Source organism: Pituophis catenifer, unplaced genomic scaffold (assembly GCF_029215685.1).
Source record: "Pituophis catenifer annectens isolate HBS135680 unplaced genomic scaffold, rPitCat1.0.hap2 SCAF_4, whole genome shotgun sequence".
NCBI classification, from domain to species: Eukaryota; Metazoa; Chordata; class Lepidosauria; order Squamata; family Colubridae; genus Pituophis; species Pituophis catenifer.
Genome location: NW_027256884.1, coordinates 62338068 through 62626425, shown reverse-complemented (window position 1 = coordinate 62626425; position 288358 = coordinate 62338068). Strand labels below are relative to the sequence as shown.

The following is a 288358-nucleotide window of genomic DNA, read 5'->3' as shown; positions in this document are numbered from 1 at the left end:
ATTGGCAATTCATGATAGCACAATTAAAATACATGGACTTTGGGGAGAGATTTATTAATATGATTAAAGCAATATATTGTAAACAATTAGCTAAGATGATAGTAAATGGAAACATGACAGAGAACTTTGAGATCAAAAAATGCACTAGACAGGGATGTTCACTGTCTCCATTGCTATTCATATTGACTTTGGAAGTGTTAACCAGGAAAATTCGACAAGATGAAGAAATAAAAGGAATGGAAATAAAAAAAGAGAAATATACACTACAGGCATTCACAGATAACTTGGTCTTCATACTAGAAGATCCCATAGAAACTGGACCAAAACTAATTTAAAAACTAGAAGAATATGGGGAAGTAGCAGGATTGAAAATAAATAGAGATAAGACAAAGATTCTAGTCAAGAACCTTACAGATTCACAAAAAAGAGTGTTAATGGAAAGAATCAACATACAGATCAGGGCTGAAATGCTACCAGTTCGGGCCAGTTCGCCTGAACTGGTAGTAAAAAATGCTACTGGTTTGCTAAACCAGTAGTAAAAGATTGTAAAAAAAAAGTTCCTCCGATCACGCATTGCTCAGTTGATTGTCAGAACTTTTTTTTTTCTTTTTTAGCATTTTTTTACTACCGGTTCTCTGGAATCGGTAGTTAAAAATGCTTTTAAAAGGTAAAATAAAGGGAAAGAAAGAAACGCACCTAGAAACACTCATAAACCACTTTTGGAAAATAACTTAAAATGTGTTCTAGATGGGAAAACAGCAGCATGGCTATTGATCTGAAAGCTGCTTTCTGAAAGCCTACTACCACTTACAAGAGAACAATGCCATTATCAAGTGAAACTGTAAAAGTGAGAGACTTGCTCCGATTTCTATTCATTGCAGAACTCTTCCTCTGGTCTTTTCTTGCCATTGGTTACAAGCCTGCAACTTCCCCCTTTCTGGTGCAATTGATTTTGTCTTGGTGATTCCCCCCCCTCTAAGGTTAGAAAAGGGGGCTGATTGGAAGATGTGGTTTCTTCTGATTTGAGACTTACGGTAGAAGCCTGAAAGCCCCAAACTTCTGTTGTTGCTCTTTCTTTGGGAAACACCGTAATGAAGTGTCCTGCAGCTCTGGCCTCGAGGATCTGTTTTGGTGAGTGTTACCCTCAATTTAGCCACTTCTGCAGGACTTGATCATCTCCAGTTAGCTTTCCTTGTCAAGCGAGAATTTTTCCCCAAATGTCCCATTTGCTCCAGTTCTCTTACAGTATATGCTCTTCCCAAACGCCCCTCCAGATATGCGGTGCAATCTTTGGGGAAAATCTTTCGAAGCAGAAGAAAACATCTCTTTTGCAACTTGGATTCTTTTTCCAAGGCAGCGTTTCTCAACCTTGTCCACTTTTAAGATGTGGAGACTTCAACTCCCAGAATTCCCCAGGGACTGGGGAACCCTGGGAGTTGGAGTCCACACATCTTAAAGTAGCTGAGGTTGAGAAACCCAGTATTAAAGGGTCCAAATATGCCTGAAAAGCAAGGGTGAAATCCAGAAGGTTCTGAGAACCAGCAAATGGCACCTCTGGCTGGCCCCAGAGTGGGGTGGGAATGGAGATTTTGCAATATCCTTCCCCCAAGAGTGGGAGGCAATGGAGATTTTGCAGGATCCTTCCCCTGGAGTAGGTTGGGAATGGAGATTTTGCAGGATCCTTCCCCTGGAGTGGAGTGGGAATGGAGATTTTGCAGGATCCTTCCCCCGCCATGCCCACCAAGCCACACCATGGCCACCAAGCAATGCCCACAGAACTGGTAGTAAAAAAATTTCACCACTGATACAGATAGCTAAAAAAGTGAAGTATTTAGGAATACAATTAACAGCAAAATGTGCAACAATTAAAGAAGATAACTATATGAAACTAATGAGGCAAATTAAGCTAGACTTGGAGAAATGGAAAGACTTACAACTGTTAATATCAGGAAGAAAAGCTACTATAAAAATGAACATTCCACCAAGACTACTATACTTATTTCAAACAATACCATTAAAACTGGAGAAAAAATATTTTGAGGAATTAAATAAAATAATATTAAGATACCATATTTTTCGGACTATAAAACACACTGGAGTATAAGACACACCAAGATTTTGAAGAGGTAAACAAGAAAAAAAGTTTTTGTCCTCCCCAGCCCCCAGAAGCACTCTGCAGGCCTCCCAAACCCTCTGCAGGCCCCGTTTTTGCGAAAAACAGGTCTGGTTTTGGCAAAAACGGGCCTGCAGAGAGTTTGGAAGGCCTGCAGAGTGCTCCTGGGGGCTGGGGAGGCCAAACACAGGCCTGTTTTTGTGAAAAATGGGCCTATTTTAATGAAAAACAGGCTTGTTTTTGGCCTCCCAAACCCCCAATGCATCACATTTTTGCCCTCCCCAGCCCCCAGGAGCACTCTGCAGGCCTCCCAAATCCTCTGTGTATCTTGGCAAAAACAGGATGTGCGGGGCAGGGTTTGGGAGGCCAAAACGGCTGTATTCGGTGTACAAGACGCACCAACATTTCCACCCTCTTTTAGGGTGGGGAAAAGTGCATTTTATACTCCAAAAAGTATGGTATATATGATTAGGAAAGAAAGCAAGAATAGGTTTGAAAATGTTGCAGGAATCAAAGAAAAGAGGGGGTTTTGGACTACCAGACTGGGAATTGTACTACCAGTCCAGTCACATGGGTGAAAGAATGGTTTAGTTTGAGACACGTAAGACTATTAACATTAGAAGGGCATGATCTTCAATTAGGCTGGCATTCTTTCTTATGGTATGGGAAGAATAAGATACACAGTTACTGTCAGAGACATTATGTAAGAAATGCATTATTAATCTGGACTAAAGATAAAAGAACAACATTATTTGAAAATAGTATAGCATAGTATAGTATAGTATAGTATAGTATAGTATAGTATAGTATAGTATAGTATAGTATAGTATAGCCTTTATTGTCGTTGTACATCATGTATACAACGAAATTGTATACATTTGTATACAAATGTATCCACTGGTGCAATCCATGACAAAACATACAAACAACATAAATAATAATAATAATAATAATAATAATAATAATAATAATAATAATAATAATAATAATAATAATAATAATTTTATTTCTATACCGCCCTTCTCCCGAAGGACTCAGGGCGGTGTACAGCCAATTTAAAAACACAGACAAAACAATGATATAAAATTTAAAATAATTAAATAAGTGGCTCAAATTTAAAACCCCAATAAATTTAAATACCCCAATTTAAAACTATTGTGTTAATAGTCCGGCCTGGCGGAACAACAGGGTCTTCAATGCGCAGCGAAACACCCGGAGGTCGGAGATCTTACGAATTTCCGGGGGCAGTTCGTTCCACAGGGCTGGGGCTCCCACAGAGAAGGCCCTCCCCCTGGGCGTCGCCAGCCAACATAGCTTGGCAGATGGCACCCTGAGGAGACCCTCTCTGTGGGAACGAACTGGTCGGTGGGAGGCTATTGGTGGCAGAAGACGGTCTCGGAGGTACCCGGGTCCTATGCCATGGAGCGCTTTAAAGGTGGTAACCAACACCATGAATCGCACCCGGAAGACCACCGGGAGCCAGTGCAGCTCGCGCAGGAGGGGTGTCACATGGGCATAACGGGTTGCGCCCATAATCACCCGCGCGGCCGCATTCTGGACCAGCTGGAGCCTCCGAGTGCTCTTCAAGGGGAGCCCCATGTAGAGAGCATTACAATAGTCCAACCGGGAAGTAACAAGGGCATGAATGACCGTGCGCAGGGCGTCCCGATCCAGAAAGGGCTGCAACTGGCGAATCAGGCGAACCTGATAAAAGGCCCCCCTGGCCATGGCCGTCATATGCTCTTCTAAAGACAGCCCTGCGTCCAGGAGGACACCCAGATTGCGAGCCCTCTCTGTGGGGGGGCAAAGATTCACCCCCAATAGTCAGCGATGGCACCTGCTGACTATATCGGGGCGCTGGAAGCCACAGCCACTCGGTCTTGGAGGGGTTGAGTCTGAGCCTGTTCCTCCCCATCCAGACCCGCACGGCCTCCAGGCAGCGGGACATCACATCAAGGGCATTGTTGGGGTGGTCTGGGGTGGAGATGTACAGCTGAGTATCATCAGCGTACAGATGGCACTTCACCCCAAAACCACGGATGATCTCACCCAGCGGCTTCACATAAATGTTGAACAGGAGGGGCGAGAGGACCGACCCTTGCGGCACTCCCCATGCGAGACGCCTCGAGGTCGACCTCTGCCCCCCTGCCAACACGAACTGCGAGCGGTCGGAGAGGAAGGAGGAGAACCACCGCAAAACGGTGCCCCCTATTCCTAACCCCCTCAACCGCTGCAGCATGATACCATGGTTGATGGTATCAAAAGCCGCTGAGAGATCTAATAGGACTAGGACAGAGGAACAACCCCTGTCCCGAGCCCTCCAGAGATCATCCACCAACGCGACCAATGCCGTTTCCGTGCTGTACCCCTGCCTGAAGCCCAACTGGTACGGGTCTAGATAGATAGCTTCATCCAGGTGCCGGGGAAGTTGTCGTGCCACCATGCTCTCAACAACCTTCGCCACAAAACGAAGGTTGGAGACTGGACGATAGTTGGCTAATTCAGCCGGGTCCAGGGAAGGCTTCTTGAGGAGGGGCCTCACTACCGCCTCTTTCAAGGCAGCAGGAAAGGCACCCTCACCCAGAGAAGCACCTATAATCCCCTGGAGCCAGCCTCGTGTAACCTCCCGGGAGGCCAGTACCAACCAGGAGGGACACGGGTCCAATAAACACGTGGCGGCACTAATCTTACCCAGAACCCTGTCCACATCCTCGGGAGTCACAGGATCAAACTCCTCCCAGATAACATTCTCAAGACCTGCCCCGGTCTCCTCCCGTGGACTCATCCAATCGGAGTCCAAGCCATCCCGAATCCGAGCGACTTTATCGTGCAGGAATTGCACAAAATCCTCAGCACGACCCTGCAAGGGATCTTCCCGCACTCCCCCCCGAAGAAGGGAGTGGGTCACCCTAAACAGGGCGGCTAGGCGGTTCTCTGCAGATGCGATAAGAGTGGAAAAATGGTTAGATTTTGCCGCTTTTATCGCCACTAGGTAGGTCTTGATATAAGACCTCACCTGTGTCTGGTCGGAATCGGATTGACTAGTCCTCCAAATGCTCTCTAGGCGTCTTTTCCGACGCTTCATCTCTCTCAGCTCCTCAGAGAACCAAGGAGCTAATTGAGATCGGCATCGGGTCAGAGGCCGCAAAGGCACGACGCAGTCCAAAGCTCCAGAGGCCGCCCTTTCCCAGGCGGCCACCAGCTCTTCAGTCGAGTCGTGTGTTAGAGTCTCAGGAAACGGCCCAAGCTCCGTCAGGAACCTTTTGGGATCCATCAGGCGCCTGGGACGGAACCATCTGGTCAGTTCCGTCTCCCTGCGGTGGGGGCAGGCGGTAGGAAAGTCTAGTTGAAGGAGTGAATGATCTGTCCATGACAAGGGTTTAATATCTAGTTCCCCTCTACCAAGATCATTCAACCACTGACCAGAGATAAAAATCAGGTCCAGAGTGTGTCCCCCTATGTGAGTGGGGCCTTGAACTAGCTGGGTCAGGTCCAAGGCCGTCATGGAAGCCATGAACTCCCGAGCCACCTCTGACGCCTCACCTGCGGATGGGAGGTTGAAATCCCCCATGACAATAAGTCTGGGGGTATCGACCGCCACCCCGGCAATGACGTCGAGTAGCTCGGGCAGGGTCGCTGCCACGTGGCAGGGAGCCAGGTACGTAGTCAGCAAACCCATCTGCACCGCACGGCCCCACTTCACACAAAGGGACTCACATCCGGCTATCTGAGGAACAGTGGTCTCCCTCGGACAAAGACTCTCCCTAATGATCACCGCCACTCCCCCACCCCTCCCCTGGGCCCTTGGCTGATGAAATGCACGGAAGCCTGGCGGGCACATCTCTACGAGGGGGACCCCCCCCTCTTGGCCCAACCAGGTCTCCGTAATACCTGCCAGGTCTGCACCCCCCTCCAAAATAAGATCACAGATGAGGGGGGCCTTATTAACCACCGACCTGGCATTACATAACATCAGCCGTGGACCCTGGTATAAATAGTATAATAGTATAAAGAATAATCCCTATACAAGTAATTAGGGGAAAAAAGAAAAAGAAAAAGAAAAATTAGTCATACATTTCCGCGTGTGCATGGAGTGATTGTGGTTGTGACCAATCCAAGAATCCAAGAATCCAAGAGTCTGACAGCCCAAGGATAGAAACTATTTTTAAACCTATTTGTTCGGCTGGCTATGCTTCAATGTCTTCTGCCGAATGGTAGAAGTGCGAAGAGACACTGACCAGGTTGTGAATCATCTCTGAGTATCTTTCTGAGTCTGCTAAAGCAGTGAGACCTGGCGATGTCATCCAGTGATGTTAGAGGGCAACCAATGGTTTCTTGTGCCGAATTGATCACTCTCTGTAGTGCCTTCCTGTCCACAGCAGTTAAATAAGCATACCGTACTGTAATGCAGTATGTGAGGACACTTTCTATCATGGACTGATAGAAAGAGGTCATCAGCCATTGTTCCACCTCATTTTTTTGTATGACTCTAAGGAAATGAAGTCTCTGTTGGGCCTTGCCAATCACCAGGGATGTGTTGTTTTTCCAGGTGTGATCTTAACTAATTACTGCCAAGAATTTAAAAGAGGAAATCCTCTCCACACAGCCCCCCTCAATATACAGTGGGGCAGGAAGAATACAAATTGCAAGCATTTGCAGATGACCTGGTTTTTATTCTTGAAGATCCACTAGAAACAGCAATTATATTGATAGATAAGATAGGAGAATATGGAAAAGTAGCAGGTTTGGAAATAAATAAAGACAAAAAGAAGATTTGTTAACAAAAGATATGTTAACAAAACAAAAAGAAGAACTGGCAGAAGATACAGGTCACAAATAAGCTTAAGTACTTGGGGATATACTTGATTGCAAGATGTAGTACGCTCAAAGAGAACAATTATAATAAACTCAAACAACAGATAGTGACAGACTTGGCAAAGTGGGAAAATTTACAATTATCATTAATAGGGAGAATATTAACGATTAATATGAATATACCACCTAGAATTCTATACAATAGGTTGGAGAAAGATTATTTTGAAGATTTAAATAAAATAGTGTTGAAATATATTTGGCAGGGGAAAAAAGCGAGGATAAAATTAAAATTGTTGCAAGATGCTAGAATAAGAGGAGGATGTCACAAGTAAATGCCTTATTCTCCATTATGTAAATAGTACATGAACAGTGTGTCAGGGGTTAACTTATTCTTCACTTCTTAATGTATTCATACTTTACCACTCCCATACTTAGCTCCACCCATTGTATATATAAGGAGCTGCATACATCCATTCTGTGCTTCTATCTGTGAATATTCAGTGAATATAGAATGCCTTATGTAAATAAACAGAGATATATTTGAATTTCTAATTCTCAAATTATTTATTGAGTCTGATCCTGAAAATATCGCAACAATCTGGTAGCAGAGGATGGTTGAATTGACTCAATAAAAACTTAAACATGTCTAAAAGAGATAGGCCCAACACCAGGGCATACAGCAAAGAAATGGAAGCGGATCAAGAAATAATAGATGAGTCCACGAATGCAATTTCGAGAGAATCTGAAGAATACACCACAGAAGACGAAGAAATAATAAATGAAGATGATGACCAAGAAGAAAACGAAATAGAAAACAACGAACTCAGGTCAGAGATACTAAAACTCTTAAAAAGCCAAAAGAGCGATGAAAGTCTTGTCGCGAACCTCCAAGATATACTAAAAAACAACGGAGCAGCGAGAGAGAAGCACATCGCTACTGAAAAACCAAAAGACTCAAAAATAGTAAGTGATATGCTTACAGATAAAAATGCAGCGAAGAAGAAAACCAACAATCCCGCGCAAAATTTCAAATGGCAGCCATCTTGGTTTCAACAGACCCCTAAGATGAGCGAAGCAGAGCCAATCAGAAAGCAGGATTCAAAATATCTGGCGCGAAAAGCCTTACTCGATACAAAAAATGAAAAAGAAAAAATATATACCTCAGAAGAATCAGAAACAGAGAACGAAGAAGATTCAATAGACATGCAAGTAAAGTCAGCAATGAAAACGCTTTTTGCTGCATTTGGACCGAAACTGAAGATTACTAAAAAATCAACAAAAAAGCAAGCAAGCGAGCCAACGCCTCAAAATCTACCCGCTCCTATCCAGACGGCGAGAGCACCGACACCTGAACCCAGAGAGCCCTGCAGATACCACCCCACGCCGCAGACTAATCCAAGGACCAGCGCCTTCAGCAAAAGAAAACAAGCGCCCGCTATCACCAGGACTCCCAAGATCGAGCCGGAGACTGATTCATCGGAAGAAGAACGAAGCGAGGGAGCTGCAGCAGCGAGAACCTCTCACAATGACTCCAGGAACGAAATGAGCAACGCGCATGCGCAGGACTACGCAGACAACCCAGGAAGACATGAGATGCAGAGAGAACCATGCAGACTCGTTGCGAGCATCCCCACGCCGTTTTGCAACTTTCGACATTTGCAAGACCACAGACTATCCCCGGTTGTAAGTAATGGACCCAACAATGTTGGGAATTTACCCAGTGACTTCCCAAAGCTGAGAATAGATGGCATTAATTTGCAAGAATGGTATCAGCAGCTCCAGGTTGTCTTTATGAAAGAAAACTTACTGTTTTTTATTACTAACCCCCCAAAAAGACCTTGGACTCTAAAGTTAGATTGCCTACACCATAGAGCATTTTTCTTATTAATTTCCAGTGTATCCCCTGCCATGTATCACAGTATTAAGCAAAATCTGACTGTCTCAGAAATTATTCAATGCATGTTTAATTTGTTTCACAGTGAAAGTGTAGCCACTACCACAAGAATGTCTAAAGATTTCTTCTCTTCTAGGATAAAGCCAGGGCATAAGTGAACATTTAATATCTTTAAACAAGATTAGAGCAGAACTGCACTTAAGGGGGGAGGTGATTTCAGATCAAACGATGAAAAGTGTTATCATCAACTCACTTGACCCATCATGGGATAATTATATGTCACACTTAGACACAATCAATCTAGGATACTTATCCATAGAAAGTCTATCCAATAAGTTAATAGCTGAAGACAATTCAAGGAGAAGTCGTTATAACAACCACATAGAACACAAACAATATAAAAAGGTAGCATTTCAAGAAAGATATCATGAAACATTTAGATGCCACAATTGTGGGTCCAAAGAACATAATAGGAGGGATTGTCCAAAAATTCTAAGAGAAAGACATAGGTCAGAATATAGAAATAGGTACAACAACAGACAGTCTTCCATTGATAGACATAGATATAGAAGTCCACCCAACTATAGAGAACATAGAGGGGGCAGAGATAATTCAAAGGATAAAAAATCTGGTTCACTGAATGGGCTAAACAAACATGACAACATTAACATACAACAACCAGAGAACAATAATTGGCTTATTGATTCTGGAGCAACTAATCACTCTACAAATAATAAAAATATATTATCTTCATTTGTAGAAGATAAATTTGTAATCAAAGTAGCTAATCAAGAAAAGGTTCAAGTGATAGGTAGAGGGAATGTAACCTTACCTGGCCTAGGAAAAATAGAGGGGGTATTACTAATACCTGAAATTCCTCATAACATACTTAGTGCCATAAAACTAAGCAGAGATTCTGACATTAACATTGTGTTCTCAAAAGGAAAAGCAACATTAGAGAAAAACAAAATAAATATAGGTACAGTAATAATCAAAGGAGGTCTACCTTACTTAATGACAAAGGAGGAATGGTTACACAACATTGATTCAAATATGGAAAATGACAATGAAATAGATAATGGAGACAATAGTAACAGTGACAATGAGGAACGTGAAGTAACCCATAATCACAAAGATACACACAATGAAAAAAAACCTAAGATAGGTAAACCAATTCATGATGAGTGTGCTCATGTCTTACATAGGAAATTAGGACATGCCAGTTTTCCTGTAGTACAAAAGATGACTGAACATGCAGAAGGTGTTGAAATAAAAAATTGTGAAAACTATTTGGAATGCTCAGTATGTAAATCTACAAAGCTCAAAACTAGTCCCAGACCTAGAAAGTCAACGAGATCAACCAACAAAATTTTTGATTTGGTACATATGGACCTAGTTGGTCCACTAACACCATCAATTACTTATAAAAAACGTTACTTTCTAACCATTGTGGATGATTATAGTCGTTATGGATTTGTTTACACATTAAAACATAAAGATGAAACTTTTCAGAAATTTAAAGAGTTTTACAAACGTATAGAGACACAACACAATATTAAAATAAAACAAATCATGACAGATAGGGGATGTGAATTCATGTCTAAAGAATTCTCCCAATGGCTAAAAGACAAAGGAATGTTACATTACACATCTAGCCCATTTTCTGCATTCCAGAACGGAGTGGTAGAGAGAAAGAACTCAACATTACAAACCATGATTAGATGCACATTAGAAGATGCTGGCTTAGGTAAACAATTCTGGTCAGAAGCCCTACAATATTCTAATTACACACAAAATAGAACTTGGTCCAGCATTGTAAATAAGACACCATACGAAGTAATGTATAATAGGAAACCAAAATTAGCACACATGCACGTATTTGGAGTCACTGCAGACGTACACATACCTAAACAACTAAGGCGCAAAGGTGACAACGTATCCAGAAGACTTAGATTCATGGGATACGAGACAGGTACAAAAGGATACAGATTTATCGATAATAATAATAAATTTATAGTTTCCAGAACAGCTGTGTTTCATGAACAGGCCAACTGGTCTAAAATACATCTTAATGAAATATTCCCAAACACCAACCCAGATACCAAACTCCAAGAAAAAAGGATTAGAGAAGAACACAGTAACAACACACATAAAAATAAAATCAAAACATGGACAAACAGTCAACATAAAATAAAGACAGATTCATTAACTAAAAAAGAAGCAAGGTATTTACATGACAATGATAGTAAACCAGAAAATGCAATCAGAAGTAGCAGAAATCAAGTGCCAAACAAATACAAAGATTATGTAATGTATATGGATGGAGAGTCATCAATACCTAACACATATGAGGAAGTGTTAAAACTTCCTCCTGAAGAAAAGAAAAAATGGGAAGCAGCCATGACTAAAGAGATGGATAGTTTACGAGGGCTAAATGTGTTCACACCTACAGTTGCACCAAAGGACAAAACCATCATTGGCACTAGGTGGATATATAAAATTAAGAATTTAGAGGGAGGCAATACTCTATACAAAGCTAGATTAGTTGCACAAGGTTATGCACAGAAATATCCCGAGGATTATACAGACACATACTCCCCCACAGTAAGAACAGAGAGTGTCAAAACAGCTCTGGTTATAGCATCAGCACTCAACCTCGATGTGTTTCAATACGACATACAGACTGCGTATTTACACGCAAAATTAGATAAAGAAATATATGTAAGAGCACCCCACAGTCAATACACAAACAAAAATGAGACTTGGTTATTAAATAAAAGTTTATACGGGCTGAAACAATCTGGTAAACAATGGTATGATTGTTTAGTAAAAGTTCTCAAAACTATGAATTTCAATGCCACTACTGCTGACAATTGCTTCTTTGTTAAAAAAGATAATAATTCCCTAGAATTTGTATTGATCTATGTGGATGACATTTTGTACATAGGTAAACATAAAGAAAGGAAAGAGGCATTTGTAACAAAACTGAATGAACATTTTTCATTGAAATCTTTGGGTAAAGTAAATAAGTATCTTGGTGTTCAAATCAGTAAAACCAGAAGGGGATTTAAACTTTCTCAAAGGGACAAAATCATAGAGCTCTTGAATAAATGTAATTTAAGTAACGCTAAGCCCTGTGACACTCCCATGAAAACTGATTTTTTGAAGAATACAGAAGAATCATCTCCTGAATTCAAAGATAATACATTTTACAGGTCAGTCATAGGTTCACTTCTTTATATCTCCAATTGGACTAGGCCTGATATTGCTTTGCCTCTCAATTTATTGTCCAGACATGTCAGCAAACCATCACTATACCATTGGGAAGCTGTCAAAAGGATATTAAGGTACTTGAAGAATAGTTTAGACTTCTGTTTATTGTTGGAACCTAATAATGTCAAGGAGCCCATCCTCACATGTTACGCCGATGCGGATTGGGCTGGAGATACCTCATGTAGAAAAAGCACATCTGGTTATATATTCTTTCTTAACAGCTGTCCAGTTTACTGGTATACTGGCAAACAAGATTTAGTAGCCACCTCAACAACAGAGGCAGAATATGTTTGTCTATCTAAGGCAGCAAATAACTTTGTATGGTTCAATGATTTACTTTCTGACATTTGGAAAAAACCCATTTTGCCTTTTATCATGCATGAAGATAACAAAGCTGCTATCGAAATATCTAGATCTGATGCCATTGGACAAAGGTCCAGACATATAGATATAAAATTTAAACACGTGAGACAGTTATCTCAGGATGGATTTATCAAAGCAGTTCATTGCGAAACATCAGAGCAAATAGCTGACATATTAACAAAGCCTTTGCCGTCTAAGCAACATAAATACTTGACTTCTAAGTTACATGTCTTATATTGTTCTGAATCTGAATGTAATTGTTGTAATATATCGAATCGGCATTTAGAGGGGGATTTGTCACAAGTAAATGCCTTATTCTCCATTATGTAAATAGTACATGAACAGTGTGTCAGGGGTTAACTTATTCTTCACTTCTTAATGTATTCATACTTTACCACTCCCATACTTAGCTCCACCCATTGTATATATAAGGAGCTGCATACATCCATTCTGTGCTTCTATCTGTGAATATTCAGTGAATATAGAATGCCTTATGTAAATAAACAGAGATATATTTGAATTTCTAATTCTCAAATTATTTATTGAGTCTGATCCTGAAAATATCGCAACAGAGGATTTGGCTTGCCTAATTGGGAATTATACTATCAAGCAACAAATTTGATGTGGATCAAGAAATGGATAATGTTAAGAAATACTAGATTATTGACTCTAGAAAGACATGATTTGTTGTTGGGGTGGCACGCTTTTTTATGGTACAAGGGAACAAAAACACAGGGGTATTTTAGAAGACATTTTATACAAGAGACTTTGCTATTAAATTGGGAGAAGATTAAAAGACAACATTATTTAAAAATCCCAGTCTGGTTATCAACTATTGAAGCATTCTCATATTCAATAATATTTAGAAAGGAACAAATTGTTAGATATAGTGAATTACTAAATGAAAAGGGTGAATTTAAATCTATGCAAGAGTTAGAAGAACAAGGTATAAAGATGAATTGGTTTTCCTCTTTGCAAATACTTCTAGATATGATAAAGATTTTAAGACAGAAGGTTTTTATGATAATTTGACTAATTTAGATAAAATTTTAACAGGTACTGATGAAAACGTAATTAAAAAACTATATGGATATTTATTGGAGGTTAAATTGGAAGAAGAACAAGTTAAAGAAACAATGATTGCATGGGGGGAAAATTTTGGACACGGGATTGACTTAGAGAAATGGCAAAAATTGTGGTTGCAAAATTATAAAATGACAATGTCAACTGCATATAAAGAAAATTTGTATAAGATGTTTTACAGGTGGCATTTACCTCCGACGAGAATAGCCAGAATGTTCAAGAATAAATCTGAAAAATGTTGGAAATGTCATCAGATACCGGGTTCATATTATCATATGTGGTGGATGTGTGCAGAAGGCAAAAGATACTGGACTAAAATCTACACATGGCTGGAAAAAATGATTAAAAAAACACATAGATTTTAAACCAGAGATTTTTTTATTGGGGATTGTACCTGAAATATATAATAGAGAATTGAGATATCTGATTGTGAATGTATTAAGAGCAGCTAGAATTGTGTTTGCTAAAAATTGGAAAAATGAGAAAATACCAACGCAAGATGAAGTTATTAAGAAAATAATGGAATGTGCTGAAATGAGTAAATTGACATTTGAAATTAGAGAACAAGAAGATAAACAATATTATAAGATATGGGATTTATTTTATCAATGGTTAGATAAAAAAATATGGAAATGAAATATGATAGAGATTTTTATAATACAAGAATTGTAGAACTATATAAAATAATAACATAAAGATGTATTATTATTGGATCGATTCAGGATAATGAAATGAATGTTATAATATAAATTAACTCAAATCTTAGAAAATGAGGGAAGAATAGCTATAGTTAAATAAATGATTAATGAGGATAATAATACATAGATACATATTAGATCAATAATATAAGAATTTAGGTAAACTGTAAACTATGAATATGGTGAAGACGCACAAAAGACTTGTAACCAACCAATCAATTATACTGTGTGTAATTGAAGATGGTTTTATGTTTTTATGTATGTTTGTTTAAAAATAAAAATATTTTTTTCTATCTATCTATCTATCTCTCTCTCTATCTATCTGTAAAAAGTTAAAATCTCGGGTGTTTTCCCGCATCATTAAAAATCTGTTAGTTGAAATATTTAAAATCCTGGCTAAAATCCCAGTTTAAAATCCTCCAAAATCCCAACAAAACACTTTGTAAGGTCTTTTGAAACTCTGGCTAAAATCCTAACCAACACCTCCCAGTATAGCCAGCTGACGCCATCACTGGTTATTGGGGCGAATCTGTTAAAGTCGATGGTTCTAGCCCAATAACTCACTAATCAAAATGTATTTTATTTTCAAGCTTTTATTTTAGACCTGGATAGATCCTAGGCCTCTTTAATCATTAGACCTTTAACGTTATGTTTCTTTCTTATAGATACACAACTGGAACAGCACAGATTTACCTCAGAGAGACCTTTTTATACCAGAGGGGAGGAGTCAGGAATCATGTAGGATTATGGAAATGAGGGGGCGTGTATTATTGTTAACCCTTGCAGAAATGTAAGAAGGTAGAGATACAGACAAGATATAAACAAGTTAGACATTTTACATAACAAAACCCCCTCTAAATGTCTAACTGATGGCTTGTACATAATATATACATATATATCTAAAAAATTAATATTGATGAACATGAAGATAAATGGTTTATATACAAACGTGAAATTTTGACATGAGGTATGAGTGTTGTTTGTTGGGTAAAGGTTTGGTAAGTATGTCAGCTACTTGTTCCTCAGTGTCACAATGTATAGCTTTAATGAATCCGATTTCTGAGAACTGTCTAACGTGCTTACATTTAATATCTATGTGCCTTGACCTTTGTCCAATGGCATCAGAATTTGAGATTTCAATGGCAGCTTTATTATCCTCGTAAATAATTATAGGATATGATGGTTCTGTCCATATGTCACTGAGCAAGTCATCAAACCAAATTAGACTATTTGCTGCTTTAGATAGACAAATGAATTCTGCCTCGGTGGTGGAGGTAGCTACTAGTTTTTGTTTTCCTGTATACCAATGGATTGGGCAATTATTGAGAAAAAATACATATCCAGAAGTACTTTTTCTGGTTTTAATATCTCCTGCCCAATCTGCATCCGCATAACACGATAATTTGGGTTTTGTGGATAAGTTAGGTTCAAGGCATAATTGGGCATTAATACTATGTTTTAGATATCTGAGCAATTTCTTTATAGCATTCCAGTGGAATGTGGTGGGATTACTTACATGCCTGGATAATAAGTTAACAGCTAAAGCAATGTCGGGTCTAGTCCAATTTGCAATGTATAGTAATGATCCAATCGTGGATCTGTATAATTTATTATCAGAAAAGGGCTCTGCTTTATTGTACATATTTTTCAAAAAATCTTGTTGCATGGGAGTTTCGCTGGGTTTTGCTTCTGACATGTTGCATTTTAATAAAAGTTCGGTTATTTTCTCCTTTTGTGATAGTCGAAAACCTTTACTTGTTTTTGTTGCTTGAACTCCCAGATATTTGTCTATTTTTCCTAATGATTTTAATGAGAAGTGGTTTCCTAAATCAGAGGTGAATTTATTACATTTAGCTTTTTCTTTACCTATATATAATATGTCGTCCACATAGACGAGGATGCCTTCAAAAGATCCCTTCTCTCTCTTTATGAAGAAGCATTTGTCTGCAGAGGTGGCGGTGAAGCCCATTGAGTTGAGTGCCTTAGATAGGCACTCGTACCACCTCTTGCCAGATTGTTTTAGTCCATATAGACTCTTATTAAGGAGCCATGTGTCGTCTTTTCCTTTGTTGTATCCTGGTGGAGCTTTTACATAAATTTCTTTGTCCAGTTTTGCATGTAGGTAGGCAGTTTGGATGTCAAATTGAAATACTTCCAACCCTAGGATGATGGATATTACGAGGGCGCTCTTGACACTTTCAGCTCTGACAGTTGGGGAATAGGTATCTGTATAGTCTTCTGGGTACTTCTGAGCAAAACCCTGTGCCACTAGCCTTGCTTTGTACAATACGTTGTTGTTTTCTAGGGTCTTGATTCTGTACACCCATTTTGTTCCTATGGGTTTTTTATTTTCAGGTGTTTGTGTTGGTGAATATACTTGCAGGTCTCGGAGACTCTTCATTTCCTTTTCCATCGCTTCTTTCCATTTTTCTCTCTCCTCTAGGGGAAGTTTTAGTATATCTTCATATGAGCTGGGTGTTATGTTGTTGGTTTGTATGGACATGATGTAATCCTCGAGTCTTTTTGGTTTTTTGTTTCTACTCTCTCTGATTGGTTTGTCATTTTGTTTGTTTGTTTTGTGTAGGTATTCAGTCTCTTCATCAGTGAGTTTATCTATGTTCAAAGTGGGGTGTTCTTCCTTCCATTCTTTGACTTTTATTTCATGGTGTTTTGGTTTGTATGTTTCTGTTTCCTCTTTCCTTTCAGTGATCAGCCGCTTATTCTCTTGTTTCTGTGTATGTGTATATCTATTGGCAAAAATGTCATTGGAGTGTAACCTTGACCAATTTGAGTGTTCATGGAAGTCAGCTGATCTTGATACAACAAATTTGTTGTTCTGATCTAAGAATCTGAAACCTTTTGTTCCTGGTTCATAACCCATAAATCTCATTCTTTTGGATATTTTATCTCCCTTCCTTCTTAATTGTCTGGGGATATGAACATCAGCGGGAACGCCAAATACGTGTAGGTGGGCCAGGTTGGGTTTTCTTTTGTACATCATTTCATAAGGGGTTTTGCCAATTGAACTAGACCATAATCTATTTAATGTGTAATTTGAGTAATGTAATGCTTCCAACCAAAATGATTTTCCCATCCCAGCATCCTCTAGAACACATCTTATCATGGTTTGGAGTACTCCTTGTTTTCGTTCTGCTACTCCATTTTGAAAAGCTGAGAAAGGTGATGAAGTAAAATGTAATATGCCTCGTTCTCTTACCCAACTCGTGAATTCTTTAGCCATGAATTCTGAACCTCGATCAGTCATTAATTGTTTGATTTTTGTATTGTGTTGTAATTCGATTCTTTTGTAAAATTCCTTAAACTTTTGGAATGCTTCATTCTTGTGTCTGAGTGAATATACATAACTATATCGACTGTAGTCATCTACAATGGTTAGGAAGAATCTTTCTCTATACCTAATGGATGGTCTCAGGGGTCCTACCAGGTCCATGTGTAGTTGGAATATAGAATCAGTGGTTCGCTCTGATTTCTTTGGTCTTGCTTTGACCTTAATTTTAGAACATTTGCAAACAGAACACTCCAAGTAATTTTCACAGTTTTTTACTTTTAGACCCTCGGCGCATTCCAACATTTTTTTGACAATTGGGAAACTAATATGCCCTAATTTTCTATGGAGAAGGTGAGCACAATTGTCATGCAAGGGTTTGCCTACAGACATTTTACTTTTACTTGGTGAATTACACTTGTCCGGTCCTTCTGTTTCTTTGTTTCCTTCTGCCTTATCAGCAGAGTTTATGTTAATGCTTCCCTCTCTGTTTTCTATGGGTGTAAAGTAAGGTAGTCCATCGTGTATGATTACTTCCCCAATGTTTGTCCCCTGATTTGATACATATACTTTGTCTTTCTTAAACATCACTTCGATGTTTGTGTCTTGTGTGAGTTTTACTGTTGCTAGCACGTTGTATGGAATATCTGGTACATGCAAAACCCCCTCTATTTCTCCTATTCCTGAGATATGCACACTTCCTTTACCTATTACTTTAGCCTTACTCTGGTTGGCTACTCAAAATTTGTTTTCATGAGTGAGGTGAATAATCTTGGGTCATGTGAAGTATGGTTAGTGGCTCCCGAGTCTAGGAGCCACATGTTCTTGTATGTTTCTAGTTTGGTGTTTGAGTTCTTGTGTTTAAAACCATACATTGATTCAGAGTATCTATCTCGTGAGCTGTTTCTATGTTCGTAATTTCTCCTAGTGCTGGGAGACCAACCACGCTCTCTCTCTCTAAAAGTTCTGTTATCTGGTGAGCTTCCCCTTATGTGCCTTCTTCCGTGCTCAGGTCTCTCCCTACGATCAGTGTATCCTTTGTTTTTGTAGTTCCTGGGACAATCTCTTTTTAAATGGTTTCTAGAACCGCAAGAAAAGCATTCCTGTGAATTGCTTACTCTATCTTGGAATTCAACTCTCCTTATAGGTTTGGGTTCCCTTCTAGATATATGGCGGTCCCTTCTCAGGTTGTCTTCTGCAATTAATCGATTTGTGAGTGTGCTCAGGGATATCTGCTCTAAGTTTATGCTATCTAATTGTGTTACAAAGTTGTCCCAGCTAGAGTCCAATGAATTAATAATGATACTCATCATGCTTTCTTGAGTTATTATTTCCCCTCTTTGTAATAGTTCTGCTCTAGTGGCATTAAGTTTCAATAGGTGTTCGCTCATGGGGACCCCTGGCCTGAGTTTTGCAGAGTGAAATTCCCTGGATATTCTAGTGGTGGTTGCTCTGCTTTGACTGTAGAATAAACTATATAATTTTTGCATAACTTCATACACAGTTAGGTTGTTATCTATGCTAGGGTACATAGTGGGTGGTATACTTGTTAACAATAGACAAAATGCTTTGTGGTGGATAAAATCAATTTCAAATGACCAGGGTTTTTTTGGAGGTTTAGAAATTAAGAAAAGTACATTTTCTCTCATAAAAATAATTTGCAACTGTTGACTCCATTCTAAAAGGTTTCCTCCATCTAATTGTAATTTTGGAAAATTAATAGGCAGTGTTCCAGAATTATTAGAATAATTACTTACTGGGGGTAGCTGTCCATGGTCTGGGATGTGACTGAATTCACAGTAGGGCAATGGTATGCTTGGGCTAATGGAAAAAAAACTGTCAGTAAAAATTTTTTTTTCTATCATTGCAGGTAAGTACTGCGCATGTGCGAAGCCCATTTCGCGTTGGGAGCTGTCGGGTGAGGAGCTTGCAGCTGCTGCTCCTAGGCCTAGGCCCAGGCCTGCCAATGGAATGCTGGGATCACCTCCTGTACACCTGGATTCTACGCTGGATGCATGGATCTGTCGCTGGGTGGCTGGATCCCCGGCGATGACAGGCAGAAGACGCGGCGGCAAGGCAGTCGTAAGACGAGGATCATCGGGGTTCGAAGGCTCTGCGGCGGCGATGGCAGCGGCGGCAAGTCTCGGCCCATGGATGATGGTTCCTGGATGATCAGAAAAACCTGGTGGAGGTCGTAGGATAGGTGAGTTGTTGGTTTGATTTTCTTTTCTTGGGTCCCGTTCCGGCAGTAGTATGGGTGGTGAGTTCGAATCTTGCCATGTAATCGATTTGTAGGCGGTTGGTGTTTTTTGTTTTTCGTGGTAGTTTATTTCTTCTCTGGGTGGTATTAGGGTTGGTATTTTATTGCTTGTAGTCATGTTGGTTTGTATTTGATTTTCGGGTTTTTCTTTGTTTGTTTTAAAGTTTTGGTTAATTTGCTGAATTAAATTTGAATATTGGCTTTCTATTGGTTGTTGGCCATTCCAAGATGGCCGTCGGAGCGGGAGCGCGGGAACAGATTCGGCTATTTCTGGGTTGTCCGACTGAGGTTGCTTATCTTTTTCTGAGGTGGTGATTTCTCTAATCATTGCTGATGCTTTGGTAGTTGTTTCACGGTTTATTAAGAGGTTTTGGAGTTTAGCGATAAGATTTTCTTCGCTGTCCGGCATCTCCATTAACCTCATTATGGATAGTCTTAGCTCTTCACCTCTTTGTGATTTTTCTTCTTGTTGGTCCTCGTTCCTGAGCAGCGAGGTTTGATTGTTGTCTTGCTCACCCTCATTTAAAGTAATTCTTGTAGTGGCATCTTTGGTTGTCAGCTGTGCAGCCATTTTCTTGGTGAAGGCTCTTGTGTTTACTCTGTTTATATTTTCAGAGTAAGCATTTGTTTCAGTCATTTTACAGAGTTATGGGCAACCATCCTCTAGCTACCATTTTGTTAAAGTCGATGGTTCTAGCCCAATAACTCACTAATCAAAATGTATTTTATTTTGAAGCTTTTATTTTAGACCTGGATAGATCCTAGGCCTCTTTAATCATTAGACCTTTAACGTTATGTTTCTCTCTTATAGATACACAACTGGAACAGCACAGATTTACCTCAGAGAGACCTTTTTATACCAGAGGGGAGGAGTCAGGAATCAGGTAGGATTATGGAAATGAGGGGGCGTGTATTATTGTTAACCCTTGCAGAAATGTAAGAAGGTGGAGATACAGACAAGATATAAACAAGTTAGACATTTTACATAACAGAATCATTGGCCCCCATGGCAAGGGCCCGCAACTTGGGTGTCCTCCTGGACGCACGGCTGTCTTTAGAAGAGCATATGACGGCCGTGGCCAGGGGGGCTTTTTATCAGGTTCGCCTGATACGCCAGTTGCGCCCCTTTCTGGATTGGGACTCCCTACGCACGGTCACTCAAGCACTCGCCACTTCTCATCTGGACTATTGTAATGCTCTCTACATGGGGCTCCCCTTGAGGTAGACCCGGAGGCTCCAACTGGTGCAGAATGCGGCCACGTGGGGGATTATGGGAGCGACGGGGCGCTCCCATGTGACTCCTCTCCTGCGCGAGCTGTATTGGCTTCCGGTGGACTTCCGGGTGCGCTTCAAGATGTTGGTGATCACCTTTAAAGCGCTCCATGGCTTAGGGCCGGGGTACTTACGGGACCGCCTTCTGCCACCAATTGCCTCCCACCGGCCAGTTTGCTCCCACAGAGAGGGCCTCCTCAGGGTGCCATCAGCCAGACAATGTCGGCTGGCGACCCCCAGGGGGAGAGCTTTCTCTGTGGTGGCACCTACGCTTTGGAACAATCTACCCCCAGAGATACGAATGATCTCCGACCTCCAGACTTTTCGTCGGGCCCTAAAAACCTATTTTTTTTTCAGTTAGCCGGGCTGTCCTGATTTTATGGTTGGTTTTAAAATTTGATATGGATTTTACTTGATAAGTTTTAAATTACAGGCCAAATTTATTTAATTATTTTAAATCTATTTTTAACTTTTATGTATAAATGTTTTTTATTTTGGCTGTTCACCGCCCTGAGTCCAAAAGGAGAAGGGTGGTATAGAAGTTTGAAAAATAAAAAAATAAAATAAAAGTTTTCTTTTTGGCAACATTTCGACAAGCTCTCTAACTTGTCATCATCGGGCCCCTACTTTCAGTTTAGAAGTTGTGGGTATGCTGCGAGATTGGAGTTTTTGCTTTTCTATGTTCGCTGCTGCTGATGTATGCTGGTTGGCCTGTAACTCTGTGTCCTGATTGGAGGGCAGCAGTTTTTTCTCCTGCTTCATTAACCTAGCTGCAGCCTGACTGCGTGTTAAAGGCCCAGCTTTCTCTGGTTCCCTATTACTAACTGTCAATTGCAAAGAAGGAAGGATTCTGGTAGGCATCACAACACCGCTGATTGCCTGTTGAGATCTCAGCCTATCTTCTGGCTCGGTTCTCTCTCTCTCCCTATTGCTAGCTATCATCTGCAAAAAGGGAAGGACTCTGGCAAGCATTACAACACCACTGGTTGCCTGTTGGAATCTCTGCCTATCCTCTGATGTTAAAACTCGAGTTTCCCTCAGTGCAGGTCTCCAAATACTTGATAATCTAGAAGCGTCATCTCGTCTATTCATATTCTGCGGCCTCTTTTCAATTTCGATAGCTTTCCTAATTATTCTCTTATTAAGATGTTCCTCTTTCACCACTGTTCTAGTATTGTTGAAGTCGATATTATGTCCCGTGGCCTTCATGTGTTGTACCAAGGAAGAAGTTCGCTGTTCTTTTTTCACTGCATTTTTGTGTTCTTCTAAATGCACACCTATTCATCTATTTGTCGGTCCAATGTAAGATGACTGACAGGAGGCACATGGCACTTTGTATACCCCTTGATTTTCCAGCTCAGTTTTATCCTTGGGGTTTCTTAACATCATCAATATTTTTCTATCTGTGCAGAACACTGTTTTTATTTTGTGTTTCTGTAATATCTTACTAATTTTATTGGTGGTTCCTTTTATATAGGGCACTTAAGAAACATGTAAGGTCCACGGTAGACAGTTTAAGGTAAAAGGTAAAAGTGGTGGACATGCCCAAAAGCAAAAAAATACTAGATGAAAATACACTTGGGGCTGGAAAAAATGATAAAACAACTTATAGATTTGAAACCAGAGATATTTTTTGCTGGGCATTCTTCCAGAAAAATATGACAAAAAGACTACATACTTGATCCTGCATATAGTAACTGCAACTAGAATTGTATTTGCACAACAATGAAAAAATTATGAGATCCCGTCTGAGGGGAATGTAATTAAGAAAATATTAGAATGTGGAGAAATGGACAGACTAACACTTACTATTAAGGATAAAGAAGAAACTGAATATTTTTTGATATGGGACTATTCTATCAATGGCTAGGTAACAGAAACAGAAGTTAGAAAGGAGGAGATATAAACGGAGGATATGGTAAAGTGGAGAATTGTTAGAGAAGATGATGTTAAGTGTTAAGTATTAATGTTATTATATTATTATGTTATTATATTATTAATATGATGGTGATGAATTATCACAACAAAGATGTGTAATATGATTATTTAAATATAACTGTACCCAGAACATACACTGTTTGATGAAAATTGAATGTTACATAAATAAAACAAATAAAACATGGGGGGGGGAGTTTTCCCTGTGAAAAACTCCCTTCCTGTCATTTGCATCACTTGCTCCCCAAACCTATTACAGGCCTCTCTTGACATCTTGCCATCTTATTTGCAAGGTCCTTTTTGAGGTTAAATGCTGTACCTTTATTACCAGCATACCATTTCTCAAACCCCTCTGTCTCACCGGGCATCATGGTTTCAGGATTGTAATACTTGGCATCCGGCAACGAGCCCTCATAATCTTGATTCTCTGCAGTATTGAACAAATGAGAAAATATCTCTTGGATCCTTGAAAACCCATAGCTTTGGGCAGTTTACTCAATTTCATGGGTAAAAAAGAAAGGCTGTCAATTAAACATATATGATAGAGTAGTAAGGTTATGGATAACAATTTACCCCCCTGAATTAAGAGTTGTACCTTCACCTTTTCACGCATCAGCTGCCTGAGGATTAGGTACCCATCGTAACTCTTGGAGTTGTGAGTTATGAAAGTAGATCCTTTAAACTTAGGCTGTACAAATGTTTTCACAAATTCCTCCAAACACTGATCATCATACCATTCCCATTTCCTAACATCATTGTCATCCAACATGTCTGTGGCATAGACATAGTTTGGTATGTTTCCCTGTTTCTTGACAGCATTCAAAATCATACACAATGTACCTGTAGCTGGACTTCCGGTTTGCGAGCCTCGGCGACGGCGGTGTTTCTTTAAAGACCGCCAGCCCCGCCGCCTGTAGAGCCGCCCCGCGATCGAGGAGCGGCTCGAAAACTCCAAAATCTTGAAGATTGAAGGAGAAGAGACAGCAGGGTACAGGTTGAGCCCCTGTAACCCCCCAGGGAATTGTTTCTGGGGAGGAAACAGGCGTGGCTCCCTTCCAACCTGCTGAAACTCCGGGCGGCGTGGGACGTTTCTGCTAATTAGCAGAACAAGCCGGCAGCAGCAAACTCTTAAAGCGAAAGGAACTAACCTTAACAAACAGCAGAAATATCAACTTGAATCCAGAAACTTGAAAATTGCAAGTATTAGTGCTTTGTTGACTTTTTAATTCAAAAGAGAAAGCGAGTGAGTGAAAGTGATTTGAAAAAATATGGCGCCCAGCATTTGAGTTAACGAGCTAGTGAAAGTGGATTTGTGAAGCCTTCCTGCTTTGCTACAAAGTTATAAAGCTGCTACAAAGTTGCTCTATCTAAAGAAAAAAATTCTTTTTCTAAAATTTGACTTTGTTTTACCTCAGTTTCATTTGATTAAATCTGGGGGACTTTTTTAGAAGTTTCTGTGGAAGAGGGAAAGGAAAAGGAATTTCCCTCTTCAGAAAAACTAGCCTACGTGGCAGGATGGCTTCAAAGAAGCAGGAAGGGAAGGCAACGGGGGGGGGGATCCCCCACACACAAACATGAAACGCAGCTTCCCCCTGCTCAACAGTTACAGACTCAGAAAAAAGAATTTGATGTGGGAGATTTAAAAGAATTTATTTCTAAAACTTTGGATGATAAATTTCAAAAATCTCAACAGGAGATAGATGACAAACTTCAAAAATCACATCAGGGGATAGATGATAAACTTCAAAAATCACACCAGGAATTTATGCAGGAAATTAATGAAGTTAAAGATATGGTGAAACAGAATCAAAACAAGGTGACCAAAAAAATATCAGAAGTGGCATCTGGCCTGGCAGAATTTATTGGGAAAGTTGATTTTAAAGTTGAAGAACTTAAATCAGAAGTTAATGTTAAGATGAAAGACAATGATTATAAAATTGCTGATGTTGACAATAAAATGCAGAGAGTTGAAGACGAGATTGTTATGATATAATTCAGGGCAATGGAGTTCGCTATACGGCTTCGGGGAATTCGAGAGGAGGAAAGACAGGATTTGAGACAAGTCTGTTCTGAGGCCTTGGCTAAGATTCTACAAGTTAATCCTGATGTGGTTTTTCATAAAATAGACAAAATTTACAGAGTGAACTCTTGGGTGGCCAGACAAAGACAATTACCTAGAGATGTGGTCATATATTTTACAGATAGAGAAATAAGAAATGATATCCTGCAAAAATCCTTTTACACTTCTGTACAAGTCGGGGGCTCACGAATTGGAATTTATAAAGAATTGCCTCCTAAAATGTTGAAAGCTAGAAAAGAATTTGGCTTTCTTGTTAAGGAATTGCAAAATTTACAGATACCCTTCCGGTGGGACGCACCAGCTGGAGTAATTTTTAGATACAAGGGAGAAAGATGCCGTTTGAATACCGTGGAGAAGGCACAACACTTTTATACTACTATTCTTAAGGAAAGAACACCATCTCCACGTACATCTACAGTTCTGGAGATTAAAGAGAGTGAAGAGAAGCAACCTCAACGAGAATTGCAAGAACAGTCCAAGCAGGAATTAGAAGAAGTGCAAGGTGCAGAAGGAGGTTTTCTGGATGAGCCCTTGCTGGAATCTTCTCCAATTTTGGACTCGGTTCGGATGATTGAAGTTAAGGATCAACGTATAACTAGAGCTCAATCTAAGTTACTTAAACAAAAGCAACAACAACAACAGGAAAGACAAGACAAGGAGGTAGTTAAGAGTACTGCACAAGAGATTGGAGCTATGGGAGGAGCGAGATCGAAGCTTTCGGATGACCTTCAAGTATTTTGCTCTGTGCTCCAGAAAGAGGCTGATGGCCTTTAAGTGTTTATCTTGGAATGTTAATGGGTTGAATTCAGCACAGAAAAGGAAGAAATTATTTACATATTTGAAACAATTTAATAATGATATAATTTGTTTACAAGAAACGCACATCACAACTCAAGATCAAAAATATTTGATAAACTCCAAACTAGGAACACATTTTATATCTTCAACCTCGCAAAAAAAGAATGGTGTGGTTATTTATGTAAATAAAAAGTTAACAGCTAAAGTTATAGAAGCAGATGAAGATGGTAGGTTTGTAGCAATTGAATTGCTTACAGCAAATGGCCAAATTCTTCTGATTGGAATTTATGCTCCCAATCAACAACAGGACCATTTTTATAAGATGTTACATACTAAAATACTGCAATGGGATTACAGATCTATTTTAATTATGGGAGACTGGAATGGAGTAATTGATTCTAAATTAGATAAAAAGAGTTTGGCAAAGTCTAGAATCAGACTACCACAGACTTTTTTTGACATGAAAGAAGATATGGAACTAAAAGATGTTTGGAGAATACATAATCCAAAAGAACTGGACTACACTTTCTTTTCTGATAGACACAGATCCTTCTCTAGGATTGACTTTATCTTGCTGTCAGATGATTTACTTGTCAAGACAAAAAGAACAAAGATTTTTCCAAGAATTTTGACTGACCATAGCCCAGTATGGATAGAAATTGAGATGGATAAGGTTGAGAGACGTTCTTGGAGATTAAATGAGAACTTGTTTAGATATGAAAAAAATACAATAGAACTTAAAAAGCACTTGAAAGAATTTTTTGAAATAAATTCGAATAAAGGTACCCCAATTGAAATTGTTTGGGATGCAAGTAAAGCTTATATGAGAGGGGTACTTATCTACATGAATTCTAAACATAGACTGTTTCGACAAAAGAAAAGATCTGAATTGGAAATAGAAATAAAGAATAAAGAACAGTTACTTATTAAAAATCCAACAGATGAAAGAATAAGTAGTGCTATAAAACTTTTGAAAGACCAATTTCAAATGCTTATGGCGGAACAAGTTGCAACAAACTTACAATATGCGAAGCATAATACATTTTGTAATGCTAATAAACCGGGCAGATGGTTGGCTTACACATTGAGGAAAAAACAAAGTATACGGACTATAGATAGTATTGATATTGGAGGGAAAGAAATTTGTCAACAAAAATTAATTAAAGAAGCTTTTGTTGACTATTATACCAAACTATATGCCAAAGAGGAGGTGCAGAATGGACTTATAGAAAAATACTTAAATGATAAAAGAGTTACAAAAATTACTGATCAACAAAAGGAAAGAATGAATTATCCTATAACAGAGGAGGAGATAATAGTAGCAATTAAACAGTTAAAAACAGCCAAAGCTCCTGGTACGGATGGTTTGACCGCAGTGTATTATAAAACTTTGCAAGCTGAAATGGTGGAACAACTTAGAGATTTATTTTGCAATATTCAACAAGGGGGTAAAATACCCCCATCATGGACAACAGCCTACATATCTTTGATACCAAAAGGACAAGTCGGTCCTAAAAAACCAGAGAATTATAGACCAATATCTCTTTTGAATACAGATTATAAAATCTATGCGAAAGTATTAGCCAACAGGTTGATGCCAGTAATCCAAAAGGTGATTCATGAGGATCAAGCGGGATTCATCGAGGGCAGACACATGAAGGACAATGTAAGGCAAGTAATAGATTTATTGGAATATCTTGAGAAGAATAAACAGATTCCTGTAGTGCTGGTCTTTTTGGACGCAGAGAAGGCCTTTGATAGAGTGGATTGGAATTTTCTACTAAAGACTTTTAAAAAGATGGACTTTGGGGATCAATTTATACAGGCGATTTCAGCAATTTATCAAGAGCAAAAGGCACAGATTATTATTAATGGAAGTCTGACAACAGAGTTTAAAATTGAAAAAGGAACAAGACAGGGATGTCCGTTGTCCCCACTTTTATTTATTTTAACACTAGAAGTCTTGTTAAATACAATAAGGGACTCTAATATCTTGAAAGGTATAAAGATTAGGCAAGAGGATTACAGAATAAAGGCATTTGCAGATGATCTGGTTGTTACCCTATCACAACCAATGGAATCAATAATCCTGATGAAGGACATTATGCAAGACTATGGTAAAGTTTCAGGTTTTAGACTGAATCCAAAAAAGACTAAAATGATAGTTAAAAACATGACACAAGATCGTAAACATGAGCTTGAAAGGAGGGCAGGTTTTGAGACTGTACCTAAGGTAAAATATCTAGGAGTTCAGGTTGCAGAATCAAACATGAAATTGTTTCAAAATAACTATGAGGTATTGTGGCGAGAGGTGCAGAAAGACATGGAGACTTGGAAAAAACTGCAGCTGTCTTTACTTGGAAGAATAGCAGCAGTTAAGATGAACATTTTGCCAAGATTTCTTTTTTTGTTTCAAATGATTCCGGTGCTTAAAAGTGATAAACAATTGAAAGTTTGGCAATCTGGAGTGAATAAGTTTGTCTGGAACGAGAAGAAGCCGAGAGTGAAATTGAAAATTATGCAAGATGTTCCAGAAAGAGGAGGTCTTAAACTTCCAAACCTACAGCTATATTATGATGCAGCAGCTTTAACTTTAACAAGTGATTGGTTTGGAAGGAAAAAGACTGGAATATTGAATGCAGAAAGTTTTGATCTTGAATTTGGATGGCATGCTTACTTATTTTACGACGACAAAGTAGATAAAGTATTTAAAAGTCATATACTTAGAGATTCTTTGATGAGAGTTTGGAAGAAGCACCGACTCAAATGGGATTATAAAATACCGCTATGGCTGGATCTTGGTCGTACTTTGTGGAATACAAATATAATGTCACTCGGGGGGGGTTTATATAAAGAGGTTCTTTTTACAGATGCGGGCAGATGGCAGCCGAAGACATTGCAGACACTGTTGGATGAAGGGATTAATTTAACTTGGTTACAATATAATCAATTACAATTGAGATGGAAAGAGGACCAAAAAAATGGTATTATGTTGCATGAGGAAGAATTGGTTAGACATATAAAAGAGAAAGGTCCAATGCATATCAAAAGGCTTTATAATGTTTTGCTAGAAAGAGATTCAGAAACTGAATTAGTTAAAGACTGTATGATTAAGTGGGCACAGAATTTTGAAGAGCCAGTGATGCTGGAAACATGGGAAAAAATTTGGGTTCAGAATGTTAAATTTACACAGTCGCAGAACCTGAGGGAAAATTTTTACAAAATGTTTTATAGATGGCATTTAGATCCCAAAAAGTTGTCATGTATGTACCCTAATGTTCAGCCAAAATGTTGGAGATGTGAATGTTTGGATGCTACGTATTATCATGTTTGGTGGACCTGTAGGAAAGTTAAGGCTTTTTGGATAAAAATTTGGTGGGTCATGCAGAATGTTTTGAAGAAAAAAATTCAATTTTCTCCACAACTGTTTTTATTGGGTATAGTTAAGAGTTTTACATCGGGTGAAACAAAATTGATATTGTATATGATAACAGCAGCAAGATTGTTGATAGGTAAATATTGGAAGAATGAAGCTTTGCCCACTATTGAGGAATGGACTTTGAAGATGGCCAGTTTTGCAGAGATGGCGAAGATTTCAGCATATTTAAAAGACTGTTCACAAGAGACTTATGAGTGGGAATGGAAAAGGTGGATAGAATATGTTCAGAACAAATATCAAACTAGAAAGTATCAAATAGCTTTTACTTGAAAATAATGTACTAGAAATTTTTTAATGTAATGAGATAAAGAGAAAAATTATACAGGGGAGGGAGGGGCTCAAGTTTATATATAAGTGTTATATTAGGGTTCTTCATGATTATGAGTATATTATAGGGAAGTCTGGGGGGAGGGGAGGGTTAGGGAGGGTTAGGGAGGTTGGGAAGTTTGGGGGGGGAGGTGGGGGGGGAAAAGGGGTGAAAATGTAATTGTAAAACTTTTGCAATAAAAAAAAAATGTACCTGTAGCCTACATTTGGCTTAAAAATCCTTTTCAGAAAACATAAATGGTCTGTCAAGCTGTCTACTTTGATACACTGTCCATACTTTGACTTCTTACATTCATCATGTGGTGCAGGCACATACTGTAGATGCCAAACCTGGAACAAAATACATTATCCTCATAATTTTTCCTTCCTCAGACAACCGTTCATGTCTTTTAAGACATGCCTTAGAGCGGCAAAGCAGCTTGCACTTATGGCATCTCACCCTCCCGCCAGCCATTTCATGGCATTCTTACCCCGAATAGGCTTGACAAAAGTATTGACAATTAAAAGTATTTACAAGCTCACCGCAGCTGCCTGCAAAATAAGGTGCTTGCCCAAAGGGCTGCCTTGGGGTGAACACGGTGAGGCTCGGCTGCCTTTCAGGCCTGGCTTTCGCCATCCTTCCGCCCATATGCTGCCTGCTCACCTTTTGCCTCGGGTTGTGGGATGTGCCAGTCTCTGGCTCTGGCCTTCCCCAGGGCCTCCACCTGCATGCCGCCCACTCATGCTTCGACTCAGATTGGGGGATGCACCAGTCCCTGGCTCTGGCCTTCCCCGGGGCCTCCGGCCGCATGCTGGGCTGCTGTTGTGAGAATGGTGCGAGTCCCATGGGCTAGAACATAAGGCTGACAGCGGGGAAGGAAGATCCACTCCAGGATTGCTATGCTCAGCCGAAGGACCACCTCTGGGGGGGGAGGGACACATGGCAAGGCTCGGCTGCCTTTCAGGCCCAGCTCCGGCTTCCGCAGGGCCTTCTGCCATCCCCTTGTCCTCTCCTCATGACCTCTCCTGGTGGTCTCCCATCCTATCACTGAGGATGCTTTGGTTATAAAGCTGGGTCTCCTCACAAGGAGAGGGAGTGGGTCTCCCTCTGACCCACACTTTGCCCTCCCACTCACACCATGAGCAACCTGGCCAAGGAGAGCGAGCACAGCAGCAGTGGGAGCTGGCCATGCCACCACAGCCATGCCCACCACAGCCCCCTGAAGTCAACCACAATCCTGATGCGGCCCTCAATGAAATGAGTTTGATACCCCCGATGTAGAATGTGGGGCATCGTGCAATAGTACTGTAGTACTATTCAATTCCTTCTTACCAATCTTCTAATGGAATCATCAGCTCTACAAGAATATTTCTTGACTGAGAAGATATTTTGAAAAGTTTCCTTCTTCTGTGTCTGTTTCCATATTGTGACGTCCTTGTAATTATTGTTGCATTTTCTAACAGCTTTCTTTGTAAAATTGCTTCCTGAGATTTTTGTCTTTTTTGGCATTGGCTTCTCTTCACATCAATTCCCAACATAGCAAATATACTGTCTTTTAATAGCATACCAAACTCTATCACCCTCTGGCTATTTAAAATTCAACCCAAATTCTAATAAGTGTCAAATCTGTCTTAATAATAGAATATGGCTGGACTTCCGGCAACAATGTCATTGTGCCAGGAATGAGGGGAACGGAGCTCCGTCCCCGTAGTTCCAATATTCCCGATTGGAAGCCTTTTTAGGCACTATTGACCATGGAGAGGTCGGTAGACAAAAGAGGGAATCTCAAGGACCTCAGAGGGACAGCAATCACCCCGAAGGTTCAGAGGAATCCTCCTAAATCCAACCGGGAAAAAACCAGCCATCTTGGCTGGCCTGAGCGTTGACAACTGATTGGTGTGGAAGTGAAGATCAAATAAAGAAGACATTGGTAAGAATTAAAATAAATAACAAGAATAAGAAAGGTATAACTACAAAGAAACAAAAAGAAGCAGGTGATAGTGAGACTCCAAAAACCGGCGGCTTTACTGCCAGACAAGCAGTGAGGGAAGAGAGACTGGAGTGGAAATTCAAAGCTGAGAATGACAGTGCAATTTTGACAGGCGGCAGAGGCGAGTGAAAGCGAAGAAACATTGTGAAAAGGTGGTGGATTACAAACTTACAAAATAAATTGGCTTCGAAGAGGAAAGTGTGTAAAATTAGAACTGTGATCATGCCAAGAGACAACAGGGAAGCGAGACCCAGGGAAAAAACGTGGACTGAGAGATAAGCGTACAGTGGAAACCTTAATGAATGGTGGATAAAAGACTTGAAGAAGAGAGACTTTCGCTTTACAATTAGAGATGGCGGTGAGGTGAACCACAGATACGAGACATTGTAACTAGATACCAGAAGGATACACTGAATCCCTCTGAAAAAAGACACAATCGAGAGACTTTTTTCTATTGAAGAATCAGAAGATATTGACTTATTTAAAGCAAATTTCTTTAAAACTTTTAAAACTGGAGTGATAGAAGATGGACTGAAGAAGGAAGATCACGGAAGTAAAATCCAACTGTGTAAATGTGATATAGTGGATAAACTATTATATATTTAATAATATATGTAATTAGTTACTCTCATTTACTTTATATATTTAAACTTAGAGTTTACTCAATTTTGATCAAGTAAATAACATAAATAAACAAGAATTATTATAAATTATATATACTCATAAATAATCTTAGATATTGAACGATTGATACAATACTAGTGATAAGTGCCATATCTTTTTAGATAGTTAATTATAGACTTTAGGTATTGATATTGTCTAACAATTAGAACTTATATTGCATATAAACTATATTGATTAGTATTATCTTTTCCTACTTTTTCCCCTTTTCTGTGAGTAACTTGATAGACTTCTATAGAGATATATCAATTAATTGAAACTCTTTTGATTATAATTATATACATTTATTATATAGATATTGCCTAGATACAGTAATTTTTATAGTAATTTTAAGTAGTCTTAAATAAGTTGGTTGATGATCTTAGACTACACACAAAAATCATTGATAATTAATTATTTAGAATAAAAAGCATTATTTATTAATATTATTACCTGATATATAAATATTATAGTTAAGAGGAATAAGAATAGAGTAATGAATTGCTGAACTATTGTACTTTCTCCCTACTCCTCAACTGAGCTACCTAATCCTTATATAATGATATTTTTAAGTGAAATTATTAGAAATACATAAACTAGTGACTATACAACAGAAAAGTAAGAAAACAGATAAGATATCTCACATACTGATTCCTTTCCTCAATCATACATATCGAACAAATCTAATATTAATATTAATACAGAAATAAAAATACATCAACTCTATAAGAATCATAGTGTATGAAAATTTGGGAAATCGTAAAACAAAAAATAAAGATGATAACAGGTCCATCAATAACAACCAAGACAGGTAAAAAATTAATATCAAACCAGACAGCTACAATATCCTCACCAGCACAACAAAAAACAATCGATACAATGCTATCCTCAGACAAAGAAAAAGCCTCCACTACATTCAACATACAAAACATCCAATCGGTCTTAGCCATGATCCAGGAGGGGATGAATAAGACGCAAGAATCAATAGCGAACAACTACAAGGAAGCGAGACGGAAACATGAAGAATTGAAATTAGACGTAGGAGAAATAAATGACAATATTAAAAAAATGGATGACAAGATTGAGAAAATACAACAAAATATTGTAAAAATATTTATAAGTGAAAGTCCATGTTAACATCAGTAACATTGTTAAAGCTATCGGGTTATTCAAAAAAAAGATTTAAAGTGGAACTGGAATGGAAAAGACTGTGGTATTGATTTTAACTAACTTATATCTCTAATTTGCTTGGAAATAATTGGAGTTAATGACCTGATAGCTGAATTAATACAAACATAAAGAGACAATTGAAAAATGGCTGAAATTAAAGATGGATTATATGAGTCAGCAAACTTACAAGTAGTGACTGTGAAGGACTTAAAAGACTTTTTAAAATCTTTTACTGCTGAGATAAGACAGATAATTAAAAGAACTATTTAAATTGGGGAATAATAATGATTTGCTGGCTGGAGAAGAGGAAGAAATTAATCAGGACAATGCGCCTTTGGAGGATAGAAAAGACATTGCTGGGGCTAAAATGGAGGTTATTATATCGAAAACACAGGTTCTGGAAGAGGCTTCCATTCAATTAACTGAGAAACAGCAAGAAGACTCTTTGCTGCAGGTTGATAAATATTTTGACAAGTTTTGGCTCTACAGACAGAATCAATATATAAGGAATGAACTGATGGATTACAAAGGCAGGAAGAGTCGAAATGGGGGCTTCAAATTAAAGGAAACAATCCCAAGAAGAGAACGAATTCCCAAGACATATCAACTACAATTTCAAACCCAAAATTTTTTGAAAATAAAAGCAGGGGGAGGAGCAATGCTGAAGAAGAAAGTATTATTGAAGAAGGACTGGAAAAAATATAGAAAGAAAGACTGGTCATATTTTGGAGATTGTCTCATGATGTTAAAAGATTTAATTAAAGTTGGATAACTTTTGAATTTTATGGTAGTTTTAAAGTATTGAAGTAGGATAACTTAAAATTTAATGGATAACTTTTTGAAAGTCTTGAAACTTATATTTTGGAGAATGTTCTGCTAATGTATTAAGAGACTTTAAAATGTTTAAAATAAGATTATGGTTTTTTTTACAAATGTGAAATGTGATAAGAGAATTTATAAAAGGAAGGTTGAAGTATAATTTTTAAAAGGGGAGTTAACAAGTGTGAGTTTTGAATTCTGTAATAGTTAGCATATTTTAGCTTATGTTTGTTAAATGCTATATCCTGTTTTTGCTCTGGGAAGTCGGGGGGGATTGGGGAGGGGGGGTTTGGGTGGGGATAAAATGATGTATGATAATTGATTGTGTAATGTTTGGTTGTTTGAATATAAAAAATAAAAAACTTTTGTTTCGGAAAAAAAAAGAAATTGTTAAACCTCTTATATACGCTTTAGTGGTGTCCCATAAATTTTGCAATGATGTTTGTTCTCTCGTATTTATTTGAAAAAATATGTTCATCTCTTTCTTAATCATTTCTATGTATTCCTTATCATTTATAATCTTTTATCCATCATCCATCTTTTTTGTTTTTGTTGGTCTTTCCAAATTACTATTATTGGATTATGATCCGCCCATACATTCGGTGCAATTTCAATTTCTTTTATGTCCTTCCTTAACTCCGTGGTCATCCAGGCCATATCTATCCTGGACCATGATTGGTGCAGATTCGAATAAAATGTGTATTGTTTCTTGGTTTTGTTCAGTTCTCTCCATGTGTCCTGTAATTGTAATTCTTGGGCCATATCTTTGAAGGTATCTGGAAGTGTCTTTTTCCTAAATTTATTCTTTATGCTGCTTTGGTAATCATTTTCTATATCTACAATTGCATTGTAGTCCCCTATAATACATATATATTCATAGTTTAAGTCTTTAATTATGTTATGTATTTTTTAAAAATATTCTTTTTGATTTCCGTTCGGTGTGTAAATTGATATTAGTAATATATTTTTGGTTTCCATCTTAATATCAATCATCAGGATCCTGCCTTCTCCGTCTATATAAATTTGTTTTGCTTGTATATGATTTTTGATATATACTGTGATTCCTCCTTTTTTTGTTCTGTTAATGAGGTGAATAGTGTTCCTAATCTTCTATTTTCTAATAACTTTTGGTGTTGCCTTTGGATATGCACTTCTTGTAGATTTATGATATCCATGTTTAATTTTTGTAATTTTTAAAATGTGTGTGATCTTTTGGTTGGTAAATTTAGTCCGTTTATGTTAATTGAGATTAACCTTATTTCTTGTCCCATTCTTCTTACTTATCTGTTTGTTAGCCTAAGTCTTCTTGTATTCCTTGTTATCATTTGTGTTTTTCCCCCTTGCTCCTTCTCGTTCCATCTTCTCCCTTTCAGTTCGTCTTTTTTCTTCTTGTTCTCTTTCATTTCCTCTGTAGAATGTTCTTGGTTTTTGTTTTCTGGATCCTGTCTGGTTTCCTGCTCTTCTTCTAATATGAAATGATGATCGAAAAATTCTTGTGCTCTCTCTAGTGTGTCGATTTTATGTTTCTTATCTTCCCAGGATACCAGGATTCCTTCTGGCACCAACCAGCGAAATATTATTTTATGTTTATTCAATTGTGTTGTTAGAAAGCTATAATTCTTTCTTTGTTCTCTTATTCATCTCGGAATCTGTTTTAAGGTTAATATTTCCTTCCCCTTATAACTAATTGTTCTTCTCTCATTAATTTATAAATCTCTTCCTTCACTGTTTTGCGTGCAAATCTAATATGGATCTCTTTGGGTAATTTATTCCTGCGGGCGTAGTTCATATGCACTCTGTAAATTTCATCTATTTCCCTATTGATTTCTTCTTTCTCCTTCTGGGTGGCTTCTGCTAATATTCCTGTTTTTTTCAATTCCATTTGCTTCTTAGCATTATCATTTTGTGGGTTTTTTTGTAATTCTTTCTCTAATCTTTTATATTCCTCTTCCAATTTCTTCTGTGTTTGTCTTTTCTTCTTGTTCTTTTTTCCCAAATATGTTATTGCCAAGCCTCTAATATATGCTTTCAATGTCCCAGTCTAGGCGTTCCACATCTTGCTGCTATGTGGCCGCTTCCTCCACATCTGTAGCATTTCAGTGGGCTCCGTGGGGCAGTTGGTCTGTAGGAGGGCTGTGATGTTGGGGTTCCTCGTCTGTTGAGTGGCCCCTGGTCTGGTTGGCCTCTCTCCTTTCCCTCTGGTGGTTTTGATGTGTCACTCACCCGCAGCCCTCTGTCGACTTTTATCGCTACCCGGAACCATTCAGCGAGTCGGTTTGGGATGTCACGATAGGCAGTCACTTGGGAAATTCTTTTATCTAGGCTTGTTCTAAAAAAATACACCAGCAATCGCTCTGGTAGGGGAGGCAGTGTCCCAATGACTCTCCTGAATTCACAGATATGCTCTCTGATAGGCTTCCCCCTCTGCATTAGGTTTCTGAGCTCGTCTTCCACATAGGGGTCCTCCTCCTCCTCCTCATAACGGGCTCTCAATAGTTGCAAGAACCCATCCGCATCTTGTAGCTGGGGGGCCCTGTATTTGTAGAGTGATGCTGACCACCTCTTTGCTTCTCCCTCCAGCCCTTCCGAGATAGCATTCACTAGGGCTCTGGGGAAAGGGTAGAGGTGTCCGAACTGCTCTATGTATATCTCAGCTGAATCGAGGAATTGGGCAAGGTTGTCTGGGTCACCATCGAACTTCCCTCTGAACTGGGGTGGCTCCTCCCTCTCTGCCCTCTCCTCTCTGTGCTGAGCTCTGGAGGGCCAGCCTTGGTGTTGATAGTCCTCTGCCTCGTCTCTCATCCTGGGGTGGGGAGGTGCTGCCTTGTCTGGGCTTCGCTGCCATTCCCATCCCCAGCTTGCCCTTCCCAATTCACTTAGGGGTTTTTCTTTATCTTTTACATTTGCAAAAGGAAATTCCGCCTCTAACACTTTTGGCACAGTCCCCGGGTACTTATCTGTCTCACGTTTCTTTGCTTGAAGTTCTGCGGGGAGGGAAGGCGGAGAAAGTTGAACCTTTGTATTTTCCAAGTTGGCTGGAATCACGACCGCTTCTGCTCCTCCCGTTTCTTGAAGCAGGCTTTCCTCCGAGAGCTTGGCTTCAGCCATAGTCCATCCGACCAGATGTCTGGGAGGGAACGGGATGATTTAAACTCAGCCAGCCTGGATTTGGAGGAGAGTTTGGCTGTCTGTCAGGTTTCAGTGCTATCTTGAATAAACTTCATTCTCAAGCACAAACTCTCTAATGAATCACTTTTATTTTAAGAATAGCAGAATCCGACATTCCTGATTCAAATTGCAGCCAAACTGGCCCCTCCTTCCAACCCCCTCCTCTTCCGCTCTCCAACCCCAATGTCCCATTGGCCATCATACAGATCCATCTCTACATCCCGGCACGTTCTTTTCACAGGAATGTAGCCCCCATCCTCGTCTCCCAGGAAACACTATCTGTAACATACAAAAACTAGGTAAAAGTTCATCTCAGCAATAAATCAAGCTTCTGCTCTTTCTGCTTCATCTCATTATGTCAGTGCTGGAAGAAAGCCTAATTTGGAACGCTGACACCTGTTTTGGTGATAATTTATGTGGGGATTGTAGAGCCTCAAGGTTTTTATGATCCATCCAGACTTCAAAGGGGACACTCCCACCTTCCAAGAGGTGCCTCCATGTCAACAGTGCCCACTGTACTGCAAACGCCTCCTTTTCCCAAATGGGCCAATTGCATTTGATGTTATTCAATTTCTTAAACATGTATGCACATGGCTGGAGGGCCCCCTTCTCATTGGCATGGAGGAGAACTGCACCTACTGCTACTTTGCTGGCATCCGTCTGTATGACAAATGGCTTCAAGGGATCTGGGTGCTTCAAAATCAGTTCCCTTGCAAATAGGAACTTCAAGAGCTTGAAGGCCTGTTGACAATCAGGAGTCCACTGAAGGGGATATCCTGGATGTGAGGTTTTGTTTAAACACTTAGTCCATAACAAGTTGGTCAGAGGGAGTGCTACCTTAGCAAAGGAGGGGATAAAATGGCGGTAAAAGTTAGCGAACCCAAAAAAACTTTGTAATTGTTTCCTAGTTTTAGGGGCTTGCCCATCCAGGACTGCCTTGACTTTATTAGGGTCCATTTCCACTCCTTTGGGTGATATCCTAAAGTTTAGGTAATCCAAGGATGATTTGTGAAACTCACACTTGGAGAGTTTCACATAGAGGTGTATGTTCAACAATTTTTTAAGCACCGTTCTCACCAAATGGATATGTTCTTTCATGGAGCAGGTATAGATGAGGATATCGTCTAAATAGACGAGCACCCTTTATACAGGTGTTCATGCAGAACCTCATTGATGAACTGCATGAACACCGCTGGGGCGCCCTGCAACCCAAATGGCATGACACAGAATTGGTAGCTGTGTAGGGGACAATTGAAGGCTGTTTTCCATTCATCCCCAGCCTTGATCCGTATTCTGTAATAGGCTTCACAAAGGTCCAGTTTCATAAAATATTTTCCTTCTGACAGCCGTGCCCTCATGTCTTTTAGGAGAGGAAGGGGGTATAGATGCTCAATGCACACTGCATTTATTCCCCTGAAATTCACACATAATTGCAACCCACCATCTTTTTCTCTCAAAATTACATGGGGGCAGAGATCCTGGACCGTGCAGGTTAAATGAACCCTCTTTTAAGATTTTTCACAACGTAGGACCTCATCTCAACTAATCCCTGGGGGGTCATCGAATACATTTTAGGTTTCGGTAGAATTGCCCCAGGGATTTTTTTTTATTGAAAAGTTTTAAAATGTTTTACAAACAAATTCCCCCTCTCCTCCCCCCACCCATTCCCTTCTCCCTCCCCCCCCCAACTTCCCAGAGCAAAATACAGGGTATTGCATTTAACAAACATAATCTAACATAAACAAACTAACTATAAGCTCTTAACTCCCCCTTACTCTTTAACTCCCCCATAGGAACAAAAATGTCAAAGTAAAAAGAAAAATCATCTAAATATTTCATTCATAAACTATTTGCAACTTTTTATTTGTTGCATATTTGTTTTGTATATAGTCAATCCATCTTCTCCATTCCAGTACATATCTTTCATTCGAACAATCCTTCAAGTATGCAGAGATTTTAGCCATCTCCACCAAATTAGCTACTTTTAATGTCCATTCTTCAATGGCAGGTAATTCTTCCTTCTTCCAATACTGCGCCACCAAAAGTCTGGCTGCAGTTGTTAAGTTCAAAATCAGATTAGTCTCTATAACTGTACAGTGTACAGTTATACCCAATAAAAACAACTGTGGAGTAAATTTTATCTTCCTTTTAAGAATATTTTGTATAATCGACCATATTTTAATCCAAAATGCCTTAATTTTCTTACATGTCCACCATATATGAAAATACGTTGCATCATCACATTTACATCTCCAACACGTAGATTGTAAACTTGGGTACATACAAGCTAACTTTTTGGGATCTAAATGCCATCTATAAAACATTTTATAAAAATTTTCTCTCAGGTTTTGGGCTTGAGTAAATTTTACATTTCTAACCCATATTTTCTCCCATACATCTATGGTTATTGATTCCCCAAAGTTTTGTGCCCATTTTATCATACAATCCTTCACTAACTCGGTTTCTGAATCTATTTCTATCAATGCATTATACAGCCTTTTAATATGCATTGGACTTTGATCCCTGATTTGTTTTATTAAATTTTCTTCATTTTGCAAAATACCAATTTTCTGAACTTCTTTCCATCTAGTATACAACTGTCCATACTGAAACCAAGTTTGAATTTTCCTTTCTTCCTTTAATACCTCTAAAGACTTTAATTGCAATGTGCCTCTTTCCAAGATAAGAAGCTCTTTATAAGTAATCACATCTTGTTTCTGTTCCACACTTATATTCTCTATCATATGTCTAGGTATTGTCCATATAGGTAATTTATTATTTAATTTGTATTGATACTTTTTCCATACACTTAATAATGCATTTCTTAATATATGACTTTTAAAATTCTTATCCACCTTTTTATCATATAGTAAATATGCATGCCATCCATATAACAAATCATACCCTTCAATATTCAATATTCTCTCTTCTGTTGAATTAATCCAATCACTAATTACTGAGAGCACAGCTTCCTCGTAATACAATCTTAAATTAGGCATTTTGAGACCTCCTCTTTCACGTGTATCTTGCATTAATTTTCATTTTATTCTTGGTCTCTTTCCTGCCCACACAAAATTAGTAATACCCTTCTGCCATTTGTTCATATTTCCATCTTTTTTCAGTATTGGTATCATTTGGAAAAGAAATAAGAACTTTGGCAAAATATTCCTTTTCACTGCAGCTAACCTTCCCAGCAATGATAATTGCAATTTTTTCCAATTTTCCATCTCTTTCTGTATTTTTTGCCAAAACAATTCATAGTTATACTTATATAGTTTCGCATTTGATGTTGTAATATAAATCCCCAAATACTTAACCTTCTTTACTGATTCAAATCCTGTTATTCTTTCTATTTCTTCTTTTTGACTTGTAACCATATTTTTAATTATTATCTTTGTTTTCCCTGCATTTATTTTAAATCCAGATACTTGTCCATATTGATTAATTATATCCATTAAACCTATAACCGATTTTATTGGTTGGCTCAAGATCACAACCAGGTCATCTGCGAATGCTCGTACCCTATAATCCTCATGCCTGATTTTAATTCCCCTTATTTTATCTGAGCCACGTATTTTATTCAACAAAAATTCCAGAGTCAAAATAAACAGTAATGGAGATAAAGGATATCCTTATCTTGTTTCCTTTTCTATATTAAAAGTTTCCGTTAAACTACCATTAATTATTACTTGTGCCGTTTGTTGCTGATATATTGCCTTAATAGATTGTATAAAGTACTCTCCAAATTGCATCTTTTCAATTATTTTCAATAAAAAATTCCAGTTCAATCGATCAAACGCTTTCTCCGCATCTAAGAATATAAGCACCGCAGGGACCTGGTTGTTTTTCCCCAAATACTCCAATATATTAACTATTTGTCTTACATTACTCTTCATATATCACCTATTAATGAAACCGGTTTGGTCATTGTGAATCATTTGTTGCATAACTGGCATCAACCTATTTGCCAATATTTTAGTAAAAATCTTATAATCTGTATTTAACAGTGATATAGGCCTATATTTTTTTGGTTGAGTATGATCTTGATCCTCCTTTGGGATCAGGGAAATAAATGCTGTTCTCCAGGAAGGAGGCACTTGTCCTCCAGTTTGTATTTTATTAAATAATTCTCTAAGTGGTTCCACCATTTCTGCCTGCAAATTTTTATAATAAACCGCTATCAGTCCATCCGTCCCAGGGGCTTTTCCCACCTTCAGTTGCTTAATTGCTAGAACAATTTCTTCAACAGTTATCAATTGATTCAAACCTTCCCTTTGCTCTTCTGAAACTATAGAAATATTCTCCCTCTGTAGATATTTGTCTATATCTATACCTTGAATCTTATCACTAGTATACAACTTCCTATAGAATTCTGAAAATGCTTTTTTAATCATATTTTGCTGATACACCTCTTTACCCTTATATTCTATTTCTCTATAGTACGTAACTTTTGTTTTTTCCTAAGCAAATATGCCAACCATCTGCCTGGTTTGTTCGCATTACAAAAAGAATTATGTTTGGCATATTGCAAATTAGTTGCCACCTGATCTGCCATCAACATATTAAATTGCCCTCGCAATAAATTAATTGCTTCTTTTGTTTTCTTATCAGTTGGGTTTAAAATTAATACTTGCTCTTTATTTTTTATTTCTTCTTCTAACTCCTTCCATTTCCTTTCCTGTTTACGTCTATATTTATTGTTCAAATATATTAAAATGCCTCTCATATATGCTTTACTTGCATCCCAAACCATTTCCATAGGTGTACCTTTATGCATATTCATAACAAAAAATTCTTTCATAAATTGTTTGCATTCTTTCACATTTCCCTCATATCTAAACAAGTTTTCATTCAGCCTCCAGGACTTCCTGGGTCCCTTTTCATATTCTAATTCCATCCAGACCAGACTATGATCTGTTAATATTCTTGGACATATTTTCGTTTTCTTCACCCTAGAAAGAAAATCATTAGAAATTAGTATAAAGTCAATTCTAGAAAATGACTGATGTCTATCAGAAAAAAAGGTAAAATCTTTCTCTTCTCCATTCCTCTCACGCCAAATATCTCTCAGCTCCATGTCCTCATATCAAAAAAGGATTTAGGCAATCTGGCACGTGTTTGGATATTTTGCAGAGGTCCTTTTTTGTCCTTTTTAATATCCAAAACTCCATTCCAATCTCCCATCATTATATGTGTTTTGTAATCCCATTGTATTAATTTAGCAGGTAAAATCTTGTAGAAACTTTCTTGTTGCTGGTTTGGTGCATATATTCCAATCAATAATGTTTTTTCCCTTCTGTTAAAATTTCAATTGCAATATATCTTCCTTGCGCATCTGCTTCAATTAATTTGGCTATTAAACCTTTTTTTAGGTATATAACTATACCATTTTTCTTTTCCGGTGCAGATGCTACAAAATGTGTCCCTAACCTTGCATTTATTAAATATTTTTAATCTTGCATTCTAATATGTATCTCTTGTAAACATATAATGTCATTTTTATACTGTTTCAGATAATGAAATATTTTCCTCCTCTTTTGCGGTGAATTTAATACATTGACATTCCAGGTTAAAAATTTACTTGCCATCTTTGGCAATTTGAAGCTTTTGAAGCATTAGCTGAAGGTCATCTTTCACTTTGATCTTCAGCCTTGCCCCTCCCACTGCTTCTGATTTTTTGGTTTCCTGTGCTTTCATCTGCACCTTTAATTCCTCTTGGCGTTTCGTTGCTGCTCGAGTCTGTCTTTGGTCCTTTGGTTCCTCTATTTTGCCAAATAATTCCATATCTTGGGCAGAGCTCGTAAATTATAATAAATCTTCAACAATCGAGGCCCCTCCTTGAGCCTGTGCCTGAACCTGCGTAATTTCTTTCCCTCCCTTTCTTGCTCCCTCTGTTTCCTTTCTTCTTCTGATTTCTGGAGAAAATGAACCTCCAGCCTTTATTACATTAAAGTGTAAATCTCTTGCCTTCCCTACTGTATTAAGACGAAATCTCTGTCCTGAATAATCCACCACCAATCCAGTTGGAACCTCCCATCTGTACTGTATCTGACGCTTTCTAAGTTCATCCACCAAAAAAGCATAGTCCTTCCTTGCTCTCAACATTTTGGGAGGGATTTCTTTCAATGTTAAAACCTCCTGCCCTGCCATTTGAAGTTTATTTTTGTAAGAAGCCTGTAAAATCACATTTCTTAGCCTCCTTGTTGTAAAGTAAATTACAATGTCTCTTGGTAAATTTCTCTGCCTGGCCACCCATGAATTAACACGATAAATTTTATCAATTTGCCAATCCAAATCCTCCTTTCTTTCTTCAGTTATCTGTACAAAGGCTTCTGCAAAGATCTCTCTCAAATTCTCTTGGGTATTTTCTTTCAGACCTCTTACTCTTATGGCAAATTCCATCAATCTATATTGTATCATCATCACCTCTGAGTCTGCTTTTTCCATCTGTGTCTGAACCTCTCCCATTTTATTCTCCAAATTCACGTTTGATTGATTAATTTCCTCTAATCTTTCATCTAACCCTTCAATGTGGCTTGCCAAACCTTGAAATGCAAAAATAATGTCTTCTCTAATTTCCTTATTTCGAGCTTGAATTACATCTTTGATTTCTGTCATTTGTCCAGTTACTTCGTTCATTTTATCAGTCACCTCTTTCAGTTTTTCATCAAAAGCAGAAGTAATTTTTTCTTCTAAAGTAAAGGCTTGCAGCTTTAAAGCTTGCTGCAAGGCTTCCAGAGTTAAAATTTGTGGTTCTACTGGAACTGTCAGAGATTGCGGTTTGAGTGATGGAACAGGAGAACTCACAGTAATTTTAGCCCCAGCAGTTTTTATTTGCTTGAAAGCCATTTCCAATTTTCAATTCCAAATTAAAACTTTTACAACAGCCAGAACAAAGTCCCAGAAATTAGCTCAATTTCCAATTAGTTTCCAGTCCTCAGTAAGTTTGAATTTATCTACATTCCAATTTAATTCTTCTTTCTTTTAAAACGAATTCCGTTTATTGTCAGCAAAAACTGTCAGCGCAGAGGAGTACTTTAGAGTTAATTTTCGTTACCATGCCCAATTAAGACTCGGCGCCATTTCTTTTCACTTTCTTCCCACAGCAATCAAGAAGGAAGTGTTCAATACACAGGAGTTAAAGTTTAATACTTGCAGTTAGAGTCCCTCCTGACTTCACTCTGCCTGCTTTTGTATCCAAAATGTTGTAAAATTGTTGCAGGGATGGTCGTGGTGTCTTGTTCTGCTAACAGCAGAAGCGTCCCGGGTCCAGAGCTTGTGTCAGGCTTCCAGGGAGCTCTCACCCTTCAAGCCCCAAGAGTTATTCCAGGGATTAGATTGGCTTAGTGGTGCGGAGGGGCGGGGCAAGCCAGCAATTTAACAAATGGTTCGGCTGCACCACTGGCTATAGGGCGGCCCTTTGAAGCCCCGCGGCAAGAATTTAAACAGTTTTTTTTCCTCTAGCCATCAGCTGGGACTCCGGAGGCAGCAATAGATTGGGAGTGGGCGGGGTAAGCGAACGGCTGGCGATCCAACAGAGCAGAGAGTGAGGGTGAGTGAAGGTGTGGGGGGGTGAGAGAGGGCTTTGGTGACCCCTGTGAAATGGCCGTTCGACCCCCAAAGGGGTCGCGACCCCCAGGTTGAGAACCGCTGCTTTAGACTGTCCATTTAAGCCTGCATTGCCTGATACCACTTTCTTGCTCTGAGTCAGGAAGATGCTTAATTTGTGTGAACTTATCAGGAGGAAGTGTAACAGTACAAATCAAAGGCAAGGGTGCTTTTGTCAGTTGCCACGAATATCACTCTGGAGGGATCCCCTTTGTGGCCCTCTTGGAACGCCTCAGAACAGCCGTCCATTCTTCTTCCATTTCGTCCTCGTCTTCACCATCGTCGCTAACGTCAGCATCAGCGGCTTGCAAAGACAGAACATCAGGTTGAGAAGAACTAGTGGATGGAACATTTACCTGTGAATCTTGATCATCAGGCTGCAAGGCATCAGCAGCAGCATCTCTAGGAAAATAAACTCCAGGATCATTGGAATGGATCCTAGACCAGTCAACATCGTCCTCAAAATTAGCGGATTAGGAAATCACTATTACAAGTGTGGAGTCAATAAATTTGCTCCACTTTGAGTTATCATCAATACTCATAAATCTCATCCTCTTTGCTACTGTACCTCCTTCCTTTCTTTGAGCTAAGGGAATGTTCACCATAGCGTATGAACCAAAAATATGGAAGTTTTTGAGGTCGGGCTTGTACCCATACAACATGAAGAAAGGCGTCTGATTTATTACACTTTCCAAGTACGGTTGACAATATAATTTGCATATTTAATAGCTTCACCCCAGTATGGGATACTGAGGTTGGTGGCTTCTAGGAGACAACGCATCATGGTTTGCAGGACCCATTTCGCCTTTCTACCACCCCATTCTCAGCTGGTGTATAACCTGAGGTCTGATGAAGAATTCCATTTTTAGGCATCCAGTCCTGGAACCGCTGAGACATGAATTCAGCACCACAATCACTTTGAATTCTAGTGATGCTAATTTCGTGTTGGGTATAAACAAGAGTGGCAAAGTCTTTAAAGATCTGAAAGGTCTCAGATTTTTTTTTCATAGGATATACATATCCATATCTAGAGTAATTATCAACAATTGTTAGAAAATATTTTTTGCCACCAAATGTTTGCTTGAAAGGACCTACTATGTCAGTGTGTATCAAATCAAAAATGTGTGTTGACAGGCGTGTAGCGCGTTTTGGAATGGCTGCTGCTTTGGATTTGGATTTTTTGCAGACAGCACAATCCAAAAACACCTTACACCCCTTTAGATTCAAACCTCTCGCAAACTCCGGCATCTTCCTAAGAACATGGAAACTGGCATGCCCCAATCTTCTATGCCACTTATGGATACACCTGTAATGCAAAGGTTTACCAGTTAGTGAATTTTCGACACTATCAGTTTTATGAGGAACCTCAGGCTTGCTCTGAGCCACCTGTTTCCTAATTTTCTTTTTGTTGGCTTTAGGAGCCTTTGGAGTAGCAACAGGATCTCTCACTTGCCTGTATACTTGCCTGTGCTTGCGGTTTAGACTTTGGCTTTAAGTAATAAACACCACCAATTAACATGGTTTCAGCAACAATATCTCCATTTTTAACTATATAACTTGCTTTTTCAAGGTGGTGGACCTGGAACTTTGATACTCTAGACAAGTGGCTCTGACTAAGTAATCTACTAGTTGCTGTTGGTATATAATAAACATCAGGAATAAATGCATCGAGCTCCTCAACATAAACAGTTCCTTTTCCTATGACCTGACAAGGATGATTTGAGAAAGAATAGAGTTCACGTAGTTCAGGTTCAAGCTCGTGCATCTCTATATAAAGTTTCTTTCTGTAGGTAACATGCAATGCTGCGCCACTATCCAAAGTCCACAGAAGTCGTCTGTCGTACTCTGGATGAGGTTGTGGATCGTTGGTTAAAGCCAATGTGGCGAGTGGAGCTTGAGGATCACACCTGGGACCACAATGACTTTGTCTTCCGCCTCTGCCTCTGCCACCTCTGGAGTCTGTTCCTCTGGGCTGGTACATGACAGGAGCTGGAAACCGTTGGGGGCAAAACCAGGTGGCATGTCCCATACGATTACAGATGTAGCATCGTGGCATCCTTGGAACGTAGGCTCTTCCTTGAAAAGGGGGCTTCGCTGGAGCTCTTGATTCAGGTGGTCCTCTCAAATGTGGCGTGGCTAGCATAAGTGCCTCTTCTTCAGTTAAAATTCTGCATACATGATCCACTGTGCGCTCAGCAATAGGCACTTGATTAATCTTTGTAATGGCATCTTTCCATTCATAATTCAGGAGTTAATAATAATGCTGATCATTTGAAAATCATCAATAAGATAGCCTCTTTCGCCCAATTCTTTTCTCATTCCTTTCATTTTAGTTAAATGTTCTCCAATATATTCGCCAGATTTTAATCTCAAACCATGGGCAAACATGTAGATTCAATTGAAATGGGCCGGTAGCATGTTTCTAATTGGGCCCAAATTTGTTGGGCGTTTGCATCAGGTGGAAAAGTAACCTGCAGTTCAGTATCCATGGACATCAATAATGTTGTGTATGCTTTCGTATCTAAATCTCTTATTTCAGGAACCCATGGCTGGTCAGGAGGATTAAACACCATGCAATGGGTACCTTCTCTACGGAGCAAAAGTCCAACCTTGTCACGAGTGTTTTCAGGATTGCTGTGGCTACTTGATCAGTCATAAACAGTATGGTCTCAATTAAGCCATCTCCTGTTTGCAATTACCTGCAAGCCTTCCCCGCCCTAGTTAATTGCAGGTTAACTCCCCATATAAGCAAGGACCTTTTCGCTTGCTACTTGGGCCTAACGCTGTTTAGGCCTAGATGCAGAAGCTCCTGCTGGAAGCTGGATGCAGAGCTCAATGCAACATTACAGAAGGGAGGAGAACACAGATAAGGACTCCAGACGCTGTTGCCGAGTTACTCCTACGGATGCTTGCCTTTTGCTGTTTTGAAGCACGCAAGCTATCATCAGGACTGCTGCAGCTGGACATTCTTCCTCCCACAAGCTTCAAGCTACGTTTGCTGTTTGAAATTGTTTTCTCTTCAGGTGACTTTTTTTTAGCTGTGAAGTTTATGCTGCCACTCTTCTACTACCTCGATGATGTATCGACACCGAAGCTGCTTATTGTTATGTTAGCTTTTTTCTCTTGTGAACTGTTTCGGTATTGTGGAGAGGAATCTAGGGAGATAGCCTGGCTTCACATAACCAAGATAAGACTTTTTTTACTAATGTGCTTTTTTTAAAGACATAGTGCTTTTTAAATGTTTTAAAGTAAATTATATTTTTACACAAGATGCCTCTGTCAGATTTATTTCAGTCTCAGTGTGTTTGCTCATAAGCTGGTTCATCGTCCGGGGTACCCCTCAACCCCACTTCCTAACAAACCTCACTGACCCATGCCTTATAATTTTGTCCTGACTGCTTTAATTTCAAATCAGCAGCCAGTGGAACAATAGAAGATGCCTGTTGAGGAACATGCATTTGAGGTGCTGGCTGTGCAGGTAGAAATGCTTGTGGTTCTTGTGGTGCTTGTACTTGAGGCTGCTGTATTCGACTGTGCAGCTGCTGTATTGCAGCTGCCACTGGTGCTTGAGCTGCAATATTAACATGGCCTGCTGGAGCCGCTGGCACCTGTATTTGCTGCATTAAGTGTTGCTGTACTCCATCTAAAATCGGAAAAACATCACCAGCACCACCAGGGGATGCTAAGGATTGAGCCTGTGGAGGTACAGGTGGTGATGCAGCCTGAAGAAATGATTGATTTATAGACATCGTTGAAAATGTTTGCTGTAATTCTTGTAACTGCTCTTGCAGCTGATATAATAATTCAGCTTTATCTTGTAAATTACTTCCACCAGCAGATGGTGCTGCAGCTTTAGTTTTAGGCATCGCAGAAAACTCTGCAGCTTTTTCAGCATCACGTGTAATCTGAGAAGGTACAACATCACAAGTCAATTGTGATGTAGACACAGCTTTCTGTTCTGATTCGCCTGACATGAAACCCTCCTGTGGGAGTGGTTTTGGCTTTGAAGAAGAAGGCAAAATGGAGGACTCAGGAATTTGAAAAACACTAGAGTCCTTCTTATCTGGCTTAAGCAAGGAAGTTAAAGCTTTCGCCTGGTGCAGCCCATGCTCTAGAATCTCTATTTGATCAAGATAGCTTTTCACAGCCTTCTCATGCAGGGTTTGTTCAGGGCTAAGAGGAGAATAATGAATTTTGCCTATCTCTTTGGGAAAGGAATGCCCAGCCACTTGTGGAGCTTTAGGTTTGGCAGCAAGCCTTTCAAATTCCTGGGCTTCTTTAGGAAATTCATTAGGAATTGGTTGAGGGTCTGTAATATCAGAAGAGGGCATCACTGACCTTGGTAGCATGTCATCTTCAGGAACAGCTCCCCCAACAGCACCTTCCTCAAGCCTGGTAGCTGAAGCAAGTGGAGTTTGAAAAATTGAGAGCCTTTGTAAAATTCTTTCCATTGCTTCATCAGAGAGATTTATGTCTTCAGCAGACTGTGCTCTTCATTTGGTTTTCTTCTTTCTTGGCATATTTGCAGTAATTAATCAGTGTTCCTCAGTCGCTGGACTAACTATCTGCCTAATAGCCTATACGCTTATCAGCAGAGCAACGGCAAAGAAAAACATCGTAAATCAAACCATCCTCTGCTACCATTGTCGGAGCGTAAATCAGCCCCGTTCCCCCCCTGAGGTAATTGCACTTGATTAGAGACGGATGGATCTTGTTTTTCCATGCTGTATACTTTAAAGAAAGAAAACCCAAATATATTCTAATAAACTTTTATTATAAAAATATAAAAAACTAGCTAACTACATTTTACCGGCAGCTTATCTCATAGACGAACAAAGGAAGTATAAATCAGGAAGTTAGAAAAAAAAGAATGTAGACATGCGCAGTAGCTCAAAGTTTTCACAAGACTAGTCTTATCTCTGTTACTATAGATACGTGATCAAGTTCTCTGGCAGGCTACCGTAACACTCAGAATGGACGCTCAGCTGACAAACACATAACACAGTGACACATGTGATCGACTGAGGACTGAGGGGATGGTTTTGGGGGTTTTGATTTACTGAGGGAAAACCCGGACCTCTCAGATTCGGGTTTTCCCAAATGTGCCAGTTTACCTATTCTAGTAAATAGAACTTTGAAAAATGCTTGCTTCAGAGTCTTTACTTGGAGTTGGGTTTTTTTTCTGGAACGCTGACACCAATACCCCCTTATTTAGGTACTCATGAAACACTTCATTGATTAACTGCATGAACACTGAGGGTGGTCCCTTCAGCCCGAAAGGCATCACTTGGAATTGGAAACACCCTAAGGGACAATTGAAAACGATTTCCCACTCATTGCCTTCTTTAATTTTTACTCAGCAATACGCTTCAAGTACAGTTTGGTGAACATCTTCCCCTTAGCCAGGTATCCCAGCATGTCCTTCATGAGGGGAAAGGGGTACATGTTTTCCTCACAGACACCATTGATCCCCCCCAAAATCAACACATAATCTCAAAGACACATCTTTCTTCTCTTTGAAGAGCACTGGGGCTGCCATCCTAGATTTTGCTGGTTGGATGAAGCCCTCAGCTAGATTTTTATCCACTAAATTCCTAAACTCCTCTTCTATCTTGGGGTCATTGAGTACATTTTTGGCTTAGGTAATTTTGCTCCCAGCAATATGTCAATGCCACAGTGAGTGGGGCGTTGAGGAGGGAGTAGGTCTTATTTCTGCTCACTAAAAGCTCTGCTAGGTCTTGGTATTCCATAGGGATGGTCAGCCCTCCTCGGTTAATGAGTTGATGGACTCTAATTTTCCCTTCCTCACCAGCAGGTTTTCACTGCCTCTGCGCTTCGTCTTCTACACATTGCAGACCGCCTGCTCTACTCCTCCAGCGCCACTTGTTGTATTTCTAGTCAACAGTTGGGTTCCACTTTTTCAGCCATGCCAACCCCAATAGCATTGTTTCTGCCATTTTCGGGCTATTATGAAACATAGTTTCCTTGTGGCTTCCTGATCTCAGGGTTACTGGTTTGGTTAGGCATGTGGTTGGTAGGCCCCCAGTAAGGGAGCCATTGACTTGCTCAAACTTCATAGATTGCCTCAATTTTTTAAGTCTCAGTCCCATCTTTTCCACAGTTCTCAGGCTGACCAAGCAGTGGGTGCAACCTGAGTCTACCAGGGCTGTAAAGACCCCTCTCACCCTGAATGGGGCACTAGCATCTCCAACCGGGCAGTAAGGGGTGATGGTTCTACTTACCATTGGCTTGTTATCCTCCCTCACTGTCACTTTCATAGAAGACCAGGTTGGGGTTGCTGGGGGTCAGAGTTTCCTCCCCCTTGCTAGAGGGGGAAGAGACCACCACAACCTGCTGTGCTACCCATGTCCTCTTTTCCCTTCCTCTGTGCCTTCTTAGCTTTGGGTTGGGCTGGGCTCCTTCCTGCTGACATGGGTTGTGGGGCCATGCAGTTGGCTGCTCGATGGCCCTCTTTTCCACATCGGAAGCAGGCTTCAGGCAGGCACTGTGGGTTCTCTCTACGGGTGGCAGGAGGGGCTGTTGATCCCTTGTGTTGGCAGGCATCTCTCCTGGCCTCATCGGGGGGCAACTCTCATGTGCTGCGTGCTGCCAGTACTCCAACAGGTCTAGCTCCATTTTGATCGCCAGCTGGTACCATGCCCCAAGGATGTCTGGAATTCCTTAGGGCAGACAGCTTTGGTATGGCTCCTTATTTAATCCATTTTGGAAGTGATAGACCAGTAAGTATTCCGGCCACGCTCTCAGTTTCTCAGCCAGGTTGTGGAACTACCAAATGTATTCAGCTACCGGCTGGCTCCCTTGCCTTATGGCATGGATTCTGGATTCTGCTCGACGGACCCAGGCAGGGTCTCCAAACCTGGCTTGAAGTTCATCCAGGATGATATCTGCATTCCCCAGCCACAGGGGAAATGGCAGCTCCTGCTGGGGGAGCCCCAGCTCCTTGGACAATACTCTCGTCTCACTTTTTAGAGTGGAGGAGAGTGGGCTGCTGACAGCCAACAAATCTCTCATAGAGTTGCTCTACAGATAGGCTGTGGCATGCTGTCAAGAATTTCCACTCCCCTGACTTATAATGAAGTAGGAGATATGTAAATTTGTATATAGAGCAAGGAATAGATTACTTATTAACTTGATTTTGACGTAAATGTTAGAAACCAGAGATGTTGAACAATGTCCATTGTTTTATTTTTAAAACTAATAAAATAATAATTAAAAAAAAGAATTTCCATTCCCCTGACTCTTCCCAGTCTGCAGTCCTCTGGGCTTTCCATTTGTTCCCTCGAATCACAGCAACTCCAGGCTGAACCAAGGGGAACCTCAACTTGCCTACCTTCCCCACTCCGCTTGACCATCGCGCCTTTGGATCAGGCAGATGGATTCTGCCTTGATCCTCTCCTCATGCACCAGTGGCTGCTCTGTCTTCCCTGCACTTATTTTGGATTGGATTACTTTAATGAACAATTTTAAATTGGTTGAAGAAAATGCCATGTTCTTCTCCTTGGTCCTTAATGAATTTACCAAAATTTCTAATAAAATGTTTTTTATTTATTTATTTATTTTTTTAAATTGATTTATATGCTGCCCTTCTCCAGAGACTCAGGGCAGCTTACAATACATTAAGCAATAACCTTCATACTTTTGTATATTTATACAAAGTCAGCTTATTGCCCCCACAAACTGGGTCCTCAATTTACCTACCTTAGAAAGGATGGAAGGCTGAGTCAACCTTGAGCCTGGTGAGATTCGAACTTACAGTAATTGCAGACAGCTGGTGTTAATCACAATGCTATTAGTCTGCTGAATCACCAGGCCCATTTATTGATTTATCTAGTTTTGAGGCCACTCTACTCAAAAGTGTGAGTAGTTTCAGATCAAAAAAATCACACATAAAAAGAAAATTACGACTGACTGGAAGAATAATACAACCTGCTATAAACGAAATCTAACTAAAGGAGGCTTCACGAGAACTCTGGGAGATCAGCTTTTAGTATTTTCCTGAACATCATAATAGTGAAAGATGCATATGCTTAAACTAACAGGAATAGGAATTTCATTAATTAATTCATTAATTAATTATGATCAAGATTTTTGCTAATCCGTGACCTAGATTTGGGGAGAGTATTTTCAACTTCCACAATTGCAGAACATTTATTGGTTTCATATGTGCAAAGTATTTCTGAATAAGGTAATTGTCACAATTGGAGATTTCGATTTATGAAAAGAATTTTGTATTAAAACACAATGTGCAGAATTTATTAACTTTGAACAGTGGGTTATATGGGTGGTTCATAAATTTTCTATATTTTATGAAACTGATTGTTCTGGGGGGAAAACAGTAAAAGAAAATGCAATTACTTTATTTTAAGTCGGTATCCATATTTTAAAGAACCATCTCTTTTCATTTTCTCTAAAAATATTTCATAGGTGATGCAGTACATCATAGAACATATATGAGTAAAAGTACCCTTAGATTGGCAATGTTGAAACATAGGTGCATAGCTGTTGTGATAGTGACATCATTGGAGGAAATACAAGAATTTAATCTCATTATATGACAGTTATAAAATCACAGACATCAGCCTAATTAAATCTTTGCAGCAAAATTAACACTTATCAAGTATGATACAGGAATTGAACTAACTGGCATCCTTCAGTCTCAAGAAGCTATGGTATTGTGCTCTGGAAAGAGGTCCTAAAACAGCATCTAGTGTGACTAAAAACGCCAATTCGAGAGTGGCAATCCCTTCCACACTGAGGGCAGATACATTTTGTCCCCTGTCCAGCCCCCAGATTTTGCTGGTTCCGGGACTGCTTATTTGCCTCAGCCTGTCGAACAAGTGTCTCTTCAAATTGGAGAAGGCCATGCTGCGTCTTTAGCCTTCAAGCTGAATGATCGGAGGTCAAGGTTTCTCAGTTGTTAATGTCCATTCCCAGGGCCTTTAGGTCCCTCTTGCAGATATCCTTAAACAGTGTTTAGTCATTTCAATTAAATTTACAATTTCTGACAAGAGACTTCCGGTTGGTGACTCGTGGTGTCATGGCGTGGTGAGAGTGATCGCTCTCTCCCACTGCCACTTAACGCAACGTTTTGGGGACCGTTCGAGGCGTGGAAGCCTGGAGGGCTTCGCGGACAATAGTGGGGCTTTGGTGAGTCGAGTGGTGGAGCGCAAACCCACCCGGCACGACCGATTTCCACTGTCAAGCTAACGGGGCGCGTCTGCCTCTTAATGGCAGACTCGAAGCCACGATAGCCAACAAGAGGGGAAGCAAAGATTCCGGGAAAGAGAGGTGAGCACACTCGTAACCACTTTCTTCAGAGCGCGCCTGAGATCGGCAAAGCTTCGCTGGCTGGGTCGGAGTGGAAGGACTCATAAGAGGAAAAAAGCGGCGATTGAAAGAGAGGAGGAGGTTTGACAGCTAAAAAGATCGCAGACAGGCCGGCAAGAAAGAAGGAGGAAAGATCGGCAAGCGGAACAGCGGCACTACCTTTTTGGATCTAACTTGCTGTATAGATCGAGCACTGAGGACGTGGGAAAGAGATTCTGCTGACTGGAGAGGAGAACGACCGGAAATTTAGGACCAGAAGTGCAACCATACTTAATACCAACGAGAAGAACAACGAAGAGCTAGAGAGGAAAGAAGGAGCACCAGGTAGAGATAAACGGAACAATCAAACTTACTTTTACAAGGTGTTGGAGATCTTGAAGAAGCGAGAAGTAGAAGGGTGATATTAAATTAATGTACCTTTCTGCATAGACTCTAGCAAGTGTGGTACTTGAAGGGACTAAGGAGAGCTGAATTTAAATTTATATTAACACATATTGTTATTAGTTTAAAAATAGTCTAAAATTATAATATATACATATTTATTCTTCTTTCTTTTGCTTCTCTATACATTTAAAGTATTTAAAATATTTATATAAGTATTCAAAATATTTAAAGTACCTATATATTCAAAGTATTAAAAGTAGTAATACAACATAGCTAATTAATATATTTAAATATCTGTATAGACATATTAGAATCTACTCTCTTCTATTTATCTATCTATTTATATACCCATTTATTTACATATTTATATATTTATATATCCTCTTATCTATTTATTTATCTATTTATATATCACTTATTCATTAGATACTTTTTTGCCTTGTTTTTCTATTTTCCATTGCATAGAGTGGCTATTGACTGATCACTGTGTTTAATATTACCAAGGATTAATTTTTATAAAATAGTGATTTATTCTATAACTTCAATTAATTAAGTGCTTACTGATTGGACACTGAGTATTAATTTATTGATTATATATATTTGTACTGAAAGGATTTATCATTATTATTACCTTTTTTTCTGTTTAAGAATTGAGAATCTAATTAATTAATATCAGGAGTTAAACTAAATAAGAAACACAGTTTCTAAATATTGATTAGTCAACAAAGCTAAGTAGTGGGCAGCATAGCAGAGAAAAGGTCGACTGTATTATTACTAACTGTTTGTAAATTGGGAATACCCCCAAAAATTCTCTTCTTAGTCCTGGTAAATTAAGCAAGGGAAGTCAATTAGTGGATGACTGTTTGGAGAAACATAGAAAGGATAGTCAAAGAACAGGCGAAAGTACTGAGGGAGATGACAAGTTTTGCATCCACTGTGGCAAAAACAGGAAAGAAAGTAACTCCCAGCGTATCAAGTCCCACAATTATAATGTCGTCCCCTGCAACCCAAAAATCGATAGAGGGGCTACCAAAAATCGAGAAATCATCAGTGATTCCAACAATGCAAGCGATGCAGTCGTCATTAGCAATGATCCAAGAGACAATGCTCTTAATGCAAGAGAAAATGTCTAATAACCATCAGGAAATGAAAACAGACATACAAGGCATTGACCAAAAAATGAGTGACATACAACAAGCCATACAAAAGAATGAACAGAGAATACAAAAAATAGAATCCAAGGTGGAACAACAAGAGAAAGATCTAGAGACAGTAGATCAAAAATTAATGGCCCAGAACAGAGATTTGGAGGACTCGATTACGCAGTTGGAAATGGATAGAGCTTCTTTCTATCTGCGTTTCCAAAACGTTACAGAAGACAAGGACGAAAATTTAGGCCAAGTAATGGCTGAATTAATAGCGGAGGTGCTCCAACAGGATACAGACGATATAATAAAAGAATTGGACGACAGAGTACAGACGAACTACGCTAGACGGAATAAACTACCCAGAGAGGTACATATAAGGTTCGCAAGAAAGAAAGTTAAGGATATTTTTTATAAAATGGTAAAAGAAGAACCGATCAATTATAAGGAAAAGGAGGTGGTGGTCCTGAAGCAAGTGCCGAGGAGGGTGAGAGAACAACGAAGAGACTACAGATTCCTTGCCACACAGCTGAACAAAAGGAATATACTTTTCAGATGGACCTTGCCGGAGGGTATGCTGATCACTTGGCAAGGGAGGAGAATTAAAATAAACAGTTTGGTGGAGGCTCAAGAATTCCTTGACCAACTGAGAGGGTCAGAAGACGAACAAAGTAGCAAAGAGGAATTGGAAGGTGTGATCACAGAAGAAGAACTCACCCAAAGAAGATCCCAAGAAGAGGTCCCGACGGGGAAATAGAGCTCAGAGGAGAAAGAAAAGGAAGAGAATGAAAGTAGAGAAGCAGGGAAGAAACAAAGACCTCAAAGAGCAGTCCGAGCAAACACCAACCTCAAATTTAAGTAAATTAACACAAGGCAAAAAGGATGGATGATTGGAAAATCCTATCGATTAATGTAAATGGACTTAATGATCATAAAAAAAGAAAAACCTTCTTTAACAAATTAGTCACACAAAATGCAGACATAGTCTGCCTTCAGGAGGTACACATTAAACAAGAACACAAAAAATATTTGGAATATAAAAAATTGGGGAATCTCTACACCTCCTTAGCCATGAAGAAAAAGAGAGGGGTGGCATTATATATTAAAAAAGAAATGAAGACAGAACTGAAATATGTAGACCCCAAAGGGAGATTACTAATTGTTGAAATTGAGAGGGGCAATTTGGCAATATTAATAGCAGCGATTTATGCACCAAATAAAAATCTGAAAGAGTTTTTCAATAAGACACGAGAAATAATAAGAGGATTAGATAACAACAATATTTGCATCATTGGGGATTTCAACGGAGTGGTCGACGCGAACAAAGATCACAAAAGACCCAGAGGTCAAAAGAAAAAAAGGAAAAATTTACCAAAAACCTTCTTCGACTTAGTGGATGAACTAAACCTTGTAGATATTTGGCGAACACTACACCCCAATAAAAGACAATACACCTTTTATTCTAACCCCAATAAATCATGGTCTAGAATAGACATGATGTGGATAAGCAGGAACTTGGGTATGGACATTGTATCAGCAGAAATCTTACCCAATACCTGGGCAGACCACAATCCATTGGAAATCAGATGGAAAAGTAGATATAAGAGAAAGAACACAAGATGGAGAATGAATACACAATTTTTGAGAGACAAAAAAAATATTGACAAAGTCAGGGGGGAGTTAGCAATTTTTTTTGAAGAAAATGAAAAAGAATTAATGGACCGGGGAATAATTTAGGACACGATGAAGGCCTATTTAAGAGGCTAATGATATCATATGGAGCATATAGAAATAAAGAGAGGAGAGAAGTTCAAAGAACATTGCTAGAAGAACTGGCAAAGGCAGAGAAAGAGGCGCAACAAAACCCTGACAATGAAATAATAAAAGAAAATTGGATGAATATTCGTCATAAATTAAATATAATTGATCAAGAAAAATTAGCATATAATATTAAGAGAACAAAACAATATTACTTCGAGAACGCCAATAAGCCAGGAAGGTGGTTATCCTACAGAATTAAAAAAGAGAGAGAGAAAGGAATTATTCTCCAATTAGAAGACACCGAAGGCCATATCACAACTAAGGAAGAAGAAAAACAGGAAATAGCACGCGAATTCTATGTGTCTTTATATAAAGAAGAAGATATACCCAAAGAGAAAGTAAAACAATATTTATTGGAGGAGGGAATGCCACAGATTGGAGAGGAGGAAAAAGAGATGTTGAACAAAGAGATCACATTAACAGAGTTAAAGACTGCAATTGCCAAATTGAAAAAAAACAAATCTCCGGGCCCAGATGGATTCCCAGGGGAATTATATAAAAATTTAGAATTAGAAGACATTTTACTCCCAAGAATGCTTGAAATTTTTAATGAGGCCTTAATGAAAAACAAAATACCAGAATCTTGGAGAGAGGCCTATATTACACTCTTACCAAAAGAAGGATCAGATACCAAATTGATACAGAATTATAGGCCAATTTCCCTTCTTAATATTGATTATAAAATATACATGAACATATTAGCGGAAAGATTAAAAAGAATCCTCAATAAGATAATACATAGCGATCAGAATGGATTCCTCCCAGGGAGGCAAATTAGGAATAACACAAGGACGATTCTGGATGTGATAGAATATTACGAGGAACACCCGGAAAAAGAGGTGGCATTAGTATTTTTAGACGCACAGAAGGCCTTCGACAATTTGAACTGGGAGTTTATAAAGCAACAACTGAATATAATGGGATTTGGACAAAATTTTACAAACACAATAAACACGATTTATGAGAAACAAAGGGCCAATATTTTAGTAAACGGTGAACTCACCAAAACATTTCAGATCAGCAAAGGAGTAAGACAGGGATGCCCAATGTCACCACTTTTGTACATATTGGCATTAGAAGTACTATTGAAGAAGATTAGAGAGAGTGATCAAATTAAAGGGCTTAAAATTAGGAAAGAAACATATAAAGTTCAAGCGTTCGCGGACGATGTCGTTTTAATCATGGAAGAACCGGTGGAAACAGGTATACAAATATTGGAAATACTTGATAAATATGGAGAAGTAGCGGGGCTCAAATTAAATAAATCTAAAACCAAAATGCTCACCAAAAATATGACGAAAAACCAGAAGGAAACCTTGGAGAAATCTATGGGAATCCAAATTGTGAAAACAGTTAAATATCTGGGAGTATGGATCTCAACAAAGTACCTGGCCCTCAAAGAGGATAACTATGTCCCCTTGGTAAAAAGCATTAAACAAGACTTAGAGAAGTGGGGGAAACTGCAAATTTCCTTCCTTGGGAGGATAACGACAATTAAAATGAGCATCCTACCCAAACTGTTGTATTTGTTCCAAACAGCGCCAATTAAATTAGACAAAATTTTTTTTAGCGAATTTAATGCCACTATAAGGAAATTTATTTGGGGAGGAAAAAAACCAAGAATAGCAATCAGGAGTTTACAAGATAAAAAAAATAGAGGAGGGCTTGGATTACCTATATGGGAAACATATTATAAAGCAGCAATTCTTGTTTGGCTAAAAGAATGGGCGACTTTAGCGAACAAAAGAATCCTAACGCTAGAAGGGCATGATCTCCAGATGGGTTGGCATGCCTATTTATGGGAAACGGGGAAAAAAACCAAAACACATTTCAATAAACATAAATTGAGGGATATATTGAAGTCAACGTGGGAAGAAATAAGAAGAAAACACTACTCCAAAATTCCCTGCTGGCTTTCAACCATGGAGGCGATAATTTACCCAAACGTTTTGGATCATGGTAAAACTGTAAAATATAAAGAAATTCTAGATGAAGCAGGGAATCTCAAAACAATAGAACAATTAAAAGAACAAGGCATTTTTGTTGAATGGTGGACATATGCACAGATAAAATCAAGATACAAAAAAGATAAAGAACAATATGGTATAGAAATGGGTAGCAAAGATTTTGATAAGATTTGGATGAGTACAGATAATAAATTATTAGCTAAATTGTATAACTACTTAGTAGAATATGGTTAAAGACCCAATGCTAGCATGGGCCAAAAATATTGGGAAGAATATAAATCTGGAAGAATGGGATCAAATATGGAACAACAATATAAGATTTACTAAGGCAACCACTTACAAGGAGAACCAGTACAAGATGATTTATAGGTGGCACCTAGCACCAGCTAGGATTGCCAAGATTTACCCTAACTCAAACCCCAAGTGCTGGAAGTGTGGACACCAGCAAGGTACTTTTTACCACTGCTGGTGGACCTGCTCTCAAGCAAAAAAATATTGGAAGATGATTTGCAATTGGCTTTCAGAAATAATAGGTGAAAACTTTGAATTAGATCCTAAAATACTTCTCCTGGGAATTCTTAAGACGGAAATGGCAAAAAAGAAGAAATACTTGGCAGTGCATATAATAACAGCAGCAAGAATCGCTTTCGCTCAACAATGGAAAGAGGAAAAAATACCAACTAAGGAACAAGTAATTGGCAAAATAATGGAATGTGCCGAGATGAATAAATTAACATTAGAAATTAATGACAGAGAAGATTTTGATTATTATAGCGTATGGGACAAGTGGTGGTTAGAGAAGAGGAAGTTGAAATAAAAAAAAAAGGAAAAAGACCAGAGCAAGTACAACGAATAGTTAAATGAAAAAGAAAGAGAAGATATACTGCAGATGGTAGGAAATATAATAAGGCAAGGAAAGGTTACATGGGTAAGCAAAAGACGTGATTTATGTATTTACTAATTTATTGTAAAAGATTATTATATAAATATACACCAAGAATGATATGAGAACACAATTTCTTTGATACCATGTAACTGGTCTGCAGAGATTATTTATATATGTACAATATGTAATTTGTATTTATTTCTTTTTCCATACTATGTAACCGGATGGATAAAAATTGTATTATTATAATTTCTTAATAAAACATTAAAACCAAAAAAAAAAAAAAATTACAATTTCTATATTTCCTTTTTGCCATATTTATTCCTCATCTATTTTTGTAAAAAACCTATTATTATTATTATTATTATTATTATTATTATTATTATTATTATTATTAATAATAATAATAATAATAATAATAATAATAATAATAATAATAATAATAATAATTTTATTTCTATACCGCCCTTCTCCCGAAGGACTCAGGACGGTGTACAGCCTACTAAAAACACAAAACAACATCAGTTAAAATAGCTTAAAATTATATTAAATAAATTCGGCTAAATTTTAAAACCCCAGAAATTTAAAACCCAATTTAAAATTGTTATGTTGATAGCCCAGCCTGGCGGAACAACAGGGTCTTAAATGCACAACGAAATACCCAGAGGTCGGAGATCTTACGTATTTCCGGGGCAGTTCATTCCACAGGGCTGGGGCACCCACAGAGAAGGCCCTCCCCCTGGGTGTCGCCAGCCGACATAACTTGGCCGATGGCACCCTGAGGAGGCCCTCTCTGTGGGAGCGAACTGGCCGGTGGGAGGCTATTTGTGGCAGAAGTCGGTCTCGAAGGTACCCGGGTCCTATGCCATGGAGCGCTTTAAAGGTGGTGACCAGCACCTTGAATCGCACCTGAAAGACCACTGGGAGCCAGTGCAGCTCGCGCAGGAGGGGTGTCACATGGGCGCAACAAGTTGCACTCATAACCACCCGCGCGGCCGTATTCTGGACCAGCTGGCGCCTCCGAGTGCTCTTCAAGGGGAGCCCCATGTAGAGAGCATTACAATAATCCAGCCGGGAGGTGACAAGGGCGTGAGTGACCGTGTGCAAGGCGTCCCGGTCCAGAAAGGGCTGCAACTGGCGAATCAGGCGAACCTGATAAAAGGCCCCCCTGGCCACGGCCGTCATATGCTCTTCTAAAGACAGACGTGCGTCCAGGAGGACACCCAGATTGCGAGCCCTCTCTGTGGGGGGCAGGGATTCACCCCCAATAGTCAGCGATGGCACCTGCTGACTATATCAGGACGCCGGAAGCCACAGCCACTCGGTCTTGGAAGGGTTGAGTCTGAGCCTGTTCCTCCCCATCCAGACCCGCATGGCCTCCAGGCAGCGAGACATCACTTCAAGGGCATCGTTGGGGTGGTCAGGGATGGAGATGTACAGCTGAGTATCATCAGCGTACAGATGACACTTCACCCCAAAACCACGGATGATCTCGCCCAGCGGCTTCACATAAATGTTGAACAGAAGGGGCGAGAGGACCGACCCTTGCAGCACTCCCCATGCGAGGTTCCTCGAGGTCGACTTTTGCCCCCTTGTCAACACGAACTGCGAATAGTCGGAGAGGAAGGAGGAGAACCACCGCAGAACGGTGCCCCCTATTCCTAACCCTCTCAACCGCTGCAGCATGATACCATGGTCGATGGTATCAAAAGCCGCTGAGACATCTAATAGGACTAGGACAGAGGAGCAGCCCCTGTCCCGAGCCCTCCAGAGATCATCCACCAATGCGACCAATGCCGTTTCAGTGCTGTACCCCTGCCTGAAGCCCGACTGGTATGGGTCCAGATAGATAGCTTCATCTAGGTGCTGGGGAAGCTGTCATGCCACCACGCTCTCAACAACCTTCGCCACAAAACGAAGGTTGGAGACTGGATGGTAGTTAGCTAATTCAGCCGGGTCCAGGGAAGGCTTCTTGAGGAGGGGCCTCACTACCGCCTCTTTCAAGGCGGCAGGAAAGGCGCCCTCACTCAGAGAAGCACTTATAATTCCCTGGAGCCAGCCTCGTGTAACCTCCCGGGAGGCCAGTACCAACCAGGAGGGACACGGGTCCAATAAACATGTGGCGGCACTAATCTTACCCAGAACCCTGTCCACATCCTCGGGAGCCACAGGATCAAACTCCTCCCAGATAATATTCTCAAGACCTGCCCTCGTCTCCTCCCCTGGACACATCCAATCGGAGTCCAAGCCATCCCGAATCCGAGCGACTTTATCATGCAGGAATTGCACAAAATCCTCAGCACGACCCTGCAAGGGATCTTCCCGCACTCTCCCCCGAAGAAGGGAGTGGGTCACTCTAAACAGGGCGGCTGGGCGGTTCTCTGCAGATGCGATAAGAGCGGAAAAATTGTTAGATTTTGCCGCTTTTATCGCCACTAGGTATGTCTTGATATGAGACCTCACCTGTGTCCGGTCGGAATCGGATTGACTAGTCCTCCAAATGCTCTCTAGGCATCTTTTCCGACGCTTCATCTCTCTCAGCTCCTCGGAGAATCAAGGAGCCAATTGAGATCGGCATCGGGTCAGAGGCCGCAAAGGCATGACGCGGTCCAAAGCTCCGGCGGCCGCACTCTCCCAGGCGGCCACCAGCTCTTCAGTCGAGTCGTGTGCCAGAGTCTCAGGAAACGGCCCAAGCTCCGTCAGGAACCTTTCGGGGTCCATCAGGCGCCTGGGACGGAACCATCTGGTCAGTTCCGTCTCCCTGCGGCAGGGGGAAGCGGTAGGAAAGTCCAAGTGAAGGAGCGAATGATCTGTCCATGACAAGGGTTTGATGTCTAGGTCCCTTCTACCAAGATCATTCAACCACTGACCAGAGACAAAAATCAGATCCAGTGTGTGTCCCCCTATGTGAGTTGGGCCTTGAACTAACTGGGTCAGGTCCATGGCCGTCATGGAAGCCATGAACTCCCGAGCCACCTCTGACGCCTCACCTGCAGACGGAAGGTTGAAATAAGTCTGGGGGTAGAAACCGCCACCCCAGCAATGACGTCGAGTAGCTCGGGCAGGGTCGCTGCCACGTGGCAGGGAGCCAGGTACGTAATCAGCAAACCCATCTGTACCCCACGGCCTCACTTCACAAAAAGGGACTCACATCCGGCTATCTGAGGAACAGTGGTCTCCCTCGGACAAAGACTTTCCCTAATAATCACCACCACTCCCCCACCCCTCCCCTGGGCCCTTGGCTGATGAAATGCACGGAAACCTGGTGGGCACATTTCAACGAGGGGGACCCCCCACTCTTGGCCCAACCAGGTCTCCGTAATACCTGCCAGGTCCGCACCCCCCTCCAAAATAAGATCACAGGGAATCCGGCAATCCCTAAGACAACCAGGGAAACCCCCCAGGCTAGGGGCATTGCCAAATTGCAAACGGCCCCAGTGGACCCGTTCGTTGCTGCCGCTCCAGCCTCCGAAGCCTCCGACTCAGAAACGCCAATGCCGCCGCCCAGCTGGTGCAAGCAAAGCGATCCGCCAGCTGCCCTACTAGCCCTCACTGACGCCGACGCCACCACAACCCTCGTCCAGCCACGATGTCCTGGGGGGGGGAAGCCCCCACCCGGCTGGCAAAGAGCTCCCCTAGCTGGGCCCGGGGTCGTAAGCTGTCAAATCGACCCCCTAAAGGACCAATAAGGCGAATAGGCCACCATCCTTGAGCCGCGATTCAGGCAGATACCGCCATCTTGGACATGCGCAGCAATAAATTACTCTTCATCCTCATCTCTAATCTTAATCAAATTCAATTTTTCCCTTCTATCCCTTCTATTCTATATTATACCCCTTCCCATTGTCATCTATTTTTATATCCATCCTCACATTGGTTAATTATGTAATTATGTAATACAGTTGTTTAATACAAATTCAACATTTTAATATAAATCAATTTAGTTATATAACTACCTTTTTTGTATATTAATCAATATGAACATGAATATTCGAATTATTTCCATGCAATCCAATTTCTTACAAATCAATTAATTATATTTACCAATAATAAACCAAATAATTTCCCCCCTATATTCCTCCAAACCACAACTTAACCATTTCTGCTTTCAGAAATATACAATTAATAGTATCTCAATTATTACAATTCCCTAGTTAAATAGAGCTTTTTTTTCTTTTGTGTTTTAAAATCTTGAACTCTCCTCTTTTTCCCTAAATTTCCCATTGTTTGCACCTACCTTTTTTGGTGAGGAAAAAGAAAAGAAATCTGCCTGCCTAATTTTCCAACGTTGCAGCAACAGCAGTTTCAGTTTCGTTTTTCAGCATAGTTAGGGGAAAAAAAATCTGCTCCAGCAAGCAGCATAGCCCTGAGCAAAACAGCTGAGAGCAAATCAGCTGAGAGTCGGGAGCTGATCTAATCAAGGGCTAATTAGCCTATGCTGAAGCTCCTCGGGCCAATAAAATTACAAAAAAACACCGAACCATTTGTTAAATTGCTGACTCACCCGCCCCTCGCCCACCACTATTTATTGGCAATAAATAGTGGTGCAGAGGGGCGGGGCAAGGGGCGGAGCGGAACCGGCAGAATCCCACCACTGGCTATAGGGCGGCCCTTTGAAGCCCCGCGGCAAGAATTTGAACAGTTTTTTTTCCTCTAGCCATCAGCTGGGACTCAGTCGGCAGCAATAGATTGGGAGTGGGTGGGGTAAGCGAATGGCTGGCGATCCAACAGAGCAGAGAGTGAGGGTGAGTGAAGGCATGGGGGGGCGAGAGAGGGCTTTGGCGACCCCTGTGAAATGGCCGTTCGACCCCCAAAGGGGTCGCGACCCCCAGGTTGAGAACCGCTGTCCTAGAAGATGGTTCTGCCCAGTGGTGGGTTGCTGCCAGTTGGCAAGAACCGGTAGTAAAAATTTGTGGTAGTTTGGAGAACCAGTAATAACATTGGCTGGTCACGCCCTCAAACCGGTCCCCAGCTATGTTGCCGCTCGCTTACTCTGCCCACCTCATCAGAGCCTTCTTTTTTAACTTTTAAAAGCATTTTTTCTACAACCTCTTCGGCCGAAAAAATGCTTTTAAAAGTAAAAAAAAAAAAAGCCTCTGATGATCGTGCGACTCAGCTGGGATCGTCAGAGGCGTCTAAAAGCATTTTTTTCTGCAATCTCTTAAGGTTGTAGAAAAAATGCTTTTAAAAGTAAAAAAAAAAAGTTGGCCACACCAACCCAGTCACATTACGCCCCCCCCACCAAGCCATGCCCACAAAATAAGCCACGCCCACAGAACCGGTAGTAAACATTTTTAGAACCCACCCCTGGTTCTGCCATTTTATCTGCCGTTGGGGCATAAAGCCCTCTTCCGCCTTCAAAACAGTTGACCATCTTCTCCTGTAACCCTGGATAGGGGCCCTTACAAGATACTACCAGCCGGGCCAAGGTTTTTTTTTAGAGAGGTATTACTCCTCAAGCACTGTTCCTCACTACAGGACTCCTGCTCCAGGTTTTGCCTCGAGGTTGACTCCTGAAGACTTTCCCATAGACGGCTATAGCCACAAGGCAGTGGAGGTTTGAGATCAGAGTTTTCCTTCTTCTACATAAATTGCCTTCCAAGGCTAGCGGACACCATCTAACCGGTTTTTCCCATGCACACAGCTAACAAGACTTCCCAGTTACACTAAATCAAACAGCCACTCTCCCCTCCCCCTAAAAACAAGCAGATTTACCCATGAGGAGAGCTGGAGAACTTTCCTTCCTGCAGTCACATGACTCTCTCTCTCAAACAGACACTCCCCTTCCCCCTAAAAACAAGCAGATTTACCCATGAGGAGAGCTGGAGAACTTTCCTCCCTGCAGTCACATGATTCACTCACTCAGACACTCCCCTTCCCCCCATGAGAGCTGGAGAACTTTCCTCCCTGCAATCACATGATCCACAGGAATTGAACTGTGATAGTAATAAAAAAAATTAATATGTAGGATACAAATTAATAAAGATTTAATCAGTAAATAGATTAATACAAGTCAGTAAAGAAAATATAAGCAGCGCTTTTCAAGCTTGGCAACTTCAAGTCCTAGAATTCCCGAGAATTGAAATTCACACATCTTAAAGTTGCCAGGTTGAAAGATCTCGTTATATATTCGATACTGCGACTACGATTCCCCCAGAGGCTACGTTTCTTTTTCTTCCATACTGAATGTTTTGGAAAAAGAGAGACACTAAAAATAGGATTAGGAACGCCGTCATCCACACCAGTCTCACTGAACTATTTTGAACTGTAGTCACTCCCGCCTATAATTTCATTCTCGCGATAGTTTTTTAGTGCGATTGTTCCGTATTGAAAATGAGAAATACAAGAGTCTACAGCGGCATTGACTTTCGAGTTTCTTCTTAGTAGATTTGTTTTAAGAAAATCGGTTACAGCGCTGCTCACGAACTCTTGAGTACACGAAGAAACAAATATTAAAGCAAAGCAGTTTAAACTACATCAAAATTAAAAAGGAAAGCTTGCTTTGCTTTCTTCCCCTGCAGAGTTCGTACTTTGGGAGATGGAGTGACTTCCTACAGCTGTGTAAAAAAGATGATTTGTGCTGATTGGATTGCTGTTTGCCATGAAGTTTTTAAATGCATAGGAACCTAGACAAAGATACATTTCTGCTTCGCAGTGAGGGAGAATCTTATACTTTTAAAAGTATGAGTAATACTTTTAAGAAATATTTTTTTTGTCACTCAGAATGCTGGATATTGAAAACAAATGTCTAGTAGTTCTAAAGAATTCTCTTGTATTCGTTTAACCTGCAAAACATGTTTCTTTTTGATGCTGCAGACTAACTCGCCCATCTATCCAAATTGCGTTTACAATTATTTAAAGCACACACATACACAAGGGACTTTTGCTAGAAAGAAAAGAGAATTTCGGCAGAAGACTGGCTTCTTTTCTCGACTAACATTCGCTCCAAGCAGGGACAAAGCCTGAACACAACCCTTCGTTTAGCACCGCTGAGTTCCACTACTCTTTCCCCACACACCGGCAACCGCTCGTCACGGTATGAGAAATGACGGCTGTTGGGAGTTCTTGGAGATTTTATTTTAAGTCCCTGAAAAGGAAGCGGAGACACTCGGCTAGGCTCCTCCTCCTGGGCCTCAGCCGGGCGGCTGAGGCTGAATTCCTCTGCCTCGCGCGGCTCGGACCGGGCGGGGCCAGGCTGGATCCAGAAACGCTTCCCGACCGTGCCCAGCACTCTGCCCCACCCCTTCCCTCCGCCCGCACCGTTACCACCCGGAGACGCCCCCTCGCCGCACGCAGACGGGAAAAGGGGGGCCCGTCCCGCCCCCACGAAGTCAGGGGGGCCTGGTCGCCTCAGCTGCCCCCGCGCAAGGGGGCCGACTGGGTAGGAATCGTGAGATGTTTGTGCTGGAAGCAGCCCCCCCGCGAGCGGTGAGAGAGAGAAAGCTCCGGGGAGAATTCGGCGTGGGTCTGTCAGCCTGTGCGGCGCGCGAACGTAGCAAGCGGGTTGTTAGTAAAGCCTGACAGGCGAAGGAAGAAGGGGAGTGGGGGTACTGGCTTGCTGTTTTAGCGCCTGTTAAGTGGGAAGTGTCCAGAAGAGGTCAAAGCAATGGGCTTGGGGTGGGTGGTTGTGGTAAGAGTGAGGGCGGGCTTTATTATGAAGGGGGAAGTTGCATACCCCTATGCACAAAAGCGTACACGCAAGAAAAGGCAGCTGTAGCACAAAAGTAGCTACTCTGCATTAGAATCTTGCAAGGAGAGGATATTAAAGGTAGCAGGAGGCTTGGAAGCAAATAGAATAAACGAAATGAAATTATCAATTTCATGTACTAGTTTTACAATGATTCCAATGCTGGTATTTCTACAGAGGCACTGGGTGTATAAGAAGGATCAGCTTTAACCAAGCCAGATGATTGGTAGAGAATTTACTCCTTGAGGCCTATAATAAAGAGTCATGATTTAACCTGCTTGCCACCACCCTCACTTTAGATGATCTTGGATTGGATCTTTTGGAATCTAGTTCTCAACCCATTACAGTATTTCAGTTGGATAGAAAGGCAAAACTTCTTTCCATACCTGTACGCATTTCTAAACTTTTGGTCTGTTTTGGAGTTTGTAATTGGGTTGCTTATAGGGCACACCTATTCATGCATTTGTATAATAGAGATATGATAATACCACTACTAAAGCCTTGAAACTATTGTATAACTGTTGTAAGTATTTGCAAGTTTAATTGTTGCTGCTTCCTTTGAAATGTGCTCTCAGCATAGTCACTGCAGTATGATGCTGCTGCTACTTTGATTTGGCAGCTTTGGAAATAGAGATCTCAAGTGAAAGCAAGGTTTTGCTGTATATATTTTTGCTGAATTCTAAATAATTGTGATTATTTTATTCCTTTATTGTTTGCTAGAGCATGTCAATTCAGAGTAGATTAGACTGAAAACTAAACAAAAATGCTTTTTCTAATGCCTTTATATCTGTGGTATTCTGGATCCTATTCCTAATTGTGTATTCTGTTATCTCATAATTAAAACAGCAGGGTAACCTTATTGCATGAGGAACTGAGTGTATAGAGAACCTGTTCCATCATAGAGGGGAGTCAGTATAGTTTTGGGGGTCTTTTTTCATCTTAAGCTTTGCAATATATAGATATATAAACTTTATCTACCCCTACATATTTATGCTCTTTATATATGGTGAAAGTAAAAATTAAACATGTAATGCTAATTTCTTATTGTAGTAATGCACTGCTTTTTACATAAAATGTTTAAATAGGAAAACAAGAAGTTCAGTGTTTTCTTAATTGACTATTTCTTGTCTTGAAAAATATTTTTTATTTTCTTCTTTCCTTATTTTATAAAACATTTTATAAAAGTATTTTATAAAACAAGACTGGCAGACAAATAAAAATCCTGTGTTTGGTATTTGCTTATTATCGTAAGATTAAAATGTGCGTATTTGACATTTGAGAATTAGTTGGTGTATCAGATAGGTATCTGGCTATAAAACCAGGAAAATGGCATTGGACCTGGGTATTTGCGGGATCGCCTTCTGCCGCCGATAGCCTCCCACCGGCCAATACGCTCCCACAGAGAGGGACTCCTCAGGGTGCCGTCAGCCAGGCAGCGTCGGCTGGCAACTCCCAGGGGGAGGGCCTTCTCTGTGACAGCACCTGCCCTCTGGAACGACCTGCCCCCGGAGATACGTATGATACCAGATCGCCAGGCTTTTCGCCGTGCCCTAAAAACCTTTCTTTTTCACCAAGCAGGGCTGGCGTAACCCCCCCCCCCTTTTTGAGATGTTAAGATTTTTAATTGTCTATGGATTTTAGTCGGGATTTTAAATTTAGGCCAAAGTTGTGTAATTCTTTTAACAAATTTTAAATTTTGTATTGGGATGTTTTTATTTTGGCTGTGCACCGCCCTGAGTCCAGTAGGAGAAGGCGGTATACAAATTTAATAAAATAAATAAATAATAAAATAAAATATGAGTTGCTTTAGGCATGAAGCTTGGGGACTTGGGGACAGTCACCCTTTTTCAGCTCCAATAAAACAACCGTGAACCACTTCCAAAATATTGCCAATAAAACTGCATGGATTTAGCTGGAATGATAACTGTATTTTATAGTGGGAATGTATTAAGTGACAGGGTAATGTTATTCCTTCAGCAGATGTAATGATATGGAACAACAGGCAGTTTTTAAAAATAACTCAGTAAATACCATATGGATATTATGTAAATTCAATAGATTTATCAATGACTATTAATATCAAGTCATTATGCTCAGAAATAGTATACCTCAAATATTCAGATGCTGGGACAAAAGGAGTGACTGCTATCAATTCAAAGTGTTTCTGTAATAACTCGGAGCTCTTCGTTGATTGTGATTATAGTGCTAGGTTTTATAATTAGATTCAACATTGGCATTAGTACTACAGGTTGTCCTTGACTTACGATCACAATTGAGCTCAGAATTTCTGTTGCTAAGTGCAACATTTGTCCCATTTTATGACCTTTCTTACCACATTTGGTAAGCAAATCACTGCAGCTATTAGTATCAAGGTTGTTGAATCTGGCTTCCCCATTGACTTTGCTTGTCAGAAAGATGCAAAAGGTGATCACATGACTGACCCTGGGACACCCGCAGCCATCATAAGTATGAGTCAGTTGCCAAGCACCTGAATTTTGAATCCATGACATGGGGATACTGCAACAGTTGTAAGTGTAAAAAGTGTTCATAAGTCACTTTTTTCAACGCTTATAACTTTGAACAGTCACTAAATGAACTGTTGTAAGTCAAGGACTACCTGTAGTTAATGCTTAGCTGCTGCTGTAGATCAGGGGTGTCAAACTCGTGACAACATGTCACATGACGTATTGCAACTGTTTTCTCCTATGTTAAAATGGGGGTGGGGTGGCCAGCATGTGACGCATCCAGCCTGTGGACCGCGAGCTTGATACCCCTGCTGTAGATTAAACAAATTTATTCTTTTATGTCTTTTACACAAAGATACACACATACAACCACACCAACACACTTGCAAAGCAAGTTAGGTATAGGGAATAACTTTTTTTTAGCTTTATAAACATATTCTAATGGTTCATTCTGTAGTGCCAAATTAATGGTGGTGATTGTACTGGAAATACCTCATACATGGCAGTATCTGTATTTTTATGGATTTATGAGGCAGTACCCAATGTAAAAAATGAAGTGAAAGTTTAGTATCCTCCAAAAATATATAGAGTGATAGTGCTAATTAAGAATAATGTTGATTTTTTTTTTGAGGAAAACGTGGAAACTTTTATGTAAATTAAGGCACTATATAAAAATTTTACATATAAATATTTCCAGTTTTCAGATTGATAACATTCTTTTCTTTTACATACTTACCAAAGATAATTACTTAACAATGTTAAACTAGTCATTTGCAATTTGCAGCTATTTATTATTGATAATTAATTTACAGAACAGAAAATTATTTGTAGAAAGAATTAAGCACCATAAAATGTTCTGCCTGATAGTTCATTAAAATATAGCCTTCCTTAAACTAAATAATCCTTTAATTCATTTTTTCGTATGTATCTTTTGTTGATTTTTCTTTTTTTTTAGCAAAGAATTACAAGCAGGGAAATTTAATAGTACCTATTAATTGGTCAATGACAAGCCTTCTGCTTTGTAATGTAACTCATAGGAAAGCAATACATTCTTCTCTTTTTAAGGGCTTACAGTGAAGACCAATTAACATTTTGTTTTGCATTCTGAGAATGTTGGTTTTAGAGAGCTATATGTGTATACCTATACCATATATTTCAGTGTATAAGACGCACTTCCCTCCCCCCCAAAAAAGTGGGTGGAAATGTCTGTGCATCTTATACAGGGAATGTTGCTGAAGGCCCCCCCCCTTTCGGTCTCTGCCTGCCAGCAATTTGCCTCCTTACAGCAAACAGCAAATAGCCTGGTCAGCTTCAGCACAGCCTGATTTAGCATGAGCAGTTGATTGGCAGTTGGATCTGCCTCCTGGAATACCGCCTATCAGCTGTTCCAGGCTGCGGGGATCGCCGCCACCGCCGCCGCCTATCTCCGCCTCTGTTTGCCCAATTTTCGGCCTCTGCGTATCCTGTTTTCAGATTCCATGCACCCCATTTTCAGCCCGTTCTAGGCGGGAATCGCTGCCTCCTATCCCTGCTAACTGGAATGGGTCAAAAACAGGATGCGCGGAGGCAGAAAATGGGACACACGGAGGCCAAAAATGGGGCGTGCAGAGGTGGCGATAGGCAGCGATGGGCTGCGACAGTGACGATGGGTGGCTGCAATCCTCACTGGATTGCTGATAGGCGGTATTCCGGGAGGCAGATCCAACCACCAATCAGCTGCTCGTATTAAATTAGGCTGTGCTGAAGCTGACCAGGCTGTTTGCTGCAAGGAGGCAAATTGCTGGGAGGCAGAGGCAGTTTTTTTTTTCTTGTTTTCCTCCTCAAAAGCTAGGTGCTCTTATAGTCCGGAGCCTCTTATAGTCCGAAAAATACAGTACATTCAGGAATAACTTCTTTCTGAATCCATGTGTCAACTTGCAAAGCTTTCAAGTTGCTATGAGCAGGAGGGAGGGAGAACTGAAGTGAATTCCATACATTTTTCTGACCGTAATCAGAAGGAGGGTGTTAGGTTTCACAGCCAGCCAAAGTGGTTAATTGGAGAATGTGATTTATGACATGGCCAGGGCGGAGGGGAGAGACAGGGTCATAGGGGAACGTAAATCTACGTGGGATCAGTCCTGACTGCATCCGAGTATTGCCGGAATGGTACTCCTAATAAATGAATATATTTCCTTTGAAGTTTGGATCATGGCTCATGAATTAATTAGGGCATCTTTCGGAAACTTGACACCATGCTTTACTTTTCCTTGGTTCGTAATCCATTATAGATGAGCAAGCAAACAAGTTTTTCAGAAGTTGTGTGGTCATATTTGACATTTTTAAACATGCCAAGGGATATGATTAGTGAAAATTGTATATCATAAGAATGTGGATAGTTCAAATAATTGGAAGCATTTTCATTCTACATATCTTATTTTTATTTACTGAAATTTATGATCTGCCTGTATATGCTGTTTTTTGCACAGAGCATCCTCTTCCTGTCATTTAATAATTTACTGAAATGGTTTAATTTGGATCAAAAATTAATAATTGTACTATCATATAGTTAATCATACAATACATAAATATGTACAATACAATAAATTGTATGATTAATTGGATTATCATACATGCTGAAAAACAGCTGGTATGTGCTACTTTATGTAGGACCTTTTAAAGTCTTTGGTTGTATGAATGACCATCTTTATAGATCTAGTTTTTCTCAGAGAAGATATTTCTACTTATTCAGTTAAGTCATTTATTCCATGCTTTGAATAGGGCATAAAAGTAAGGTGATGCAAAATATGAATTACCAAGATTCTCTGAGATAATATGATAGTGGATCATTTCTTTTTCTCAGAAGGATAGAAAAAGGTGGTTGTGCTCAACAACAGCAGAAATGGCCTAAAAACCAGTGGTCTTAACAGTTTGGGGACATAGGATTCTTTTTTTTCTTTCCTGTCTCCCTCTACCATCCGAATAAATATATGATGATGGAAAATTTCTTCATTCATTTGTATAATGCAAATAGTGGTGTCTACAGATACTGTGTTAGTGAATCAATCGTAGATAATTTTGGTATGCTTAGATCGCTTTGTATTTAGGTTGATAACTTAATCAATTGAACATATTTTTATAATACTGGACTTGAAAACCATATATATACTCGCGATAGTTTTCCTATAAGATAATAATTATAATGTCGTAAAATTCCACATTTGAAAATTGATGAAGTTTAATTCAAGAATTACCTATTGCTGTTTATCTTTCTGATAGTCATAAAATTGCACATTGATATGAGACATGGATAATTGTCTGAAAAGAATCGACATTAAACTATTACATAGTTGTGGACAGTGTTGGGCTTCAGGTTTTAGTGACCACAATCTAGAGAACAGATTTCCTAATGTTACACCAAGAACTGTGGCTGGCATCTTCAAAAAAGAAAATAAAACCTTTTATCCTTGTTAGTTTTGGATCATGGACTTTGTAAAGAGAAGTCTGATTCAAATGTTCATACTAAAGGAAGTATAATATGAGAATTTAGTGTCTATCTAGATGTCCTGACTCTATCCTGAATTAAGGGTCATAGAAAGGGAGACTCAGCCCATTTTTGAGGCTAAAAGGAAAAAAAATATCTTTAGATGTAATTTTATTGTGAGAATTGTAAATATTCACTTTAGATATGTGTATTTGTGAGGATTCATTGTGGCATTAAAGGGGGATAAGATTTTGTAAACTAGGTTGAAATGCTCATATTGAAGTGTTAGTATGCTATTCGGTATCATTTTTATTTATTATGTTAATTTTCTCAATTATCTTTCTTTTTGCAGATGATGTGTGAAGCATTCAAAGATCATAATTGCTGGAAAGTTTGTTGACTGCTATTCCCTGAAAGTCCTGAAACTTAAACATCAATCTGGCATGGCACAGGGAAGCCAGCAGTTAGATATGCAGGTACTCCATGACCTCCGGCAACGTTTTCCTGAGATTCCTGAAAATGTGGTGTCTCAATGCATGCTCCAGGTAGGTGTTGGTTGCCCCAACAGTAGTTTCTCTTTGAAGTAGTAGATAAGGGTAACCAAACAAGATGCAAGAATAACTTTTCAGAAACACAAGCAGTATGGAAAAAACTGGGACGGTGGATTATAGGAGATGAGAATAAGAACAAATATAGTAAAAGTTGGTTATTTTACCCAATTTTCATTTATCTTATTATACTTTTAGGAAACAGTTTGCTTCCTTCCCCTTTCTTTTTTTCTTTTACAAATAAAATAATTCTATTAGGCTCCATTTAATTAAAAATAAAAGTATAACTAAATAGCATGGACATAGCTAGAAATTTATATCCTACTAAAATCAGTGGGGGATAAATTCATTCTTAAATTCTAAATCTTCAGGATTGGTAGAAGCACCTTGATATGTTCAGCTTTTGTTCTTGAAAGTACTTCCCATCCTATATTTTCTTTCTATACAATTTATTTTCTTCCATTCCACTATTAGTTTCATTTACATTTATGAAATGGAATATTGTACGCAGAATACAAAATTCCTTGTGGGAAAAAAAGAATTATTCTGTAGAAAACTCAAGCCTTAAAGAGATAGGTATTTCAGTTTCTGCATACATCTCCCATATCTGTTTTACTACTTATCCCAAGCTGCAGTAGAAGGAGTAGTTAAACATTCTGGTTTATTCATTGAATAACACAAATTAAATATTCTCGTTTTGGGGAAGCCTTTTAGCTAACAAGATTTGGAGTGGTAACACCTGTTTTACAAATCTTTAGGGAGAATTAATGAGATATTTTGTGACTGCACATACTTCAAAGCTGTAAAAAAGTTTGTCTAGATCAGACGTGAAACTCAAGGCCCACGGTCCAGATCCAGCTCACAGTGTGGTTAGATCTGGCCCATGGGGCTGCCCTGAAGATAGCAAGAGGCTGGCCCCCACTGCCTCAGCCCTGGTCCACCCCAGCCCAGTGGGGCACTCCACCTGGGCGTGCACACAGGAAGCAGCGAGCGCACAGGGGTTGGTGTCCCGTGAAAGGGAAGTGCTTGTGGACTGTGAGGCCCTGGAAGCAGTGGAAAGCTGGTAGTGGGTATGTCGCTGCTGCTGGGGCTATAGGTGCTGATTTACAACAACTTCATGGCAGCCATCCAGGCCAGAACATGGTCAGCCTGCGTTGGCTGCCACTAAGTTGTAGATCAGCTTCTAGAGCCCCAGAAGCAGCAATGCACATGCCACCAGTGCCTCCAGATCCTCTATGGCCCCACAGTCCACAAGCACTTCCTATTCACTAGGACAGCCCCACCCGCGCCCCACCCTGCCCCCTGCATGGCAAAGCCACTGGCAGCGGTGCCACCCTCTCTCCCTCCCTTCATCCCTTCCTGGATAGGGAGGGAGGGAGGAGATGGGAATGAAAAGGAGGGATGCAGGGAAGGAAGGAAGGAGATGGGAATGAGAAGAAGGAAGGAGGTGGAGGGAGGGTCTGAGGCAAGTCCTGTCTTAGCACTTGACCACCAGCAGCCCTGCTGCCCTCTTGCCATCCCCTTGCCGCCTCTTCCTGGCCTCTCCTGGTCTCTCCTGGTGATCTCCCATCCTATTGCTGAGGATGCTTTGCTTACAAAGCCAGGTCTCCTCCCATGGAGAGGGAGTGGGCCTCCCTTTGGCCTACGCTTTGCTCTCCTGCACCCACCATGAGCATCCTGGCCAAGGAGAGCAAGCACAGCAGCAGCCTCAAGGAGGAGATAAGCATGGCCGGGTGCCCCCTTGGGGAAGAGGGGTTGGGCTGGCCTGGCCTGAGGAGTCCTGGTGCCCCAGGAGCTCAAAGGCCAGGCAGAGTGCTTGCCCTCCACTGTCCAGAGCTCCGGGCAGCCCGCACCACAGTCCAGGGATCCTTCGTGTGGCCTGAGACGGATGGCAAGGCTCCTCTGGTGGGCAAAGCTTTGGGGCTCGCCCTGCTCTCACCTTCCTCCCCTGAAGACTCCTGGATCCCCCCTCCCACCTTTGCCTGCCCCCCCACAGGAGGCAGAGGACAACTCTGTTGCGTGTGGAAGTGCAGAGGAGAAAGTTTTCAGGAAGCAGTTTCCTCCAAATCCAACTTCTGACGTGACAAATCTGTGGAGAAGGGGAAAGGGTGGCGGGGGAGCTGCGTGAGGAAAGTCTGTCCCAACAAGCCAGCATCCTTACCACGCATGATTGGAAATGGGGATTCCCTTTTGAGAAGGGCCAGCCTCTCTTGTGCAGGACCGGGGAGCACTGCTCTCTTGCCTTCTCCTCTTGCTCTCCAGAGATCTGTCAAGTTGGACTCAGAGGAAACTGCTTCTTGCAAACTTTCTCTTCCACGCTTCCACACGCAGCAGTGTCGTTCTCTTCCTCCTGCTTTGCTGGGAGGGGGCACCGGACAGGGAAATGCTAATGATGTCTGGGATTGGGAGAAGAATGTCTCCTTTGGCATGCTGTGCACACACACACACACACACACACACACACACACACACACACACACACACACAGCATTCCAAGCTAGGAGACTTTTATCCACATCTGAGCTTGCAAACTGCCAATCGTGCCCTCTCCTTCCTCTGTGGATACAAGTCCCCAAATTTAGAATACAGTGTGTGTTTGTGTGTATGTGTGTGTGTATGTGTGTGCACATTCATGGCTGCCAGCAGTTTGAGGAGGTGAGGAGCTTATGGGGCACCGAATTGTCCCCATGTCGAGTTAGCCGGTGCAACTTGTTCCATCCCGACCTAGCTGTCCTGAATCAGCCACGTCCAGTGAGCGGTGTTGAGTCAGCCATGCCCATCCAGCCACGGCTACCTAGCTGTGACCACCCCAGCCATGCCCATCTGGCCGCTATAAGTGGTCATAGTTTTACAACTGGCCCTTTGAGGGCTACCATAATGCTGATATGATCCTCAATGAAATTGAGTTTGACACCCCTGATCTAGATGGTGATTGACAGATAATGCTTGTAATCTTTGTGGAAGGTTTCTTACATCTTGAAAGATTTGTTTATATATGACTCTTCATAAGCAAATTTAAGTTAGTCAAAATTATAACTTTAAGTTATAATCTAAAGTAACAACCTTAGCAAATAGAATACAGAAGAGTAAAACAGATTGTTGTACTATAGTTTCTAAAACTTGCTCCATAGAATGTTATTTCTTCTAGAATAACAACAATCTTGATGCTTGTTGTCGAATTCTTGCACAAGAGAGCAACAAATACCTATATATGGAGTATCACAGCCCAGATGACACCCGAGTGAACAGGAATCGACTTCTGCATATTAACCTTGGCATCAATCCTCATACTAACTATGGAGGGGATGGACTTCAACTTAATGGTGGTCGTACACTGGTACATAGTTCAAGTGATGGACATATTGATCCGCAGTGCACCCCGGGCAAACAGCTGATCTGTTTAGTCCAAGAACCACATTCTGCTCCTGCTGTTGTAGCAGCTTCTCCAAACTACAATCCTTTTTTTATGAATGATCAGAATAGAAATGCAGCTACTCCTCCTCCACTGACACCTCAGCAATCTTCTCCCATACAGCCTGGAATGAATACATCTACTATGCAAGGTCCTCCTCCTCCATATATGCATATACCTCGGTACAGCACAAATCCTATAACTGTTACAGTTTCACAAAACCTGCCTTCTGGGCAGCCTTTACCCAGAGCTTTACAAATTCTTCCTCAAATTCAAAGTACTCCTTATGGAAGTCCTGGATCACTCTATATTAGGCAAACAACTCAAGGTTCTTCGGGACGACAGACTCCTACTCAAAGTACACAGTGGCATACGTCACCACCAGGTCCAGTTTCACATTATAGTCCACATCCATTACCTGTCTATCCACACCAACAGACCTATCAGTCTTCTCAGTATTCTCCCAAGCAGCCCCAGATTCCTCAGTCTCCTTTTCGATCACCACCTGCTTCCCAGTGTCCTTCTCCTTTTGGATCACCTCAACATCAGGTTCAACCCAGCCAATTAGGACATCAAAGTTCCCATGTATTTATGCCTCCTAGTCCTTCAACTGTGTTACCCCACCCATATCAACAAACACCACAGACATATCAAAAACCAAGTGGACACTCAGTATCTTATCTCCCATATGGTGGATCTACTTTATCTAAAGGCTCCATGAACAAGATAGAAATTACTGTTGAACCACCACAAAGACCTAGGACTACACTTAATAGGAGCCCTTCACCTATAAGTAATCAGCCATCCCAACGGAATCAGCACCCACTATATACACCTGCAACTCCTTCAAGTTCCCCTTCCAGAAGTATAGCAGGTCAGCCTAAACCTCCTTATAATGTTAATCCTGTATATATAACATATACACAACCAGTTGGACCTTCAGGTATCCTTACACAGTCCCCCCGTGTAATGGTATCTCAGCCAAATCCAGCAGTTTTTAAAATCACAGTAGGTCGAGCTCCTGCTGAGAATCTTCTAAATTTAGTGGACCAAGAAGAACATTCTGCAGCACCAGAACCTATTCAACCCATTTCAGTTGTACCAGGATCTGGAGGTGAAAGAGGAAGGCATAAGTACCAGAGAAGTTCCAGCTCTGGATCAGATGACTATGCTTATACACAAGGTAAGATTGATGAGTTTTTTGCTTAATAATTCTCAAAATGTTTCCTGAGTATCAGATCATTTGGACGGGGGTTCATCTTAAATAGCTGTCTCCCTAAATACAAATATCCCTCCAAATGTATAAGTTAATAAGGATAGGTTAACAAAATCATGTCTGTGATTTTTTCTCAAGTTGAAAGAAACACGCTTATTTCATTTACCACTTTGAATTCTGCAGCATAAAAATGGTGATGGGGTGGGCCTGCTGGATCAGTGTGATATGGTGATAAAAGTATGATAACCTAACCTAACTACCATTGCATAGCATAACAATAACATAATATATAATATCGCAAAAATAGTTGTTAATATATTGTCCACCACATAATAGCACAGAAATGAACTGGAAACTGGACTGTCTTGGAATATGACTTAACTGAACAATACCGTAAAAAAATTCTGACTATATAAAACTAATATACCATTACATATTTCAGATAAAAGAAGCATAAAGGTGTAGAGTGTAGAGTACTTTTTTTTAAAAAAAATAACAATACAAATTTTTTGTTTTAATCTTGAATATAGCTTGAGTTTTATCAGTATAAATTGCAATAAATTGCAATGTTTATTGAAATTTTTTCATATTTTGAGGGACTAGTCTAGGCCATTACCAAGAGTCAATACTGATCTGAAGGTACAAAAAGAAGTATGGCTATGTGTTTATGAGAAATAAAAATAAAAAACTTTTGAATAAAAAATCATGTGATTGTGATTGGCAATTTTCCTTTATGGTTTTCCACAAGCAAATTCAATAAGAAAGCCATCAAGAAATCTGAATTCACAGTCAGAGAAAGTCCTCACTTAATGATCCACAGTGATTTGTTTAACTGGTGACTTTTGGAAGTGCTATCAGTAAGCAGCAGAGTCATGTGATGTCACACTTTACAACTGCATTGTTTAGTGATCAAAATTCAGGTCCTAATTAGCATTAAGTGAAGATTACCTTATCTTCATGAGTATGTAAAATAATGAACTTCCTTATGGAGGAATATTACATCTATAACTCTTGTTCCTTTTTTTTTATAAACGTTTTTTTATTTTATAGACAAACATACAATACATAATCGATCATTTAGTGTCCACTCATCTGAGTACATTTTTTGTGTCTTCTTCCTACTCCTCCATCTTCATTTATTATAACATTTCTCCCACATTTCTTACTTTTCTATGAAGATTTATCTATCTTCATTCTCTTCTTTCTTCTTCACTCATTTCATTACAACATTACCCTCTATATATATATATATATATATATATATATATATATATATATATATATATATATATATATATATATCTTCTATAACCAATGATAAAATTGTCCCCATACCTTAAAATATTCCTCTCTTTAATGATCAAAGTCAATCTATTCATTTCTGCACAATCCAATATTTTATTTCTCCCTCCGTAGGGATTTTCTCTGCTTTCCATCTTTGCCCAAATACTATCCTCGCTGCACTTATAATATGTATAATCAAATATGTATTTTCTTTACTAAATTTCTCTGGTAAGATACCCAATAGGAACAGTTCAGGTTTTAAATCCATATGTTGTATCATTTCTTCTAACCATGTTTTAATTTTAATCCAATAATTTCTCGCTTCTGGACATGTCCACCACATATGATAATAAGATCTTGGTGTCTGATGGCATTTCCAACATTTAGCTGATTTATCTTTAAACATTTTTGCTAATTTTTCAGATGGCATGTGCCATCTATAAAACATTTTGTATTGATTCTCCTTATATGCTGTGGACATTGTTAATTTATAATTCCTATAATTTCTTTCCCATAGGTGCTGCCATTTGTCTAACTCAATTGAATATCCAAATATTTTTGCCCAGGCTATCATTGTTTCTTTTACCTGTTCTTCTAGGTTAATACTCAATAAGTAATTATATAGTTACTTGTTCCTGTGAGTATCTTATCCAGTTCTGTCATTTCTAAATAAAAACCACATAGTTTAGCATCTTTTTCATATCTTGTTTGTATTTGCATATGCGTATAGCAGTCCATCTCAATCCCTTGTTCTTCTATTTCTTGTTTCCCTTTCAATTCCCCCTTATCTGTTAATATATCCTTGTAACTAAGAATATTTTTAATATTAATAATATTTGGGTATATTAACGCTTCCATTTTTGATAACCATGTTGGTATTTTCAAATAATATTTATCTCTAATTCTCTCCCACACTAATAATAATGCATTTCTTACATAGTGTCTTTGAAAATAACTGTGCATCTTATTTTTGCCATACCATAAAAAAGCATGCCATCCCAATTGTAAATCATGTCCTTCCAAAATTAATAGTCTTGAATTTCTTAATTCAATCCATTCTTTCATTGACGTGGATGAAAGAATGTATTGGACTAAGAAATATAAGACTATAAACTTTGGAAGGACATGGTTTACAATTGGGATGGCACGCCTTTTTATGGTATGGCAGAAGCAAGATGCATACTTATTTTCAAAGACACTATGTAAGCTCTTGTTTCTTTGTCATGAAGTATTTGTACCTCAGCATTTGATTGCATGTTTATGTTTGCTTCTGTTTTTGAAAAGGTCATTTGTTTGTACTTCTGTAGATAGAAGTTGGATTTCTTAATTTTATGCATATTTTTCTCTGTAATGCACTAGCTTTGCTGTTACATCAACGTGCAAGGATGGAGAGGTTAGCAAAGGAGCTGAACTTTGAGAATGAGGAACTTGAGAAACTTAAAGGTGACGTAAATAATATGGAACATGATCTTATGCAAAGGCATCTGAGAAGAGTGAGCTGTACAACCTCAATCCCAACTGTAAGCAATTTTTCTATAATTATATTAAAATAAAATTGTTCTTTCCTCTATTGACAGTATGAATAATTCACTATATTTTAAATTCATCATTTTTCATCCAATATGTAAGTCTCAGTTGAGTTGTTTCAGCAGCTAGTTACATGTTCTCCTAGTTGCCTCATATAGCTTTATCACCTCTTCCAAATTCTGCAATACTATCTCAAGTGTTTGTTGTTGGTTTGGAGTTGTTCTGAAAAGGCATGTCAGCAGTATGTTGTTGCTTCAGATAAAAGTAGGAAACCCTAGTTACAAACAATATTCTAAAATTTAAGGCATCATATCTGTTGTGATCTTTGACAAGGCATTGATTGAGAATTGGCAGAGGTGGAGTGTTTTCTGGGTCTTATCTTTCAATAATTATATGCTTGCATGTGCTAGTATCTTAATTCTGTAATTCTTTTTATATTTCTTAAATTCCTTCTCCTAAAATATGTTGAGTTGAAGTTCTGATAGAAGATGATTATTTGCCTCAAAAGGGAACGTGGTGGCATAGAGGCTTAATGACGCTAGATGTGCTGAACAATTGCCAGCACTCCGGCAGTTCGAGTCCAGCTCCGCAGGACATGGTGAGCTCCTGTCTTTTATCCCCAGTTCCTGCCCACCTAGTAGCTCAAAAGCATTGTTTGTGAATAGAGAGTTAGGTTCTGCCATTTTGGTGGTGGGAAACTGCTGGCTGCGTTCTGTGACCAAATTGTTGTGATAATAACTATATATCATAAGGAACTATATACATAGAAGTTTTATTAGATTTAAAATATAATATCTTTACATCATTATTGATATTGAGATTTTGACATGGTGTCTCTAATGTAGGGATGTCAAACTGAATTTCTTCGAGGGCTGCATCAGCATTGTAGTTCTCCGCAGGCTGACCCGGGGGGAGAGGGAGAGGATGGGATGGACGCCTCCTCCAGCACCCTGCCGGCCAAAATGGGGCATGGTGGCCTGCACGCGGCCTCCTTGCGCCCCGTTCTCAGCCTGGACTGCCTCCTATATCACTTTAAGTTCAAACCTTTATTGTCAGAGTACAACATGTGTCCTATGAGATTGGCTGATCCTCCCTTTGTGCACCCCCTCAACACAATACATCTCACAGTGAAAGACCCCCCCCCCAAAAAAATTCCTATCCCAGTGAATCCTGCTAACAATCTCCCAATCCTATTGCACCATGTGAACTTATTGCACGTCGCGCCAGCCCCACAAGTCAATCATACTATGTTGTTGTTATTTTTCATTCAGGAGTCTGACAGCCCACAGATAAAAACTGTTCTTCAGTCTGTTTGTGCGGCTGCCTATGCTTCTATATCTCCTTCCCGATGGAAGGAGGATAAAGAAGTGCTGACCAGGGTATGAGTCATCTCTGAGGATTTTCCTCACTCTTCTAAGGCAGCGAGCCCTAGAGATGTCGTCTAGTGGTATCAGGGGATAGCCCATGATGTTTTGTTCTGTGCTCACCACTCTCTCTAATGTTTTTCTATCCGCGGCTATCAAACCAGCATACCGCACTGTAATGCACTGAGTGAGGACGCTTTCTATTGTGGACTGGTAAAAGGTGGTAATCATTTGTTATTCCCCTTTGTTTTTTCGCAAGACTCTAAGGAAGTGGAGTCTCTGTTGGACCTTTCTGGCCACCTGGGTCGTGTTGATCTTTCAGGTGAGGTCTTCACTGAGATAGACTCCCAGGAATTTAAAGGAGGAAACTCTCTCCACACAGCCCCCCTTGATGTAAAGTGGGGCAGGTTCCTCCCTCTTCTTCCAGAAATCTAACACCATCTCCTTTGTCATGCTGATGTTCAGGTGCAGGTTGTTTTCTAAGCATGATGTGGATGGTTTTTGAACCTCCCTGCTGTACGCTGCTTTGTCTCCACCTGTAATAAGACCCAGTACAGTAGTATCATCTGTGAACTTAATAATCACAGTTGATGGGTCAGACGATACATAATCATGTGTGTACAGTGAGTACAGGTAGGGACTGAGCACACAGCCTTGTGGGAAGCCAGTGCTAAGCTTCAGGGAGGTGGAATGACAGACCCAACCCTCACTGTTTGTGGCTGGTCCCTCAGAAAGTCTTTTTTTAACTTCCGGTTTGGCGTCACTGCGAGACAGTCGGATTAGCGGGCTCTGATGAGCGCCACGAAAACCCCGGCTGCCGAACCGCTGCCGGTGGGTCTTCGGACCGGAACCGTCCTGTAGGGGCGGGGAAGAAAGAGAGGTGCCTCGGATGATCGAGAGGAACAGGCAAATTCCTTGGAAGTCAGAGGGAACTCTCTGTGAGTCGGCAGTGGGGGGCGGCAGCCATGAAGCTGGGACAACCGGACTAAGTGTAGAGCTGGAGAGAAGAAAGAAACGGAACAGAGTCTTTTTGAAGCTGGATGAGTGACAGCCAACTAAAGCTTGAATAACAACAAGAGAAACATCTTACAATTATAAGACCTCTAATGTGTAGTAGCTGCTAAGGAGCATGGGGGCAAAGAAGATTTTGAAAAATAACTTTGAAGAGATAAAAACCCAATTGAAAATTGATTTTTGAACAAACTATTTGGAAACTTTAAACAATTAGATATGGTCAAAGGATTGGAAAGAAATAAAGAGATCCCTTTTTTCCCCTTTCTTTTTTAAATTGCAAGAAATACAAAAAGAATGGATAATATGCTTTAAAAAGAGAGAAAAAAAGTGATGTATAAATAAAAGGGGAAAAAAGGAAATAAGTGAGAAGAGCTACTTAAATTTGGACTGGACTTTAAATATGATCTGATATTTTTAAACTGAAAAAGAAAAAGAGAAGCTAAGTAAGATTGTGATGTAATTGCAACAAAATGGATACTTGTTAAGCAATTGGAAATTGTGGATTGCAGAGAGACACCATCTGGAGTAAAAGAACATTGCAACTTTGTTTTGGAAAATTGTGAACTTTACAGATAACTGTGAGAACTATGAGAATTCGTGGAGGAGGATTCTCCTGTCTACAAGAGGTTTGACTTTTGGAGGAAAAAAAAAGAAATAGAAGGGAACACAACGGAACTTGTATAATTGGAATAATTATTTGACTTGGAGAATGGAAATAAGAGATATAACTATAATGCTGCATAAAGGATATAAAAATTGAAATGGAGTATACACGAGCGGATAAGAAAATGAAGATGGAGAAATAAGACATAGAAGTGGAAAATAAAGAAGATAAAGGCATTGTGAATAAATATGAATTAATAATTCAACATGTGAATAGTAATAATAAAAAGGAGGTCTCTAGAGATTATATTAAAAAAATAAAAGGTTGGAAAATATTAAGGAAATTAAAAAAGTCCAGGACTTGAATTTATAAAATGACTATACTGAGATTAATAAATATGAGAAGAAATATGTTACAGACATTTAGAAATGGAATAGGAATTGAAGCTAAAATAGAGGTAAATTAGACTATATTAAAAGAAAATATAGCAATGGACATAATGAACCAATTTTTTATTAAGATGTTAGAAGGTACTACTTGAGAAAATTGATGGTTATAATAATTGGGATAGTGTTTAAATACATATAACAATTGTTATAATTTGAATACTTTTAATAATATATTTATAAAAGTTAAAGATGATTATGCTGGGATTAATCGTAAGAAAAATAAATATAATTACACTGGGATTAACAGTGGAACAAGACGATTACACTGGGATTAACAGAGAAAAATAAAGATGATTATACTTATTTTTTTTTTTGCTTTAATTTATATGCCGCCCTTCTCCGGAGACTCAGGGTGGCTTACAATGCGTTAAGCAATAGCCTTCATACTTTTGTATATTTATACAAAGTCAGTTTATTGCCCCCACAATCTGGGTCCTCATTTCACCTACCTTTGAAAGGATGGAAGGCTAAGTCAACCTTGAGCCTGATGAGATTTGAACTTGCAGTAATTGTAAGCAGCAGTTGTTAATAACACTGGGATTAACAGTGGAACAAAGATGATTACACTGGGATTAGCAGTGAGAAAAATAAAGATGATCACACTGGGATTAACAGTGGAATAAAGATGAGTATATTGGGATTAACAGTGAAAGGATAAAAGAAAAGGTTAAATTAGAAAATTGACAGCTACAATAATTGGGATATTGCTTAAATATGTATAACCATTGTAATAATTTGAACATCTTTTACTTAAGTAAAAAAAAAATTGAAACAATATATGATTATGATTTATAAACAAAAATTACTTAATTGGTGTTATATAAATGGTATGGTTTAATAGATAGAATTTGGGATAATTGGGAAATTGCATTAAATAGCATTATTTGAATTAAGAACTATGTTTAAATGTTAAATTGCTATATTTTTAGATTAAAGATAAAATTTAAATTTGATAAAGTAATAATGGAATAAGGATTTAATGAGCATCATGAAATATAAATATGTTTGAACTGTACTGAAATGTATTATGAGTTATTAATTGAATTAAGATCCAAGGTGGGTTAATAGAAGGGTAATTGTTTTGATTAAGTAAATATGTGTTAATTTTTTTTAAGATGGTATTAGTTGAATATGTGATTTAAGATTAAGAAATAAGTGTTATGGCAAAATAGAATAGATAAAATTTTGTTAACGATGACAAAAAAATTGAACAAATTGATAACCAGATCAAAGCTCTGTTCCGAAAAGATGCAATTTGTATGTTTGGGAAAAAAAATAAAAAAACTTTTTGCAAAAAAAAAAAAAAAAGGAAGTCTTTTTTTAAAAAAAGTTTTTTATTTTTTTTAAACAAACACAAACAATACATCCTTAATCATTCAGTGTTTCATCTAAGTACATATTTTGTGTCTTCTACTCCCTCCTCCATCATTTTCATATTATATTTCTATCATACCTTTATATTTTCATTTAGATTGTTACATCATTCTTCCCAGATTTCTTATATTTATATTAATTCATCAATTATCTAGATTTTATATATATATATATCTTCTCTAACCATTGATATAATTGCCCCATACTTTAAAATACTCCGATTCTTCCTTTTCTTTAATTACCAATGTTAATCTATTCATTTCTGCACATTCCAATATTTTCTTAATTACTTCTCCCTCTAAAGGGATTTTCTCTGCTTTCCAGTTTTGCACAAATACAATTCTTGCTGCAGTTACAATATGTATAATCAAATAAGTATTCTCTTTACTATATTTCTCTGGTAAGATACCCAATAGGAATAGTTCAGGTTTTAAATCAATACGTCGTTGTATCATTTCCTCTAGCTATGTTCAAATTTTAATCCAATAGTTCCTCGCTTCTAGACATGTCCACCACATATGATAATCCAATCCTGGTATCTGATGGCATTTTCAGCATTTAGCTGATTTATCTTTAAACATTTTTGTCAATTTTTCAGGTGGCATATGCCATCTATAAAACATTTTGTATTGATTTTCTTTATATGTTGTGGACATGATTAATTTATAATTTCTTTCTCATATTTGCTGCCATTTGTCTAATTCAATTGTATATCCAAAATTCTTAGCCCATGCTATCATTGTTTCTTTTACCTGTTCTTCTAGCTTAATACTCAATAAGTAATTATATAGTTTTTTAATCACTTTTCATCTGTTCCTGTGAGTATCTCATCCAGCTCTGTCATTTCCAAGTAGAAACCATATAATTTAGCATCTTTTTCATATCTTGTTTGTATTTGTAATTGCGTATACCAATCCATTTCAATCCCTTGTTCTTCTATTTCTTGTTTCTTTTTCAATTCCCCCTTATCTGTTAGTATATCTTTATATCTAAGAATAGTCCCCATATTAATAATATTTGGATGTATTAACGCTTTCATTGTAGATAACCATATTGGTATTTTCAAATAATATTTATCTCTAACATTCTCCCATACTAATAATAATGCATTTCTTACATAGTGTCTTTGAAAATAACTCTGCATCTTATTTTTGCCATACCATAAAAAAGCATGCCATCCCAATTGTAAATCATGTTCTTCCAAAGTTAATAGTCTTGTATTTCTTAATTCAATCCATTCTGTCATCTACATCAATGCCACTGCCTGATAGTATAGTTCCCAATTAGGTAGTCCAAATCCTCCTTAAAGTCTCGCATCTTGTAACATTCTTATGTTAATTTTCGCTTTTTTCCCTTGCCATATGAATTTCATTACTTTTTTATATAATTGTTCAAAATATTTCTTTTCTACTTTTATCGGTATTGTTTGAAATAAAACTAAGTGTCTCGGTAATATATTCATCTTAATTATTGCAATCCTTCCCATTAGTGATAACTGTAGATTTTTCCATTTCTTCAAGTCTTTCTCAATTTGATTTTTCAGTTTATAATAATTATCCTCTTTATTATTGGTTAATCTTTAGTGAGATTCACATCCTTTGAGGCTGGTTAATAGCTTAGCAGCTCGAGTCCTAACCAAGGACCTAGGAACTGTTAAGGTATCGTTGGAGGATGTAAGCTGTTCCGAGTAAGGTGATTTTTTGTAGAGTCAAAATGTTCAAGTTCGACAAATTTAGAATTTCTAAATAGCGGGGTAGCCCTTTGGGTATTGCTCCAAGGGCTCCAATTACAATCGGGACAACACACGATTTATTTTTCCACAGTTGCTCAACTTCAATTTGCAAGTCCCGGTACTTTATGATTTTTTCTTGCTGCTTATCTTCAATCCGTGCATCACCAGATATTGCAATGTCAATGAACCATACTTTTTTCTTTTCAACTATTGTTATGTCAGGTGTGTTGTGGACCAAGTGCCTGTCAGTCTGAATCCTAAAGTCCCACAAGATCTTGAGTTTCTCATTCTCTAAAACTTTCTCAACCTGATGTTCCCAGTGGTTTTTGCTGTACTCAAATCCAAACTTCTGGCACAATTTCCAGTGAATGATCTTAGCAACACGGTCATGGCGTTGTAGGTAGTCAGTTTGTGAAATTTTGCTGCACCCACTGATCAGGTGGTCGACTGTCTCATCTTTCTTATTGCAGAGGCGGCATTTGCTGTTGGTGGTAAAATGTTGAATTTTTGCCTTCATGCAGTTTGTGGCTAGGGCTTGTTCTTGAGCTGCCAAAATAAAGCTTTCTGTTTCTTTTTTCAGTACTCCTGATCTTAACCAGTTCCAAGTTAATTTCTGGTCAGCTTTGCCTTCAATACTTTTCAAATATTGGCCATGCAGAGCTTTGTGTTTCCAATTTTCAGCTTGCTGCTCAATTACTTCTTTCTTATATTCTGCGTTTGTTTTAGTTGTCTTTAAAAGGCCTCCTTTATTTATTTCCTTAATCATTGGTTCTTCACTTTTCTGGATGTAATCATTCAAGCTGCATTTTTCTTCTTCCACAGTCTGCTTTACTTGTAGGAGTCCTCGACCACCCTCTGCTCTTGGTAAATATAATCGGTCAACATCACTTTTAGGGTGCAAGGCATGATTCATTGTCATAAGCTTCCTTGTTTTTCTGTCCAAATTGTCTAACTCCATCTGGGTCCAGTCAATTATTCCTGCAGAGTATCTAATCACAGGTATAGCCCAGGTATTTATGGCTTTTATGATGTTTCCTCCACTCAATTTGGACATTAATATCTTACGAATTCACCGAATGTACTTGGCTGAAGTTAATTCCTTGACTTTATTATGCATTAAGTCAGAGGCTTCTAAAATCCCCAAGTACTTGTAGCCTTTTTCTGATTTTACTGCCTTTATCATTTCTTCATTCTCTAGTCTATTCCATCCTCTTCTATGGTCTTGCCTGCTTTGGTTGCTATTGTTGCACATTTGTCAATTCCAAACTGCATACCAATGTCTTGGCTGAATTCTTTTGTGTTTTCAATTAATAAATTCAGTTCAGCTTTTGTTTTATCAAACAGCTTCAAATCATCCATGTACATCAAGTGCGAGATTTTCAGTCCTTTCTTTGCAAGTTCGTATCCACAGTTCATCTTCTTCAAAATGACTGTCAGTGGTAGCATTGAGAGTATAAAAAGTAGGGGTGAAAGGGAATCGCCCTGGAAAATGCCTCGTTTAATTTCAACTTCACCCAGTTCTTCTTCATTAGCCATAAGTTTCGTTTTCCAGAGGTTCATTGAAGATTCCATGAATTTTTGTATGTTGCTGCTGATGCCTAATATTTCCAGGCATTTCTTGATCCAACTATGGGGAACTGAATCAAATGCTTTCTTATAGTCTATCCAAGCCATGAACAGGTTGGTTCGTCTTTTATTTGAGTTCTTTAGGATTAGCTTGTCAATCAGCAATTGATCCTTAGTTCCTGTTGAGTTTTTGCAGCATCCTTTCTGTTCTACAGGAAGCAAGTTATTTCTTTCCAGGTATCCATAGATTTGGTTTGCAATAATACCAGTAAGAAGCTTGTATGTTGTTGGCAAACAGGTGATTGGCCTATAGTTTCCAGGGTCCTTTCCTTTTTCTTTATCTTTTTGGATCAAAAATGTCCTTCTAGTTGTCATCCATTCATCATTTTCAGGTGTTTAGGATCTGGTTCATCTGGGTTGCCAATCTTTTGTGCAGACTTGTATGTGCCTTTAACCAGAAGCCATGCAGCTCATCCGGTCCAAGTGCACTCCAGTTCTTCACTTTTCTTGACTGTCTTTGCACCATTGCTTTTGTTATTTTCACGTCTTCCATTTTATGCACTTTAATAGAGTCCTCAACCTGTTTGATCCATTTTGCATTTCTGTTGTGCTTCTTGTTGTTTTCCCACAAATTCTTCCAGAATTTCAGAGCTTTCTCTTTATCAGGCTTTTCATTTGTTGTTACTCCGTTTCCATTTTCTAAACTCTTATAAAACTGGTGCTGATTTGCTCTGAACTGTGAGTTTTCCTTGAACTGAGTTACTCGGTTTTCATACCTTTTAATCTTTTCAGCGATGGCAACAACCCTCTGCTTCAGCTCTTCAATTACTACCACAATCTCCTTATTCCTCAGATCGTATCTTGCTTCCAGGCTGCTTTTGACCTGCTTGTTCCTTAACTGACCTTGCCTTAGGTTCTTCAAGTTGCTCAAATCTCCACGTACTTTTTTGATCTTCAATTCTAACCGAATTTTCCACTTAGGCTTCCCCTTCTTGCCTCTTTGGTTCTTTTGTATTTTCAACCCCAGTTCTTTGGTGGTTATGACGGCTGCTGCATACATCAGTTGGTTTGTTTCGGCTAATGTAGTGGTTCGAATAGTTTGCACAGCCTCATTGACCTTTTTTAGTACATTTCTCAATTCTTTCCGGTTCACTTGGTTCAGCTTTGGCAAACGTGTTCTTTCAGCATCTTCCATTTGGTGCTTTATTTTTCCAGCTAATTGAGCACTATCTGTTGGTGTTTGTTCTTTAGTGCTTCCTTGTTCTTTATCTTCATCCATTTCAGTATCCTCTTCTTCCCTTTCTTCCTCAATTTGCTTTTGAGTCTGGAAATCATTCTTGATGTTACTCTTCTTTGTTGATGTACTCAGACCATTAATTGCTTTCTCTTCTATTGCTATTAATTCTTCTGTAGTGAAAAATTTGTGGTTTAGGATAACACGTCGTTGGTCCATTAACCTTTGTTCACTGGTGTCACAGTCCGTATGGTTCATCTTCCAAATCTGATACATTCTTTTTTGAAATCCATGTTTTGCTGGCTCAGACTGATAGTAAGCTTCCATAATAGAGGTGTTTTTTTCCCTGGTCCAGATTTTTCGCTTTTTGGGTTTTTCTTCCAGTAGCTTGTCAGCTCCATGCCCTGGTTGCCTAGCAGAGGGAGTTGAGCCCTGTAACTCATTTTGCGTAGAATGCCCAGGAGCCATAGCATCCAACGGAACCCTTGTTAATCCGGGCGACGGTTCAGCCGGCATAAATTTCATTTTTTCCATATTCATCATGTTTGAATGGGTTGTGGAGGAGATTTTGTCTGGCCCTTCACCTAAGGTCTGTCTGATATGGTTGCACCTGTTCAGCATAGCCCTTAGGATCACTAGAGCACGCAAGCCCCTCCACCACGACAAGGTAGAGCTCCTCGGAGGGGTTCCTCATTATTATTATTATTATTATTATTATTATTATTATTATTATTATTATTATTATTATTATTATTTATGATTTATATGCCGCCCTATCTCCAGCCGGACTCAGGGCGGCTCACAACAGTTAAGAAACATCTAATAAAAAGTTCAAAAATTAAATCCAAATCTCATAATTTAACAGTTAAAAGTACAATTAAGACTAACAAGTTAAAATTAAATTAGAATTAAAACCCCATCAGTCCAGGCTGGCCAAACGAAACAGCCACGTTTTCAGGTCACGGCGGAAAGAGTGGAAGTCGGGGGTTACCCGGAGCTCCAGGGGCAGTTGATTCCAAAGGGTAGGTGCGCCCACAGAGAAAGCCCTTCCCCTGGGGGTCGCCAGCCGACACTGTCTGGCCAACGGCACCCTGAGGAGGTCCTCTCTGTGGGAACGCACCGGGCGATGGGAAGCTATTGCTGGCTGCAGATGGTCCCCCAAATATCCCGGGCCTAAGCCATGTAGAGCCTTATAGGTAATCACCAGCACCTTGAATCTCACTTGGAGGGCAACCGGCAACCAATGCAAGTCGCATAGGAGAAGTGTAACATGGGATATGTCGGGATATTCCCATCACAACCCGTGCGGCCGCATTCTGCACCAGCTGAAGTCTCCGAGTGGTTTTCAAGGGCAGCCCCATGTAGAGGGCATTGCAGTAGTCAATACGGGAGGTGACAAGCACGTGAGTAACTGTGGAGGACACCCAAGTTGCACGCCCTGTCTACAGGGGGCAACACCTCATCCCCTATGACCAAAGATGGAATCTCTTAATCGGACCGAGACGCCGGTACCTACAGCCACTCGGTCTTAGCAGGGTTGAGCCGAAGCCTGTTCCTCCCCATCCACATCTGCACCGCTTCCAGGCACAGGGACATCACGTCGAGGGCATTGCTGGGTTGGTTTGGGGTGGATATAAAAAGCTGGGTATCATCAGCATACTGATGATACCTCACCCCAAAACCCCGGATGATCTCACCCAGTGGCTTCATATAGATGTTGAACAAAAGAGAAGAGAGGACCGACTCCTGGGGCACCCCACAAGTGAGGAGCCTCGGGGCCGACCTCTGTCTCCCAGCCAACACCACTTGCGGACGTTCCAAGATGTAGGAGGAGAATCACCATAAAACAGTGCCTCCCACTCCCAATCCCTTGAGGCGTCGCAGCAAAATACCATTGTCGATGGTATCGAAAGCCACTGAGAGATCTAATAGGACCAGGACAGAGGAGTAACCTCTGTCCCAGGCCCTCCAGAGATTATCCACCAGCGCAATCAATGCCGTCTCTGTACTGTACCTGGGCCTGAAACCCAACTGGTATGGATCCAGGTACTCCGCTTCATCCAGGGCCAACGGGAGTTGACGTGCCACCATGCTCTCAACAACCTTCGCAACAAAGTGAAGGTTCGAGACAGGACGAAAGTTATTTAAAATAGCTGGGTCCAAAACAGGTTTCTTGAAGAGGGGCCTCACCACCGCCTCTTTCAAGGTGGTAGGGAAGCTTCCCTCACCCAAGGATGCATTAATCACTGCCTGGATCCAGCCTCGTGTAACCTCCCGAGCCAATAAAGGAGCCAGGAGGGACATGGGTCCAATAAACACGTGGCAGCACTCAGCTTACCCATGATCCTGTCCATTTCTTTTGGAGTAACAGGGTCGAACTCCTCCCAGATAACATGACCGGTCGTCTCTCCCCCGTCCGACCCTGCCCAGTCAGAGTCCAGACCGGCCTGGATCTGAGCGATCTTGTCCAGCAGATGTTGACTAAACTCCTTGGCCCGGTCCCACAGAGGGTCATCCCCTGCTTCCCAATTCAAGAGGGAGCAGGACACCCTAAACAGGGCGGCCGGACGATTATCTGTGGACGCGATGAGGGCAGAGAAGTAGGAACGCTCTGCTGCCTCCATCGTCACAAGATAAAACCTCGTAAAAGATCTTAGCTGTGTACGGTCTGATTCGGATCGACTGGATCTCCAACAGCTCTCTAGGCCTCTCCTCTGGCGCTTCAACTCCTGGAGCTCCTCAGTAAACCAAGGGGTCAACCGGGATCTGCACCGGGTCAGAGGTTGCAAAGGCATGACACGGTCGAGAGCCGCAGCAGCCGCCATTTCCCATTTTAATCGTTACGCATCTTGAAGTTAATTGGATTCCTAAATATTTTACTTTCTTCGCAATCTGAATGTCTAATTTCTCCATTAAGTCTCTCTTCTGTTTTTCTGTAATATTTTTCACCAGTATTTTTGTTTTTTTCTTTATTTATTTTCAGTCCTGCTATGTCTCCATATCCTTCTATTTGATCTATTAGTTTGGGTCCTGTTACTTGAGGTTCCTCCAAAATGAATACTAAGTCATCTGCGAAGGCTTGTAGTTTATATTCTTCTTTTTTGATTTTCAATCCCTTTATTTCTTCATTTTGTCTTACATTTCTATTTAATATTTCTAATGTCAATACAAATAATAATGGTGATGACTTCCGGTCGGCACCGCAGGCTCCGTGGACGGTCTTTTAAGACCGCCAGCCCTCTGTCTTCGTAAAAGTCGCTTTGACAGCGCAAACTGGCTGTCTGCCGGCTGAAAAACTCTCCTTCGGGAAAAGAAGGAGAGGAGAGCCGGTGGGCGAGAGTAGAGCTCCCCGAAAGCCCTCTGGAACATTTCCAGAGGCTTGAAGGGTGAGAGCTCCCCAGCCAGCCCGCCAAGAAGCTCTGGAGCCAGGACAACTCTGCAAAAGCAGAGCGAGAAGCCGCGATCCGATCCTGCTTTCAAAAGTGAGTTTGACTGATTACAAGCGCAGGCAGAGTAGAAAACAGGAGAACAAGCTTTAGAAGTACAGAGCTTAACTCCGAAGTTACTTTGTTTCAAATTGAATTTCATTGAGCTGGAGGCTGAAGATGGCGTCTTTGTTATGGTTTTGAAAGTGAAAGCCAGAAATGAAAGTGCTTGAGAACTTTGCGCTGAGAGAGTGGATTAGCTGCTTATTAACTGCTGGGAAGTGAGAGTTTGTGGAAAACCAAAAACAAAACAAAACAAAAAAAACCCCCTATCTTGCCTGATAAATTGGAGACTATAAATTACAAACATTTTAAAGTAGTTTAAAAGACTTTGTGGCTTTCAAAGATCTTCTTAAAAGAGGGGGGGGAATGGCTTCTAGACAAGTGAAACCAGGAGTTGTTAAAGGAGGGGGAGGTTCTCCAGTTGTGTCAGTGGTGACACAGAAAGCACAACTTCCGGCTGATCCACAGACTCAGACTCAGAGTCAGGAGGCAGCACTTAATGATTTTAAAGAATTTATGAAAGAAGCCATGAATAATCAAGCAACATCAATGACAGAAGCTATGAATAATCAAGCAATAGCAATGAAAGAAACTATGAATAATCAAGCCACAGCAATGAATAATCTAACACTACTTGTGGAAGGGAAATTAAAGAAAGTTGAGGAGGATATCAGTTCAATCAAGGAGGTGGTTGCAGAAAAACACGATGAAATAAGAGATGATATTGTTTATGCTGTATCAGGATTGTCAAACCTTGTTATCCAGCTTGATGGGAAAGCTGAAGAAATTAATGAAGCCATTTTAAATTTGGAAAGCAAAATGGGTGATGTCATGACCAGAACAGAGAACGTGGATGATGAATTGGTAATGTTACAATACAGATCCATGGAGTTTGCTTTGAGATTGAGAGGCCTGAAAGAAAATAGCAAAGAAAACTTAAAAGATATTTGTGCTGATGCTGTGGCAGAGATAATTAAAGAAAGACCAGAAGATGTGGCAATCGAAATTGATAAAATTTACAGGGTTAATTCCTGGTTGGCAAAACAAAGACAGCTGCCAAGAGATGTGGTGGTCTATTTCACAACTAGAAGGATCAGAAATGATATTTTACAAGTTTCTTACAAGAATAAAGTTCAGGTGGCTGGGCAAGAGGTGGTGGTTTTGAAAGAGATTCCTCTAAAGATGTTGAGAAGTAGAAAAGACTTTGGCTTCCTGGTAAATGAGCTGAGAAATCAACAAGTGGCATACAGATGGGACGTTCCAATTGGTCTAATAGTGACTTATAATGGAGAAAGATACCGGTTAAACACAGTCTGGAAGGCAAAAGATTTCTATGTAAATGTTTTAAAGGCTGGATACCCACCCTCACCGGGGGGGAGGGGGAGGAAGAAAACGGAGATGTTACAACAAGAAAAAGATGGAAAACAGATACAAACCTATGCTGAAGTTGCAGCTGGAGGAATTATTATGGAAGAAGATTTGGATCTTGGGGGCTTACCCCCAACTTTGGAACCACCTAAGAAGGGAGAGCCGAAAGTACAACGACTGACCCGATCAACTTATAAATTGCAACAACAACAATCAAAAAGGCAACAATCTCAAGATGTATCTCAAGAAGTTCAAAAAACAGAAGCAGTGGGGGGGGCTAGGCCAAAGAGTAAGGTGGAGGAGGAGCTTCAGCTGATGCTCACAAGGCTTCGAAAGGCTAAAGATGGCAACTAAATTCCTATCTTGGAATGTCAATGGCCTAAATTCACCACAAAAAAGAAAAAGTATTTCATTACTTGGAACAATTTAACAATGACGTTATTTGCTTTCAAGAAACACATATCAGATTATCAGATCAAAAATATTTGATAAATTCAAGATTAGGTACACATTTTGTGGCATCAGCGCCAGAGAAGAAAAATGGACTAGTCATATATGTAAGGAAAGGACTATCAGCTAATTTAATTGAGGCAGATGATCAAGGAAGATATATTGCAATTGAATTATTAACACAGACTGGAAAAATGCTTTTTATTGGAATATATGCCCCTAATCAGCAACAAGACAAGTTTTATAAATTTTTACATACTAAAATAATACAATGGGACTATAAATCTTTTATATTAATGGGTGATTGGAATGGAGTAATTGACACACAGAAAGATAAAAAAAGCTTATCAAAGATCTCAACACGTGCAAAACTACCTAAATCTTTTTTTTGATATGATGGAAGATATAGAATTGAGAGATATTTGGAGAGAACGTAACGTGGAGGAAAAAGATTTTACTTTTTTTTCTGATAGACATCAATCCTTCTCCAGGAGTGATTTTATACTAACCACAAATGATTTTATTTCCAGGGTGAAGAAGACGAAGATATGTCCAAGAACTTTAACTGATCATAGTCCGGTTTGGGTGGAATTCGAACAGGAGATGGGAGAAAGGAGGTCTTGGAGGTTAAATGAAAACTTATTTAGATATGAAGAAAATGTGAAAGAGCTTAAAAAACAAATGAAAGAATTCTTTGTTATTAATATGAATAATTGTACTCCTATGGAAATGGTCTGGGATGCTAGTAAGGCTTATATGAGGGGTATATTAATACATATGAACAATAAATATAGACTAAAACAACAAAAGAAGCGTAAAGAGATAGAGGAAGAAATAAAAAAGAAAGAACAATTACTTATATCTAATCCAGGAGATAAGAAAGTAAAAGAAACAATAAATATACTACGAGGGCAATTTAATATGTTAATGGCTGATCAGGTGGCAACTAGCTTACAATATGCTAAACATAATACATTTTGTGATGCCAATAAACCAGGTAGGTGGTTGGCCTACATGCTGAGGGAAAAACAGAAATCACGAGTCATTAGTAAGATAGAATATAGAGGTAAGGAAGTTTACCAACAGAATATGATTTAAAAGTCTTTTTTGGAATTTTATACAAAGTTATATGCTAGTGACTCAATACAAGGTATAGCTATAGATAGATATTTAAAGGAAGGGAATATTTCGGAATTAATGTTGGAACAGAGGGAAGGATTGAATCAACCAATAACTTCTGAGGAGATCATTGCGGCAATTAAGCAGTTAAAAACAGAGAAAGCTCCAGGAACAGATGGATTAACAGCTGCTTATTATAAGAATTTACAGCTTGAAATGGCAGAACCACTTAGAGCTTTATTTTGTAAAATTCAATTAGGGGGAGGAGTTCCACCCTCTTGGAGAACAGCTTTTGTTTCATTGATTCCGAAGGAAGATCAAAACTATCAAACCTGAAAATTTTAGGCCAATTTCACTTTTGAATATTGATTATAAAATTTTTGCTAAGATATTAGCGAATAGATTAATGCCAGTTATGCAACAAGCAATTCATAATGACCAATCAGGTTTTATAAAAGGGAGGCAGATGAAATATAATGTTAGACAAATTATTAATTTATTGGAATATTTGGAAAAAAATAACCAGGTCCCTGCAACGTTCATATTTTTGGATGCAGAGAAAGCATTTGATCGACTGAATTGGCAATTTTTGTTTAAGATAATAGAAAAAATGCACTTTGGGGAGTATTTTATACATTCAATTAGAGCAATATATCAGGAACAAACAGCACAAATAATAGTTAATGGAGGCCTAACAGAAGTCTTTAAAATTGAGAAAGGTACAAGGCAGGGTTGTCCCTTGTCGCCATTGTTGTTTATTCTAACTTTAGAAGTTTTGTTGAATAAGTTACGGGACTCTGATAAAATAAAAGGAATTGTAATTAGACAGCAGGATTATAGATTAAGAGCGTTTGCAGATGACCTGGTTGTTACTTTATCTCAACCTATAGAGGCGGCTCCCTGTATGCTGGACATAATAGCTCAATACGGTAAAGTATCTGGATTTAAAATAAATCTACATAAGACAAAGATGATAACTAAAAATATGTCCATAACTCAAAGAGAAGATTTACGGAGATTAACGGGGTTTGAAATAGTTAACAAAGTTAAGTATCTAGGTGTATATATTGCAGCCTCAAACACAAAATTGTTTAAAAATAATTATGAAGCTCTTTGACAAAAAGTACAGAAAGAAATGGAAAATTGGAAAAAGTTACAATTATCATTACTGGGAAGGATAGCAGCAATAAAAATGAATGTACTACCTAGGTTTTTATTTTTGTTTCAAATGATACCAGTGCTTAAGAAAGATGGAAATTTGATGGAATGGCAGAAAGGGGTTAATACTTTCATCTGGGTTGGGAAGAAACCAAGAGTGAAACTAAAAATTATACAGGATATACGTGAGAGAGGAGGTCTTAAAATGCCTAATTTAAGATTGTATTATGAAGCAGCTGCTTTATCACAAATCAGTGATTGGTTTAACTTAACTGAAGAAAGAATGTTAAATATAGAAGGTTATGATTTGTTATATGGATGGCATGCTTATCTGTTATATGAAAAAAAAGTGGATAAAGTGTTTAAGGGTCATATACTTAGAAATGCATTGTTGAGGGTTTGGAAAAAGTACCAATATAAGTTAAATTATAAGATACCCATATGGGCAAATCCTAGACATGCAATAGAAAATATAAGTATAGAGCAAAAAACAGAGGTGATTACTTATAAAGAGCTTCTTCTTTTGGAAAGGGGTAAGTTGCAACTGAAACCTTTAGATGAAATAAAAGAAGAAGGGATAATTTATACTTGGTTTCAGTATGGTCAGTTTCAAGCTAGATGGAGGGAAGATCAGAAAATTGGTGTTATGTGAAATGAAACAGATTAGAGATCAAAGTCAGATGCATATTAAAAGGTTGTATAATGCATTATTGGAAATAGATTCAGAAACGGAATTGGTTAAGGATTGTATGATAAAATGGGCACAAAACTTTCAGGAACCAGTGATGATGGAAACGTGGGAAAATGGGGAAGAAAATTTTTGTTTTTTGTAAAACTTTTCAATTAAAAAAAAACAATAATGGGGATAAAGGGCATCCTTGTCTTGTTCCTTTCATTATATTAAACTTTTCTGTCATATCTCCATTCATCATTACCTTTGCTGACTGTTTGTTATAAATTGTTTTTATCATATTTATGAATCTCTCTCCCCAAAGTCCATAATTTGTAATTGTTTTATCATAAATTGCCAATTCACATTGTCAAACGCCTTTTGTGCATCCAAGAATATCATTGCTATTTGCTTATCTGAATGCACTTCGTAATATTCCAGAGTATTCAAAATTGTTCTCATATTATTTCTAATCTGTCTTTTGGGTAAAAAACCATTTGATCCATGCGTATAAATTCGTTTAACAACTTTTTAAATCTATTCGCTATTATTGATGCAAATATTTTATAGTCAGCATTCAACAATGAAATCGGTCTGTAATTTTTAATTTGTTGTAAATCTTTATCTTCTTTAGGTATAAGAGTAATATATGCCTCTATGAATTTGGTATCTTTGAATTTACTAAGGGTTCATTAAATACTTCCAACATTACATTGCTTAGTACATCTTGCAGTATCTTATATAGTTCTCCTAGTAATCCATCCGGGCCCGGTGTTTTCCCATTCTTTTGTTTTTTGATTGCTTCTGTTAATTCCATCATCATTATTCTTTCTTCCAGTGCTTTTTTTTATAGTTTTCAGGTATTTTAGGTAAGTCGGATTTTCTTAAATATTGTTTTTTCTTGTTTATATAGTCTCTCGTAATACTTTTGAATTATTTTTTTCTTTTCTTCATTTCTATAACATAGCACTCCTTTTTCATCTGTTAATTGGTTGATCAGTTTTTTCTCCTTCTCTTTTTTCATTTTATATGCCAACCATCTGCCAGGCTTATTTAAGCATGTTCAAAAAAAAAAAAATTGTTTAGAAGCTCTTAATTTATTTGCCAAATACTTTTGTTCAATTAAATTCATTTCATGTTTTTTCAAGTCCATTTGTTTTTTAATTTTCTTATTTTGTGTAGCTTTTTGCAATTCCTTCTCCAGCTTTTTATATTCCTCTTCTAACTTTTTTTGTTTTTCTCTTTTCTTTTTATTCTTTTCCCAAGTATGTCATTGCCAGTCCTCTAATGTATGCTTTCACTGTATCCCATACATTTTGAAGTGATGTATCCTCTTTTTTGTTTTTGTTTTTTTTTAAAAAAACAACTCCTTTTCCAGAAATTGTTGAAATTCATTTTCCTGTAAAATTGTTGAATTTAAAGTCCATCTCAGCCTTTTCTTCTGGCCTTTCCATATAATTATAATCAGATTATGATCTGCCCATGTACTTGTTTCAATATTCACTTCTTGTATATTAACTAGTAAAGCTGTTGATATCCACATCATATCTATTCTAGACCATGACATATGCCTGTTTGAATAAAAAGTATAATGCTTTTCTTTCAAATGTCTTTTTCTCCATGCGTTTTGTATACTTAATTCCTCAACCATTGTAAAAAAAGGCTTTGGAAGTATTTTCTTAGGTTTCTTGTTTATCTTTGTTGTTTTGTAATCCAAACCTGCGTCTACCACCACATTAAAATCATTATGCCCATTATGGGCATAATGCAAATATTTTCATATTCAAATTCTAATATTTTTCTGTGTAGTTTCCCATAAAATTCTTCTTGGTTCTCATTTGGTGCATATATCACTATCAACAGTATTTGTTTATTGTTCATTGTTACCTCAACCATAAGTATCCTCCCTTCATCCGCAAAAATTTGCTTAGGTGCTAATTTTTCCCTTATATATAACACTGTACCTCTCTTACTTTGTCAGCAAATGATATTCTTTTCTCAGGTCTTTCACTCTTTTGGGTATTTGTCTCAGCACTACTATCTCTTTATCCTTGTATTTTATTGGGGTGTTCCTTGCTATTTGTAATATTTCTGTTTTTATCGCTTTCTTTGTGAATCGCTTTCTTTGTGAATCTTACATGAACTTCTCTTGGTAGCTTATTTCTCATTGCATATCTTGTATGTACCCTAAATATTTCGTCAATCCCATTTAATATCTTCTCTTTAGGTTCTTCCATCATTTTGCCAGCATCTCTCATAACTTCTGCCAAATTTTCCCCCTTCTCTTCCTCTACATTTTGAAATCTTAGATAATAATCAGATCTGTCCATTTCTAAAGCAATAATTATCCTTACGTGATTTTTATCCACTGATGTCATTCTTTCCTCAAGTTCTCCCACTTTTCTCTCTCTCTGATCTGCTTTTTCCTCTATTTTTGAATCCTTTCTTCAGATTTCCCCATCATCTCCTTGACCTCTTTTAAGTCTTCATCTGCTTTTTCAATTTTCTCATCCAATGTCACTATCCTTTCTTTCAGGTCTTCATGAAACATCTGTATCATACTTTTGAGATCCATAGTTTCTGAAGTTTTCTGTGACTCTGCAGAGGAAGGACTTGGCGTTGAATGCAGATGTGCAGTAAATTTCTTCATTTCTTGAATTTGATAGCCACTCGATTTGTAATCCACAAATGGTTCAATTTGTAATCCAAATATCTAAACCCCCCCCCCCCCCAGTTGGGTGGATTAGAAAAAATATAGGCAAAAATAAGCCCACCAGAACCACCTCAAAAAAAAAAAAGCATATGTTTAAAAAGTAAAAGGAATCTAAAAAAGAAGTCAAGGGGAAATAAAAATAAAAATAAAGAACACACACAAAAAAGTAAATCAATTATCCTTCTTCAGGCTCTTCTTGCCTTAATCCCAATTCTCTGCAGTGAAGCCCAATCAAAATGCCTCTTTCTGAAGTCGCAAAAAAAAAAAAAAAAAAAAAGAGAGAGAGAGAAAGCAAGCAAAAAAGAGAAACAAAAAATCCCAAAGTCTTCTATTCCCACCAATATATGGTAAACAATAAAGTCAAATCAAAAGTTCCAAAAAGTACTTCAAAGATAGCGTATACACAAGAAAGTTGGAAAGTAAAAAAAACAACAATGTAAAATAGAAATCCAAAAACTAAAACAAAATCAACTAGCCAGTTCGTTGTTTCAATCTTTCAAAAGGTTCACTGTTTATTTTACATTAAAAACATCACTCCCAAAGTCTCTCTTTTTCTTTAACATCTGTTTTTTATCAGTCTAGTTAACATTGTCAAGGTCAGCCTTATTTTTTTCTTCAATTTAAAGTCTTTTCTCTTATGCCACCAGATGGCGCTGCAGTTTTAGTTTCAGTTAGCAAAAATAGAAAAAGTTAAAGTTTTCAAAATACTCGGTTCAGTTCCAATTCATTTAAGTTCATTTATCCATACAAAAAAACAAAAACAAAAACAAAAAAACACAACTCAATCAGGTTCTCTTATCTTCTCTTATTTTCAGATCAAATCCTTTCTTTCAGTTTATTCTGTAATTCATTCTTTTCTTTAGATTTACTTGCTTTCCTCGCCTCTCTAATACCGGGAGTGGAGAGCTGTCATAGACCTGCTCTCCCTCCCCTCTTTGCTCCGTTTCACTTTTTCACTTTCTATTTATTCCAAGCGGGTATGAAAAGAAACTTTAGTATAAAAAGCCAAGTTCTCACCCAGATGATGCACTCTGTCTTTAACTCCTCGCTCCAGTTGTGGCCGCCCCAGCTTCTTAGCATCACAATGGCTGCTTTCTCAGTTGCTCGGTGTGAGAGGCTGTATCCGACTAACCAGGGACTTAGTCCGTTTGTTAGTCCATCCGTGCCTCTCTTGTTCGCCGACCCTACAAGTCAGCTTAGGTCAATGAAGACCTCCAAACAGCTAAGATATCAACGGTTCACCCAGAAGCGGAGGAACTCATCTTGCCGCAATGCTGGCCACACCCCCTTCCACTGGCCACACCCTGTTCAGAAAGTTTTTGATCCAATCGCAGGTGGAAGAGGGAAAATCCAAGTCAGTCAGCTTTCCGATAAGGATGCTCGGCAGAATGGTATTAAAGGCCAAGCTATAATTTATGAAAAGCATCCTGACATAGTTTCTGGCTCTCTCCAGATGGCTCGCTACAGAATGTAAGGCAGTAGCTATGGCATCATCCGTCAACCTATTCCCCCTGTAGGCAAACTGATGTTTGTCAAAGTCCAGTGGGAGGCATGTCCTAAGGTGTTGGAGAACCAATATCTCGAAGCATTTCATCACTACAGACGTTAGTGCGATAGGTCTGTAGTCATTTAGGCAGTTATCACTGTTTTCTTCGGGACTGGGACAATAATGGCTGCTTTCAAGCATGATGGAACATTGGCCGTTTGCAGGGAGATGTTAAAGCTGCTTGTCAGGATCCCTGCTAATTGGCTGGCACAGGTATTTACCACTGTCCCCAGCACCCCATCTGGACCTGCAGCTTTGCTGGGATTCACAGTCTTCAATACAGCTCTCATTTGGGGTTCACATAGAGTGAGTGGCTGGGAATCAGAAGGCTGGCGGGCTGAGGCTATGGGGTCTAGTCTTTTCACCTTGTAGCAGGCAAAGAAGATGTTCACCTCTACCAACGAGGCATCAGCGTTGACCGTGTTCCTCGTGTTGTCCTTATACTTAGTTAGGTGCTGCAGTACCTGCCACACTTGGTTCGGGTTGTTGTCTGCTAGATGGTTCTCCATCTTATGTTTGAATTGTTGTTTTGCCATCGTAATGCCTCTTCTAAGGTTTGCCCTGGCCTCTCTATATCTATCACTGTCCCCTGTCTTAAAGGCAGAATCCCGGCCTCTCAGAAGCATCTGTACCTCAGCAGTCATCCAGGGTTTACAATTCCCGTAGACTTTGATGCACCTGTCCGCTGTTACGCTGTCAGTGCACACTTTGATGTAAGAGTGTATGGTATCAGTGTATTCATGCAGATCTTGATGTTCAAATACACTCCACTCAGTGGTTTCAAAATGGCTGCAGCTGACTGAGAGCACCCCTGCCCAGGTTTTAACCATTTTCATGGCTGGCTGAGTTCTTTTCCTGAGAGGGACATACTTCGGGCATAACAGCAGTTAGATGGTCGGGTGTCCCCAGGTGGGGTAGGGGGATTGCTCTGTATGCCTGTTCCAGGTTAGAGCAGAGGTTCCCAACCTTTTTTTGGCTATGCCCCACCTAATCATCTCTAAAATCCTGATGTCCCCCCTGTGACATATAATTCTTACTATTCAAAAAGTGAACTCCTATTCACGCGGAGGAAGCCTAACAGGCCATTAACTTGGTTGAAACAAGGTTCCAAATTGCCCCCATTAAAAATCAAATTGCCCCCCTGTGGAGTGTGGACCCCATGTTGGGAACCACTGGGTTAAAGTACACACGGTCTAAAGTGTTCTTCTGTCTGGTGGAGAACTGTACATACTGCATGAGTATGAGAACTGAGGGAGAACTGTCTTTAGACACGCTTGATTGAAGTCCCCAGCCATGACAAAAGTGCCGTCTGGATAAGTTTGCTGCTGCCTGGAGATTATTTTTTTTTTTAATTTAATTTATATGCCGCCCTTCTCCGGAGACTCAGGGCGGCTTACAATGCGTTAAGCAATAGCCTTCATACTTTTGTATATTTATACAAAGTCAGCTTATTGCCCCCACAACTGGGTCCTCAATTTACCTACCTTAGAAAGGATGAAAGGCTGAGTCAACCTTGAGCCTGGTGAGATTCAAACTTACAGTAATTGCAGACAGCTGGTGTTAATCACAATGCTATTAGTCTGCTGAGCCACCAGACTCTGATGATGTCGTATAGCTTAGTAAGCACCATGCTGACATTGGCATCAGGTGGAATATAAACAGCTATTATTATCACGGTGATTTCTCTAGACAGATAAAATGGCCTACATGTGACAGTCATCAGTTCCACATCTGGGCAGCAATGCATATAGCAGCAATGCTGTTAACACACCAGTCACTGTGTATATAGATACAGAGTCCTCTCTCGCTTTTACCAGAGTCGCCATTTCTGTTGGAGCGATAAGTGACAGGCCCAAATGGGGCACGGAGGCCTGCACAATCCCCCGTGCCCCATTTTGGCCAGCAGGAAGGCAGGAGGTCGTCCGAAAATAGGGCATGCAGAGGCCCCCCACGACCCCCCGTGCTCTGTTTTGGCTGGCAGAGTGCTGCAGCAGGCCGTCCAGACTGGAAATGGGGCGTGCAGGAGTCATGCCCCCCTCCCCATTTTCACTAGCAGGGGCACCGTGAGCCGGTCTTTTGCTATTTCCAGGCCGGCCTCACAAGGCAGATTTGAGCACCCCTGCTAATGACACTAAGACTCCCATCAGTGATAACATTGTCATGGATTGTTATAAAATCAGGATAATTTAACCTAGCAGTTTAAATATTAATTTAAAGTACTGAAGGAATGGAGGTACCATTTCCCCCCAAAATAGGACCTACCCCCAAAACAAGCCCTAGCCTGATTTCTTTGGAATGGGTCTAATTTAGACCCATATGTGATGGGCACATATCGTAGATATGTGCCCATCAGGCTTCCGAGCATTCCATCAGCTGAGAGCTCAGGGCAGGGGCGGGGGGGTGTTGGCGGTTATTATAAAGGAAGGTCTTGATCCAAGGGAGACCACTGTTCCACAGATAGCCAGATGTGAGTCCCTTTTTGTGAAGTGGGGCCGTGGAGTACAGATGGGCTTGTTGATCACGTACCTGGCTCCCTTCCATGTGGCAACAGCCCTGCCCGAGCTGCTCAACGTCATAGCCGAGGTGGCAGTTGATACCTCCAGACTTTTAGTCATGGGGGATTTGAACTTGCCATCTATCGGTGAAACGTCTGAGGTGGCTCGAAAGTTCATGGCTTCCATGACAGCCATGGACCTTACTCAGTTAATTCATGACCCTACTCACACGGGTGGACACACTGGACTTAGTTTTTGTCTCTGGTCAGTGGTCGAGTGGCCTTGATACAGGGGATATAGTCATCTAACCCTTGTCATGGTCTGACCACTCGCTCCTTCGACTGGACTTTCTAACCGCTGCACCCCGCTGCAGGGAGGCAGAACCGACCAGGTGGTTCCGCCCCAGGCGCCTGATGGATCCTGATAGGTTCCAGATGGAGCTTGGGCCATTTCCTGAGACTCTGGCTCATAACTCGGCTGAAGACCTGGTGGCCGCCTGGGATAGTGCGGCCGCCGGGGCTTTGGACCGCATCGTGCCTTTGCTGCCTCTGACCCGGCACAGAACTCACGTAGCTCCTTGGTTCTCCGAAGAGCTGAGGGAGATGAAGCGCCGGAAAAGACGTCTGGAGAGTAGTTGGAGGACAAGCCGCTCCGAATCCGACCGAACACTGGTGAGGTCTCATATTAAGACCTACCTAGTGGCGATAAAAGCGGCGAAATCCAGCTATTTTGCTGTTCTTATCGCGTCATGAGATAATCGCCCAATCGCCCTGTTTAGGGTGACCCGCTCCCTCCTCCATCCGGAAGCGCGGGATGATCCCTTGCAGGGTCGAGCTGAGGATTTTGTGCAGTATCTGTATGACAAGATCGCTCAGATTCGGGAAGGCCTGGCCTCTGACTGGGTAAGTCTGGATGGGATGACTGAGGCAGGTCTTGAGAGTGTTATCTGGGAGGAGTTTGATCCTGTGGCTCCCGAGGACGTGGACAGGTTCCTGGGACGGCTGAACGCGACCACATGTTTATTGGACCCGTGTCCCTCCTGGTTGGTACTGGCTTCCCGGGAGGTTACACGAGGCTGGCTCCAGAGGATTGTTAACACTTCTCTGAGTGAGGGGGTCCTGCCGACCACTTTGAAAGAAGCGGTGGTGAGGCCCCTCCTCAAGAAGCCCTCTCTGGATCCGGCTGTTTTGGCTAACTATCGTCCAGTCTCCAACCTTTGCTTGGTTGCGAAGGTTGTTGAGCGTGTGGTGGCGCGGCAGCTTCCCCAGTACCTGGATGAAGCTGTCTAGATCCGCTCCAGTCCAGCTTCCGGCCTGGGCACAGCGTGGAAACGGCATTGGTCGCGTTGGTGGATGATCTCTGGAGGGCTCAGGATAGGGGTTGTTCCTCTATCCTGGTCCTGTTAGATCTCTCAGCGGCTTTTGATACCATCGACCATGGTATCATGTAGCACCGGTTGAACAGGCTGGGGGGTGGGGGGCACCGTTCTGCGGTGGTTCTCCTCCTACCTCTCTGACCGGTCACAATCTGTGTTGACGGGGGCAGCGGTCGACCCCGAGGCGCCTTGCTTGTGGGGTGCCACAAGGGTCGGTCCTCTTGCCCCTTCTGTTCAACATTTATGTAAAGCCGCTGGGTGAGATCATCCGTGACTTTGGGGTGGAGTTCCATCAGTACGCTGACAACACTCAGCTGTACATCTCCATCCCAGGCCACCCCAACAATGCCCTTGAAGTGATGTCCCAGTGCCTGGAGTCCGTGCGGGCCTGGATGGGGAGAAACAGGCTCCGACTGAACCCTTCCAAGACCAAGTGGCTGTGGCTTCCGGCGTCCCGATATAGCCAGCTGGTGCCATCGCTGGCTATTGGGGGCAAATCACTGGCCCCCACGGAGAGAGCTTGCAACTTAGGCGTCCTCCTGGATGCACGGCTGTCTTTAGAAGAGCACATGACGGCCATGACCAGGGGGGCTTTTTGTCAGGTTCGCCTGATACGCCAGTTGCGCCCCTTTCTGGATCGGGACTCCCTACGCACGGTCACTCAAGCATTTGTCACTTCCCGCCTGGATTACTGCAATGCTCTCTACATGGGGCTCCCCTTGGGGTGCACCCGGAGGCTGCAGTTAGTCCAGAATGCGGCCGCGCAGGGGATTATGGGAGCGACGGGGTGCTCACATATGACACCTCTCCTGTGCGAGCTGCACTGGCTTCCTGTGGTCTTCCAGGTGCGCTTCAAGGTGTTGGTGACCACCTTTAAAGCGCTCCATGGCTTAGGGCCGGGGTATCTGAAAGACCGCCTTCTGCCGCCAATAGCCTCCCACTGACCGGTTCGCTCGCACAGAGAGGGCCTCCTCAGGGTGCTGTCGGCCAGACAGTGCCGGCTGGTGACCCCCAGGGGGAGAGCCTTCTCTCTGGCAGCACCTGCCCTCTGGAACGACCTACCCCCTGAGATACGCATGATATCAGACCTCCGGACTTTTCGTCGGGCCCTGAAAACACACTTATTCCATCTAGCCGGGCTGGCTTGATCCCATCCTCTCAGTTTTAATTGAATTCGGTTTTAATTGGGTTGTTTTAAATCTTGGGCCGAAATTATTTAATTGTTTTTTAAACTGTTTTTAAATTTTATATGCAATGTTTTATCTTGGCTGTACACCGCCCTGAGTCCCGCAGGAGAAGGGTGGTATAGAAATAATAAAATAAAATAAAATAAAATAAAATAAAATAAAATAAAATAAAATAATAAAATAAAATAAAATAAAATAAAATAAAATAAAATAAAATAAAATAAAATAATAAAATAAAATAAAATAAAATAAAATAAAATAAAATAATAAAATAAAATAAAATAAAATAAAATAAAATAAAATAAAATAAAATAAAATAAAATAAAATAATAAAATAAAATAATAAAATAAAATAATAAAGTAAAATAAAATAAAATAAAATAAAATAAAATAATAAAATAAAATAAAATAATAAAATAAAATAAAATAAAATAAAATAAAATAAAATAATAAAATAATAAAATAAAATAAAATAATAAAATAAAATAAAATAATAAAATAAAATAATATAAAATAAAATAAAATAAAATAAAATAAAATAAAATAAAATAATAAAATAATATAAAATAAAATAAAATAAAATAAAATAAAATAAAATAAAATAATAAAAAAATAAAATAAAATAAAATAAAATAAAATAAAATAAATAAAATAATAAAATAAAATAAAATAAAATAAAATAAAATATAATAAAATATAATAAAATAAAATAAAATAATAAAATAAAATAATAAAATAAAATAAAATAAAATAAAATAAAATAAAATAAAATAAAATAAAATAATAAAATAAAATAAAATAAAATAATAAAATAAAATAAAATAAAATAAAATAAAATAAAATAAATAAAATAAAATAAAATAAAATAAAATAAAATAATAAAATAATAAAATAAAATAATAAAATAAAATAAAATAAAATAAAATAAAATAATAAAATAATAAAATAAAATATAATAATATAATATAATATAATATAATAATATAATATAATATAATATAATGTAATATAATATAATATAATAAAATATAATATAATATTATAAAAATAAAATAAATAAATAAAATAATAAAATAAAATAATAAAATAAAATAAATAATAAAATAAAAAAAATAATTTAAGCCTTACACCAGAAATAAGCCCCAATGAAGAGGCGTGGCCAGTACAGGATGCAGCCCTTCCCTTCCCTGGTCACCTCATGGAGGTTTGGCCTCTTAATTCCAGCCCTATGGATCAGCTGAGCTAGTGAGAGCTGGGAGCTGCCTCTCATTTTGTCTCGCCTGGAGTTCAGGTTTTGCTCAGGCTGCTACTATGATGTGGCAGAAAGCCATGCGGTGCATCAGAATAGGCCCCCAACCCCCAACTCTGCTCAACTGCTGGACCTGTTTTACCTGCTGCTGCTGGCTTCAGCCTCCTGGCTGTGCTGCTCTCAGTAGCCCTGCTGGGCTGCTCCTGGCTGTGTGGCAATTTGGCCCAGATTTCCAGAGCATCTTCCCTGCTGCCGGCCTGCCCCCTTCGGCAGCGGTTGTGCTGCCCTGTGTGAGCTCCATGGTGGTGTTTCAGTGATACGGAGGAGGGAGGGAGAGATCGCCCCTTCCTCCTTTGCACCCCAAAACACCATCTTCCCTGGCTGCTGAGCCCCTGGCCTGCACCCCTCTCGCGGAGCAAGATGTGCAACTCGATGTTATCTGTGGAGGCCTCTCAATGCAATGCTCTGCTGCAGTTTCAAAGGAAACCTCTGCCTTCCCTGCACAGGATTGCAAGGCTGGAGGCTTCAGAGGGATCATTTTTGGGATGTGCATCTGTGCAGGGTTCCCCATGGAAAGGACGATCGGCAGGAAAATGGGGGGGGGATTTTCCTGCTGATTTTCCAGCCCAGCAGGCCAGCCAAGAGCAGCGCTGCCAGGAGGGTGAAGAGCCCCCATGAGGCCAGCAGCAGCATGGGCAGCTGCAGACAGCCCGCCATGGCTGAGAAGTGTCTCAGCAGTAGCTGAGCTAGCAGGCAGGGCAGGTGGAGGCCAGGTCATGCCAAAAGCTTGGCCCATTGCAGCCACGGGCAAGCAGACAGTGGGACGGAGAGGGCGGAGCCAGTGGTAACTGTGCTCCCACTCCTGTTGGCCCCCTGCTCTTTGCCTCCTGCACATCAAAAAAATAAGACCTCCCTGAAAATAATCCCAAGTGCTTATTTTCAAGCCCAAAAGAAAATAAGACCGGGTCTTATTTTTGGGGAAACACAGTAGTCCTCAGGTTGCAAGCACTCATTCAGTAACTGTTCAAAGTTATGGTGGCACTGAATGAGTAGTACTTATGACTGGTCCTCAAAATTCTGGCCATTGCAGCACCCATACAGTCACATCATCATGTTTGGGTTCACACTTAGGACCATTGCAGCCTCCCCTGATTGTCATTTGCACCATTCCCTGTCAGCCTCTCACAAGTAATGTGAATTGGCAAGCTGGAAGGGAAAGTCGTAAGTTACTCCTGTTGCTTTTTCTCCCAAGGACCCTCCTAGAGAGTACAATATCAAGCACCTCCCCCAAATCATCCTGCTTGTGCTGTGTAGCAATCATCCACAACCCTGCTGACCTGCCTGCAGTCCCCCATTATCCATAGCACCTGCCCATGACCCCCAATGGAGTGTACATGACCTCTGCCAATCTGCTTATGCTCCAAAGAGCCTGCCACCAACAACTATTTGCACCACCCACAGCCAGGCTGGCTTCCCTGCCCTTGTGGACTTGGGGTTGCTACACATTGCTTAGCAATGGAAATTCAAGATCCAATTGTTATTGTAACATGAGGACTGCCTATAGGTATTTTTTAGCATATAAATTGATAGATAAAATATTGAAAATAGTCATTTTCAATTTGATAAGGAGACTATTAATTAATCTGTCATTTCCAGTTTGTGGCTCTTGGAATTCTTTGCTTTTACATTGAGCATTGATTTTTTTTGATGTGGAGACAAAAGCTGTCTTTCTAAAAGACATACATTCTCTTATTAGGTGATACTATCAATAAGGAGGATCTGTACTTTTAACTCATCTTTTTTGTAATTTATGAATGCACCTCTGATAAAGGTAAGGGATGGAAAGGTGGGGAGAATTTTAAAAAATTGTGAATGGGCTTCTGGTTGGCTACATTTATGTATTTAGTTAAATGAATGTGCCAGCTTACTTACTTTCTATTCTTGATTCTCTCTGCTAGCCCGAGGAGATGACAAGATTGAGAAGCATGAATAGGCAGCTCCAGATAAATGTAGACTGTACTCAGAAAGAAATTGACCTCCTTCAGTCTAGAGGTAGATGTTTTCAATGATTTTCTGTATCTGAAATGCATTGATATGGAACTTTATGTAAGAATTTAAGAGGTTTTATGAATATTGTCTTTTCCTATCATAGTCATAGAAAGAAAGATAATCCAATCAATTTTCTTTTTACTAGATGTATTGTTTTGATACTTTAGTGAAAATGTATTTGCCAATATTGATTCTGTATCATTTAAGTGACAGAATTTGCAAGCATTCTTCATTATATATGGGCAGTTTCCAGAATAGCAAGGCTATATGACTTTAAGACACTGTTGTTTGCTGCATTTCAGTATTGTTTCATGTCAAAAGCACACTTAACCAGTAACTTCTTTTACCTCTTAAACATATATCCTGTTCAAAATACATTGTTTTCTGCTTTTTATTAATAGGAAACTTTGACCTGAAAGCCATGAATAATTTTTATGATAATATAGAGCCTGGTCCTGTTGTGCCGCCAAAGCCATGTAAAAAAGGTGAGTCACTACACAAATGTTCAAGATGTAGTTTGTTTCTGGTATTTTTTTGTAGAGGGATTCTTATATTAGAAGGAAGGAAATTAGATGTACTGTATATGTTTCTTATGCACAACTACCGTATTTTTCGGAGTATAAGACACATCTTTTTACCCCCAAATAGAGGGTGAAAATCTGGGTGCATCTTATAGTCTGAATGTAGCGCTGCCCACCCACCGGCCTTCACCCTTCGGATATTTTCAGGCAGTTCCAGGCAGCAGGGATCTGGGTCGGGGCACATCCTGAGGAACAAACCTCTTCGGGAAGGTCTTGGGGGGGGGGAATCTGCCTGGCAGCTTCAGGGAACAAGACGGGCCCCATGGTTTGCGGCTGGTCAGCCCTCTGGCCGCCCAGTGGGCAGCTCAGGACAGACAATGGTCGTGATGACTTCACTCCCCAGCAATGTGAGGAGCCGCCGCCTAAGCCCTCTCTGCGTCTAGGAACTGAGCTGAGCCGAACGGGAGCCCCTAAAGTGAAACATCCCTCCTTTCCAGCCACCGCTGCCCGTTGGCCAGATTCCCCAATGCAATTCTCAGAGGCGCGTTTCACTGCAATGTGCAGCGGGGAACCAGGAACCGTTTTGGATTCAGGGAGGGGATTGCAGCACTGCCGCCTAAAAATGCTTTTCTTCCCATTGCACATTGCAGACCCGCGCACCTTCGTCCTCCTCAACAGACTCACCTTCTCTTTCCTCCTGGCCAGATCCGCTGCCTGAAACGTGATGTACTTTTTTTGCCTCTGCACACCCCATGTTTGAAATCAGGAAGGGGATCGCGGGTCTGCCGCCCGAAAACGCTTTCCTTTGGAATCGGGATAGATTCCACTCAAATTTAGTGGACTCTGGGCAGTGTACAAAAATAGAAAAAAACATAAAAACAACTGATAACATTAAATCAGACAAACACCCCTGTATAAATAATCCAATAAACAACAAAATAAAATAGGGACCTTAAACAAATAATAAACATCAAACCCAGACCTGGCACCAAAGCTAGGTGTTCAAATCTTTCCTGATCCCTAGGAGAGAGAATGTCATCCTTACCCCTGGGGGGAAGCTGTGAAGAGGATGGTGGCCACAACAGAGAAGGCACAATTCCTAGGTCCCACAAGATGACAGCAGTTAATGGTAGGAACCTAGAGTGCATCCATTCTGCTGAGATGTACTGGGCAGACAGAAATGATTATAGACAAGCAGAGGGGATGTTAGTCACCTGGCAGGGGAGAAAAATAAAAATAGATAGCTTGAGCACAGCACAAGATTTTCTTGATCAGTTAAGGGGTGCAGAAGAAGAACAGAGCAGTAAGGAGGAAATAGAGGCGACAAATTTAGAAGAGGAAGGAACCGCGGAGGAGAAGAAGACCGAAGAAGAAACCAAAGAGAAAAAAACAAGACCAGTAAGAGCCGTAAGACTAAACAAGAACTAAGACCGAGCAAGGAAAATAAGAATGAATGATTTGAAATTAATTTCAATAAATGTTAATGGATTAAACGATAGTAAAAAGAGGAAATTAACACTTACAAAACTAGCAAAACAAAATATGGATATAATCTGCTTACAAGAGGTCCATATAAAAAAGGACGAGGGTAAACGTTTGGAGTATAAAAAATATGGTAATCTATTTACCTCATTAGCTGAAAAAAGAAAGAGAGGGGTAGTAATCTATGTTAAAAAAGGAATTGAAGCAGAATTGAAATATAATGACACACAGGGAAGAACCCTCATGGTTGAAATTACGAGAGAAAACACTAAAATACTACTTGTGGGCATTTATGCCCCAAATAAAAAACAAGGAGAATATTTTCAAAAGCTTCGGGAACAATTAGGGAAAATGGAATATAATAAAATTTGCATGATAGGCGATTTCAACGGAATCATAGACCCAGACAATGACCACAAAAGTAATAAATTGAATAAAAATAAACGGGCAACTTTACCAAAAGCCTTTTTCGATTTGGTGGAGGAAATGAACCTAATTGACATATGGCGAACTTTACACCCAAACGAAAGACAATATACATTCTATTCTAATCCGCAACAGTCATGGTCGAGAATAGATATGGTTTGGGTCACCAGGACGTTGGGGTTAGAAATAGAGACAGCGGAAATTAGCCCAAATATCTGGGCTGATCATAACCCCCTGGAAATGAAATGGAGAACCATAAAGAGAAAGAAACAACAGAGATGGAGGCTCAACACAAAACTACTATGCGACCAAGAGTGTGTAGAAAAATTGAAAGAAGAAATAAAGACTTTTTTTTATAGAAAATGAGAATCAAGGAACCCCCCGCGAAATAGTATGGGACGCAATGAAGGCCTATCTAAGAGGGGTAATAATATCCTACTCAGCATATAAAAACAAATTAAAAAGGAAATCCCGGGAAGATCTCATTAAACATCTAGATGAAGCAGAAAGGAAACTCCAGAAAACACCTGGAGATACTGTAGTAAAAGAAAATTGGCTGATGTGGAGACATAAATTAAACATCCTAGATCAAGAGGAGCTAGCCCAAAAAATAAAAAGAACAAAACAGTACTACTTTGAGAACGCCAACAAATCGGGCAGGTGGCTGGCCTATAAATTAAAAAAGGAAAATGAAAAAGGGACAATTCAGACACTAGAAGACGCTGATGGAAATCTTTTAAATAAAGAAGAAGAAAAATTAGAAAGAGCAAGAGAGTATTATGAAGCACTATACAAGGAAGAGGAGGTCTTGGAAGAAAAAATAGACCAATATCTGGCAAATGCGGAGCTCTCACAAATAACGGAGGAAGAGAAGGAGATGTTAAATGCAAAGATAACAACTGAAGAATTCAAAAAAGCCCTCTCCAAACTCAAAAACAACAAATCACCAGGCCCAGACGGATTCCCAGGAGAAATATATAAAAAATTGGAAGAAATTTTACAACCCAAATTAATGGAAATTTTCAATGAGGTCTTGATGGGCTCCAAAATCCCCGACTCGTGGAGGGAAGCACATGTTACACTGCTGCCGAAAGAAGGTGCCGACCCCAAAAAAAATCCAAAATTACAGACCGATCTCGCTCTTAAACACTGATTACAAACTATTCATGGGTATAATGGCAGAAAGAACCAAAAAAATATTAAACAACTGGATCCATAAAGATCAAAATGGATTTCTCCCGGGGCGACAAATTAGGGATAATTTGAGAATTGTGTTAAATACTTTAGAATATTATGAAGAACACCCAGAAAAGCAGTTGGCCATAGTTTTTTTGGATGCCCAAAAGGCATTTGACAATTTAAATTGGAATTTTATGACCAAGCAAATTAAAACAATGGGATTTGGGCAAAACTTCGAAAAGATGATAAAGAATATTTATGACAATCAGAGGGCTAGCATTTTGGTAAATGGAGATAGGACAAGAACATTCCAAATCAAGAAGGGAGTAAGACAGGGCTGCCCCCTGTCACCGTTATTATTCATCCTGGCCCTAGAAGTGTTGCTACGAAAGATTAGAAATAACGAGGAAATCAAAGGCCTAAAGATTAGAAAAGAGACTTACAAAACGCAAGCTTTTGCGGATGATGTGGCGCTAATACTTGAAGACCCATTAATATCCGAACAAAAAGTATTAGAGGAATTGGGTAAATATGGAGAGGTGGCTGGCTTTAAATTGAATAAATCTAAAACCAAAATACTAATTAAGAATGTAACTGAAACGCAGAAGAAAGAGATAGAAGGAGTTTTGGGCCTACAGGTTGTCCCAAAAATAAAATATTTAGGAATCTGGCTAACCAAAAGGTGTTCATCTCTAAAAGAAGATAATTATACCCCATTAATTAATAAACTAAAACAAGATTTGGATAGATGGAAAAAGATTAAATTGTCACTTATAGGCAAAATTGCGGCAATTAAGATGAACATCCTCCCCAAGATGCTATTCCTATATCAAAACTTACCAGTGACCTTAGAGAAAAAAAATTTTTTAGAATTAAATAAGAACATCAGGGAATTCGTTTGGGAGGGAAAAAAATCGAGGATCTCACTCAAAATCTTACAGGAAAAAAGGAATGTGGGAGGTTTTGGACTCCCGAATTGGGAAACGTATTACAGAGCAGCAAAACTGATATGGATAAGGGAATGGATTACTTTGGAGAATAAGAGAATCCTAACGTTAGAAGGCCATGATTTACAGAGAGGGTGGCATGCGTACCTATGGGACAAAGACAAGAAAAAGAAAACCTACTTCCACAGGCACAAAATTAGGGATTCCTTAATACAAACATGGGCGGGGATTAGGCAGAGATACTACTCAAAAGTCCCAAATTGGCTCTCAACGGCAGAGGCATTGATTTACCCCAACAGGTGGGGAATGGAGAAACTGTGCAGATATAAAGACATTGTCGACGGAGGGGGAAACCTCAAATCAAATGATACCCTGAGAGACCAAGGTATAACCCTAGACTGGTGGACTTACCTACAAATAAAATCAAGATACCAGAAAGATAAGGATGAATATGGCTTAGAACTAGGAAACAACGGATTAGACAAAATTTTGATGGGACCAGAAAAAAAAGCATTGGCCAAGTTATATAACTACTTATTAGATGAAGACAGAGATGAGGATACAATCAGAAACCAATTGAGAGCATGGGAGAGCAACATTGGGCACAGTTTGAACTTTAACGAATGGGAAGAAGCCTGGAATAAAAACTATAAATTAACTAGAGCAGCCACATACAAGGAAAACCATTATAAAATGCTCCATAGGTGGCATTTAGCACCTGCGAGATTAGCAAAGATGTTCCCCAATGTACACCCAAATTGTTGGAAATGTGGCCATGGTCAGGGCACCTTCTTTCATATGTGGTGGACATGCCCCGAAGCAAAAAGATACTGGAGCAAAATTCGGAGATGGTTGAAAGACATAATTAAAGAAGAAATCGATTTGAATCCAGAAATATTTCTCCTGGGAATGGCAAAGAAAGGGTATGGAAAGGAAAAGGTCCACCTCCTAATACACATAGCTACAGCTGCCAGACTGGCGTATGCTCAATACTGGAAAAAGAAAGACCCACCACCAGATGACCTTATAATTAGCAAAATATTAGAGTGTGCAGAGATAAGTAAATTAACACATGAGATAAATGATGATGAAAATTCAGACTATGATACTGTGTGGGGAAGATGGTACGAATGGATAAATGATAGAATCAAAGAAGGAGAAAAAGGTGTAGAAATCAATCAGATTAAGGAAGGAGTAAAAGGCACAGAAATTAATTAGAAATTAATTAGAAATGTATAGTATAAATGACACCAGATAATTTTTCATGTATATATGTATAAACACTGCGAATCCGATGTCAAACAGAATTGTTATTATATCTTATTTGTGTAAAAAATAAAATTCAATAAAGTATTATAAAAAAAAAAAAGAAATGATTATAGACAAGCAGTCTCTTAGTTATCCTGATGCTACCTTTCTGGCATCAAGCCCTATACCATATATGGCTTTATAGGTCCTCTACCTCACACATTAGTCATCTCATTATATTTGAGTAGAAGTTATAGAAATAGTAATTTACGGAAGTATAAATATTGTTGCCACGTGGCCATATTGTACAAATTATGATCCTTGGAGAGAAAAATAATGCAGTTTAAAATATATTAAATATTGCTACAAGTCAGTTTGCTAATTATGTTCAAATGAATGAAGACTTTACATTATATATAATCTAATTGTGCATATATAAATGTTGAATAGTTCACCCTACTGTAGAAGATAAAGGCATTTATACATGATTTTCCATGCATTTTGTGTAGTATTTTCAAAATCTTTAATTAATTAGGGTAAAATATAGGAAATACTTTGTTAGATTGTAAAATAAATGTTTAATCAAAATCAGCCAAAAGACATGGTAATTAATATAATTCAGTAACATGTTAGAGTAATGTTCTGGACCATTCTTCATATTACTATGCTCCTAATAGATATTAGTACCCTGTTTTCCCCAAAATAAGACATCCCCTGATAATAAGCACAATCAGGCTTTTGAACGCATGGCAATAAGGCCAAGCGCTTATTTTAGGGTTCAAAAAAATATAAGACAGGGTCTTATTTTCGGGAAAACATGGTAGCTAAAGTAAGAATGTGTCATACCCACATTAATAAATTGTTTGAACTCAACACATTATTTCTTAGAAACAGTTCTAGTATAGGATGTTAAAATACATCGTAGTAATTTTCTCTTGTTGGAATGATTTTGAAATTTAGTCTGGTAGATCTCATACTATCTACCTCAAATGACAAAATTTGGCAGAAAAGAATATACCGTATTTTTCGGAATATAACACACTCCGGAGTATAAGACGCACCTTAGTTTTTGGGGAGGAAAATAAGAAAAAAAAATTCTGCCTCTGCCTACCAGCATCCATCGGTATTCATCTGGCTAGCGTCCTGTCAGTGTGTGAGAGAGAGTTGAGGGCTGTTTGGAAATTGAAACAGTATTTGCTGTGTGAGAACAAGGAAGGACACAGCAAGGAGCCTGGGCATGGCTTAGCTCAACTGTTCTAAAGCTGCATGCTGTGCTGATCTCTGAAACTGAAACTCCTCTCCTCTGCTTGTGTTTTGCTTGTATTTACTACCACTTTGGAACACCTGCTTTTGGTATTGTATATTTACTTCATGAGTTATATTATATATAAAGAGAAATTATTGAATCCTGCTGAATCAGTTACTTGTGTGTGCTTTCTGGATGTGATTGCTGCTGCAAACTCTGACAGTCCTTGCAGCAAATAGCGAACAGCCAGGTCAGCTTCAGCACATAATTGCAGCCTGATTCAGCACGAGCAGCTTATTGGTGGGTGGATTAGCTTCCCGGAATACTCCCAATCAGCTGTTCCAGGCTGGGATTGCCACAGACCATCGCCTCCTCAGTGCCTCGCAGTTTTTTTGGCTACATTTGGTGTATAAGACGCACCCAAATTTTCACCCTCTTCTAGGGGGGGAAAAGTGTGTCTTATACTCTGAAAAATACGGTACATAATTCACATATCTTACTATATTTTTACTGGAGACCAAAATCATACCAATAGAATTTATTTTCAGAATATTGCACTTGGTATGTAGTTAAAGTGTAGTACTGAAGACCCAAATTCTAGTTCACCTTCTGGTATAGAAAACTCACTTTCAATCAACAATGATTATTGTAGAGAAAACAAACAGGCCTTACAGTGTGCTTATACATGAATGCCAAATAAAATATTAATACAAATATTATTATTGACCTATGATGTTTATATATTTAAAAGTATTATGTTTTATAAGAAAAATGATTCTTTGTAGACCATCAAAATAGTTCCAAGCAAGTTCTGCGATCACAGCCAAGAGATGAGGACTTTGAAGGAGCTCCATGGAATTGTGACAGCTGTACTTTCTTGAATCACCCAGCACTGAATCGTTGTGAGCAATGTGAAATGCCGCGGTATGCCTGAATTTATCAAAGTCTAATTTGTATTAAGATGGGCTTTGAGATCTCAGCCATAGATGAAAATTTGGGGGATCTTTTAGTTCCCTACCAGGTCATTTTCAGTTTTTGAGAGAAAAAATTCCTTTTCATTCATGCTGCACTAAAGATTAGTTTATGGAAACATACTCTTATCCCATGGTGGTAAGAAAGTTTGAAAGGATATTCTGAATCCAAGATGTATTTTCTTTTAAGAATATATGCAGGAAAACAAGTGATTACTGTTGTTCTAGCCCCCATAATTACATTTGCTTGTTAGTAGTCCTTACATATATTTTTATAAGCATTGAACAATTACTTTGTGAAGTGTTACAGGTATGCAGACAAACTATGAAGAATCAGAGCTGATCTGGCCAGAGCAAGCTGGAAAACAAGAGCTCCCTATGTTTCCAGACTGTAAACTACTGAAAAAGGGGGAATCAAAGAACAGAAAAGGATAATCTGAAATGCTGCTTTTTTCAGGGTAAATTAAGTCTACACAATTGCTGTTTTGATATTGTGAATTGTGATGAGGAGGGAAAAGTACTGTACAATCTTATTTATAGAGTACAATCTGAAGTGATTTTACAGTCCCTTTTGCTTGTACAGCACTCACCAAGTCATGCTAACACTGGTAGTTAAATAATTATACCATATTACACAGGAAAAATAGTGCTGCATGCTTTCATTAGGTCTTTGTGTTTTAAAGCTAAAAAGTAAAAGTATACTTTTATAAATTACCAGTATGTTCCCTTGAAACTGCTTGACAGTGGAGTGGACATATACCAAATGCAGAACTGTTCCAAATTCTTTTTGGAAAACTTAAGTTCAGCCATTAATAGTATAAGAAATGTTTGCACCCTCTTTCTTAGGCCTTTCAGCTTCCACTTATGTGAAGAATTAATAATGTTTACAGCACAGAAGGTGCTTTGTGTCCCCATTCTGATTTTGCTGAAAACCACTAATCAATATGAGCTCTCCAATAAAGTTTATTTGCACATTGTCAGTAAACTAACTTGTATTAATTAGTATGAGTGGTGGTTTTTGAAATGTTGCACATTGCATTTTGGTGTGATTCTTAGACAGTTAAAGGGTATAGAGAATCCAGAAATGGTATAGAGAATCCAGAAATTGAATTGTACTAGTACCTGTATGAATATGCTAATCATGAATAGGATATTTTATTTGTGAGTGCTTCAGGATACTGAAATAAAGCAGTCTTCTGAGTTTGAAGTTGAGTCAAAAATAAAATTGTTGATGAATAATCAGAATTCCTTTTTCACACTGAAGAATCACTAGGACAGTGAATTTTACTTCTTACACATTCATTATTCTAGATTTTGCAGGGATTGCAAAATGGAGAATCATATTTTACTTGTGGATATCTTGCTCTTATCTGTTGGTATTATATATGATATAATTTCTGTTCAAATTGAAATATATTGAATACAATAGATGTTAGTCCATAAAATTTTTACAGAAGCTATATGGAATCAAGCTTGATTCAATTAGTCAATCAAATAGAGCTATTACATTAGTGCTCATATTAAGATTATTTTAGTTGACTTTTACACTATAACAAATATGACTGAGAGGTTAAAAGGGAACTTATAAGAATTCTGTATCCCTACTTAAGAGTAAAATTATGAAATTCTTTTCTTTTACCTAGAGAAAAAATTAAGATATGAAGTTGCAAAGACTCTCATGTAAAGTATTCTTTTTAAAGTTATCTATTAAATCACATTAGTATTGCTCCTTAGTATTGGTCATAACTTCATGATCTTTTTAAAACAACCTTCTGCTTGGCACTTAGTCAACTACTATAGGGAAGGGAATTGTACTCATTAAGTTCAGAACATACAGTAAATAGCATGTTTGGAGGTATACAGGATTTTAATTGGCAATGAGATACTGTACTTACAGCTTTGTATGAAAGTTAGGCTGAGTTTATCTTAAGGGATTTTTTTTTTTCTGGATTTGGAAAGCACCATCAAAATTTTGATAAACGAATACATAGGAACTTAAGGTTTCCTTATCTTATGTCGTGAGCAGGGAGTTCTTTGGACATGCCATGCTAGGTGAATTCAGTACATTTGCATAATGCCCAGGCTAGATTGTGGAACTAATATAATGTTCAATGATTTACTCATACTTTCACTACTGAAGTAAAAGTCAAAACACAGTTTGTAGTGGGGAAGGTAATACTCTGTTTCCCCTAAAATAAGACATCTCCTGATAATAAGCCCAATCGGGCTTTTGAGCGCATGGGTTAAAATAAGCCCTCCCTTGAAAATAAGCCCTCCCCAAAAATATTTAAACGCATGTGCAGCCGGTCCCCGCCATTTCCTCTGGTTAGGGTTTGGGAGACAGAGCTGGAAATCAGGTAAGATGGCAAGAGGAGCCCCGTCTTGCTCCACGTGCCCCAAAATAATAAGATCTTCCCAAAAATAAGGCCGAGCACTTTTTTCGGGATTCAAAAAAATATAAGACAGGGTCTTATTTTCGGGGAAACACTGAAACACATTTCAGTGTTCAAAAGAATCCTTTTACTGGTTTACTTGTAAATGTCCTTTCACATGTAATATAGATGATAGCAATGAAATTAATTTTAATATGTAAGTTCATGTGAATCTATTCATGTCTACATGGAAAGTACCCGGAAATAAGTGAATTTAATCAAAATGGATTTAGGTTATGCCAAAATAATTGCTGATTGTCTAAAAGGTTTCATTAATGTCTGGATTCCTTATGTTTAATACACAAAATGCACTATAATGCATATAAATTCAGAATGTGTGTGTCTGAGTGGTGGGATTCTAAGGCCGTCAGGAATTTTTAAAATGCACTACTTTTTAATAATAACTGATTTGCCCTTGCCCATAGATCTTGGTTGAATCTGTTTACTAGAAAGTTCAAGAATACCTTCTAAGTCTCCAAAACCTTTTCTTTATACATGCCTCTTTTGTATTTAATGTTATTAAAATGTATCCTTTCACATATATAAAGATGTCACAATTTTAATTGATAGAATAGTTTATAGCAAGCCAAAATTAAATCCTGTACTTGATTATTTGATGAAACTATAAAGCTAGCATGTTTGTGTAGGAAGAGAGGGCTAAGAAGAAAAGAGACTGTTTTGTAAAATCTGAGGAGATGTGTATTTCTCTGTGATATGTATGTATTTATCCTTATGACAGATGTGTGAAGCAAATTTAATTTTTAAAGAGCTGGTCTCAGTCATATTATTAAGTCATGTTTTCTCTCAGTTATTGTATGTTTCAGTTCTGTACACTTATTTCCCATCCTTTTTTACTATAAATTCCTTTAAAGTCTCTCGGATTTTACAGACTTGGAAATTAGGACAAAATATTTTATTTTTTTTAAAGAGTACATGAAAAAATTAAATATTTGGTTATGACTTTGTATTCTTGAATTTACAAGCTTCTAAATTGAGAAAGCGTGTAGTGTGGTCTAAATGTGAAATAAATTCACAATATAGCATGGAATAGAAAGATAGGCTGTCAGACAACCGAAGATTGAAAACATGCAGAGAAATAAATGCTTATTATAGTTAACATTGTGTCCATGTGTTATATTTGTTTTTACAAATAATCTTTAAAGCTTATCACCTGTGCGAGAAAGGGAATCCTTAATTGGTAGGTTAGTTGAATTAATATAATAGCTTAATCTTTTTTTAGGTTTTTTAAAAATACGTTCTTTAAAACCTGTACACCTATATCTTCTGCTCTATTGAAATCCTGTTAACTTCGTTCACTATAAAACAAAACCATGCTCTAATTGTAAATAGGGTGTTTTTCTATCATATGGATTTGTGTATGCTGTGAATGAAAACTATTATTGCAAGATAAAATGTATAAGGTGTTAAGAGGCTGTGCATGCATGATTTTCCAAATAACATATACTGAACACTGCAGTTGCCAACCCAATAAACTAAGAAAATGTAACATTCTGCTTTTGGTTTTATATGTAGCAAGAACTTGCAGTTTCTTTTAAATCTTTCATCTTAAAATAGAGTATCCTTATAGGTGTATTGCATGTTTTTTTCAAATATAGATTCTTTTCTTCGATCTCTTTAGTGAACTTATTGTCAGCCTTTCTTGCATGTTAAGCCACAAATGGTGGTCCTATGCAATGGAAAATTAGAATTTTCTACTTTATTGTCTTCATCTTTTATACATCTCATCATACCTGCTTTGGTTTTTAGTTGTCCAAAAGATATCTATAATATTTTTTAATTTTTTTTAGCAAGAATTTATATGGTTAGACAAAGAATAGCTTGCTTTTATGTAACCACTTAAACAGTTATGGAACTTCATTCAGCCAAGACAATCCATTCAATATTGCTTCAAAAGTTTAGGTGGTTTTAAGGGGAATTAATGGCATCACTTTAGTTTAACAATTCCTGATTAAGGCTGGAGCCTGCAGATAGGAAGCCACTATTTACACAAAGAAAAATTATTTTATAGAAGACAGGAACAAAACAACTGGAAAGAATCACCGTACACATTCCTAACGGTAGTCCTAGCCATACTGTTGGTTTTTCTTCATAGAAATAAGCAGGATCACTGGTAGTGGTTTAACCTGCATACCGTTCCGATTCAGTGGAAACACTGGATATCCCTTAAAGATATATAGAATGGATTGTAGTGATCTGCTTACTCATTTAAAATGTTTGGGCAGTACTCTGCATTTCAGTAGCAGCTGGATTCCTACTGGTGGTTGCCTCTTAAGGAAAACTATAATTAATTAGGTAATTAAGAATAAATTAAATGATCCTTGCTGTCCTTTCTAATCGAGTGGGTTCCACTTACCTTTGCTACTGGTTCGCAACAGGAGCCCGCTTGCGCGTGATGCTTCTGTGCATGCGCAGAGCGTCCGTGATGACGTCTGGGTGGGTGGGTGGAGCCTCCTGCTGCTGTTATTACCGGTTTACAAGATCCAGACCGAACTGGTAGCAACCCACCACTGTTTCTAATGATTTGTGTCCAACATATATGAATTCCCTTAAACATGGTTCCCTCTTTAAAAACAATTAAAGGCTAAGTTACTAACATACATACTGTAAGATAAAATATCACATCCAGTGTTACTTTAAACAGGTATTATTTGATATTGAAGTAACTTTGTTAAAGTTGTCTAGCTCTTGTAATGTCATGTCATTATAGTGTTTGTGAACTAAGCGATCATATTTTGGTGACTATACAACTTACCTTACAATATATACTTCCCGGCCTGTTTAGATCAGCTTCAGAAAAGCAAGTTTACTCTAAGTGTATACAGTGCTAACTTTTCTTGATTCCTTACATATTTTTATTCAGGTATTCAACTTACATCCTATTTTGTTTTACATGTGAATTTTATTTGTATATTCCCTTAGCTTCTTTTAAAAGTAGGCTATATCCAGTGCCTCTCCATACACAATTTGCTACCATAGACTCCTTGGACATTTTTTAATGCATGGGGTATAGTCCAAATTCAAATTTCCTACCTATTAAGGTAGAACATTTTCTGCAGTCCTGCATTTTTTCATTTATGGTAGTGTCCAAACCACAACAGCTACAACTGGGTCATTAACATAAATGCAAATAAGAAACATTTGGAATGAAATGTGATAGATTTATTTTATACAGCTGAAGATTCTAAAAATGCTGAAGTATACCTTTAAAAAATAATATAAATAATATTGGCTGATTTTTTAACAGAATTTACAGGTGACTCCTGGTCTTCTCCCTCCCTCCCCCCATTGATGATTTATTGTTGAGTTTCATTTTTCATTTAGGATTCCCTGGGATCTCTGATTGGGTGCTCAAAGATATCTTGTCTTCTTTCCCCATCATAATGATTAGAGTGTGCCCATATAGTTCCACCTGGGGAAAAAGACCATGCTGATAAGATATCTACATCTTTGAAGTAGTGAAGAAAGTGAGGTGAATGTTCCAGTGCTGATATGAAAATACAAAATAAATGAAAGACTTGAAGAATAGGTTGGATCCTGTGACTATCTAGATTTCAAACGTCAAGCAGTGACCAAGTGTCAAACAATTGGTTCTCTGAGGATCTAGAGACAATAAAACATGCCAGTATGTAAGGTGATTTTAAGCTTTATTAATATGTTTAACAGAGAGATGCGAATAGAAATATAAAAGCATACCAAACAAGATGCTCTTCCTTTAGATGTTGGGGAACCTCAATAAGAACAGTGGAGAGACTTCAAAATGACCAGGGTTTACAGTAGTGAGCTCTCGAGCCAAAGCTTAAGGCTCAATACTAGGGTTTTTATTAAGATCTGGTAGCAAACTTAATAGTGTTTCCATGGTGATGAGACTATAGGATCTGACGATGACTGGATGGTGCATAACTAGGATGGGTGTTAAAGTTCTGAGAAGTTATACAAATAAAGCTGTATGCAGATAAATGAGGTTTTTCTACAGCTGTGTGGAGATTTCCTCCCCTCCCCCCATTTTTTCCTTTATTCAGTTTAGAATGAAAACAAGCAAGTTATCTCGGAATGAATTCTACTTCTAGAATTTTCTTAATATGAAAGAAAAATCAAAATACGTGACAAATTATGATGATCTGCAGTGGCACTACACATACAGTATAGTCAACCCAAATCCAAAATTTCATTTGATACTCGCTTCTCTATACAGGTAGTCCTCAACTTACAACAGTTCATTTAGTGATCGTTCAAAGTTACAATGGCGTTAAAAAAAAGTGATACTTTTTTCATACTTACAACTGTTGCAGCATCCCCATGGTCACATGATTTATATTTGGATGCTGGACAATTGACTCATTTATGAACATTGTAGTATTCCGGGGTCATGTGATCCCCTTTTGCACCTGTCTGGCAAGCAAAATCAATGAGGAAGCCAGATTCACTTAACAATAGCAATAATTCACTTAACAAATGTGGCAAGAAAGGTCGTAAAATGAGGCAAAACTCACTTTACAAATTTCTCACTTAGCAACATAAGTTTTGGGCTCAATTGTAGTCATAAGTCAAGGACTACCTGTACTAAAGTTACCTTTCTAAAAGGGGGGTAATTTTCCCCAATTACCAAAAGCAAAGCAAAAATTGCCAGTAGGTGCTTAAGTTAAGCAATACATGCTTAACTCTTGGCAGAAAATTAGCCATACAAAATCTGTTAAACATGGATTTTGAGAGCTTTTCCTATGGTTTTTGAATGAGGTCTTAACACTCTTCTGGGAAACCAAAACAGTGGGGCTTGCCTCACATCTGAGGGTAAGGTGATTAGTTCAGTTTCAGAATTCATTCTTCATTCACTTCAGACAATACGAGAACAATTGGCTTTGTTCATATCCCACATAAACTGAAAGACTACTTTCAGCAACCATTCACAATCTGGTGCCTTTTGTATGGTGGATTACAATTTCCATCATTTCCACCTAAGAGGACATGTCAGATTTTAATAACTGGCCAAGATTTGTCTAAATCTCTGTCAGTAACAAACACCTGCTTAGCGCAGTAAGGCAGGCCAACACAGAGTTTACAGAACATCTCTAGCAGTTTATGCTATCGCCCAGCCATCATTGGTGATTAGATCATTTATAGCAAATTAGAAAGCAGAAACTCATGTACCGTATTTTTCGGTCTATAAGATGCACCTTTTTACCCCCAAAAAGGGGGTGAAAATCTGGGTGCGTCTTATATGCCGAATGTAGCCCTGCCCACCTGCCAGCCCCCATCCTTCAGCCATTTTCAGCCAGTTCCAGGCGGCAGGAATCTGGGTCGGGGCACAGCCTGAGGAACAATCCTCCCTCTTCAGGACTGTCGGGGGGGGGGGATCTGCCCAGCAGCTTCGGGGAACAAGGCGGGTGCCACGATTTGCAGCTGGTCACCCCTCTGGCCGCGCTGACTTCACTCCCCAGCAATGTGAGGAGCTGCCTGAAACACGGTGCACTTTTTTTTGTCTCTGCACACCCCATGTTTGGAATCAGGAAGGGGATCGCAGGTCTGCCGCCCGAAACTGCAATCCCCTTCCCGATTCCAAACATGAGGTGTGCAGAGACAAAAAAAAGTGCACCGTGTTTCAGGCAGTGGATCTGGCCAGGAGGAAAGAGAAGTTGAATCTGCTGAGGAGGAGGACAGGGGCGCACGACTCTGCAACGTGCAGAAAAACACTTTCAGACGCAGCGCTACAAACTCCTCCCTGAATCCAAAGCACTTCCCAGTTCCCCGCTGCACATTGCAGGGGAACTGGCCGCCACCTGAAGCACGACTCTTGAGAATTGCATTGGGGAATCCGGGCAGTGATGGCTGGAAAGGAGGAACGTTTCCCTTTAGGGGCTCCCATTCAGCTCGGCTTGGCTCCTGGACGCAGAGAGGGCTTAGGCAGCAGTGGCGGCGGCTCCTCACATTGCTGGGGAGTGAAGTGCTGCGGCCAGAGGAGTGACCAGCCACAAATCATGGCACCCACCTTGTTCCCCAAAGCTGCTGGGCAGATTCCCCCCCCCCCCGACCATCCCGAAGAGGTTTGTTCTTCAGGCTGTGCTCTGTTCCCCCCTCCCCAGAGCATGCGAGGGGTCTCTTTGGGGGAAAGCGAGTAGTCCCTGCTCCTCTCGCTTGCAAGAGGAGGAGGAGGGCGGCGCCACCTTAAATGCTGGTAGGCAGAGATAAAATACTTTTTTCCTTGTTTTCCTCCCCCAAAATTAAGGTGCGTCTTATACTCCGGTGCGTCTTATACACTGAAAAATATACTTTGGACATGTGAAGCAAGCAGTTGACAGGCTAGAAAAAAACAGTTCTGTTTGGAAAGGCTAAGGGAATTGGAAGAAAAAAGGTGGATGGACAGGATCAGAGAGGTCACTGGTTTCTGAAGAATTGCAGATAATCGGCAATAAAAATTGAGATGGTGGGCTTATTTGACCATATGGTCTCGGAGCATTGGATCTGATTTTGTAGCATCAAGCTACAGTATACATTTACTTATTAAATCAATTTACTTAAATTTGATTGATTCCCTTTTGTTCCGAAGGGCAAAATAGACATTTTCTTAAGTAATAATTAATTAATTCAATTTATATGAATTTATATTAAAATACTGAGTTAGCCAAGGATCTGATCTGCAAATGAGCTAACCGCTGCATGTGTGGTGACTTCTTTTATTTTCTTTATATTAGCCTCTCTTCTACCTGTGGTCACAAAATATACCTTTGTCCTAAGACAACAGATAAAAGCTGTGGATCAGCAGGGCAGAAATCTACTCCTTTTACTTTCCTGAAAAAGGAATACACCATAATTTCCCATGAAATTAGTGTAACTTGTGGCTTCCCATTAAAGATATCACACATAAATATATACCATAATCACAGTAGTACATTTATAGCAATAGTTGTTTCCTTGTTTATTAAAAAAACCCCTTTAATTTGGTAGTATCAGAAAATATATTAGCTATAATTAAATGTAATTATCTCATATGATGGAATTGCAGGATAATATAATTGAGGCAGAGAAAAGCCCTCTGGTGGTTTAGAACTTCAAGTTAAGTATGTCATAGGGGAGGCAGAGCACGTGTCACTGAGTTTAAGTATGCATAGCAGGGCTACAGTCTCGCTGTTCCCTTTTCCAAAAGTTGCTTTGGATTCTAATTTTTGATATAACTGTAGTAACTTGAAGTTTTGCAAACAGAATCTAATACAAAATGGGAAAGAGGAGATACAAAACTTGTTTTTGATACTTTCAGTGAAAAAACAGTATAGATATTTCACAGTGTTTCTTTTGTTTCTCAAGCTTCCTTCTATCCATCACAGTATTTCTCAACTTTGGCAACTTTAAGATGTGTGGACTTTAACTGGCTGGAGGATTCACGAGAACAGAACCCCATACATCTTAAAGATATCAAGGCTGGAAAGCACTACTCTAGCAGCCTGATTTTGAAACAAACAAAAAGCTAGATTTGTTTATATCAGAGGTGTCAAACTCATATCGTCACAACGGCATCACGTGACATATTGGGACTTTTTCCCCCTTCGCTAAACTGAGGGTGGGTATGGCCAGTGCATGACACATCCAGCCTATAGGCCGGGAGTTCAACAGTCCTGGTTTATATTAATTTGAAACAATTGGAAGTTAGAATGTCTTATTGATCTTCTAATCAACTAAATTTAATAGCAAATCTTCAGCTTCCTTATCTGTATTTTATGGCGCTTCCTTCCAGCCTATAACAATCATTCTTCTCAACCTTGAGTCAGTATAAAAATATGTAACATAATATGTATTGTCCACACAACTACTTCATTGTACCTCAGAAAGAATCTGGGAAAGGTGATGTTTTATCAAATAAGATAAAATAATAAGAGATAAAGAGATAAGATAAAATAGATAAAGAGATAAGATATAATAATAATAATAATAATAGGAGACTTCCAGTTTAGGCCTACATACCTCTCACTTGGACTATTGTAATTCATTCCCACTGGAATTTCCATTAAATACCATTCAAAAGCTACAATTAGCCATAATGAAGCAGCTTTTATATTTAGAGGTAGGTGCCTCCTAGTTTGCCATTATTAGTAACATCACATGTGTAGGAGCTGGTTGGGTGCCAGTTGCCTTTTAGATGCTATTCAAAGTGCTGGTTTCTCATTTAAAGCTCTATCTGGGTCTGAATTTGGATACCTGTGGGAGAGCCTCTTCCCAGTGGTTTCTATCATTCTGAAAGGATCTCGTAGGGAAAACATTATTTGCATCCCTGAAGATTTGCTGATATCCGAGGCCATAAAGGCATCCTTTTTTCTATATGTTCCTCTCGGAGCAGAACTCTATCTGGGCTCAACTCAGCATCGATCCTGATGAAGTTCAAGAAAGCCATTAAGACCTGGCTGTTCTATAAAGTTTTTGGGCATGGGTGGTTTAGAAACTGCAACTCTGCAGCAATTGTTGCTATTGCAACTGTGTTTGTTTTCTTCAGTCCACATGTTTGTCACTTGCGAATGGACTATCGTATTGTTGTCTACATGGGTCTGTGCTTGAAGACCACTAGGAAGCTGGAGCTGATTCAGCTCAGGAAGTAATAGGTATACCACATTGTGCCCATGTGCTTTGGATGCTGCATTGGTTGTCAGTTGGCATAAGCTTGCAGTCGAAGTGCTGATTAGCTGGAGGCTATACTGGAAATAATTAGTCTTGTTATCTGAGAGACAACCATTTAGTTACTTACATACTTTCAGGATGTATATGGTCATCTTATTTTATGCATTTCACAAAAAGCCTTAAAAATAAAAAATATAGAATTACCTTCCCTTCAGACACCAGACCAGAGCAGCCTCCCAGGTCAATCCTTTTAGCCTTCCACGAAGACCTGACTCTTCCCCCAAGCAGTGGACTAGGTTGAGGGCTGAGTTGAGAGGCTGTCTGGTTTGCAGCTATATATAGAGAGCAGGGGTCCCCAACCTTTTGGACCTCAGGGACCACCAAGTTCATAATTTTAAATTTCGCGGACTACTAATATGAATCCAACGTGCCACTTGCTGAAGCACCTGGACTCCCAGTGATGGGATGGGGTCCTTCAGACACTCTCCCTCCTCTGTCTTTCTTTCTCTCCCCTCTCTCCCACTCTTTCTCATTCTCTTTCTCTCTCCCCCCTCTCTCCCACTCTTTTTCTCTTTCTCCCTCTCATTCTCTCTTTCATTCTGTCTCTTTCTCTCTCTTTCATTCTCTCTGTCTCATTCTGATTCTCTCTCATTCTCTCTCTGTCTCTTTCTAATTCTCTTTCATTCTCTCGCTGATTCTCTCTCTCTCTCTCATCTCACGGGCCAGCCAGTGTCTTGGGGCTAAAAGGAAGTGAAGCATCTCCCTGAGAGACCGAGGTGCACAGACACCAACAAGGGCCGGAAGAAGTGTGGGAGCGAAGCACTAATTGAACTTGCGCAGCATGAGCATTCGCCTCGGTATATTTGCACCAACCGGTGATGCAAAGCAGCCCTTGTGTCCTGCCGCTTGGGACTCAAAGTGGTAAATGGCGTCTGGTCCAAGGAGCAGCTGGATTTTGCTCTCCATGGCGAACACCAGATCGGCCCCCTGCAAGCTCTTGTCTCTCGAGGAGCACTCCCTGAAGCAGTGCTGGAAACTTTGGTCGGGCTCTTCAAGAGACGAGAGCTTGCAGGGGGCCGATCTGGCGTCCGCAATGGAGAGCAAAATCCGGCTGCTCCCCAAACTAGACGCTGTTTACCGCTCTGAGTCCCAAGCGGCAGGAAACAAGGGCTGCCTTGCGCTGCAAATATATCAAGGTGGAATCCTGATGCCGCACTACAGCAGAGAGAAGAAGCTAGATTTTGCTCTCCATTGCAGACACCAGGTTGGCCCCCTGCAAGCTCTTGTCTCTCGAGGAGCCCGACCAAAGTTTCCCACGCCGCTTCAGGGGGTGCTCTTCGAGAGACGAGAGCTTGCAGGGAGCCAATCTGGCGTCCGCAATGGAGAGCAAAATCCGGCTGCTCTTCGGACCAGACGCCATTTACCGCTCCAAGTCCCAAGCGGCAGGAGATGGCTGGCACAAATATACTGAGGCGGAATGCTGTTGCCGCACAAATTAAAGTAGTGCTTTGCTCCCGCAGCTTCAAGCCATCCCAACTGCTGCTTCTGCCCACTTGTGCTGCCCCCTCCCCCACCGCCACAACAGCACCATTATTTCATTCCGGACGGCGAGGGCTGCGCTTTTTTTGTATTGCACCACCTGCAAAGTTACACATTGCACGTGCCACCCCAGGGCAGAGATTTCCAGCCCCGCCATGGCCAGTCCCATATTCCAGAGCTGTAGTAGTCTCACTGTCACGATTGGCCCATTGGTCATCCCGGAGCAGCTCCTTCACCTGGGTGCACTGGCCTGCTGGGGAGCAGGCAGCTCCCCAGTTGGGATGACCAACCGGCCAGTCCTGTGACTACTACAGTCCCCCCCAGAGGCCTTGCAGAAGGAGAGATGTAGGCCCGAAAGGCGGATGAACCTCCCCCCCCCCCCCAGGCAGCCATTCGGCTGAGCACAGCAAGCTTTTGGTCTTACCTTCCAGTTCCAATTTGTGTGGCTAGCACCGCTCTACTCGAGGTGAGGTTTGTGCTCGGCCTTAAGCGGCTGGCATGTGGGTGGGGTGATGTGGGTGGAGCAGCTGTGTATTCCTGCGCGTGGGCCTGATTAATTGTTCTTGGGCCATATCCGGCCCAGGGGCCATAGCTTGAGGATGAGTGCAATATAAAAAATGCAAAAATACGAAAATTTCTCTGCGGATCACCAAAATTACTTGTGATGTATCAGGACTTTTCCCCCCTTCGCTAAACCGGGCATGGCCAGTGGGTCACTTATCCGGCCCATGGGCCAGGAGTTTGACAGCCCTGCACTAGATATATTTCCTTAGGAGAGGGACCTGCAGGTACCTATTCTGGTGGATTGGGTAGATGTGACTTTGGAAAAGACAGCCCTTCAAATAAACTGGTCCCAAGCCATATAGGCTTTATATTTGTAGTGTTATATATTAAGCTGAATAGATGGTGATGCAGGCTTGTTTTAAATCAACACTTCTTTTAAAAATCCAATAGCTACTGTAGATGTGGGGGTTGAAAAGGAGGGGAAAAAATTACCGAATTGGAGTTGTGGCCCAAACAATAAAATCTCATTTTTACAATTAAACCCTAAGAAATGATACAAAATAATTGGGTTTTCTCTTAAATTAGTATATGTAAAAATCACAGCCTAGGATCAGGGACAAAAGTTCCTGTTGGATAAACTGAGCAACATGATACACATTCAGATAAGGAAATGGAAGTAAGAAAACTCATTCAATAGTTCTACGTTTTCTGTCTGTATGTTTTAGAAGGCAAGTGTTAGTAAGATTATTACGGCTATTGTACCAATTCCAGCTTTACATATTACAAACTGGCTGTTGAAAAAAGGAGTGGAAAATTGCTGCTCACAATTCTTTTTACCTTCAACAATCACACTGTATTTCAAATGGCAAATCATGCTTTCTAGAAATACAAAACTCTTGAACCATTGATGAATGGCTATTCAACACAGCTGCTAACATTTTATTGCAATAAAATGCCTCAATTGCAGCTGGTATTGATGAGGCCATTCAGAAGTACCATTGATAGCACAAATAAATAAAATGTTAAGTTTTATTTTATGTTTCCCCAAAGAGATTTAACTAAACTCTGCTTTTAATTTAAAAGCATCTGGAGCTATTTATCACAAACAATTTAACGAAGCTGCTGTGGAAAAATACAAATTAAAATTAACCTCAAATTGGTTGTAGAACCCAGTCTGTAGAAAGTTGAGCCAAGATATGGCTGTATCTTTGTAAAGCCTTTCTTCTTTTCTGATGAGTAGAGGTTAAGAAGTATAAAGAGAACAGACTGATCACCAAATAGAACAACAATAAATGAAACTTAGGGGTCACTGGATATCAGCAAAGGATCAAATTTTTCTGTATCTCTTTACTGCTATCTCTTGGTCACTGTAACAAATATACAGTAAGGCTCTCTGGCATTCCCACTGATAGTGCAAACTAGAGTGCTTAAATTCCTCTAGGAATCTACACATTGGTCTTGGAGCAGAGTTTGGGGTTTCTGAAATATTCCTCCCTCCGCCAAGGCTGCAGCTTTTGTTTCCAGGGCAGATGCCATTTCTGTATTTATGACCCTATTAGAACTGCTTGTCATCTATATCATATTAAGAAATATTTCATTTTTAAAAGAGATTCCAGAGTTTTTGTCACATTATTTGCCACAATCTTCTCAAAGCCTTTACAAAACTGTTTATCGAAAATCCCCTTTTAACTCAGTTTTTACTGTTTATTTTTTTAAAACAAATAAAGCAAAAGGATGCCTAGCCAAAGCAGTAACCAGGAAATTAGACAAACCTTCTGTTTGTGCAAGAGTCATCACCAGAGCAGATGAAAGTGTTCTGACCCAGCTCCCCAAACACGACCAACCCTCTGTAGTTGAAGCAATGATTCCTTTATTAGGAACGCCAGCAGCCCCTGCAAAAAATTTCTCTCTCACAGCAGACTAACAAGTCTGTCTGGTTGTCTGCTACATCTATTCATCTCTGCCCCCTTCCTTTTATCCCCAGAGCTAGGGTTGGGCTTCACTAGCAGCGATGGCTCTTCCGTCCCAAGGATTGGCCCACAGATTTCCACTGCTCTTTGCTCCTCTGCCTTCTGCGCATCCACACATCAGGCACTGGACCCGGCTGTTCCTCCTTTTCCTCATCAGCCACCTCCAGACCTGGGGGCTGTTGACTCTCCATCTGAGGGCTGACAGCCGGCCCAGGCTCCGCCTCTGTCTCTCTCTCTGACAGCTCCATTCGGTCTTCCCCCTTGGAGCTCTCAGGTTGCCTTGATGCTGACCCTGATTCCCACGCCACCTCCTTATCTGGTTCAGTTGCTGGAGAGGCCAGCGGCTGACAGGCCACAACAGAAAGCGAAAATGCATAATTGTACACTCTGCAAAATTATGAAACTACCGTATTTTTCACCATTTCAAATCAAGTTGGATGAGGGGTGTCAAACCCGATTTAATTGAGGGCCATATCAGGGTTGTGGTTGACCTTGGGGAGTAGAGGGTAGCAGGCATGGTCGGGTGGTTGCAGCCAATTGGGTGGGCATGGCCAGCTCAAACTTGCTCACATCAGGGGCACCTGTGGTGGTGGAGCTGGGGGGGGGGAATCCATTGTCTCCAGCAAAGGAAGGTGAGACCAGGGCAAGCACCAAACCCTTGTCCACCAGAGGAGCCTTGCTGTCCATGTCAGGTCACGCGAAGGACCCCTGGACCATGGTGCACGCTGCCTAGATTCCTGGGCAGCGGAGGGCAAATGCCCAGCTTGGTCCTCAAGCTCCCAGGGCACCAGCAACCCACAGCTCCGTCCAGCCCAGCCTCGCTTCCCTCAGGGAGTGCCCAGCTGCGCTTACCTCGAGACTGCTGCTGCTGTGCTTGCTCTCCTTGACCAGATTGCTCATAGTGTGTGCAGTGCAAAGAGTGTGGGTCAGAGGGAGGCCCACTCCCTCTCCTTGTGAGACCTTGCTTTGTAACCAAAGCATCCTCAGCTATAGGATGGGAGACCACCAGGAGCGGAGGAGACATGGGGATGGTGAAAGGGCAGAGAGCTGCTAGTGGCCAAGTGCTAAGGCAGGACTTCCCTCAGACCCTCCCTTGCTCTCATAATCTTCCTTTCCTTTCTTTTTCCTTTTCCTTCTTTTTCCTTCCTTCATTCTCATGTCTTTCCTCTTCCTTCCCCTTTCCTTTTTTTTCCTTCCTTGCTCCCTTCCCCTCTTTCCTTCCTTGCTCCCTTCCCCTCTCCTTCTTTTTCGTTGTCTTTCCTCTTTCCCTTTCTCCTTTCCGGTATCTTCTTGGATGCTCAAATGCAAAGGGGGAAACATTTTTCAATAACTCCTTGCCTTGTGAGCAAATGCCACTTTTGCTAGTAGTTTGTGGCCCCTTAAAAGACTGAGAACAAACCAGGCTCAGTTTATCCCATGCTTGCATTTAGTGGGGGTGTCCACAAACAACAGTACAGCAAAACTGTCAAAATGGTGGCTGTGATAATTGATCAGAGCTCCTCTATTTTTATGTGCAATTGTATGTGTTTAGGAACAGAGGTAAATTAGCTGCTTTTCTATTAATACATAATCCAGTGTAATTCAGACTGGAAATATAACAAAGGAAAATATTTTCCCCCACTCTTTGCTTTGTTCTATTTTCCCCATTGGAAAAGGCTATTTGCAACACATAAAGAGTGGATACTTTCCTAAGAGCTCACAATTCAAGAATACCAGCGTTAACTTGGATTGCCAACAAAGTCCTGTCTGACAAAATGGAACACAACATTGCTTTCTCCTTTGAGCCCAAGTCTCAATGGATCCAGGATTCACTGCATGAACTGGGGCATCTCTAACCAAGTTGCCTTTCCCTCCCTCCCTCCCTCCCTCCCTTCCTTCTCATTCCCATCTCCTTCCTTCCTCTGTGCTCAGGAAGGGGTGAGAGGAGAGGGAGACACTGCCAGTGCTGCCAGTGGCTGTGCTGCCGCTGGTTGTGGATTTCCCATGCAGGGGCGGTCCTGGTGAAAGGGAAGCCTTGCAGGCTGTGAGGCCAGATCGTTGAGTGGGGCATGGAGGCTTGGATGTGGGTCTGATCTGTTCTACAAACTGGTAGTGGACATCTGGGCCAGAATGTGGCCCATCTGGGTCAGCCTTAGATCTGACTCGCAGGGCCACCCAGGAGCCAGCAAGAGGCCGCCTCCTGGGCATGCACTTAGTATGCATGCTGCAGCTGACATCCTAGGTGAAAGGGTGGTCAGAATGCGGTCAGCCTCCAGGGTGCCCCTGTGGATCTAAGGCTGACCATGTTCCAGCCCAGATGTCCATCACCAGGTTGTAGAATAGATGAGACCGCACCCGAGCCTCCATACCCCACTCACTGATCTGGCCTTGCATCCTACAAGGCTTCCCTTTCACGAGGACCATCCCTGTCCCCATGTGGGAAAGCCATGGCCACCAGTGGCATGGCCATTGACGCTGCAATCTCTCCACTGGCCTGCGGGACTGTCCTGGAAACAGCAATGGATTGGCCTGTGGTGCCTTGGCCCGGCACAGGGCGGTCAGGCACTATCTACAACCTGGTGGTGGCCATCCGGGACTGAACACGTCAGCCTTAGATCTGACCTGTGGGGCTGCCCTGGAGCCAGCAAGGGGCCACCCCTGTCACTTCGGCCCTGTCCCCTGGGTGTGTGCACAGAAGGCAGCGAGCACTGGCTCCTGGGTAAAAGGGAAGTGCTCAAAATGCAGTCAGCCTGCTGGGCAAGATAGTCCTCAGGGACGCCAGGCCACGTACCCTCGCTGCCTCCTGTGCACACACCCAGGGGGTGGGGGTGGGGGTGGCCCCTTGCTGGCTTCAGGGCAGCCCTGCAAATCTAAGGTGACCGTGTTCCAGCACAGATGGCCGCCACCAAGTTGTAGATCAGCACCCAACCAACCTGGGCCAGGGCGAGGTGCTGCAGGCCAGTCCTTGGCTGTTTCCAGGGTGGTCCTGCAGGCCACATCTAACCACATCGCAGGCCGGATCTGGCCCACGGGACTTTTAGTCCGAGTTAGACTATAGCAATTACTTTCAAACTACTTCAAACTATCTTGTGAATTATATTTGAAAAACAAAATATATTGTACAATATATTTGAAAAAGAACATACTGTAAATATGAAGTAGCAAAGTGTATGAGGTGTAGGTAGGACACAGAATGGCTCATGATGGTCCAACTGTATGGTATAGATGACCTCTACTCTGACACCATTTAGAAAACTAGCTTAATTGCAGCTGTTCCAGCAATGTTTGGCCTTTTGGAGTTCCAGAATTTCCTTCCCTTCAACAGTTTTTTAAAGCACCTCCAGCTTGTAAATCATTTGTTCCCAAGAATCATGATGTGTTTTCCTGGTAGTTCAAGGTGGATTATTGGGGAAATATTTATTAATATGATTAAGACAATATATTATAAACAAACTGCAAAGGTGATGGTAAATGGAAATATGACTGAGAAGTTAGCATTAAGAAAGATACAAGACAAGGATGCCCCTTGTCTCCTCTATTATTTATATTAAATAGAAATATTAGACAAGACACAGAGATAAAAGGCATAGAGATAAAAAAGAAAAAGTATAAACTACAGGCGTTTGCAGACGATTTAGTTTTTATCTTGGAAGATCCGCAAGAAACAGGGCCTAAACTAATAAAAAAAATAGAAGAATATGGTGATTATTTTCAGGTTTGAAAATAAATAAAGAAAAAACTAAGATTTTAATGAAAAATCTTATAAACAGAAAAAAGAGTTAATGAAGAGAATAGATATTCAGATTACTAAGAAAGTAAAATACTTAGGGATACAGCTGACAGCAAGATGTGTAGCAATTAAGGAAGATAATTATTATAAATTGTTGCAACAAATTAAAACAGATCTGGAAAAATGGAAAACTCTGCAACTATCTTTGATAGGAAGAATAGCTACAATCAAAATGAATATATTGCCGAGATTATTGTACTTATTTCAAACAATTCCAATAAAATTGGAAAAAAATACTTTGAGGAACTTAACAAAACAATATTAAAATATATTTGGCAAGGGAAAAAAGCAAGAATTATCTTTAAAATGTTTCAAGATTCAAGAAGTAGAGGAGGTTTTGGATTACCAAATCAGGAATTGTATTACCAGGCCGCAGTATTAACATGGATGAAAGAATGGATTGTATTGAGGCATACAAGATTATTGACTTTGGAAGGACATGACTTGCAACTGGGTTGGCATGCTTTTTTGTGGTATGGGAAAAATAAGATACATGGTTACTTTCAAAGACATTATATAAGAAATGCATTAATGTTAGTATGGGAGAAAATTAAAGAGCAACATTATTTGAGGATAGCAGTTTGGCTCTCAACAATGGAAGTATTGATTCATTTAAATGTTATTAACATGGGAAATATCGTTAGATATAAAGATATTTCAACAATAGAAGCATTGACAAATCCAAATATGATTAATAAGGACAATATTATAAGATACAAAGACATTTTAACAGAAGGGAGAACTAAAACAGAAACAAGATTTAGAAAAACAAGGGATTGAGACTGATTGGTACACATGGCTGCAGATACAATCAAGATATGATAAAGATTTGAAACAATATGGTTGTCAGCCTCAGCTTGCCTGCTTTAGCTGCCATAAGAAACGGGGAGGGATTAGGTATGGAGCAAAGGGGGGGAAGGGAGCAGGAGGGGGTTTGTCTTTGTAGGAGGGGACTTCGTGGGAATCGAAACTGGATTTCAGAAGGGGACGGCTGACCAACTGTCTCGACATTCCTGATGGGTGACGCTGCCAGACGGGTTGCCACCTGACCTTTGGAAGACCTTTAGATTGGCTGAGAAAATATAAACACGAGGGGGGGAAGAAGCTTAGTAGATGCATTTCGCGCGTTTTGCTCACTTCCAGCTTTTCCTGGGTTGTTAATCTTTTCATATTCAGTAAAAGTACCAAATTCTTCAAAATGCTTGAGTTTGGGTTTTTCTTTCCTGGATACTGAAGGAAGCATACCTGACATTAAACTGGAAGTCACAACCAGTCATCCCGGACAAAACCCGAGGGGACTGAAAATCCAAAGTATGTCAGATCGAGGGAGTGATGAAGAAGGGAAGATGGGGGCAGCGAGTTCAACCGCCCTCCAGTCGGAAAGAGAAACTGCAGAATGGCTGGAAAAACTCCGTTTGGAGCCGGAGGAAGCTAGATGGTCCAAAGGAGTGGGGAGACTGCCGGACTGGGGGGAGAATCCCCGGGGAGTGACGACTTCCAGACCCCGTAAAAGGGAGGCAGTGTGGATGCAACAGCAGAAGGAACGTCTCATGATAGATCAAGCCTTGCAGCTTATCCGTGATGTGGAAGAAAGCAGAAAAAACCGTGAGTCTTTTGAAACTCCTGTGGAGAAGGGGGAAGCAGACCCCAGGGAGGAGCCCGAAGAGACAGCCTGCGGGGGAGAGGAAGAGTTTGAGGAGGGAACATCCCAGGTTTCGGCAGCTCGAGGAAGAGATGCAGCCGGCCAGAGAACCCCAGCCCTGCAGGCCTCCCCCCCGCAGACATAAAAAGCCAAAAATCCCCCCCTTCCTGGGAAGTTTGATGGAAATCCTAAAACCTTGGGATTTTTCCTGACCCAAGTGTGGAACCACATGCAGGATTGGGGGGAGGACTACGAAACAGAGGCGGCTAAAGTCAGAAGCATTGCGAATGCCCTAGAGGGAGTAGCGGCTGAGTGGATGGTGGTTCTCCACAATAACAACTCCCTCCTGCTGAGAAATTACAACCAGTTCATGAGGGCCCTTAGAAGGCGTTTTGAAGACCATTTAGCTGAATGAAAGGCGAGACTCAGAATGAAGAGCATTCAGCAGGGCCGGAGGCCGGTGGCAGAGTATATCCAAGAGTTTCGTGAACTGGCACCTTATATGACAGGCTGGTCAGAAATGGCTCTTTTGGAGAGTTTCAAAGATGGATTGAATGAAGAGATATATCGAGACTGCAGGAGCATGGGGGTCCCCGATGATTTGGATAGATGGTACATAGTAGCTGAGGATGTGGAGATCGAGCTGAAACGGAGCGAACTCCGAGGAAGGCGGATGGGGGACCAGTCATCCTCTTTCTACCGCAAGGGGGTGGCCAAGATGACTGGCGGGAAGACCGAATTCAAACCCAAGTCAAAGCCCTTCACCTGTTTCAAATGTGGGAAGGAGGGTCACTGGGCGGCCGAATGTTTCTCCAAACCACCGCCAAAAGCCACCGGGGCCAGCCAAAAGAAAAGCGATAAAATACCCGCCAAAACCCGCGGCACCGCCCTGAAAGGAGAAGTCGTTGAGTTCACTCCCCGGAACCAGGGTGAGTTGGGAACTCCGACCAACGATGACGACAGCGAGACGGACTCCGACTCTGACACCGACGAACGGGTGAGTCACATGGAAGAACTCTTACTCATCCCCGTAGAAGTAAGGGTGCCCTCCACAGGAACTCACGCGCAATTGTTAGCCCTGTTGGACTCGGGGTGCACTAGGTGCATAATTAGCCCCAAAGTAGTGGAGGAAATGGGACTGAGACTGAAAACTTTAAAAAGACCCATTGCATTTTGTCAATTAGACGGGTCGATTGCAGGAGGGGGCCCAGCTAGTTTTATGACCGAACCCCTTGAACTACAGTTGGGGAATCATGTAGAGAAGCTCAGCTTTATCGTAGCACCTGGCATGGAAAGGCCCCTGATTCTAGGACTGCCCTGGCTTCGTAAATGGAACCCACGAGTAAATTGGAAAACGGGGGTCCTGTGCATCCGTACGGCAGAACCAACTCCGGAAAAGGAAGGCCCCTCCCTAAGGGACGACATAAGACCAGAAGGGGCAGCAGTAGCCATTAACTATATTGAGGGAGAAGAGAAAATTCCGAAGGAATATTGGGACCTCAAGGAAGTGTTTAGTGAAAAAGCATCGGATGCTCTGCCTCCCCACAGGGCCACTGACTGCACCATTGAAATACTCCCAGGGGTGAAGCTTTCCAAACCAAAAATATACCCCATGACACCTCGAGAATTGGGGGAATTGCGAAATTTTATTGACAAAAACTTAAAACGGGGATTTATCGAACGAGCCAAACCCAAGGTGGCAGCACCAGTAATGTTCCGCGAAAAGAAAGATGGATCCTTCAGATTAGTTGTTGATTATAGAAACATGAACGCCATTTGCGTGGAAAATGTCTATCCCCTCCCACTTATGAAGGACATGTTGGCCCATTTAGGAAAGGGAAAATTTTTTACCAAACTTGATTTAAGAGAGGCATACTACCGAGTGAGAATAAAAGAGGGAGATGAATGGAAGACAGCATTTAATTGCCCACTGGGATGTTTCCAATTTAGAGTACTCCCTTTTGGACTACAGGGGGCCCCGGCCGTATTCATGCAGTTGATCAACGAAGTGTTGCATGAGCATCTATATAAGGGGGTGTTGGTCTATTTGGACGATATTCTAATTTATTCTGACAACATGGCCGACCATATAAGATTGGTTCGAGCGGTCTTGAATAAACTCAGAGCAGCTGAACTCTATGCCAAACTTTCTAAATGTGAATTCCATCAAGACAAAATCGACTATCTTGGATATCGTATATCGCATGAGGGAATAGAGATGGACCCGGAAAAGGTCCGGGCAGTAATGGAATGGGCCGCACCACGCACCCGTAAACAGTTACAGAGTTTCTTAGGGTTTGCTAATTTTTATAGACAATTTATCCCCTCTTTCGCAAAAATCGCACTGCCAATTACAAACTTGCTCAAAACCAAAGGGGAAGTAAAACCCAAACCCTCGAAACCACTAGAATGGACTATGGACTGTCAGGCCGCTTTCGAAAAACTGAAACGGTTGTTTGCAGCTGAACCTGTGCTCAAACACCCCGACATAGAACAACCTTTTGTAGTACAAGCGGATGCTAGCGACGTCGCCGTAGGAGCAATACTCTTGCAAAAGAATGAGAATGGAATATTACAACCCTGTGCTTACACATCCCGTAAACTATCTGAGACAGAAAGGAGATGGGCCATATGGGAGAAAGAAGCGTTTGCAGTTAGATGGGCGCTGTTAACATGGAGACAATTTTTAGAAGGGGCGAAACACCCTTTCGAGGTGTGGATTGACCATAAGAATCTAGAAGCATTAAAAACACCACGCAAATTGTCACCCAAACAGGCACGCTGGGCCCAACATTTCAAGCGATTCAATTTCACTTTACGTTACCTTCCTGGGGGAAAAAATTTCATGGCGGACGCACTTTCCAGATTACCACAGTACAACAGCATAAAGAAGGAAGTGGTTCAACCAATGATCCCCTTAACGCAATTGGCAACACCTGTCACTACCAGAGCGCAGAGTAAAACCGATCCAGAACTCTCGGGGGATTTACTCGAAAAGTTACGAGAAGAGCTAAAAGCTGACGAGTGGTTTAAAATCCACTCGAATGAATGCACACTTCGCGACGGACTAGCTTGGGTTGGATCAAAATTGTATGTTCCGACCACATTAAGGCCAACCATATTGAAATATGCGCATGATGCCAAAGCCGCAGGACACTTTGCGTTTGTCAAGACTTTACATCTTGTTAAGAGAGTTTTGGTGGCCTGCACTAAAAAAGGACATACAGGCATATGTGGCTAGCTGTCCAGTATGTGCCTCGGCTAAAAGACCTCCAGGAAAATCCCCTGGATTACTGCAAAGTGTGGCTAGACCGAACGCCCCATGGAAGGAAATATCTATGGATTTTATTGTGGACTTACCAGACAGTGAGGGCTGCACTGTCATTTGGGTAGTAACTGATTTGTTTTCCAAACAAGTACATTTCATACCTTGCTCAAAGATCCCTTCAGCAAAAACCCTCGCAAAATTGTTTATTCGCCAGATTTACCGACTACATGGGTCTCCAAAAACAATAATTTCTGACAGGGGTGTGCAATTTACTTCCAGTTTCTGGAGAGAATTTTTGAAATTGATAGGCTCCGCACAGGGGTTGAGTTCCAGTCACCACCCTCAGACAAATGGGGCTTGTGAAAGAACCAATGGGGTGCTCGAACAATACCTTAGGTGTTATGTAAATTACCAACAGGACAATTGGGTAGACTTGTTGCCATTTGCAGAAGTGGCATATAACAATTCTGTACACAGTAGCACCGGATTCACCCCTTTTAAGGTTGCATCGGGCCAGGATTTTGTACCCATTCCCGAGTTACCTCAAGATGATCCCCAAAATCCCTCCTTGATGGATTGGATTGAACAACTAAGGAGCACCTGGACAGTGACTCGGAAGGCATTAGATGAGGCACACCGAGCTCATAAGGCGCAAGCCGATAAGAAAAGGTCCCCAGCTCACATTTATAAAGTGGGGGATAAAGTCTATTTGTCTACCAAATACTTACAAACCACCCAGAGGTCTAAAAAGCTGGGGCCTAAGTACGTAGGACCATTCCGTGTGATTAGACAGATAAATCCAGTGACAGTTGAATTGGAATTGCCAAAAACCTTGAGACGGATACATCCTGTATTTCATGTTAGTTTATTGAAACCTGAACACTCATCTCCCCTAAGGGCTGATCATAGCACCCCTCCAATTCCCATCCTCATAGAAGGGGAGCAACATTTTGAGGTTAAGGAAATCTTGGACTCTAGAAAACACCATGGTAAAGTCCAATATCTGATTGCCTGGAAACATTTTCCACTATCTCAGGCTGAATGGGTAAATAAACGGGATGTCCGAGCTCCCAAGAAAGTACAACAGTTCTATGCCAAATACCCTGATAAACCCTAATCATTGTATGTATTCTGTTTCTCTTTCTCTTCTTTCCTTTTATTTAGGACTAACGTCTCTTCTGCAAGAGGGGCCAAATGTCAGCCTCAGCTTGCCTGCTTTAGCTGCCATAAGAAACGGGGAGGGATTAGGGGGGGAAGGGAGCAGGAGGGGGTTTGTCTTTGTAGGAGGGGACTTCGTGGGAATCGAAACTGGATTTCAGAAGGGGACGGCTGACCAACTGTCTCGACATTCCTGATGGATGACGCTGCCAGACGGGTTGCCACCTGACCTTTGGAAGACCTTTAGATTGGCTGAGAAAATATAAACACGAGGGGGGGAAGAAGCTTAGTAGATGCATTTCGCGCGTTTTGCTCACTTCCAGCTTTTCCTGGGTTGTTAATCTTTTCATATTCAGTAAAAGTACCAAATTCTTCAAAATGCTTGAGTTTGGGTTTTTCTTTCCTGGATACTGAAGGAAGCATACCTGACAATGGTTTTAATTTGGGGGAATCAGAGTTGGATCAGATAATGACTGGAAAGGACGAAAAAATGATTAAAAGATTGTATAATTACTTGTTGCAAATCAGATTAGAAGATGAAGAAGTAAAAGAGACAATGATAACATGGGTAAAAAACTGGTTGTACAATAGAATTAGAAAAATGGCAACAACTATGGGAAAGAAATTACAAATTGACAATGGCAACTGCATATAAGAAAATTTATATAAAATGTTTTATAGATAGCATATGGCACCAGAAAGCCTAGCAAAAATGTTTAAGGATAAATCAGCCAAATGTTGGAAATGCTCGCATTTGCCGGGATCATATTATCATATGTGGTGGTCATGTACGGAAGCAAAAAACTATTGGTTTAGAACACAGACATGGTTTAGAGGAAATGTTACATAAACGTATAGAATTAAAACCAGATTTTTTGGGGGGGGGGTATTTTGCCAGAGAAATATAGCAAAGAAGACATGTATCTAATCATACATATAATAACAGCAGCAAGAATTGTATTTGCGCAAAATTGGAAGACAGAGAAAATCCCGTCAGAAGGTGAAGTAATAAAAAATATTTTAGACTGTGCAGAAATGAATAGATTAACTCTAAGAATAAAAGATAAAGAGGAATCGGTGTATTTCAAGACATGGGAAAGATTCTATGAATGATTAGAAAAGAAATATGAACAAAAGATAATAGATAAATAAATTAGATAAGAGAAAGATAAATGAGGGAGAAGACAAAAAGAAATAGAAACTCAGATGACACCAGAATAAAGGAAAATGGGGGATGGGGGGGAGAAAAGAATGTTATAATATAAATGTACAATTATGATGATAGAAGTGATAGACTGAGTAAAATTGAAAAGAAATTGAAAAGAAAGTATATATTAATAGAAAATTGGGGATGCTCGGTTACCAAATAGGGGAAATATTGGACAACAAAGGAGAAAGAAAGGAGAGAGAAGTAGAAGGTAAGATAGGAGAGGGAGAGAGAGGAATGGAAGAAAGGGGAAAGGAGAGAAAGAAAGGATAGGGGGAAAGAGGGGAGGAAAGGAAGGGGAAATACGGAAGAGGAAGGAGAGAAGGAAGAAAGTAGGAGAGGAGAGGAGGTAGGGAAGGGAAAGAAAGAAGGAGAAGGTTTGTTGTAAAATGAGGGAAAAGAAAGGATAGAAGAGCAACCCCCGAATGTAATCAAAATGCCTTTATCTTTATTCTTTCTTTAGAAAAAATATGTATATGTATCATCAATTATGAATAATAGAATGTACATTTACAATATGTGTATAAGAAATAAAACTAAAAACTTTTTTTTAAAAAATGGAAGTACTGATTCACCCAAATGTTATTAACATGGGAAATATCATTAGATATAAAGATACAGTTGCAAGAAAAAGTATGTGAACCCCTTGGGATTACGTGGAGTTTTGCATGAATCGGTCATAAAATATGCTCTGAACTTCATCTAAGTCACAACAATAGAAAAACACAGTCTGCTGAAAATAATACCACACAAACATTAGATGTTGCCATGGTTTAATTGAACATAACATTCATAACATTGAATGTAAACATTCACAGTGCAGGGAGGAAAAAGTATGTGAGCCCCTAGCCTAATGACTTCTCCAAGAGCTAATTGGAGCCAGGAGTGAGCCAACCTTGACTCCAATCAGTGTGATGATATTGGATGTGTTGCTGACAGCTGTCCTGCTCTTTAAAAACACACACCTGTTTTGGGTTTACTGGTTTCAGGAAGCACTGTCTGATGTGAACCATGCCTCGCAGAAAAGAGCTCTCAGAAGACCTACGATCAAGAATTGTTGACTTGTATGAAGCTGGAAGGGGTTACAAAAGTATCTCCAAAAGCCTTGATGTTCATGTGTCCACGGTAAGACAGACTGTCTACAAATGGAGAAAGTTTAGCACTGTTGCTACTCTCCCTAGGAGTGGTCGTCCTGTAAAAATGACTGCAAGAGCACAGCGCAGAATGCTTCATGAGGTAAAGAAGAATCCTAGAGTGTCAGCTAAAGACCTACAGAAATCTCTGGCACATGCTAACATTTTTGTTGACACATCTACAATAAGGAAAACATTAAACAAGAATGGAGTACATGGAAGGACACCACGGAGGAAGCCATTGCTGTCCAAAACAAATATTGCAGCACGTTTGAAGTTTGCAAAAGAGCACCTGGATGTTCCACAGCGCTACTGGCAAAATATACTGTGGACAGATGAAACCAAAATTGAGTTGTTTGGGAAGAACACACCACACTATGTGTGGAGAAAAAAAGGCACAGCACACCAACATCAAAACCTCATCCCCACTGTAAAACATGGCGGAGGGAGCATCATGGTTTGGGGCTGCTTTGCTGCCTCAGGGCCTGGACGGATTGTTGTCATTGATGGGAAAATGAATTCTAGAGTTTATCAAGACATTTTGCAGGAAAACGTACGACCATCTGTCCGCCAACTGAAGCTCCACAGAGGATGGGTGATGCAACAGGACAATGACCCAAAGCATACAAGTAATTCAACAAAAAAATGGCTTCAACAGCACAGTATACGCCTTCTGGAGTGGCCCAGTCAGAGTCCTGACCTCAACCCTATTGAAATGCTGTGGCATGACCTTAAGAAAGCGATTCACACCAGACATCCCAAGAATATTGCTATACTAAAACAGTTTTGTGAAGGGGAGTGGTCCAAAATTACTCCAGATCGTTGTGCAGGTCTGATCTGCAACTACAGGAAACGTTTGGTTGAGGTTATTGCTGCCAAAGGAGGGTCAACCAGTTATTAAGTCCAAAGGTTCACATACTTTTTCCTTCCTGCACTGTGAATGTTTACATGTTATGTTCAATTAAACCATGGCAACATCTAATGTTTGTGTAGTATTATTTTAAGCAGACTGTGTTTTTCTATTGTTGTGACTTAGATGAAGTTCAGAGCACATTTTATGACCAATTCATGCAAAACTCCACGTAATCCCAAGGGGTTCACATACTTTTTCTTGCAACTGTATTTTGAATGAAAAGGGAACTCAAAACTAAACAAGAACCGAGTGATCAAGGGATCGATATGGCATGGTATTCACAAGTGCAGATACATTCTAGGTATGAGAAAGATGCTCAATTATATGGTTTCTATAAAGAATTAACAGAATTAGATAAGATATTAACAGGAACAGAAGAAAGATTGATAAAGAAATTATACAGTTATTTATGGGGCATAAAACTGGAAGATGAACAAGTGAAGGAGACAATGATATCATGGGCAAAAAAATTTGGTCATACAATAGAATTAGATAAATGGCAGAATCTGGGGTAGGAATTACAAATTAACGATATCAACTGCATATAAAGAAAATCTGTATAAGATGTTTTATAGATGGCACTTTGCACCACTGAGGTTGGCAAAGATATTTAAAGATAAGTCAACCAAATGTTGGAAGTGCCGCAAGATACCTGGGTCTTCTTATCATATGTGGTGGACATGTGTAGAAGTAGAAAAATACTGGACAAAAATACATACATGGCTGGAAAAGATGATAAAACAGCACATTGATTTAAAACCAGAAATATTTTTATTGGGGATTTTACCTGAAATTTATAGTAAAGAGAACACATATTTAATTATCCATGTATTAACTGCAGCTTTTAACTGTGCACGGCAGGAGAGAAAGTTAAACACCTTTCATATGCGCTGTCTTGGCATCACTTGGCAGGACAAAGTTCCAAATAGCGCAGTCTTGGAACGTGCTGGAATTTCTAGCAGGTATACACTATTGAAACAGTGACGTCTACGCTGGCTGGGGCATGTCGTGAGAATGGCTGATGGTCGGATTCCGAAAGATCTCCTGTATGGAGAATTAGTGCAGAGAAAGCGCCTCAGAGGGAGATCACAGCTGCGATATAAGAATATCTGCAAGAGGGACCTAAAGGCCCTGGGAATGGACATTAACAACTGGGAAACCTTGACCTCCGATCATTCAGCTTGAAGGCTAAAGACACAGCATGGCCTTCTCCAATTCGAAGAGACACTTGTTCGGCAGGCTGAGGCAAATAGGCAGTCCTGGAACCAGCGAAATCTGGGGGCTGGACAGGGGACAGAATATATCTGCCCTCAGTGTGGAAAGGATTGCCACTCTCGAATTGGCCTTTTTAGTCACACTAGATGCTGATTTAGGACCTCTTTCCAGAGCACGACATCATAGTCACTTGAGACTGAAGGATACCATCTGCAACTGCAGCTAGAATCGTATTTGAGAATGTGATTAGAAAAATATTACATTGTGCAGAAATGAACAGATTAACGCTTGTAATTAAGGAGAAAGAACAAACTGAATACTTTATGATATGGGAATCATTTTATCAATGGTTAGAGAATAAAAATGGAAGTTGGAAATAAAAGGAGATTAAAGGAAAGTAGAAAATATGTTAAGATAGAGATGTAAACAATATAATTGTTATAATTATTAGGATTTTTATGCTTAATATTATATTCTTATTAGAAGATATGTTAAGAGGGAAAAATGAATAAGTTTACTATGTTGAATTATTCAATATACTGCAATTGTAAGATCAGAGAATTAATATCAACATAATGATGTCGTAAATTTTGATGGTTATTGCAGATGGTTATTTGTACCCAGACAACACACAGTTAAAGGGAAGATGGAATGTTTATATTTTTAAAAAATTAAAACTTTATTTAAAAAAAAGGTGGATTATTGTAATTGATAGATTGAAACTCCAAATCTTTGGTATATGCAAATAATATTACAAAGATACAACATTCTGAGATCTTTCTGGACTTGATTACATCCATAAATCATTTCATACTCCTGAAAACTACCAGACTATTTTCAGAATGTCTGTGCAGCATGGGATAGATGAAGAATGGAACATTACAGAATCTTGAAATATATTCTGCCTCTAAAGGGCCCGAGTCTCCGGCTGATGTTGTGTAATGCCAGGTCCGTAGTAAATAAAGCCCCCCTCATTTGTGATCTTATTCAGGAGGGGGGAGCGGACCTGGCAGGTATTACGGAGACCTGGTTGGGCCATGAGGGGGGGGGTCCCCTCGTGGAGATGTGCCCATCAGGCTTCCGTGCATTTCATCAGCCGAGAGCTCAGGGCAGGGGCGGGGGGGGTCATTATAAGAGAGGGTCTTGATCTATCTGTGCCTCAGATAGCCGGATGTGAGTCCCTTTTCGTGAAGTGGGGTCGTGGGGTGCAGATGGGTCTGTTGATCACGTACCTGGCTCCCTGCCACGTGGCGACGACCCTGCCCGAACTCCTCAATGTTATAGCTGAGGTGGCGGCTGATACCCCCAGACTTGTGGTCATGGGGGATTTCAACTTGCCATCCATTGGTGAAACTTCTGAGGTAGCTCGGGAGTTCATGGCTTCCATGACGGCCATGGACCTGACCCAAGTAATTCACGGCCCTACTCACATGGGGGGACACACTCTGGACTTAGTTTTTGTCTCTGGTCAGTGGTTGAGTGGCCTTGATATAGGGGATATAGATACTGAACCCTGAGCCAAATCTTTGGTCTGACCACTCGCTCCTTCGACTTGACTTTCTGACTACCGCACCCCATCGCAGGGAGGCGGAGCCGACCAGGTGGTTCCGCCCCAGGCGCCTGATGGATCCTGATAGGTTCCAGATGGAGCTTGGGCCATTTCCTGAAACTCTAGCTCACGACTCGGGATAGGGGTTATTCCTCTATCCTAGTCCTGTTAGACCTCTCAGCGGCTTTTGATACCATCGACCATGGTATCATGTTGCGCCGGCTGGAGGGACTGGGAGTGGGGGGCACCGTTTTGTGGTGGTTCTCCTCCTATCTCTCCGACCGATTGCAATCCGTGTTGACAGGGGGGCAGCGGTCGACCCCAAGGTGCCTTGTTTGTGGGGTGCCACAAGGGTCGGTCCTCTCGCCCCTCCTGTTCAACATTTATGTGAAGCCCCTGGGTGAGATCATCCGTGGTTTTGGGGTGGAGTTCCATCAGTACGCTGATGATACTCAGCTGTACATCTCCACCCCAGACCATCCCAACGATTCCTTGGAAGTGATGTCCCAGTGCCTGGAGGCCGTGCGGGTCTGGATGGGGAGAAACAGGCTTCGACTCAACCCTTCCAAGACCGAGTGGCTGTGGCTGCCGGCGTCCCGGTATAGCCAGCTGACGCCATCGCTGGTTATTGGGGGCGAATCATTGGCCCCCACGGAAAGGGCCCGCAACTTGGGCGTCCTCCTGGACGCACGGCTGTCTTTAGAAGGGCATATGACGGCCGTGGCCAGGGGAGCTTTTTATCAGGTTCGCCTGATACGCCAGTTGCGCCCCTTTCTGGATCGGGACTCCCTATGCCCAGTCACTCAAGCACTTGTCACCTCTCGTCTGGACTATTGTAACGCTCTCTACATGGGGCTCCCCTTGGGGTACACCCGGAGGCTCCAACTGGTGCAGAATGCGGCCGTGCGGGGGATTATGGGAGCGACTGGGCGCTCCCATGTGACTCCTCTCCTGCACGAGCTGCATTGGCTTCCGGTGGACTTCCGGGTGTGCTTCAAAGTGTTGGTGATCACCTTTAAAGCGCTCCATGGCTTAGGGCCAGGGTACTTACGGGACCGCCTTCTGCCACCAATAGCCTCCCACCGGCCAGTTCGCTCCCACAGAGAGGGCCTCCTCAGGGTGCCGTCGGCTAGACAATGCCGGCTGGCGACCCCCAGGAGGAGAGCCTTCTCTGTGGTGGCACCTACCCTTTGGAACAATCTACCCCCAGAGATACGAGTGATCTCCGACCTCCGGACTTTTCGTCGGGCCCTAAAAACTCATCTCTTTCAGTTAGCCGGTCTCTCTTGATTTTATGATTTTATGGTTGATTTTAAATTTTGATACGGATTTTAAATGGATAAATTTTAAACTATGGACCAAATTTAATTATTTTAAATCTATTTTTAATCGTACTTCATGTATAAATGTTTTTATTTTGGCTGTTCACCGCCCTGAGTCCGAAAGGAGAAGGGCGGTATAGAAATTCGAATAATAAATAAATAAATAATAAATAATAATAAATAAATAAATAAATAAATAAATAAATAAATAAATAATAAATAAATAAATAAATAAATAAATAAATACAGAATGGTTTGCACACACCTATTAAAAGTTATTCAAGCCTGCAAGCTGAGCATCTTTTCTTTTTGCATATTACAATTGAAATATTAACACTTCTTAATACTATAAACAGCAACTGGGTTGAAGTAAGTGGAATACTAAAAGCAATACTATCCAAAAATATGTGAATTATGCTTTTTCCAAACTTTCCAAGATGATGTGAATTAATATTGACAGAATCCTTTAAATGCCCTGGCATTTGAGAAACTGTCGAAAGAAGAGTTCCCAATACCAGGAATCACAAATACAAAAAATATATAATTTTTAAAAAATGACAGTATAAAAAAAAGCCAATATGGTTCCACAATAAAGCATTGTGAATTTTGGAAACCACACCCACATATATGAATTGAAAAGAGGGCACATCATCAAGAAAGGATATGAATAAATAAGAGAGGATATTAGAAAAGCAGTGTGCCCTGCAGAACATCCTCCAAGGAAATAAGATTGGCCCCAAATATGTTTTCCAAGGCTCAGAAGACATGCTTGTGTTGATTGCCTTGTGAGTTGTATTGTCTGTTGGAGCTTGTGAATTAGTTCCATTAAAATATATTGAATTGTATTTGTACTGATGGTTTTTTGTTTTATCATGGCTGCCAATTGTTTATTTTGTATTTTTGTTGAGTTATTGGTTAACTGCTCAGGGCCACTAGTTGGAGTTGGCCAGCCATATAAATTGAATGAATGAAACAAGTAAATAATGAATAAATTGGCCTTTTTGTTATAATCACGTCATGATTTAATTATACTTTTAAAGTATTTTAAAATAAAAAAAGCATATTTTATACCATTATATTCTTTTAATTTTCTTAACTGAGCTAGTTTTTAATTAAAATGTTGGACGTTTCATCTCAATTGCCTTAAAACTTATTTGATAATCTGATAAAGATATGCACCATTACACGCTTTTAAGTGCTGGGATTCATAAATTATTGACATATACTTTGGGCAGATACTCTCTCTCTCTCTGAAAATATTGTAAAAAAGCAAAGGTAGAATATCTTGCATAGAACTGAAATTGACATGAGAAGCAAGTGAATGCTTAACTAGACTGCTACCTAGTGTATAAATGCCGACATTACTTTGATCTATGGTACTTGCTTGATTCCCAAGTAATATATTAATGATGTATTCAAAAAGTACAGTAGGTACAGTGTAGGTCCTAGGTAAAACAGCAAATAGGAATAGAGTTTATTCGTGTATGTAAATACTACAATTTGGTATAAACATGTGGAGTAATAAGTCTGGATCCTGATATTGGATATCCATGGTCTAACCTTATAGTTTGGTTTACTTAAAAATGACTTTAGTCTTTCCATTCTTCAACTAGAAAAAATGTGCATTGGAGTGTACTTCTGTAGAAGTACACACAAACTTGTTTCAAAAATGTTATCCATTAATAATCTAATGCATGCTTATTGTTAATTCCAGTGGAGTTCAGTTTCAGTGATCTACCATTAGTTGGCTGGTATTCAGTTTGACTTTAAAATATAAACTTTATTTTAAGGCCCAAAAAATATATTCAAGATTGTGATTCTTAAAGTTGATATTACATTATTTATCACAACAAGCTTCAGTAAAAAATTTCAAGAAGTGAAGATTTCATTAGCATTTTATTTATGAGTTCCATCACGAGCATAATTGTGAACAAGATTAAAGACATTTTAAATCACATATATTTCTACAAGTGCAATATTGACAATTTTTCTATTTCACATTTTCAGTGTATCGATTTAATAATTCAAATTAAATAGAAAAAAAATTCCATTCACAAAAAGTGAGCAGTTCCAACAATTAATTTAATTTTGTTTTATAGAAAAGTGGTAGTACATTGTGCAAAATTCCAACTATAATTATAATCTTATCAATTTAATTTAATATCCTATATACTTCCATGAATCATATCTGAAGCTGCCAATCCCAATACAGTATACAAAGCAGGAAACCTAAGCAGGGAGCATAATAAAATAAGCCATTTTTCAGATTAACTTCAAGGTCTATAAAATAGAACTTTAAAAAATTTTATTTTCAGCCACAGTATAATGGTATAATTCCTATGTAAGATATTGTGAACAAGTGTGGCTATAAACCCATCTTGCCAAAGAAATATCCAGAAAAGTATTCTTTTCTCTGAACTCTAAATTTATTTTTTTGGGGGGGGGAGAGGAAAGTCTTTTACATTGTCAGAAGCAGGGAAAATGTTGGCTTGCCAAATATGGCTTAAAATATATAAAGCCTATCTAGAAGTACAGTTAGGGAATTGACATTTGGAAGCTTACATTCATTTATGGTGACATATACCAATAAATTGTGATAAAGAAAGAACAAGTAGTCTTAGATTCAGTTTATGAAAAAGCTGAAGTACTGATTATCAAGACTAGTTTTCAGTTACTGTAAAATGTTCAACAATTGCTATAAGTATTCTACTTTTCAAATCAAGGCAAAAATTATTTTTACAATTATGAAAAAGCATTAGTTTAACATTATTTGAATTTTCAATTCTTATTTCCTTACTGATGACATATACATTCTATAAAAATGTAGGAAATGAGACCCAGAAACCATTTCACCATGCACATATTCTTTAGCTGCCAGTGTGTTTACATTACAATATTGCTACTTTCAATATGTTTACACACTGTATTTTGAATCAGGTGAGTTTTATAATTATAAAGTTTTATAACTTTTATTCTTTTACAACTTTTAATTATACTCATATATTTTTTTATGCAGGGAAGAAGCTATGTTAATCTCCACAGACATTTTATCTTTATACTAGAATAGTTTTGAAGTATCTCCAAATAGTAGCAGCCTAGATTCACAGTATTTTCAACTCCATCTCATTCCAGTAGTAGGCAAAGCAAATCCTGAGTCCTATCCTAAAGAAGTCTTAACTATGAAAAGAAGGATAGTGTGCATTGAAGATAAATTTCAAGCAACATGGAACTTTCTATGGGCTGTTTGACAAAATTTTACCAGATATTTCCTCAGTTTGAAAGAAAAGAGGGGAACAATCTGGGAACCACCAATGTCTGATTTTGTTTTAATTCTTAATAAAAGTATGAATATTACAAAGTATTGTTCTGACATACATTAGTGTTAAACTTTGGGACCTATAAAAGTTATTTTATTCTTTAGATATATAAAATATTATATCCAGAAATCATGATTGCCACTGCTTATAATGTATCCCACTGAGAAGCAAATTTTGGTCCAGACTTTTAAGTAAAATGAAAGATTGCAAAATGTTTGTGGTTTTCAACTACAGCCCACAAATATTATAATTATTTACTAGAATAAGTGTTATCTGAACTTTTAAAGCTCATATTTAATCTTCATATTCTCCATACACTTGGCAATTCGATTTATAGTACAGTATTTCAAACATGTCGCTTTCTTGCTATACATACGCAGTATATTTTAAATATTAATTTTAATTTTAAATAAGTTTTCTGAAGTCTACTAGTTTTACTTAGTAGCTTAGAATCCTTAATATAACCAATGATAACCAATGCATATGAAAAAGAGGAATAACTAACTGTTCTTTCCTTGTTACAAAATATATTATTGAATCTTCAATTCTCAGTGAGGTTATCTAATCAGTGGATAAGAAAGATGATTTTGGAAAGTATTGCTATGAGTAATTTCTAAAAAGAAATCACCACAACTTTATGTAAGTGTATAAAATGAAGTTCTTGAAGTGTACCATTTGGATTTTTTTAAAAAAAAGTTAACTTTTTTTATTCATGTTTCATTTCAAAGTGGACAAAACAAGTGATGGCAGTTACAGAAGTTAACCAAGAGTTTTTTCCACTTTACTTTTAAAGCAGATCAGTAGTAGCAACTATAATTTGCTCATTCCTGATTAAATCTTTTTCCTAAATAGTTATTTTGACAATGAACTGTGTCAAAATAATGCCATTAAAATTGTTAAGAAAGCACCACATTCTTTTGAGATGTTAAAGTCTCCTGAAATCCATTAAAATGCCTCATTTGAATTTACCTGAAAGGGAAAAAAAGGATCAGTAATCAAATAATTTTTGTTAAGAGAATAAATATAACACAATGCTTATAATATCTTCTGGGGAAATCATTAACTGAAACTAAATCACCTATCAAATTCTAACAGTGCCAAGCTGAGGCATGGATTATATTATCTAACCTATAGAAGCATGAAATTGCATTGTAGAAAACATATGCAATGGCAATTGCTTTATTGAGTAACAATAGCACTAGAGGATTTTAAAGTGCTTCTCTAATTGCCTTTTTCTCCATTCCCCATTTCAGTGTAACAAGTTCTCTGTCTACTGGAATAGGAACAGAAGAGGAAAAACTTTATAAATATATAAGGTTAAGTGCTGAAATGATATATTTTTTTTTTACTAACAGAACAGTTTGCATCTCAACTCTATAAAGCACCATTCATTCAAAAACGGTTTACAGCTTCACAAAACACCATTGCATGTGACTTAAAAGCAAAAAATAAAAAAATAAACTAGTTTTCTATTCAGAGACTATATCTAACCAGAAAATATGTCTAAATATATATGTCCAGAGAACATATGTTCACTAAATAACATTACACCTGCTCTAAATTTAACACAATGCTTAAATGTTTGTGAATTCTTTTGAATTTTCAACATTTCTGCAGAAATATGACTTAAAATATGAACTTTCTTCACAGAATCCTAAAATTTGATAAAAAGAACGCAATGAAAACAAATGAATAAAATACACTGTACTTGATCATTGATTTATTGGGGGAAATTATTCAGAACTTAGGTCATACTTATATAGAAATACTTAAATTCAAAAGGTTTCACAAACTTTTGAGCACCACTGTATTTTCATACAGTATATGAACTGCAAAGGAGCATATGTAGCAGCAGTATTCAAGAAAGCTGCATACAAAACTGCTTTCAAAATTTAAGCAAGAGACATCAAGTCAGAAATTGTTTTTTTTACAATATTTTTTTAAAAGAATAAATGTTAAAAATGGAGTAATTTCAATGTCAAATGTTATTTATGCATTCAATCCAAAATAACATGGAATTATATATGCTTATCAAAGGAAGCTGTCCTTCGATAAGAATAAAATACTCTGAATTTCCCACTTTATAGTAGAAAGACTTCTATATTCAGCAGATCACCTCTGTGGCTCATAAAACATTTTTTTTTCTACATTCAAATGTTCTATTCAAAATGTAATTCAGTTGCAGTCTTACATTACTACATCAAGTAGTAGAACTTTCAGAACTCTCAGCAGAACTTTCCTGAAACCAAGAAGTCTAGTTCTGAATAAGAGTTTCCAGAAAACTCCGTCTTGAATATTATGCCACCTTGAATATTATGATGAAAAAGTGTAAAATAATAATGTAATTGTATGCAGAAAGTGACTCCTCCTGTAAGTTACTGTAGAATCATACAGGGGCTTCCAGAGAAGCAGCTTGTAAAAGATTCTTATTGTGAGATTTTGGGAATGCAACATTTGAGGAGGGAGAGCATGACACAGCAAGCTCAAATTTAGGAAGCATCTTACTGGTAGATTTTTATATAGAGACCTGCTTTGGAGCATATATAATGTTTCACACATTCCTTCCTTTTGTATACAGGTAATCCTGACTTTCAACAGTTCATTTAGTGGCCATTCAAAGTTACATCAACACTGAAAAATATGATTTATGACCGTTTTGACCTTTGCAGCATTCCCATGATCATGTGATCAAAATTCAGATGCTTGGCAACTGGTTCATACTTATGACCATTGCTGTGTCCCAAGGTCATGTGATCTCCTTTTGCAACCTTCTGACAAGCAAAGTTAATGGGGAAGCCAGATTCACTTAACAACCATGTTATAACTTATCAACTGCAGTGATTCACTTAACAACTATGGCAAGAAAGGTCGTAAAATGGGACACAACTCAATAACAATGTCTCACTTAACACTTAGAAATTTTGGGCTCAATTGTGGTCATAAGAAGAGGATTACCTATATTCATTAAATAAGTACTATACCTTACATGATATGTATCTAGTATTTTTGGAGTTTAAACAAGTTTTAAAAATTCATATTTAAATCTGAATTGTGCTAATTAATAAATATAGCATTTTATAATCCAGTTAAAGTCTAGTATAAGCAACCATCTCATTATTTAAGTCTTTTACATAATTCTTTCTCCAACTTTGAATTGTCTTTCATATGTGTATTTTATATGAATGATTTCTGCCTAAAAAAAAAGAATCTGTAGTAGATGACTGATCTACAAATTAACTATTTTTTAAGTTTATTAAAGAATGAAAATAAAATTCTCTTTTATATGTAACAACCCATTTGTACAGAGCTGGAGGAAAAAGTTCATTACTTCTGGTAAATATCACCGGAATAAATGCTTCTTGAAATTCCTCTGCCAATAGTATCTGTATTATCTGTCCATGTACAAGATTAATTTATATTTTCTCTATATGTTTTAAGGTATGAAGAGAACCTTCATTTTGCTAAGCATAGTTTTCAATTGTGACTAAGTCAATTTAGCTATTCACATTTCTCAACAGTTGAATAGGAAAAGGAACTCTGATCAAATATTAACTATCATTTTTTAAAATAGAAAAATTATGAAACTTATTATTTTTAAATCAAAATAATCAATGTTTTAGGGAGGCTAATTTTGCTTTAAGTTATGAGTTTGTGGTATCTAAAGGAAACTAATTTGAAAGGGATAACAATCAATTCATATGTAAGATCTTACAATATATTTTTCTAATCTAGAAAATTTTAAAAAAATTACTTATTAAATCACAAATTCTGATTATTATTTTTTGCAGATATGTGTTTTTTTTCAGCAGTTATAAAACCTCAAAAAAGAAATAACTAGGATGCGTACCTCAAGATTTATTCAGGCACCCTTCCCCACTTTTTAAAATTGATTTGAAATAGTGAAAAAAATAATGGCAGATTTTAAAATATTTTCTGCATTTCCTATATGAACTTTTAAATTAAAATGGTTAAGAGCCAGTATCATTAAATATTTCTTCATATACAACAATACTAAACACTTTTTTCAAACTGAAAGTATTTAAATCATCTAGCAGTGATTATCTTGTAAAAACAAGACATTTCAAAATATAAACTAACCTGAGATATATTTTGCTCCGATTAATATTAACAGGCTACTCATTATAAAAAAGCCCAAAGGCAGACTACAGAAGATACTAGTTTCACCTGATGTCATCCAGAAGAGAGGTTCCAGTCAAACAAATCAAGAGAGAGATACGTGTAAATTGCACTATTTAAGAATTACATGAAGAAAATTAGAAGAGAGAGAAATTTTGCAAAATGCTACAGATAGTTCAGCATGTAATAATTAGAAATAGGACAAACACTGATGTTTAGATATATTTCAGTCTTGCGTCCAGTGTCAATATTTAAGATTATTTAGGCAGAAACAATTAGCTACTAATAAAGCAGATAGTACAGAATTTCAAATAAAGCTGATATTAAGGGTAACAAATATTGCAAGGAGAAAGAATGCACCATGGAAGGTAGAAGAGTGAATTAATGTGTGTCCGATTATACACATACAAACTATTTCAAACTATCTTTGTTTTTCAAAAATATTGACTGTGTATGAAGTATCATGCAATGTGGGTATTGCATATCTCTTAAGTCCAATCATGCATTGTGCCTGCTCCATCATACACATTATACTATCAGCAAGTGAAATATACATGTACCAACTGTCTCCAGACTTGAATTCAAAGCATAAAATTGCTATTGTTAATTATAAATGTATAATTATATACATTTGTACATTATACAATTATAAATCATAAATTTAGTAGAGTACTAAAGCCATTTATGACAGTCATACCAAAAAGAAAGCTCTATAGATTGCAAAGCTGCAATGTTATATCATTTACCAAAGACCAAGGTTCACTGAATTCATTACCAGTCATTTCTGAGCAGCTGTGTATAGTGTTCTGCAGCAAGCAGCACAATACTTTCAAGTAGCAACAAGCATTTAAACTGCCCTCCCTCAGGAAAATGTACTGCATCTAATTAAAAGGTTCTCACGTTTTTACATATTAATTCTCTTTACAGTAATCTTACAGAAATTGTAAATAAGGCTTCTCTCCTTTTCATCTTTCTCACCCGACTTATAGTCATGCTTGCTGAATTTAAAAACTTATTTTTTCATAAACAGAACATTTTTAAGCTAAACATAAATTTTGTTTGAAACAAAAAAATATAATTGCATTTCTTGTGCTCTTCATACAGAATATGTGATATTATTCACAAATTTGTTCCTGCCTGGATTGCATTTCCAGTGTTTGACTAAGCACAATGTTGTTAGAGCTCTGATAAACCATTGCTAAGATAAGTATTAATTGTATTGTATTTTACTGATTATCATGTAATATCTAAGTAAAATTGCCAAGACAATTATTATTGGGTGCTATTAATATCACCATTATAAAAAATAGCATTTTTACTTGACATTATATCATTGCATGCAAAAGAGGAATTCCAGTAGTTTCTTGAAACCAGTGAAGCTGTAATTTTGGCTCAGTCAACAAATCAACTAGATAATAATCAGGACTTATAAAACTAAACATTGTATATCATTGTCCTTTACTAACCTGCCCATATCTTTCCAACAACACAGAAACTACTGTTTTGTATAAAGAAAAATATTGTTATGGACTTTTTGTTCTATTATTGGACTTTCTAACTTATATTGCTCAATCTATTATTAAAAAACAAATTCTTCCTGCCCCTTTTTTTCTTTCTGCAGTTATTAGAACTTTTTTAAAAAGCCATAAGTGTCTAATAAGATCTTGATTTTTTTTTTTATTTGATTTATATGCCGCCCTTCTCCGGAGACTCAGGACGGCTTACAATGTGTTAAGCAATAGCCTTCATACTTTTGTATAGTTATACAAAGTCAGCTTATTGCCCCCACAATCTGGGTCCTCATTTCACCTACCTTAGAAAGGATGGAAGGCTGAATCAACCTTGAGCCTGGTGAGATTCGAACTTACAGTAATTGCAGACAGCTGGTGTTAATCACAATGCTTTTTGTCTGCTGAGCCACCAGGTCCTTGTTCTTCTACCCGAAACCAGAATCTATTGCTGCATCCAAGAACCTTTGGTCTACAGTTGCAAGAAAAAGTATGTGAACCCCTTGGGATTACGTGGAGTTTTGCATGAATTGGTCATAAAATGTGCTCTGAACTTCATCTAAATCACAACAATAGAAAAACACAGTCTGCTTAAAATAATACTACACAAACATTAGATGTTGCCATGGTTTAATCGAACATAACATGTAAACATTCACAGTGCAGGGAGGAAAAAGTATGTGAACCTTTGGACTTAATAACTGGTTGACCCTCCTTTGGCAGCAATAACCTCAACCAAACGTTTCCTGTAGTTGCAGATCAGACCTGCACAACGATCTGGAGTAATTTTGGACCACTCCTCTTCACAAAACTGTTTCAGTATAGCAATATTCTTGGGATGTCTGGTGTGAATCGCTCTCTTAAGGTCATGCCACAGCATTTCAATAGGGTTGAGGTCAGGACTCTGACTGGGCCACTCCAGAAGGCGTATTCTGTGCTGTTGAAGCCATTTTTTTGTTGAATTACTTGTATGCTTTGGGTCATTGTCCTGTTGCATCATCCATCCTCTGTGGAGCTTCAGTTGGCGGACAGATGGTCGTACGTTTTCCTGCAAAATGTCTTGATAAACTCTAGAATTCATTTTCCCATCAATGACAACAATCCGTCCAGGCCCTGAGGCAGCAAAGCAGCCCCAAACCATGATGCTCCCTCCGCCTTGTTTTACAGTGGAGATGAGGTTTTGATGTTGGTGTGCTGTGCCTTTTTTTCTTCACACATAGTGTGGTGTGTTCTTCCCAAACAACTCAATTTTGGTTTCATCTGTCCACAGTATATTTTGCCAGTAGCGCTGTGGAACATCCAGGTGCTCTTTTGCAAACTTCAAACGTGCTGCAATATTTTTTTTTGGACAGCAATGGCTTCCTCCATGGTGTCCTCCCATGTACTCCATTCTTGTTTAATGTTTTCCTTATTGTAGATGTGTCAACAAAAATGTTAGCATGTGCCAGAGATTTCTGTAGGTCTTTAGCTGACACTCTAGGATTCTTCTTTACCTCATGAAGCATTCTGCGCTGTGCTCTTGCAGTCATTTTTACAGGACGACCACTCCTAGGGAGAGTAGCAACAGTGCTAAACTTTCTCCATTTGTAGACAGTCTGTCTTACCGTGGACACATGAACATCAAGGCTTTTGGAGATACTTTTGTAACCCCTTCCAGCTTCATGCAAGTCAACAATTCTTGATTGTAGGTCTTCTGAGAGCTCTTTTCTGCGAGGCATGGTTCACATCAGACAGTGCTTCTTGAAACCAGTAAACCCAAAACAGGTGTGTGTTTTTAAAGAGCAGGACAGCTGTCAGCAACACATCCAATATCATCACACTGATTGGAGTCAAGGTTGGCTCACTCCTGGCTCCAATTAGCTCTTGGAGAAGTCATTAGGCTAGGGGCTCACATACTTTTTCCTCCCTGCACTGTGAATGTTTACATGTTATGTTCAATTAAACCATGGCAACATCTAATGTTTGTGTGGTATTATTTTCAGCAGACTGTGTTTTTCTATTGTTGTGACTTAGATGAAGTTCAGAGCACATTTTATGACCGATTCATGCAAAACTCCACGTAATCCCAAGGGGTTCACATACTTTTTCTTGCAACTGTAACTGATGCATCTTCATCCTCCTGGTTGGAGGAGTTAATATTTTACAGTTATTTTCAATTTTTCGAATTACAGTTAATTTACACTTTAAACTTTCTGACTGTACTTAATTATATTGAAAAATAATCTTAATCAAATCAAACCTACAGAGCTACAGTTTAAACATGCTTAGAAGGACAATAGTCTAACTGAATTTATTAGAATATATTTCTAAATAGAAATACTTAGGTTCTCACTGAAAATCATAAAATAGCATTAATGAATTAAAATAAATATATTTGATATGAGTTCAGATATATTCTTAATTGCACTTTAATAAAATGTAGCTGTCAAGGCAAATAAATTTTGTTACCTTGTTTTTTTCTATTTTTAGTATGACAGCTGTCAATAATGAGGGATTGAATATTTATTTAGCTAGTTCATGTAGTACATAAAACAATTTACATTCAGAATTAATCTTTATGGATAATAGATTCCATGGATTAATGTAAAAATCAATAAATGCTTCATTTTCATGTGAAAATGAAGGCTTATACAATCTGTATTTCAGTCATTTGAAACAAAACTGAAATAGCTTTTTACTACAACTTTTGTCTGGAGGCACTTTCAAAACTTCAAAAATTGCTTAAGAATGCAATTTTTAAGCATTCTTAAGCAAGATTGATATGCAATTGTCTTAAGCGCTTGATGTAATTTATAAAGCCTTTCAACTGTTTCTGTTTACTGGTTAGATTTGTATTTTGTTTTCAGACCAATCACTGTGATTGGCTTTGAGAAGAAAACTAAGGTCAGGATAAATCAAATTCATGTGACTATATGAATTTATATATTTAGTATGATTAATTTCTGTATTTACAAACAATTTACAAACTATTTTGTAACTTTAAAATTAAATTAAAACTTAAAACCTGGTGGCAGGATTTGAGTATACTTCTAGATGTACTCAAGACTTTATAAATTTTCATACAACTCAGTGACAAGTTGTAAATGCCAGTAGAAATGTATTCCTCAAATAATTTGAGAGTATATTTCTATCTTGCTACTACTATCTGCTTGTGCATCTCAGCATAAATAATTCAAAAGTAAGTCTACACATTGTTCCATATTTTCAATTTCTAGGCACTTACTAAAACATGGTTGGATTATAACTACTACCACTATCAATACTGTCTACGGAAAAGCAGTTTGACTTTTACAAGTAATGCATGAATAATAACTCACTGTTTCCTTGAGGTTCTGACATTTCCCAACCCATTGATTTCTTAACAGCTTTCTTCCATCTGGTATAACGATATTCACTTTCTGAAACCATAAGCAACATCTTTATCAAAAATTCAAACAATTATATTTATTTAATGTACAAGCACTTTATAATATATGGAAAAGTCTTCTAAAATGCATAGGAATTTCATTAACTGTCTGAAAACTTCAAAATTTAAGTATAAATATGGAAAGTTTCAACCTCCCTCCCCCAATATAATTTTCCTAAGATAGTTCACCATTCACAGAGGTAGCACAACTATCCTGATAGAACAAACTATGCCAATTTTATAACAGTATGAATAAACTAGATTTGCATAGGCTGAGGAAGCTTAGAAAGCAGAGATCAGAACTTAAAACCCTTCTTACCCTCTGGATTGATCTGTGGCTCAAAACGTTCACATGTTACTGCTGTGAAATCATCAGGATGTAGGCTCCACACTCCCACCCCTTCTGCAGCTCCAGCTGCCATTGCTGCTCCAAGTGCTGTTGTTTCAGGCATGGATGGCTTTACTAATAAGACAGAAATAAAGGTAGCATTTTTACCTAGTCCTTGATAGAACAAAACGTATATAGACAAAATGTGAACATTTTAAGTATTGAAACAAGTATTTATTTTTTTTCCACTTTCATACCCTTCTTTATTTTACTTTTCATGCAACTGACTGAAAAGTATTAATAGACAATGAATTAAGGACAAATATGCTTTTACAAGTAAGGATTATTTAATGAAAACCAGTTCACTAATCAGCTGGAAAAAGGGAACTACTGTAATAACCAATGCAAACGTATCTTAGTTGCTATAATAAAGAAACATCACCCCCTTGCTTGTGGGGTGCCACAAGGGTCGGTCCTCTCGCCCCTTCTGTTCAACATTTATGTAAAGCCGCTGGGTGAGATCATCCGTGGCTTCGGGGTGGAGTTCCATCAGTACGCTGATGACACCCAGCTGTACATCTCCACCCCAGGCCACCCCAACGATGCCCTTGAAGTGATGTCCCAGTGCCTGGAGGCCGTGCGGGCCTGGATGGGGAGAAACAGGCTCCGACTCAACCCCTCCAAGACCGAGTGGCTGTGGCTTCCAGCGTCCCGATATAGCCAGCTGACGCCATCGCTGGCTATTGGGGGCGAATCACTCGCCCCCACGGAGAGGGCTCGCAACCTGGGCGTCCTCCTGGACGCACGGCTGTCTCTAGAAGACCATTTGACGGCCGTGGCCAGGGGGGCTTTTTATCAGGTTCGCCTGATACGCCAGTTGCGCCCCTTTCTAGATCGGGACTCTCTACGCACAGTCACTCAGGCACTAGTCACTTCCCGCCTGGACTACTGTAACGCTCTCTACATGGGGCTCCCCCTGGGGTGCACCCGGAGGCTCCAGCTGGTCCAGAATGCGGCCGCGCGGGGGATTATGGGGGCGACGAGGCGCTCCCATGTGACACCTCTCCTGCGCGAGCTGCACTGGCTCCCGGTGGTCTTCCGGGTGCGCTTCAAGGTGTTGGTGACCACCTTTAAAGCGCTCCATGGCTTAGGGCCGGGGTACTTACGAGACCGCCTACTGCCACCAATAGCCTCCCACCGGCCAGTACGCTCGCACAGAGTGGGCCTCCTCAGGGTGCCGTCCGCCAGACAATGTCGGCTGGCGACCCCCAGGGGGAGAGCCTTCTCTGTGACGGCGCCCACCCTCTGGAATAACCTTCCCCCGGAGTTACGTATAATAACAGACCTCCGGATTTTTCGTCGGGCCCTGAAAACTTATTTATTTCAACTAGCTGGGCTGGCTTGAGCTAAATTTTAAATTGGTTTTAAATTGGGTTGTTTTAATTTACGGCCAGAATATCTAATTATTTTAATACTGTTTTTTTAAATTTTGTATGCTTTGTTTTTACTTAGGCTGTGCACCGCCCTGAGTCCTATTTGGAGAAGGGCGGTATAGAAATTTAAACAAATAAATAAATAAATCACCCTATATATTCAAAATGAGCTGTAGATTATTCCTTTAAACAAGTAATTAAAAAAGGCAGTATTCTTTGACAAAAAAAACCCAAAATAAAAAACCTGACTATTTAAATAGTCAGAGGCAAAATTTTTCAAATTTTAACTGCTGCCAAATGTGGTTAATTACTTCCACCATGTATTTTATCCATTACTACTTTTGTGTTGTGAATCCATATACAGAAGGCACCAAACCAAAACTGCATTACAGTGAAACTGCATCTGACATATTGACAGGTGTTCTTGCAGGTATATCTATGTTTGTAGAGGAATCATTAAAAGTTCATTTAGTTAATATTAAGTGCATATCTTGTCTTTCCTCAAAAGAATAAAGTGATGCAAAAGCGGTTTCCCTACTATTTTATTTTCATAAACCAAACTATCTAATGGATTGGTAAGGATACTCGCTGCCCATTTAATTTTGCAATTCAATAGAATTTGGGTTTCTTAAATCATATTTCAAGCTAATATAAGCCCTACTCCAAAAATAAGCCTTAGTGAAGATCGTCATCAGCCCAGGGGGGAGGCGTGGCCAGCATTGGAGGCAATGAGGGTGTGGGGGCTGTGTCTGGCAGCAGCCACAGCCTGTGTAGTGCAGTTGAGTTGATTGATTACCTGTACAAGCAGCAGGTGGAAGCAGTGGTGGGGAGGAAGGATGCACCACATGGGCTGCAGGAAAGCCGAGAGTCGGTGGGCCGGAGCAAGCGGCCAGCCGTGAGACGCTTGTCTTCATGCGGTGGCACCAGTAGCAAATGGAGGCAAATGGAGGCCTCTCATCTGTGGAGTGCCGCAGGGATCGGTCCTCTCGCCCCTTCTGTTCAACATTTATGTAAAGCCACTGGGCGAGATCATCCGTGGCTTCGGGGTGAGATACCACCAGTACGCTGATGACACCCAGCTGTACATCTCCACCCCAGGCCACCCCAATGATGCCCTTGAAGTGATGTCCCAGTGCCTGGAGGCTGTGCGGATCTGGATGGGGAGGAACAGGCTCAAGCTCAACCCTTCCAAGACTGAGTGGCTGTGGCTCCCGGCATCCCGATATAGTCAGTTGATTCCATCACTGACTATTGGGGGCGAGTCTTTGGCCCCCACAGAAAGGGCTCGCAATCTGGGAGTCCTCCTGGATATGCAGCTGTCCTTGGAGGAACATCTGACAGCTGTAACCAGGGGGACCTTTTGTCAGGTTCGCCTGATCCGCCAGTTGCGGCCCTTTCTTGATCGGGATTCCCTGTGCACAGTCACTCATGCCCTCGTCACCTCTCGCCTTGACTACTGCAACGCTCTCTACATGGGGCTCCCCTTGAAGAGCACCCGGAGGCTCCAACTGGTCCAGAATGCAGCAGCGCGGGTAGTGACGGGAGCAGCATGGCGCTCCCATGCAACACCGCTCCTGCGCGAGCTGCACTGGCTCCCAGTGGTCTTCCGGGTGCGCTTCAAGGTGCTGGTTATCACCTTTAAAGCGCTCCATGGCATCGGGCCTAGCTATCTTCGAGACCGCCTGCTGCTACCGACGACCTCCCATCGTCCCGTGCGCTCCCACAGAGAGGGCCTCCTCAGGGTGCCATCAGCCAATCAATGTAGGCTGGTGACCCCCAGGGGGAGGGCCTTCTCTGTGGGGGCACCTACCCTCTGGAATCAGTTGCCCCCAGAGATAAGGAGAATCCAAGACCTTAGTCCCTTCCGCCGTGCCCTTAAAACCCACTTTTTCCAGCAAGCCGGGCTGGCTTAAGAAGAAATTTTAAATATTTTAATTGGTTTGTATTTTTAATTTTGGGCCAAATTTATATATATTTTAATTGTTTTTTAATATTTGTATTTTATGTTTTTTAATTCTGGCTGTACACCGCCCTGAGTCCTCAGGGAGAAGGGCCGTATATAAATTAAAAAAAAAAAAAAAGGTGCAGGGGGGAAGGCAGCCGATCCTGATGCTCTCCACGGGCCACAGGCAAGCCAAGAGATGCAAAGACGAGCCTTCCACGGCTCGCCCACTATCTCTCGGCTTGTCTGTGGCCTGTACAGCGCATCCAGATTGCGTGCCTCCCTCCCCATGCTTCTGTCTCTGTCTGCTGCCAGTGTTGCAGCGGGAAGATGAGCCTCCCATGGCCGGCCGTCTGCTGCTTGGACAGGTAATCAACTCACCTCTGCTGCACAGGCTGCGCAGCCCCAGAGTGTGCTGACCAAGGGCCCAGTGGGCTGCAGCTGCTGTCAGATGTCGGCCCCTACACGCTCACCACCTTTTGTGCATGGGAGGTGGGGCACCCAGCAGGGCTGATCGCCCTGAAATCATGTTTCCCAAAAATAAGTCCTAGTGCTTATTTTGGACCCAAAAGAATATAAGACTGGGTCTTATTTTCAGGGAAACGTGGTATATGACATGCCTATATCCTTCCTTCCCTCCTATGACAGTATTGCTCAAATGCTCTTTCTTAAATTTTTAGAAGGTTTTCTAGAACTCAGTCAGCAGTAAACTTCCTTACCCCCTAATCCCATTGCAGCATTTTTAAGGAAGGTGCTAGCAGAGAATTGTCTTTCCATGACTACACTTTCAGTGACAGGAAGAGCAATATAAATCTTCTTTAAATAAACAAGACAAGATGATGTTTTCAATATTTTTTTTATCCAAATAGAAATGATGAAATAATTATTCCTAAAAGAGGGTTCCTTTTATATGTAGTTACTGAATAACTATTTAACTAAATAACAATTACTCAAAATAAAGCAGGAAGACTAAATTGGCAAAAAGAAAACAAAAATTATGAACTGCAGTTTCCTTATATCCTTTACAAAGAAGGATCTAAAAAGCCTACACTGGCAAGGTTGAAAATCTTGGTATATATGTAATTCCAGAAATATATTTTAATGTAAATAAATTGATTTTTTTTTTCAAAAGTCATAGTGGGTCTTATACATAGCAATCCAAAATAAAATGCAAGGAGACTTTTATCTTACCTACTGGAATACAAAGAATATCAGCTTGGAGTTGCATAAGGATCTTGTTGTTGGTCATTCCTCCATCAACTTGTAACTGACTAAGCGGTATCCCACAGTCTTTATTCATTGCATCCAATATCTAAAACAAAAAAAATCTATTAATTTTTCCAATAAAAACTGAAATATTTTATAAATTATATAGCGAAAAATAATTAGTGGAAATATTTGGCTTTGTGGCATTATAAAAAAATAAACAAACAAAACATAAAGGAGGAGAAAAATTTAGTTGAAAGTTTTATTTTAGATTTTGAACAAATTTATCATAAGGTGAAATTAGCTACAATTTAAACACATTTAGACATGGCTGCCTATAGAAATAAAAACTACAGCAACATAAAAAAAACTAACTCAAAAATCCTAATAATACAGTATAATCTATACCTCCCGTGTTTGAAAGCAGACGGCTTCTAGTGCAGCAAAGGCAATATGGTTTTTATTTGTAAATTGAGTAAGGCCGCAGATGATTCTACAAAAGAAGGCAAACAATACTACAGTTAGGAATAAAAGTAGTATTAAAATAAAATATACTGTCTCACTATGATCATGCAAGTACCTGCCTGGAAGGGTATATTGGCAATATCTATAGCAGGGGTGTGTCAAAGATGACATATGTGTAGCCATTTTTTATTTTCTATTCTTTTCTTAGTTTTTAGGTTCGCTAGTAAAGGAATTCAGATTCGCCACTCTCTAACTGTTGAAAGGGTGGTAATAGAGATAAAGGGGGAATTTTATGTCTAGATGGCATTCTTTCCTGTAGGAACAGAGAAGATGCCTGCAGCTGGAGGAAGGTGGCGTTTGGAGACAACAGACTGATGGCCTGAGAAAATGATTGGAGATTGTGACTCAGGGGAGAAACTTGACAGGGTGTCAAACTCATGTTGTTACAGCAGCATCACATGACGCATCGGGACTTTTTCCCCTTCACTAAAGCGGGCATGGCCAGCGCGTGATGCACCTGGCCCAGGGGGCCGTGAGTCTGACAGCCCCGATCTATAGAATCCAACTAAGGATCAACAGTATGGCATTACATATGCCTAAGGATGGATCTAAACCAACCAGATCAATGGAATGAGATGTTAAAATTGGATATAACCCGCCCCCCCCAGGTTTGGGCATTTAATTTTTGTTCATACGTGCTGCTGCTTCTGAGATAATTTTCAGCAAATTCCCTGATCTGTTGCGAGACTTTTAATCGTTTGGGGATTTTTAAATTGATTAATTTTAGTATTGCATTGTTGTATTGTTTTTATCTTGTGAGCTGCCCCGAGTCCTACGGGAGAAGGGTGGCATATAAATTTTGAAAAAAAATAAAATAATAATTTGTACTGTGGCCTTGTCAAGGAAAGTGATATTTGGGGAAAGAATGCAATAAATCATAGTCAGGTTAGCACCCTTAATTCAGAAAAAACATTCACACTTTAAAATTATTTTTGCCCTGAGACATCCGGCGGTGACGTCAGCATGCTTGGAGCGAGAGAACGGGGCTCCGTTCTTGTAGCTCCAATATTCTCAGCCAGGAAGCCGAATTAGGCACTATTAATCCCAGAGAGATTGATAGAAAAAAGAGGAATTTTCAAGGACCTCGGGGGGAAAAGCAATTGTCCCGAAGGTTCAGGAGAAACCTCTTAATTCCGGTGGGGAACAAAACAGCCATTTTGGCTGGCCCGAAGTGTTGACAGCGGAGGAGTAGGAAGCGAAAATTGAATCAACAGATCGCAATGGTACGAGAAGAGTCTTTAAAAAAAAAGTGAGGTACAACTATATCATGGAAGGGAAGAGCAGAGAGATCGAGGCTCCAAAATCAGCGGCAGATTTGCAGCAGATAAACGTGGTGACGAAAAGGGAGAGGAGCGGAAGAAGGAACTTTTGATAGGTAGTGACTGCGTGAAAGGCGAGAGAGCGGGTGAGAGGAGGAAGAAAACTCCAACAGATATATTTTGAGGCTTGAGAGAGGTGTTGACTATAAAATAAACAGATTTTCTAGAAGACAGTGCATTGGACTAGGACTGAGATTGCCTTTAAAGATTGGAAAAGAGATAACAAGTGGCGGAACTGGAGTGGTGATTGGAGAAGTGGTTCTAACAGAAATATAGATGGAGCAGAGTTGGAAAATAATGAAAATAACGAAGGTATCAGCCCCTCTGGAACCACATGTGCTTCGCCGGGCAAAATACCACATACGCACAAGGAAATAAAACCAGAACCCAGTTTAATCGTAGCTTACTCGGCAGTTTACAGTAGGCGCTGAAGCCGTATATAGAGCAAAGTCAGAGACGTCTGCATATTCTGCTCGTGGGGTTTTATAGGGTGTATGTAAGAGCGTTTTTCAATCAGCATGTATCCTTCACAGCTGCCTAGCGTTGAATCTGCTGCTTGTTTCCTTTATTGCAGCCGCGCGAGCTTATGATGTCATCCTCAGTGCCAAATCTGCTGCTCAGGTTGTTTTCATCGGACGCGGATTTATGACGTCATACTCAGCTCATCGATTGGATCCCTAACCGCCGGATCACTAACCCCCCTTTCCGTATACCGTCCGCCACCTGATATCACCATGTAGGATAATTCTAGTCGCAACACACTCCCTCCACCATGCTCTGTTGTTGTCAATTCGTTCCGTTCATTTGTTGCCAGTCCAGTCCCCTCGCTATGGGTCCAGTCCCCTTGCTATGGGTTTTCTGCTGGCGTGGTGGTGCTGTGTCGAGGGGTACTTGACACTTGTAACTTTTTATCTAAAATTGTTGAAATTGGATATTTGAACATTTTTGGAGAGTGGCAGTAAAAACTATATTTGAAGAGAGTCGAAGTGGAGGCTAAGTGGCAGACAAAGGAGGAAAAAAAAGGACTGAACAGAGGACTGAGTAGAGAATGATGCAAGAGTGAGAGAAGACTATGAAAGAAGAACATCAAAATATATATACATAGACAAGTGATTAATGATATTTGACTATTCTAATTAGAATTAATTATTAGTAATTGTTGATTATTAATTGGTAATTAGTGGTTAATGATTGAGATAAGATGGATTATTGATGCTGAATATTAACCTTAAGTAACTGCTAATGATATCTATCTTCATATTTGATTACATACATAGAACCAACTATACTGTTAACAAATTAATGCATTTTTAGAGTTTTAAAAAAAAAATCCCCTCATTTTCCTTCTCTTTCATAAACATATATACTGTATGTGTTAAAATTTATAGAGTCCTAAATAAGTACATAGAGGGACATAGAATATATATAGTAAAATATATAGCCTTGTAGAATGATAAATGTATTTATCCAGCTATAGTCATAATATTATAAATATAGATTGACATTTAAGGAATTGCACTATTTAGGTTAAATTTAAAAACTATTTAAGTGACTCTTATAGGTAACAAATTTAAGGATATTAAAAATAAATCATTGTATGAAAATTTGGAAGAACTTGCAGCAAATAGTAAAAATGACAAGCACAGGCACAACGACGATAACCAAAATAAATAAAAAAACAACCTCAAATCAGGCATCTCTTACAGCGTCCCCAGCACAGCAAAGGTTGATAGAAAGCATGCTGGGAGCAGATAAAAAAAAGACAGGCTCCATTTCCAGTATACAAAATATTCAATCAGTGTTGGCAATGATCCAGGAGGCAATGAACAAGACACAAAAATCCATTGTGAATAATCACGAGGAAACAAAAAGAAATCATGAGGACCTTAAATCTGATGTGGGAGAAATAAAAGACAATATTAAAAAAATGGACGATAAAATAGAAAAAATCCAATAGAACAACTCTAGGAATGAGCAAAGGATCCAAAAAGTAGAATCAAAAATGGAACAAACAGATAAGAAAATAAGAGACATTGGAGGCTTGGACTCTGATTGGGTAGATTCGGATGGGGTGACGGAGGTGGGTCTTGAGAATGTTATCTGGGGGGGGGTTGACCTTGTGACTCCCGAGGACACATGTTTATTGGATGCTGCCACATGTTTATTGGACCCATGTCCCTCCTGGTTGGTGCTGGCCTCCTGGGAGGTTACACGAGGCTGGCTCCAGGGGATTATTAATGCTTCTTTGAGTGAGGATCTCTTCCCCCCATCTTTAAAAGAGGCGGTGGTGAGGCCTCTCCTCAAGAAGCCTTCCCTGGACCTGGCTTATTAGCAAATTATCATCCAGTCTCCAACCTTAGCTTCGTTGCGAAGGTTGTTGAGAGTGTGATGGCGCGACAACTTCCCCAATACCTGGATGAAGCCGATTATCTAGATCCGTTCCAGTTGGGCTTCAGGCCCGGGTACAGCACAGAAACAGCATTGGTCGCATTGGTTGATGATCTCTGGAGGGCTCGGGACAGGGGTTGTTCCTCTGTCCTGGTCCTATTAGATCTCTCAGCGGCTTTTGATACCATCGATCATGGTATCATGCTGAGACGATTGGAGGGGCTGGGAGTGGGGGGCACCGTGTTACGGTGGTTCTCCTCCTTCCTCTCCGATCGTACGCAGTTTGTGTTGGCAGGGGGACAGAGGTTGACTTCAAGGCGCCTTGTTTGTGGGGTGCCACAAGGATCAGTCCTCTCGCCCCTTTTGTTCAACATTTATGTAAAGCCGCTGGGCGAGATCATCCGTGGTTTCGGGGTGAGGTTTCATCAGTATGCTGATGATACTCAGCTGTACATCTCCACCCCGGACCACCCCAATGATGCCCTTGATGTGATATCCCAATGCCTGGAGGCTGTGCGGATCTGAATGGGGAGGAACAAGCTCAGACTCAACCCCTCCAAGACCGAGTGGCTGTGGTTTCCGGAGTCCCGGTATAGTCAGCTGGCTCCATTGCTGACTATTGGGGGTGAGATCTTGTCCCCCTCAGAGAGGGTTCGCAACTTGGGTGTTCTCCTGGATGCACAGCTGTCCTTGGAAGATCATATGACGCCCGTGGCCAGGGGAGCTTTTTATCAGGTTCTCCTGATACACCAGTTGCGTCCCTTTCTGGACCGGGATGCCCTGTGCACGGTCACTCATGCCCTCATCACGTCCCGTCTGGACTACTGTAACACTCTCTACATGGGGCTCCCCTTGAAGAGAGCTCGGAGGCTCCAACTGGTCCAGAATGCGGCCGTGCGGGTGGTTATGGGGGCGACTTGGCGCACCCACGTAACACCCCTTCTGCGCGAGCTGCACTGGCTCCTGGTGGTCTTCCGAGTGCGATTTAAGGTGTTGGTCACCACCTTTAAAGCGCTCCATGGCTTAGTACCGGAGTATATACGAGACCGCCTGCTGCCAGCAACAGCCTCCCACCGGCCAATACGCTCCCACAGAGAGGGGCTCCTCAGAGTGCCGTCGGCCAGACAATGCTGACTGGCGACACCCAGAGGGAGAGCCTTCTCTGTGGAGGCGCCAGCCCTCTGGAATGAGCTGCCCCTTGAGATCCGTCTCATCCCCGACCTGCGTACCTTTCGCCGTGCTTTGAAGACCCTCTTGTTCCAACAAGCCGGCCTGGCCTAATACAAATTTTAGAATGGGTCTATGTGTGTTTTAATCTATGGGCCAAATTTTTATATATTCAATTTTAAATTGTTTTAAATTTTGTAAATTTATATGTGTTTTAATATGGCTGTACACCGCCCTGAGTCCTTCGGGAGAAGAGCAGTATAGAAATCTAATAAACATAACATAACATAACATAACATAACATAACATAACATAACATAACATAACATAACATAACATAACATAACATAACATAACATAACATAACATAACAAAAACAGATGTTAACCAGTAGGGAACTAGAAGAATCGATTGTGCATCTGGAAATGGAGAAGGCATCATTTAATCTTAGGTTCCAGAATATTACGGAAAATAAGGATGAAGACCTAGGAGATAATGGCGGAAATCCTGGCAGAAACAACACAAAGAAATAAGGAGGATATATGAAGGGACATTGATGAGGTCTATAGAGTGCACACAAAATATGCACATAGGCACAAATTGCCAAAGAAAGTGCATGTTAGATTTACTAAAAAAACAATAAAGGAAGAAATCTATAAAAAAATGAGAGATGAGGCAATATTGTATAAAGGAAAGGAGATAATAACACTCAAACAAATTCCAAGACGAGTAAGAGACCAGAGGAAAAAAAATCACAATTTTCTCACATCACAATTAAACAAATATAAAGTCATGTTTCGATGGCTGATACTGGAGGGCATCCTAATCTCTTGGCAAGAGAAGAAATTTAAGATAGATACCTTGGAAAAGGCCCAGGAATTTTTTGAACATCATTTTGCCTTGGAGGAAGATCAAGAAAGCAGGGAGGAATCAGAGAGTAAAAGCCAGGAAAAATATGTTACAGAAGAAACTGAAGGAGAACAAGAGGAAAAGAGAAGATTGGAAAGAGAACGAATAGAGAGAGAGGGAGCGAGGGAAAAAACACAAATAGTAATAAGAAATACAAGAAGACTAAGGACAACGAACAAATAAGAACGAAGATGGAGGAAGAAATAAAAATGATTTCAGTAAACATAAACGGTTTAAATGCACCAGCCAAAAGAATGCAAACATTTACAAAGTTACAAAGATTGGAGATGGATATCATAAATTTACAGGAAGTACACATTAAGAAACAACACAGAAAGATGCTAGAGAACCCAAGGCTAGGAAATCTATATACTTCATTAGCAGAACCAAAAAAGCGAGGAATAGCAGTTTATATCAAAAAACATTTGAAAACAAAACAAATATACACAGATGGGGATGGAAGGATCTTAATGACTGAAATACAGACAGAACAAAAAACAATATTATTGATTTCAACTTATGCACCAAATAATAACCAAAATGAATTCTATAAAAAGATACATGATAAAGTAAAAGAATTAGAATACGAAAACATCTGCATAAGTTGACTTCAATTCAATTACGGACATGAAAAAAGACTACCAGAGTAATAAGAACAAGAAAACCAAGAAAAAGACACTTCCAGATACGTTTAAAGAGACGATACAGGAACTATGTCTTCATGATACATGGAGGGAGATAAATAAAGAGAAAAAACAATACACATTCTATTCTAGTCCACACTAATCATGGTCTAGAATAGACATGGCATATATGACGACAGAGCTTAGATAAGATGTAGCAGAAGTGGAAATAATGACATATATGTGGGCAGATCATAATCCAGTAAAAGTAATATCCTTTCTAAGGTAGGTTAAATGAGGACCCAGATTGTGGGGGCAATAAGATGACTTTGTATAAATATACAAAAGTATGAAGGCTATTGCTTAACGCATTGTAAGCCACCCTGAGTCTCCGGAGAAGGGCGGCATATAAATCAAATTAAAAAAAAAAAAAATATGGAAAGGACAACGGACAAGAAAAAGATGGATGATGAATAAAGAAATATTAAAAGACAAAGAATACATTCAGATGATTGAAAAAGAAATGAACATATTCTTCAGGATAAACACAAAAGAGGAAACTTCTCTTCAAAATTTATGGAACATGACAAAAGCATACATAAGAGGTCTAACAACTGCATATATGGCAAAGAAAAATAAAAACAAACAACAAGAACGAGACAACCTGTTAAAAGAGTTTAAAGAATGTGAATCTGACCTATAGAAGGATCCTCAAAATAAAACGACCAAAGGAAAAATAAATTTGATAAAACATAAAATTAGAGATAGCACGGAAAATTAAGTCAGTAAAACAAAACCATTTTGAATGTGCGAATAAAATGGGACGCTGGTTGGCATATAAATTGAAAAAAGAAAAAGAGAAAAGAACGATACACCAATTACAAGATGAGAAAGGAGAGATGCATTATAGAAAGGAGGAAAAAATATATAGCAAATTGTTTTTTTTCAAAAGCTGTATGAGCAAGAGGAGATATTCGAAGAAGACATTAAACAATATTTAAATAAATCAGATTTAAAGGAAATAGAAGAGACACACAGGGAAATATTGAATAGGCCAATTAGTATGATTGAATTAATAGAGGCAAGGAAAAAACAGAAAAATAATAAAACTCCAGGTCCAGATGGCATCCCAGCAGAATTTTATAAGTGTTGTCAACAACCACTAGATGAAATTATACTCGAAACATTTAATGATGCACTTTTGAAGGCCAAAATACCCAATTCTTGGATGGAAGCCATTATCACCCTTATTCCAAAAGAGGAGACAGACCAATCACAAATCAAAAATTAGAGACCAATATCGTTACTAAATGTAAATTACAAATTATTCACATTGATTATTGCGGAAAGACTAAAAAAAGTAATAAACGAATATATCCATTCTGATCAGAACGCCTTTCTGCCAAAAAGACAAATAAAAAATAATATAAGAATAATAATTGATGTATTGGAATACTATGAAGCAAATCCGGATAAACAAATGGCAGTAATATTCTTGGATACACAAAAGGCCTTCGACATTTAAATTGGAAATTTCTTACTTTACAATTGAAAAATATGAAATTTGGCGATAAATTTGTAAATATGATAAAGAAAATATACTCATCTCAAACAGCAAAAATAACAATAAACAGAAACATGACTGAACAATTTATAATAACAAAAGGAGTGAGACAGGGATGCCCTTTAATCCCTTTATTGTTCATACTATCTTTAGAGATACTGTTAAATGAAATTAGAAGAGACAAGGAAATAAAAGGACTGAAAGTTAAAAAAGAGGAATATAAACTTCAAGCCTTCACCAACGACTTGGTCTTCATCATAGAACAGCCAATATCGACAGGACCCAAATTGTTATCACGAATAGAAGAATATGGGAAAATAGCAGGACTTAAAATTAACAGGCAAAAAACAAAGGCATTAACGAAGAATCTCACAAAACAACAAGAGAAAGAACTAGAAGACAGAATGGGTATACAAATGACAAAAAAGTAAAATATTTAGGAATATGGCTAACAAATAAAAGATCATCGATTAGAGAAGACTACAACAAATTAGCAAGACAGATAAAGACAGATCTAGAAATCTGGAGCAAACTAGAGTTATCATCTTGGGAAGATAGCCTCAATCAAAATGAATGTGCTACCAAGAATGTTATTTTTATTCCAAGTGATTCCGATAAAATTGGGGAAGAATTTTTTTAAAGATTTTAACAAACTTATAGCGAATTACATTTGGCAGGGGAAGAAAGCAAGGATCAAAATAAAAGATTTACAAGATATGAGAGAGAGAGGAGGATTAGCACTCCCAGACTGGGAAACATATTACAAAGCAACTTCATTGATATGGATTAAAGATTAGATGGAACTAAAAAACAAAAGAATATTGTCATTAGAGGGATATGATCTACAAAGAGGATGGCATGCTTTCTTGTGGGAGGGAAAAAGTAGACAGCACGGATATTTTCAAAGACATTTGATCAGGGAAGCATTGCTACAGACATGGCAGGCAGGGCCGGATTTAGATTGAAAGAGGCACTAGGCTATTCCACTTATGAGGCCCTTTCACCAGTGGTGGGATTCAATTTTTTAACAACAGGTTCTGTGGGCGTGGCTTAGTTGGAGGTGTGGCTTGGCAATCATGTGACTGGGTGGGCGTGGCTAGCTGGTCACGTGACTGTGTAGGCATGGGTAGCTCGTCATGTGACCGGGTGGGCGTGGCTATGTGCATAGACTTTTTTCAGAGGGCTGAAAAAAGTCATTTCTGACTGGGCCTCGCACTTTTGACCGGTCCTCACACTTATGACCATCCTCACATTTATGCCCGTGCAGCTTTCTTAACAACCATGTCACTCATTTCACAACTGCTTTTCTTCACCATGGTGACAAGATAGGGCAAAAACGTAAAATGTGAGGACAGTCGTAAGTTCGAGGACTGGTCAAAAGTGCGAGGCCCAGTCAAAAATAACTTTTTCAGCCCTCTGAGTAGTCCATATGCACAAAAGGACTACCCAGAGGGCTGAAAAAAGTCATTTCTGACTGGGCCTCGCACTTTTGACCGGTCCTCACACTTATGACCATCCTCACATTTATGCCCGTGCAGCTTTCTTAACAACCATGTCACTCATTTCACAACTGCTTTTCTTCACCATGGTGACAAGATAGGGCAAAAACGTAAAATGTGAGGACAGTCGTAAGTTCGAGGACTGGTCAAAAGTGCGAGGACCAGTCAAAAATTACTTTTTCAGCCCTCTGAGTAGTCCATATGCACAAAAGGACTACCCAGAGGGCTGAAAAAAGTCATTTCTGACTGGGCCTCGCACTTTTGACCGGTCCTCACACTTATGACCATCCTCACATTTATGCCCGTGCAGCTTTCTTAACAACCATGTCACTCATTTCACAACTGCTTCTCTTCACCATGGTGACAAGATAGGGCAAAAATGTAAAATGTGAGGACAGTCGTAAGTTCGAGGACTCCTTTTCCTCTAGGAGGCAGCAATAGATGGGGAGTGGGCGGGGTAAGCGAACGGCCGGCGATCCAACAGAGCAGAGAGGGAGGGTGAGTGAAGGCGTGGAAGCTGCTTTCTCTATCCTGCTCTCTTGCGTCCGGAGCCCACGTGGATCCCAGGCAGCGGAACTCAGGCTAGGGAAGGGGTGGGCAATTGTGGCTCTTTTACAACCTGTGGACTTCAACTCCCAGAATTCCTGAGACAGCCAAGCTGTCTCAGGAATTCTGGAAGTTGAAGTCCACAGGTTGTAAAAGAGCCACAATTGCCTACCCCTGGCTACGGTAGGCTGGCACCGCGCGGGTGGGAGGTGGGGCGGGTAAGCTAGCAATTTAACAAAGGGCTCGGCCGAACCCCCTAGAACCCCCAGAATCCCACCACTGTGTAGGCCCCTCTTGATCTTGAGGCCCTAGGCTGAAGCCTAGTTAGCCTATAGGAAAATCCGGCCCTGATGGCAGGGGATAAAAAAGAAACATTATGACAAAATTCCGGAATGGCTATCTACTATGGAGGCACAAATCTATCCAAATGCTCTAGATATTGGCAAAATGAAAATTTACAAAGATTTGCTGAATAATCAAGAGGAATTAAGAACAAGACAGGAATTGAAAGAATTGGGTACAGACATTGACTGGTGGCCCTATATGCAATAAAATCTAGATACAGGACAGATTTGGCACAATTTGGATTTCAAAAGGGAACATATGAATTAGATAAAATTCTTCAGGGAACAGAGGATAAATTGGAAGAAGAGGTAGTTAAAGAAAATATGATAATTTGGGCAAAAAAAATTGGATACAATATTGAATTAGATAAATGGGAGAAATTATGCAATATAAACTACAAACTAACAATGTCTGTACCCTATAAAGAAAATATACATAAAATATTTTATAGGTGGAATCTCCCACCTGCCAGATTGGCAAAGATGTTTCCAAATACTTCCCCGCTTTGCTGGAAATGTAAACATCAAAAAGGAACTTATTATCACATGTGGTGGTCTTGCCAGAAGGCAAAACAATTTTGGCAAACAATTAAAATACAAATAGAAGAAATTATAAATCAACAAATAGAAATGAGGCCAGAAACTTTCTTACTGGGAATAATTACTGGGCCATATGAAAAAGAAATAAAATACTTAATTATTCACATATTGACTGCAGCACGAATAGTTTTCGCCCAAAACTGGAAAAACAATGACATACCATCAGAAGCCAGGGTGATTAGAAAAATTATGGAGTGTGTGGAAATGGATAGCTCACAAAGGAGATACAAGAAAAAGATGAAACAAAATACTACTTAGACTGGGAGAAATGGTATAAATGGTTGGAGGAGAAAGGGGGGGAAAAGGGGGGGGCAAAAGAAAACTAAACAATGGTTTAATTAGGTGGAGAAATATGGGAACAAATGGGAAGATATAAATTGTGGAAAGGAAACTAGGTACCTGTTTATGTTAAATGTAAATAAAATATTTAGATTAAGAGAATATATATATATATATATATGATATACTAGAAATATATGTATAAAAGATAGATTAAAATAAGAAAAAGAAAATGTATAAATATAGATTACTGATGTGAAGTTGTTAAAAAGAAGAAGATGTAAATATCTGTTTTTTTTGGGTTTTTTTTTTTTTGTTTGCTTGTTTGAAAAAAATGTTCAATAAAAATTATTTTTTAAAAAATATATTTTTGCCCTACTGTTTGTATGATTTTGGTAGATCTGCATTTGAACAATATATTGTCATCTATAGTTTGGAACAAAGGTCAGCAAGAAAATAACTGCCATAAGGAGTTTTGCCATTCCTCAAATAAATGTGGACAAGAAGGTATTCTCGGAAATAAAGATGCTTTTGAAGCATCTTTATTTATGTCAGTTAGAACTACTAGGTTGGCTTCTTTTACATCTGGTTTAATATAAATATTTTTTAAAGGAAAACTGGGCACAGGGCTGGGGAATATCAAATGAAGTGAATATAGATATCAGCAATGATACTTTCCTTTGGCATAAAGCAGAATACTGTATACACTCAGTCTTTCATAAGGATCTTGTTGTTGGTCATTCATAAGTCCTGTTTTATTAGCAGAACACAAGAAAAATACTATTTAACATTCAATCAGATAATATTTACCCTCTTGCACTGGGTTCCCAGTATGGTGCATATAATCCTGAAAATGCAGGAACAAAGTAGCAGCCGTAAGATGTGCCTACTTCAGCAGCAAGTTTCTCTAAAATCAATACAAAATAGAAAACTTATCTCTGCAAAGAAATAGTCATTTGAAAGCTAAGAATTGCAAAACAAAATGTAAGTAATTTCTAGAATAAATGACTGTTGAGGGCATTAATCTATATAACAAACATAGAGCCAGGAAGCAGAAGTATAAATTTTATATATGGTATAATCTTCAACAAGTTGGTACTTTCTGGATATGCTGAACTACAATATACCTCCCAGAGATCATTTATATCCATAAATAAAAGCTTATGGTATGATTTGAATAGAAATAAATCCTACTGAGCTTTCTTTTTTTTCAGGAAAATGGTGTAGAATTGCAGTTTTAATTAATTATAATAATTGAAACTCTGTATGATTATTATTCCTACTCCTACTAGTAATATTCACCATATAAATATTTCAATATTACATTTTCAGAAGGGTCCCTAAGCCTAAAAATTAGGTACCTAGGGTTAAAAATGGCATAGACCTTGAGTACACAAATAAAATTCTTATCTAAGTGAACATGTTTGAATGAAACACAGAACCCGAGTCCTTGTATACTTACAGATTTACAATAAATTAGAAAGTTATACTCACCTACTTCTTCTGAAGATTTTGCAATACCAAGATTGTCCCTCAACCAACGAACAACAGCTCCTGCAATAGCAACAGAGCCCTAAAACAAAAAGGCAAACTAAAAATGTTTCATTCATTACTTCATGATTGTTCTTACTATATAATATCCAAATATGTATTAAAATTGATGTCTATTTATTTATTTTATTAAATGTATATGCAGCGAGAGAAGAGAAAGTAAAAGCCTTTTTTTTTTTATTGAGAAAAGAAAAGTTGGGGAATTTTTAAAAAAATAAGAAATTGGGACTAATGAATTAATGAAATTATGAAGACTGAATCCCATTCTATTGAAATGTGGAATAGTGGTAATTGACAAGAGGAAACTTTGAATATTTTACTGAAGAGTTTAAAGGCTTGAAAGTATTGTGCTCTATTGAAAGCTAGTCTGCAGTGCCATCTGGTGGCAGAAGGGAAAAAGATTTTGACTTGAAAGAAATTTTGACTACAGCTGACCTTGACATTTGGCTGAGTGATAAATAAAACAGATGTGCAAGCGAGAAGACTGGGTTTTGAACTTTCCTTTTGGCTTTTAATCTTTTATTATTATTATTACCTTTTTTGGGGGGGATGATTAGCTTTATTTACTCACTTGTGAATGCTTTGAAATACTTTGTTTTTGAGTTTTGCTGGTGGATAAGTGAAAGGCATTCTATTTCGTGTTTTGTATTTTCTATTTCTTTTATGGGATTTTTTTTGTCTAATATGCCTTTTTGTTATTTGACCAAAAACAACTAGATTGACAAGAATTTGGATTAAGACTGGAAGAGTCAGAAGAAAAATTTTTCCTTTTGGCCGTTTGGATTTTTATCTTTTATCTTTTAATTTTTGCAATTAATTTTTTCTTTTTCTTTCTCTGAGGGGTATTTGGAATTTTGATTTTTGAGGGAGGTGGTTGATTGGAATTTTTGTTCTTTAATTTTTATACCTTATTTTTATTTTTGCTAATCCAACCATCAGGGAGGATTAGACACTTGGATTATAAATATATCATAAATGGATTATAAATTTATTTCAAAAAAAAAAGTGGAAATAAAGAAATGTACACGTTATCACAGATGTAGATGTAATCACATCTACATCCACACATATGTAATCTCAGATGCAGATGTAATCACATCTACATCCAACAGCAAGTCCCTCATCGACAGAAACACAGAAAACCTCGGAGATGATGGTGTTAAAAAATTTCATGCAATCGCTTCATGATGATTTGAAACAGGAGTTAAAAGAAATGAAAGCTATGATTGGGAAAAATGAAGAGAGAATCCAGAAAGTAGAAGAAAAAGCAAAAATGACAGAAAAGAAAGTTGAGGAATTAGAAGAAAAACTTGTATCAACTGACAAATTGCAAGGAAAAACAATTATCCTGTTGGAGATGGAGCGTTCTGATTTTTATTTAAGATTCCAAAATATAGAGAAAGAAAAAGGAGAAAATTTACCCGAGGTGATTGCTGAGATATTGACAGAAGTTTTGGAACAACCCAAGGAAAAGATCTTAAATGAGATTGACAAAGCTTTTAGAGTATACACAAGATATGCAATGAGAAATAAATTACCAAGAGAAGTACATGTAAGATTTACAAAGAAGGCAGTGAAAACAGAGATACTGCAAGCAGCAAGAGATACAGCGCTGAAACATAAAGACAAAGATATTGTGGTATTGAGGCAAATACCTAGAAGAGTTAGAGATCTGAGGAGAGAATATCAATTCCTAACAAAATTTTTAATATCTAAAGGAGTGAGTTTTAGATGGTTAATACTTGAAAGAATTTTGGTGACATGGCAAGAACAAAGACATAGGCTTGACACTATTGGAAAAGCAAAACTATTTTATGAATGATTCTGTGGACCACTAGAAGAGGACTTGGGAGCAATAGGAGAGACAAAGCCAAAAGATGAAGAGAAAGAGAAAGAAGAAAGAGTAGAAAAAACATTAAGAGAAGGAGCAAGAGAAAAGGACCCAATGGAACAAAGAGAGACAAGGGCGATGAAGTCAAAAACTAGCCACAAGTAAAACATGGAAGAAAAAATAAAAGCAATATAAATGTAAATGGATTGAATGCGGCGATAAAAAGAAACAGAACTTTGAATAAATTAAAAACTTTGAAGATGGATATTATATGTTTACAAGAAGTACATATTAGAAAGCAACATATAAAATTACTAGAATACCCAAAATTAGGAGTCTTATTTACCTCATTGATACAACAAAGCAAAAGAGGAGTAGCTTTATATATTAAAGAAAAATTAGAACCTAAATTACTCTTTGAAGACAAAGAAGGCAGGATTCTGATGGTGGAAATAAGAATGAATAATAAACAAATACTCTTGATAGCGGTATATGCACCAATGAAAAACAAGAAGAATTTTATGGGAGATTACACAGGAAAATTTTAGAATTGGACTATTTATTTTTATTTATTTTTATTTTATCTCAAATTTATATACCGCACCTTCTCCCGAGGATTCAGGGCGGTGTACAGCCAGATAAAAACATACAATATAAACATTAAAAAACAATTAAAAGGATATATATTAATTTGGCCCCAATTTAAGATAACAAACCAATTAAAAATTAAAAAATATTAAAAAAAAATATGTTAAGCCAGCCCGGCTTGCTGAAAAAAGAAAGTTTTAAGGGCACGGCGGAAGGCACCGAGATCTTGGATCCTCCTTATCTCAGGGGGCAGCTGATTCCAGAGGGTAGGTGCCCCCACAGAGAAGGCCCTCCCCCTGGGGGTCGCCAGCCTACATTGTTTGGCTGATGGCACCCCGAGGAGGCCCTCTCTGTGGGAGCGCACAGGTCAGTGGGAGGTCGTCGGTAGCAGCAGGCAGTCTCAAAGATAACTAGGTTCTATGCAATGGAGCGCTTTAAAGGTGGTAACCAACACCTTGAAGCGCACCTGGAAGACCACTGGGAGCCAGTGCAGCTCACATAGGAGTGGTGTTATGTGGGAGTGCCAAGCGGCTCCCGTAATTACCCGCGCGGCCGCATTCTGGACCAGTTGGAGCCTCCGGGTGCTCCTCAAGGAGAGCCCCATGTAGAGAGCGTTGCAGTAGTCCAGGCGCGAGGTGACGAGGGCATGAGTGACTGTGCACAGGGAACCCTATGAATACCTATGTATAATGAGTGATTTTAATGCAGTAATAGATGTGGATCTGGACTATAAAACAAGGAAGACAAATAAAAAGTCTAGAAAAATATTGCTGAAATCCTTTTTCACAATGATAGAAGAATTGAGTATTCAAGATATTTGGAGACAAAAACATTTAAAAGAAAAACAATATTACTTTTTATTCAAATAGACATTTATCGTGGTTAAGGATAGATATGATATGGATATCAACAGAACTTATAAATAATATACCAGAAGTAAATATTGGTTCAAACATTTGGGCAGATCATAACTCAATGAAAATAATATGAAAAGAACAAAAGAGAAAGACCAAGATGGACTCTGAATGCAACAATACTAAATAAAAAGGACTTTCAACAGTTTATGGAAAAAGAATTAAGAGTTTTTCTTTAAAATAAATAAAAATGGAGATACATCACTCCAGAATGTATGGGATACGATGAAAGCCTATATTAGGTGGCTGGCAATAACATACTTGGGGAAAAAGAATAAAAGGAAGAGACAAAAGCAGAAAAAATTGGAAGAGGACTATAAAAGTTTAGAGAAAGAACTCCAAAAAGATATTCAAAACAAAACAATTAAGAAGTGACTGGAACTGAAAAAGCATGAAATAAATTTAAATGAACAAGAATATTGGCTATCCAATTGATATGACAAAATGGGAAGAAATCTGGCTTAAACATATGAAATTCCTGTGGGCAACATCATACAAAGAAAATGTGTACAAGATGCTGTATAGATGGCACCTTCCACCTGCTCGTCTTTCTAAAATGTATTCAAATCTCTCACCAAACTGTTGGAAGTGTGGGGAGATTGGCACCTATTTCCACATGTGGTGGACCTGTTCCAGGACGACTGAATTCTGGAAAATTATACAGGCATGGATCATGGAAATCACAGGTTATAACCTAATTCTGAAACCAGAGTACTATCTACTGAACATTAGGCCAGACAACATAGGCACAAATATATGGTGTCTGTGTGTATTTATCACCACGTCAGCAAGAATATGTTTCGCCCAACATTGGAAGGGGAAAGACCTGCCGGCTGAAGATTTGATTTTGGAGAAAATTTTGGATTATGCGGAAGCCGATAGACTGACTAAAGCATTGAGAGATCAAAAGGACTCCGTATATTTCCAATGTTGGGACAAATGGTACGTTTGGTTGAACAACAGATGCCCAAAAAGTCAAGTATAACCAGGATTATGTTTAATATATGTTAAATCTGACTGAAGCCTACATACCGTAGAAAGTGTAAATATCATGTAAAGTTCCTGTCGCGATCATTTGTTTGACTATTTCTTTTTTTTTGATGTATTGTTTTAAATAAATAAAAAAAATTTTTTTAAAAAAAGCGACTGGAACTGAAAAAGCATGAAATAAATTTAAATGAACAAGAATTTTTAGCAAATAAATTAAGAGCATCTAAACAGAATTTCTTTGAAAATGCAAACAAACTAGGAAGATGGTTAGCATATAAAATAAAAAAAGAGAAGGAGAAGAAAACAATAAAACATTTACAAGATGAAGAGGGGAAATTACATTACAGAAATGAAGAAAAGATGATAATAATTCAAAAATACTATGAAAAACTTTATTATCAAGAGAAAATTTCGGAGGAAGAGATAATGAAATATCTAAAAAACTCAGATTTACCTAAAATAATTGAACAATACAAGGGAATGTTAGAAGAAAGAATAACAATGATGGAACTAACAGAAGCAATTAAAAGACAAAAAAATGGGAAAGCACCAGGACCGGATGGTCTACCAGCGGAACTATACAAAACATTACAAGAAGTGATGAATAATGTAATGCTGGAACTATTTAATGAACTTCTAATGAAGGCAAGAATGCCAGACTCACGGAGGGAGGCCTATGTAACACTTATACCTAAAGAAGATGCTGATTTAAAATTGATAAAAAATTACAGACCGATTTCGTTATTAAATGTGGATTATAAGATTTTTGCTTTTATTTATTCATATGGACCAAAATGGTTTTTTACCTAAGAGACAAATCAGAGACAATATGAGGATAATTTTAAATACGTTGGAATATTATGAGACACACTCAGAAAAACAAATGGCGATGATGTTTTTAGATGCCCAAAAAGCTTTTGACAACATAAACTGGCAATTCATGATAGAACAATTGCAGAAAATGTTTTTTTGGGGAGAGATTTGTAAATACCATAAAAACAATCTATGATAGACAATCCGCTAAGATAATGATAAATGGAGAAATGACAGAAAATATTACTATTATGAAGGATACAAGACAAGGATGTCCCTTATCCCCGTTGTTTATTTTGACCTTAGAAGTTCTAAATAGAAATATTTTTATTTATTTATTTTATTTATTTGTTTTAATTTGTATACCGCCCTTCTCCAGCAGGACTCAGGGCAGTGAACAGCCAAAATAAACAGAACATACAAAATTTAAAAACAGTTTAAAAATAATTAAATATTTTTGGCCGCAATTTAAAACAACCCAATTAAAATCATTTAAATTTAACCAAAACAGTGGGATCAAGCCAGCCCGGCTAGGTGAAATAAATAAGTTTTCAGGGCCCGACGAAAAGTCCGGAGGTCTGGTATTGTACGTATCTCTGGGGGGAGGTTGTTCCAGAGGGCGGGTGCCGCCACAGAGAAGGCTCTCCCCCTGGGGGTCACCAGCCGACACTGTCTGGCGGACGGCACCCTGAGGAGGCCCTCTCTATGCGAACATACTGGCCGGTGGGAGGCTATTGGTGGCAGAACGCGGTCTTGTAAATACCCCGGCCCTAAGCCATGGAGCGCTTTAAAGGTGGTCATATTAGGCGAAATAGGGATGAAAATTCAAAAAGAAGAGTACAAACTGCAAGCCTTTGCTGATGATTTAGTATTTATCTTAGAAGAACCTCAAACAACAGGCCCATAACTATTAGAACAAATAGAGAGTTATGGGAAGGTCTTTGACTTAAAAATAAACAAAGAAAAAATGAAAATTTTGATGAAAAATACTACGGAAAAACAAAAATGAAAGATAAAAGAGAAATTAGATATACAAGTTGTGAAAAAAGTTAAATATTTGGGAGTATATTTAATGTCAAGATGTGCAATGATAAAAAAGGATAATTACTATAAACTAAAAGAACAAACTGAGAAAGACTTGGAGAAATGGAAAAATCCTCAATTGTCATTTATGGAAAGGGTTGCAATAATAAAGATGAACATATTACCAAGACTATTATTTTTATTCCAGACAGTTCCGATAAAAATTGAAAAAACTTATTTCCAACATCTTAATAAGATAACAAGAAAATTTATATGGCAAGGGAAAAAGCAAGAATAAGTATAAAATTGTTACAGGACACGAGACTACGTGGAGGATTTAGACTGCCAAATTGGGAATTATATTACCAGGCAGCAGCATTGATTTGGATGAAGGAATGGGTTGAATTAAGAAATATAAGACTACTAACATTGGAAGGTCACGATTTACAATTGGGATGGCATGCATTCCTATGGTATGGTAGAAGATACACACGTACTTTCATAGACATTATATTTATTTATTTATTTATTGGTTCGATTTATATGCCGCCCTTCTTGGGAGACTCAGGGCAGTTTACAATGTGTTAAGCAATAGCCTTCATACTTTCGTATATACCTGCCTAGTAGGGCTTTCGGCCCTCCCAAGCGGTGTTCTTTTTTATACAAAGTTAGCTTATTGCCCCTACAATCCGGGTCCTCATTTTACCTACCTCGAAAGGATGGAAGGCTGAGTCAACCTTGAGTCTGGTGAGATTTGAACTTGCAGTAATTGTAGGCAGCTGGTGCTACTTAACAGCACTTTAGTCTGCTGCGCCACCAAGGCTCTTATATAAGGAACACATTGTTCCTTATATAAAGTTAGAGATGAATACTATGTAAAAATACCAATATGGTTATCAGCAATGGAAGCTTTTAATACACCTAAATATTTTTAATTTTAGAAATATTGTTAGATACAAGGAGTTATTAACAGATAAGGGGGAATTGAAGGGGAAACGAGAATTGGAAGAACAAGGGAATGAGATGGATTGGTATACGTACAAGCAAATACAAACAAGATATGAAAAAGATGTTAAACTATATGGTTTTTACTTAGAAAAGACAGGATAGGATACTATCCTGACAAGAACAGAGGATAAATTAATTTTAAAAAATTATATTTTTTTACTTGGCATTGAGCTAGAGGAAGAATAAGTAAAAGAAACAATGATAGCTTGGGCAAAGAATTTTGGACACTTAATTAATTAATTAATTAATTAATTAATTAATTAATTAATTAATTAATTTTGTCGCATTTCTATGCCGCCCAACTCCCAAGGGACCTTGGGCAGCTTACAACAAAGAATAAAACAATGCGAACAATCCCATAAAAAATGTTAAAAAGAAAAACATTAAAATATTAAAAACTTTAAAAACGTTAAAACACATGCACTCCAATTCATGGCCGGGTCTCGCAAGATCATTATAACAAGATCAATGGCCCCAGGCCTGCTGGGAGAGCCAGGTCTTCACCGCTTTGCGGAAGGCCAATAGGGTGGGGGCGGTCCGGACCTCAGGAGGTAATTGGTTTCAGAGAGCTGGGGCAGCCACAGAGAAGGCCCTCCCCCATGGGCCTGTCAGCCGACATTGTTTAGCTGACGGGACCCGGAGGAGACCGACTCTGTGGGATCTTACCGGTCGCTAGGAGCTATGTGGTAGAAGGCGGTCTCGAAGATAGCCTGGCCCTGAGCCATTTAGACAAATGGCAACAGTTATGGGAAAGGAATTACAAACTAACAATGTCCACTGCGTATAAAGAGAATCAATATAAAATGTTTTACAGATGGCATATGCCCTCTGAGAAACTGGCAAAAATGTTTAAAATAAATCAGCTAAATGTTGGAAATGTCACCTGTTACCAGGATCTTATTATCATATGTGGTGGACATGTCCAGAAGCTAAAAACTATTGGAATAAAATTAAGACATGGTTGGAAGAAATGATACAACAACGTATTGATTTGAAACCAGAGCTGTTCCTATTGGGTATCCTTCCAGAGAAAACTAGAAATAAGAAAATACTAATTTGATTATACATGTAATAACAGCTGCAAGGATTGTTTTTGCACAAAATTGGAAAGTAGAGAAAATACCTCTGGAAGGAGAAGTGATTAAAAAAATTCTAGATTGTGCTGAAATGAATAGATTAACTTTGATGATTAAAGAAAGAGAGGATTCAGAATATTTTAAGATATGGGATCATTTTACCATTGGTTAGAAAAGAGATATAGATAAGTAACTTAATAGCTGTGTAAAAAATGGTATAATTAGAATATTGTATTTTTGGAGAAAGGTGAAAATGAAGACAGAAGAAACAACAAAAAAAGATGAAGTCATGGAGAAAACCCCGAGATGTCGCATGGAAGAGATGACTGATGTATTAAAAATGTTTATGTACAAAATAAAAAACTTTTTCAAAAAAAATGATGCTGACATCAAACATACTATAGCAACATGAATTATAGTGTTTACCTATAAATAAGTAGTGGCTGCGTGGCACCCACTGTAAACTGAAATACTAAAATGCCTGCAATGAACAATTTGACTTACTTCTAATGCATAACATACAGCCTTGTCTCTGCCCAATTTGTAAGCCACAGTGGTTAAGAGGCCATGCTCAGAGAGTGCAGGCTGAGAAAAACAGAAAAAGAAAATATTACTTATTACTTATTCTTGCTTTATAGAAAAAGTCACTGTATAATAGTCATGTACTATTTTAAAATGGCCAAAATACTAAAATAATTATTTTTCAGTTGTCTTAAACACTGGCTAATGTATTAGTTTTCTAATATGGGTATCACTTTAATGGTTTCATTCAGCAGTGAAATCCAGCAGGTTCTGGCAGGTTCTGGAGAACCGGTAGTGGAAATTTTGAGCAGTTCGGAGAACCAGTAGTGGAAATTTTGAGCAGCTCAGAGAACTGGCAAATACCACCTCTGGCTGGCCCCAGAGTGGGGTGGGAATGGAGATTTTGCAATATCCTTCCCCCAGGAGTGGGGAGGGAATGGGGATTTTGCAGTATCCTTCCCCTGGAGTGGGTGGAAATGGAGATTTTGCAGTATCCTTCCCCTGCCATGCCCACCAAGCCACACCACACCCACCAAGCCACGCCCACAGAACTGGAAGTAAAACATTTTGGATTTCACCACTGTTTCATACTAATCAATTTCTGAAAAATATTATGAAGCTAAAGCCTGAACCAGGAGTCCTATTGCAATGTGATTCTGACTTGCCTTTTGTGAGATGAATGGCTACATGAATTTGAAATTATTTAAAAATTATATAGAAGACCTTAAAGACAAAGGAAACATACCTGAACTATGTTTTTTTAAAAAATATACAATTAAGTCTATTGTGCATTAAGGTCTATTTATTTGAAAAACAGCAAATTGTTTCACTCATAGCACCAACCTTCTGGCCTGTATTACAGAGTAAGAAGCAGCCTGTTCCATACCTACAGTGGAAAAAAACCCCAAGTTATTAAGTACATCTGAAAAACAGAATGTAATTCTTCAGCTAAATTGATGAAGAAGAACCTGCAGCAGATACATATAAAAAAAAACTTGGAATAAAAAAATCACTCTAAAGCTATTCATCCACATTTCCTATTCCTATACTCCCTATACAGGAGGGATTGTGCACATTAGGCAAATGAGTATTTTGACCCTATCATCATTTTTATGTGGCCTAAGGAGATCAAAACCCTATATCAAAGTGTGCATAATTATCAGGCAGCTTCTTTTCCTCAAGCAAAATGGAGATTTAACTGACAAAAAAGAGATTTAACTGAACTCTGAAAAGTCAAAAATTATAAAAAGTCTTTCAGAGGGATGTAGCACTCTTGAAATTTCTAAGATATTGGGGCATGATCACAGAACCATTAAACGTTTTGTTGCAAAGTCAACAGGGTCGCAAGAAACGTGTTGAGCCAAAAAAGATGTATATTAACTGCTAAAGATTTGAGAAGAATCAAATGTGAGGCTACCAAGAACTCATTATCCTCCAGTGCTATCATATTCCAGAACTGCAATCTACCTGGAGTGCCCAGAAGTACAAGGTGTTCAGTGCTCAGAGACATGGCCAAGGTAAGGAGGACCACCATTGAACAAGACGCATAACTTGAAATGGCAAGACTGGACCAACAGTGTAATTTTGGTTGTTAAAAGACTGATGTCCATTTTTTACATGCCCAATAAATGCATCAGCACTTTTATTCCTATGGATATTTTATTAAAAATCCAAAATTTTGTTCCCCTGAAATTAATTCAACAAACAGGAAAAAAAAAAAGCTTTATCACATCTCTAAGAGGTACTGGATTGTTTTAAGTCAGCTAAAATTGTATTGATTTTCCTTTCTGTAATAAGTCTATAATACAATATTTCATATTAATCTTACGTATTTTTTGCTTGGCCATCCTTGAAGCACATTTGTCCTACTAATGCAGCAGACTGATCACCTAAACACTGGAAAAACAAATAATTCCATAATATTTAACCAAAAATGTTTATGCATTTATTTATTTAAGTAATCAAATTAGATTCTTTTCAGAGGAATAATTTTGGCTGTTTTTCTTTACATATAGTCAAGAAACATTTACAACTTTTTCAAGAGGCAACTGGACTTTCTGGTTTTTCTTTGAAGACATTTCGCTTCTCATCCAAGAAGCTTCTTCAGCTCTGACTGGAAGGTGGGGAATGAAAGGATTTATACTCCTTGCAGACAGATGGTCATTTGCATTCTTTAAGCAAGTCGTTAAGCTCACCTAGGACAGCGGTTCTCAACCTGGGGGTCGCGACCCCTTTGGGGGTCAAACGGCCATTTCACAGGGGTTGCCAAAGCCTTCTCTCGCCCCCCCCATGCCTTCACTCACCCTCACCCTCTGCCTCTGTTGGATCGCCGGTCGTCGGTCGCTTACCCCGCCCACTCCCAATCTATTGCTGCCTCCGGAGTCCCAGCTGATGGCTAGAGGGAAAAAAACTTTAAATTCTTGCCGCGGGGCTTCAAAGAGCTGCCCTACAGCTGATCAGTATTAAAAGAAAACAAATGAATAGACCGGTGCCTGCAAAAATAGAAAAAACAGCCCCTTTCAGCTTCAGCATAGGTTAATTATCATAAGTTGATTTGATCAGCCTCCAGACTCTCAGCTGATTTGCTCTCAGCTGTTTTGCGGAGGGCTCTGTTGCTAGCAAAGAGGTAAATTCCTGGAGCAGATTTTTTTTCCCCTAGCTATGCTGAAAAAGCAAAATTGAAAGTAAAGCAGGGTCTTTGCTGCAACGTGACAAAATGAGGCAGAGAGATTTCTTTTTCTTTTTCCTCACCAAAAAAGGTAGGTGCAAAACTGCAAACAATTGGAAATTTAGGGCAAAAGAGGAGGTTCAAAATTTTAAAACACAAAAGAAAAAAAGCTCTATTTAACTAGGGAATTGTAATAATTGAGATACTATTAATTGTATATTGTGTTGAAAGCAGAAATGGTTAAGTTGTGGTTTAGAGGAATATATGGGGGAAATTATTTGGTTTATTATTATTGGTAAATATAATTAATTGATTTGTAAGATATTGGATTGCATGGAAATAATTGGAATATTCATGTTCATATTAATATACAAAAAAGATAGTTATATAACTAATTGATTTATATTAAAATGTTGAATTTGTATTAAACAACTGTATTACATAATTACATAATTAACCAATGTGAGGATGGATATAAAAATAGATGACAATGCGAAGGGGTATAATATAGAATAGAAGGGAAAAATTGAATTTGATTAAGATTAGAGATGAGGATGAAGGGTAATATTGGTTTTTTAAAAAAAATAGATGAGGAATAAATATGGCAAAAAGGAAATACAGAAATTGTAAATTTAATTGAAATGACTAAACACTGTGTTGGAAGAAATATCCTTCTGGATTCTGCTCCAAGTAGGGAAAAAGACACTGGAAACATGGAGACTGCTTGGAAAGATGGTTTAATGTGAACAGGATCACATGGCTTGAGTTCCTGAACAGAAAAGGGGCAGATACAGTAAATCCTCGGGTTTTTATGCTCTCTCTGGCTTTGCATTTCTTGGGACCCTGAAAGAGTATCCTGATTGGTTGTCAGACTCCCAGGGGGTGGGGGTCTTAGCTAGCCTTGCTGGTTGATGGTCACATGTGCTTCCCAGGTCACGTGTGGTGAGTTTCGATTGCTAGATGGAGCCCATTGTGTTAGTTTCTGTTGCTATTGTGTTGCAAATGTCCTTTGACAAAAGTCAATCCTTTGTCATTGGGGGGCAGGAAGGTGGGAGCTGCTTTGTCTGTAAAATATGCTTCTCCATTTCTCATCCAGGGAAATATAATATTCTGCCTTTTTAATATTTCCCAAAATATTTCATTCTTCTAGGAAAGGGGTGGGTGCTAACCTCCTACAACTGTTTAAATTTGTGAACCGGCCAAATACTCTGTTCAAAGAAAATACATTGTATGTTTGTATGTGTGTTTCTAATTATTGCTATTTATTGCTATTTGTTCTCTTTTATTCTTTAAAGTTTAACAATTCATTCTTTATCTTAATATCTGTATATTTGTTTGGGGTTGGCTTTCTTCCCTTTCATCTTTTTTTATTGTACAGCAATCTTTCTCCTCAAACCTACCACCTCTGTCTTTTCTTTCCTTCTTACTTTCTCTTCCCCCCTCTTCTTCTTCTCCCTACTTCCTCTTCCTTTCTCCTTCTCCTCCTCTTCCTCCCTCTCTTACCCTCACTCCTACTCTAATTCCCCTTCCCTTCCTTCATCCCTCTCTATTGCTGTATCCTTTTATGCATATGGACTACTTAGAGGGCTGAAAAAGTTATTTTTGACTGGTCCTCGCACTTTTGACCAGTCCTCAAACTTACGACTGTCCTCACAATTTAAGTTTTTGCCCTATCTTGTCACCATGGTGAAGAGAAGTTGTTGTGAAATGAGTGACATGGTTGTTAAGAAGGCTACAATGGGCATAAATGATGACCAGTCATAACTGCGAAGACCGGTCAAAAGTGCGAGGACCTGTCAGAAATCACTTTTTTCAGCCCTCTGGGTAGTCCTTTTGTGCACCGGGACTACTCAGAGGGCTGAAAAAATTATTTTTGACTGGTCCTCGCACTTTTGACCAGTCCTCGAATTTACGACTGTCCTCACATTTTACGTTTTTTGCCCTATTTTATCACCATGTTGAAGAGAAGCAGTTGTGAAATGAGTGACATGGTTGTTAAGAATGCTGCACAGGCATAAATGTGAGGATGGTCATAAGTGTGAGGACCAGTCAAAAGTCCGAGGACCTGTCAGAAATGACTTTTTTCAGCCCTCCGAGTAGTCCCTATACACATAGCCATGGTCACCCGGTCACATGACCAGCTAGCCATGCCCACCCACTCACATGACCTCCAAGCCACGCACACAAAATAAGCCACGCCCACAGAACCGGTAGTAAAAAAAATTAGAACCCACCCCTGGTTGGGGGTCACCACAACATGAGGAACTGTATTAAAGGGTCGCGGCATTAGGAAGGTTGAGAACCACTGACCTAGGAGAAGGGAAACTCTGATTACAAACCTCCGCTGCGTTGTGGCTATATCTACTACTGGAAAAGGCTTCAGGAGTCAACCTCGAGGCAAAATCTGGAGCCGGAGTCCCGGAAGCAGTTTGTGACTGAGTTACATTCTGGTAACTCCTGCAACACAGCTGGAACTAATTGTATTGGCTTTGCCATTTCATTGGATTATTTCAGCAAAGTGGAGATGGGGGATCTGCTGCTTGGGTAACAGTCTATCCTCTATATTAATCTATCCAGGCCTCGTGCTCTGGGTTAGGACACTCCAGCTTTGCATACAGCATTGAAACAACACGGGAAGTGACAGTTACCGGTTATAAGTCTTTGTTTGATTGGCGTAGAGCATGACACCGGAGGCCACTTTCTTCGAAGGGAGAGATCATTGTACCTCATTGGGCAGCTATCGCCCGCCTTAAACTGGGCAGCCCCCAGCCAGTAAGGTGCTGCCCCGCCAAGGTCTGTTAACCTCACAGGGTGCGTGGGGTTTAGGGTCAAAGCCGACAAGCAGATCGATAACTTTGCACCATGCAACAAACATAAGAGAACTTTAGCCCTAAAGTTGGGCACCTGGAATGTTCGGACAATGAGCCCTGGCCTTTCTGACGATTTACAAGAGATAGATGATGTACATAAAACAGCTGCCATTGACATGGAGTTGAGCAGACTGCAGATGGACATTATTGCCCTTCAAGAGACAACACTGTTAGACTTGAGATCTGTTAAGGAGAGAAACTTCTCGTTCTTCTGGCAGGGGAAACCATCAAATGAGTCTAGGGAATATGAGGTTGGCTTCGTGGTCAGAAACACCCTACTAGGATCCATTACTCCACCTACTGCAGGAAGTGAAAGAATTCTGTCCTTGCAGCTCCACTCATCAGCAGGGCTGGTTACTCTTATTAGCGCATATGCTCCAACATTATCATCTTCAGTAGAATCCAAAGACAAATTCTATGATGATCTGGCTGCCACTATCAAGAAAATCCCTGAGAAAGACCCATTGTTTATCCTTGGCAATTTTAATGCCAGAGTTAGAGCTGATTATAGTTCTTGGCCCACTTGTTTAGGTCAGTTCAGCATCAGGAAGATGAACGAAAATGGCCAACACCTGCTGGAGTTTTGCTGCTACTATGGTTTTTGCGTTATCAAAACATACTTTAAAACAAAGCCTCAACACAGTCTCTTGGAGACATCCAAAATCGAAGCATTGGCACCAGCTCGACTTGATCCTTACCAGGCACTCCAACCTCCCCAATATTACAATCACATGCAGCTATCAAGGTGCTGATTGCGATACAGACCACTCCTTGGTGTGGAGCAGAATAAAACTGAAAACAAAGAGATTGCATCACTCAAAGAAGGAAGGAAGACCACGACCTGCAAGGAATTTGTACAAGCACTCAATGAAACTCTCCCAGGCCCGGCTGAAGTAAATGCATCTGAATGATGGGAATATTTCAAGAATGCTGTTTATAACACCACCTTGTCAGTATTTGGTAAAGAGATCAGAAAGACAGCAGATTGGTTTGAAGCCCATTCGGAGGAGTTGATGCCAGCCATCGAGGAAAAAAGGAGAGCTCTAATTGCATATAAAGCCTGCTCCAGTGAGCGCAACCTACAGATTCTGCAAGCTGCTCGTAGCAAAGTCCAACAGACCGCCAGGAGATGTGCTAACAATTATCGGCTGCAGCTTTGCTCTCGGATCCAGATAGCAGCTGACACAGGCAACATCAAGGGGATGTATGATGGCATCAAGCAGGCCTTAGATCCAACACAGAAGAAATCTGCCCCTCTGAAGCCTGTTACAGATGAGGTTATCCAGGACCAAGCACAGCAGATGGCACGCTGGGTGAAGCATTACTCTGAGTTATATTCCACAGAAAATGTGGTAACTGAAGAAGCATTAAATAACATTTAGTTCTTTAGAAGAACTAAATGCAGCCCTGGACTCCCTTGCCTCTGGCAAGGCACCCGGGAAAGATAACATCCCTGCCGAAGTTCTGAAGTGCTGCAAAGAGAACATCCCCACTGAACTGCATGAAATCTTCTGTCTTTGTTGGAGGGAAGGTGGAGTACCACAGGACATGAAGGATGCAAATATCGTCACACTGTACAAGAACAAAGGTGACAGGGGTGACTGTAACAACTACCGTAGTATCTCTCTTCTTAGTGTTGTAGGGAAGCTACTTGCCCGTGTCATACTGAAGAGGCTCCAGGTCCTTGCAGAGAGTCTATCCAGAATCACAGTGTGGATTTTGAGCCAACTGGTCCATGGCTTAACATCAGATTCCTTTGATATTCAAAGTGGAGTGAAGCAGGGCTGTGTCCTCGCACCAACTTTATTCGGGATCTTTTTTCCTGTCATGCTAAAACATGCTTTTGCAACTGTAACAGAGGGTATTTACCTCTGGACCAGATCAGACGGAAAACTCTTTAATCTCTCTAAATTGAGAACAAAGTCTAAAGTCCAGGGGTGAAATGCTCCCGGTTCGGACTGGATCACCCAATCCGGTAGCAATGGAGGCGGGTGGTTCGGAGAACCGGTAGCAAAAATCCCCCCCCCATGCCCAGTTGAGCCGCACAATCATCAGAGGCTTTTTCTTTTAATTTTTAAAAGCATTTTTTCTACAACCTCTTTGGCTGAAAAAATGCTTTTAAAAGTAAAAAAAAAAAAGCCGCTGATGATAGCGCGGCGAAGAGGTTGCAAAAAAATGCTTTCAAAAGGCTCTGACGATCCCAGCTGAGTTGCCTGATCGGCAGAGGCTTTTTTTTCTTTTAAATGCCTCTAACGATCCAAGCTGAGTTGCCTGATCGGCAGGTTTTTTTTTTCTTTTAAAAACCTCTGATGATCCAAGCTAAGTTGCCTGATTGGCAGAGGCTTTTAAAAGAAAAAAAAGCCTCTCCCGATCAGGCAACTCAGCTGGGATCGTCAGAGCCTTTTGAAAGCATTTTTTTTGCAACCTCTTCGCCGAAGAGGTTGTAGAAAAAATGGTTTTAAAAGAAAAAAAAAATGGCCACGCCCACCCAGTCACATTAACTCCCCCCACCAAGCCACGCCCACAGAACCGGTAGTAACAAATTTTAGATTTCACCACTGTTAAAGTCCAGCTGAAATGCTTACGGCATTTCCTCTTCGCTGATGATGCTGCCATCACTGCTCACTCTGCTGAAGACCTTCAACAACTTATGGGCAGTTTTAGCAAGGCCTGCCAAGACTTTGGACTAATAATTAGCCTGTAAAAAACACAAGTCATGGGTCAGGACGTGGATTCACCTTCCTGTATTACAAGCTTCTGGAGGTTCTGAAGGCCCTGGCTGAATCCCCGCCTCTGGCATATCTTCTCCAGCCTCCTCATTGTCCGACTCGAGTGCCAGCTGCACAGGCTGCTGGTGCAGCACCACACCAGCCTCCTCACTGTCGGAATCAGCTACTAGCTGCACAGGCCGCTGACAGCCACAACACTGCACAAGAACTGGAGGTCATCCATGACTTTGTGTACCTTGGCTCAACTATCTCTGACACTCTCTCTTTAGATACTGAGCTGAATAAACATATTGGTAAAGTGGCCACCACATTTTCCAGACTTACAAAGAGAGTATGGCTTAATAAGAAGCTGATGGAACATACAAAGATCCAGGTCTATAGAGGCTGCGTCCTGAGCACACTCTTGTACTGCAGTGAGTCTTGGACCCTTTATGCACAGCAGGAGAGAAAGTTGAACACCTTTCATATGCGCTGTCTCCTTAGCATCACTTGGCAGGACAAAGTTACAAATAGCGCAGTCTTGGAACGTGCTGGAATTTCTAGCATGTATACACTATTGAAACAGCGATGTCTACGCTGGCTTGGGCATGTCATGAGAATGGCTGATGGTTAGATTCCGAAACATCTCCTGTATGGAGAATTAGTGCAGGGAAAGTGCCTCAGAGGGAGACAACAGCTGCGATATAAGGATATCTGCAAGAAAATTTTAAGATATGGAATAAATTTTACTATTAGTTAGAAAAGAGATATAAATTTTAAAAGAGATTGAGGAAAAAATAATTGTTGTAATTAGAATACTATACTAATGGAAAACCTTTGTAATGGACTCGGTGAAAATGAAGATGAAAGAGATACAGAAGAGAAGAAATCTTTGAAGATACCAAAATGTTACATGGAAGAAATGAATGATGTACTAAATGTTTGTCTGTCTTAAAAAAATAAAAAAAAAACTTTATTAAAAAAATAAAAGGATATCTGCAAGGGGGACCTAAAGGCCCTGGGAATCGACATTAACAACTGGGAAACCTTAACCTCCGATCGTTCAGCTTGGAGGCTAAAGACGCAGCACGGCCTTCTCCAATTCAAAGAGACACTTGTTCAGCAGGCTGAGGCAAAAAGGCAGTCCCGGAACCAGCGAAATCTGGGGGTTGGGCAGGGGACAGAATGTATCTGCCCTCAGTGTGGAAGGGATTGCCACTCTCAAATTGGCCTTTTTGTCACATTAGATGCTGTTTTAGGACCTCTTTACAGAGCACGATACCATAATCTTTTGAGACTGAAGGATGCCAATGATGAAGGCCACCTGGAGGTTTATCTGTCTCATCAGCATCACGTGAGTGTTGCAAATGGATGTGGAGCCTTCTTGGAACTGTCGTAGAACTGTGTTGTAGACTGGACATAGATTATGTCATATCCCTCCCCCTCTGTTGAGAGAGGCTGTTCAATTTTGACCCCTCTTTTTAAACCAGTGGACCAGGGGGAGGTGAAACGTCTTCAAAAAAAAACCCCAGAATGTCCAGTTGCCTCTTGAAAAAGCACCTTTGGGACAACCATGACCTAGATAATTAGAAACTCGATAGACAAACGTTTAGAACATTATATTTTGTCAACTTGCAAACATAATTGTTTGTGGACATCCAATTTATATGACAAGATTTTGCATTATGTTCTTAAGGAGTATAATTCCTTCAATTAGCTTTATAAATTTGTGAATATTTCTTATAAGAATCAAATAGTATGCATATAGATAATGAAACAGGACCCACAACTTCTAAACTGATAATAAAGGCCAGAAGATGACAAGGTAGAGAGCTTGTCGAAATGTTGCCAGATCTTTAAAGTGTTGGTTAGGATTTTAGCCAGAGTTTTAAAAGACCTTACAAAGTGTTTTGTTGGGATTTTGGAGGATTTTGAGCTGAGATCTTAGCCAGGATTTTAAGCATTTTAACTAACAGACTTTTAAATGACGCGGGAAAACACCCGAGATTTTAACATTATACACACACACACACACACACACACACACACACACACACACACACACACATATATATATATATATATTTGTCTTCTTAAGTTTTCGCAGGTGTGCATATGCAAAAAATTAAAATCTCGGGTGTTTTCCCACGTCATTGTAAATATGTAAAATATTGTAAAATGTTTAAACATTTTAACCAACTTATTTACAATCACACACACACACACACACACACACACACACACACACATATACACATATATGCAAAAAATTAAAATCTTGGGTGTTTTTCCACGTCATTGTAAATAAGTTGGTTAAAATATTTAAAATCCTGGTTAAAATCCCACCTTAAAATCTTCTAAAAATCCTTACAGAGCACTCTGCAAGGTCCTTTAAAACCTCAGCTAAAATCCTACCAGTGACTTTAAAAGTTTTTCTTATAGCAACGTTTCGACAGGCTCACAACCCTGTCATCTTCAGGCTCTGTTTCATTTAGAAGCTATGGGTTCTCTGTTGCGAGGTCGGAGCTGTCGCTTATCTATATTTGCTGCTGCTGACGTATGCTGGCTAGCCTGCAACTCTGTGTCCTGATTGGAGGACAGCAGGGTGAGATCATCTGTGGCTTCGGGGTGGAGTTCCATCAGTACGCTGATGACACCCAGCTGTACATCTCCACCCCAGGCCACCCCAACGATGCCCTTGAAGTGATGTCCCAGTGTCTGGAGGCCGTGCGGGCCTGGATGGGGAAAAACAGGCTCCGACTCAACCCCTCCAAGACCGAGTGGCTGTGGCCATCGCTGGCTATTGGGGGCGAATCACTCGCCCCCACAGAGAGGGCTCGTAACTTGAGCGTCCTCCTGGACGCATGGCTGTCTTTAGAAGATCATTTGACGGCCGTGGCCAGGGGGGCTTTTTATCAGGTTTGCCTGATACGCCAGTTACGCCCCTTTCTAGATCGGGACTCCCTATACACAGTCACTCAGGCACTCATCACTTCCCGCCTGGACTACTGCAACGCTCTCTACATGGGGCTCCACCTGGGGTGCACCTGGAGGCTCCAGCTGGTCCAGAACGCGGCCGCGCGGGGGATTATGGGGGCGACGGGGCGCTCCCATGTGACACCTCTCCTGCGCGAGCTGCACTGGCTCCCAGTGGTCTTCCGGGTGCGCTTCAAGGTGTTGGTGACCACCTTTAAAGCGCTCCATGGCCTTCTGCCACCAATAGCCTCCCACCGGCCAGTACGCTCGCACAGAGTGGGCCTCCTCAGGGTGCCGTCCGCCAGACAATGTTGGCTGGCGACCCCCAGGGGGAGAGTCTTCTCTGTGGCTGCGCCCACCCTCTGGAACAACCTCCCCCCAGAGATACGTACAATAACAGATCTCCGGATTTTTCGTTGGGCCCTGAAAACTTATTTATTTCAACTAGCTGGGCTGGCTTGAGTTAAATTTTAAACTGATTTTAAATTGGGTTGTTTTTAAATTACGGCCAAAAATATTTAATCATTTTAAACTGTTTTTTTTTAATTTTGTATGTTCTGTTTTTTACTCTGGCTGTTCACCACCCTGAGTCCTATTGGAGAAGGGCGGTATAGAAATGGAAACAAACAAACAAACAAACAAACAAATAAATAAATAAATAAAACAAAAATAATTACTATATTTTTTGTCACACTCTAAGGATGCACATGTTACTTTTTTATTTTCTTATTAAATTAACTTTTAATAAAATAAGTTATATCAAATACCCTGTTTCTCCCAAAATTAGACATCCCCTGATAATAAGCCCAATTGGGCTTTTGAGCGCATGGCAATAAGGCCAAGTGCTTATTTCAGGGTTAAAAAAAATATAAGACAGGGTCTTATTTTCGGGGAAACACAGTAGATATGGTTGAAGATTCTAATACTTGGCAAAAATTATATTAAAACATCATAGTTTTATTTAGGAAACTCACCCCAGAAATTGGCACACCAGTCAAAGCTCCAGAACTCTGCCAAAAGAGTAATTTAAAAAAAATATGCTGTTTTCAACTAGTTTACAAATAAGGAAAATAATGTACAATTAGAATATGATTGCTTATAGCTCATAAGCAAATTAAAATAAAAATGTAAAATTGTTAGCAGAAATGCAAATAAAATAAAAATAATAGGGGAAACAGAGAAAATTGTCATCTGGCAGACATATTAGGTTCTCCACTACATTGGAGATGTCCTGAGAATCCCACATATGTGGCACAACGATGAGGGACACATCTATCTTCCTTCAAATGTTGCTGAAGTATAGTTCCCTGTAGCTTCATTAAGCATGATAAACTTATGCTTAAGGAATGGTGGGAAAAAACTGAATCCTGGATTTAGCCCTTGCCTAATGATTGGTCACTTAATGATCACTCAAATTGACAGCTTGGGAAAGAATGCTTTTGCACACCCATGGGTATTTGGCAAATTGTTAGCACTTGCAACCAGTTGCCAAGCACCCCCGATCATTGATCACCAACTGTAATATTCTCTGCTATCTTTCCTAGAAAGTCAATGGGGAAACCAGCAGAGAATGTTGCAAGTGAAGGTTTCAGCTCCCTTTCTCTGCCTGCCAAAAGATTTCCCATGTGCAGGGAGGAAAGAGAAACCCCTTTGGAGCTGCAGAAATGGAGCTAAAATCCTGAACATCACCAGTAAAAACGAAGGCAAAATTTGGGTTCTGGGGAGCAAACTTACAGCTATTCTCATTCTTACACTACTCCTAGAAATGAAAACAGCTTCACATTAAGGTAAAGGTAAAGGTTCCCCTCGTACATATGTGCTAGTCGTTCCTGACTCTAGGGGGTGGTGCCCATCTCCATTTCAAAGCCAAAGAGCCAGCACTGTCCAAAAACGTCTCCGTAGTCACGTGGCTGGCATGACTAAACACCGAAGGCGCATGGAATGCTGTTACCTTCCCACCAAAGGTGGTCCCTATTTTTCTACTTGAATTTTTTACGTGCTTTCAAACTGCTAGGTTGGCAGAAGCTGGGACAAGTAACGGGAGCTTACCCCATTACGCAGCACTAGGTATTCGAACTGCTGAACTGCCGACCTTTCGATTGACAAGCTCAGTGTCTTAGCCACTGAGCCACCGTGTTTACATCATGATAAAAGATTTTTGCCATTAAATCTTAGTGGCATGTTCTCAAGATACTGGAAATCCACAAATGGCATCTAGGAAGCAGCCTGGAGCCTACCCAATTCAAAAGCAGACATCATTTGAATTCAAGTAATCTTTGAGGCTACAGTAAGAAAAGGTAAATACCATGCTTCACAAATAGAGATCAGTGCCTATTATTATACAGAAGTGGAAGAATAGGTCTTATATTCAACGGTCATGCTCTGAAACTATTATCCAGGAACTTGGAGAGTAATACTATTATGTTCTTGAAAACAGGCAAAAGTATGGACATTTAGCAAATAGCTACATCACTGAGACAAAAATAGCTTTTCTTTTCAAATATTATATCTGCACATGCACTCTCAACAGCAGTGATCAGCTTAGTGAGCCATGCATAAAATGTAGCCAGTGCATTTCCATTCAGGGATATCTTTATTTTTTAAGCTACCACTGGTTTAAAAAAAAAACTTTCTCTGCTGTAAATACATTTCTAGCCAGAAACTATATAATCGTTACTCTCATTTTTCTAATCTTTTAAACTGGTGCAAAGTGATCAACTGAACTTCAATTGTAATTAAACTTTGAGGAGGAGATTTCATTATGACAAAGAGGAACTTTCCCTGAAGAAATGCACTATATCTAAGCAAGATGAATGAAGATGTAAACTGGCTGTATCCTAACAAAATTCTACTCACCAGGATAGGAGAGATTTTCTATTGCCAGCAAAATAGGTAATGAGAAAGATGAAGAGACATAAACAAGTTCATAATTTTAAAACCTGCTAGTTTAATTACCATTAACTGTACAATGGTGCTGAACAAAATATAATATAGCCTTTATTGCCATTGTACATCATGTATACAACGAAATTGTATTGGTTTCTTGTGCCAAATTGATCACTCTCTGTAGTGCCTTACTGTCCGCAGCAGTTAAACCAGCGTACCATACCGTAATGCAGTATGTGAGGATACTTTCTATCATGGACTGATAGAAAGGTCATCAGCCGTTTTTTTTCACAGGACTCTAAGGAAATCAAGTCTCTGTTGGGCCTTGCCAATCACCAGGGACATGTTGTTTTTCCATGTGAGACCTTGACTAATCCCCTCATTGGCCCCACCCACGCTCGGCTAGTCACCGCTCACCTCTTCCGGCCACTCGATGTTCCACAGAATTCAATGTTAAATGCAGCAAAGAGAATGCTAACTTTTCTCCCTCCATTCAGAACGGAGCTGTTGCAGTCTGTCCCTTTAAGGTAGTCACCAGGAGGGAGGGGGCCGGAAGGGAACCATAAAGGGAGCAGCAGCTCCATTCTGAATGGAGGGAGAAAAGTTAGCATTCTCTCTGCCACAGAATTCAATGTTAAATGCAGCAGAGAGAATGCTAACTTTTCTCCCTCCATTCACAAGGGAGCTGCTGCAGCCTGTCCCTGTTCAAATTTATTAGGATGAAGAATGAATTAATATGAAAGTTAAAAGAGAATATATATATGATTAACAATGGAGAAATTAGAATTTGAGGGTAGAAGATGATGTTGTTTATACAATAAGCATAGAAGTATTAAAATAAGATAAAAAAGTAAGGAAAAAATATTTTGGCAGAAACTGTAACTATGTAAAATGTATTTGGATATGACAAGTTGTATAAGATAAGATATGGTCAATACTCTGTTCATAAAATATGTGGGTGGGTATGAAAGAAAAAATCAATAAAACTTGATTAAAAAAAAAGGTAGTCCCCAGGAGGGAGGGGGCTGGGAGGGAACCATAAAGGGAGCAGCAGCTCCGTTCTGAATGGAGGGAGAAAAGTTAGCATTCTCTCTGCCACAGAATTCAACATTAAGTGCAGCAGAGAAAATCCTAACTTTTCTCCCTCCATTCACAAAGGAGCTGCTGCAGCCTGTCCCTTTAAAGTAGTCCTCAAGAGGGAGGGGGACAGGGGCAGCAGTTGGAATGGAGCCGTTTTCATGAAAGGCAGGAAAATGGGGAAGGGGATTTTCCTGCCTGTCATCCATTCCTCAATCTCAGCACAGACTGAGGGAAGGTTGGTAGGCAGGAATATTCCCCTCCCCATTTTTCTGCCATTCGCAACACGGGAGGGGAGGGGCTGGTGAGGAGTCCCTTGATGTGAGTGATGTCAAGTTGGCCATACCCACCCAGTCACATGACCTTCCCCCAACAAGTCATGCCCACAGAACCGGTAGGGGAAATTTTTACATACACACACGCACGCACGCACACACACACATTCCAATTATATTGAAGCATCTCGGTAGTCACATGATCAAAATTTGAGTGCTTGGCAGCCCACCTGCATTTATGACAGCCATGTTTCAATTGCTGAACTTTCCAACAATCTCTGAGTTTGGCTATTTTGCACTCTGCCACTGCTGTTTACCCCTACTGTACCCAGCTAAACTTCACTGTTTCTTCCTCTGACTGTTGATGAGGCATACCTGCAGTGGTGGCAGCAGGGGTAAGTAGCAGCAGTAGAGATGTGATAGAAAGATGGGGGAGCTAAGTGGGATGCTTATTTAAGTAAGACATCATCAGATATTTTTCAATGCTAGGGATCCTATTTGATTAGAATGGACGTATATGTGTTGTGTGTGTATGCATAACATTTTAAATATTAAGAACCCCATTTGACATTTTTAAAGGCACTAAAGACAAAATAGATGGACCTACTGTATGTGTGGCTGGGGTAAGGTTTTAGAGGGAGTTATTTTAATTTTTTAAAAAAACTGTTACAAATATATTTTTATTGTTTACACTATAATATTCATGTATCTCTCTACTATCAAATACTGAAAACTTGACTTTCAGTTTTCAGCAGTTATGGTCAAAAGAGGATGGTCATAGTAGAGACTGTGTTTTTCCAATTCCTATAATTCTATGAATAAGATGTGCATTCAATAATTCCTCCTGTAGCAAAACATTAAGTTTTGGAAGTTTTAGTATGAAAGTTTTAGCTACTTTGTACAACAATTTGTATTAAAGGGATTTTTTAAAAAGTATCTGCTGTTCCTTTAAAAGCTGAAAACATTATCAAGCAATCACTACTTTTGCTCAGCATTTCAGTTTTGCAAAATTATTTTTGCCATCTTCCCCCAAAGATCTTGCAATTAAATATATGAGATAAGAATAGCCTAAACATTACTTAAGTCACTGACTATATACCCAAACTCTTTACACATAGCAATTTGAATGCTTTAAATAGTTAAAAATAACTGTCAAAGAAATAGGCAAATGTCCAACATTTGCATATTAATACAGCCAAGAAGCTGTACTCAACAAAAATAAAAGTTAACATTCATCTTTAAGTAAAGCAAACATTGCTTAATCAAGTAAACGTTATTAGTTTATTGTTACTGGGTCATTCCATGTCAAGTGGTCAGATTTCAGTAAAGTGCCCAGGGTGACCATCACGGATTTTGATTAAATTTGGTGTGAACATGCGCACACGTCCCCAATGAACATTGGTGAAGTGTTATGTTTGCCGATGCAATATTTATGGAGATATAGTCATTGGTATGATCCCATACCACAGCCTTCGACAGTATGACTCTGAGATTTCAGCAACTTTGAGATATAATATCTCCGGCAATATTTTGTTGAGCGAAACAAAACATGGCCATCTTGTACAACTTGTTGTGCTCTATTAAACAAAATAATAAAAACATTCTCATGAGTGATCGCCATCTAGATAATTGGGAGCAAAGTTGGCCGAAAATGACTGTGGCGCGAAAAAAGGGTAAAGTTTGGCTTCTTATATGTCTGGAAGAAAAGGTATGAGAATTGTGAAACTTTGTGTGTGATAACCTAGCAACACAAGGTTGTCGAATATAAAATTTCATTCTCCTACTGCTTTCCAATACTTCACAAATTGAGTGTAAAGTTGACTATTTTTGTAAAAATGCCAAAAATAGTGTATTTTCAGCCCGTTTTTACAAAAAAGGACTTTCTAGAAACTCTGTTAAATCATTCTCATTAGAAAGAGCATGTTTAACCCCCCCCTAAAAAAGTAGAGTTGGTGTTTCATCACTGACGTATAAAGCCCTAAAAATAGAGACAATTTGGAGGACGTTCCGTGAATGTTATTGTTGCAAGAGTTGAATAGATCTGTCGGCGTCAGTATTTGGTTGGTTGATGGTCGCTGGAGGCTGGCTTGAGCAGCCAAACATTTAGTCGTGCTGCCAACTCCATCACATGGTGATTTGGTGAAACAAAATCACATGGTGAAACATTCACGGACTTAAATATATATACGTTCCGAAAGAAGAAATCGAAGAAAGCAGGATGCTGCAAGAAGAAAGATGGAAAGTTAGCAGCACAATAGCTGGCACAAGAGATCATCACCAGTTTGTGCCAGTTGATTCAAATTCAATTTTTGTCAGCAAAGTTTCAAATGACACGATTAACTTCGTGGCCAAAATGTCCAATACTGTCGATCCAAATTTAAAATTGGCCGACTGATTTCCCGGTTGTTATGTTGCCTGCATTTATGACAAAAAATGGTGGGTAGGCAAAGTCATGGAAATTTTGATCGAATAAAATGATGCATTGGTAACATTTATGCATCCGCAAGCCCCTGCTCATTCATTTTATTGGATGAAAGACAAGATGTTTGTTGGGTTCCAGAACCACATCTTATTTGTGTGCTTCCAGCACCTTCAGTTACATCGTCAGGTCAACAGTATCAATTCCCATAAGTGATGCTAAAGAACGTGGCGCATAAATTCAATAATAAATAAGTGATCGTTGGAATTTGGCAGTTCATACAAACAGTATGGGCTTCAGCTTGGAAACCATATAAGATACCCACTTTAGGCTTGGGAACCTAGGATAAGCTACTCAATTGGCAGCTTGGGAACTGGACAGATACCCAGACAAGGCTTTGGAACATGAACCAAGAAACCCACCCGTGGCTGGTATTGCATGGCTATCAGGTGTGCTCCCTATGGTGACGGGGTTGCTGGGTCAAGTGCCTGAACTGGTAGTGATAATGTCACCATGGACCAATATAATAGTAGTAATGATGTCTATATAAATCAAGACGAAACAATAGAATGCATGTGACGCTGCCATAGCAACGTCCTCCACTTTGTCCCTATTTTTAGGGCTTTATACGTCAGCGATGAAACACCAACTCTACTTTTTTAGGAGTTTGAAACATGCTCTTTCTAATGAGAATGATTTAACAGAGTTTCCTGAAGGTCCTTTTTTGTAAAAGCAGGCTGAAAATACACTATTTTTGGCATTTTTACAAAAATAGTCAACTTTACACTCAATTTGTGAAATATTGGAAAGCAGTAGGAGAATGAAATGTTATATTCAACAACCTTGTGTTGCTAGGTTATTACGCACAAGGTTTCATGATTCTCATACCTTTTCTTCCAGAGATATAAGATGCCAAACTTTACCCTTTTTTCGTGCCACAGTCATTTTCGGCCAACTTTGCTCCCAATTATCTAGATGGCGATCGCTCATGAGAATGTTTTTATTCTTTTGTTTAATAGAGCACAAGTTGTACAAGATGGCCATGTTTTATTTCGCTCAACAAAATATTGCCGGAGATATTATGTCTCAAAGTTGCTGAAATCTCAGAGTCATACTGTCGAAGGCTATGGCATGGGATCATATCAATGATTATATCTCCGCAAGTATTGCATCGGCAAACATAACACTTCACCAATGTTCATTGGGGACGTGTGCGCATGTTCACACCAAATTTAATCAAAATCCGTGATGGTCGATCTGGGAGCCCCAGACCACTTGACATGGAATGACCCTATTTCACTTAAAATGTAAGTTCAAAAATAAAAACCCATGACATGTAAGTTTCAAATAGCTGTAATGATTAATAAAACAAGATCATGCTACTGGAAACATGCCAACTCAATTTTGTTATGAGCTTCCCAGACTCATTTGACAAAATAGATTTTCATTGTGTCATATACTTTTCTGGATTTAACTAGTGACACACTATTTATTCATATGAGAGTCTCACATTTACACTGAGATATTAGAGGTGATATAGCAAACATTGGAACTGAAAACCTTATACCTAGGCAACTCACACAATCCTTACAGTGTTTATCAGTATATATACTGTATATATAGGTCCTTTGGAATTGATTTAAGTAAACAACAATAGCACACCTAAATTTTTATCTTTTTTTAAAAAAATGAATACATATATACAATTCACAGAAAGCAGTAACTTCATAAGACAAAAAAAAAAGAAACTTTCATAAGACAGAAAAGCAAAAACGTTATTTAAGTCCTCTAAACTTATTCTTGAGGATTTTTATAATAATAATAATTTACTGAACTTGTATGATACCCAACTCTCAATGACTCTGGGAGGCTCACAATAGGTTGGAAAACCTGGCTTTGATGTATTATTGTTTGTGTAGGGTTCCTGTCTATGTGGTATGTAAGATTATTTCAGTCTAGGCTATCTGATTGATTTAATGTTTTTATTTGTTTTTATGGTTTGTCCAGTTTTGTCCAGAGTCCATTGGAGTTCAGCAGCTTATAAATTCAAATAAATAAATAATGGTAATAATATTCTCCCTGTTAGATAAAACTTGTTTCATAAAATATATTTCAACTTACATGAGCTACCAAGTAGAAATCATACATGCAATATCAATTAAGTAAAACTATTTGCTTAACATTTACATACGTACCAGTAATCCATAGATTTCTGAGGAACTTCTCACTTTGGGAAGCATTTCCATGGGAATTTCAAAAAAACTAGAAGTATTTTTAAAACGTTAGTGTGAATTCTTCCTTGCTGGTAAAAATAAAAAGTTTTCACTTCTTTTCATTTTTTGTAATATTTCTGATACATTTGGAAACATTTCAGATTAAATCAAATCATTTATTATTTGAAATTCTATATTTATAGAAAACAGCAATACAAAATTTACCTTGGTATACACACACACACACACACACACACACACACACACACACACACACACATATATATATATAAAAGATAAAAATGTAGAAGAAATCTTTATTTGGTCATAGACCAGCAATAAAACAGAAGAGTCATTTAAGATAAAAGGAAAAATATAGTTATTCTAAAATATATAAAAAAGGCTAGAGTTAATACTATGATGCATTATGCAGATTATAGCACAGTACTTGGCTGTGGTCAAGGAAATAAAATCAGATTTATCTTGAAAAAAAACACCAAATTGTAATGGGCATATGTTTTGTAAAGAGTGGAAATAATAATTCCTGGCGAGCACTTGCATAGAGAGGCAATACAATAATCTATTGATTCAATTATTCCTCCACCATATGGACATAGACTCTGCTTCAAAGGGATATTTTGCTATCTTCCTTCAGTAATGGCTGTTGAGAGGACATTGAATCTGGCTAAGGAAAAGGTCCTTCTGAATTTTGGGATTGTTATGCTACTGAGATATCCAGCTGGTTATATATGCAAAAAAGCTAAACAAGTGTTTCTGGGTAAAGCTGGAAAGTCCGCTTGCAGCTCTAAATCAATGGTCTGCTGTTTGAGATCAGCTAGTGCACATTCATAGCCCATCAAGGTGTTGGGTAGCCATGAAAAGATATAAAATTGCAATTTAGCATGTATTGCCTGGCTCCAGGAACATTGGACTGTTAATAATAATCAAAGGGGCCAGAATCAATGTCTTTAGCTAGAAGGCAAATAGAACAAAGAAAGGGATAGAACTAGGCAAACTGAAAGGATATAGCAGATAGCAGTGTAGAAATTGTACTCTCTACCTGGAGATTTTTCCAGGTGACACTGATAAACATAATCTGAGTGTCCTTCTAAAGCATGGGTGTCAAACTTGTGGCGTCACACTGCTGTTACATGACGTTTCACAATGTTCTTCCCCTTTGCAGAGCTGGGGTGGGCGTGACCTACGCATGATGCACACAGCCTGCAGGCCGCCAGTTTGACACCCCTGTTCTAAAGGCAACAGTAAAAGAGCAGATGGCTCAGTGACTCTAGTGAGCCATCTTTGCAAGGGTGTCCTTATGGTTCTCTCCAAGAAAATTCTGAGGGCAATAAGCTGTTAATTTTAACAGTTGTTAAAATTAATTATTCTGCTGTAAAAATTCTTATTTTCAAGAAAACCAGATTAAGGTTTTAATCTAACATGTTAAACAATTGTCAAATTTATATGGCCGCCAATCTCATACAAAGTGACTCTGGGAGGCATACAATAAAACCTGTTATTTCAAATATGTAGAAATAAGTTACTTACTTGCAGAGCTCATCATCCCACTCTAATGAATGAATGTTAAACAACATTGTCCTACTGGCATTGGTTACATCAGTGCAATGAATACCTCCATTTTTTCCACCAGTCAAACACTTAAATGAATGAATAAACAATTTTGATCATTACTGCATAACTGGAAAATTAACAGAAGAATATGCAAACTCTTCATTTGTTAATTATTTACAAAAATTAACTATAAGGAAATAATCTATCAGGTACAATTTTAACCTAGTATGTTCAGTGTATGTGTGTGAGGGAGGGGTGGGGGAACCAACAAGATAGATGCCATATAGGTTAGGACTACTTTTACTGTAATAGATATAGTAATAGAACCTTGCAAGTCTGAATGTACTTCCCATTTTATTTTATCTTTATGTGACACTAAGGAGTGGCTTATCTTAGATGTTTTCTCCAAAAAAATTCTTGGCACAAGTTCCTCTTTTCCGACCCTGTTAACTGTATGTGAAAATGACCTTGGGAGATGGGAGAGAAAAATATGCTGGATAGGAAATGATCAGATAAGAGAGGGCATAGCCTTCAGAACGCATAATGGGCAGAGAAAGAAACTCAGAAAGCAACCTCCATCTCCTCAGGCTGAAAAGAGGCACCAGGAGATTTGTACTATCAGATTTTCAAGATTATGTTAACGTATCCTTATGATTAAGTAGAATTAGCTCATCTGGTTGTGTTTCCTATCTGATCTACCTGGAGTGCTAATAGACTGGTGCCTTAGTAGCAGCTATTCCCTTGTCCTTTAAGGCCATTACAGTGGCCTTAATTACAGGCCTGCTACAGTGTGTGTATGAGAGAGAGAGAGAGAAAAAAAAGAGACAGAGACACAGAGATAGAGACAGAATTACTCTGTTAATCTGTAATTATGTAGCTGACTTCAGTTCTTAAAACATCAGTTCTTAAAGACCTTAACATTTTAAAGTTCGAAGAACTTCCGGTGACTCCGCGGACGACGAGGACGGTCTCCATAGACCGCCAGCCACCCGATCTGTAAAAACCGCCCTGACAGCGCTAAACTGCTGTCCAGCGGTTTGAAAAAACTGTCCAAAGAAGGAGAGGAGAGTCGGAGGGGGTGGGTAGAGCTCCCCGAAAGTCACTGGATTAATTCCAGGGACTCGGAGGGTGAGAGCTCCCCAGTTCACCCCTCCCATTGCTCCGGATCGCTGGTGCCTCTGTTAATCAGAGCAAGACGTCTGCGTCCAATTCTGCCGGCAAACAGTGAGTTCTAATGATTTCTAACAAGGCAGGCAGAGCGGAAGCAAGAGTGCAAGCTTTTTAAAAGAAACAGAACTTAACTCCGTGAATACATTGTTGCAAACGGAGCTCTCTTGAGCTGGAGGCTGGAGAGGAAGCCTTTGTTATGGGCGGAAGGGAAAGTGAAAGTTAAAGGGAAACTGCTTGTTAAGAGCCCTCTGCCTGAAGAGTAAACTGCTGGGGATTGAGTATAGCTTGAAGAGAGGATTGTTTATTTTGAAAAAACTCTGAAACATACTTTGCAAGACTGTTTATAAGACTTTGTGGCTGCTATGAAATTCTATTATTAAACACAGATGGTATTAGAGATATAAATGCCTAAAAGAAGGCAAACATGCCAGAGCATAACAGAGCATTTTGCAAGCATAACCTGCTAGGAGCTTTAGCTGTATAAGAGAAACTATTTTTCTCATTCTTTCATCATATATTTTACTCAATGTATAGGATAAATGGATATCTATATCTAAATCAGAATTTCCCAAATCTAGGTAAACTATCTAAAATTTGTAAAACTTGTTTTTTGGGGGGATGAAACATGAACCTATTATACAATAACAACAGGGGCATTTAAATTAACTGAAAGTGTTTTACCTATATTGAGAAAAAGGACCTTTGATAAGCAGTTTTGGGTAATGAAGGAAAAAGCACTAATTTAGAATATTACTAAACCCAACTTTAGTGCTTTATGATCAATACTGAATGAATGTGAGAACATATTTGTCCATCAAGGATAATTTGCATTCATTACCAATTTATTCTGCTAATAATGTTCTAGACAGTCTATAAATGAATACTAATGTTCCTGAGCATATGATAAAGGAAATTTAAATTTAATATGACAAAGGAAATCTAAGAGGTCAAAAGAATTGACCCCCTAGAGGAAGAAGACAGATGGAAACATGTCACTCATAGAAAAAAACACAAACCTAGTATAAAACCCCTGTCCAACCCAACCCACTTTGATGCAGCCCCACTGGTGCTAAGCAATCGATTTCATGGACTCTCCCTGGAAGAAAATATGCATAGAAAAGAAATATAATTAAATATCCCTAAAAAGGTAGCACCATCAAATGCTTCTATGATAGATAGAAAAATACCTCAAACCTCCCTAGGAAAAAAAAGGTGAGTGTTGGTGATAGGAAATTCAATTCTCAAGGGAACAGAACCAGCCGTCTGTAGACCAAACAGTCAATCCAGAGAGGTATGCTGCCTCCCTGGAATTAAAATCAAAGATGTGGCTTAGAACCTAACCAAAATAATAAAACCCACAGATTATTACCCTTTTCTACTACTACATGTAGGAACGAATGACACAAAAAAGGACTTGAAAACAACATTGAGTGATTACGAGCAGCTAGGCAAGAAAGTCAAGGACTTAGGTGCACAAGTAGTTTTTCCATCTGCACTGCCAACGAAAAGACAACATTCAGTAAGAGAACAAAGAATTCAAGAGGTGAACCACTGACTAAAGGGTTGGTATCGCAAAAAAAAAAAAAAATGGACTCCTGGGTCATGGTCTGTAATATCTCCATGATGAGCTGCACTCACAAAGACTGGGGAGAATGTTTCTGAAAAACGACTGGCTCAATGTTTCAGGAGGGCTTTAAACTAAAATTGAGGGGGGAGGATGACCAATCTTTAGGATCTCTAGGACCTAATTCAAGCAAAAACCCCTAGAAAGCAAGTCAAATAATGAAGTAAGGAGGGATGGGAAGGAAGATAAACACAAATACCATATAGGAGACATAGGAGGCATACCCAGAGTCAGACATAAAGATCTCAAGTGCCTATATACAAATGCACAAAGTCTGGGGAACAAACAGGGTGAACTTGAACTATTAATACATGAAGGTAGATATGATATAGTTGGAATAACAGAAACTTGGTGGGATGAAACCCATGACTGGAACATACTGATAGAAGGATACAAACTGTTCAAAAGAACCAGACCCCATAAAAGAGGAGGTGGAGTTGCACTGTATGTAAAGGTTCACTATATTGCTACAAAAATGCATGAAACCAGACGAAAACCTTCTAGAATGCATATGGGTCAATATAAAAGAAAAAAAGAATGACATGGTCATAGATGTATATTATAGGTCACCCAATCAAGCAAAACAAAAAAAAAAGGTATCCTTTTTGCTAACCAACTAAAAAATATATGTAGGAAACACACTACAATAGTAATGGGGGACTTCAATTACCCTGACATCAGTTGGAAGACTAATTCTGCACCAACTGAGAAATCAAATAGGTTCCTAACCAACCTAGCTGATAACTTTGTTGTCCAAAAGGTAGAGGAGGGAACTAGAGGGACAGCCATACTGAACTTAATTCTTACAAACAGAGAAGAAGTGATAGAGGGAGTTAAAACTGCAGGAACCTTGGGTGAGAGTGACCATGTCATACTACTAGAATTCAATATAACGCAAACACAAGCAATAAAACATAATGATACCAGAGTCTTAGATTTTAAAAGAGCTGATTTTAATAAATTCAGAGAGAACTTGGGAAAGATTCCTTGGATGAAAATCCAAAAGGGAAAATAACTGAAGAAGCTTGGAAAACTCTGAAAAATATGATCATAAAAGCCCAGATAGCATCACCACCAGATGGATTCGTAACTGGCTGACAAACCGTACTCAACAAGTAGTCCTTAATGGGTCTACATCTACATGGAGGGAAGTAAGCAGTGGGGTACAACAAGGTTCCATCTTAGGCCCAATGCTCTTCAATATCTTCATAAATGACTTAGATGAGGGAATAGAAGGGGTACTTACCAAATTTGCAGATGATACTAAGCTGGCAGGAATAGCTAACACCCTAGAAGATAGGCTCAAGATCCAGATGGATTTTGGCAGACTTGAACACTTGGCCCTATCTAACAAAATTAAATTCAATGTAAAGTCAACTCTTATACTTGGGCAAGAAAAACCAAAAGTACACATATAGACTGGGTGAAACTAGGTTTAATAGCAGTGACTGTGAGAGAGATCTTGGTGTCTTAGTGGACAACCAGCTAAATATGAGCCAGCAGTATGCAGCAGCAACCAAAAAAGCCAATGCAATCCTAAACTGTATTAACAGAGGGATACAATCAAGATAAAGTGAGGTATTAATACCACTCTATAAAGCCTTAGTAAGACCACACCTAGAGTACTGCATCCAGTTTTGGTCACCACACTATAAAAAAAAGATGTTGAGACTCTAGAAAAAGTGCAGAGGAGAGCAACCAGGATGATTAGGGGACTACAAACTAAAACATATGAAGAATGATTACAGGAACTGGGCATGGTTAGTCTAATGAAGAGAAGGACCAGAGGAGACACGATAGCTGTGATCCAATGTTTGAGGGGCTGCCACAGAGAGCAATGGGTCAAGTTGTTTTCCAAGGCACCTGAAGGCCACACAAGGAATAATAGATGGAAGCTGATCAAGAAGAGATTCAACCTAGAAATAAAGGGAAATTTTCTAACATTGAGAATAATCAACCAATGGAACAGCTTACTTTTGGAAGATGTGGGAACTTCATCACTGGAGGCTTTCAAGAAGAGATTGGACTGCCATTTATCAGAAATGATGTAGGGTCTCCTGCGTGGGGGGTTGGACTAGATGACCTACAAGGTCCCTTCCAACTCTGTTAATTTGTAATCTGTAATCTATAAAATTGACTTTTTCTTGAATAATTTTTAAGGATGTTAAAAACAAGCTGAGGAAGTATAGAAACCAAAGAAATTGTTTTAATTATTGTATATTGTATATTGATACATACCCATATTAACCATGAATCAACAGTACCAAAAAGAGCTCTCCCTTCAAGAACTGCTTGCCTGATCTCTTTCACATTGTCCAAAAGCCAGCGTAGCTTCACAGCACTGAAATATGTGCTAAGAGGGAGACCAGTCCTACTCTGCAAGGTTGAAAGTTAATCAATCATAATGTGTAAACATCTACAGTATAACAAATCTACTTATCCACTTTGTTTTTTTCTTTAATTATTATTATTTTGGTAGCTTTGACTCAGTCTGCATTCCTGTCCAAGTCAAGTCTTCCGGATGTTTTTGGAAGTGGTTTGACATTCCTTCTTTCTACAGCTGAAAGAAAGTGACTGACTCAAAGAAACCCAGTCGGCTTCACACAGATCTTACAATCTCCGAGTTTCTTTAGTGCCTTTAACCACTACACTAAATTAGTTTTCCTTTTTTCATTAGCATGAGCATAAAAAAAGAATAATTTGCACTGTGTAATTACCAAACATACTCTAATTATTCTAAGGTCAGCTTTTACCTTAAAAAAGGATTTATTCTTTCCTGGAATCCTTTTAAGAAGTCTTTCAACAGTAGATTGAGTCCTTAGGTCAAGCCATACTAGAATCCAAAGACAAGCATTAATATTAGTAGAAGTAAATATTTAAGGAATACATTGATTGAATAGAATCAGGTTCTGAATCTCTGAATAGGTCTCCATTGATAAACTTTTCAAAACCATCTAATATCGTTTATATAATTTGTATGTCATTCTGAACGATAGGAACCTTATTCAGGAAAGGAGAATTAAGATTAGATTTTAAAATGTAAACCATGCTTCTTCTGATTAAGATAATGTAATTTCAGTTCCAAATAACAAATTATTTACCTAACAAAAATATTTAAAGTTCAATGAGTAAGCCTACATCACTGAGTAATTTATCTAACCGAATGCTTTTTAAATAAAAACTAAGATTCACAAACCATAAAATAAAAAATTGAGAGTAGACATTTTAAAAACAGAAAAGAATAAAACCACAAGTTAAGTTTAGATATGAACAATTCAGACTTCTGAATCTAAATTACAAGGTCATACAGGAATAGATTTCTTCATTTCGACTTCCGGTTGGCAATTCATGGCAAGACGGTGGAAGGAGAGCGATCTGCTCTTCAACCCCGGATTTCTTCGTGCTTTGGGGACCCTTAGGGGTGCAAGAGCCTGGAGGGCATTGAGAACCAGAGAGGGAGTCTGGAGAGCGGTAAAGCGTGGGGCGAGCGCTTGCCGCTCGAACGGATGCCTCTGTTAACCCAGCACGAATGTGTCTGTCATTTTGAAATGGCAATCTCGAGGCTGTGATAAGCTGACAAATAGCCGGGGAGCAAAGAAGATCGGAGTGGACAGTGTTAGAAGTGGAGTTTTGCCAGAACACCGTAAAGGTACAGAAACTTGGAGAAGTGAGATCAGTCCTGTCAGAATGGCTATCAGTTGGATGGCTGTCAGTGACAGCCATCCAACTAAAGCAAGATCTGAATACCCTTAGGCAAAGCAGTAGGATTAAAGTGGTAGAGACCCTACCTTTAAGTCAGAATGCAGATTTTAACCAATACACAAGTGTGAAGATGTTTTCTTTACTATTTCCTATGAGAACCCAAACAAACATGCATTCCCACCATTTACTTTAAAGTGAGATAACCCACATGGCTATCATAAAAATTCCTGCAGGTAAAGGAGATCTCAGGGCTCTTTGGCGCCAGGATATAGGTTGTAAAATATCTGTTGACACAGGCAATGCTAGGGAATTGAATCCAAGTGTCCCCCCTCCTCCAACTGAATGGCAAGTATCACTTTTAGGGATCTGACATGCTACCCTCCTTAGAAAGCAAAAGGGTCCAACTGAAAAAACAAAACAAAATATACACAAGATTTCATGATAGTATATTAACAAGATTTGTTAGGATATTGGGAGTGAAATTTTCTCAGTAAGATTGGAGCCCTAACGTGGTGTTTAGCGACCCATTCATTGTGTGCTGATGGTAAATGTTTCCAAGCAACTAAGTATTGGATTTTCCCTCTGTGGATCCTACAATCAAGGATTTTCTTGATTTCAAAGTGTTGTTCACCTTCAATCATGATGGGAACGGGTGGTGTAGATGCAGGTGGTCTGAGGGATGAGATTACTTCTCGCTTGAGTAAACTAATAGTTCAACTGCTACTGGATTGAGGATTCTAGTGATGGCGGAAGGTCCAATGAACTTTGGCCCTAGTTTTTTCAATTTTTCAGTTTTTTGTAATGATTTCAGGAATTTTGTAGATAAGTATACTCTGTCTCCAACATGAAAAGGTTTGGGTACCATCCTTTTCTTGTCAGCTTGAATTTTAAAAGCTTCTCTAGCTTCCTTTAAAGCTAGTCTAATCACTGGCCACATGTTTTGCAAATTATCCATCCACTCCTTAAGTGAGGGGATGGTGGGTTCTTCTGTGGGTAGTTCAGGCATGGGGCTGAAATCCTGGCCTGTCGCTACTCTAAAAGGAGTAAAACTAGTGCTTGAATGGACAGCATTATTAAACGCAACTTCAGCAAAAGGCAAAAGTTCGGTCCAGTTATTCTGTTAAAAATTAATGAAACATCTTAAATATTGTTCTAACACCGAGTTTCAGAATTACCATTAGTACAATGATGAAAGGATGTGCTCAACCCCTGGCCAGTACCAAGTAAGCCCAAAAATGCCCTCCAAAAGTTGGAGGTGAATTGAGCCCCTCTGTCGGAGATGATCCTTTGTGGAGCCCCATGAAGTCGATAAATGTGTATTAGGAATAATTTGGCTAAACTTTTAGCAGCTGGGATCTTTTGGCAGGGTATAAAATGTGCCTGTTTTGAAAATAGGTCTGTCACAACCCAAATAACAGTATTTCCCTCACTGTTTGGCAATTCCATGATGAAATCCATAGCGATCTCTCTCCAAGGCGCTGAAAGTTCAGCTACCTTCTGCAATAGACCTGGGGATTTCCCCTGGCGTCTTTTTGCTGCTGCACAAATGGGGCAGCTAGTTACATAGCTTTCTATGTCCTTTTTTAGTGATGTCCACCAAAATTGTCTTTTAATCAGGTGTAAAGTTTTCACAAACCCAAAATGTCCAGCTAATTTGGAGTCGTGGCACCTTACCATTAAGCATAGTCTTTGGCTGGCAGGAACATACAACTTCCCTCCCACCCAAGCCAAGTCTTCTTTCATCAGACAGCTGGATTTGTTGTTCAAAAACCATTCATCAGTGGCCAATGCTTGTTTAAAATTTTGGGTGGTGTCATTGCCTGTCAATGTCTCTTGTTTTGCCTGGGATCTGGTGACTATTTTGGCAGCTAATTGATTGTTTTGTACTATGGGTTTGATTACGTCTGGCTTTGCACTATTGTATTGCGGTTTTCTGGATAGCGCATCCGCCAGAAAGTCCCCCCCCCGGGAGGTATTTTAGAGTAAAATCAAACCGTTTAAAGTACTGAGCCCATCGTACTTGTTTTGGGGAGAGTTTCCTTGGGGTCTTTAGGGCTTCTAGATTTTTATGATCAGTCCAGACTTCAAAAGGGGTCTTACTGCCTTCTAGGAAGTGCCACCAGGTTAACAATGCCCAATGAACTGCATAAGCCCCTTTCTCCCAAATAGCCCACCTTTGCTCAGTCTCATTCAACTTTTTGGATGTGTAAGCGCAGGGTTGTAGTTGGTCTTGCTCATTCTTCTGAAGCAGGACCGCTCCTATTGCCACATCGCTGGCATCTGCTTGTATGACAAGTGGTTTCTCCGTGTCTGGGTGTTTTAGAATTGGTTCTGCCGAGAACAGCCGTTTAAGTTTTTCAAATGCCGCCTGGTATTCCATTGTCCAGTTCAATGGCTGCTTCCATTTAGGGTTGTCCTCCCCCCTTGTTTTTAAGAGCTTGGTGATGGGGAGGGCAATCTGAGCAAAAGCAGGGATAAATTGGCAGTAAAAGTTGGCAATACCCAGGAAGCTCTGTAACTGTTTATGCGTACGTGGAGGGTTCCAATCAAGTACAGCCTGCACTTTTAGAGGATCCATCTCAATTCCCTGGTGTGAAATGCAGTATCCCAAATAGTCAATCTTGGTGGAATTCACATTTGGAAAGTTTAGCATAAAGTTTGGCAGAGCGGAGTTTGTTTAAAACCGCCCTGACTAGTTTTACATGTTCTGCTTTGGTCTCGGTATAGATTAAAATGTCATCCAAGTAGACCAAGACCCCCTTATATAAATGTTGATGCAGCACTTAACTGCATAAACACTGCAGGGGCTCCTTGTAATCCAAAGGGGAGCATCTTGAATTGGTAGCAGCCAAGGGGGGTGTTAAATGCCATTTTCCACTCATCCCCCTCCTTAATTCTGACACGATACTAAGCCTCCCTTAAGTCCAGCTTTGAAAATTTTTTCCCTTTAACGAGGTGTGTAAGCATATCTTTCATAAGGGGGAGGGGATACATGTTCTTCACACTGATTGTATTCAGATTTCTAAAATCAATACATAGGCGTTTTGAGCCATCTTTTTTCTCTCTAATAGCACTGGAGCTACGATTTTTCGTCGGGCTGGCTCGATGAAACCCCTTGCTAGGTTTTTCTCAATAAATGTTCTCAGCTCTTCCAACTCCCTCGGTGACATGCTGTACATCTTGGGTTTAGGGAGTTTCATGCTGGGTAAGATTTCTATTGCACAGTCAGTGGCGCAGTGGGGGGGGGAGCTCATCTGAGGCTTTTTCGCTAAAAACCTCCGCTAAATCCACACACACACACACACACACACACACACACACACACACACACACACACATATATATATATATATATATATATATATATATATATATATATATATATATATATATATATTTGCTTTAATTTATATGCCGCCCTTCTCCAGAGACTCAGGGCGGCTTACAATGCGTTAAGCAACAACCTTCATACTTTTGTATATTTATACAAAGTCAGCTTATTGCCCCCACAATCTGGGTCCTCATTTCACCTACCTTTGAAAGGATGGAAGGCTAAGTCAACCTTGAGTCTGGTGGGATTTGAACTTGCAGTAATTGCAGGCAGCAGATGTTAATAACAGTGCATTAATCCACTGTGCTACCAAGGCTCTTCTATGGGTATGCCCTCACTTGGTATGGCGTGACCAGGCATGGCTGTTTCTTGATTCTCTGCCCCCTCAGTTCCTTTATGTGGATTCTCAGCAAAAGTCACATTCCTCTGGAAATTTATGATGCCTTGTTTCCAATTGATTTTTGGGTTCCATTTTTTCAGCCATGCAAGGCCCAGAACTAATGGCCATTCCATGCCAGGTGCCACTATAAATGTAAGCCTTTCCTCATGGCTTCCAATGCCTATACGTAGAGGCTCAGTGGCAAAAGAAGCTGGCTCCCCTCCTGCTATTGACCCATCTAGTTGGCAGAAAGCAATAGGGGTTTTCAGCTTTCTTACGTTAATCCCTAACTTTCCTACTAAGGTTGGGCTGATCAAACAACGGGTGCACCCTGAATCCACTAGGGTGGGGATACTTATCTCCCTGTCCTGGTTTGGGATAAATAGTTTTAAGGGGAGGGTAAGTGGTTTAATTGGTTTGCTTAAAAGTGGTTCATCATCTGGATCGCTTCCGAATGAGTGTGATTCCTCAAGTTCAGATGCCAGGGTTTCCTCCCCAAAGAGGGGAGGGGATGGGACTTCTACAGTCTCCCTGCTCCTCAGAGCAGTCTCCTTCCCACACCGACCCGGTTTTGCAGGGCCCTCCCCCGGTGGGTGGTTCCGGGTGGGTGTTTCCGAACGACACTCTGCAGCTCGGTGCCCCTCTTTCCACACTTGAAACAGGCTGAAGATCTTGGAGAGAATGCAGTTTGTGGTTTGGGGGGCTCTTGCTTCCATTGGGGTGAGGATTTCTTCCATGTTCGCCCTCTCGATACTGGTTTCTGGCCATATCGATCTCAGCTTGTTCGGCGGTGACATACCATTCATGTAGGTGATTCGGTGCACCTCGGCCACACAGGCATTGTATAGATCATCACTCAACCCGTCCTTGAAACAGCTCACCAAAATATCTTCCGGCCAGTGCACACAACACGCAAGGTCCCGGAATTCTTCAGTATACTCTGCTACTGGCCGTCGTCCCTGCTTCACCACCTTAATGCGGTCACATGCTTTGCGATCTGCCAGTAGGTCTTCGAACCGACATCGCAGGGCCATCATGAAGAGGTCAAAATCCCGCAGTTCTGGTGCATTGGCGTTATGTAGGGTCACCATCCATCTGGCTGCAGCACCCTCTAGGGCTACGGTCACAACTTGTACTCAGGATCCTTGAGTTTGGAAATCCCACCCATACTCTTGCATGTAAGTTAGCACATGTACCACAAAGAATCCTAATTGTTGCGGATTCCCATCAAACTTCACCCAAAGTTTCTCTTTCCAGTTGTGGAACCCAGGGCTGATTGGGAATGGGCGCCTGTGTGCGTGCTACCTAGGGGGGGGAGGGTTTGCTGGGTCTTCTCCCACTGCTGCTGCGCCCTCTGCTCGATAGGCAGGCTCCAGAAGTGGGGTGCCTCCCATGGCCTCATCCACGACAGCTGCCCTTTCTGCGCCCTTTGGTTGTTGTCCTGACTCCCTTCGAATGTTGAGGTTTTCCAAAGTTTCCATCACCAATTGGGTTATATGCCTCTTCAGATAGTCCTCCCTCAAGGGTGCTTCGGTCAGTCCCCCCTGGTCAGTAAGGGCTTCTAGTTCCAGTTTCCACCCCGGTTTTCGGTTGCCACGGCTGAGGGTAGCTCCTCTGGATCTCTCATCCCAGCTATCTTTCTTCCCGATGCCAATTGACCAGCGGGGCTTTTCAGGATTCTCCAGGGTTACCTCATCCTCTCCGATGGGGTGCATGAAACAGGCATCCGACTGGGTGGCGGTTGCTGTCTCTCCCCAGCAATCGGTTTCTCCCAGCTCTTTGCTTCATTCAGACATGATTTGCAAGGTCCCCTCAGTAGAGCGAAGATTGCTTCTCTGGGTTGACCGTTTTGCAGATCTTGCTTTCTGTAAGGATCGCCTCTCCTTCCAACTTAAGAAAGCACGAACTCTTGAAATGTGGTTATTCAAAAGAATTCTTTTATTAAGCAGAAGTGACAGCCATCCAGCTAAAGCAAGATCTGAATACCCTTAGGCAAAGCAGTAGGATTAAAGTGGTAGAGACCCTACCTTTAAGTCAGAATGCAGATTTTAACCAATACACAAGTGTGAAGATGTTTTCTTTACTATTTCCTATGAGAACCCAAACAAACATGCATTCCCACCATTTACTTTAAAGTGAGATAACCCACATGGCTATCATAAAAATTCCTGCAGATAAAGGAGATCTCAGGGCTCTTTGGCGCCAGGATATAGGTTGTAAAATATCTGTTGACACAGGCAATGCTAGGGAATCGAATCCAAGTGTCCCCCCCCTCCTCCAACTGAATGGCAGTATCACTTTTAGGGATCTGACAATAGAGGACTCACGGAAAGAGATTGAGCGGCGACTGGATGGATGGAGGATGAATCAGCAGAATAAGCTTAACTGACAGGATGACACTGGAGAGAAACAACGGTTTTAGTACAGCAGAGGCACGGAGAGGAAGAGTTGGTGGAATCCATGAGTAAATAATAAAGAGGAAGGAGCGTTGGCATCGTGGAGAGATAGAAGGGGACAAGGCTTGAAAGGAAAGAAAGGAAACAGGAAGAGACGCCATTGTAAATTACAAATAGAGGAAGAAGGGTGATTAATAGAATTGTGAAAGAAAGAAAGGACTATTATAAGATAACTGGACTCATAACCGGACTAATTTTTAGAACGGAACCCAAGAGGATAAAGTGGTGACAGAAAGACATTGAAAATAATATAACTTAAAAAGACTGTAGAAATTTGAAGAATAATAGTTGGAACAATATAAGAAATTGAAATTATGTAAAAAGGCTATTATATGAACATTGGAAAATAACAACAACAAAAACAACTTTAATATAAGAAAGTGAAATAACTCTTGAACAGTGTCTTGTAATATACCTATTAAGATAAATTACTCTCCCTTCACTCTTTTATTATCTTGCCATCCCCTCTTCCCGCTTCTATACTATCTGTTGAGTGCTTAATTAAGTTGTATATATTTGAGAAATAAGTTAATTGTTAATTATTAACTAAGTAGAATTTATTAAATAACGATTGTATATTTTATTAGGATATTAATTGAATATTAATTGAAATACAGATTTTAATATTAATGTACTCTTTATATGTTTAAATATAGATTTTATTTCATAGAGATTTAAGATTATTGTTAAGATTACCTCAATTAATTTAATTTTGAATATATGTCTTTTTAGGATAAATAAAATATAAGAAATAGAAGAAATAAGAAAATTTAAGGTATAGAATTAATAGTATAAGCTTCTTTTGGTTAAAATACTGGAAGATCTTTTTAGTGGGATATTATAGACCAATATAAGTAAAGATAAGGAAAACAAGAATAAGACAAATAGATAACAATAGTGGATGATAGTTTGGAAAAATACAGATAGGATTGTGAGAGATTAAAGAAGGATACTGAAAGAAATGACAAGTCTCTCTACAACAGTGTTAAAAACCGGAAAGAAAACTACATCAAACCCAACAATTACTATGGTATCACCCTCAACTCAACAATCAACAGAAGGATTGTCAAAGACGGAAAAATCCATGGTAATTCCAACAATGCAGGCCATGCAAACCACCTTAACACTGATACAGGAGACAATGATGAAGATGCAGGAGAAAATGTCCAGTAACCATAATGAACTGAAAATAGATATCCAGTCTTTGGACGGCAAAGTGAATGACATTTAAGACTCAATCCACAAAAACGAACAAAAAATAAAGAACGTAGAAACTAAAGTGGAACAAAATGAAAGGAAACTGGAACTGGTAGACCAAAAACTGATGGCACAAAACAGAGAACTTGAAGATTCCATTATTCAGCTGGAAATGGACCGGGCAGCATTTTACCTGAGATTCCAGAATGTAACTGAAGGGAAAGAGGAAGATCTGGGACAGGTAATGGCGGAAATGATTGCAGAAGCCCTTCAGAGGGACAAGCAAGAAATAATGACAGAATTGGACAAGGTATATCGGGTTCAGACAAATTATGCTAGAAGATATAAGTTGCCAAGAGAGGTCCATATTAGATTTGCTAGAAAAAAAGTCAGTGACATCTTGTACAATACAACTAGAGAAGAACCAATGATATACAGGGGGAAGGAGGTCATAACATTGAAACAAGTCCCCAGGAGAGTAAGGGAGCTACGAAGAGATTACCGCTTCCTTGCTATGCAATTAAACAAAAGAAACATCTTATTTAGATGGACGTTGCCAGAAGGAATGTTAATTATGTGGCAAAGGAAAAAAATAAAGATAGACAGTCTAGTAACAGCACAAGATTTCCTAGACCAACTGATAGGAATGGAAGAAGAACAGAGTAGCAAGGAAGAAACTGAGACGACAACCCAGGAAGAGGAAACTCCCTACCAACGAGATCTTAAAGAAGGACCTTTGGAGAAAAAGGACACAGAAGAAAAAGAGGACAAAGAACAAAAGGAAAGAAACCAAGAGCACAAAGGGTCACAAGGACAAATAAATACTAATTCCTCTTAGGAAAATCAAAAAATGGAAGATTGGAAATTATTATCGATTAATGTAAATGGATTGAACGAGATTAAAAAGAGGAGACAGATATTCACTAAATTAGCTAAACAAAACATTGACATAATATGTCTCCAGGAAGTTCACATACGGAAACAAGATGAAAAGTACCTAGAATATAATAAATTAGGGAAAACATTTATATCGCTAGCGAAAAAAAAAAGAGGGGGGTAGCAATATATATTAAGGGAGGGATTGTCGCTGAACAAAAATATGCAGATCCCAAAGGAAGAACATTAATGATAGAAATAAAGAGAGGAAATTTACCAATATTACTAGTAGCCATCTATGCCCCTAATAAAAACCAGGAAGAATATTATAAAAAACTACATGAACGAATATGTAAAATGGAATACAGAAATATTTGTATAGTGGGCGACTTTAACGAGATAATAGACATAGAAAAAGATTACAAGAGTGGCAAAGATAATAATAAAAAAAGGGACAAACTACCTAAAACCTTTTTCAATTTGATAGAAGAATTAAATTTAATAGATATTTGGAGGACCCTACACCCAAATGAGAGAAAGTACACTTTCTACTCAAATCCCCAAATAATGTATCATGGTCCAGAATAGATATGGTCTGGGTAAATAAAGAATTAGGATTGGAAATAGAAACAGCAGAAATTAATCCCAACATATGGGTAGATCACAACCCCCTGGAAGTAAAATGGAGTATCCCAAAAAGAAAGAAGTTCTGGAGATGGAGATTAAATTTACAAGTTTTAAGAGAGAAGGAATATATAGAAAAGACAATGGGAGAACTGAAATTATTTTTTAAAGAAAATGAAAAGCAACATACATCCCGAACTAATCTATGGGATACAATGAAAGCTTACTTAAGGGGGATAACAATAACATATAATGCACATAAAAATAAAGAAAAATGGAAGGTACACAACATCCTTCAGGAAGAAATTGGAAACATGGAAAAGAAACTCCAACTAAGCCCAGGAGACAAAGTGGTTAAAGAGAAATTGACAGTACTGAGGCATAAAATCTGAGGTCTGAGAGAGAGGTCCCCTGGGCTTAGGCTGGTTTATTTTAATGCCAGTTCCGTGGTTAACAAAGCTCAACTCATCAGTGAACTGATCAAGGAGGTAAATGCGGACCTGGTTTGCATTACGGAAACCTGGCTGGGCTTGGAGGGCGGTGTCCCTCTGAACAAACTCTGCCCGCCGGGTTTTCAGGTGCTACACCAGCCGAGGTCCCAGGGGAGAGGTGTGGGGGGTGGCAGTTGTTATTAGGGAGGCCCATGGTTCACGGGAGGTCACTGCTCCTCAGATAGACGGATGTGAGTCCCTCCTCATGAGATGGGGACCACAAGGTCAGTTGGCCCTGTTGATTATGTATCTATCTCCCAGCTGCATATCAATGGCCCTGCCCGGGCTGCTAGACGCCATATCGGGGCTGGTGGTTGAGTTTCCCAGACTTATTGTGCTGGGGGACTTTAACCTACTCTCCCTGGTGGGGGACGTCGGGAGCGGCCCGGGAGTTCATGACTTCCATGGCAGCCATGGACCTGACCCAAATAATACAGGCCCCGACTCATCAGGGGGGGACTCACGCCCGATCTAGTTTTTATCTCGGAGCAGTGGCGAAGTGAGTTTGGTGGCGGTGAGCCAGCTATTCAACCCCTGTCATGGACCAATCACTATCTCCTTAGGCTGGGCTTCCATTATGCCTCTCCCCGCCGCTGGGAGGCGGAACCAACCACCTGGTTCCACCCCAGGCGCCTGATGGACCTTGAGTGGTTCCAAACGAAGTTTGGGATTATACCTGTCTCTCTTTCCCACGCCCCGGTCTAGACTCTGGTGGATGCCTGGGAAAAGGTGGCTGCTGGGGCTCTCGACCAGGTCGTGCCTTTGCAATCTCTGACCTGACGCAGATCCCAGTTGGCCCCTTGGTTTACTGAGGAGCTCCAGGAGATGAGGCGTCGGAGGAGAGGCCTGGAGAGCTGTTGGAGATCCAGCCTTTCCAAGTCTGACCGAGCACAGTTGAGATCTTTCACTCAATCTTATGTGGTGGTGATGGAGGCGGCGAAGCGTGTTTACTTCTCCGCCCTCATTGTGTCCACAGATAATCGCCCAGCTGCCTATTTTAAGGTGTCGTGCTCCCTTTTGAATCAGGGAGTGGGAGATGACCCTATGCGGGGGCGGGCAGAGGAGTATAGTCATCATCTGCAGAACAAAATCGCTCAGATTCAGGATGGGCTGGACTCCAGCTGGTTCGGGCGGGGAGGTGATGGCGGGACTGGTGATTTGGGATGAGTTTGATCCTGTTACTCCCGAGGAAGTGGACAGGATCATGGAGAAGCTCAGTACCTCCATGTGTTTGCTGGACCTGTGTCCCTCCTGGCTCGTTTATTCGGCCTGGGAGGTTACACGCGGCTGGATCCAGGCAGTTATTACGGCTTCCTTGGGTGAGGGGAATTTCCTGGCCATCTTGAAGGAGGCGGTGGTGAGACCCCTCCTCAAGAAACCTGCCTTGGATCCAGCTATTTTGAATAACTTTTGTCCTGTCTCCAACCTTCGCTTTATTGCAAAGGTTGTTGAGAGTGTGGTGGCACATCAGCTCCCATTGGCCCTGGATGAAACATTATATCTGGACCCGTACCAGTTGGGTTTCAGGTCCGGGTACAGCACGGAGACGGCATTGGTCACACTGGTGGATGATCTCTGGAGGGCTCGGGACAAGGGACATTCCTCTGTCCTGGTTCTATTAGATCTCTCGGCGGCTCTCCAGACTATGGAGGCACCATATTACGGTGGTTCTCGTCCTACCTCTCTGACAGTTGCAGTCAGTGTTGTCAGGTGGACAGAGATCGACCTCGAGGCCCCTTACTTGCGGGGTGCCACAGGGGTCGGTCCTCTCGCCTCTCCTGTTCAACATTTATGTGAAGCCGTTGGGGGAGATCATCCGTGGTTTTGGGGTGCAATGTCATCTGTACGCTGATGACACTCAGCTGTACATCTCCACCACAAACCACCCCAATAATGCCCTTGAAGTGATGTCCCGGTGCCTTGAGGCCATACGGTCTGGATGGGGAGAAACAGGCTTCGACTCCACCCTTCCAAGACTGAGTGGCTGTGGCTGCGGCATCCCAGTACAGTCAGTTAGTCCCATCATTAACTATTGGGGACGAGTCATTGACCCCCGCAGAGAAAGCTCGCAATTTAGGCATCCTCCTGGATGCACGACTGTCTTTAGAAGATCTGGCCAGAGGAGCTTTCTATCAGGTTCGCCTGATTCGCCAATTGCGTCCCTTTCTAGACCGGGACTCATTACGCACAGTCACTCAAGCCCTCGTCATTTCCCGACTTGACTACTGCAATGCTTTCTACATGGGGCTCCCCTTGAAGTGCACCCGGAAGCTCCAACTGGTCCAGAATGCGGCCGTGCGAGTAATTATGGGAGCAATATGACGCTCACATGTAACACCTCTTCTACACGAGCTGCACTGGCTTCCAGTGGCCTTCCGAGTGTGCTTCAAGGTGTTGGTTCTTACCTTTAAAGTGCTCCATGGCTTAGGACCTGAGTACTTACGAGACCACCTGCTGCAACCGATAACCTCCCACCAACCAATACGCTCTCACAGAGTAGGCCTACTCATAGTATCATCATTAAAACAATGTCGTCTAGTAGTTCCAAGGGAGAGAGCCTTCTCTGTGGGGGCACCTACTCTTTGGAACAAAATACCCCCTGGAATACAAATAATCCCAGATCTACGCACTTTCCGACGTGCCCTGAAGACCTTTCTGTTTCAACAAGCAGAGCTAGCTTAAACATCTAAATTCTATGCCAAGGTCTTAGCAGATACACCAAGTTGACTCAATTTATTATTTACTGTTTATAAAAAAAAAAAAAATTATTATATGTATATGAAATCTTAATCTGTTCACCGCCCTGAGTCCTTCGGGAGAAGGGTGGTATAGAAATTCAATAAATAAATAAATAAATTGGAAAAGAAAGGATATACCACTAGAGGAACATATTATTCAGAAAGTTCTAGAATGTGCCAAAATGAACAAATTGCTAGAATTAAACGAGAAAGAAGACTCAGAGTATTATACGGTGTGCGATGATTGGTACAGGTGGATTGATAACCAAATAAAGAATAGATAAAAGTTAATACAAATTTTAAGATGCATATAGGAATGTGGAACGATAAAATGTAAAGGTAGAATCAATCTAACCTGTGTATAAAAATAACACTGTCTGACTGATTGTACTGTATTGTAATATAATAAATTAATTAATAAAAAATTTTAAAAAAAAGATTTCTTCATTTCTTAGGTCTATTCTTAACCCATATTCTTTTAGAGGGGCTTTATTCATTCGGAGAGCATCTCCTGGGATCTAACCCATAAAAATTGGATGTGCCCACAGCAATTCTATTATAGCAATTTATGCTTAATTACCAATGCTTAATTAATGTATTTTCCATGCATATTAGCATTTAGAAAAGTTCTGTCAATGCTTGCAGCTTGTTCAAAATGTGCAACTTAGCGATTTACTCATATATAATGTAAAATTTATTTTGTATTACTATGGACATTTTGTACAGGCAACTAAATGAAAGAACACCAAATTAAAGAATTATGCTGGAATGAAACAATAAAATGTTTTTTTTTTCTGTCCTTATGATTGCTTCTCATGTCTTGATTCAACAGTTCATTAAAAAATCTTGACATGATGAATTAATAAATTATGCTTCAACTAATCCATTCAATGTAGAACTTGATTAGTTTAATAGAACAAAAACAGCAGGAACAAATCCTTCCAAAGAAGAGAGCAAAAGTGAGAATTTTTAGAGCTGCTTTGAAATGCAAAGAATTCTTTGGACATCTTTAAACATAAAGATAAAAAACAAAGACTAATATCTGGTGCAACATATTGTTATTGATGTTCATAGAACATATAAAATATATGTGGATATGACAAGAACTATATTAATTAAAAAGTATTTGCAACAGTTCAATAGACTTACTTACCAATAGCATTATACAGAGGTTCTCCAGTTTCTTTGTTCCAAACTACAGTTGTCTCTCTCTGATTGCTAACTCCAACAGCTTTTAAGAACAAAACAAACATTCTATCATTTTCTAGATAATTACAGATTTTGGATCACCAAAACCTCAGCAAAACTCTGCTTTTGAATGAAATCCTTTCTGATTGCTCTTCTGCTATAAGCTCTTTGTACTTATCACAAGCCACTTCTGAGAGTAAAGAGATCATCCAGATTGAAGTACAATGTGGCAGAGAGGACAACATTGAGAGATAGGTATTAACAGAATTCAGCACACATATTTGCCCAAGCAAGTGCCTTCTGGCTCACTTAAAAAAAGTTTTTGATTGGTTATAATTCTAAAATATTTTTAGAATTTTAGTTTCCTTTAAAGTAACATCATTTATTCTCCATTCATCTCTGTAAGTTATATATATCACTTTCTCCTCTTGATTTGGAAGGATATTCATGATTATTATAGAATTAAAAATACCTTTTATGTTGGAAATGTCTATATTCAGCTGGTTCAATTTCTCACATGTTCTTTCAACACATTCATAGACAGACTGTAGTATTTCCTTTGGGTCTTGTTCTACCCACCTTGAAAACATCAAGGCCCACATTAGAAGTCTGACAATTGATATGATAGAGTCAACAAACCACAATGGCTCGTTCGCTTCATTGCCTTAAAACGGGTGTCAAACTCGATTTCATTGAGGGCCGTTCAGGGTTGTGTTTCACCTTGGAGGGCTATGGTGGGCGTGGCCAGGGATGGTCATGGCCATGGTGAGCATGACACAGGACTTGTGTCGGGCGGGGGGGCACCTGTGGTGGCCAAGTGCTAAGGCAGGACTTCCCTCAGACTCTCCTCACTCTCATTATACACTCCTTCCTTCCTTCCTTCCTTCCTTCCTTCCTTCCTTCCTTCCTTCCTTCCTTCCTCCCTTCCCTCTTCATTCTAATTTCTTCTTCCTTCCCCTCGTTCCTTATTTTACCTTCTTTGCTCTTTTCCCATCTTTTCTTCTTTTTCTTTGTCATTCCTCTTTCCCTTTCTCCTTTCCTGCCCTCCTTCTTGCATGCTCAAATGCAAAAGGGGAAACATTTCTCCTTTTGTTTTGTTTTTAGTTTGTCCACTGCCAGCCAAAATGGGGCGTGGGGAGTGGTGTTGATGCTAGTCGATTTGAAAAGAATGAAACCATCAAGAAAAGCCAGCTTGCTCACGGTTTGGCTCTTTCCTCAAGAAAAGAGTTAGTAGAAGTCAACTCCATTGATGAGCAGGGAAATAGAAAGCAGGTGTGGCAATTTGATTTTAGTTGAATTATATGTGTAAAAGCTGGGGATGGAAGATAATGAAGTAATATGACAAACAGCTTCAAGGATGAGGGTGCAAGTAGTCAAAAAGACCTCAAGGGAAAAAAAATTCAAGGCCTGTTTGGGTTGACATTAGTTGAAAAAGCAGATTTGGACCACCAAACACAGAGAGAGAGAGACAGAGAGAGAAAGAGAGAGAGAAAGAGGCAGAATCCAAGTCAACATAGGACTCCAGAAACCTCAGCCAAGCCACCAGTCCCTTTTCTGTGACAAGTAGAATATGTTAAAAGGGACATGTTTAATTACCTCTCTGCAGAATATAAACCAGAAAGGGGGTAGGGGTGGGAATATGATTTTCTGAATAATCTCAGAAAGAAGAGAAAAAGTGAGTTGAGAAGCAAGTAAAGAACTGTGGAACAACAAGGCAAATTGCAAGGGCTTCTTGAGCAAAAGTCACAGCAGGAGGATGCAGAGGGAACCCCAGGGGAAGAAAGAAAAGGAGACTCAGCCCACAAAAGGCAGTCAAGGGAACTGCCCAAGCAAGGAAAGAAACCCTTCTGGCTATAGGGAAAAAATGACAGGTGCAAATTAGAAAATGCAGTGAAAAGTTGGAGTTAGAAAAAGGCTGAATGAGAGAAAGGAAAGAAATGCTGCTAAGGAGAAGATCATCTTGCCTTGATCATCTTGCAAAATTCTGATAGACTAAAGCTGCCTAAAGTTGAGTCTGTATAGCCTCAAGGATCCCTTCTGTTGTCTTCTCTGCCACCAAATCAGAAGTCTTGCAGTCCAATGTTTAAAGATAAATCATCCAAATGTTGGAAATGTCACCAGTTGCCAGGTTCATATTACCATATGTGGTGAACATGTTCAGAAGCTAAAAACTATTGGAATAAAATTAAGATATGGCTGGAAGAAATGATACAGCAATGTACTGATTTAAAACCAGAGCTGTTCCTACTGGGTATCCTCCCAGAAAAAATTAGTAAAGAAAATATCTATTTGATTATACAAGTAATAACAGCTGCAAGGATTGTTTATGCACAAAATTGGAAAGCAGAGAAAATACCTTTGAAAGGAGAAGTAATTAAAAAAAATTAGACTCTGCAGAAATGAATAGATTGACTTTGATGATTAAAGAAAAAAGATTCAGAATAGTTTAAGATATGGAATCAATTTTACCATTGGTTGGAAAAGAGATACAAATAAATAAATTAATAGTCATGTATAAAAAGTGCTACAATTAGAATATTGTGTTAGTGATGAACTGTTGTAATGGACTTGGTGAGAATGAAGATAGAAGAAACAACAAAAAGAAGAATTTTTGGAGACAACACCGAGATGTCACATAGAAGGAATGACTGATTCATTAAATGTTTGTCTAAAAAATAAAAAAAAACCTTTTTTTAAAAAAAAGAAGTCTTGCAGTCCTCTCAACGAGTGTCAGTGAAGCAAAAATAGGGATCAAAATTTCCCAATTCAGAAACCTCTTGAACCTGCCAGTGCAAAGAATTATATCATGTGCCCAAATTCACTGCCTTAAGAAATTGACCCTGAAAGAGGGATTTCCTTTCAACTTTATTTCAAACTTCCTGTTATCCAGTCCAGTTTGTTTTTTTAAACTCCTTTTCTCATTCCTATGCCTTCCATATTTCTTCTGTGACAGTGTGTCTCCCTGCACCTTATATTTGGACTCTGCTCTCTTTGGCCACCTCCTTTTTTGAAAAAATGCTTTCCTGACCAATTCTTTTTCTTCTGATTGCTGCCTGTGTTCCCAACTATTTTCTTTCCCAACTATTTTCCTGCAGCACTCTGGAAGCCAAAATGCAGAGGTCACCCGTGACCCCCCCCCCCGTGCCCGTTTTGGGCCTGAACGGTATCTTGCACCACTCTGGCAGCCAAAACAGGGCGCATGGAGGCCACCCGCATCCCTGTGCCCCATTTTGGTCCTGGACGGCCTCCTGCACCACCATGGCAGCCAAAACGGGGCATGGGGGCCCACTTTGGTTAGCAGAAGCACCATGAACTGGTCCTTTGCTATTTTCAGGTCGGCCCTGTGGTCCAGATGTATGCACCCCATGGGCCCCGTGGGCCTTGAGTTTGACACCCCTGCCTTAGAAGGAGATGACCATTTACCAACAATAGTTTCATTGACTATTAACCAGTTTCCTAAAAGCAGAATGACTGTACCTTTTTTCAGTTAATTCTTCCTACAAAAACCTGCAAGAATGTTTTATTCAGACAGAATATAAGCTTATATTGCCAGGTAACATAGCTTAAGTAAGCCTTAGCTTCAAATGATCTTTACAGTGAATAAAAACCAAACATTATCTTTCACTGTTGGTTTTAGAATAAGAAAGACATATCAGAAAATAAAATCCAGCCAAAGACATCTAAAATATAAAAAGTGTGTTGTAAAGTCAAAAGGTGTGTCTCTTATATATCGTGATTCCCTAAAAATAAAACCTGGGCTTATTTTCTTTTGGGCCCCAAAATAAACACTAGGGCTTATTTTCAGGGGGTGTCTTATTTTTTTCACATAGGTAGCTGTGCAGCATGTCTGGCAGGCTGGAGCCGCCGCCACTAGCCAAGGCACAAGGTGGGGCTGGGCTACCTGCCTCCTGTGTGAAAAAGTAAGACAAAGTGAAAGACAAAGTGTAGGAAAAGGTCTGTCCAAGAAAAAGAAAATGGAATGGCAGAAAGAGCCAGGTGAAAAATCATACCCTTCTGCCCACCAGGTCGCTTCACCTGAGTTTCAATCCCGCTTCTGGGGTGGAGGGCAGAGCGAGGCACACAGGCAGTCCGTCTCCTGTGGAGACCTTTCCATCCTTCCTTCAGCCACAGCCCACCTCCAGCCCCGCAATGCCGCCCATCTCTCTGTGGGCCCTGTCCAGATGGGTGGCAAAGAATACTGTTGGGGCGGCGGGGCCTGCAGAGCCCTGATGCTGATGGGGTGAGGAGGCTGCAGCACAAGTCCCAGCCAGGGCAACCAGTGGTAGAATGAGAGTGGTGGCAGGAGACGCACCATTGGCCACCGCTGTGTGAGACAGGGAAGGGGCTGCAGGCTGGCTGATGAATGGACCGAGCAAGGCAGAAGGTGGGGCAGGGGTGGTGCCATGCCATGGCCCCCATGCACTCTACCCTGGTTGCCCTGTGTTCTCCTCCAGCTCCATCCCTGCCTCATGCCTCATCTGGTCCATTCGGTGGCAGTGCTGAAGAACCTCATCAACAGCTAGGTGAGATGGAGAAGGGGCTGCTCTGGCTGCTGCCGCCACCCGCCTCACCCCACCAGCATCAGGGCTCTGCAGGTCAGATGATGAACAGACCAGGCGAGGCAGGAGCTGGAGCGGGCACCATGCCGCAGACCCTGCACGCTCCGCCCCTGCCATTCTAAGTCCTTCTCCAGATTCTCCCCTGCCCCATCAACAGCCAAGTGAGATGGTGAAGGGGCTGCTCCGTCTGTTCAAGATCCAGGTGTCCGCCCGCTGCTTCCTTTTCACTCCTCTCCTGAGCTGGACTGCCATGCTATGGAGAATGGGTGGGTGAGGTTCAGTCCCTTTACCCAATCCCCCTTCGCTGTTTCAGAGATGGGGGGGTGAAGGCGAAAGTCCTCTGCCCCTGCTGCACAACATTCCGAGTCTGCTGCTGGAGGGGCTGTCTTCTGTCCCCACCATCCCGCCCCATAGATCACCTTCCAGCAGCGGCTGCTGCCTCCTCCTCCACCTGCCGCTTTGGTCCTATGGCACTGACTCACATTGCCTGGTCCATTTGCAGTTTTGAAGGTAGCAGCTCTGCCGCCGCATTTCAGTAGATGCTGGCTGTCAGACTCAGAATGCTTGCTTGCTTTCGGCTGCCATTGTAATGGGATGGGGGGAGGCATTGCTGGTATTTGGGGGGGGAGTGAGCTGGTGGAGATGTCTCGGAAAAGGGAGGAAAATTCTCAGTCTTCATAGCAGCTGCAGAGAGCGCTGATAGCTGTCAAGGTCAACCGTTCCAGCATACTAGATAGATGGGGGCCATCTGAAGAAGTACCTCACATGACACCTTGGGGAGATATGGATTGGACACTCAACTGGGTCCTTGAGGGGGGAGGGATTTGGGGATACTTTCAATATGTAATTTTTGCACCTATTGCCTCAGACTTTGCTTTTCTTATGCTGCATTCAGTTCATACTCTGTAAAAGTAACTTTCTCTACAAAAACATGGAGTTGGGGGTTTTCCTTTCTTGAGTTTTGAATGGAGGCATGCCTGTCATTAAGCAAAGTCTGCTTTACCAGCCATCCTGGAGAAAACTCTACTGTGGGGGCTGAGCCAAGAATGTCTGACCAAGACAGTGACAAAGAGGACATGGGAGCCATTGGGTCTACCCCTCCCTTGTCCAGGCGAGATGGGGAGGTTTCGGACTGGATGTCAGAATTACAGCTTGAAGAAAAGCCAGTCAGAGCTAAGTGGTCACTGGGCATGGAGACGATGGAACCTCCAGAAGAAATCCCCTCAGGGGTGACAGTTACCAGATGCCGGCATGAAGAGGGGGCTTGGCAGGAAGGGGACAGAGAAGCCCTCCTGCTGACTCAAGCCATGCAACTCTTGAAAGAAGCCTTTGAGAGTTGTAAAGCCCACAAAAGGTATGCACTGCCGGCTCGGAGGGAGGCTGAACATCCAGGGAGGGAAGCAGAGGCTTCAGTGAGCGCAGAAGAGATTCCTAGGGTTCAGCCAGAGACAGAGCAAGCTGCTGGGGCTCAAGCTGTGGCTGCAGCCCAGCCCCCCCCCCCGTGAGGGGGGACAGGGACCCAGAGACATCAAATTCCAAAGGTTCCTCCGCTTACAATAAAATATGGAGGAGACCCCAAGGCTTTAGGATTCTTCCTAACCCAAGTGTGGAATCACATGGAGGAATATGGAGAGGATTCCCATTGGAAGCCACCCGTGTGAGATGCGACACTATGGCCCTGGAGGGAATGTCTGCTGTCTGGTGGGTGGGCCTCCATGATAAGAATTCTCCCCTGCTGAGGAATTATGACCAGTTTATGGTGACACTCGGAGTGCGTTCTGAGGACTCCCTAGCTGAGCGGAAGGCCAGAATCAGGATGAATAAATCAGGGGCGGAGATCGGTGGCTGAATACACCCAGGAGTTTTGCAAGCTGGTGCGCCACATGAGGGGGTGGTCCCAGGAGGCCCTGATGGAATACTATAAAGATGGCCTTAATGAGGATGTCTACAAGGCTTGCTGCTCCCAGGGGGCCCCTCGAGACCTGCAACACTGGTATGTGATAACAGCCAATGTGGAAATTGACCTGACCAGGGATCGCTACAGTGGGGGCCAAGTTTGGAACAAGCCTTCCCTTGCTCCACAGAAAGAAGGCCCCAGAGTGGCGGGGGGTGGGGGTGTCAGCATCGAAGTTTAAATCCACAGCGTGCTTCCAATGTGGGAAGGAGGGCCACTGGGCTGCTGATTGTTTCTCCAAACTTGGCTCCAAGCTGACCACTGCTGGTGAGAAGAAAGCTGACAAGCCTCCAGCAAAGAATTGTGAGACAGCCCTGAATGGGGTGGAAGTCATTGAGTTCGCTTCCCCAGGCCTGGGGGAGTTGGGAGTTCCGACCACCGCAGAAGACAGCGAAACCAAAACCGACTCCAACATATATATACATATATATATGTAGGTCTTTGGTTATTCGGGTCTTCTCCCACGTAAAATTGGAAGTGTCTTGGCGACGTTTCGACGAAGTCTCTTACGTGGGAGAAGACCCGAATAACCAAAGACCTACATACAAACACCCGCGAAAACCTGAGAAAACATATATATGTATATATACATACATATATATATATATGTATATATACATACATATATATGTATATATACATACATATATATGTATATATACATACATATATATGTATATATATATATATATGTATATATACATATATATATATGTATATATACATATATATATATGTATATATACATATATATATATATGTATATATACATATATATATATGTATATATACATATATATATGTATACATATATACATATGTATATATACATATATACATATGTATATATACATATATACATATGTATATATACATATATACATATGTATATACATATATATATATGTATATATACATATATATATATGTATATATACATATATATATATGTATATATACATATATATATATGTATATATACATATATATATATATGTATATATACATATATATATATATATATGTATATATACATATATATATATATGTATAATACTAACCCTAGCTTCTATACAGATATTTATACATATATCAATATAGGAGTAAATAGCATATATACAGAAAAGGTATGAGATTGTATCTGATTTATATTTTTACTGTTAATAAGTAAAGTCTATTGTCCAGCTGTTGTGGGGTAACCTCCTTTAGGATCACTATTTATAGTCAATAGAGTCCACTGATATTGAAAATAGTTGACAGGTTCTTTGTCTATTGGCATTATTACTGCATAATAATAATACTGTCACTGCATTTTTGTATTTGTCAGCTGGGCTCCCATTCTGAGACTTACAGTAGACTGATTTGACTCTTATCTCAGAAGCCACTGCGCATGTCCACATTCTTTCACTTCCTTCTAACTTTCTTTGTTCATCTGCCAGAACTTCTGCCGACAAGGCAGGAATGCTGCCAAGATGTAATTAATTCCTGATGTTTATTATATACCAACAGCAAATAGTAATTTACTCAGTCAGAATCACTTGTCTAGAGCATTAAAGTTCCAGGTTCACCACCTTGAAAAAGCAAGTTACATAGTTAAAAATGGAGATATTTTTGCTGAAACCATGTTAATTGGTGGTGTTTATTACTTAAAGCCAAAGCCTAAATCGCAAACACAGGCAAGTATACCAAAAGAGGAGAGCACAGGCCCAGAGAGAGATGCTCCAGAGAGAGATCCTGTTGCTACTCCAAAGGCTCCTAAAGCCAACAAAAAGAAAATAAGGAAACAGGTTGCTCAGCAAGCCTGAGGTTCCTCATAAAACTGTTGAGTGGCGTAGGAGGCTAATGCCTCCTAAGGCAGCATTTAACATCCAGCTGCCTGCAATTACTGCGAGTTCAATTCTCACCAGGCTCAAGGTCGACTCAGCCTTCCATCCTTTCTAAAATGGGTAAATTGAGGACCTAGTTTGTGGGGGCAATAAGCTGACTTTGTATAAATATACAAAAGTATGAAGGCTATTGCTTAACGCATTGTAAACCGCCCTGAGTCTCCGTAGAAGGGCGGCATATAAATCAAATTAAAAAAAAATGTTGAGAATTCACTAACTGGTAAACCTTTGCATTCCAAGTGTATCCATAAATGGCATAGAAGATTGGGGCATGCCAGTTTCCGTGTTCTTAGGAAGATGCCGGAGTTCGCAAAAGGTTTGGATCTAAAGGGGTGTAAGGTGTTTTTGGATTGTGCTGTATGCAAAAAGGCCAAATCCAAAGCAGTAACAATTCCCAAACGCGCTACACATCTGTCAACACACATTTTTGATTTGGTACACACTGACATAGTTGGTCCTTTTCCGCCAACACTTGGTGGTAGAAAATATTTTCTAACAATTGTTGATAATTACTCTAGATATGGATATGTATATCCTATGAAAGAAAAATCTGAGACCTTTCAGATCTTTAAAGACTTTGCAGCTCTTGTTTCTACCCAACACCAAGTTCGCATCGCCAGAATCCAGAGTGATCGTGGTGCTGAATTCATATCTCAGCGTTTCCAAGACTGGATGCGGAAGAATGGAATTCTTCATCAGACATCGGCTCCTTACACACCGGCTCATAACGGAGTCGCAGAGAGACGACAAGGGGTACTGCAAACCATGATGCGTTGTCTCCTAGAAGACGCCAACCTTAGTAACCCATACGGGGGTGAAGCTATCAAATATGCAAATTACATTGTCAACCGTACTTGGAGCAGTGTAATAAATCAGACTCCTTTCTTCATGTTGTATGGGTACAAGCCCAGTCTCAAAAACATCCATATTTTTGGTTCATATGCTATGGTGAACATTCCCTTAGCTCAAAGAAGAAAAGGAGGTCCAGCAGCAAAGAGACTGAGATTTATGGGCATTGATGATAATTCAAAATGGAGCAAATTTATTGACTCTAAACATGTAATTGTGATTTCCCAATCTGCTAATTTTGAGGAAGATGCTGACTGCTCCAAGATTCATTCCAATGATCCTGGAGTTTATTTTCCTAGAGAGGCTACTGCTGATGCCGCGCAGATCGATAATCAAGATTCCACTAGTTCTTCTCAACCTGATGTTCCGTCTTTGCAAGCCGCGGATGCTGACGCTAGCGACGAATGTGAGGACGAGGATGAAGCAGAAGAAGAATGGACTGTTGCTCCAAGATGTTCCAAGAGGGCCACAAAGGGGATCCCTCTACAACGATATTCGTGGCAACTGACAAAAATACCCTTGCCTTTGATTTGCAATGTTACACTTCCACCTGATACGTTCACACAAATCAAACATCTTCCTGATTCAGAGCAAGAGAAGTGGTATGAGGCAATGCAGGTTGAAATGGACAGTCTAAAGAAACTTAAGGTGTTTACACCTGCAAAACCTCCAGCAAACAAAAGGGTCATTGGCTCTCGATGGATCTACAGAATCAAAAAGAAGCCAAATGGTGAGTCATTGTACAAGGCCAGACTTGTAGCTCAGGGTTTCGCTCAATGTTATCCTGAGGACTACAGAAATACTTATTCACCGACAGTCCGAACTGAGAGTGTAAAAATTGCTTTAGCAACTGCAACTATTCTTGGTTTAGAAGTTTTCCAGTTCGATGCTGACACGGCTTATTTACATGCTGACCTAGACAAAGAGATCTACGTGAGAGATCCTCCAGGGTTCCGACAGCAAGAAGGGGATACCTGGTTTCTAAACAAAAGTCTTCATGATCTGAAACAGTCTGGTTTAATGTGGTACTTATGTCTTACTGACAAGCTAAATTCAATGGGCTTTATTAAGTCCGAAACTGATTAGTGCGTGTTCACAAAAAGATCTAACAATACATATGAGATAGTTCTTGTTTATGTTGATGATATTGTTTATATTGGTCCAAATAAGCAAATGAGTGAAATTTTTGCCAAAGCTTTGCAGAGATATTTCACATTGAAATCTTTAGGTCATATTAGCGTTTATTTAGGTGTTCAGATTGACAAAACACAGAAGGGGTTTAGTCTTTCACAAGAGGATAACATTGAACAAATTTTGCATCATTGCAACATGAAGGATGCTAACACAACAAAGACACCCATGCAAACAGATTTTCACAACTTGACACATGAACCAAGTCCTGAGTTCGAGGATCAAACATTTTATCGTTCAGTTATTGGGTCACTGTTGTACATTAGTAGTTGGACCAGATCCGACATTGCACTTAGTGTTAATCTCTTGTCTCGACACGTACGTAAGGCAAAAAAGTTTCATTGGACATGTGTTAAGAAATTATTGAAATACCTAAAACACACTAAACATATGAAGTTATTGTTAGAACCAACACATACTGCATTATGCAAAATTAAGTTGTTATGCAGATTCTGATTGGGCGAGTGATAAGAAATCACGTAAAAGTACTTCAGGTTATATGATGTTCTTAAATGGATGTCCTGTTTATTGGCAAGTGCGTAAACAGAATTTTGTTTCTTGTTCATCTACTGAAGCTGAATATGCTTGTGTTTCAGATGCATGTAATTCTCTAACTTGGTTTGATGCTTTGGTCACAGATATCTGGACACGTCCGATCCGACTGATCACCGTGATGGAAGACAATGAATCGGTGGTTTATATTTCTGAATCACATTTCACAGGTTCTAGGTCCAGACACATTGACATCCGTTATCAAAAACATAAAACAATTAGTGAAACAAGGTTTTGTTAAATTGCAGTATGTATCTACACATGATCAAACTGCTGATATGCTCAACAAACCGCTTCCAGCAGCTCAACATGAGTATTTGCGTAAGAAGATGTGCCTTATTTGATGATGTACTGATGTCCGCTCAACTGGCAAAGAAGGGGATTGTCACTGCGTTTTTGTATTTGTCAGCTGGGCTCCCATTCTGAGACTTACGGTAGACTGATTTGACTCTTATCTCAGAAGCCACTGCGCATGTCCACATTCTTTCACTTCCTTCTAACTTTCTTTGTTCGTCTGTCAGAACTTCTGCCGATAAGGCAGGAACGCTGCCAAGATGTAATTAATTAGCTAATAAGATTTTTTTACTTCTTTATAATAAAATGTGTTTATTAGAATATATCTCAAGTTTATTTTCTTAAAGTATGCTGCAAGGAAAAAGTCACGATCCATTCTCTAATTTAGGTGCAATTACCCAAAAGCAGAATGGGATTAATTGCCACCCTGACACAGCTGCTCTTCATCCCTTTATTTCTAAGATGTCACCTTCCTCCTATTTAGCACAGTCAGCATCTCTTCACCACCTTGCAGTCACTATCAAAACAAGCTTCTTTTAGAGTTTCTCTTTCAAAAGCTTCGTCACAATCCCAGTCCAAATCCAAATACTTAGTCTATCTTTAAGATTTTCAAAAAAACACCAACTCAATCCTACAGTCACTCCTTCCTCTTGATCTGACAGTAATGGTATCCGTCTTCCCAGGCCTCCGCTCCCACCGCTAAGTCACCACTTTTCCCGCCTTGGAGACTCACTTGTTAGCAAATGAAGTTCGTAGGTCTCAATATCCAACTCAATTTCTTCAATCTCTGCCGATACTTCTCGCTGCTTCCCTCTCTTCTCTTCCTATTCCATTCAATCAGGCCATCACGCCTCTGGATCCGCCATAAAGGCCGATCTCTTTCGCACTGAATTCAAGGGATTCCTCTTGCTGTAACGGGAGATTGCGCTTCTCCCAGTTACCTCTAGAGCTTCCCCTCTGAATCGCTGGTCCCTCCAGGATCCAACTTTGCCCCTACAGGCCTCCAAATGTGAAAAATTGAGCAAATGAAACAGAGCCCCGTTTCTTTGCACTGCACCACCGTGACGTCACCACCAGAAGTCCTGATTGAACTTTTTAAACGGCGAACAGAGACCAGGCAGTGCAAGGCAGTGCTGGAGGACCGAAGCAGCAGGTGAAGGAGGTAGCAGCCATTGCTGGGCAAGTAATCTGCAGGGCGGGGGGACAGAAGAAAGCCCCTCTAGTTGCAGACATTGCTGATGCGTAGCGGTGGCAGGGGCCTTTTGCCATCACTCCCCCCTCACTCCAAAACATTGGAGGGGGACCAGGTAAGGGGACCGATCTCACCCGCCCATCCTCCATAGCATGGTAGTCTGCCTCGGGAGGGTAGTGAAAGGGAAGAGGTGGGCAGGCAGCCAGATCACTGAATGGGTGGGAGGTGGTCACAGAGGAGGGAGTGGCCTGGATGTGGGGGCCCTGAGGTGGCACAGGTACGAGATGCATGTGGCAGCTCCTACCACCTGTCTCGCCTCACCTGATGGTGGTGCCGTGCACTCTCCTGCCCTGTTGCAACTGCGAGCTGGGATTGAGTGGGCGGGGCTTAAGTAGGGCTTATTTTGGGGTAGGTCTTATTATTAGATGCAGGCATGAAAAATCTGGCTGGGGCTTATTTTCAGGGTAGGTCGTATTTTCAGGGAAACATGGTATTTCTGTGAAATGTAGGAACAAAAAGGATGGGATTTGATCACAATGCATGTTTTGTCATTTGTTACCATTCTATGATACCTATAAAATCATATTTAAAATATGTAGTCTTTCTGTCACAATGTTCTTATTAAGAATCTAGTTTAAAATGCAAAGTTTAAATTGATGGGATTTGAAGATAAACCACAAGCATGAAAACTTATGTATTTTACTTCTTATGCATTGAGGCATGTATCAGAATTATTACTCATAGCAGGTTTTATATACCTGATATAGGTTCATCATAGTAGCATTTCTATGATGGGTGAAATATACATATTATTGAATAGCATGTTCAAGTGTAACTGCTTACTGTTTTCCTAGTAAACCATACAAGAGTTATCTTGGTGATATAAACTAAATACCACCAAACTTCTAAAATTACTGTGCAAGTCTAAAGGATATTAGGAGGGATCCTGCTGCAAGAATATCCAATTTATGATGTTAATCTTAAAAACCATCTATTGCAATGTAAACTTTTAGGTCTGAATTGAAACAATTAAAAAAAAAACTAACTCTATACAATGAAATTATATAAAAAGTACATTATATATAACATGGCTATAACACAGAGCCCGAAGAAGAGGCAAATTTGAACACATGAACTGCCTTTCTATTCATGTTGGACATATTTAAATTCTAAGATCCAAGAAAAACAATTCTCTGGGTTGAATTTTCTCAGTTGTCCACAATGCAACTTCTACCACACTCTAAAAATATGAATTCGGGTGTTTGCTAACAGAGCAGATTTCAATAACATAATAAAGGAAAGAAATAAGAAAGCCATACCATTTGTCCTACGGTATGGAACAATTCCATCAGTTAAAAAAACTTAGGTTTTTTACATAGAATTTAATAACATAATATCAAATATTCAAATATAAAGGAGAAGCAATACCCTTCTTTGGGGAATTTCTGCTGGATTTCCACTTGGTGATGACTCAATAATTCAGCTGTGTTTGCATTGAAAACCTGTAAGCAGTAAATCTATAGTTACCAAACCAGTTTGTACATCCATAGTCAAAAGGGTAGAGTACATAAGGAAGCTCATCACTAACATTTTATCAGGAAACAGTATACTAATTTCTTCATATATAACAGGAAATGGTCAAATAACAGAATTGTAGCATAATGCTTAACCCTAGAAACACATAGCAAATAACATGCTATTTTAAAATAACTTATTTAAAAGAAAGTACAAGCCCTTCTGGATCCCAAGTTACAGCTTTTCAACTATAATTTTGCAATGATATGAAAACTCAATATATGAAATTAGATGATATATGAAGAATTTGTTAATTGGAAAATTTAGGTTTAGGAGGCTTATATAGAAAAATAAAGGCAAAGAATATTTGTTACACAATATGGGCCACTATCAAAAGGGAAAATAGAGAAAAAATGGATCTTTGAAATAAAAAGCAATTTCCTATAGTTTTATATCCAAAGGTCAATATGCATAATAAATTATTTTCAACTTCATAACTAAATAAATCAAGTCTTATTTCTTAATCCGCTTTTACAATATTTTTAAAAAGGCTGCCATTTCACTTAATGTTCCTGAATATTTTTTTATAAACACTAAGAAATATTCTAATATTCATAGAAATATAATTACAGTTCTAAATTCTGAATATCTAAACTTTGAATAGTATGAACTTATCTGATCTATAAAAATGAGGCTAAATATGAGTTTTCCTTGCTTATCAGAAATACATAAACCAAGGTTACATCTACCTTTTTCTAGAGGTTAGTACTCAGAATCAGCAATCATTCTATCAAACTGATTTTACAAAAAAAACCCTCTCATTATAGTATCCTTCTGATTATAGTAGTGAGTACATCCAGTGTTGCAATATTTTCAGGATCAGACTCAATAAATCATTTAAGAATTAAGAGTTCAAATATATCTCTCTTTATTTACACAAGGCATTCTATATTCACTGAATATTCACAGATAGAAGCAAGGAATGGGTGCGTGCAGCTCCTTATATATACAATGGGTGGAGCTAGATATGGGAGTGGTGAAGTATGAATACATTAAGAAGTGAAGAATAAATTAACCCCTGATATCCCGTTCATATACTATTTACATATTGGAGAATAAGGCATTTACTTGTGACAAATCCCCCTCTAAATGCCGATTCGATATGCTACACCAATTACATTCAGATTCAGAACAATACAAAACATATAACTTAGAAGTCAGGTATTTATGTTGTTTAGATGGCAAAGGTTTTGTTAATATGTCAGCTAATTGTTCTGATGTCTCACAATGCACCGCTTTAATAAATCCATCCTGAGATAACTGTCTCACATGTTTAAATTTTATATCTATATGTCTGGACCTTTGTCCAATGGCGTCAGATCTAGATATTTCGATAGCCGCTTTATTATCTTCAAAAGGCAAGGTGGGTTTTTTCCAAATGTCAGAAATTAAGTCATTAAACCATACAAGGTTATTTGCTGCTTTAGATAGACAAACATATTCTGCTTCTGTTGTTGAAGTGGCCACTAAATCTTGTTTGCCAGTGTACCAGTAAACTGGACAACCGTTAAGGAGGAATATATAACCAGATGTACATTTTCTGCATGAAGTGTCTCCAGCCCAATCCGCATCTGCGTAACATGTGAGGTTTGGCTCCTTGACATTATTAGGCTCTAATATCAAACAAAAATCTAAGGTATTCTTTAAATATCTTAATATCCTTTTGACAGCTTCCCAATGGTACATTGTTGGTTTGCTGACATGTCTGGACAATAAATTGAGGGGTAAAGCGATATCAGGTCTGGTCCAATTGGAAATGTAAAGAAGGGAACCTATGATTGATCTATAGAATGTGTTATCTTTGAACTCAGGGGATGATTCATCTGCATTCCTTAGAAAGTCAGTCTGCATAGGAGTGTCACAGGGTTTAGCATCGCTTAGATTACATTTGTTCAAGAGCTCTATGATCTTATCTCTCTGAGAAAGCTTGAATCCTCTTCTATTTTTACTAATTTGAACACCAAGATACTTATTTACTTTGCCTAAAGATTTCAGTGAAAAATGTTCATTTAGCTTTGTTACAAATGTTTCTCTTCTTTATGTTTACCTATGTACAAAATGTCATCCACATAGATTAATACAAATTCTATGTAATCATCACCCTTTTTAACAAAGAAACAGTTATCAGCAGTAGTAGCACTGAAATCCATAGTTTTAAGTACTTTTACTAAACAATCATACCATCGTTTACCAGATTGTTTTAACCCGTATAAACTTTTGTTTAATAACCAAGTCTCATTCTTGTTTGTGTATTGACTGTGAGGTGCTCTTACATATATTTCCTTATCTAATTTTGCGTGTAAATACGCAGTCTGTATGTCATATTGGAATACATCGAGATTGAGTGCTGATGCTATAACTAGAGCTGTTTTGACACTCTCAGTTCTTACAGTGGGGGAGTATGTGTCAGTATAATCCTCGGGATATTTCTGTGCATAACCTTGTGCAACTAATCTAGCCTTGTATAGAGTATTGCCTCCCTCTAAATTTTTAATTTTATATATCCACCTAGTGCCAATAATTGTTTTGTCCTTTGGTGCAATTGCAGGTGTAAATACATCTAATCCTTGTAAACTTTCCATCTCTTTTGTCATTGCTAATTCCCATTTTTCTTTTTCTTTAGGAGGAAGTTTTAACACTTCCTCATATGTATTAGGTGTCGTTGATTCTCCATTCATATGCATTATATAATCCTTGTACTTATTTGGCATTTGATTTCTGGTATTTCTAATTGTTTTTTCAGGTTTACTATTATTATCATGCAAATATCTTGCTTCCCTTTTTGTTAATGTATCTGTCTTTATTTTGTGTTGACTGTTTGTCCATGTTTTGGTTTTGTTTCTATGTTTGTTGTCATTTTGCTTTTCTATAGTTCTTTTCTCTTGGGGTTTTGTATCTGTGTTGTTGCTTGGGAATATTTCATTAAGATGTATTTTAGACCAGTTGGCCTGTTCATGGAACACAGCTGTTCTGGAAACTATAAATTTGTTATTATTATCAATGAATCTGTATCCTTTTGTACCTGTCTCATATCCCATAAATCTAAGTCTTCTAGACACATTTTCTCCTTTTCTTCTTAATTGTTTAGGTATGTGTACGTCTGCAGTGACTCCAAATATGTGCATGTGTGCTAATTTTGATTTCCTATTATACATCACTTCATATGGTGTCTTATTTACAATGCTGGACCAAGTTCTATTTTGTGTGTAATTGGAATATTGTAGGGCGTCTGACCAGAATTGTTTGCTTAAGCCAGCATCTTCCAATGTGCATCTAATCATGGTTTGTAATGTTGAGTTCTTTCTCTCTACAATTCCGTTCTGGAATGCAGAAAATGGGCTAGATGTGTAATGTAACATTCCTTTGTCCTTCAGCCATTGGGAGAATTCCTTAGACATGAATTCACATCCCCTATCTGTCATGATTTGTTTTATTTTGATATTGTGTTGTGTTTCTACGCGTTTGTAAAATTCTTTAAATTTCTGAAAAGTTTCATCTTTATGTTTTAATGTGTAAACAAATCCATAACGACTATAATCGTCCACAATGGTTAAGAAGTAACGTTTTTTATAAGTGATTGATGGAGTTAGTGGACCAACCAGGTCCATGTGTACTAAATCAAAAATTTTGTTGGTTGACCTTGTTGATTTTCTAGGCCTGGGACTAGTTTTTAGTTTTGTAGACTTACATACTGAGCATTCCAAATAGTTTTCACAATTTTTTATTTTAACACCTTCTGCGTGTTCAGTCATTTTTTGTACTACAGGAAAACTGGCATGTCCTAACTTCCTATGTAAAACATGAGCACACTCATCATGAATTGGCTTACCTATTTTTGGTTTTTTCTCATTATGTGCATCCTTGTGATTATGAGCTACTTTACATTCATCATTGTCACTGTTACTAATGTTTCCATTATCTAGTTCAATACAATCTTCCATATTTGAATCAATGTTGTGTAACCATTTCTCCTTTGTTATTAAATAAGGTAGGCCTCCTTTAATCATTACTGTACCTATATCTATTTTATTTTTCTCCAAAGTCGCTTTTCCTTTTGAAAACACAATATTAATATCAGAATCTCTGCTTAGTTTTATGGCACTTAGTATGTTATGAGGTATTTCAGGTATTAGTAATACCCCCTCTATTTTTCCTAGGCCAGGTAAGGTTACATTCCCTCTACCTATTACTTGGACCTTTTCTTGGTTAGCTACCTTTATTACAAATTTATCTTCTACAAATGAAGATAATATACTTTTATTATTAGTGGTATGATTAGTTGCTCCAGAATCAATAAGCCAATTATTGTTCTCAGTTTGTTGTACGTTAGTGTTGTCTTGTTTGTTTAGTCCATTCAGTGAACCAGATTTTCTATCCTTTGAATTATCTCTGCCCCCTCTATGCTCTTTATAATTTGGTGGGCTTCTATATCTATGTCTATCAATGGAAGACTGTCTATAGTTGTATTTATTTCTGTGTTCTGACCTATGTCTTTCTTTTGAAATTTTGGGGCAATCTCTCCTATTGTGTTCCTTGGATCCACAGTTGTGGCATCTAAATGTTTCATGATATCTTTCTTGAAAAGCTACCTTTCTCTATGGTCTGTGTTCTATGTGGTTGTTAGAGCGACTCCTCCTTGAATTGTCTTCAGCTATTAACTTGTTGGATAGACTTTCTATGGATAAGTATCCTAGATTGATTGTGTCTAAATGTGACATATAATTATCCCATGATGGGTCAAGTGAGTTGATGATAACACTTTTCATCGTTTGGTCTGAAATCACCTCCCCCCTTAAATGCAGTTCAGCTCTAATTTTGTTTAAAGATATTAAATGTTCACTTATGGAAACCCCTGGTTTTATCCTAGAAGAAAAGAAATCTTTAGACATTCTTGTGGTAGTAGCTACACTATCACTGTCAAATAAATTGAACATGCATTGAATAATTTCTGAGACAGTCAGATTTTGCTTAATGCTATGATACATTGCAGGAGATACACTAGAAATTAATAAGAAAAATGCTCTATGGTGTAAGCAGTCTAACTTTAGAGTCCAAGGTCTTTTTGGGGGATTAGTGATAAAAAACAGTAAGTTTTCTTTCATAAAGACAACCTGGAGCTGCTGATACCATTCTTGTAAATTAATGCCATCTATTCTCAGCTTTGGGAAGTCACTGGGCAAGTTTCCGACATTATTGGGTCCATTACTTACAACCGGGGGTAGTCCGTGGTCTCGTAAATGCTGGAAATTACAAAACGGCGTGGGAATGCTCGCAACGAGTCTGCACGATCCTTTCAGCAACTCATGTCTTCCTGGACCGTCTGCGTAGTCTTGCGCATGCGCGTTGCTCATTTCATTCCTGGAGTCGTCGTGAGAGGTTCTCGTCGTTGCGGCTCGCTCGCTCTGCTCCTCCTCAGATGAATCGGTCTCCGGCTCGATCTTGGGAGTCCTGACGATGGCGGTTGTTCTTTTTCTTCTCTTGAGAGCGTTGGTGCTTGCATCGATCTGCGGTGTGGGGCGGTATCTGCAGGGCTCTCTGGGTTCAGGTGTCGGTGCTCTCGTCGTCAGGATGGGAGCGGGTAGATTTTGAGGCGTTGGCTTGCTCGCTTGCTTTCTAGTTGATTTTTTGGTAATCTTTAGTTTCGGTCCAAATGCAGCAAAAAGCGTTTTCATTGCTGACTTTATTTGTGTGTCTGTTGAATCACCTTCACTTTCCGATTCTGATCCTTCTGAGGTGTTTGACTTTTCTTTTTCATTTTCATTATCTAGTAATGTCTTTCGCGCCAGAAATTTTGAATCAATTTTTCTGATTGGCTCTGCTTCGCTCACCCTGGAGGTCTGTTGAAACCAAGATGGCTGCCATTCGAAATTTTGCGCGGGATCACAGTTTTTCTTCTTCACAGCGTTTTTGTCTGTAATCGTATCACTCACTATTTTTGAATCTTTTGGCTTTTCAGTAGCGATGGGCTTCTCTCTCGCTGCTCCGCTGTTTTTCAGCATATCTTGGAGGTTCGCGATGAGGCTTTCATCGTTCTTCTGGCTTTTTAACAGTTTTAATATCTCTGACCTGAGTTCGTTGTTTTCTATTTTGTTTTCCTCTCGGTCATCATTTTCATTTATTATTTCTTCGTCTTCAGTGGTGTATTCTTCAGATTCTCTCGAAATCGCATTTGTGGACTCATCGATTATTTCTTGATCCGTTTCCATTTCTTTGCTGTATGCCCTGGTGTTGGGCCTATCTCTCTTAGACATATTTAAGTTTTTATTGAGTCAATTTAACCATCCTCTGCTACCAGCTTGTTGCAATATTTTCAGGATCAGACTCAATAAATCATTTAAGAATTAAGAGTTCAAATATATCTCTCTTTATTTACACAAGGCATTCTATATTCACTGAATATTCACAGATAGAAGCAAGGAATGGGTGCGTGCAGCTCCTTATATATACAATGGGTGGAGCTAGATATGGGAGTGGTGAAGTATGAATACATTAAGAAGTGAAGAATAAATTAACCCCTGATATCCCGTTCATATACTATTTACATATTGGAGAATAAGGCATTTACTTGTGACATCCAGATTTCAATATTTCCATTGTCCTGACTAATTTATATAATGCACATACACTCTCTTATTCTGTTGCATATTAGAAACATGATAATTAAGTAGAACAAGGACATGGTGCCCTTCAGATATTGTGAAGCAACTCCTATTAGCTTTAGCAATGGTTAGTTATACAGAATAATAATGCAAAATTGGGAGCTCCTGACTGAACACGTGTTTACTAGTAATGGATAGCAGCAAGAAATAAGAAAGAATATATCCTTGCCCTTTTAAAATGAAGCAATATGTAACAACAACTGCATTCAGTGATACTTTTGTCCATGCAACTAATTTGTTTTATTGGGGGCGGGAATTAGTTTTAGAATGTAACCAGAAAATATATTCCATACAAATTAAGATAGCCAGTTTGATCTAGTGATTAAGGTAAAAGGCTAGAAAGTAGAAGTTCATAAATTCTAGTCCCACCTTAGCCAGGAAAGTTAGCCTGGTGGACCAGTCACTCTCTCAACCCAACTCACCTCAAAGAGTTACTATTGTAGGGAAAATAGGAGGAGGAAGTTGTGCTGGATACGTTCACTGCCTTGAGTGACTTGTAAAAATATTGAAGGCAGGATACAAATAAATAAATAAAACCTTATGAAAGTAAAAATGTACCATTGAATCAAATTATATTTGTGTGAGAATAATCAATATAACTAATTTTCAATTACATGACATAAACAACCAAGCAATTCTCACATAAATCTAAGAAAGAATTAATTTTGTAAAATAATTGTACAAGGCATGTTAGTTAAGATATATTCAGTGTATCTATATAAATCTGCACAACTCTTAAAACATGTTTGCATAATTATGTCATATGAAATATTTGGGAAACATTTCCTGTGTTTTATGTGCCTGCATCAAGCAGATTGCTTTTTTATTTCTAAATTATATTTACTGTTTTTCAGTTAATATATCTTAAATGTATTTAATTCCAAAGTTCAAATATAACAGATACAACCAAATCATACTGATGAAAGGTAGATGATTGTAAGAAAGAGTAACAATTGTTAATCATTACCTACAAAGTTATTCAACTTATCTAACTTGTTTATCTTTGACTCAGATGAGCAAGTATCTACTTATAAGTCAAGACCATCACTTAGTTTTATTTATTTGATGCCAGTTCCTGAGTAGTCATTGTCTAGTTTGATTAATAGTACAAGACTTCCCCCCACACACACACACAATTTTCTAGAAGAAAATTATTCAAATGAACTAGGTTGGAGACATTTCTTTATTAAGCTGAGATTTTGTACTGTATATTTGAACATAGGCTTTATTTTTTTTCCTCTTTCCGGAGACAACTTGTTTACAATGTTTGCACCACAGAGCAGATTTAAAGGAAAGACAATCTGAAGAAAAATGTGACATCTAAATAGAAAACAAATGAAAGTTTTAAGCATAAACCCACTATTTTTCTTTATTCCATTTGACAAATATAATTAATCTATTATAATCTGTCACCAAGATCAAGCACTAGAGCTAGCCACTGTGTACTTCAGAAATTTAAAAAAAATTTAGTGGTCAACTTATGTTGTAAAGTAGATCAGACTTAACTTATCTATGAAGATGACAATTAAATCCAAACTGAATTACATTCTTCTTCTATTTGAATTCAAAAATTTTGATTAAAAAAAGATCCTGCATATATATGTGTGTGTGTATGTGTATATACATTTCCATATTGTCAGTTCTTCCACATTTCTATTTTCTCTACAACTTCATTTCAGTAAGATGAAAGACCTTAAATATCAGTACAATAAAAATATATGGGTTTCCAGGCTATTAGCAATTTACCAACAGACCACACTGTTTTATAGGAAACGAGGACTATTCGACAGACCACTTGCCCCCCATAGTATCTCCTCAGCCAATCTGATTTTGCAAGGTTGGTGCTGTTTAGGTTCCTTTGATTAAACAATGTTATCTAAAGGACCTAGGAAGCATGTCTTCCCTCTAGCACTGCTGCCATGGAATAAGATTATCCATAGATCAGGCTGGCCCCCACTCTAGTTGTTTAGAAGGCCATGAAGGTCTTTGGTGAAGGAGAGCCAGGCCTCTTCCTTCACTCCCATCCAGTTCGCTGTTCCAGTCATAGGTTTTTTTTCCTTCCTTTTGTTTTATTGCAATTCTATTTTGATTATTGTGAGCTGCCCATTGTCATTAGGTATTGAGTGGAATCTGTTTAATAAATAAATAAATATGTACAATTACACAGCTTGGACACTGTTTATTTGGCAATTCAAGTAATTGTATCAATAATCAATATTATCAGAATTCAAATATTGGAATACTTGAATCATTTTCATCAAGGTGGCTAAAGGAAGGCATAACAAATAATAGGATATTTTTTAAAAATATTAATAATTGCTATTATTCTGGAACTTCTTTAGGGTGGTCATGGTCAAGATCTACAGTTGGAATATGACAGCCAATTTTCTTGTCTACTAATGCAAGTCAACTACAATCATGTGAAAAGAAAGTACGCTCTCTTTGAGTTCTATAGTTTTATGTATCAGGACATAGTAAAAATTATCTGGTCCTTAGCAGTTCTTAAAACTGTCAACAACAGATAACATACGTATTACACCATGTCATCATTTATTTATAAAAAGAAAGCCAAAATGCAGAAGCCATGTATAAAAATACACCTTACTGCTTCCATAGGGATGAAGAGGCTAAGTAGCAGCCAGATGCTGCTAATCAAGTGATCAATTGATTATCAGTGTGACTACCTCTATAAAAGCCAAAGTTTTAAGAATTTTCTGATTTCCAGCAATAAGCTATGTGTTAACACAATACCAAAGAATAAAGATATCAGCAATGATTTTAGTGAAGAAATTCCCATCAATCTGGGAAGGGTTATAAGGTCATTTCTAAACAATTTAAAGTCCATCATTTTATAGTAAGGAAGATTATTCACAAGTGGAAAACTTCAACAATTCCCAGGAGTCGACATCCCAGCAAATTCACCCCAAGGTCAGACCATGCAATGCTCAGAAAAATTAAAAAATAAATCTAAGACTTACAGTACATCTCAGACTTTACGGGCCTCAATTAGCACCTTAAATGTTTAATTTCATGACAGTACAATTAGAAAAAAGACTGAAGAAGTATGGTTTGTTTAGAAGAGAGAAGCAATGCTTTAATGCTTTAAGCAATGAAGCAATGCTTCAGAATGCTTTAAAGTATATAATCAGTATATAAGTCTAAGTATTATTGCTATTCTACAAGTTATTGAATCTTAAGGTGTACTTAATTTTTCACACATGGCTTCTCCATTTTGGCTTTCTTTTTGTAAAATAAATAATGACATAGTGTAATATGTCATGTGCTGTTGTTCATCTGAGATTGTATTTACCTATTTTTAAGAACTGCTAAGGACTAGATAGTTTTTATTATGTCCTGATACGTAAAACCATAGAAATCAAAAAGTATGTACTTTCTTTGGGTCTAGGACCTTTAGGCTCCCACTCTTGGCTGCACCTCCTTCACCTCCAGCCACCCGCCTCAGCCCATTCAGCGCCAGCTTTTCTCCTCCGCTGGCCCTCTCCTGGACATTCTCCCTGGCCGATGGGCCACTGGCCTTTCGTCTCTCGTCCTGGTCCATTCACCGAGACACCATTTGTCCTGGGTGCTTTGCTCCATGGGACAAGAAGCTGCGGGCCAATCAGGTGGCAGGCAGCAACAATGGCACTGGGAAGGATGATCGAGGGGGCCGGGATGCGATTGGTAACAGGTTATAGAAGAGAGCAAGAGAACAAGAACTGTTGGGGGAGGCTGAGGGGGTATCAAGCAAATGCTGCCTGTGCACAGCTCCTGGTGGTAGGGTGGCAGGGCATCAGCAGTAACCACGGCTGCTGCTGGTGTGGGGTGGTGGTCAAACAGTGTGGTGCGCAATGGGAGGTAAGCCAAACTGCCTGTTTGATCTTAGGCTTGGGTCCAGACACAGAGGCAATGGAAGTAAGAAGTCAAATTGAGAAGTCCCTGCCCACTGCTGCCAGACAGTTGCCCACAGCAGCTTCCCATTTTCACCACCACCACCACCTCCGCACCTGGACTCCGGCCTGATGCCTAACGGGTAGTTTGGCTGCCCTCCCATTGAGTGGCACACCATTTGCCACCACCACCCCAACACACTAGTAGCAGCCGTGCTTACCGTTGATGCCCTGCTGCCTCCCCAGTTCTCAGGAGCTGCACGCAAGTAGCATTTGACTGATACCACCTCAGACCCCTCAGGAGCTGCGCGCAGGCAACGTTTGCCTGATATACTGCCAGGAGCTGGACACAAACAGCATTTGCCTGATACCCCCCCCACCAGCCCCACCAGGAGCTGCATGCAGATCTTGCTCTTCTATAACCTGTCACCAATCGCATCCCCCTCCCAGCCCCCTCAGTCACTCTTCCCAGCACCATCATTGCTGCCTGCCATCTGATTGGCCTGCGACTTCTTGTCCCATGGAACGAAACACCCAGGACAAACTGTCTCGGCGAATGGGCCAGGGCGAGGGGCGAGGAGCAGAAGGCCAGAGGCCCATCAGCCAGGGAGAATGGCTGGGGGAGGGCCAGCAGAGGAGAAAAGCTGGCTATGGATGGGCTGAGTGAGTGGTTGGAGGCAAAGGTGGCGCAGCCAAGGGTGGGAGCCTAAAGGTCCCATTCTGACTTTCTTTTTCACAACTGTATGTACTTAATGTATTAATCAAGTCTCTTGAACTTTTTAAATGAACTCATTTATCAAATAACCATCTCCTCTGCAGACAGATACTTAGAAAAGACCATACTAAATGCCCTATATGCAATTAACAGGCCATTTTTTGAGATAAAAAATGTCAAATGGAGTTGGATGGTATCCAAATTAAATTAAATAAACATTTCTTTTGTCCTAAAAGAAACTTTTCCTCTGTTTTATCTAAACTCCTAGCAACTCTTTCAGTTAGGAAGATTCACCTGTTTAAGCTGTACCTGTCTACCTGTAGGCATTCTGTCTGCATCAACTCTTGAAGAGTTTAACAAAACATCCCTTTCATTCCAAGCTACACAGGGTCAAAGTTCATTAACAAGATGACAATATCACTGACAGTGTTGATAATATAGTTACTAATTTCTTACTCCATTCTTCAAAGATCTTGTGTAATGTTTTGGTTTTAATGTTTTTTGTCATTTTGTAAATTGTATATTAACTGTTATCAACAAAAGATTTGTATTTTTTTTCCTTCTGCTTAGAAATTTTTGTCTCTTCTAGTTCTAGTTTATAAAATCATCACTTATCTTCTGTTATGATTTGCAAGAGCCAGGATAGCCAAAATAGGTTTGATTCCCACAAGAAGCTGATTATATTTTAAACTTAATTCCAAAGTCATATAGTAAAAATTCCAAATTTATCTGGATCATTAATCTATTTATAACTTTCTTACCTCAAAATTTTATTTAGCTATTTGCTCTTTAACTTCTTAAGCTCATATTCTTTTCATACTTGTAATTTAAAGGTTTCTAATAATTTTAAGATGGTTAATAGTCAATTTTCAAAAGTAATTTGAAAATGAGGTTTGTGAACTTAGTAACGTTAGTAACAGGAGTTACTAATTCCTGTTAAACTGGACAGTTTAGAAACATGAAATATAAATAAATCAAATCTTTTTAAAAGGCTTGCAAGTAAGATGGCTGATTCCATTGTCTCCTGGAGCTCAAACATGGAAGACTGCTGTCCAGCAGTCTCATGGGGGGACAGATGGACTCCTTATGGGGAACAGAACATGGACCACATATGAGTGATCTCCCTCTCCTTATCCAGAGAGGTTTATAAGAACCAGTCCACTAAGTGGTTCCTTAGTCTTTGTGGCTGTCTTTGGCACCTCTTTTATAGTCATTGTCAGTTTATAATTCCTTCTGAGGGACTCTAACTCCATTTGTAACTTTTAATACATATGGTACACAAAACTGGATTTAGTATCATTATTAATAAAAATGTTTCTTGCTTAGGTTCTTCTGAAAATTGACAAATATATGCTAAATTCAAAGCAGATTGCAAGAGTTTACCAAAACATTTAAACTTTGTGTACAGTTAATATATTTTTTCTTGGTACATTCCCAGACTAAAATTGTTTTAATATAAATATTCCTATTTCTGTGATGGCATTTTACTTCAACAAAGGCAGGTACTTTAGCCTGTCAATGATTTTCATCTACCACTCTCATAACTCAAGAACAAGTTCATGAATTCTAGTCAATTCTCCAGGTAACTTTTGCCAAAAGACAAAAAAGAAAAAGAAAGGAAGAAAGAAAGAAGTGACTCATATTTAGAGTGAAAAAAATATTAAGAAATGTCATTAGTGAAATTCACAGGATTTTTTTTACCAAACTCTTAACACCACTTAAATTACAGAAACTCTTTCCTTTATGATACTAGTCACTAAAACTTCCACCTGTAATGAACAGAAGTTAATCTGACAAAAATGAAAACAAAACTTCATTTTATATATTTTATAGATGATTCAAATAAACATGCCCAAGATAATTACATAACTTGCACTAAAAATATCTAAATGCCATTAAAAAAAACTTTCACTGCCTTCATCCAATACCTCTGGATTTAAACATTATGTAATGAACTGAATAAATCCAGCCTTGGAGGGTAATACCAGAACCATTCCATACACAGGATATGTATGAGGATTTCAAATGGAAGAGGATGAAAAGGATGAAACTGCTTTATAAAATCCTCATCTGAAAGCATCCTCAATTTAAGACAATTGAGCCCAAATTTCCATTGCTCAGTAAGGCAGTGGTTAAATGAGTTTTGTCCCATTTTATGACCTTTTTGCCACAATTGTTAAGCAAATCACTGCAACTGTTAATTAAATCATGCATTTGTTAAGTGAATATGGCTTCCCCCATTGACTTTACTTGTTGGAAGCTGCTAAGAATGACAAAATACATATTCTAGCTGCTAATGAAAGCCAAACCAATTGAAACTATCTTTCCCTCCAGCAAAGGATAAAATTGCAGTTACATTTAGGAGCAACTAAAATATCCTCTACTCCAGAATTCTTTCATTTTATCTCGCAGTGGGCCAAAATAACGTCACACTATCGCTATTCAACTGTCCATTCATCTATTCTTCCTCTCGCTTCTATAGATGACCCTGAACACCTGTTAAGGGACATCTGGGAGCCTATCCCGCCCAGTCCCATCGAGCAAGTGGCTCCCCTTGCAGTCACATGCCCGCCGCCTCTCCCAGCCGGCGTCCTCCACATTCCCAAGGGCAATCGCCTTTCCTTTGTGGCTCGCTCGCCTTGGTCTCGAATGGAAACGGCGACCGCTCCTCGTGTTTATTTGCGCTTACCAAGAACCTTGTGGAGCTGGTCCCTTGGTCGATGGCTCCCACTAGGGGACCAATCGCTTCCCCCTGGGCCACAGCAGCGGCCATAGGGAGGCTTTGTCGGCGCGCCCCTGGCCCGTTTCCTAGGCGACCCTGCCCGAGCAAGAAGCGGCAGAGAATCCACAGGCTCTCACACCGGAGCCCTCAAAGCCACACGCGCGTGTCTTCTCAAAGGAGAGACTGAAGGCGGAGTAGAGGGCGCTGCCCAAAATGCTGCCGCTCGGCCGCCAATCAGCAGGCGAACTGGAGTAGAAGGGGGCGGGGTTTTCCACCAAGCGCAGGAAATAGGCTAAAGGTTCTGGAGTGGGCAATTGCCTCTGAGACGACTGATCACATGCCTCTGACGTATGTGATGGGATTTCAGATTAATTTGAGATTTGCTGGCTGTCGCTGTCTCGGATTGCAAAACGTTGGGGAGAGAATCGTTGCCTCCCTTGCCAGGAATTTAGAACGATTTCCGCGTTCCTCTGCCTATTATGAAATAATCCGTCATTCCAGTCCGTCAAGAGGCAACGCTATCTCCCTTTCTCTCATGCTGAAAGTTGCAAATCTTAGCACGTTTACCTGGCAGTAATCGTTGCCATTAAAAATCTTTACGACTTTTTCTGGTGAACAGGCAGGGAGCTCTACTTTAATTCCTGAAATGTCATCAAAGGTTGGGTAAAAGGTTTGAAGTTTATCCCTGTTGCGTATTTTTAAGGATCAGACTCAATAATAATTCAGGATCAAAGTATTTAAACAAAGCACTATTTATTTACATTAGGCATTCTATATTCTCTGAATGATTGTAGATAGAAGCAAAGAAGGAGGTGCATACATCCCCTTTTATATCAATGAGGCGGAGTAAAGGATGGGAGTGGTTACATATGAATATATTAAGGAAGGAAGAATAAATTAACCCCTGATACCCTGTGTATGTACATTTTCCCCATTTGAGAATAAGGCATTTACTTGTGACAAATCCCCCTCTAAATGCCGATTCGATATACAACAATAATTACATTCAGATTCGGAACAATATAAGACTTGTAGTTTTGAAGTTAAATATTTATGTTGTTTAGATTGCAAAGGCTTAGTCAATATATCAGCTATTTGTTCTGAAGTTTCGCAATGAATGGCCTTAATGAAACCATCTTGAGATAATTGTCTTACATGTTTGAATTTGATATCTGTATGTCTGGACCTTTGACCAATGGCATCAGATCTAGATATCTCAATAGCAGCTTTGTTATCTTCATGTATGATAAATGGTAATGAAGGATTTTTCCAAACATCTGATAATAAATCATTAAACCATACTAGATTATTGGAGGCTTTAGATAAACAAACATATTCTGCCTCGGTTGTTGATGTGGCTACTAGATCTTGTTTTCCAGTATACCAGTAGACAGGACAATTATTAAGGAAGAATATATAACCTGAGGTACTTTTTCTGCATTTAGTATCACCTGCCCAATCCGCATCAGCGTAACAAGTGAGGATGGGCTCTTTAATATTATTGGGTTCTAGTAGTAGGCAGAAGTCTAAGCTGTGCTTCAAATACCTTAATATTCGTTTAATGGCTTCCCAGTGATACATTAAAGGTTTACCAACATATCTGGATAACAGATTGAGGGGTAAAGCAATATCAGGTCTAGTCCAATTAGATATATACAAAAGGGAACCAATAACTGATCTGTAAAGTGTATTATCTTTAAATTCAGGGGATGATTCATCCATGTTTCTTAAGAAATCAGCTTGCATTGGAGTATCACAAGTTTTGGCATCATTCAAATTACATTTGTTCAGGAGTTCTATAATTTTATCTTTTTGAGAAAGTTTAAATCCTTTTTTAGTTTTATTGATTTGTACTCCAAGATATTTGTTTACTTTTCCTAATGTTTTTAAAGAAAAATGTTCATTTAGTTTTGTTACAAATGTATCTCTTTTCTCTTTATGTTTACTGATATATAAAATGTCATCCACATAAATTAACACAAATTCTAATGAGTCACCTTCCTTTTTAACAAAGAAACAATTGTCAGCAGTTGTGGCATTGAAATTCATAGTTTTGAGTACGTTGACTAAACATTCATACCAACGTTTGCCAGATTGTTTTAATCCGTACAAACTTTTATTCAATAACCAAGTTTCATTTTTGTTTGTGTATTGGCTATGAGGTGCTCTTACATATGTCTCTTTATCGAGCTTTGCGTGTAAATACGCTGTCTGTATGTCATATTGAAAGACATCAAGATTAAGTGCAGATGCTATGACTAAAGCTGTTTTAACACTCTCAGTCCTTACTGTGGGAGAGTACGTGTCTCTGTAATCCTCAGGATATTTTTGAGTATAACCTTGTGCAACTAATCTAGCTTTATATAATGTGTTGCCTTCTTCCAGATTTTTAATTTTGAATATCCACCTGGTGCCTATAATAGTTTTGTCCTTAGGTGCAGGAGTAGGTGTAAACTTTCGCAAACTGTCCATCTCTTTGGCCATAGCTGATTCCCATTTTTTTCTTTCTTCAATGGGGAGCTTTAATACTTCCTCGTATGTGTTAGGTGTTGATGTTTCATTATTCAAGTGCATTATGTAATCCTTATATTTACTTGGCACCTGATTTCTGTTACATCTGATTGTTTTTTCTGGTTTGCTATCGTTATCGTGTAGATATCTTGCTTCCTTTTTTGTTAATGAATCTGTTTTTATTCTGGGGTGACTATTTGTCCATGTTTTATTTTTGTTTTCATGTGCATTGTGATTGAGTTCTTCTCTACCTATTTTGTTTTGATGTTCAGTGTTTGTTTTTGTAGTTGGGAATATCTCATTAAGATGTATTTTAGACCAATTGGCCTGTTCATGAAATACAGCTGTTCTAGAAATTATGAATCTGTTGTTATTATCAATAAATCTGTACCCTTTTGTGCCTGTTTCGTATTCCATGAACCTAAGTCTTCTGGATACGTTTTCTCCTTTACGCCTCAGTTGTTTTGGTATGTGTACATCCGCTGTGACTCCAAAAATGTGCATGTGTGTTATTTTGGGTTTTCTATTATACATTAGTTCATATGTCGTTTTGTTTACGATGCTGGACCAAGTTCTGTTTTGGGTATAATTGGAATATAGTAATGCTTCTGACCAGAATTGTTTTCCTAAGCCAGCATCTTCTAATGTACATCTAATCATGGTTTGTAGTGTCGAATTCTTTCTTTCTGCCACTCCATTTTGAAATGCAGAGAAAGGGCTAGATGTGAAGTGTAGCATTCCTTTGTTCTTTAGCCATTGGGAGAATTCTTTTGACATGAATTCAGATCCCCTGTCTGTCATGATTTGTTTTATTTTAATATTATGTTGTGTTTCTACACGTTTGTAAAACTCTTTAAATTTTTGAAATGTTTCATCTTTGTGTTTCAAAGTATAGACAAATCCATAACGACTATAGTCATCTACAATAGTTAGAAAATATCATTTTCTATATGTGATTGATGGGGTTAATGGACCAACTAGATCCATATGTACCAGATCAAAAATTTGATTAGTTGATCTTGTTGCCTTTTTTGGCTTGGGATTAGTTCTGAGTTTTGAGGACTTACATACTGAGCATTCCAAATAATTTTTACAATTTTTTATTTTAACACCTTCAGCATGTTCAATCATTTTTTGTACTACAGGAAAACTAGCATGTCCCAACTTTCTATGTAATATGTGTGCACATTCATCGTGGATTGGTTTTCCAATTGTAGGTTTTTTGTTATTGAGTGTGTCATTGATAGATGTGTTTCTGTGATTGTGATTTGTTTCATGTTCCTCATTATCACTATTGCTATTGTCTTCATTCTCCATGTTAGTGTCATCTTCCATGTTTGAATCAATATTGTGTAGCCATTTTTCTTCTGTGACTAAATATGGTAGACCCCCTTTGATAACCACACTACCCAAATTTGCTTTGTTTTTCTCTAGTGTTGCTTTTCCTTTTGAGAATACTATATTTATTAATAACTTGGACCTTTTCTTGATTGGCTACCTTAATTACAAATTTATCTTCTATAAAGGAAGATAGTATTTTTTTGTCATGTGTTGTGTGATTAGTTGCCCCAGAATCAATGAGCCAAGAATTATCCCTTGAATCCTGTGTGTTAGTTATATTATGTTTATCTAATCCATTTAATGATCCAGACTTTCTATCTTTTGAATTATCTCTGCCCCCTCTATGCTCTCTAAAATTAGGTGAGTTTCTATATCTATGTCTATCAATAGACGATTGTCTGTTATGATATCTGCTTCTATAATGTTCTTTGGATCCACAATTATAACATTCAATTGATTCTCGATATTTTTCTTGAAATACCACTCTCTTACTTTGTCTATGTTCTATGTGTGTATTACAGCGGCTTCTTCTTAAATTATCTTCAGCTATTAGCTTATTCGATAAATTTTCTATGGATAAATATCCCAAATTAATTGTGTCTAAATGTGATATGTAATTATCCCACGATGGGTCTAATGAATTAATGATGACACTTTTCATTGTTTGATCTGAAATTATCTCTCCCCTTAAATGTAGTTCTGCTCTGATTTTGTTTAGAGATATTAAATGTTCACTTACAGTAACCCCAGATTTTATCCTAGCTGAGAAGAAATCTTTAGACATTCTTGTAGTGGTTGCTACACTTTCACTATGAAACAATTTAAACATGCAGTGAATAATCTCTGAGACAGTCAAGTTATGCTTAATACTATGATACATAGCAGGAGATATACTAGATATTAATAAGTAGAATGCTCTGTGGTGCAGACAGTCCAATTTTAGAGTCCAAGGCTTTTTGGGGGGGTTAGTTATAAAAAATAATAAGTTCTCTTTTAGAAAAACAACCTGAAGTTGTTGACACCATTCCTGTAAATTAATGCCATCTATTCTCAGTTTTGGGAAATCATTGGGCAAGTTCCCAATATTATTTGTTCCATTACTTACAACTAGAGGTTGTCCATGATCTTGTAAATGTTGATAGTTGCAGAATGGTGTAGGTATGCTTGCAACGAGTCTGAAAGGTTCTCTCTGTTCTTCATGTCCTCCGTAGTTGTCTGCGTGTGTTTGCGCATGCGCGTTGCTCATTTCGCTTCTGGAGCTGTCGGAAGAGGTTCTCGTTGCTGTAGCTCCCTCGTAGTGTTCTTCCTCCGATGACTCGGTCTCCGGCTCAATCTTGGGTGTCCAGGTGACGACTGGCACTTGCTTCTTTTCGTTGAAGTTGTTCTTGTTGAGATTTCTGGCCCCTGGAATCGTCTGCGGAGTGGGGGAGTATTTACAGGGTTCTCTGGGCTCAGGCGTAGGTGCTCTCGCCGTTTGGATAGAAGCGGGTAGATTTCGAGACGTTTGCTTGCTTGCTTGCTTTTTCTTTATTCTTTGATCGCCAGCTTCCGTTGGTTCTTTTGTGATTTTTAAATTTGGGCCGAATGTTGCAAAGAGAGTTCTCATTGCTGATTCTATTTGTAGTTCGATTGAAGTTTCTTCGATGTCTGTATCAGATTCTTCTGAAGAGTAGATTTTTCCTTTTTTACTTTTTACACTATGTAGGGCTTTTGGCGCCAGACATTTTGAATTCTGTTTTCTGATTGGCTCTGCTTCGTTCATCTTAGTGGTCTGTTGAAACCAAGATGGCTGCCATTCAAAATTTTGTGCGGGACCGTTAGTCTTCCTTTTCATTATATTTTTATCTATAGGCAATTCCCTCACCATTTTTAGTTCTTTAGAGTCATCTGTTACGATGTGTTTTTCTCTCGCTGCTCCGCTGTTTTTTATGATGTCTTGGAGGTTCGCGATGAGATTTTCGTCATCTTTTTGGTTTTTCAATAGTCTCAGTATCTCTGATCTGAGTTCGTTGTTTTCTATCTCGTTTTCTTCTTGGTCATCAGTTTCATCGATTATCTCTTCGTTGTCTGTAGCGCAGTCTTCAGATTCTTTTGTTATTATAGTTGTGGATTCATCGATCATTTCTTGATCCGTTTCCATCTCTTTATTATGTGCCCTGGTGTTGGGTCTTTCTTTTTTGTTTCTGGAGTTTTCTCTCTTAGGCATATCTAATTTTTATTGAGTCAGTCCAACCATCCTCTGCTACCAGATTGTTGCGTATTTTTAAGGATCAGACTCAATAATAATTCAGGATCAAAGTATTTAAACAAAACACTATTTATTTACATTAGGCATTCTATATTCTCTGAATGATTGTAGATAGAAGCAAAGAAGGAGGTGCATACATCCCCTTTTATATCAATGAGGCGGAGTAAAGGATGGGAGTGGTTACATATGAATATATTAAGGAAGGAAGAATAAATTAACCCCTGATACCCTGTGTATGTACATTTTCCCCATTTGAGAATAAGGCATTTACTTGTGACAATCCCATATCTATATTCTTGGATATAAGCATTTCTACAGCATGTGATCAAGAATCGTTAAACGGATCAGAATTTGGTGTTTAAAAACGAAACGTTTGACAGCATGTAGCGTTACTGAAGATAGTATTCTTAAACAGAAAGCAATTCTGTAACACCTGTACCCATTCAGCCACCTCTAAATCCTAGAGAAGATTTTGGCAAAGCTTTAGTATGAACCATTTCCCAACTAAAAGACATATTTTAGCAATGAAAGATGAGTTTAACTGGCTTTATTCCTAGTTTAGGAGCTGCAAATTCAGGATGTGATCTTATAAGTGCCCTAAAAATTACACACATTTATAAGTTTGTACTATTTTATATATTAAGAAAACAGAATGGTAGAATTGTTAAGGAATAATTTGAGTCTCACTATGTGAAAAAGCATAGGCTATTCAACCAACCGATATGATTACAAGGTAACTAAACATACAGATACTTCAAAACTATTAATGTGAATAAAATAGAGTCAGCTACATGATACAGAGTCAGCTATATGAACTCTAAAGGACCCTCTCTATTCACATTATTATAAGAGAGAAAAGTGCTTGTTTGGAGATTATATTAAAGTCAGCTAAACCCCATTAAGTGGTAATATATCTTCTGATGAGACCTAGATGTTACGGAAGGACAGCCATATGGAAAACATTTGAGGGGCCTCACTGTCAAAGACAAGGATATATAATTGTTGGAAGAAACATCCTTCTAGGTTCTGCTCCAAGTGGGGAAAAGACACTGGAAACATGGAGACTGCTTGGAAAGATGGTTTAATGGTGGACAGGATCACATGGCTTGAGTTCCTGAACAGAAAAGGGGCAGATACAGAAAATCCTTGGGTTTTTATGCTCTCTCTGGCTCTGCATTTCTTGGGGCCCCAAAAGAGTATCCTGATTGGTTGTCAGACTCCCAGGGAGTGGGGGTTTTAGCTAGCCTTGCCGGCTGATGCAATCTTCCCAGGTGCCATGTGGTGAGCCTCTGTCTAGATGGGTCCCATTGTGTTAGTTTCTGTTGCTATTGTGTTGCAAATGTCCTTTGACAAAGGATTGGGTTTCTGCCTCTGTCCCATTAACAAAGGGTGGGGGGCAGGAAGGTGGGAGCTGCTTTGTCTGTAAAACATGCTTCTCCCAGGGAAATATAATATTCTGCCTTTTTCATATTTCCTAAAATATTTCACTCTTCCAGGAAAGGGGTGGGTGCTAACTTCCTACAATCCCTACTTTTTTTTTTCAAAACGTGAGTTTTGAAACAAGTTCTTGGCAAAAGATTAAAATTGATCAGATCAGGGAGTCTTAATGGGTGCTTTTAATTGTTCTAATGCAAAGGGGAAAGCATTGATAGAGGCAACAGAAAAGGATTCCTTCAATGGCTCTTGAAAGCTTTCAACCATGAAGGTCTAGCAGCCAGGAGAAAAGTTCTGGTAAGAATTTTACAGTATCCAATTTTCCATGCCAATTAATTTCATACTTCAGATATTACTTTCTGTGAGCTTCCAGTCAGGTTTCAAGCAAGCACATGTCCCAACATTTTTCACAGCCATGGTTTTCCTTTAAATTGCAGGCTGCCCATTTACTGAACCTGCCCTAGCTCTTAGTTTAGTACATCCAGGATTTGTGAGTCCAAGTTGAGGTTAGCCAGTGTACAATATCCATTCTTTTTTTTTCTTTTTTTTTGGGGGGGGGGGGTGTTACACATAATGAGCCCTGGGATTTCTACTCATGAGACCACCAGTGCAATATATCTTCCTTTACCGGGCAACTGGGCAGCATCATTTGTAAGTCACAGTCAGGGCTTGGGCTTTGGAGATCACTTTTTCTGCTATCTCTTCAAGTGAGGGAATTGCCTGAGGGGGATTGCTCCCTCCCCCATGGAATTAGCAAGGAGATATGACTACTTGGGCTTTTAGTGCTACAGAGCAAAAATCAACCTAGGAGAAGCTTTGTGTGGAGGTAAGTGAAGGAAATAGTTTCAATCTAATTCTGAATAGTGTGTCCCTCTGTGTGCATGTGTATGCAGCTACTTTTACAATACAGACAATACAAACGTTTTGGACATATTTTATTTTTATTTTTATTAATTTAATTTGTATACCGCCCTTCTCCCAGAAGGGACTCAGGGCGGTGAACAGCCAAAATTAAAAAACATACAAATACAAAAGTTAAGAAAATTAAAAAGAATTAAATCACTAGCTTCCCAATTTAAAACCCCCAAATCCATAAAATTTAAAATCCCAATTTAAAAACCATTTAGGCTAGGCCGGCTTGAGGGAATAAAAACGTCTTCAGGGCTTTACGGAAGGTCTGGAGGTCCGGGATCAGTCGTATTCCAGGAGGCAGCACATTCCACAGGGCGGGTGCCCCCACAGAGAAGGCTCTCCCCCTGGGGGCCGCCAGCCGACATTGCCTGACCGACGGCACCCTGAGGAGGCCCTCTCTGTGAGAGCGTATTGGCCGGTGGGAGGTTATCGGTAGCAGCAGGCGGTCTCGCAAATACCCTGGCCCTAAGCCATGGAGCGCTTTAAAGATGAGAACCAACACCTTAAAGCACACCCGGAAGACCACCGGGAGCCAATGCAGCTCGCGCAGGAGAGGTATTACGTGGGAGCGCCACGTCGCTCCCACAATCACCCAAGCGGCCACATTCTGGACCAGCTGGAGCCTCCGGGTGCTCCTCAGGGGGAGCCCCATGTAGAGAGCATTACAATAATCCAGCCGGGAGGTGACAAGGGCGTGAGTGACTGTGCACAAGGAGTCCCGATCCAGAAAGGGGCGCAACTGGTGTATCAGGTGAACCTGATAAAAGCCCCCCTGGCCACGGCCATCATATGCTCTTCTAAAGACAGCCGTGTGTCCAGGAGGATGCCCAAGTTGCGAGCCCCCTCTGTGGGGGTCAGTGACTCGCCCCCAATAGCCAGCGATGGCACCAGCTGGCTATACCGGGACGCCGGCATCCACAGCCACTCGGTCTTGGAAGGGTTGAGCCGAAGCCTGTTCCTCCCCATCCAGACCCGCACGGCCTCCAGTCATCACTTCGAGGACATCATTGGGGTGGTTTGGGGTGGAGATGTACAGCTGAGTATCATCAGCGTACAGATGGCATCGCACCCCAAAACCACGGATGATCTCACCCAGTGGTTTCATATAAATGTTGAACAGGAGCGGCGAGAGGACTGACCCTTGCGGCACCCCACAAGCAAGGAGCCTTGAGGTCGACCTCTGCCCCCCTGCCAACACAGACTGCGACTGGTCAGAGAGATAGGAGGAGAACCACTGCAACACGGTGCCTCCCACCCCCAATCCCTCCAGCCAGCGCAGCATGATACCATGGTCGATGGTATCAAAAGCCGCTGAGAGGTCTAACAGGACCAGAACAGAGGAACAATCCCTGTCCTGAGCCCTCCAGAGACCATCCACCAATGCGACCAATGCCGTCTCTGTGCTGTACCCAGGCCTGAAGCCAGACTGGCACGGATCTAGATAGACGGTTTCATCCAGGTACTGTGGGAGCTGTCGTGTAACCACACTCTCCACAACCTTCACAACAAAGTGAAGGTTGGAGACCGGACGGTAGTTTGCCAAAACGGCCGGGTCCAGAGAAGGCTTCTTGAGGAGGGGCCTCACCACTGCCTCTTTCAAGGCGGGAGGCAAGAAACCCTCACTCAGAGAAGCATTTATAATCCTCTGGAGCCAGCCTCGTGTTACCTCCTGGGTGGCCAGTACCAGCCAGGAGGGACACGGGTCCAATAAATATGTGGTTGCATTTAACCTCCCCAGAATCCTGTCCACGTCCTCAGGAGTCACAGGGTCGAACTCATCCCAGGTAACATTCTCAAGACCAGCCTCAGTCACCCCACCGAGATCTACCCAGTCAGAGTCCAAGCCTTCCCGAATCTGAGCGATTTTATCATGCAGATACTGTGCAAAATCCTCAGCCTGCCCTTGTAAGGGGTCTTCCCACGCTCCCTGATGTAGGAGGGAGCGAGTCACCCTAAACAAGGCGGCTGGGCAGTTACCTGCCGATGCAATAAGAGCAGAAAAGTGGTTACGCTTTGCCGCTTTTATCGCCACTAGATAGGTCTTAATATGAGACCTAACTAGTGTTCGGTCGGATTCGGAGCGATTAGCCCTCCAACTGCTCTCTAGGCGTCTTTTCCGGCGCTTCATCTCCCTCAGCTCCTCGGAAAACCAAGGGGCCGGGCAGGTTCGGCGTCGGGTCAGAGGCCACAAAGGCACGACTCGGTCCAGAGCACCGGCGGCCGTCCTATCCCAGGCAGCCACCAGATCTTCAGCCGAGTCGTGAGCCAGAGTTTCAGGAATTGGCCCAAGCTCCCTCTGGAACCTATCAGGATCCATCAGGCGCCTGGGGCGGAACCACCTGGTCGGTTCCGCCTCCCTGCAGTGGGGTGCAGCGGTCAAAAAGTCCAGCCTCAGGAGAGAATGGTCCGACCATGACAGGGGTTCAGTAACTATATCCCCTATATCCAGACCACTCCGCCACTGACCAGAGATAAAAACCAAGTCCAGAGTGTGTCCTCCCACATGAGTGGGGCCATGAATTAATTGTGTCAGGTCCATGGCTGTCATGGAAGCCATAAACTCCCGAGCCATCCCAGACGCCTCACCGGCAGACGGCAGGTTGAAATCCCCTATGACCAAAAGTCTGGGGGTATCAACCACCACCCCGGCAATAACTTTGAGAAGCTCGGGCAGGGCCGCTGTCACATGGCAGGGAGCCAGGTACGCAATCAGCAGGCCCACCTGCATCCCATGGCCCCACTTCACCAGGAGAGACTCACATCCGGCTATCTGAGGTACAGTGGCCTCCCTTGGATCAAGACCTTCCTTTATAACGACCCCCCCCCTGCCCTGGGCCCTTGGCTGATGGAATGAGCGGAAACCTGGTGGGCACATCTCTACGAGGGGGACCCCCCCCTCTTGGCCCAGCCAGGTCTCTGTAATACCTGCCAGGTCCACACCCCCCTCCTGTATTAGCTCACAAATGAGGGGGGCCTTATTAACCACGGACCTGGCGTTGCACAGCATCAGTCTAAGGCCTGGGTTCTGAGACTCTGGACAGCCGGGGAGATGAGAAGAGTCATGGGGGCCGAGGCATGCCACCGCTTGGAGATAGCCGGTGCATGCCCCCACCACCTGATGTGGCCCCCTACTCCCGCCATATCTGCCCCTCCCAACCACGGTCCTGATGGAATTGCCCTCCACCCTATCAGCACTGAGCTCCTCCACACCCCGCTCCCTGCCTTCCATTCCATGCCCCTGTAACGAGCCTGACCTATGCCCCTCCCTCCCCACCCCCTGCCCTAAACCCCTTAAAAGATTACAAAAAGACAATTTTAAAAAACCCCACAACCCCCTCTTTGCCATGCCACCTCTCGGGGTTCCTCCCCACCAGACAGAAATCTAGAGTGTACATAACTTGCTGTGGCAATCACTCCCAAATACAATTCTTACAATAAACTGATTACAATATAAATGAGACAAGAAAGAAAACCTTACAATGAATTTCCACCCTCCCCCATAGTCTTTCCAGCTGTCTTCTGGGGATTGAAAAGAGTCTTTTAGTCTTTACTTATACATCTCAAAGTCATTTCTTTCATGTCTGCTGGGTGGCATGCTTGGTGGTAAGGCTGGTCAGTCAGGCTTGGGAAGGTGTGCTCCCCTCTGGTTGCTGTGATGACTTTCAGTGGAGGCTGGATTCAAACCCAATTCCTGGTTCAAACAGATGGAAGGTCTCCTCTGGAGGCAGCATCTGGATCCATGTGCTCTGCTTCCACAGTTGCAGAGTCCTTTGTGCAGGGCTGAAAGACATTAGAACAGGGCCCCCTCCCCTCTTTTGTGGGTAATCTTCCCAGGAAAGGCATTGTAACAGGATTAGAGATGGGTGGTGGTGGTGGTAGATAGCTTACAGGCATAGTTTGAAAAGAAACAACACACCAGTATTACAGTTACTAAACAGATAATGCAGTTTCATCAAAATGGAGACACAACAGATAAGAAAAAACTGGATTCACATGCTTCAGGAAAGAGATGAACAGGTAAACCCATTTAAACACATACAGTAAATGCAAGACTGATTTTTTTCCTTGTAAATGAACTTAAAACGTTTCCTCATAAACTTGAGATGTTACTTTAAGATACAGAGAGGAAAGGAGAAAAAAAAACAGAAATAAAATGTCTCCTTGCTCTGTCTTTGTTGGCCAGACAAACACAGGGCAAAGGCTCTTTCTTTCTTTTTTTTCTCTCTCTCCCATTTTTCATTGTTTCAACCTTTTTTCTTTTCGTTTCTAACAATTTAAAATTCTTGTCTCTAGAGATCAGATACATTTTACAGTTACAATTACCTCGAGGGTGCACAAAGACTTAGACACACACACATAAAACAAGGAAGACAAAGAGAAGAAAACAAAACTCTGAGATTTCACACACACTGATCATTCCCACATAAATCTCAGTTAAATTAGGGAAGGCACAAATCTTAAACATACCACGTGGTTGCATAGAAAACAGAGAGACAAACAAACAAACAAAACAAAACAAACAAAACAAACAAAAACCCCAACATTCCTATTTATATATTTCCCTTTTCTTTTAAGTACCTTTATTTAGCCAAATTTGTCTCCCGGTGTTATCTCTTAGCAGAGCCCACTTTTGACACAATTTTCCCGCTCGTTTCCGATCCATGCCATTTAAAATGGGCATCCGCCTGGCGTCCCAGGCCTCGAGCACTTCTTCCAATCGGGGTTCCTGCCACCCGCGAACTACCGCTACCCATGACCCTGTCTTTTCGCCTGAAGGATCACTTCGACTTAGCCGGGTGGCCCGCCTCAAGTTTGCAGAGAAAAAGCTCTGGGAAGGACTTCGATTCCCTTACGAAGTATGGGCCCCTTCCGTAGGGAACTCGCCAAAGTTTTCAGATCCAAAAAGCGGATCCGGGAGGACCTGCTGACCCCAGCAGTGAGTACTGGCCCCTCCTCACAGTCTCCGTGTCTGGGCAGGACACACTGGGATTCCCTTTTTTTTTTTAATTTGATTTATATGCCGCCCTTCTCCGGAGACTCAGGGCGGCTTACAATGCATTAAGCAATAGCCTTCATACTTTTGTATATTTTATACAAAGTCAGCTTATTGCCCCCACAAACTGGGTCCTCATTTCACCTACCTTAGAAAGGATGGAAGGCTGAGTCAACCTTGAGCCTTGGAGAGATTCGAACCAGCAGTAATTGCAGGCAGCTGTGTTAATAACAGGGTGCTTAGACCACTGTACCATCAAGGCTTTTACAGTTTTATTACCCCCCCCTTCACACGCTTGGCTTTTGCTCGGCTTCCATTCCTTTTAAACACAAAGTTCCACATTTGGTGACCCCCCCTTGCTTTCCCTATCCTACCGGTCATGGCTCGGTGGAGCTAGCAGTAGGCAGAGGTGCGGCTAGAGGTCACTCAAAGAGGTGAAATCAGACTGTTTTCCAGGTGGAATCCCACACACACACTTCCTCCTTCCCTAAAAGAAAGTCCTGTGCTCTGGCAAAACCCCCATGCTCTCCAGACTGTTAGTCTTTCTGCGGTTAGGAAATGCACAGAGGAAGCAAGATCCAGCTGTACTTGGGAGAAGGGCCTTCACTCACACATGCAGGCATACACACATTTCCCATGTTTTTCCCCATGCTTTAAAATTAAAATTTAGAGGTACTCACCTTCTTTCCAAGCAGCCTTTGAGCTCAAACTCAAAACCCCTTTAAAACCTAGTTCCAAATACCCAAGGTCCACGAAAACATGCCCACAGACTCAATGGGTCTGCTGCTAGCAAGGGAGGCTTACCTGGGCCTGGTCCATTGGTTAGGTTAGCTTGGAGTCCCACTGACTCGCCAATTGTTGGAAGAAACATCCTTCTAGGTTCTGCTCCAAGTGGGGAAAAGACACTGGAAACATGGAGACTGCTTGGAAAGATGGTTTAATGGTGGACAGGATCACATGGCTTGAGTTCCTGAACAGAAAAGGGGCAGATACAGAAAATCCTTGGGTTTTTATGCTCTCTCTGGCTCTGCATTTCTTGGGGCCCCAAAAGAGTATCCTGATTGGTTGTCAGACTCCCAGGGGGTGGGGGTTTTAGCTAGCCTTGCCGGCTGATGCAATCTTCCCAGGTGCCATGTGGTGAGCCTCTGTCTAGATGGGTCCCATTGTGTTAGTTTCTGTTGCTGTTGTGTTGCAAATGTCCTTTGACAAAGGATTGGGTTTCTGCCTCTGTCCCATTAACAAAGGGTGGAGGGCAGGAAGGTGGGAGCTGCTTTGTCTGTAAAACATGCTTCTCCCAGGGAAATATAATATTCTGCCTTTTTCATATTTCCTAAAATATTTCACTCTTCCAGGAAAGGGGTGGGTGCTAACTTCCTACATATGTTACAAAGAGTTACTTAATCCAATAAATTTACCTAAGGACAGCAATAAATCTCCCATTAGCAAACCACAGCACTTAAGGAAAAGTTGTGTAGCTAAGATAATCTTATAAACTAGCAAGTTATGGTTTAGTAATTAGGAAATGTGTCAATTATCATATAACAAGTGTATGTTAACCATATATGGAAAACTGGATGAGCTCACCGAATCCTTTGTCTTAGAAATGTATAAAAACAGTTGTATCAAAGCTCTTTCCTTGTTCAAAGTTTCAGGTACAAATCTGGCTCTGAACCTTGCGCAATAAACTGACTCTGGCTGACCCAGGAATGTTGTTCAGTCTCAATTTTTCCACAACACTATTACAATATTCTATTGCACCAGTAGAGGCTAAACCAATTTCATTGTATACATGATGTATAATGACAAAGACATTATTATTATTATTATTACTATTATTATTATTATTATTATTATTATTATTATTATTATGACAGTATACATAGCAAACGAGATGACCATGCTGGATTTCGTATCCCAAATCACTAGTTGAACACTTCCCTAGCATTTAGGACTGTGTGATGTATCGGCGGATTATGCGAGCAGGTCCCAATAAGGTGGCCTTCTGCAGCTGACCAATGGTGATCTTGTCAGCGCCAATTGTTTTTAAGTGCTTGCCTCGGTCTTTAGGCACAGCACCCAGTGTGCCAAGTACCACTGGAACCACCTGCACTGGTTTATGCCAGAGTCTCTGCAGTTCGATTCTCAAGTCCTGATATCTGGTGACTTTTTCAAGATGTTTCTCATTGATTCTGCTGTCACCAGGTATGGCAATGTCGACGATCCACATTTTTTTCTTCTCCATAATCGTGATATCCAGGATATTGTGTTCCAAAACTTTGTCAGTCTGTATTCGGAAGTCCCACAGTAGTTTTACATGCTCATTTTCGACCACTTTTTCAGGCTTATGATCCCACCAGTTCTTTGCTACAGGCAGATGGTAGTTGTGACACAAGTTCCAGTGGACCATCTGAGCGACTGTGTTATGATGTTGTTTGTAGTCAGTCTGAGCTATTGTCTTGCAACCGCTCAGTATATGATCAATGGTTTCATCCACTTCTTTGCAGAGTCTGCATTTGGGGTCATCAGCAGATTTTTCTATTCTGGTTTCGATTGCATTCGTTCTGATGGCTTGTTCCTGGGCTGCAAGAATCAAGCCTTCTGTCTCTTTCTTCAGTGTTCTGTTGGTCAGCCATAACCAGGTCTTTTCCTTATCTACTTTTCCTTGGATCTTCTCAAGGAACTGTCCATGCAGTGCTTTGTTACACCAGCTGTCAGCCCGAGTTTGCATCACTGTTTTCCTATATTGATTCTTGGTATGATGATGATGATGATGATGATGATGATGATGATGATTACATGTTGAGACTACCAGCTACTGTAGGGTTAATTTTGACTGATGTATATTGATAATCACAAAGCCATAGCTTTCTATCTTTGTACCTTTGTTTAAACAAATGAGGACACATGCTTATTTAACCCAAACAATAAGGCTTTTTATTTCATTTTGAGATCAAGTGCAATCAAAACTAGGCATGTTCAAACAAAATGCTGTTCAAAATTGCTTAAGTTTCTTGCTCCTGTTTAGAAATGTTTCAGTGCCTAAGAAGAAGGCATTTGATAAATCAAGAGCAAAATGACGGCACTGTAGGTAACTATTTCCCTAAACTTGAATTAGTCAGTCCCACATTTTACTGTTTTAGCAATAGCATTTGTTGCCCTCACAGAACATAGAATTTTAGTGTTTGTTTAAATTCCATCACTATGATTACATCTTTAAATCCCACGATAGACAAATTACTATATGGCATTTTGCCAGTATTCAAAGCTTTCTATTTCATGTTTCAAAGAAAATAGTGCATTGTAAATAAAACCTTATATCAGGGTTTTTCACAGAATTCATTATTCACTGTTATGTTCCTACACATATCTATTACAGAAGTAGAGGATACTTGTTTTATGTTCTGGACTATAAACAATTAGATGGAGTAGCCAGAGCTTTAAAATGCCTTATTTTTCTTGTATCAGCATTTATATGGCACCAATAAAAATGTAAAGTGGAATTCTCCTCTGGACAAACAACATCAATCATTCTTTATGACATTTTGAGGAATAACTTTCACATGAAATGGTCATGACTCATGAGGATTATTTCAACTTGTACATGATACTCTGCATACTCTACATAAGACATGTCGCTTAACATTGCAAAATTATTTAGAGGAAACACAGATACAATCACTGCCAAAATCCAGTACAGTAAAATTTCAAAACAGGCTATTTCATACATATGCAAATAGTTTGTGCAGAGTGTGTACATTAGAAAGATTTGACTGTATGTATTACTAGCATTTTTGTGTAATCAATGTCTAATATTCTGTTTCTCTTACCTTTCTTTCTCAAGAAAACAAATTAAGCCTACAGTATATGAAAAAGTCAAAATAAATTAACACAATGGAAATAAGCTGATTCCCCTAATTTCCTCAAAACATTCTTTAATTACATTATTGTTACTGTGTTTTTTACTGCCATTTTTAATCTTGGCAGAAAACAAAACACAAAAACTTAGAAAACTTAGAACTATGCCATCTTCGGTACAACCTAAGCATAGCTCATAAAATTATCTGCTACAATGTCCTGCCTGTCAATGACTACCTCAGCTTCAACCACAACAATACACCAGCACACAATAGATTCAAACTTAAAGTGAACCACTCCAAGCTCGATTGCATAAAATATGACTTCAGCAACAGAGTTGTCAATGCCTGGAATACACTACCTGACTCTGTGGTTTCATCCCAAACCCCCCCAAATTTTAACCCAAGACTATCTACTGTTGACCTCACCCCATTCCTAAAAGGGTCTAGGACTTTTCAGCTCAAACCCTTCTCCTTGCCTGTTTCGCCTCTGGGTTATTAGCCACAAACTTTTCTCCTTGGCTGCCCCTCCCAGTCTTTTACCCCGGCACAATGGCCACGGCCACTACCTCCCAGGCTCCCTCCCATGGCCACTCCCTCCCCGCCACATGCTATACACAGAAGGAGATTTCGTCCTAGGTTTTTCAATACCTAGGATAGTTAGGGCCCAACAAATCAGCTAGAGGGGGAAGGAATGAAGAAACAGCCTTGGTGAAATGAGAGGGAGAAGAGGGGGGGACTTTCATCTCTGGCTTTTTTTTTTCGAGAAAGGAAGAACCCTTTTCAGGCTAGATATCCAAATCGATAACTAATGACAATTAATAATTTACGGTATTGATTCCCACCCCAAAAAAAGGGAGGAGATGTTGGCAAACATCCCATTCAAGATTTAGAAAGGAAGAAAAGGAAATTGTAAAAGCGCTCCATTCCCACCCTGCCCGTTCCCCCAGTTCAAAGGGAAGCACTCCTGGGTTTTTTTATTTTTTATTTTTTGCAAGGGGAAGAGTTAGTTGCAATTAATTTCTTAACCAAAAGTAACAGATAGTAGCGCTTCGGTTTGTTTGTTTGTTCTTTTCCTTCCAAGATGTTTGTGCAGATTTCAGAAGGGGGTGGGGATGGTGTGTGTGTGTGTTACAACTTGGCATATCAACCATCTTCTAGTCCAATAAAAGATTTGTAAGAATCGGTGGGAATTCTTACACACTAAGAAAACCCATTAAGGCATAAACTTTCACTGCCCAGAGATGGATGGATTAATTAACTGGTGCTTTAGCTGATTCTTCAGCAGACAAAACAGAGAATCTGTGGATGCAAGTTAAGATTTAATTTTAACCCTGTTGCTTCCCTCTGTATGGCGGGAGGGGGGGAAGGGGGACATATGCCTCCAATCAATTGCATCTTTCCTTCATTAAGATCTAAATCCTTTATAAATCCTTTTCCTTCTACCCCGTTTCCTCCAGGAATTGGCACGGAACTATCAGAGCAATCCACACACTTTTTGTGCTGTTAATAGGGGACCAAATGGGTGGCCAATTAGGAAGACAAAAGGAGAGAAAATATAACAAAAGATAAATACTGCCAAGAAAGGAATCTGTCTGTTGCAGGAAGATGTAAAATCTAAGGGTATATGATGGAGTTTTACAATGTAGTTAGATTATATGACTAGAGTAATTAGAATACTAAGAACTAAGACTTTAGTGGGTATAAGAAAGGACGCAGAATCATCTCATGCTTTGTAGAACTTGCACAAGGTGGGGTTGGCCAGTCTGGGGCTGGAGGTCCCCTGTTGTGGGGCCCCTGCCAGTTAGGGTTGAAGGGAGAAGCTAAGCACGTTGAATTTGCTCAGGAGCATACATGCACACACACAAACACACACATGCACGCACGCACACACTATTTGCTATAACCAAATCTTTGTTTTTTCCTACATGAATGAAAGATTTTACTTCTGTCCCAGTTGAAATTAATTGTGCTTGTTTCTGCCCATTTCCCCAATTTTTCAAGATGCTCTTGAATCTTGATATTGCCCTCTAAGGCATTTGCTATCTCTCATATATTAATTATCTACGAATATGATAATTACTTTTTTCTAACTTCTCATTTTAGACAGTTATAAATATTTTGAACAACACAGGATCTAACCTTGGTGATATGCCACTTGACACTTTCCCTCAACACAACACACAGCCATCCTTTGTGTCTATCAGATCTTTTTTTTTTTGAAAAAGTTTTATTTTAGATTAAAAATAAAAAATAAAAATAAAAAAACACAACAACAACAACATAAAAATATCATCCTTACAAAAATTATAGACAGCATCTCAATCGGTTGAAATCATTTCGTGCTTACAATTCTCCAGATCTCCTCATATAGCAATTATTCTTTACTTAAACTGAAGATAAATATTTAAACATTTCATATATGCTATCTCATCTCCATACTTTTTTTGTCAAACAATTGATAAAATATCTCCCATATCAGATAATATTGTTTATCTTCCTGTTCTCTTATTTCAAATGTCAATCTACTCATTTCAGCACAGTCCAACATTTTCATAATAATTTCTTCATCGGTAATTATCTTCTCTCCTTTCCAGTTTTTGGCAAATACAATTCTAGCCGCTGTTAAAATGTTCACAATTAAGTATTGTAATTCTTTATTAAATGTCTCTGGTAAAATTCCTAATAAAAATATTTCTGGTTTAAAGTCAATATGTCATTTTTTGTCATTTGTCATTTTTTCTAACCACGTATGTATTTTAGTCCAAAATCTCCTTGCTTCCACGCATGTCCACCACATATGGTAGTACGATCCTGGAGTTTGATGACACACCCAACATTTCTCTGATTTATTCTTAAACATCCTGGCTATTCTCGTTGGGGGTAAATTCCACCTGTAAAACATCTTATACAAATTCTCTTTATATGCTGTTGACATTGTCATTTTATAATTATGTGACCACAATTTTTGCCATTTCTCTAAATCAATACTATAACCAAAAAATTTTCCCCATGCTATCATTGATTCTTTAACTTGTTCTTCTTCCAGTTTTGCTTCAAGTAAATATCCATATAACTTTTTAATTATATGGTCATCTGAACCCATTAATATCTTGTCTAAACCAGTCGAAACACTATAAATACCTTCTTGTTTAAAGTCTTCTCGATATCTGGAAAGTATTTGCATGTATGAAAACCAATCTATCTTAATTCCCTGATCTTCTAAGTTTTGTTTCAATTTAAGTTCACCCTTTTCATCCAATAAATCATTATATCTAACAACTTGCTCCCCTTCAAATACCACTGGATAAGAAAAAGCTTCAATTGTAGATACCCAGACTGGAATCTTCAAATAATGGTATTTTTTGATCTTCTCCCATGTCAAAAACAAAGCTTCACGTATCTGATGCCTTCTAAAATACCCCTGAATTTTAGTTCCTTTATACCATAAGAAAGCATGCCATCCCATCAGCAAATCATGTCCCTCCAAATTTAATAATCCAGTATTTTTCAATGTTACCCATTCTTTAATCCACATTAAACAAACCGCTTGATAGTATAATTCAAAATCCGGTAATCCAAAACCACCCCTCATCTTAGCATCTTGTAACAGTTTGAGTTTTATCCTTGCCTTCTTTCCCTGCCAAACATATTTCAAAACCATTTTATTTAAATCTGCAAAAAATTCCTTACCCAGCTTTACAGGAATTGTCTGAAAAAGATACAAGATTCTAGGTAAAATATTCATCTTAATAGTTGCAATTCTACCAATCAAAGATAACTGCAAGTTTCCCCATTTCACCAAATCCTGTCCTATCTGTTGCTTAAGCTTATTATAATTATTTTTTTTTGAGAGAACTACATCTTGCTGTTAATTGAATCCCCAAGTATTTTACCTTATTTGTGACCTGCAGCTTAGAGATCTCCCTCAGTTCTTCTTTTTGTTTTTTTAACATATTTTTAGTCATTATCTTTGTCTTCTCTTTATTAATTTTCAAACCAGCAACCTCCCCAAATTCACCTATTTTTTCTATCAATTTATTTATTGATATTAATGGTTCTCCAACAATAAAGGGTCATCAGCAAAGGCTTGTAATTTATATTCTTCCTTTCTAATTTTCATTCCTTTTATCTCTTTTTCTTCTCTAACTTTTCTATTCAACACTTCCAACGTCAATATAAATAACAATGGGGATAAGGGACATCCTTGTTGAGTACCTTTTTCTATTTCAATAGCATCAGTCAATTCTCCATTAATCATTACCTTTGCTGTCTGTTTCGTATATATAGCTTCAATTGCCTGAATAAATTTCCTTCCAAAGCCCATCTCTTCCATTTGTAACATCATAAATCGCCAGTACACATTATCAAATGCTTTTTGTGCATCTAAGAATACCAAAGCCATTTGTTTTTCAGGGTGTGCTTCATAGTATTCTAGAGTATTCAAAATTATTCTTATATTGTCTCTGATTTGTCTTTTTGGAAGAAATCCATTTTGATCTGAATGAATAAAGTTATTCAAGTATCTCTTAAGTCTTTCTGCCAGAATTGAAGCAAAGATTTTATAATCCGAATTTAGCAGGGATATAGGCCTATAGTTTTTAACTTGCTGTGAGTCTGTGTCTTCTTTATGAATCAGTGTGATATAAGTCTGTGTCTTCTTTATGAATCAGTGTGATATAAGCCTCAGTCCATGATTGGGGTATTGTTTTATTTGTCATTACTTCATTCATAACGTCCAAAAGTGGGAGGCATAAGGATTCTTGTAATGTCTTATAATATTCAACAGGCAAACTATCTGGTCCTGGTGTTTTTCCATTTTTTTGTTTCTTAATTGCTTCTGTTAGTTCCCTCATTGTTATATGCCCGTTTAGCATTTCTTCAATGTTCTTAGGGATCACAGGTAGTTTTGCGGTCTGTAGGTATTTTTTAACTTTCCCCTCTTCAACCTGCTCTCTTTTATAAAGTTGCCTATAGTATTCTTGCATTATTTTTCCCATCTCTTTATTTCCAAATTTACTTTGTCCTTGGTCATCAATCAGTTGTGTTATTTTTTTTGATTCCCTTTCTTTTTTCAATTTATATGCTAGCCACCTTCCCGGTTTATTTGCATTTTCAAAATAGGAAGTTGACGCCGCAGCGAGACGGACGTGTGATTTTGGGGCTCCAGAATCGCCACCGATAGCCCCGCTGGCAGATGGTCCAGTTAGGACCCCACAGTCTAGGTTTGACTGTGGTAGTGGAGGGCACCTCCTGTTGATCTCAGGGACATTGCAACGTCCCTGATTGATCCAGGAAAGCCCTTTTTCCGGCAGCGGGGAAGCAGCCATTTCGGCTGCCAAGGCTGGGGCAGCTTCGGAGGAAGAAAGAGGAATGACAGCTATCCGATCTGGTGAGAGAGCTTTATTTTGACTGACAAGTTCATCTTAAGAGATGAGTGAGTGGATGATTATCTAAAGGAAGTTAAGCGGCAAATTTATTTTGAATTAGACTATTTGAAACCCGATTGCTGATTGAAATGGCTTTTAAACTAATTGTTTTTTTTAAGACCGAGGCTGGACTGAATGAGAAGAGAAGGGAAGGCATTGATTTTTGGGACTGTGCTTTGTTTAAAAAAAAAAGAAAGAATCTTGTCTGAATTGTGATTGATCCATTGTGAAGCCTTTTTTTCCCCCTTTCTTATGATTTTTTTCCTCTTTTATAACTTTTCCTTTTTTTAAAAAAATTAACTTTCAATAAAGATGATTTGGATTTTTAAAGTAGGAAAGCTAAGAGAGTGAAAGTGCTGCCATCTACTGGGGAAAAGAAAAGAAGAGAAGAAATTCAGTTGCAATGTATCCAGGCAGAAAGATCAAAGATATATTGTAGCCAAAATAATAACAAAGTGGCTCTGAGCTCCAATTTGTTTAGCATAAGTTTAGCAATGCTGGCGGCGTGGAAATGGCGGCTGCCGGGACAAGGAAGGAGTCGCCGCAGTCGGTGTGTGGGAGCATCGGAGATGTTGGTGGCAGCTGCTCGCTTGCTGTGTTGGACCTCCTGGGTGATCGTGGGGCGTTGTTTGGCCCCTTAGTCATCCCAGAGACCTCCATGAGGATTTATGGAGGCTGGGCGAGGTGAGCAGCATGGCCATAAGGAAGATCTGGGAGGGGCTGGGGAGAGCTGGACCATGACTGAGGGGTTTTCCCCCTGTGGTGTTTGTTGCCTCTGCTCTCCTTTTTTACCTCCCATTTCCCTGAATGCCTGTTAAGGCTCTTTGAGGGACCAAGCCTATTGGCGATGCCACGCTGCTCATGCTTGCTGGACAATTATCTCCTGGTCTAGGTGTCATCTTGACTTCCCAGGAGTTATGACTGTTGTGATCTCTGCTTTGAGCCTGTTTTGGACTATGAGGACTGACCTGATCCCATTCTTTCCCTCTATTGAATGGAGGGTCACATCTGGGGTTACAAGTCTTGGTGGAGTGGGTCTACAGCTGCTGTCTCAATTCCAGCTTTTTGGACGATTGTGGTTAACCAGCCGCCGTGAGAGGGGGGCTGGGTCACCCTCTACCGGATCGAAACAGCATTTTACTCCCGCCATTGCCGTGAGAGGGCAATGAGGTCCCATGTGTTCCATTGGAGCTCTATTGAAGTCCAGCATTTCACTCCTTCTAACTGTGATAACATTAAATTATCCCCTGGTTCATGGGTCATTACCTCCCCTTGATGTCCAGATGTATTCGGTGAACGAACTCCGTGCTCTGCGAGATTCCCCCCTCTCGCAGGTTTGGCCCTCTTCGTTATCAAGGGCCTATCTTGATGACAGGCTTTGGAGCCCCGAGAGATGGCATGCGGCAAAGAAGAGTTTGAGGGGTTTTTTAAGTGGTTTTTTAGTGGGTTTTTAACAAAAATTTTAAGGGGTTCATCGCGCGGGTCCATCGCGATGCCCTCGGGGGTGATGATGTGCCCGAGGAACTCTATGGAAGTCTGGAAGAAGTAGCATTTCTCCAACTTCGCATAGAGCTGGTGCTCCCGCAGGCGCTGCAGGACCTGGCGGACATGCTGGAGATGACTTTCCGGGGTCCGGGAATAGATCAAAATGTCATCCAAGTAGATCACCACGAACCGATCCAGCATGTCCCGGAACACATCGTTCATCAAGTGCTGGAAGACCGCGGGGGCGTTGGTCAATCCGAACGGCATGACGGTATACTCGAAGTGTCTGTACCGAGTGCCGAACGCCGTCTTCCACTCGTCCCCCTCTCTCACGCGCACTAGGTTGTAGACCCCTCGGAGATCGAGCTTAGTGAAGATCGAGGCCTCCCACAACCTCTCCATCAGCTCCGGGATCAGCGGCAGGGGGTAGCGATTTCGCACTGTGATGGCATTCAAGTGCCGGTAGTTGCAACACAGGCACAAGTCCCCCGTCTTCTTTTTAACGAAGAGGACCGGGGCCGAGAGCGGGGAGGTCGAAGGCCGGATGAACCCACGGGCCAGGTTCTTTTCCAGAAAGTCCCGTAAGGCAGCCAGCTTGGGCTCCAACATGGAGTACAGGCGTCCCGAGGGCAGGGGCGCGTTGGGTATTAGGTCCACCGCACAGTCGTAGGGTCGGTGCGGGGGCAAGCGGTCCGCCTCCTTCTCGCTGAACACGTCGGCGAAGGGCATCAGCTCCGGAGGCAAGGAGACGTTTGGGGCAGAGACGTCCTGGCCGGCGCAGGTGTGGTGAAGGTGGTCGACACACTGCAGGCTCAGGAACGAGATGGCGTTTCTCGACCACGCCACCTGAGGGTCGTGCGCCCGAAGCCAGGCCATCCCCAGGACCAAGGGAAAGTGCAGATCTGCCGTTATGTAAAACTGGATCGCCTCCTCGTGGTTCCCAATGGCGAGGCGCAAGGGCTGGGTAGCGGTTTTGATGGGCCCCGCCACGAGTTCCCGCCCATCTATAGTTTCGACCCTCAACGGAGGGTCCACTGGAACCAAGGGGACTTTGTAATGGGCCACAAAGGCCTGGTCCATAAAGTTCGTGGTGGCCCCCGAGTCCACCAGCGCGTGCGCCTGGAGCCCCTCCGACCGGTTAGCCAACAACACCCGGGTGTTCAAAATCAGGTGCCGAGGGGGCTCACAGTCCACAGCCGCTGACTCCGGCGGGGCATGGTCACGTGCCTGACCCAGAGTTTCCCCTAGGCCAGGCCTGGCCCATTTCCCGGCTGGTCACGCCGAGACTCCGGAACAGGCTTGAGCGGTCCACTCCGCTTCCGGGGACACGAGGCGGCAAAATGTCCCGCCTCGCCGCAATAGAGGCACAACCCCCCTTGACGTCTCCGCATCCGCTCCTGGGCCGTCAGTTGAGGTCTGGCTGCTCCGAGCTCCATGGGCTCCTCAGCCGTCGCCACAAAATGCTGTGCGGTCCAGAGCGCTGTCAGTGCGAAACGCGGGGGTGCCGACGCTGTCGATGGTTCCGGAAGAGCCCGACGGGGCTGTCGCCGTTGCAGGCGGGCATCGATGCGCAGGCATTGGGTCACCAGCGCGTCGAGGGTCAGTGGCGCCTCCACACGAACCAGCTCGTCCTGCATCTCGTCGGAAAGGCCGTCCTGGAAGGCGTCCATCAGCGCCACCTCATTCCAAGCCGAATCCTGGCCTAGCAGTCGGAACTCTGCAATATAGTCCTGCAGGGGGCGCTTGCCTTGGTGGAGGTCCTTGATGCGCCTCGCTGCCGTCTGCACCCGGAGGGGGTCCTCAAACATGGTGCGCAGGTGTTGTAAAAAGCCCTGAAAGTCCAGGAGCAAGGGGCTATCTTGCAACAACAGGGGCGTGGCCCATCGGGCGGCAGTGCCAGAGAGGGAGCTGATAACAAATGCCACCCGAGCCCGGTCATCCGGAAAATCCTCCGGCCTCATCGCCATAAACAGTTGGCATTGTCCCAAGAAGGCCGGAAACATCTCCTGCTGCCCAGAAAACCTATCTGGCACGTTCACTGGGCATCTCGGATGGGGAGGGGGAGGAGGGGGAGCTGCAGGAGCATTTTCCAAAGCAAGTTGGGCAGTTAGCTGTGCTACTTGCTGTTGCAGAAGCTGATTGGCCTGCAGTATCTGCTGTAACTGCTGCTGCATCTGTTGGTCCATCGTAGGTTAACGATGGAGTATGGGGTGACGAACAAGATGATCTGTCCCCGTACCCACACACACACAAACACAGCCAGTCAAGGGTTAAGGAAACACTTTGGAACGCACCCAGGTCTTATCTCCCACTTGGCAGCGATAGACACACCGTCTGCCAAGTGACTTTATTTTCAAAGTAAAACAGAAAGATAAATACTCAAGAGTCCAAATGTCCGACACTTTAAATCTTTCTCTCAGCAGTTCCGGACGAGGCTTTAGTGACTATCCAAGGTTTGCTTTGTTTGTCACAAGGATCCTTGACCACCACCCTCTATTATATAGTCTCTGGGGTGTGGTCCAGTGACTCAGTTCTAATCCCTAGCACGCCTCCTAAACTGCTGCAAACGTTTATCACGCCTTCGGAGGCGTGCATCCAGGAATGATGTTTCTTCATCACTCTGATTCGAATCAGCTGTCTCCTCTCCCGCACTTGAGACAATGCCAGAGGGGAGG

At 39.9% G+C, this 288358-nt stretch overlaps 2 protein-coding genes across 6 annotated transcripts; one reads left to right on the top strand and one right to left on the bottom strand.

Annotated features, from left to right (window-relative positions):
* Nucleotides 1–67889: 67889 nt before the first annotated feature.
* On the top strand, nt 67890–145379 carry TAB3 (TGF-beta activated kinase 1 (MAP3K7) binding protein 3). 5 transcript variants are annotated; one of them, XM_070944189.1, is made up of 10 exons: nt 67896–68010; nt 74547–74739; nt 77891–79337; nt 82014–82174; nt 82690–82779; nt 112295–112388; nt 112787–112870; nt 120220–120358; nt 120708–120863; nt 145313–145379. In XM_070944189.1, exons 2-9 carry the CDS (start codon nt 74638–74640, stop codon nt 120838–120840), a joined length of 2250 nt encoding a protein of 749 aa, XP_070800290.1. In that variant the 5' UTR covers nt 67896–68010; nt 74547–74637; the 3' UTR covers nt 120841–120863; nt 145313–145379. The 5 variants fall into 5 exon arrangements, with proteins under 5 accessions (XP_070800289.1, XP_070800290.1, XP_070800288.1 ...); XM_070944188.1 differs by lacking the exon at nt 145313–145379 and having other exon boundaries at nt 67890–67963; nt 120708–121351; XM_070944187.1 differs by lacking the exon at nt 145313–145379 and having other exon boundaries at nt 120708–121351.
* Nucleotides 145380–160055: 14676 nt separating this feature from the next.
* On the bottom strand, nt 160056–261594 carry GK (glycerol kinase). The gene is made up of 19 exons (XM_070943380.1): nt 261444–261594; nt 247347–247420; nt 233914–234020; nt 233407–233484; nt 219213–219292; nt 218698–218835; nt 213642–213751; nt 212076–212142; nt 204198–204233; nt 193830–193897; nt 192845–192887; nt 191984–192064; nt 183180–183258; nt 182496–182592; nt 170331–170415; nt 169908–170028; nt 165333–165476; nt 164925–165005; nt 160056–160147 (listed from the first exon to the last, which is right to left on the bottom strand). Exons 1-19 carry the CDS (start codon nt 261525–261527, stop codon nt 160056–160058), a joined length of 1665 nt encoding a protein of 554 aa, XP_070799481.1. The 5' UTR covers nt 261528–261594.
* Between the last annotated feature and the right edge of the window lie 26764 nt (nt 261595–288358).

Coding starts and splice junctions, on each gene's coding strand:
- TAB3 (XM_070944189.1), top strand. CDS start 74,638: ATGGCACAGGGAAGCCAGCAGTTAGATATGCAGGTACTCCATGACCTC. Junction 82,780..112,294: donor GTCCAGCTCCGCAGGACATG/GTGAGCTCCTGT, acceptor TCTCTCTGCTAG/CCCGAGGAGATGACAAGATT. Junction 112,389..112,786: donor TGACCTCCTTCAGTCTAGAG/GTAGATGTTTTC, acceptor TTTTATTAATAG/GAAACTTTGACCTGAAAGCC.
- GK (XM_070943380.1), bottom strand. CDS start 261,527: ATGGCCGCTGCTGTGGCCCAGGGGGAAGCGATTGGTCCCCTAGTGGGA. Junction 218,836..219,212: donor AGAATAAATCCTTTTTTAAG/GTAAAAGCTGAC, acceptor TCAACCTTGCAG/AGTAGGACTGGTCTCCCTCT. Junction 183,259..191,983: donor CTGTATGTTATGCATTAGAA/GTAAGTCAAATT, acceptor TTTTTGTTTTAG/GGCTCTGTTGCTATTGCAGG.